Source organism: Diuraphis noxia, unplaced genomic scaffold, assembly GCF_037042655.1.
Source record: "Diuraphis noxia isolate RWA-SAM2 unplaced genomic scaffold, SU_Dnox_SAM2 contig0001, whole genome shotgun sequence".
NCBI classification, from domain to species: Eukaryota; Metazoa; Arthropoda; class Insecta; order Hemiptera; family Aphididae; genus Diuraphis; species Diuraphis noxia.
In genome coordinates, this window is record NW_028301711.1 from 79,064,075 (window position 1) to 79,352,432 (window position 288,358).

General features: G+C 30.7%; 4 protein-coding genes and 2 pseudogenes across 4 annotated transcripts; 4 read left to right on the forward strand and 2 right to left on the reverse strand.

The window, feature by feature from the left end:
* Positions 1–15,736: 15,736 nt before the first annotated feature.
* LOC149061935 (52 kDa repressor of the inhibitor of the protein kinase-like) lies at positions 15,737–18,389 on the forward strand. Its single transcript, XM_089215946.1, has one exon. It carries the CDS (start codon positions 15,966–15,968, stop codon positions 18,387–18,389), a length of 2,424 nt encoding a protein of 807 aa, XP_089072072.1. The 5' UTR covers positions 15,737–15,965.
* An 8,930-nt stretch (positions 18,390–27,319) lies between these two features.
* On the reverse strand, positions 27,320–29,358 carry LOC149061936 (uncharacterized; annotated as a pseudogene).
* A 156-nt stretch (positions 29,359–29,514) lies between these two features.
* On the forward strand, positions 29,515–31,156 carry LOC149061937 (uncharacterized; annotated as a pseudogene).
* A 16,179-nt stretch (positions 31,157–47,335) lies between these two features.
* Positions 47,336–196,021, forward strand: LOC107162340 (uncharacterized). Its single transcript, XM_089215147.1, has 2 exons — positions 47,336–47,897; positions 195,306–196,021. Exons 1-2 carry the CDS (start codon positions 47,390–47,392, stop codon positions 196,019–196,021), a joined length of 1,224 nt encoding a protein of 407 aa, XP_089071273.1. The 5' UTR covers positions 47,336–47,389.
* LOC107170977 (uncharacterized) lies at positions 95,880–160,905 on the reverse strand. The gene is made up of 6 exons (XM_089216089.1): positions 160,019–160,905; positions 157,486–157,762; positions 139,064–139,337; positions 136,308–136,475; positions 98,351–98,427; positions 95,880–97,659 (listed from the first exon to the last, which is right to left on the reverse strand). Exons 1-6 carry the CDS (start codon positions 160,350–160,352, stop codon positions 97,089–97,091), a joined length of 1,701 nt encoding a protein of 566 aa, XP_089072215.1. The 5' UTR covers positions 160,353–160,905; the 3' UTR covers positions 95,880–97,088.
* A 61,894-nt stretch (positions 196,022–257,915) lies between the features above and the next one.
* On the forward strand, positions 257,916–258,533 carry LOC149061938 (uncharacterized). Its single transcript, XM_089215148.1, has one exon. The coding sequence runs from the start codon at positions 257,916–257,918 to the stop codon at positions 258,531–258,533; it is 618 nt and encodes a 205-aa protein (XP_089071274.1).
* The last annotated feature ends 29,825 nt before the right edge of the window (positions 258,534–288,358 follow it).

A 288,358-nucleotide genomic window follows, 5' to 3' on the forward strand; every position in this document is an offset into this window, starting at 1 on the left:
CTCCTTTGATAAAATATCTTTATACTCTAAAATGTAAAGGTTCTTTTTTATATACTTTAGCTAAAAAAACATTTATAATTGATTTTGCAATTGCAGTTAAATAAATGTTAAGTATTGTTAGAGAGCTATTTGTTGTATCTCCTTATTTTAATTATGTTTTAAGTTATAAATTTTCTCAGGACCATTTAGAGTTACTGTTTGGTCGTATTCGCCAAGGATTTGGCGCTAACAACAATCCCAATGTAACTCAATTCAAAACTGCCATGAAACAAATTCTATTGAAAAATGCCACAAAATGCAAAACTAATGGAAATTGTAATACCTTCGATGATGACCCTGTAGGATCAATGTTTGACATTAAATGGGCAAAGAAAAAAAACCAAGAAGAATTTCCCATTGAAAGTTTAAATCAAAATGATGATTATATTATGCAAAACAAGTTACATCTTTTAAACAATTTACAGTCAAGTAGTATTTTTTATGAGGCAAAAAGGAGTATACTTTATTATATAGCTGGATATATTGTTCGCAAGATGAACATAAATTGTGTGTCATGTAAAGAATCTCTTCTATTGCAAAGGTGTGACCATGACTATATGTCTCTAACCAATATTCTAGTCTTGTAAATTTTAAAAACAGAGGTCTCATATCATGTTCAGATAGTGTTTTCAAAATTGTTTCCGATTGTGAAATATTATTTTATTTGTATACTGACAATTAAAAAAAAATATTAGTACAACATTTAAGTTTATCTATTATTAATCAATGTACACGAAAATTTAGTTTAGACAAAAACATATTCCCTTTATTAAATTCTGAAAATGTTTCTATACTTGAACGACCACATAAATTATTATTAACAACCATCATTGCTAAAAAATTCCTTAAAATCCGTTTAGGTAAATTCTTTTTCAAAAATTATTCATAATCAATAAATGAAGTTAGCAAACGCCATATCCTAACAAAAATAATTTTATTCAGCAATCAATAAATTTAATTATAACTAAATTATTAACTATTCTTTGTATTTTCTGTTATTTATTCTATATCTGGTATCAAATAAACATTGTTAATTGTTGTTATTATTATTATTATAAACTATTTTGTTTTATCTATAATATGATGATTGTTCATTAAAATAATTCCTTGTTGGATTTTATATTTATTTTATGTACTTTAATAACATGTTTATTATTAAAAATAATATTGCCTTTGGAAATTTTCCCTTAATTTAAATTACTATTTTCTACCGAGTTATAAACGCATTTTTGTTGTTATCAAATATTGTTATCACATAAAAATTTAAACATTGCCGTTTAGGCATTTATGGCGATTTTACCTTAAAGATAAGCCAAAGTCGGCCATCTAGTTGTTTATATATTATGTCTATGGTTGCTCACTAATGTAAAGGTACAGTGCTACCAATATCTTTTTACAATATTTCAAATCATTCATTAGATAATGAGTTATCAACGTTATTCACTTTACCCGGGGCATCCGATTTGCTCGGATCTCCCCTTGGAGATATGAACTCTATTTTAATTTTAAAATTAATTACTACAATACTAAATTAATAGTATTAGGTAAGTATGTACTGCGAGAACACATATTCATATTACCAGTAAATCGATTGTATGTCTTATAAGATCTAAATGTAGGTACCGCCACAACTATAGAAGGAACTTAGGAAGTTAACTAAAAAATAAGTATTTCAAGAAACGGAAAAATATTGAGATAGAAACATATAGATAAAACACATAAAAAAACACAATATCTTTTCCTGTGGTCTTGATGTTATTACTGTTTGTACTCTCTTATGTATACAATTTAATATCAGTGTATATTTGGTACACCGGTCACGTATTTTTTACAGAAAGAATAAAAAAGGTATACACAAAATCCAAAAAAATTAAATTAAATGCTCATATCCACAATAATATATTACATTATACTTTTACGAACACAGCAGGACCATGTATTGTTAAACGTATTAACCGTTTTAGACCCTTCGCAGGTGTAGGAACTTACAAGTTACTGGTGATGTGGGTATAAATTATATAGGTACATACGTGCAATATAATGTCTAGGGATAATTTGGCAATAAGTACGAATATCGATCACTAGCGTTGTGGTTTGAATAACTAATAATTATAATTATAAACTGACAACTGTGGTTGAAATAACTCAAATAACACTAGGAGTGCATTAGCAGTTATTCATCAGTACCTATAATGATCATGTGATTCATTTAAGCGAACGTCGCACCGCATATTATGTTGTCTTCGTTTTACACACGTACGACATACCAGATTTCGCTCGCTATTATAAATATGGTGCTGTCAGTATTGATATTAGGGTGAATTAACCTATCATAAAACTTTTAGGTAAGAACATTATCTGTGTTCTATTATTCTATTTATTACGATATTTTAATTTTTATGTGAGTTATAAGTATGTACAATATTAATATTTTTAAATTTATGTAGGTTTGTCAATTTTGTCAACTTGCTCCAAGGCTACGGCGAGATGACATTTTCATGGGGCAAGTTGGCCATATTTTTTATGTTGATTAAAATTTTATAAGTGTCAATTAAATCTTTCAAATTATCTATATGTAGTATAAAAGATTATAGAACAAGATATAACATTTTCTTTTTTTTTAATATAAAACACAACTTGGTTAATTGTACTTTACTAACTTTTCGTTTTGTTTATAAGAAACTTGAATAATTTAACAAATAAAACTTAAGAAATTGAGAAATAAGTAAGAATTTAAAAATGATTATCGCATAGTATAAGTATTTATAATGAACATATTGAAGTTAGTTATATATTTCACGTGTAAATTCAGTCAAGTTATCCAACCCTGTACACATTTTATATACCCATCCCTTACACTGTATGCAGCTAATTCATGTTTCCACCTGTTACAGGTGACCTGTACATAATTTTTAAATGGTTCATTACAATATAAACATTCATCATCTGCTGAATCTTCGGTTTCTGTCATAACATGTTCCTCGTTAACTGATAAAGAAGATTCTTGAAAAAATAGTTTCTTTTAACTGATTGACTATTTATTTTTTTTCTATATTTTATTTCGATTTTTTCTCTAATATTTATCTCTTAATTTTAGTTTAAGATACAGATTACACATGTTCTAAATATTCGGGATAAACAAACTAAAAATTAAGGGAAAAAACGGGAAATTTTACGCAGAATCAGTTTTCGGCAAAATTGATTTTGATTTTTAATGTAACAAATGACCATAGATACATGCAATTTTCACCGAATGTTTATATAAATATATTCTACCCACCATGCAATTTTCAAGTAATCTCAACTTAAGTTGAACTATTTCTAGGCATATGCAATTTTTGATCATTATTAGTTTTTTTTTTAATTAATATTGATAAAAATGTATTTTTTGGGTGGACAAGCTTGAAAATTTGATACAAGGTTCAGAACATATTCTTACAATAGCCATTGAAAAATAAAATAAATTCAGTCACAATTTTTTTTTATAAGCATTCAAAGTTTGAAGTTTGACTAAATACGTAAAAACCACAAAAATTCGCAAATTATTTTAAGCTAGAAATTCATACATTTTTTTTTTAAATCCAAGATATGAAAATTTTTAATAATCTATAATATATCCTAGACAGATAAACCGTCTCCGCTCAGAATCGTTTTTCGTATACAATGATATAATATCATTGAATTCAAATTTAATTCCATATTTCCATCCATTACAGTAGCCCACTTGTAACCTACTGTACAGCAGAGCGATATCCACGATTTACCCGCTTTTTATTTTATTTAGCACAATGACCCAAAAAAGTCGGTGCGCAATTGGTATTTAGATTTTTAGATTCTGAGTGGAGCAATCAATGTATTGATTTTACATTGATGTGAGTTTCTTTTTTGTGTCTGTGTACAATGTACACTATAAGTTATCAGAATAACGCTTCGATTTTCAACTCCAGTAGCTTTTCCGGGTGGAAAGTATATCTAGTTGATGCATTGGGAAGATTAAACTTAACACTCTAAAACAAATTACCGTACACATGCAATTTTAATTTATAAGTTTAAACGTACTAACTACTAAATGTGCATTAGTCTTAGAAAAGAATATAATTTTATTATGATTTGTGGGACATATTATGGCATAGAGTAATCGACTCTATGTATTAAATACATAGATTCAGTACTGACAACTGATACTATTAATTATCTTTTACGTGAAGACGTTTTACAATTTGTACCAGTTCACAGTACAACTGGTCAAAACCTAGCCTCTGTAATAATAAATTCACTACAAGCACTTGGAATTAACGATAAATATATGGTCGGTGAGGGATATGATGGCTCTGCGTCCATGAGTGGAAATTTTAAGCTCTTTAAATTTAGCGCTAGCTCATTCATGCAATGTTCAATATATCAGAAATGATATTGGTACAATAAAATCTATTGGAAATTTCATTAAAAGTTCTGTCATGCGGACAAATATATTGAAAACTAAAATAAAAAACATTGTACCTAAACTAAACTGACATCAATGTGTGATGTTCGTTGGGTTGAAAACCACAAGGGAATTCAAAGATTTGTTGAAACTTTGGAAGAATTACAATTGGTTCAATGCATCACCAAAAGCACTTCAATTTTATCGAGCAATAGTTGTATGGTTACATCAAATATTCTGTTTTCAATGACACTTCCAATATGTTAAAGTTTACAATCAGTTAGTTGTGACTTAGTAGAAGCTGTAAAACATATCGAAACAATACTAAACAATTTAATTCATTTACGTGAAAATATTGATTATGCATTTATTGACACTTTTGAAAAATCTGAACTTCTTTTACAATCTGTTGATTTAGAAGAAAATATTAAAATTCCCATAATAGTAGTGTGTCAACAAAATCGTGTGAATATTGTAATAATTGTCCGAAAACATATTTTCGTATAGCTATTGCAATACCATTTTTAGATTATTTTGTAAGGCACTAAAAATAACGCTTCACTAACCATGAAAAAATAATATCTTCACTATACTTTTTACTTCCAAAATTAACGCACGGCCGTTTTTTTATAATCCTATTTTCCTGACCGACGCGATCACGGTGGCAACTGTTCGCAGTCGCCACGGGTATCGCGGTTTTCCATCCGATGCGATCGCGGTGTCGAATTCCGGAGTTCCGGACTGATAATCATATGACTATATGAGTAGATTTCGGAGTCGGAAATTCTTTGTTTCACTTACGGCGCTGCTGAATATACCGAGAGATGCGCTCGGTTGATGCGGATGTTTTGGCGTATCAAACACAAAATAATAACTATCAAATTATAAAAAAAAAAATCGATAATCCTATTAATACTTCATGTTTTTGAATATAATTATTAAAAGCACTGCAAATCAGAATGATAATAAAAAAAAAAATGGATGTTATTATACATTTTCAAATCATATATTTTTACTTTGGATACAAAACATAATTAAACATAACTATAAATGTAAACTGACTTTAGAGTTTAAGGTTAAAACTAGATAAGGTTATTGGAGAGAATGTTCATTTTTCCGACCAAACGTAGACTTATCAATTTTGACAGTCTTTTCTTCACCACCTTTATAATAGTTGAGGTTGATTAATATTAAAAAAAATTGCTAAAATGCACTCACCAATCCTTATGCATATTTTATGACAATGGTTAAAATATGTAAAAACAAAAACAAGATCATACACGTTGCACGTGGCACGTGGCAGTAAAGTAGTGTGGCGCGCATTCGTATTAATTTAAAATCGCAAAATTTGGAAAAGTAACTTCTAAGATAATAATTTCCATAAAAAAAAATTTTTAAATTGTAAGAGGGTTGGTAAAGTATATTAGTTCCAAAAGAAAAAAGTACAATTTAAGAATGTTAAAGCTATGGAAACAAGAACACTCAACCGATTTTTTGTTGACATAAAGTCATACCATCAATACGACTATGAAAAGACGCCCGGACAATAATTAATTATTTTGCAATATCAATTTGACTTTTTATAAATGATTCATACATTCTCCGTCCATAAATAAGAAAAAATGACAATTTTCTATATTGACAAGTGGGATTTATGAAAAAAGTATTTTTTCAAAGTGATTTTCTGGAATCACACCTAACTTTTCTGTTGGAAATCAACAACTATTTCTGCATTGCCAGACAAAGCTATCAGCATAGTCACAATTTTCCGTTCACATTAAAATGTGACTTTTATCTTTTGTATTTAAATGTATTTGGCTTTGCAATGAGGCCCCACGACTGAAATTATTACATTCAAATTTAGAAAATTTGCAGAATCTACATGGATAATGGGCCATGAAGCTTTCTGAAAATCCTAAAATTGAATGAATTCCAAGATTGTCACCAAGAATCAGAGCCATATAAAAATGAATAGTATAGTTTTTATTTTGAATGTTAAAATTTATGCCATTATTAGTTTGTTAAAAATTTATTTTCGAAATTAATTCTTTAAAAATGTTTTTGTTTCCGACTTCTTTTCTATCATTAGTCTTAAATAATAATGCAAGAAAGATATAATTTAATGATGAACTGAATTCTTAAGGAATACATGAACCAAACAACACATAAACAGCACCTATTTTTTTTGCCAGCATGAGAACCTAAGGGATTATTAGTTTCGTAGTCATCAAAATAAAGAAAAAAAGGGGATTAAAAGTTTATTTGGATTTTGACGACATCTTTCTTTCCAAACTTTACACTGTATGTAACTACAAATAATTTCTCCTTTCATAGAATTTAGTTTTTCAAAATAATTTATTAATGTTTGTAATACATTTGGTTGTTCAAAAAAAGCTTTAAAAACAGATCTTAACGAAATAAAATATACATTGATTTTTACAGTATTTATTGTAGCACTTCCATCTTTTATAACAGCGGTTCCCAACCTTTTTAGCAGGCGGTGTCCTATTGTTTGTACAAATTTTATTAGGTGCCCTTCTGTGAACATCACGAGAAACGTGATAAAAATAAACACTAGTTTTCATTCATAACTGATTTAAATAATTTTATTGAACATATTATTAATAAATTATAATTTTATTGTTGAAATTAAAAAAAAAATTCTGTTTTAATAGTGAAAAACTAATAATTAATGAGATATATGAGGCTGCATTTTTGGAAAGTTTGGCAATGTTTTTATCTATTATTAAATTATTCGACACATATTAGAAACGCCATATCTAATATTGAATATTCAGATAGTGTTCTAAGTAATTTTGTACGTAAAATAATTTTTTGTCTTTTCAACTACAATCAATTCAATTTTTAATATATAATTTAATAATTTTTTTTCACTCTCGGATGAGCCGTGGCGCCCCTTTGATTAAGGCACTAAATATATGGGTATGCTAAACCGCCATTTTGCGACTCATTTAACAATGATAAAATAAACGTGATAAATGAGTCGCAAAATGGTGGCTTAGCATACCTATTATCTATAGTGCCCTACTTTGATGAGCTCGCGGTGCCCTTAGGGCACCCGTGGTGTACAGGTTGGGAACCGCTGTTTTATAACATTTTTTATTCTACTTCCTACTGTAATTTCAATTAGCTTAATTTAAACTCCTATCTGTATCAAGATGTTTAAATGGATCTTTTAAAATTTCAAATATAGCTGATATTTTTGAAATGGAATTTGATTCACATTGACTAGTTTTTAATTGATTTAAAACTGTGTTTTGTAGAAGTTGCATGCTATTCACATTAATTAATTTAATATCATTAATAAATCTGTGTACTTTATTTCTGGGAACTACAGCCTCATTATACCATTTTGCCATTATATTTACTGCTTCTCCTGTTACTGTTTCATGGAATGAATCTATACTAATTTCAGGATAATTTATTTCTCTTTCGCAATTTTCTGAAGTATAATTATTGGTACAACTATTTTGTTCAATATTTATATAATTTATGAAATATGTGAGTATTACATTATCTGATATTATACTATCAAAATTAGCATGTGCTTTTAAATGTTTTCTAAATGAATTAAAAGGACTAAATATTCTTAAGACAGTTATCCTCTAGATATTTATATTCTGTTATATTAACAAATTAATGGAATAGTGTGATATGTCTCAACAAATGTGATTGAAAATCAAAATTAACTGAACATATAAAACAAGAAGGCATTTTAATGTTAAAATTCAAAATTAAACAAATAAAATAAAAACTTATAATATTAACGAATCATAAAATAGTACATTAATTTCATAAATTGATCAATTTAATTAAAATCCTCTAATTAAGCAATTGTAAATTATAATTTTATCAGACTACTGTGTTTATATCATGTATTAAGCTGTTAACATTTTGATAGCATTTTAAAGAGGCATGTTTCAAATATTTATGTGAAGCTTCTAAAACCATATAAGTATTGAGCATAGCCTAACGTCGGTAACATGTAGCTCACAACTTTTTCCGGTGAACATAGTAAGTACTAATAACGTATTCATTGAAGTTGTGCATTGCAGGCTCTTCTTCTAACTTGCACAGAAAACAACTTAATACATTTTCAAACTCTGTTATATGAGATTCATCTAGTGAGACACGAAGGGTTTTATAAACGTACGCTTTTGTAAACTACAGTTTGTGATTCATCAATTTTTTTTAAATTTTAACGCCAACTCTTGTCCATATGCCATTTACATAAAAGATGGAATTTAGGAATAGGGCACATAATTTTTATCCATAAATTCCAGAATGCAGTAACGTTATCACTCATGAATACGTTTGGTGTGAGAGAACCAGTAACTTCTTTAATTTACGAAAAAAAAAAACAGTCATGTGTACTTCATCAATTTTTGAAATGATATAAAAAGCAGCAAAGTATCCTTCACCGAATTCGTCAATCACAATAATGGTTGTTAAATTCAAATTATATTAGTTCATGTAGAGAGTAGAGTATATAGAGTCTATACATAATTTTTCACTACTGAATTTCTCAAGAACAGCCTTTTGTGTTTCGGTTAATATATATATATATATATATATATATATATATATATTTTTTTTTTTCGATATTAAAATCAGTTTCACAGTGGAACTGATCAATGATGACATTTGGCGGTATTTAATTTCCAATTGTACCTATAAATATAATAATTAGTACATAATATATAGGTATAATTTAAAAATATAATTTAGTACTTTAATATTTAATATTAAAGTAATTAAATATTATACTTACAAGATTTGCTTTAGCTGAATTAATTGGAATATTTCCCACGTTGGTTCTGTTTTTCTTTTATAATTTCTTAGAATTTTTTTTTTAAACACAGAACGCTAGTAGCGATAACATTCTTGATGACCTCGACGTGATTTTTGAACTCATTTGAATTGTTTTATTAAAAGCAACAACAAAAGTTAAATAAAATAAAAATTCGGAGTTTTAATCCTTCTTTGCATAATGTGTGTCCCAAATGGCCAGGCGTGAAATAAATGAGTGAATCATGAGCGCCATAGTTTTTATACCACGCTTTAAGAGTCTGTAACAATAAATTCTACAGGTATGGTTAAAAATGTTTTAAAAGTATATTGTATAAATTAAATAAATATAAATGATAAAATAACATTTTTTTTTATATTAGTAACAAGTTATGGGATAAGTATTGGATACGCATATTCAAATCTAGTTATTGTGTTTGATTACAACACCTGCATTTGATGTCCGATTGATTTTTATTTTTATTTTGTATAATTTCTTGTATTTATTACATAAACAATTCTAATTTTTATATAGCAATATTATATTTTTTTTTCGTGTTGCTAATCATCAAAATGTTTATAAATTGTTAAGTGTATGGATGAGCTGAATACAACATAGCATCGATTTTCGAATGAAAAGATTCACAACTGTCGTCAGAGGCGGTTTGAGTATACTGTTTTTTGTGCACTGCACAACCAATGTTAGGGGGGTGGATGGTCTTGGTTGAGCATGTGCTGACCGCAATGTTTAATTTTAATGTTCAACAAATGAAAAAAGTAATAAAGTACCTAATCAATGACATATGATAAATGATAATGGTGGTTGAAACTGTTGAAAGCGTCGAGTTAAGAATATAAGGGCCTTAAATTATATAAACTATAAACTTGTTAAAAAATATTTATTTGTAATTTCTATTATTGGGGGGTGTGGGGGGGGGGGTGAGTGGGTGTCTATATATTGTCTTGCACCACTAAGTATAATACATTCAAACCGCCTCTGACTGTCGTTGGTTCTAACCAATAAATAAGCAAATGAAGCCCACATTTCCAGAGGATATCGTGAACTTCTAGGTATGTAATATTTCCTAAAAAATTATATATAATATGTTACTTTATTATCTGACGAAAGTCATAAAATTTATATGAATGATTCGTATATATAGGTATACGGAGTGGCCTTTGACTCGAGGCACGACTGTGCGGCATAATTTCCTATGTGTCTAGACTCTGAATGGTTGATTTTATATTTTATTAAAAATAATCCTCGAACTCAATTCGTACACTTCATACAAAGTAACGTCGATTCAAATACATATAAAATTGCCAAAGAATATATTGTCTTATCATTAAATGAAAAGTCTCATCTTATCGATATGAGCAAAAAAGGACATTCAGTAAAACAATTACAAAACCTATTCAAATGCGTCAATGAAATGTACTCAATTTTAGGTGAAAATTATAATAATGATTTTTTGATGGTTGATAAAAATTTGTTCACAGAAAGCGGAGAAAATTCAGTCAAAAATTATTTATCTGAAGATGATGAAGACGATGACAAAGAAGAAGTATTTCATGAAGAATTCATATCGATAAACATACAAAGACGCATCAATTGAGATAAAAAATCTACATTAGTTTGCTATTGACCAACAATATGACAATCTTTCGGGTATGAGAAATTTCTTCTATGAAGTGACATGTCATGCCAAGGTAGCTTTTATTATTAGTACTCCATATATCTGCAGTAGTACAAATATATTGTTGTTTATTGAGCAATGAAGTCAACATGGAAATATAATTTGTATAGCTTGAGTTGAGTTTCTTTGATATATAATTTCGGTCTGGGAGTAAAGCAGAATCTGTAGATGTTAAACCAGTAAGGCCTATGATTAACTGTTTAAACGCTGGTTTCTCGCACGTAATTAATGGTCTCATTTCTTGAATAATGTAGTTGAACACCAAACCACCAATCTATACAGTGTGTAAAACATTACGATTACTTTTTTATGTTTTAGATTACAATAAAATATTATATAGAATGTGATTCAATAAGTACAATAACTCTCTTTATCTTTTTCAATAATGCAATTATTCAAATTATGATTTTTGAAATTTTAAATATAGGTAGGTTGATACTCTTGGTAGGTACTTTAAGACCATATTTTCAAATTTTGTGAGATTTGTTGTATGTACTACTTTAATAATACCATGAAGATACAAATTTCTATTTTTAAAATGAGAACCCTCTTTCTACTGTAAACTATTTAGTGTATAACTTTTCTGAAAATGTTAACGTACCAGAATCAAGATTAATACAACTTGTTTTAGAGTTACATATTTAACTTTGTGTACTAAAGATAGTAGGTCCATGATAATGGGTACCTGTATAAGAATGGGGGCTATAGTGATTTGAACATTTTAGTGATTAATATTTAATATTAATCATTTTATATTTAAAAAAAAAAAAATAGTAAAATTACCTTTTCTTTAGAACATTTTTTAGTTGGACCACTAAACAGTTTTGTTTGAATCTCTGTTGTTTTAGATACATCTAACTAGGTTGAGTTAGTATTGAACTAGGGCAGAGGACTTGTAGAATTTGCATATTTTTTTTACAAAATCACAAAAATAGCAGAGTACGAAACAAATACGTTTCATGCTTTCACAATGCTAGTATTGAAATTTTATTTTGTATATAAATGCATATTTTCAGTTTTTTTTAGTTTTAGGGCATATTTCTTCCATTTTATACTTTTAGATGCATATTTTGAATAATTTATAATTTTATCAATATTTTATTCGTAGACGTTTTAATTTAAACAACCAAAATAAAATTGAATTTAAAGTTATTTTTAATTTTGATCATAATATTTTTAGAAAAAGTTTTCAGGTTGAAAATTTGAAAAAAAAATGTAATTGTTAAATCAACTTTCAAGGTAAAAATGTGTGTTAACCTTAAATATTTGAAACTAAAATGTTTTGTAGATTATTTTTTAGAAGTTGAAACATTAATTTGAAGTATTTCAAAATCCATAAAATAAACACAAATAAATCAAAACTTATTGTAACTATTGTAAGTTGTACTTTTTTTTTTCATTTATTAATTATAATTGTTTCAACAAAATGTTTGTTTTTACAATTTTTTTTTTTTTTATACATTTATATTATTTATACATTTCATATATAGAGTAATACAATTTGTACATTATTTTATTTTTCAGTAAAATGAATTTAAATTTGAGTTGTTTAGTTAGGTCATTAGCCGTGGCTTTATTCTGCGGTTTTTAGTTATTTTCCCAATTTAGAAGTGAAGGGCCAAGGGCGCCTTCTATTGTTTTTAGTTTCGTGTGAAATTTTTTAAATTGTTCAATTATCCATGTGTTTATGTAAGGTATACCAGTGTCATTATGGAGTTGTGTGTTTCGCATGAACCATGGGGCTTTAAGAGCTATTCTGAGAAATTTATTTTGAATCGTTTGTAATTTTTTAATTTTTGTTTGGGATGCGGCTGCCCATATTGGGCATGCATATGTAATTAGTGGTCTTATTATTAATGTGTATATTATAAGAGAGCATTTGATTTGAAGTGTTGAGCTGTAATTTATTAGGGGGTATAAGATTTTCAATCGTGTATAGACTTGGTTTAATTTTTTATTTATATGCATTTTCCATGTTAATTTTTCATCAAGGTATACTCCGAGATATTTAATTGATTGATCTTTATTATTCCATAGTATAGGCTGATTTTTGATTTTTAATTAGGTTGGATTTGTATATCTTTTTAGGCTAAATATTTTAGCTTCGCTCTTAGTTGGGTTAAGAGCGAGTTTCCATCTTGTGAACCAGTCTGAGATTTGATCTAAAGAAATTTGAAGATCTGTTATTGAATTTTCAAGATTTTTATTTTGTGTTAAGATAACAGTATCATCTGCGTACATTGCTAATTGGCATTTTTGTGGAACTGAGATATCGTAGCAAAAAATATTAAACAAGGTGGGCCCAAGGACCGACCCCTGCGGGACTCCTGCTTTTATTGGATGTTCTTCAGAGGTATCAGTATCTATCCTTACTTTAAACGTGCGATTTGTGATAAAAGAGGCTATTATATTATATAGATAGGTTGGCATTTTTAGTTTTGTTAATTTGGACATAAGACCTTGGTACCAGACCTTGTCGAAAGCCTGTGCGACGTCAAGAAAGGCAGTGGTTGTGTATTTTAAGTTGTACTTAAAATGTAAATAAAATATATTATTCATTAAAATAATAAAAAAAAAATATATTCATTTTAAAGTGCATATTTTTAATGCATATTTTATATATTTAAGTGCATATTTGGTGATTTTTTAGTGCTACAAGTCCTCTACCCTAGCCAATAACTAATAATAAAACATTATTTTATAAAGCTTATAAACATTCATACAGAATAAGTGCATATTTTGCAGCTATCAAAAACTTATATAGTAATTTATTAAGATATTATTTCTACATTGCACCTAGGTTGATTAAACTAAAGAAACTGTATTTACATTATTTCAGACATACATTTCACATAAGTTGTAACATTCAACAATTGAAATTCAAATAAACTCGATCACCACCACTCAGTTTACCTTTACATAATACAAATCTAATATACCTACCTACTTATTAGTAATTTAATAAAAGTAAGTTAATGTATTATTAACCTGCAATCCTGCATTTCAGTACTTCTAATGTTATTATATATACCATAGCATATAGGTAGGTAGTGGCCACTAACCAGTAGGTATATTAGTATAACAATTACTATGCATAGGTATTTTTTTTATTTTTGTCGATCACATTGTTGACTTTCTATCAAAGTATGATTTAAAATGACAATTGTAACTATAATTTATTTTAATAATTAAAATGTAGAACTTAATAAACTCAACGGCTTTGTAATAAATTCAAAATTGGCACATTATTTCAATAAACTATAATTTAGGCATTTAGCACACTTCAGTTCACAATTATACACTAGCCGATTCAAATTTAACTGTAGGGGTGACCGGTGAGAATTTAGAGATACCCCACCTACTATAGTACTATTATAGTACTAGGTATAGACTAGGCTATATTATATATTATTTATACTCATTCTCTAATTTTAAGTATATATTTAACTATAAATTATGTTTTACGTATAAATACGTTTTTCATACTCAACGTAATATTATTATGTTTTAGGACTGACGTCCGTTTATATTAAATAAATAAATAAATAAATATTATTTAATATTACAAACATAGTGTCGAATTCAAAAAAAATATATATCCTGGCCTGTGCTTATTTACTGATAAATTCTATAATAATCATAAAATAACAATGTATAAAATGTAGTAATAAATGCAAAAACTTACTTTAATGTGGCTTAAAAATTTTCCACTTGAATTAGTTGATCCATTTACAACTTTTTGGCAGTTTTGACATATAACTGACAATTTTTTATCTTCCACGGATAATACTTTATAAAATTCATTAAATAAGTATTTAAAACTAGGAGCTTCAAGAGGTGCTTGGTTAGATTTGTCTATTGTTGAATGTGGCTCGTCAACATTTTCTTCAGTTGCCTTCGTTGCCAGATCTAGACGAATTTTTTTCGTAACAAAACGGTCCATAATAAAAGTTTAACTACAATATTCAATAGTCAACCTAACCTAACCTAACCTAACAAATACACTATACACAGTAAGCACTCAGTCACTCAGTGTCTCAGTGGTTGAGTCGTTGAGTGGTCAGTAAACTGAAGGCTGCCGAGTGTAACAAAACTATTTTTAGTGTTATGAGTTTTTCCAAATGTGTAGCCTATATGTAATTATTGTTGAAATCGTCAACCGTTAATACCAACATTCATTATAAATAGGTGCTAGTATTAATAATCAATGATACTGTCGCCACAATACCACGACTTACATTTCGATAATTTTATGATAATATTTTATATAATTATTATTTTGTGTGGCGATTGATCGCGCGAGTCCCTCTGTCTTCAGCAAGGCGGCGATAAATCGCGCAAAATAAAATACATTTAAATTCGGTGATTAATCACATAATGGTAAGCCACTAGGTTAAAGTTTCTAACCAAATTGTACGTGTAGTCAGGGGCGTATTTATGGGGGGGGCTGAGGGGGCTTCAGCCCCCCCCCCCGAAATCCAGGAATTGTGTATTAAGTCTACTTATTAATTATTATGTTCTATTAGATGTAAAATCGTAAAAGTTCAATATAATTTTATAAAGAATTATTATTAACAACGAACAATTTATTCATATAATGTGTCAATGACGATTTTGATCATAACGATTATACCTTTGAGTTCGGTACATAAATGTTTAATTTTGACGTGCGGTTCTGCTGCATTATCGTTATTTCGATTTCTTTTATCTAAAATTGATTTACTGATATACACGCGTTGTCACGTCTCGATCACCGTACAATAATCATACGAGCATTACGAGCCCGTATGAGCTAAAAATATTTCCGAGAAGTTGTGACGACGACGGTCGATAACGCTGTTATATAGTCGCTATTATAGATAAATATTTTGTTCTCTGATATATACGACGTTTAGGCGTTTAGTATCGCACGTAGTACGTACCTACTAACTACTAAGACAGTGGATTGTGACGAGTGTTATTGTTGGTTAAATAAAATAATAATACACCTAAGCATAATGAAAAGAACTCAACAATCGTTATTGCATTTTTATAAAAAATCTAAACAGTCCACCGAATCCGTCGATGATACAGTTCCATCTACATCGAATGTTTTACAAGATGATGACATTATGGCAACACTTGAAACAGAAAAAACAGCTCCAAGTCCACCAGTTATTTCTCCGGTAATTGAACCTAGTTTAAAATGTTTAGATTCTAAGTTTGATATAGGAGGTTATGTTGAATGTAAGAATAATTTAAGTGACGAAGAGAAAGTTTCAATTTTGCAAAACGTATGGACACCCGATTTAAAGTTTAATTTCCCATATGATAATAGTGGGAAATATAAACGTAAATTTCAAATTAAATGGCTTGAAACTTTCAAATGGTTAGCATATTCAAAATTAAGAGAGGGATTGTTTTGTAAATTCTGTGTATTGTTCTTAAATTTAAATCAGGCTGGTAAGGGATCACATGAGAAGTTAGGTAAACTTGTTTTAAAACCCTTGACAAAGCTAAAAGACGCATTGGAAGACTTTAGAAATCACGAAAAAAATGATTACCATAAAAATTCGTTACTTACAGCTGACAACATAAAAGCAATTTTAGAAAAAAAACAAGATAATATATTAGTACAATTAAATAGTAAACGAAAAAATGAAGTTATAAAAAATCGCGCAAAACTTAAACCAATTATTCAAACAATTCGGTTATGTGGTAGACAGCAAATAGCATTACGGGGGCACGAGGATTCTGGTAGAATTTCTTTAGAAGAACCAAAAAATAACGATGGTAATTTCCGTTGTTTGCTTCGATATCGCTCGAAAAATGGTGACAACGTGTTAAAAGAACATTTGGAAACTAGTGGTTGTAAATCTATGTATACAAGTCCACTTATACAAAACGAAATAATAAATTTGTTTGGTGTTCTAATTCAGTCAAAAATTCTTGAAAGAGTTTCAAAAACTAAGTTTTATACAATACTTGCAGACGAAACAACTGATATTTCACAAATTGAACAGTTCTCATTATGTATTCGTTATGTTGACGAGCAGGTTTTTTCAATTCGAGAAGATTTTCTTACATTCGTTCCGGTATATGACATATCTGGTGAAGGTTTGGCTAACACGATTAAAGAAACATTAAAAAAAATTGGTTTTGATTTGAATAAAATGCGAGGTCAGGGTTACGACGGGGCTGCAGCAATGCGTGGTCGTTTTAGAGGTGTTCAGGCAATTATTAAAGATATGTACCCAAAAGCATTATACACACATTGTGTATCACACTCACTAAATCTTTGTTTATCGGATGCTACAAAATCTCAAGATATTCGAAATGCTTTTGGTATAATAAGTGAATGCTGTTCTTTTTTTAACAGTTCGGCAAAACGAACTACCTTCCTCAAAAATAAAATAAAAGAAATTAAACCAAATTCACAATCTACAAAATTGAAATCTTTATGTGAAACTCGCTGGGTGTTACGCCATGAAGCAGTTATGCTTTTTAAAGAATTTGTAGAACCCGTTGTAGCTGCATTAGAAGAAGTGCAAAATGAATGTTCTGGGACCGATTCTTCAAAAAGAGCTAATAGCCTTTTACATTGTATTTGCAACTTTAATTTTTTAATATCTATTTGTGTGTCTAGTAAATTATTAAGTTATACTTATAATTTATCGAAACATTTACAAAGTAAAAATATTGATTTATTTAATGCTCTTAATCAAGTTTCCGATGTAATTTCTGTGTTTCAATCCATAAGAGAAAACGTTGATTTAAAATTTAACAATATTTATAAAGAAGCCAAAGATGTTGCTGAAAAGTTAAATATTGAACCAAAAATGCCTCGTATTTGTAGCAGTCAAAGAAATAGAAGCAATGTACCATCTAACAACATTGAAGAATATTACAAAAAATCTATTTTTATACCGTACTTGGACGATTTGATGATGGCATTAAATGAAAGATTTATACCTCACAATGAAACTATAACTTCATTACAATATGTCTTACCAAGTATTGTAGTTGAAAAACCATTTTCTTATTTAAAAAAAGCTGTTGAATTTTATGAAAATGATTTACCGGGGCTAAATGACGTTATAGAAGCAGAGTACGAAATTTGGCAAGCTAAGTGGAAGAATATTGAAGGCAACTTAAGGCCCACAACTGCTATAGAGGCTTTGAGTGTCTGTGATAATTTAATGTATCCAAACATGTATGAATTACTAAAAATACTAGCAATAATACCAGTATCCACCGCTACAGCTGAGCGCAGCTTTTCGACGTTGAGAAGACTCAAAACGTATTTAAGAAATACAACTTCAGAATCCAGACTAGTGGGACTTGCCCTTTTAGCTATTCATAGAGACATTGACATACCAGATGACATTTTATTAGATAAATTTGCTAACAGTGGCAAAGAAAGAAATTTAAATTTGATTTGATTTGTTATATGAATATCGTATTATTATTATTATTATTATTATATATTATTTCATTATTAATTTTTTGAAAACATTAAAAATCATGACAAAAATTAAAATTGTGTATTAATTTTCTAACTCTTATTTTTAATAGGCTGAATTGGGGAATTTCAGTTGCAGAAAATACCACAGCCCCCCCCAAAAAAATATCTAAATACGCCCCTGCGTGTAGTTTATTTATCTTTTGCTTTGCCTGTTGAAGCTCTTTCGTAGTATGTTTGTTGTTACCAATAATTTCCGCGGCTTCTAAGGCTATCTTTTTAGTGTTAACTAAAATCTCGGTCAGGAACTCCTCCATACCGTTCGCCCATTTCTTGCCAATCTTGGTGGCAGCCGTCATATCAGCCAAATAGGTTCTTATATTGCTAAGCGTGGAGTCAACATTGTTTAAAGCAGTCTCTATAGCATAAGTGGGTGTGTGATTGTCTTTTTCTGGACTGCCGTGTTTAAACCACTTTGGATTGTCGTTCATTGAGTCTGACCGGATCTCCGTGTCAATGTCCATGTCAGTTTATGATTTTCCGTCATTTAATTCGTCATTTTCACCTCGTAGCCTGAGGGGAACGTTGTCATGATTTGCTGTCAGGATCGTGGTCAATTTGGGTACAAGCGCGGCCAAATTTTGGCCGTTGTCGTGGTCACCGGCTGTGTTAGCCGTTGTCATGTAAGTGGGGCCACCACATCGCTCGCCCTTGCGCGGTGAAGAAGGGTACGGCGGGGCTACTGGCACCGACCCAACTACCTCTGTGGCTTCCGACACCACTGAGGCGGTAACAATATTAGAGCTTACGACTTTCATATTGTGATTTTAAGGTTTACTCCTGCATTTTATACCTACTGCCAGGTTTCCAGGTTTGAAAGCCTCTTAGCGACCGCCCCATAAAGGAACAGTCGGGCGGGGTCACCACGACAAGGTGGGCTTTCGTCGGCCCCGCTTTCGTCGGCCCCGACGAGGGACAATCTGTATTGTATCCACCTCCGACTTAGCCTGTTGGCTAGTGGTCGTTTCTAGCGAAACCGCAGCCCCAGCGAGTCTAACTCCAGAGGCCCGGGATGTTGTTTGGGCCTCAGTGTCGGGGGCATGAACCTCTCGGCCATGGGGCTCCCCCGACCCCGCTGTACGGGTTTTTAGTCGAGACTGGTATTTAAACACGGTCTCGACTCCACCCCTGGTCGGTGGTTAACTCAGACAGTGTGGGGTTGTCAATCCCATCCTAACTCGCGTTAGGCCCTGCGTCGAACGGCTCTATTGCCGTTGGTGATGTTGAGCCTGTGTTTGATCATTATTTCTTCTCGCTTCCTTTTCAGTGAAATAGTCAGTAGCGAAGGTCTGTAGTGCCATCCAGGAGGTTCTGTGCTTGATGTAGTTATTGTTGCTACAGGGCCATGGGTATCCCAGATGTGACATGATCTCCTTTAGCTTTGCTCTATGTAGACTTGCTAGTGGACATTCTACGAGTATGTGATGAGCTGTCTCTTCAGCGTGTCCGCAGTCGCATGTTGGGTCCTCTACGAGCTTGAAGCTATGAAGTTTGTGGTTAATGTCCCCGTGGCCAGTAATTAGCTGGCAGATGTAGTGTCCAAAACAGATTGGGGTGGCCATCCTCTCCGCGACGTCTGGGTTGAAGCTGAAGGTCCACCGTCCTTTCGCGTTCTCGGCTTCCCAGCTGGTTTGCCAGTCGCTGATGCACTTTTCATACGCGTCTGACTTTGTCATTCCATTTTCAACGTCTATTTTAATTTGTATCTGGAGGTTGATGGGAGGGGCACCTGCCACAACCTGGAGTGCCATGGTGGATACCGTTTTGTATGCTCCCGTTGCTGCCAGTAACGTCCTTCGTTGGGCGCTCTCTAGCTTTTTCTTTATGCGATTTTTGGCTTTAAGGCGTGGATACCATGTACTAACGCCATACGTTATCCTGGGTAGATAAACCGTCTTGTAGAGTAGCATGGCCAGGTCGGACGATGTCCCCCATTTGGACTTTCGGATTCCCCTCAGTCTTGAGAACAGGTCGGTGCTGGAGTCAGTTAATCGCATGACCATCAAAGGAAAAATCTTGGCCGAGTTGGAGTCCCAGGTATTTGGTTTCCATTACGGACTTTATCCTTCTTGATAAGGTCCATTAATAAGCCTGAGCATTACGGTGTTTATCACAGGCCATGAGGCCTTAATTATCCTAGCTGTAATGCCGTCCGCACCAGGTGCACGATTTTTCTCTGTCGCCATACAATTTGTTTGAGTTCATCATGAGTGATCCGCGTGAAGCGGCCAACTCTGTCTGTGCCTGTCGTTATGGTTGGCATCTGGTCATCGAGTGAGTTGGGAATAAGTTCATTTAACAGGTAATCCACAGTGTCAGTAATGCTGCTTGTATATTCGCCATCATGCTTCCTCAGAACGGAGGGAATAGTATTTTCTTGTCTGCCGTTTATTAGCCATTTTGTGAGTTTACACCATGGCTTGTTTCTTGGGGCTTGTTCTTGGACAACTTTGATCCAATTGTCTTTCTTGGCTTTGCGTATATTAGAAACATGTCTGTTTCTTGCCATCTTAAAGAGGTGTCTATCTTCCGGTAGGCCGGACCTGAGCATTAGTCGTTTAGCCCTAGCTAGTTCCTGTCTGGACGCGTTAACCTGTTCATTCCACCATGGAGGGAAGGTAGACTTTCTTTTCCTGGTTTTTGGCAGGACTTGCTCGCAGACCTCCGATATAACGCGCGTAATATGTTCAGCAATGGCGTGTAACGTATTATCATTTATCTGATGCATTAAAGGTGCATTCTCAAGTTTGGCTGCAATCATGGCCTGTACTAAAGGTTCGTTTATCCTTCTATCGTTGTATCTTAATCTGGTGTTAACCTGGATTCTTTCCACCTGGCCTTCTATGTTGTAGGATATAAGCGAGTGATCACTGGGCAAAGTCTTGTCTGTCATGGACCAGTCTAGGATCTTTCCATTCAGGCCCCGGGAGGTAGTGATATCAACATTGCTGTGCCCTCTAGGTCCATGGAAGGACCAGACGTTAGATGGACGGTTTTCTACTCTTAGATGAAGGTCGGATATCAGTTGTTCTACTATTCTGCCTTTATCATTCCGTCTATGGTCGTGCCACCATGGAGAGTAGGCGTTGGCATCTAGACCAAAAATCACCCGATTGTCCAGGTATTGATTGATACGTCGTATTTCTTGTGCGAAGAATTCAGTCTCCTTTCTGAACTGAAAATATGAGGAAACTATATCAATCGGTGTCTGTCCAGGTAGAGCCACACTCAGAACCACCGTATGTTGCATGGAGAGTTGGGGCTTGGTGATGATATCTAACTTTCCGTTAAAGACCACTATGGCTGCCCAGACTCCATGTTGGTTATTTTTGTTGGACTTGATGACCCGTGTGTTACCATCTTCTAGATCGATTAGCATGCCATGACGGGTATATGGCTCTTGGAGAATGGCTATGTCAATATCATTTTTTATGCAGTATAATCTTAGTTCGGCCGAGACTGCCATTGATCTCGCCATGTTGAGCTGTACAATTTTAATTCTTTTATGAGTCATAGCTAGTGAAAGACTGAATAGCCCTTATCTTTTGCTCCCAAGTTTTGCAGAGCTTAGACATAGTTTTGTGCTGTCCAGCGCAGTGGGCGCAGGTAGGCTTATCCATTTTTGCCGGCAAGTCGACTTATTGTGCCCCTGTTTAGAGCAATGAAAGCAAGTCAAGTCATCCTGGCAGTCTTTCGTCTTGTGCTTTAGCGAGAGACATCTCTCACAGTGTGGTGCGTCCGTGAAAATTCTTGGGAAAGTAGAGATCATACCTATGTAGACTCTGTTGTCTACTATAGTATTGTAAATTTTCGGGGATACCTCTATCACCCTCTTTGTAGAGTCGAGATTTCTCCTACCGCATTTGAAGAGCAGTCTTATCTCAGATTTGTCTATACCCTCCAGTCCAGAATTTTGAGCTATGATAGCGTTAGCAATGAAGTCTGCTTCGTAGTCAAGTGGAATGCCCTTCATCTTGACCTTAGGTTTACGAGGCATTGACTCCGTTATACTCATACCGGAAGCTCCAACCAGCGATCGGATGGCGATTTCCGTTGCTTTGTCCGTAGTTGTGACTAAATAGTCCCCGCTGGGTAACTTTCTGCAGCTGTCAACTTTCGGTATCTGGGTAGAGTCCCGGACCTTATCCCATATGACTTTGCCATTATCGGCCTTGACTACGAAAGCGGGCTTAACCGGCTTGCTCTTGGCCTTAGCCATTTCGGCCGCCCGTTTATTAGGTTTCGCTTTATTAGGTTTTTTATTATTCTTTACGCTTGATGGTTCGTTAACCAGAGGCGGGAAATCGCCAAGCCTCTCTTCTATCTGTAAGCAATCTGCTTCCGGACACGTGTCCATGATCATGGTATTATCATTAACCAGGGTAGCGGAAACCTTTCTTTTTGCGGCTGTAACGTATGTAATATTCTTTTGTTGCAAGCACTCCTCCAGCCTTTTGTTAGCGGCCTGGTACTTGCCGCTCGTTACGGCTGCCTCGACGGCTATGGAGGTGCTACAGGAATGGATTTTCAACAGGTAATCTTCGATACATTGGACCCAATTTTTGGCTATTTTAGTAGTAACCTGCATATCTTGCATGAAGTTTCTGCAGTCCTGTATGTAACCCTCAATTGACTTTACTTTAGATGAAATGAACTCCGGTACTGATTCTGGAGTAGAATCACCGGCCTTTCTTTTACGTGCATTTGTGATCGGGGTTGTGTCGACCTGTATAATACTAGAGCCATTATCTGCCGAGCCGGCAGTGTTGTCATCGTGTTCACCATTTCCACCTCGTAGCCGGAGTGGTGAACAGCTAGCTATATCTATGATGTCTCCGTAACCGCCTCGTAGCCGGAGGGGGGCTTTGTCATTTGTTCTGGTCGAGGGTAAGTCATGTGCAAGCGTGGCCGATATTTGGCCTTTGTCAAGGTGTTCTGCGGCTAGAATAGCCTGGGTCGATGTTGTGGGACCTCCACTTCGCTTGCCCTTGCATGGTGAAGAAGGGTACGGCGGGGCTACTGGCACCGTCCCAACTAGCTCTGCGGTTTCCGAGGCCGCTGAGCCGGTAACAATCATGTGGTATACCAAACCTTCCATGTTGTGATTTAAAGGTTTACTCCTTTGCATTTTTACCCTACTGCCAGGCTCCGGTTTGGAGCCCTGTTCCCTCCGGCCCGTAGCGGGCTCGACTACGGGTTGCGTTCCAAAGATCTGCCTGGTCAAGATTCATCCGTTCCGTATCTGTTCTGTCTGGCTCCTACGACCGGAGTTGCCAACCTCCGGAAGTCCTTCTCCACGCTTTCCGCAGCCAATTTAAGGCAACGGTCAGCTTGACTGCCCCAATCAGTTAAGTTCAGGGCAGCCGCCGTGACTGTGGTTCGGTGTTATCCATCTCCTCGCGACGTGGACGCCCCGACCATAAGGGAATGACGCGTGTCGTCAGTACGCGCCATCCAGCGAAAACACAACGCTTGGCTGTGGTTTCGCTAGATCCCGACGAGGGACAATAGTAGAGGTTTATCCACTTCCGACTTAGCGTTTCCGCTAGTGGTCGTTCCCAGCGAAAACCACAGCCCCAGCGAGTCCTACTCCAGAGGCCCGAGATGTAGTTGGGCCTCAAGTGTCGGGGGCATGAACCTTGCGGCCATGGGGCTCCCCCGACCCCGCTGTACGGGTTTCTTGCCATGGCTGGTATTTAAACACGGCCACGGCGCCACCCCCGGTCGGTGGTTGACTCAGGTGGCATGGGGTCGTCAAGCCCATCCCAGGCTAAGCTGGGCCCTGTGCTGATGTAGAACGACGTAGTTCTACTGTTGATCCTGATTTTCTTCTTCTTGTTCGGTAACGTTTTGTCGAAGCTGTTCGTCTTGTCTTTCTTTTTCCTTGTTTGTTAGCGCCTCCCTTGAGAAACGCTCTAGTGCCATCCACGCCGTTTTGGAGGATGCGAAGTCCCTGAGTTTGCACGGCCAGCTCATACCTGCCTTTAGTAGAGATCTTTTGAGCTTCTGCCTCGGATCATCCGCTATCGGGCAACTCCACAGAACATGTTCGGCCGTTTCTTCCACGTAGCCACAGCTGCAGTGTGGACTATTCACTAGGTTAAATCCATTTAGTTTTGAGTTGAAATCGCCGTGTCCAGTTACCATCTGTACGCTATAATGATCAAAAGTTATTGGAGTATGGAGCCTTGCACAGATGTCAGGGAGGAAAGAGTGTGTCCATCAACCCTTAGTTGTGTTGTTCCATATATTTTGCCATTGTTCAACACCGATTAATTCTGATTCATGCTTGCCCATACCATTGTGTATTCTTATCTGATGTTCAATCTGTAGATGTATAGGGAAAGTCCCTGCCAGCACCTGGAGGGCCCTCGTAGATACCGTTTTGTATGCGCCTGTGACCCCAAGCAGAACCCTTCTTTGGGCTGATTCCATTTTTCTCGTGTATTCCTTGTTAGCCACGGATGGATACCATATACTGGCACTATATGAGATTCTCGGGATGTAAACCGTTTTATATATAATCAGAGCCAAGGCCGAGGATACACCCCACTTTGATTTCCTTACGGATTTTAGTCGGGAGAAAACGTCAGAACTGGACTCTAGTAGCTTCGTCACATGACAGTTGAATGTGAAGTTTTCGCCTAGTTGAAGTCCGAGGTATTTAGTTTCAGGAACCGACCTGATACGCCCAGCATCAAAAGCAGCTGTGAAACCAGGCACTAGTCCGCCCCTCAGAGGTAACATTACGGATTTCTCCTTTGAGAAACACAAACCTCTTCTGTTCGCCCATTGTGATATTATGGCAAGGGCTGTCTCAGTTTTTCTAACTACCTCGCTTCTGGTGTTGCCAGCAACCAAAAGGGAAATATCGTCCGCATAGACCACCAGCCTGGTCTCTTCTGGAAACACTTCTTTAAGCAATGGGTCGATCGTCAGGACCCATAGTCTGGGACCAAACTTTGACCCCTGCGGGCAGCCTCTGGTGAGTGTAATCGTGTAAAATCGGACAGTAAAATATGCTGTTTCATATGAAACCATTGAAATTATTACTGCTATAGCAGTACTGTGTTTATTTTAACAGTTTATATTCTACTGCCAAAGCAGTAGTGATATATGTACATCAACTTTTAAAATTACTACTATAGCAGTAGTTGTCCACGAATGTGTTAATTTAATATTAATTTATAAATTGTATTATTAATAATACCTAACTAATAAGTTATAATTAACAAAGACTTACATTAATTGGGGATGTTTTAAGCCGTATTCGGCAAATGTTACATATAGACAAGTTGTTATTAACTTTTGTAAAATGTTTCCAAACATTACTTATTGGCGGAATTTTTGGTATAGTCGTAGTCACGCAAATAAAAAATAATATAAAATAATGCAAATTTAATAATTAATATAAATCAGAATCAAATTATACTACAGTCTACGAACTTCGAACTAATGATAATAAACATTGAACAATGTTCAATATTATATCTTTATGGCTTCATGGACTCATGGCTTTATGGCCTAATCAAAATTTAATAATAGTTGAATACTAAATATTCCGTGGAACCATGCATCAGTACAGTATAAGATATACCTAAATCGACTTTCGGTATTTTCGAGGAGGGGGTGGTGCAATGTGTAAACAGTTACACAAGCTATTAATATATAAAATCCCAAATAATTCATAATTCCACATTGTATTTCTTCCAATATAATATTATTTATTAGTTTCCCGATGATCATTTTCAGATATCGTAATACTTGATAATATCGAGACGATATATCCGTAATGTTGTATCGATATATTGTTGGCATCTATATACTCATATAAACATTAAAGATTATCGGACTAAGGCATCTACCTTGCGGAAGACCGGAAAAAGTATTACGTGTGCAGTGTGAGCTGAAAAGTGAAATAAAAGATAAACTCCTATTAAAAAACAAGGAGAGAATAATATTACAGAAGGTAGGAGGTAAACCAATTGAGGAAAGTTTGGAAACTAAAGTAGGAATACTTACAGAGTAAAAGGCACCACGAGTATCTACAAATGTGGCAACAAAATATTCTTTAACATTAAAGGAATGATAGATATTACCAATAAATGTAGAAAGGTATTCCATGGTGCCCATGCCTTTCCTAAAAGCAAATAGATTAGGACGTAATATGGAATAATGTTCCCACCACCAATGAAGTCGAGTTTTAAGAATATCTTCGAAAGATTTAAATAGTGTAGAGGAAAATGTAATAGGACGTAATTCAATTAGAGAATTTGGTTTGAGAATAGAAATAATTTTGTATGAAGTCGTAAATTATGGGATGTCGTTGGTTGACAAGATGTAATTTAGCATCTTGAGTAGGAAATCAAGAGCACAGGAAGGTAAGTGTTTCAACATTAACGGTGAAATATTATCAAGCCCAGAAGCTATTGAACGCCTTGAAGAAATAGCATAGTTGAATTCAGATATTGTAAAAGGTTTAGTAAGAATATGGGAAAGAGGCGTTTGTGAAGAAAAAGAATAGACTTCAGATGAAGTAGAAACGTTACAAGTAGCAACCTTGGAGCTAAAATCATGGAATCAGTCGTCGTTGGTAGGCTGGTGAAATGGGAAGACGCATGCGTAGATGTTGAAGGGTTTAAGCTAGAATAACATTTTTTCCAAGCTATAGAACATTTATTGCTGGAAAGTTCATAATGTAGGGTGGGGAGGCGGACAATAAAGTTTCTAATATTCCATTGAAAGATATTGATCAAATTGATAGAGCTATAGCTATAATTACTTTTGGTGGGGAGTAATGGACGAGCTTTTTCTTTAGACTTTTGAGTTAAAAAAGTGATGTAATTGAGATTAGGATAATCCTTTGGGTTTTGATACCGTTGAATTAGAGATAGGAGGCTGTCTAATTTTTACATTTGAATACTTAAAAACTGAAGAACATTTATTTTTTTTATAAATGACTGCATCCTGATAAGAGATGTTTTCGATGTCCATAATCTTTTTAATTTCCTTCTGAACAATCCACCCGTGATAACTGCGATCAGTAGCCAAGTGGGGTAGGTGATAAAATAAACAAAAACGTTCAGTAAAAGATACGTTGGGGCAATCGACTATGGATTATTTAACGCCTCCACAATGACTGCACTTGGGTTCACTGTGACAGTATTTTTGGGTATTGCCAAAACGGAGACAGCGGTTGCATTGAACTGGAGAACAGACACTCGAAGAGACTTCAAAAATCATATTGAATACATTAATGTATTGAGGCAGTCTGGGAGAAATAATTTTAAATTCAACCAGATGAGTAGTAAGTGGGAGTAATAATGCCATCCTTATTGACTGTAATACGTCTGAAGCTTTCAATTGGAAAGATCGGAGATAAGCGTTTATAGAAATTGTCTTCGGTGAAGTCAGTATCCAGTATAATAACACCAAAAGAATAAATGAGATTCGAAGGGATACTGGCACTGAAACCGTGATTCGTTAAGAAAGCGGAGTTCAAACATAAATAACTATTTTCAATAAAGTCGAAAGTAATATTGACTTTTTTGAAACTATGAGGTTTAATATTTGCGATGTCCGTGAAATTAGTTGAAAAAAGTTTGGCCGCCCCAACTGGGTGCCATTTACCCAGATTTTTTTCCGTATAGATACTTTCAACAAGAATAAGGATAGGACCAATAAAGTCGGATGGAAAAGATAGTAGATTATATCGTAATTGGTTTTTAATGACATTATAGCCGGTCGGAGCAAACATGGAAAACGAGAGATTAGAATTAATTGGCTCAATAGTATTATCGTTGACCGTAGAATCGTCAACAACAATATCTGACGGCGTAGTAATTATGGCCAAAGGTTTATCATAATTTAAGGCTGAATTCGATGTAACTTACGTAGTGTTATTCGAATTATTCAACTTACGTGCATTTTTCTTGCTAATAGCTACCTGAAAGTTAAAATCTGAACCACGGTTAGAAGGTTTGTGAGTTTTAACTTTCAAAGAGCAGGTGATTTTCTAGTTCGTGAATCGTCGCCCGAAGACGACGACATAATAAAAGCGTCTGTAACAATCTATAGGTACAATGTACACTTCGATAAGCGAAAGACCGAAAACGCGACTGCACACTATGACTAGGCCTATACTGTGCCGGTACCTATATCAGCTAAAATATAAGTGGCTCACATAATACTTATGTTATTATAACGCTTTCGGTTATACGTGATAAATGACTAAATAATGACAGTAACGGACAGATAAATTAATAATATTATGTATTTCGATATTGAAGCATTTAATAACAATTATAGTAAGTATATTAAACTGCATATTTTGATGATAATTTATTTCAATAGTTATGTCTAGAGACCGGATTTTTATGTTTTTACATCTTTTTACTGAGAGTATGCAGCTCCGATTGGATAAGCTTTCTGGACGATTCATTTACCTATGATCTGATATAAAAAAGTTTTTAGAGCATAAAAAAGAATATTTCAAGGTTAGAGAATATTTTGTGCAAAAAACATGTTTTAAGAATATATTGGTATATTGGGGTTTAATTTGAATATTTTATTAAAAATCTAATAGTTTATAAAAAAAAATCCAAAACAATTTTTATTGTAGTATCATATTATTTATCTTGACGAAAGGAATATTGAAAAGAACATAAAATTGATAAGAAAATCAATTATAATAATAATTATTATTTCCTATACTATATTCTCTTATCTTCTTTTTATAGATGGACCATGGTAGTTGCATAGAATAATATAGTACAATAGAATAGTATTCTATGGTAGTAGTTCCCGCGTTCTACGTGGGTAGCACTGATCGTGTTCCGCACACTTCATTGTCCTATACTTCTGCGCATGTGCGTAGAGTACGCTAACATCTCTATCTGTTATATACTGATATCACGGAATACAGATATCAAATAATCTTTACAAATTCATTAATCATTTTAATTTTTAATAATTGTTAAATCTCAAGTGTATTACTACTATTACCAACTACTAGTGTATTAAGTGTCTTGTTTTAGTAAATTAAAATGCCGAAAATCTCCTCTAGTCTTAAAACTTTATTGAATCAATGGATCGAACCATTCAATAAAGTTTCAAATATATTTACCACAGATGGATCCATTGTATTTTGTCAGGTTTGTACCAAACAAATACCTTGTAAAAAAAAGTCAAATTTTACAACATGCTTCTACTGCTTTTCATATCGAAAACCTAAAACGCAATGATTTAAAAATGAAACAAGCTCTTTTGTCTGTACCAAACAAACCAGAATCTAATTTTTATGAAGATTTATGTACTAGTATGATTGCTGCCAATATACCTTGGTACAAATTACAAGTTCCTACATTTAAATGTTTCTTAGAGAAATATACCAACAAGCATATACCGGATGAGAGCACTTTGAGAAAAAACTATCTTCAACCATGTTACATCCAAGCAATTGAGCATATTAGAAAATCATTAGAAGATTCTTTTATTTGGATAGTTGTCGATGAGACAACCGATATAAATGGACACTATGTGGCTAATCTTTTAGTTGGTGCATTAAATTGTGATAAATTAAGTCGCCCATTTCTCATTGCATGTAAGCAACTGGAAAAAACTAACCACTCGACAATTACACGTTTTGTGAACGATGGTTTAAAAATATTATGGCCAGGTGGTGGCTGTGATGAAAAAGTTTTATTGATGTTGTCAGATGCCGCACCATACATGATTAAAGCAGCAGGCATATTAGAAATACTGTATCCAAATATGATTCATGTTACTTGTGCTGCACATATGCTACAACGCATTGCAGAAAAAGTTAGAGAGTTGTATCCTGACATAAATACATTGGTAAATAACTTGAAAAAAGTATTTTTAAAATCACCATCAAGAGTGGATATCTATAAAGAAATATTACCAAGTGCTCCTTTACCTCCTGAACCCATACTTACTAGATGGGGGACATGGATCGATGCAGCATGCTTTAGTGCAGATTACTTTGAAGAACTTAAAGATATTATGCATAAATTAAAAGACAACTCTGTGATTAGCATTCAAAAATGTACAAGAATGCTTAATAAAGAGTCAGTAAAAAATGAACTTACATTTATTAAAACACACTTTTTCATTCTTGTGAATACTATTAAACAATTAGAAAAAGCAAATTTATCTTTATGTGACTCTTTAAATATTGTGCATAAAGTTATTTTAGCAATGGAAAACATACCTGGAAGAATTGGAGCTGAAATCAAAACAAAAGTATCTCAATTGATTACAAAAAATACTGGCTATCAAAAGCTGAAACAGTTGTCTTCGATTCTGAGTGGTGAATCTGAAGGAGAACTCCCATCCAACTTTACACCTACTATGGCAGCTGACATGAAATATGCTCAAATTACATCAGTAGATGTGGAAAGGTCATTCAGTAAATATAAACTTATATTAACTGAAAGAAGAACCAACATGTCTTCAGAACACATGGAGCAGTATATTGTTATAAATTGTTTGAACACCTAATATTATTCTGTTAATCAACTATATGCAATTATTTTTTATTTTTATTATTTAAAACTTGTAATTATTATTTTTTGAGTTCAAAAGGCTGAATTATTTAAGTTAAAATTGATTTAGTAGGTACATAATATTATTCTGTTATTAAACTATTTTATGCAATATTATTTTATTTTTTAAATTCAAAAGACTGAATTATTTAAGTTCCTTTTAAATTGTTTTGATACATAATATTATTCTGTTATTGAACTATTTTATGCAATATTATTTTATTTTTTAAATTCAAAAGACTGAATTATTTAAGTTCCTTTTAAATTGTTTTGATACATAATATTATTTTGTTATTTAACTATATTATGAAATAAATTTTTATTTTTTGAATTCATAAGCCTGAATTATTTTTTTTTTTTTGATTTGTTTTAATACATAATATTATTCTGTTATTCAACAATACACAATACATTTATGTTTTTATTATTTAAAACTTGTAATTATTATTGGTTGTAAACTCACACATCTAAAATACAATTAAACATATAGTTACACTAGTATATCATCATATTATAGGTTAAATTATGACTGTTTGAATATTTTTTAACAATTAGGATTAATTTATCTATCTTATACATTTTGTAAACTATTACTGTTATTTATTTTATCAGTAATCAATACATTTTTACGAAAAAGAATATTTTTGCATATTAAAGAATATTTTGATGAAATTATAGAACATAGAAACATCTTATTTCTATGGTTTTAAGTGCATATAAATCCGGTCTCTATATGTCTATAAGACTCTACAGTGATGGGGATCGTAAAAATCAATTTTTATTCCAATTTCGTATTTTCAATGCAATTGCAATTTTGAATTACCTACGTATTGATAGTAGATTATAATTCCCTACAATGATAAAATATTTAACCCCTTAATGTTTAATAAACAGTCAAAGTCGGTTAAGGCAAACTCATAAGGTAGAATTTCAACTAATTGAAACTAATTGGTATATGTTGTAAAAGAAAATTCGTTTATATTATTAATTAATTGCAAAAAAAAAAAAACATTTTAACATAGAAATGATAAGAAAAAATAATACATATGAAAAAATCTGTAAAAACCGTACGAATTTGTTAAAAACCCGTATCTTCTCATTGTACTCGTGTATATGAGATTGTAAATGAGTTATAAACTATGATGGCGTTAAAACAATTTTAAATTAAATCGGTTTTAAATTCTTAAACTACACAGTGCGAGTGTTTTAACGTCATCATATTATAAACGTAGCAATAGACAGTTTATCGGTATGAATTAACTATACCTACCTATAGAAATGTTATATATTGGTTGTATAGACTAAAGAGTTTAGCTGATATATAATATATACCTATTTTATATAGTATTTTGTATACTAAACGAATAATGACTGTAATATTGTTGCCATTAAAACAAATAAATAGGTATAATATAATATAGTGTTCCAAAACGGGAAAATAATATTGTTAACAGCTCCTTTTTGGCGCCGAAAAAATAAACAGCATTTAATTACACACACGGAGACTAACGACGAGGGAAGGAAAAAAACCAAACGGTTTTTTATGGTTGTTTTTTCTCTTCGTCTTTGACGGACGTCGAAACACCTCGTGCGAAAAATACTACTAACATTATTTTTCGACTCGTTCCAGAAACGTCATTCAGACGGATCATAAAAGTCTGTTTTAGTGTCGTAAAACAAATATGGGGACACGTAAAGGACGTATAATTCACGTTTAGGGGACCACCCAACACATACAAGAGCAGCAGCGACAGCAGCAAACTCGCACCCTCACCCCACGACTTCAAAAACATACCTACTACATCGCGTCATACACATTATTATAACATTATACACACGCATACAGTCGTTTAATTGTTTGCATCGGTTGTGTAGTTTAACCCGTACGAGCGCATATTATTGTTGTTGTTGTTATAATTACATTATTGACGTCCCGAGTCCAGCGGGCCGTTACTTAAATATTAAAATATTTTTTTATCGCGTATCGGAAGGAATAATAGTTGAAAATAGAGAGAAAGTCTTACTGGAATCAGTATGTAATTAATGTATAAATACCTAGGTACCTATAATAATAATTACGTGTAGGTATTATGTTCGATGTTCGCGTTTACAGATAAATACAGACTGTTTGTAATGAGCATCGCAATTTTATTGCATTATTGGGTGGTTCAGAACAACGGAAATATTTTAAACAAAAGAACAATGTACAATAAGTGTTAGAATGTACGATGAATAAAACATTTTTTTTTCTCATCTATCCAATGAATTTGATTTATCACTACGTATCAGTGGAATTTCGTTTATTTATTTAGTGATCTGTCTTTTTAATTTGGGAATGGTTTGTACTGTAAAATATATTTTTCAGATGTCCACCCTAAAAAAAAAATCACTGACAGAACTGTGGAATCGAATTGGCCAATTAATGTCACCATTTCTGCCTGGAGATAACACGGTTAATGCGATATTGTTGACACTGACATTTCGGATAGTTGTGCATGGTTGTTCCGTCCTGTTGAAACCAGGTGTTTTCAACCTCAGTGTTTGTGGTAAACTTTGAAGTTTTAGATCCAAGCATCGTTTTATAACGTCAATAAGTTACTGTGACATACATGTACCACATTCATCTTCGATAGAATAGGTCCTACCGCACTACATGCTTGGAGACCATAAGGGGCATTTTTTGATAAAACTTGTTTATACACATTTTTGTTCCTCCGATTCTAGCAAATTTATTGCAATCCAAATCATCTTGGTACCTATATTTCAAAAAGTTCAATTAATCGTTTTACATCCTCTTGTTCGAATTTGCTATTTTATGAAGGTAGAAACAGGTAAAATTTTTAAGCATAGTTTTATGTGATGCGAAATCGTTCGTTTATTTCATTCATAAAACTATCAATAAAAGAAAAATGAAATAAACCTATTTCAATTAGTATGTAAATAATAATATGTAAGTTATATTGAGTACCTATACAGGAAATAATATACATAACGGTAAAATGTTACAATTCTTTATCATCGATATTTCTTGAATAGTAACAAAGCGAAAACAATTACTAAATTATATTATGGAAAATCTGTAATATTGTATCGTTTTTTATGAACAATATTAACAATGTTTGGTTATTTGTGATGGAACGTTCGTTCTTTTTTCATCCCTTTCCCACATGGATTTTGAATTAATCCACAAATTATCTTGAAACAATTTTTTTTTATATACCAGATAAAATTAAGTTAGAAACGAAAAACTTAGGTAATTTCATAGACGTTTGAACAAAAAGTAATACAGCTAAGCTTATAGTTGGCAGTTAAATGTTTCTTTTACCATTATAGTAAAGAATGTTAAATTCTTATCAAAACTTAGAAATAATTTTAAAAAAAAATCATAATACAAATTACATTAAATTGAAACGTAGATAAAAGATTAATTGTATTATGTTAAAAACTGTAATAACATATTATTCAAAACAAGATGTTGTGGAGTGTTTATGTTAAGTTAATTACATCTGACACGTACCTATTTAAAAGTGCACAAAAAACTCCATAGATACGTGCATGTGACTAGTTTAATACTAGAAGTTATGAAAAAATGTATAGAATACTTAAGTTTTTGAATTTCCCGAAGCATTGTCCGATTTAGGACCTATTATGCATTTATGACCATTCTAGATCTCATTACATTACATAACAGTATAATATAATATTGTGTTATATATATCTAAGTTTTGTTGAAAATATTTTTATCTCCAAATGTGCAAATTAGATTTCCGATCCCAGACGGAAAAGGGCCCGTCTCCCATAATAGTCGTCTCAAGTGTGCAAGCAGCGGTTTTGAAACCGTTCACATGGGAAATCATTTTGAGTATATCATTATTATACACACTCGCGCGCACATACACAACACACTTACATCTACGCATCTACAAAACGCTATATCTATATATATATATATATATATATATACTATTATTATTTCATTATGACACGCACTAGTAAACAATTATATGAAGATCGTTTTGGTATTGCGTTTTGTATTTATATTACCTATAGAGAGAAGACGACATTTTAATCAATTTAATGAATTGCGAGAAAATATTATAACTTTAATGTCGGGTGCTTACCTACCTTTACATATAATCTTACATAACCGACCCCATAGTTTAATGAAATTTGGTATTGTGGAGTACACATGGCACTTATTAGGTATTAGGTATAATAAATTGCTATGACTTATAAGGATCCAATTAAATGATCTATATTATTTAAAAAAATATTAACACTATTAGGTATTGGTAATATTATGTGCAACTTTTTGACTATCGGTGCACATAAATTTAATAGTCGAACTCCGCGACAATAACGATGCAATTTATCTGATTACAGTGGCGGACTGGCCGACCGGGATACCGGATGCATTTTCCGGTGGGCCGCTGCTAGTATAAAACATATATTTGTTAATATTATAATAGTGAAATAATAAATTAAAATATTATCTAATGCGTAACAAGTATGTAATATAAAATATTATTAAACATAAAAACCTAGATTTCTAATTAGGTATTTTAAAATGCGGGACCGGCTTGTGTTCGGCCAGACCAGGCTTGTTCACAACTTATTGTTACAACTTACAACTTTACAAGTTTAAAAAGTGGATGTCATTCTGCTGTACAGTTGGTTACAAGTAGGTCACTGTAATGGATGATATTAAATTTGAATTTAATGATATAATATTATTGTGATAAAAGTAATTAATTTTAGTAGTAGGCATTAGTATCTTCTACAATAGGTTAAATTCATTTCCCACCCAAAAAAATACATTTGAAAATGTCATTGTGTGTATAATGTATATGATACAACAATATGGTCAATATGTCAATATACTCTTTAAAGATTCTTATATTCACGAATAGTATTTTTAAATTGCAACAAAATAACCAAAATCTATATTATTGGATTTAATATGTAATTTCGTCCATATTTGAATTTTAAAAGTCTATAAGAAATAACTGTGTTTATATATTTTTTTGATTTGTTGGTTATAATCTGAAATATTTATGAGAATCTTTGTTTTAAATTTTTAATCCTTAGTTATAAAAACTGAACATTTTATAATTTTTTAAATACAATGATTGATAATTTTCAAGATTTTGATACATTTTGTCAAAGTTCAAACTTTAATTAAATGCTTATAAAAAAATTTGAGCCTATGCATTTTTAATATTTTTCAACCGATATTGTAACGATATATGAGGAGGCTTTTATTACCTTTTCATGCCTTTTGGACCAACAAATACAATTTTATTGATATTTATAGAAAAAAAACTATAACACATGAAATTTTAAATTGTCCGTAAACAGTTCAAAACAAGTTAAAATATTTTGAAAATGTTATGGTTTATTAAAAATGCTAATTTAAACATTCAGTAAAAATTGCATTTATCTACGGTCATTTGTTTTAGAGTTACATCAAAAAATTAAATCGATTTTGAGTAAAAATTCCTTTTTTCCATCATTTTTCTTTTGTTTTTCACGGCACTTTTGAAAATTTTTTAATATAGTTTTTAAAAATATTTTATTCAAGTATACCTACTTCACAATAATTCTGTTTTAATCTAAACATCTATAAAAAAACTAAAAAGTACATATTATACTTTCATACATATTTTTAAGTTTTAATATTTAATCACAATATTGTATGATAATATAAAATTATAATAAACTATAAAATAAAATAAAAACAAAAATAACATAGTGACTCTTGTATAATTATAATAATAAAAAAAAATGTATACATAAATGAAATTTAATATGATCTAACAGAGCAATTTATTTAGTTATTAACTACTTTTTAGTTATCCCCATGGATAACCATTATATTATCTTCTAATATTGTTTCATCTAGACTAATTTTTAAATCGCTTAATATATATGTCAAGCCAGAAAATTGATAATTATTATTAATTATTTTTCATAATTAAATTATTTATTTTTGTTTGAGAACTAAAAATATTACTGGTTAACTATTTCGTTTTCGTTCTATAAAATAACTAATAATTGTGGTTACGTTTTTATTTTCGTTAATATACATTTTCCAATAAAACCGATTAGGTAATAACACTAATAACAAAAATGGTTTTAACCGGTTTGAAGCTCTGCGTTTAATACATTTTCTGGTATTGAGTGCTCGGCTGTGATCAATTAAACAAGTATAAAGCGTCATATTTACAGTCCTGTAAAGTATTTGAGTATAAGTATTAAAATACTATTTTAAGTATTGAATAACTTTTTAAATACTTTCAGCATGAAATATTTTGAATGGTATTTTAAATACTTTTTTAGTATTTTTAGTTTGTATTGAATGCTTTGGTTTTTTATTTCGAACATTTTATTTTTATTCGAAATATTTGGTTGGAAAAATATTATTGTTAACTACAATAATTGAATAATAGTTTTATAATATTCTGCGTTTCTGTGTTAGCCGAAGGTTTGTGAAAACAAGATTTCTAAAAATAGTTATTCAATATTCAATACAATAATATTCCCTTTGAATTATCAGACAACTGTTGATAATAATATCAAATATAATGCGGCCTGCCATGGTTATGCGGGATTACGGAAATAATATTATTAATAATAGTATTTAATATTAACATTTACATAATTAAAATAGGTTTTCATTAAATTCAATACTCCGCTGCCAAGCAGTGCTTCGGTGGAGCGGGTATTTAGTGTGGGTCGAGCAACCATGACCAAAAATAGAAGCAGTATGACCGATGAACATTTTCAAAACATTATGTTCTTAAAATGTAACAAACATTTATTCAATAAATAATAAATAAAATAAAAATTATTATAAACTTACTATGTGTCTATATTACGATAAATCATTAGAAACCTATTTTAAAAAAAAACCAAAAGTATTTGAAAAGTATTCCAAATACTTTTTTAAAGTATTTGAGTAGTATTTTAAATACTTAACAATTAAAGTATTTGAGTAGTATCTTAAATACTTAAAAAAATATTGTTTTGAGTATTTACTCATATACTTTTTAAAAGTATTCTTTACAGGACTGCATGTTTAGTATAACAAATAAATACTATTCATAACATGAAAGCCATTGATGCATCACAACTCGTTAGGCCTGCAATATTCATACCATATTAGAGTAACGGTGGGTGTTAACTAGTTAAAAAGATCGAAGTAAATTTCAGAGTTTAAGACTTATAAAATGTTATCTTGACCTTATAAATTATATTACAACAGAAAATTATCCATTGTGATGACTTAGACCTATATAATATGCGTTTGTAAACTTGTATATTACAATTCTATTTAAACTAAGCTATTATTGTGATGTAAATATTAAGAAGTACCTACCTGTTATTGTTTTTGTTTAATTTTAATCACACTGTATACCTACAATGATTTTAACTAAAAGTAAACATTGTAAAACATATATTTCTTATTAAGTTATAAATTAGACCAAATAGTTATAATAATTTCTAAAACTACTACGGCGTACAATTATGAGAGATATTGAAATGATTTTTTTATTCTTATTTGAAAAAATTAAAATTTGCACATTTACTCATGTGTCACCTGAAAGACGGTACTTAAAAAATAAATAATGATTACATTTTTTTCTAACATTTAAAATTAAAAATAATATTATATGGAGATAATTTACTTATCATAACTTAAAGTTACTTAATTAACTCTAGTTGATTTTTTAAAATTAACTTTCCTAAATTTGTACACTAAGTTTAATCAGTTCTTTGCACTCAACTAACACACTAAAAGAGTCTCCTATTGTGACAATAAGATACAAATAACAGCTTGCTGTCAGTAAAACTTAATCGAAGAACTTCTGTATGATGAAATCTTATTGTATGGAAAAAACTAGGTAATAACGACTGAAAATCGATCTTAGTTATTTAAGCTATTCAATAAAATTATAATATTATTAATCAACTCCAATACTTAGATGCGAACTGAGAGGTTCGATTTTGACGCAATCACGTAAACTTTTCAAAGGGGTAGTGAAATTGGCGCCGAAGTCTATACTGACAACCCGATATTTTATTCACATTTTATTTACACCATACCTAACTTTTTAATAAGTTAATTATGTAAGTTATTATAGCATGAATAATAATTAAATGTATATTGAAATCGTAACATCCTTGACTAATAAAAGGGTTCAGTAACGACTTTGAACATTATCCAAAAGGATACTATACAGCACGCGCGTGGAGACGTCATCCGGGTCAGGAATGAACGGGCCGATCCCTTTTAACGTTCAGAGGGCATAACACTATACGTTTGCACTTGAATATATTATGATGATCATCATCATATTACGTCTAACCAATACAACGCACAATAATTTATTAGGCATTATCATTGTTATTATTATTAAACATTTTTACGGTGTACGAGCGCGCGCGTGTAGAGTCGTCCGACCAAAGTTGTTTTAATTTTCCAAAACATTGGGTCGCTGCACATCGTGTTTTATGTATAATACAGTAATGTAATACGGTCGTAACAGTCGTCCAGTCGATTCGAAGGGAAAACGGATTATTATCCGGTCCACACTGTATCAGTCACTCGGGGTGCGGAGAGTAACAGCTTTGCCGAGGATAATTGGTCCATTAATTTTCGCAGCTTCTCCTCCGCATGGTCCGCCGTCCGACACCTCGTCGCGATCGACCCGTGCCACGACGCCGCCGAGGGATTACGAACGACTGCTGCTGCTCTCCCTCCTCTTTCTCCTCCACCATCACCACTACCTCCGCCAACCACGTCGCAAAACCAAAGGGAGAAAACGTTTCCGCCGAAAACGCGAAAACCCGCTGAGTATATTACTGCCACCACCGGAACGGAACACTCGCCGAAACAAAAACATATATAAATGTATATTGTATAATACCATACGAAAAGTTTATATTATTATTATGTACGCGAAATACGATGCACCACAGGATCACGTATAATCCTCCCTAGGTTCGCTTTATCGTCGACTTCAGCGACACGGTGTGTATATAATACCTTGAAACTTTGAAAGGTAAACGCTCACTTTCTCAAAAAGTATCAACTTCATATATATATATTGACATACATATATTTTACTTCATTATAAAACTGTTTCTAAATTGGGATTTTAAAAATAAAAATATTTTTGGTTCTAACTTAAGTTAGGAGATAAATTTTTTCTATGACGGGACCATACATTTTTAATTTCATACTCTAGCAGAATATTAAACAAGACAAATCGACATTTGAACGATTAATTAGTTATAGATATAACTCAAATACCTCACTATTTAAAGTTATAATAACAAAGTGCAACGTGGTCGGGGGACCTTGTTACGATATTATAGTTATCCAGGGCAGGTTTTCTATTCCTTATAGATAAGTTTTCAGTAGCTTTTATAGGGGTTAAAGCACTGTGTATGAGGTATTTTTATCAATAATAAACACGTTTGGTTTATAGATCCATATTAATTATTATATTAAAAATAATACTTTACTAATGTAGATGGCTGTTAATAAGTGTATTGGTGAGTTCGCTCCTGTTGATAATGACTGTCAAACTAACTGCTGTGTGTCATTTTAATAATAAGTAATTATGTGCATCGGTAGAAAAGTGTTGAGTGTATATATTATGTATTGGTCAATCATATAGTGTGTGTTAAGTGTGAGTATAATAAATTTTTATATACCTACATATAAAGTGTAACGAATGTTACATTAACCCCTTCTATTTTTCAAAGTTCAGTACATTTCAGTTATATGTAATTATTATATTATATTATTTACAATACCAATTTTAAAATAAATAATACATACAAGTTTTAGTAAATTTATATCATTGATAGCATTTAGGTAGATTTTCCATGTGCACATACACACACACACACATTCCGTCTAATGACAATCATATGTTTTGTATCTTGTATATAAAATATTTCATCGTTAATCGGACTATTAATTCAGTTTGTTCTTATTTTGTAATTTAAGTGCATATTAGTACATTGTAGTTGAGTTCTTAATAATGAAGTAGAAGTATTTAGTAACATATTAAATACACTCCAAGAATTTGGAACTTTAACACAAACCCTGTCTACAACTAACTAACTTTGTATTTAAGAACTATTCAATCTTAGAGTTAATATTATTTTTTCTCTTTGCCTTTGGTACCCACACACAGATAAATTGAGATCATGCAAAATGAACTAATTAGTATGCTGCTGTATTCATAAAACAAAATATACAATATACAATTCTTTTTCAGTTCTACAAAACATGAGCTTGTAACTGTCCGCAGCATTCAGTAATTCATTTAAATTAATAGGTATATACCATTCATTACATTCCACAAGGGTTGTGTCTCACGGATGCGATGTCGTATCCGCTGTTGTTCCCAAGCAGAGGAGCCGGTTGGCATAATGGGATGAGACAAGACGGCAATCGCCGGATCCAAGTCCGCAATCGGAACAGTATCAGGGAGTTTGCGTGCTTCCGTAATATGTTCAATAAAATTATTTATATGAATGAAAGCTAGTGTTTATTTTAATCACGTTTTTCGTGATATTTACAGAAAGGCACCTAACAAAATTTGTTCAAACAATAGGGCACCGCCTGCTAAAAAGGTTGGGAACCGCTGATTTAAATCATTCTATGTGTTATAATGTGTAATAATTGTGTGCGCAACCAACGTCCACATTGTACGAGCGGTACAATTACTACAATTACCACGACTAGAACATTTATTAAACATACATGCTTGAAAGTAATTTCACTTATAATTATATCATATTAAGAATATTAGAGAAAATGAGACAACTTAGCTACCTAGGAAAAAAAAAAAGGTCAAGGGGGGGGATCTATCCCCCATATCCCCCCCCCCCCATAAATACGCCACTGCCTACGCTGAGTATATATGTTCAATTAAATTTATAAGAAAAGATGATATAAGGATAATATAAAATTATAAAACTGTTTCTCTAATCATTCATGAAGCTTCTCTATTGCAATGTGTATAATAATTACAATGTGCATAATAATGTATAATAATGTGTATTAAATATAATGAATATTATATTACAGCAGACTTAGCCACAATGTAGATTTCACTACTTTGATAGGCCGACTTTTTTGGTAGGGAGTTTGGAACTTGGCATTTTTTCACGGTTATGTTTTTGTTGGGGATATCAATTATTTTTGCGGCTTCAGCATCGTGGACGACGTGTTATTATTATTATTTTTTTTATATATATATATATATATGTCTTAGATCTTCTCTTGTAAGACCGTTTGGGTTTCTATTGAGGAGCTGAGAAATTTGACTCTTGAGCATTGTCAATGCCAGGCAAAGATACCCAAGTACGGTCTTTTATTTTTCGTAAAAAAATAAACAAATATAAAATAAATATAATACATATATTATATTTAAGTCGACTACAAACAATTCCTTATTACCAAATTGTAACGCTGTTTGAAAGTAAACGTTTATGCGTGCTAAGCGCGCCACTTCATACGTTTAGAAATACACTCACTGAAGCGGTATTAATTTTGAAAAAAATTAAATTTTTAGATTTTTCCCTTTAGTTACACTGTAACCTACCTTTGTGCCAAATTTCACGTTTCTACCTATACGGTAAGTGTCTAATAATGTTGATGATCAGTGAGTCAGTCAGTAACAATTTTGCAAATTTTGAAATCCTCCCATTTTGAAATGGCACAATATTAAGGGCTCATTTTCTTACAGCGTCCTAAACTACTCGAGATTAATCTGTGTTTTAAATTTCAAAAGTTTATCTTAAGACGAAACAGAGATATATATGTTAGAAAAACTGGGCAAATTGGTTCGTGTAAAGATACACTGGCATTGTTGGAACTTGGCCTGGCGCACTGCCGTCACTGCGGCACCTGCCACTCAGATATGTAAAAAATAGTTCTTACATTACACTTTTCATCATTTTATTGTATGAATATTAATTTATAAAATGTAGTAGTATTGCAATATCAATACATTAATACAATATACATCATATCATAATAATCATAATATGTATATTTGTATAATGTTTACTAACCTACCTTTTATTTCTTATGAATGTTATACGTATGACATTTTAGTTTTTTATTTGATTAAATTTATTCATTCTACTTTATATATCTTACTCACTCAGCCTAACCTCATATAAAAATATCATCTACTGGACCACATAAGATAGTAATAGTCGTCTTATTGATATTATTGTTTTGGTTTTCAGTTTCGTTAACTCAAGATACGTCAGCCCACCGGAAGGCATCTGGAGGTTGTTTTCGTGCGAACTACACGAGAGAAGTCAAACGATCGTCAGACTTCCTGTCCACCTGGAAGGTTGACAGAATGTGTATTTTTCGCCAGGGCAAGTGCAAGAACGCTTGCAAAACGAAGCTTTACATCGAACAAGATTAACAGAGTTCTTCATACTTAACGTGCACGATATGATGGCCCAGCAATACCTGTACCACGAAATACCGACACATTACACATGGAACGCGCCGCAGAGAACATGATCGCGGCGGCGGAGACTGATGGCAAACGAGACGTTGGCTCGGATGTACATTGTCAATCCACTGGACCGGGACGGTTTAAACTTGTGACTGCTACTTCTGAACCGAAGAGGCCCGCAGTCCTTTCGTCCATCCAGGACGGGATCGTTCACGAAACATACACGGTGGTAACTGCGGTATCTCTTCGTCACAATACTGGTGTTCTACGAGCCCTCAAACCCACTAGCGTTGTACGAGGTGAATCAAGCAAACCTGATGGAGGATTTTAATCGGCGCCTCCAAGACGTCGACCGCGCCAAGGCCGCGTGTTTGAACGCCATTGGGGATCTACTTCGTGCGCACGGAAAGTTGCAGGGCGACTACGGCTTGCCCCTGGCGGACCCCTCATGCTGGAACCGGAACAGGACGGCAGTATGTTCCACACAATAGACGCGGCGGCATGGTGGGCACAAAAATTGGACGACATGAACGCCGAAAAACGGACGGTGTTCGACCGCGTGATGGCGGCCATCGACGATCGTCAAGACGTAGCGAAAACTTTCTATGTCGAAGGACCCGGTGGTACCGGGAAAACAACGCTGTATGGATGCCTCATATGGTTGCTCTGCAACCTGTGTTGTGTGTCGCATTTACCGGGATCGCGGCGTCTCTCATGGACGGTGGCATGACCCTACACTTGACGTTCGGATTGCTGTTCGGTACGCTGACCGAAGACTCCACATCGACCATCACCATGCAGTCTGAGCTAGCGTACAGGATACGCGGCGCGGCGCTGATCGTGTGGGACGAGGCGCCAATATCCCCGGGACTGCAATTGACTGTAGTGGATCGCCTGCTTAAGGACTTCATGGGATCATAATTGCCTTTCGGTGGTAAGCCCATGTTGTTCGCGGGTGAATTCAGGCCCGTGGTCCGAAAAGGATCAAGAGGTGACATTGTCATGTCTTCGATCAAGCGAAACGGTCTATGGCGGTCATGACGAAGTGGCCAATTTCCTCACAGAGTTCCTCAACAGTTTGGAACTAGACAGCTTGCTACCGTACCGGCTGACGTTAAAGGTGGGTTCAATTGTAATGTTGCTCAGAAATCTAGATCTAAAGAGACGACTGTGCAACGTTACGAAGTTGGTGGTCACCAAACTGCTTCATAGCAGTTTAAAGCCAGGGTTTTGAGCGGCGATGCACAAGAAGATATCATCGTCCAGTGGCGAGGACGACCTGCCCATCATTATGCGGCACGGTAAGGTTGTCTTTCGCCATGATTATTGATAAGTCTCAAGGTCAGACGTTTGATCGTGTGAGTTTGCTACTGCCGTCGCCCGTGTTCATGCATTGGCAATTTTACGTAGCTTTTTCGAGAGTGAAAAACGCACAATCACTGAGAAGTAGGTATGTACGGTGATGACGACGGTCGATTTATCACCAAGAATATTGTGTACAGGGAAGTTATGTAATGCTATATTTGTAGATCCCTCTACGGTTGACTTCCAAGGATCCAGTGAAATCCCCTCCGGTTCTATATGACACCGTTGGGATCTATGTGACATCTACGGGTCTATGTGTACCCCCAAGGACCATTTATTATTATCATTACTTTTACCTCAGCATAATTCAATGATAACATCATAATAATAAAAATAATAAAATTAATAGTTGATATAATAATACAATAATGATAGGCAATAGGCAATATATACAATTCCTTATAAATTTGAAAAGTTAACTTCATTAAAAAAAAACTCAATAGTATTTATTAGTTTATATTACCAATACTAACACCAATGTTTCCTCGTTGAAAACGTTAATATTTATGTTATGTATAACTGACGACGACAAAGCTCAGATTTGTAAATTGACAGAATAATATGAACATCAGAACATCCAAATTTAAAATTAGTCATCAATTATTATTGTTCTTATTATTAATTGATGAAACGAATTAATGAAAATTCACCGCTTTTAGATATTATCACAAAAAAAAATGATTTATATGCGCCAAGCCCATTATATAAATGTTTAAAAACGACAGTTTTTTTAAACTCACTGACGTAAATAGTACAAATCAAACCGATAAAAAATTATTTATATGGATAATTTATGAAAACCATTATATACGGTTTGTACAAACTACGCGGGACCGCATTTATATAATTATTGAATCACAGTTGTAGTATTTATACATATATATTATTATGTATATTATGTGGGTTCAGTCGTAAATTACCAAAATGGAAAATGAATATTTTTTTCGATAATAACATAATCTATGTATACAGCCAAGGATTAAAGGTGTCAAATACGCATAGTCACTTTTAAAATAATTTTGGTTTTTGTACAAAAATAAAACAAAGTCTTTCAGTCAAAATATTTTCAAAAACTACACATGGTGTCACACCGTTTAGGTATTATCGGATGATAAAAAAAATCGTTCCTGTAATATGCCAAGTACCTACTAATGCTCATTTCAAACATGATATGTATAATAAATGGTATTCTGTGAATTTCTTTGATCGCATACAGTTATTAATTAACTTATGTCTTATTGATACTTATCTATGACAATAATGTATCATTTTGGTAATCATAATTTTATTGTATTCTTAGATCGGAGTTAGGAATGTATTGATTTTATGATTTTACCATGATGTGTGTGTGTGTTTTTTTTTATAATAATACCTTATATATAACTAAAAGTTAATCTTAGCTTTTTCGATTTAAAATATATTAACTTAATTCATTTTTATTGATGTGAATATAATAAAATATAACGAATTAACTTATATTTGTTGCTTCGCTCAGAATCTAAAATAATTATCAGTCACCAATGGGATTCAAAACACGAAAAATTTGTATATTTTTAAGGTTATTCATAAGAATGAATCGTAACCTTGGAGCGAATGCATTGGTCTATTTCTAAAATATAACGTATATATGAATATATACATATAATACAGAGTTCTCCTGTAGCTCTTTTAAACAGCTGATTATAACAATTTTAATTTTTCGTTTTGTAAGCAGATACAGCTGTTTAAAATTATTCATTTATTCTCATTAAATTGAAATATAAAGCATGCAATTTAACATCTATATATACATCAGATCCTATATAGATTCTATATTTTTTGGTTTGAATATCAAAATATATGATCATTATGTATTTTATATTTTAAATGTATTGTTGTAAAAAGTAAAACGTATACAATGATTACTCTCGACGATGCATTAAATAATAATATACTTATACCTGTCGACTGATAATGTTTGGTGCGATTTTTTATATTATTTTACGTATTTTTTAGATTAGTATCAAAGTATATTTTAGTAAATTCTGACCGATTTCACGAAATGCGTCTAGCACCTGTTAATTTCAGAATAATTTTTTATTCAAATCACGGTCTATAAAATATCGAAAAACGTAAACAATTTTCCATTTTTGCATAGAGTTAGTATTTAACCTTCAATTAAGTGCATGGGAATCAGGTATTATTATAAAATTTAATATAAATTAATAATACGTAAGGCCATAATATTATACTTTATATAATGTTAAAAAATACTACATAAAATACTGGCTTGAAAATCTGGTGTGGTCAATAAAGTCTAATCGATCATAAACAAAAAAGTGTATAGTTACCAAATAGATTTACGAAAAACCCAAAAAACACTTAAATATTAAATAAATTGTGTACAAATAGAAGTAGCCTGCCATCACTCCGACGAAAACATGAATAAGAAAAATTACCAATGCAATCCCTGTGACAAATCGTTCAACCCAAATGGCAATTTGAAAATGTATCGACCCATACACCATGGTGAAAAACTGTATAGGTGCGATGTGTGTGACAAATCATTCAACCAATGTAGCAACTTGACAGTACATCGACGTACACACACTGGCGAAAAACCGTATTTGTGCGATGTTTGTGACAAATCGTTCAGCCAATGTAACAACATGACAACACATCGAAGAACACACACTGGCGAAAAGCCGTACGGGTGTGATGTGTGTGACAAATCATTTAGCCAATGTAGCAACTTGACCGTACATCGACGTACACACACTGGCGAAAATCCGTATAGGTGCGATGTGTGTGACAAATCGTTCAGCCAATGTAACAACTTGACAAGACATCGACGTACACACACTGGTCAAAAATCGTATAGGTGCGATGTGTGTGACAAATCGTTCAGCCAATGCAACAACTTGACAAGACATCGACGTACACACACTGGTCAAAAATCGTATAGGTGCGATGTGTGTGACAAATCGTTCTCCAGAAGCTCCAGTTTGACGAATCATAAAGTTACGCACCTGCCACTACGATCGGTTTGATCAAAGATCCAAGGATCATATTAAAATAGGATAGATCAGGTTAATATATAATGTTTGCACTGATAATATATGGTGTATACTTTATGATGAATATAATATCATTTAACACTCTGTTTATTATTTGTTCTTTATTGAATTACATAAATATAATTCATCGAAGTTATTCTTATAATATATAACTTAATATCTTAATACATAATAATCTACTTATCGAGCATAACTGTAAAGGTAACACTGCATGTATGATAAAACCCCGAGTATCGGAAGTATACCCTATCAACTATCATTAAATTGACATCATGAAAAAAAAAATCAAAATAATAGTAAAAACAAAAAAATATAACAATGCACATTTCACACATATTGTCAGATACAATTATACGAATTTTTTTTTATTATAATCATACAATAGTGAGTATATATTTACTATGTTATTTTTGTTTGTATTTTATTTTATAGTATATTATAATTATATATTATCATATAATATTGTTATTAAAGACTAAAACTTAAAAATGTGCATGGAAGTATAATAATATGTCCTTAGTTTTATCTGGATATTTAACGATAGTTGATTTTTCTAATTAATTATTTCATAATTATGACGGAAAATTATCTGAGGTATTAAGTTGTTATAAATATATATATTTATTTTAGATTCTGAAAGAAGTGATGAATGTATTGATTTTACAATGATGTTTTTTTTTTTTTTTTTGTGTGTGTACAGCATAACTAGTCAAAATAATGCTTCGATTTCAAACTTTGGGGGTGGTTTCCGATGTAAAATTGAAGATCCTTGGTGCATTATAGAGGTCAAAAGTAAACATTTTCCAACAGTTTTCAAAAAAATCGAGAAAAACAAAAAAAAGGACAGAAAAACGGGAATTTTTACGCAAAATCAGTTTTCGACCAAATCAATTTTTTTATATGGTTGTAATTCACAAACTAATCACTGTATATACTTGAAATTTTCACCAAATATTTATGTTAGTGTTATCTATATACAGTTAAATTTTCAAAAAAATTAGACTTTTTTTGAGTTATTTATAGACCACTTAAATTTTCAATTATTTTGAGAATTTTTTTTTTAAGTATTGGTAAAAAAATGTTGGACGACCAAAAAAACTTGAAAATTTAATACAAGGTTCCTTATGAGTTGTTCTTATTGTAGCTAAAAAAAATAAAAAATCGTAAGTCACAATTTTTTTTAATAAGCGTTTACAGTTCAAAATTTTACGAAATCTGTGGAAAACGCGAAAATTTGCAAGTAATTTTGAAGTTGAAAAATCATAAAATTGTTTGCCTTTATAACTAAGGATTAAAAATACAACACTAAGTTTTCCATAAGTTTTCCTTCGAGTAGCTATAGAGAAAACTCGAGCATAATTATAGGAAAAATTTTAAGTGCGTTTGAATTTTAAATTTTTACGAAATAGCGTAACGATAACGATTTATCCTGAAACGATTTTAAATATTTGTTATTATTAAAAAAGTATAAGTCCTAGATACTTGAAAATTTTATCAGCTATTTAGATTGGCATTTTCTTTACATGATTTAATTTTAAAAATATTTTGACTTTTTTGAGATATTTATAGACGACTGAAATTTTCAATTTGTCTGAACATTTTTTTTTGAAGTGTCGATAAAAATTGTTTGGCCCTATCAAAATACTTGAAAATTTAATACAAAGTTTCTCATAAGTTATTCTTATAGTGATTAAAAATTATAAGAATACATAGGCACAATTTTTTTTTATTAGCATTTGAAGTTCAAATATTGGCAAAAATTCGTCAAAACCATGAATATTTGCAAATTAGTTTTAAGTTGAAAAATCATAAAATTTTTTGCGTTTATAACTAAGGATTAAAATTACAAAACTAAGTTTTCCATAAGTTTTCCTTCAAGTAGCTATAGAGAAAACTCGAAGCATCATTATAGGAAACATTTTATGTGCGTTAGAATTTTAAATTTTTACGAAATAGCGTAACGATAACGATATATCATCAAACGATTTTAAACATTTGTTATTATTCAAAAAGTATAAATCATAGATACTTGAACAATTTTACCAGTTATTTAGATTGGCATTTTCTTTACATGATTTAATTTTCAAAATATTTTGACTTTTTTTGAGGTATTTATAGACAACTGAAATTTTTTTGAAGTGTCGATAAAATTTTTATGGCCCTATCAAAATACTTGAAAATTTAATACAAAGTTCCTCATAAGTTATTCTTATAGTGATTAAAAAATTATAAAAATACATAGTCACGATTATTTTTATTAGCATTTGAAGTTCAAATATTGACTTAATACGTAAAAATCAAATATTAACCAGTTTTAAAAAAAAAAAAAAAAAAAAAGTAGATGAACTAAAACCATTAACCACAAAAAATCCTAACGGTTTGAAGCTGTGACAAGTACTTATGAAAATTATTCAAATAAAGATTTTTTTTTTGATTTTATTGACGAAATTTACAATCTATACATATTCTTTGTACAATTAGTAGGTTTGATAAGATACAGAAAAAAAAAAATGAGTTAAATTACATGAATCGAATGATTTGGGAGGATACTCAGTGGTAACATCCTATTAAAATATATAGATGCAGATGTTAATTTTTAGAAGTATTAAAGTATTTGATAAAATATATAGTTATTTGAGTACAAATTCTAAAGACACTTTATAAGTATTATCAAATATATTCAAACACTATAATATTATATAAATACCTACATATAGTATAAAAATCACATAAAATCATTTGATAATTTGATCTACCATCAAAATACATTTTCATTCGGAAAATTATCACCATGACCTGCTATTGACAATTTAATGATAAAATAATAATATTTAGATTCGTTTATCTTATGATTGGTTATACATTTTTTTGACAATGATAACCCTGTATGAACATCAAAATAAAGGCCAAATCCAACAATAAACATTATTGGAAATGATTGTATGAGTGAACATTATACTGCATCAAAACATATAAACAATAACGTATAATTTATTTATTGTCGCGACTCGCGATGGTATACTCATCAAGTATTAATGTATGAAATCATTATTAAAGTGTTTGTAAATAGGAGAGACATTAGATACCTATTTATTTATTTTAAAATCACAAAGGTCAAAAACATTGTTGAGCTCAAGATTATAGTAAAATTATTAATATATGTATAAGTACCTTGGACACATCATACATGTACTACCTATTCACAATTGCCAATATTGGCCAATGCCGTTTAATTTACAGTTTACACGTTAGAGGACGCAACACAACCATTTATTGTCTCCGTCCAAGTGCAGTTAACATATCAAATTTACGCTCAGTAGATCACGTTTAGCTCTTTTAGTTTAAAAACTAAAGTGAATCAACCTATTACGAAACTTGATGTTAAGAACATTATCTGTGTTTTTTAAAATGGTTGAATTTTGTAGCAATTTATGCGTATATAAATAAGCGTAAATTAAAAATACTCATAAAGTCATAGCTCACTTAAAAACTAAGTTATCATAAAAAACCCACATACAAATACAGATAATTTTCTTACCATCAACATTCATAATAGGACAATTTACTCTAATGTTTAAACTAACGGAATCAAACATGATCTGCTAAGGTTAAATTCGCCATGCTACGCACTTATAACACGTATGTGTATAGCGTCCTCATAAACTAATTATTACATTTGATTAAATTATGTTTTCAATAAACAACGATTTTGATGATTTTATTACAAAATTATACATTTTAAATTTACAAACAGTTTTATTTTTATTCCATATATATATTGTAGATTGAGTGGACATATGCTCTTAAGTCTTAATGCAATACAATTTCCGATAAAAAATTGGGTGCAGTTTTGCATGGTGTTATGTTTCATAGAGTTTTGTTATTTCATTTTTTTGAAGATTTCACAAAATTCGCTAGGAAAGACTGCGAAAATCGTTGAAGTCTACTACACATAATAAGCTTTTTATTAAATTAATTTTGGATTTTTGCAATAATTGAAAGACTCAAAACTCTAATCATCTTACCAAATCCTTATAGGTACTTATGACAGCAATATACCAAGTAACTAGGGGGGGGGGGGGGTTGGACTATGAATTATGATGTATATTGTACGTAATAATGAATTTATTTAAAAAAAGTGTTAGTTATTTTTTTTTATAATATTATGTTTATATTAGGTATGAATGTATAACACAATAATTTATTTCCTTTGGGCAATGAATAAGTCAGGTAGGTAAGTGAACATTATTTGTCTTAACTTTGCAAATATACATTGTTCGTTAATAATATTATTTGGGCTGTATATTTAGGTTCCGTGCCTTTATAGCCAAACCTATATCTGGTACTAAAAAAAAATTTTTCTTATTATTGAATAATTAATAAATTTAAAAAAAACATTAAAAATATATAATGTAGTTGAACATCAAAACTAACGTTTATTGTCTAACAAAGAATTTGATTTTATGATTGTATTTGTATTTTAGCAAACATAATTGTGTTATTTTTTGTTGCAAATATTTGAAAATATATCAATATGTATCAAAACAAAAAAATCGATCACTGTTATGTTTTTTTTTGCAAAAATTGTATAATCGTGACTCGTGTTGGTAATATACTTAATAATATATTAATAAATTACATGGTACGTATGGTAGGGAGTTAGGAAAGCAGCTAAATCAACTTGTATTGGTGATTGCGAGCTGTACTAGATGATAAAATATGGGGTGCAACGATTTAGGCTGCAAGTATATATAGTATATACCTATTATATAACATAAAATATAAATCATCATCGGCTCACTTAACGAAATTTGTTTTTTTTTCTAGCAAAATATATTTTTTACTCGTGTATTCCATTTATATTATATCAAACTATAATATAGCATCATACTTGTCATAAATCACCCCGAAAAATAATATTTTTGTGCACGTGTCTTAAAGATAAATATTTTGTAGTTTACAAAATTTAGGGTTTTGCGCTAAGCTACATGCGTATATAATTGGCGGGTGGCTTATAGACGCTGTTCAGTTTTGGGGGACAAATCGACCGCCTCGTTGGTAACTTGGTATTGATATAAAAATATGATATTTAAAATTTAAATTTATAAATGCAATTAGTTGTAAAATATATATATATATATATATTATTGTAATGTTATCACAAATTATATTCGTTGACCGTAATTATTCAAGTTAAAATAAAACGATATCTATCGTAATATTAATGTTAACTATAATGACCTGCTACAGTAATCGGAGCCTTTATGTTCTCCCAGTAAAAAAAAAAAAAACTATAAAAATCGCCAGCCCTCTATAAAAGTGCCTCCCGAGGCGTTCGCCTCCATCTAAACACCGCACTAACCGACGCTCCACCCTGGTGGTTATATAAAATATAAATATAGACTTCGTCCAGACCACGGAGGTGGTAGTTATTTATATATTTTATTGTTTACAAGCTTAAGCATGCCATGGAGTGTAAATTATATTTTGTTGTAATTTAAAATAAACAGTTGTGCTATCTTAAAAAGTTTCGTGGTTTGCGCGGACAGGACTAGCACGTTTTTAGGGGTGAAGCGCATTTTACTGTACACGCGCTCAAAATGTGAAATTGATATTCCCTCGACGCCGGCCACGGCAGACGACGGGACAGGCGTGAGTGACACAAAATGCCGAAAATAATACAATGTTAAAAAAAAAAAAACATCATTTTTTCCTCGCCGTTCACACGGATCTCGCGACTCTGACGCCGTGGTACAATCGATACGGTCGATTATTATTATACTATACTCGCAATGTTTTTTTTTCTTTTTTTTTTTTTGTCACAGGCAACATCACACACATACACGCGCAGTCTGCGTATCATTTATAATAATATAATAAACATCGTAACATAAAATAAAATAATAAAAACGCTACAGTATTATGATAATAATAATAATAAACTCGAGAGAGAGAGAGAGAGAGAGAGAGAGAGAGAGAGAGAGAGAGAGAGAGAGAGAGAGTGAGAGAGAGAAAAAAGTGACCGTCGTATACCCAAGTCAAGACGTCGTCGGGCCCCCGCTCGGCACATCTCGTTTCCCGCTGAGCCGTTTTTGTGCGGGCGCGTCCCGTGGGAATCTCGTCTTCGGCCGTAAGTCCGCGGTCGGGCCGGATCACATTCGGATTATTATTATTATTATAATACTCGCGTGTTATTATTATTATTTTAAGGACCGCGATTGCTGGACCGCAGCAGTTCGTACGCGATAACATCGGCTTCTGCAGCGAAATTCAGACGTTAAGAATGACAGATGCGCGCGCGTACGACAACTGACCGCGCCGCAGCACACACGACGTAATAACATTTTATAATTGATCGTTTACGACATTGTTTACTTTCTTCGATTCGTCATCTCCAACGGCCGTCGTCGAACCGATACAGGTACGCACATAGCATTATGATGTGTACAATATAAGTTACCTACTGCACATAATATAGGTTTTTGATATCGTCATCGGATTTATCGCCGTCCGATCGTCTCCGGAGACGGTTATTACCACCCCTCGCACCGCGCATTCAATAATATTCTATACCTACGCGCACCTTTGACATTGTATTATAATATTATAATGTAGTACCTACTACGTGTTACGGCGATATTATATTTCATCATTTCTCGTCCGTCCACGACTGCTGCAGATAGACATCTCGGCCGGCTTTAACGGGATGGAGAGAGAGAAAGAGTGAGCAGAATATATTATATGGAGAGAGGCAGAGATAGAGAGTGATTGATGGTGAGAGAGAAAGGGAGAGAGGAATACCTCGTGATTTGGTGACGTATGTTATCCGTACGGTCATCGGGGTGGCGTATGAAGCGCTGTCGATTATCGAACAGAGAATGCGCCCGCGGTATGCCACTGGAGTCCGAGCTGCGATTGACGGCGGTGACGGCATCTCCTCGGTGATAATCCGTAAATTATTTTGTTATTGTGTCGAGACGATGACATCACATTATAATATAGTGGAGGTACTTATACGTACAACGGAGATCGCAACCTTTCTACCAGAATAGTGTATAGTCATTTCGGTTCGGGTGCATGTTCAGGACTTGGTTGTTTCGGGTGAAAAACGATTGCGTACGTTCGTTATCGGCGATCCTTTTTAAGCTACACGATTCCGCATGATTTTACCTGATTTTTAACTACTCGATTGCCTACGAAGTTTTTAGGCGCTGTTCCAAATTTTCATACCGGTACCTATATATATACCATTAGGTATATGACAGTGGTTGAGATTTTATAGCATTTACATAATATTTCTTATGAGATGCTTAAAAAATAGCAGAGTAAGCTAAAAATGTGTTTCTTATACAGAGAACTCAAATTAAAAATTTAATTTTAATTTTTTGCATTTTGCCTGTTTTTGAATCAAAATCAGTCTTATTTTATGAAATTATATTTTTTTTGTCAATCGAATTATCAAGTATTTTTATTATCACAAATAGATTTGAAAGATTTCATATGACTTAAAATGGACAATCTCATAGTGCTCCTCCTTCAACACGTCATGTTGTTATTCAATTATACAATCGGTTAATAATAGAAGAGTAAAGAATATGGCAAAAAAGACTTTAACAGAATTCAAAATACAATAAATGATTATGATGAGTATAAAATCCATAAAAATGTAATTCAATATTTAAAATTAGTATGCTCTAGATGTCAAGAAATTTATATTCAAGCATTAAAAAAAAAATGTATTTACGATATTTTTTAAAAAATAACTAACGATTTTATTTATTTACTAATTACTTTTTTATTATTTAGTTAACCTCATTTTATTTATTCTATATTATATTATTATCTATTTTATATACGATTGAATTGCTAAATTTGACAACGTTGTGTAAAATTTCATATGAAATCGTGTTGCCAACAGCACAAACGTATGCAATCGTGTTTTATCCGTTGTTTTGGTTCTTAATATAATATAGGTATGGCAAAAAGGATTTTGGTATTAGTATTAGTAAATGTCAGTAAATATGTATTGGTTGTTAAAGTGTAAACGTGATAAACTAAGAAGTCAAGAACCTTTATAAATTGAAAAATAATAGAAAATCAATCACAATTTTTCAAAGAACTATTTATAATAATGACCATTATTTTTTACGATATATGCAAGAATATTCCCGCCACCTTTGTTGTATGCAAATAAAAGATTTAACATAGTCTATAAACAAAATTATACTGTTCATTTTATCATAAATAGTTATGAGTAGTAATAGTAGTAATAATAGTTATAATAGTAGTAATAGTAACTTTACTTTCATTGTCCATAACAATGGTTTATGTGACCTATGTTTAGTGTTGTTAGAATCAGGACTATCAGAGCTGGATTAAGGCCCAATGCTATCATGGAGAAAACATTTTTTGCCACTCCTCCAGCCAACCCCCCCCCCCCCCCACCAATAAAAAAACCATAAAAAACATTAAATATTATTTAAGTATTTATTTATTTATAATCTAAGTTTTTGTTCATCAAAATTATTAGTTTCAGCTAATCAATAATAGATTATTAGAATTAAGTTCGTCATTTTTTAGTTTTTTTTACAATTTCGTCGTTTTGAACACTTGAATATGAATCCTAAAACCAAAGAATAAAACTGTGACGTCGAACAACAAAATTGAATTCAATAAAACCAAAATTAAACAAAAATATTCAAATGCATCACAAAATGTGTCATTACTCATATGTATCTCATGGAATATTAAAAACAAAAATGTCTATATAAATTCGAACGTAATAGTCAAAGATGGTTTGTAACTTGTATAAAATAAAATACCTAAATGACGTAACGTCAAGTTATGTATATACTAAACTTCTATTTATCGGTTACAGTATAAATTACAATATAATTAAAACTAAAATTTAAATTCAAAAAAAAAAAAATATAAAGACATGTTTTTTTATCATTACGTATAATATTTCAAAAATTTACCTTTTTAAAAATGCTATCTAATTTTGGCGTTTTTGCAATAACTTTTTCTTCTTTCAACTTTTTTTCTAATGCTATTTTTTTATATTTCGAACCACTCAATCTTATTCTTTTCATTATTCATTATTACTTGTTATTACTAACTGACAAATCACAATAACAAAATATTAGTTTAAAACTTTAAAGGTTTGAACTCGTCCACTGCTCATGAAATACTACACGTCTACGTCGCGCGTCGTCTACACAACTAAAGCGAACGCAGATATTGAGATTTGATATTAAACACAAATTATAGATATTCGATCAGAAATACAATTATATAATATTTAATCGATCATCAATGCTTATAGTTTAATAGTTTATACCTATGGGCTATGGGCCATGCTAGTTATAGCCGATAGGCTATTTCTATGAAGTATTGTAATCAAAATCGATAAGTCGTAGTAAATAAACAATATACGTTACTTAACGTCAATATTCCGTTCTAACGTATGCGTTATTATCTTATCTACTGTACGATATTCGATTCTAATTTTCAATACTTATTTTAAGAACTAGGATAGTCAACGATTGACAATAATTATTATGACGACAATTATTCACATTTGATTCCATCATAAGTAGAATTTAGAATTGAGAAATAAAAATAATTTAGCATCATTTTCAATTTCAATTTACAAATTATTTTTAAAAATGTCCATAATAGTAAAAAAATATTTTAACATATTATTGTAATTTATTATTTATTAAATTGCTAGTGCACAAATACGAGTAGCATACTTATTATCATAATATTAAGGCTATTTTAATATTTTTATTCGTGGAAAAACAAACTATAGTACCTGTACTATACAAGGTGTAATAACAGGTCTATTTGACTAATAATGGTGGTATGCATCTCGTAGCCATGTTAAATAATTATAAAATATATGTATTTATTATTGATTTTCTACCTTAGAATTTCTCTCCACCAAGCCTTCAAAGATGGGAACACAGCGGCAATCGCCACATTTTTCCATAATATAAACACTAAATATCCATTGTAAATAATAATAATGCTTTAAAATTCATACTAAATTGTAATGTATACATATATTATTTTTCTTGTTTAGCATTTGATTAAAGTATGCTACAAACCTGTGTTTTTGAAGCCTTAATAAACGATATAAAAAAAAAAAAAAAACTTTTCCCTAATTGTGACTCTGAATACTGCACCGTCGCTGTTTTACTTTTTACCATACCCGCCGACATCTACTGTCACAAACTTGTAATCTGTGTCCATTAGTGCTATCAGAACGGAGATTGTTTTTTTTATATATATATAATTAGGTAAAAAAATTGAACCACTTTCCAATCCAAAGTTCGGAAACGCAGTAACCTAGTATGCATCTATGATCCATCTCATATTTTTAATTCAACGGATGATAATAATTATATTATTATTGTGTTATTTACAATATAAAATATATAGTAATAGTTATCAAAATTTAAAACATCAAATAAAAATGTGAGTTACGCTCTTTAAAGGCACACAAAAAGCATCAATTATATTATAGCTATCAAAATGTAAAAATATACGCTATAAGTGGTTTCATAACATTTAAACTTTAAAGGTTGTCGATATCGAATAGTTTTTTATTAGCTTCTTGACTGCAGACCAAAGTCCACTCGACGTCGGTGCGATATAACTCGTGTAGGTATTTATAATGTTTTATTATATAAATGTTATACCTCCTAACATTTGTGTGCAAATTATAATCAATGTCCTTCGATGAAATAAAAATAACGAAAATCGTTTCGATCTTAAACAAAATGTAAATACCTATATCAAAAATGAATGTTACATATTATTATACCTACCTACTAATATAATATTGTAACCTAACGATTGATATATAAATAGTAAGCTCTAAGCAGACATACTTGGCCAAATGTGTATGATTCAGCTTATAGTTTTTCCTCTCGCCAGCGTGTTTCTATTTTAGTCGCTGGATTGTTTGTATACTGATTAATCGATCGACAACTTCAATTTCAATCACGACAAACACGTTTTGAATAAATATTTTAAATTAAGTTATGAAAAAGGTATACCTAACCTAACCATAATATATATTGTGATATTATGGAAGTTATATTAATTTTTAATTGAATAGGTTAATTTTATTATTTTTGAAGAAATTATACAACCTATTCGTGTCATAGAGACAATATAGAGATGAATAGATTATGAATTCTTATAGTATACTGGGATTTGATAATGTGGGGTACTATCCGGTGACAGTACTTTAGCGTGAATTTGATAAGGGATTATTGCAGTGCACTTGTGTGTTTAATTAATTAAATAATAAGGTCTCGTATCCACTGCCGTTTGAAACTTTCGACAGGGAATTCGGAGGACATGCGTATATATAGGTACCAAGATTAGATCGTGGGAGTCAGACGAGTTGGTGATTTGATTGAAGTCGGATTATGAACTAGAAGTACTATTGTGTAAGTTTAGCTATTTCGTTAACTTTTTTAATGTGAAGATCAGTGTGGAGTTCGATGAATGATATATGCTTTGAAACATGTTATATGAACTATGAAGTAGCATATAATAGATTTGAATCTGAGGCTTTTTGATTGAATTACTTTTTGTGTGTTTGTATGTTAAGCCTTTAAGTTGAGCACCATATTATGGGTTGTAGCAACCATTGGGTGATTATAAATTAGAATTTTAAATTTGAGTTGAATTTTTGAATATTTTACTGGTATATAGATACCAGTAAAAAAAAAAATTACCGAACTGATTTTTAGGATAAAGCCATCTATTTAATTGTAATTTTGTTAAGTGAATGTGATGTTTCGCCACATCAGCGGGACGGTAAACCCACCTGTTTAAAATGTCCATTACAAAAAGAGGCGCAATCGTGTACAAAATTTTTAATGCCATTCTTTTATTGAAGTAAGTATGAATATACACTTATATCATTGTAATTCACAATATAACAGATATGTACATACAATAACATTGTATGTCCGTGCGTAAAATCTAATGGTCGCTGAGGTCTGGAATATTATGACAATAATCATAAAAAAAATACTCGTCAGATGTCCTACACATTGTCACATGGATATTATTATCCTTGGTATCTCCCGTCCCTTCTCACGGTATTTTAATATATATATATATTGTTGTTATTATTGTGCATTTATACACCAGTGTTTAAAATTCCTTTTCAATGAAACCCATCATCGAGGTTGGTGGCACAGATCCCCTGTTGTGCGTATGACGAAATATATTACAAACACTTTACCAATATTATCGATATTTAAATAATTGCGATACATTTCTTCTCAATGAATTTTATTCATGATATAATATAATGTGTTTTTTTGTCAATTTCGTGTAACAATGTAACATGACCATGCGGTAACTGAACGCAGTCGGTGTTTTGAGTTTTCTATATACTTGTGAATATTTTCATACGCAATAATACTATATTGCTCATAGAGTATAAAATAATATGTAAAGAGAAAGTCCTCTAAATATTATATTAATAATAATACAACTTGTTTGGATGATAAAATATGTTGTGAAAAATATGACAATTAGGTAATATACATTTTCAATAACAATGGGTGCACAATGACACAATACACAAATCATTGTTAAGCACAAGGTCACTTTTCGCTTTACTATTATAATATTACATCAACCAATCGTTTTTACCGATTTGTTCAAAATACTTAAGTATGTATTTTAAATCTTAGTTATAATAGGTATAATTGCCATACTTAAAAAATGAGTTTTTAGTATTTAATACGTAAAAATGAATATATTATACGATAATAAAATATATTAATAACCAAAACATCAAAAGGATATAATGGTTTAACGCATATATGCAACAGCTTTTACACAATATTGTTCTGCTGTTTTTCTTCTCAGTTACAAAAAATAACAAACGATAATTCAAATCAAATTATGATTCTTCGCTATGATATCAAGAATAATCTCACTTTTTTTTATTTATACTTCAGCTCATACAATGAAAAACTTTAATCAAAGTTTTACCAATCGTAGAATTATTATTGATCATTTTTATCATTTAAAATTTTTTTTTTTATTTTTCATAATTTTTGTTTCGTTATTTTCTTAAATTTAAAATTTTTATAAGATAAAAGCTTCAACAACAATTTGTGATTGTTTTTCTGTAATTGTAAAAAATATGAACGGGAATGTAGTGTTTAAGATTTCTACGATTTGTGGTTTAAATAAATATAATGAAAAAATTGTAAATTGCTTCGGTATTGTCTTCGCTAAGAGCTACTCGGAAGGATGTTGGGATGTTGAAAATGTTCTATGCTTCATCGTATTTTAAGCGGTATGGTCAATGGAGAAGTTTTTCTTGCATGTTTAACATACTGGAGCTGGTTCTTTGGAGATGAGAAAGAAGTGCGTGATGTTTGTGTAACCTATTCTTACACGGGTTATGATGGCTTCGTCTCTTATTTTTAGGGTATGGGAGAAATCCATTTATGGATGATAGACTTGATAGTTTTTAATTTATTTGTGAGGAGAACATTTCTCCAGTAGGTACCTATTTAATCTATGTATCTAGAATTTTAGTATTAGGTAATGATACTCTGAAGACGTAGTTAGGTTTAGTTTTTTATTTTATTATTTTAATTGGTCTTGTAATTTTATACGTTATACCTACATTATTAGTCTGCAGTTGTATGAACCGTGGTAACCATGTGATTAATAGGGGGTTTAAAGAAATTTGACGATCATAATATTATTAGTTTCGTTATTGTTTGTTTGATTTTATTTAATTTACTGTTGACTATATTCATCCCCATAAAATAAAGCGAATCTAATGAATTTCAGCTAAATACATAGTATTAGTAGTGAAGGGTTAAGAACATAATATAAGCTTAAACGGACGGCGTGGCGTTTGTATTATCATTTTCAATACAGACATATTTAAGATTATTACTAAATAATTTCTATTTTATGTTATTATTATTAGTTTAATTTATTTTATTTTAGCATCAACTATAAAGGTTATTAGCTCACATAAATATTTTAATTTTTACATTTTATAACACTGTATATTTAAATTATTTTAAATAATAAATTATGATGAAGGGATTTGATAATATATCAATGAATATAAATTATAAATTTCCAGAGTGTTTTATTGGCTACGTTTAAAATTGGGCAGTTGAAAATGATGTACTTGATGGAGTGCCTTTGGTATAGGTAAAGTGTTAATTTGTTTAACTAACATAGAGTTGTGTGTGAATTTAGTGTGGTAAACTCTTAGTGCATTAAGAATATTATCTCTTTTTATTTCTTTTTAGATCTATATATTTCTATCAGAGTTTAACTGCAGTGTTCATTTTTTACCAGTCCACTGGTTATATGTTTGCAAAACCTCAATTTGTAATCTTTATAAACGAAAACAACTGGGCCTGGATGTTTTTTATCATGTTTTATATTTTTGAGTATTTACATCTGAAGTTTTTGTTTTTATCGATGTCCGTATAATGTTATAACAAAAGAGATAGCGGTTCGTTATAAGGCACTTTGGGTAACGTTCAAATTACGTGCGGGAAAAAATACTGTTTTCAAACCACGTTGTTGTATAATGTATACTATACACTATACAGTATAAGATAAAAACATTTTATGTTTCTGAACACATTTTGTTTACCGATCTTTTAGTTTTACTTACACGAGTTTATTCACGAAAATATATATTATTTATTTTGTATAAAGTGTGAGTTCGTTGAAAAATGTTTATTCCAACACTCAATTAAAAGAATATACCTATGGGATTGTAAAAATTCATACGGAAATCCAATTTATGTTCTGAGCAGATCTTTGGTTTACAATGAAGTGTGCTGTTTAAAAAAAAAATGTATTTATTGTGTCTGACGTCACTATAAAGAACAATAAAAATGTTTTGATTTTCAACATTTAAGGTACCTAGTTTCTGGTATGAATACTATAGTTGGTATTTTTAAAGGATCGAAAATAAAATTCACAATATTAAATTCAAAACTACAGAAAAATCAATGAAGTATAATAATCATGTAATTTTCAATTTTTTTAATTTCATTAACAGTAACAATTTTTAAGCAAAAATGTAATACAATAGATCCAACATGTTTTTATTAGTGATTAATTAGTAGTGGCCACGTAATGACAAGATACAATTAGCATCTATCTATTGCCTACAACAATAGTACGAAATTCATTGGTTTTTATAATTTTAATCTCTTGTGCTTGCAATTGCGGCTAAAAAAATAATTATTCGATTGTTCTGTGTATTTATTTAATATTATGTATTTTAAATATTTTTTTTGGTATTGCGAGTTTATTATGTACAACACTAAATTATCCACTATAAACATTTTCTGGACATAGCTAGGTAGCCCTTATTTTGTTCAATATTTGGTGGTATCGTTAGTTTTGTACTTTTGATATTCACTAAATAAGTAGCTAATTTAGAACATAGGTCTCCGTTCAAACTATCCTGATATGGGGATTGTCAAGATTGTGGCCAAAACTGCAGTTAGAAGTTATAACTTCAATCCACCGCAAAGGTTAGTATAGATAATGAAATATTGTAATAATACTTTAGTTGAAATCGATTTGTGGTAATAGATAACATTGGACGTGAGGTATTTCATATTATTGACAAAATATGTGGTGTATCATTTTTGAAACTAATATATAAATAAATTTATCAGGAAAAATAGAGTAATTATATCATTTTTTAGATAACGCTGCTTTATATTAAAACTTCTAGTTTGATAAAGAGAATACATATACTAAATTCCATAAATATTTTATCATAGAGCTTATAAAAAATCAGATATTTAAATTTTCAAAGTGTTTCCTGTATTAGCCCCGTATTAGCGGGGTATATCATTATTGCATATTTTTTCTGTTTAGCCTACTGATTTTGTCCACGATCAAAATGTATTTATATTGACAATGTCAACTTTTATAGAATAAAATAAAATAACAGATTTGAGTTAGAGATTCATAGATATAAACCTAATAAGTTATGACTATATAATCACAAGTGATGACATGGTGATGAACATAAACCTAATAATATCTATATCACCTTATAATAATCATTTCGTTACACATTGATTGTTTACAAAATTGTATTTGTTATAACTTATAACTAATGTAATTTTTTACGGTACCTACGGGCTACGATGAAAAATAATGTCATGATTGAACGAAATCGATTTTTCTTCAATATCGCAGATAATATAATTCACGCGCAATTGACCACCCCGCAAAATAATAATAAAAAAAATATAAAGAATTTCGGTTCGAAACCTACCCTCGAGGGAAACAATCCCTCCGTGGTATTCCCTTATTAAGTTATTTGGCCGAACAATGCAAAAACACTAAGTCAGAGAGGTTTGTGTGGAATTGACCCAATTTAACCCTGCAGCGACAGTTATGTACAAAATGTGACGTAACTAACAAATGGTTATGATGACGATTATTGGTATCGTGACGAAGGGTAGTTCGGAGGCAAACCGTGAAAACGGAATCTAATTTCCCTTTGAATTTCTAGCAAAACGCCTTAAATAGATGAACATTATTATTCGTATTGGGACGATCTGTCATCCAAAGCGAATTTATTTGAAACAAATCGTTCCCATTATAAATCGATTTTCTTATAATGAATCATAAATTATTATACTGTTTATGAGGTTATTTTATACGTCCTTATTATTATTATTTTATGTTACGTGTTTAATGTCACTTGTAACGGGAGACGGACGTATTTATACCTCAAAACTGAAGTATTTCATGATTAGTTGAAATCATTGTGTACCAACTTATATTGCATGGATTCGATATTGATATTACATAGGTATGTAATGTTTCAGATTTTGAGTATTCTTTAATCTTTAGATAACCGGTAACCTGTTATAACCAATGAGCATTAAACTTTAATACAAACATAATATTACCTACATAAAGTAGGTAAGTTAAATTATGGAGAAGAAATCAATCATCTTTAGGTCAGAATTAAAAACATACGTTGTGACAATTATAAGAAATAACAAGAATATTTTATAAAACTACTAGGTACTAAACATTTACATTTATATAACCCTAAGATTATTTATTGATTTTTTTATAGTTTTATGTAATTATAAAATTACTGTGAACAAATAAATGTGTAAAAACAGAAAAAATCATTCATCATTGAATTTAAAAAACGCAATAAAATTCTTACTCAAAAATTGTATATAGGCCAAAAATTAAAAAAAATATATATATATATATATAACGTAAGTTATATATTCATTACTGAAGTGTCGAGATTCGAAGATTTGAGTACGCATATATCGTGTTAATAAAAGTTTTTACAAAATATTCGTACTTTATATAATTACCGTAAATATCTATATATATATATATAATGGGTTAATACCCGACGTTTTAAGTATACACATATTTATTGTTGTTTGTATTACAAAACACGGTTTTAAACGTGTAGTTGCTATAAGTATAATATTAATATCTATAATAACGAAAATAGTTAATTTTGACTATGAATAGGTGTTTTTTTAAATGTATTTCATGATAAATTACGTCGTTTATATGGGAATATTCATAGAGGTGCGCTACTTTGATATTTTCACGACGCATTTGCGTGCATTCTTTTAGAGCACATATTATTTTAAGGTCACAATAGTCGTGTGTGTACCTAATTGATAATTGATTATTATACGGGAAACGACCGGAAATCGGCACACGTGGATTTTACTGTCACCCGAGGGAGTCGCCATACGCCGTGTGGGAAAAACCACGCGCGAAGACGTGGATCGTCGCAATCAGATTATCTAATCGGCCGCAACCGGAAAATGAAAGAAAATAGGGCGAGGGATGCCTGATCCCGGGGGACGCGTACGAGTATCGATATAGATGTCGCTTTATAACGAAAATATATTATTATTATTATTCTCGTCGACGTCGATTGCCAACACTATATTATATACATGCGCTGCACTTGCACATCACTGCAACAATCTCTGTGTATATTATTATATAGATGAACTTCCGTTGGTCGCGTGCACGATATATTGTTATAATTATTACTTTAACCGTCGTCCATGTATAGTGCATATTATATTGTTGTGTATATTATGTATGTGCAGCTCACGAGGGAAGAGCATTGGGCCTGTGTGGCGAGAGGGGAAAACCGTTAACCTCACAAGCGCACGACCATAATATATATATATATATATGCATTATGCCACCGCGTAATTGTGTTACCACTTACCAGTGCATTATACATTATTATATATCTGCGGTCAAACTAGTGTTTACATAATAATCTAATACTATTATATACACAACATCGTCCCACGTGCCACGCAGACCCTGCTGCCGTGTACAGTCAAAAATAGGTTTCAGTTAAAACGTCCACGGAAAAAATGACACGAAAATTGTCGGGTTTTGACTACGGGGATTACGGTGGTACGAATAATATTACCCTTCTAGAAATACATCAAAACAGCAATATTGTTCTAAATGACTAAGATTATTATTATATGCAATAGTGCCCTACGATATATGTTTGTTAAAAATTCCGGCCATGAAAATTTATTGACTTATAGACTTGTCGATAGGTTCATATTTAAAGTACTTTGGCCCGGAGCACTTATTAAATGGCTCTACTGTTTTATAGTAGTGATTGGATAAGCCTAGTCTTAAACTATAAAGTTATACTGATGGTGTTTTATACAAATTTTATATTACATAATAATATTAATGTTAGTACGATTCATACAAATATGTGTTTACTTCCACGCCGGTTGCAAATAATAATGATAAAAATATTTATTTTTTTAATTTCTACCTACAAAGTACAGTTGCATCATAAGTAGTTAAGGAAGTTATCTAGAAAAAAAAAAACTAATATATCGTATAAATGTATCTATTACCACCAATGCCCCAATTATTGGGTGAATGGCATTTTACCGACCCCATATTACGACCCTGATTTCAGTTAATGCGTATACACTAGTGTCAATGTGATTAATTTAAATGGGTATTATAAAGATATATAATATTATATAATAAAGTTGTAAATTTACAATTGGTTTTTCAATAAATAATGAAATTGTGGTGAACATTTTTTTTTTCATTTTTCAACTCAAGATCACAAATTTAAACGTTACCATATGAACACTTTACATTTTTGTGATTACTGACAGTACTGATCTCATTCAAGTTATAACACGCCATTATTAGTTATTATTATTTCTTAGGGCTATGATTTCGCTGTATATTGCATTTTTTTTCCAAAGCTATTCACGTAGTGGTTCTCTTTTTATACGTCCATGTCCATGTATATTTTTGAATAAAAATAAAAGTCTTCATTTTGTATTTTTGACAGTTTTAAATGTTAAGGTAGTTGTTTATATTTTGTTTTATTATTATACATTGAAATACATCCCCATTGAAATATCTTAACTTCATAATAATTAATGCTGTCAAAAAGAGACCAGATTCAAATTTGCTTTTTATTTGTACAGCGGACAGTGAAATCTTTCCTAATATTATTATATAACTAAACGTCTAAACGTCCTTAACCTATACTGGTCAAAATCGAGGGCCGTATTCTACTATATCTGTATATAGTGTCATGTTCATAAATCATGATATCCATTATCAAATACACAATCATGAGTTATTGATGAATTATTAGTAAATTATAATAACCTATTAATCAACGAACTAACTATACTGTAGATTAGGACTGATCCGATCATGCAGAATTAAAAATCTTTCAGTAAATTTAGAAGTCGTATAAGATTTTGATTTCTAGCAAAAAGTAACTAAAAAACTGTAACACATTTGACAGTTGGAACAAAATATACACTGATAAAAATAAAAATCATTACTTGGAAGGTTTTTTTAAAAAACCAATAATTAATTTAAGTTCACCTTCATTTTATCAATAAAAAAAACTAAATCGTTTCGTGTTCTGGATTAAAAAAAAAAAGGAACTAATTCCTTTCATCGATCCTTAATAAAGAACATTTCCCTTCTTCAATAATTTTAAAATATTTTTATTATCTATCGTATATAACCTATATTGTCGTAAATAGGTTTAATTGTATGTATAGATTAGTATACTGACAATACATTTCTAAAACAAAAATTATAAAAACTTTTGGTCTAAGAGTTACTTAGATTTCATACATTTAAAAAACAAATCACTGAAAAAGGGAACAAATAAAATCGTTCATGTTCCTATTAAAATTGATCGAAATTCCAATACGTTCCTTCCTTCATATAAAAAAGGAACTACGTTCCAGTTAAGTTTCTGAGAACCTTACGAAATAAATGACGAACTTGTTTCTTAAAAGTATTGAAAAAAAATATATAAAAAATATAATATAGTAAGCAAGAGAAATAAAGGTTACTATTAAAATCATTTTTCATTGCTATAATAATAGTAAACGACTATCAACAATATCTACATATTAATATTATTTTTAATATTTCATGAAAACTATCGTCGAAATAATATCTCAAACGCCAGTATCCAATAATATTTAAAGTGTACAATAACATAACCAGTACAAAAGTAAGTTTATTTTCGAGTGATAAAGAAATGTCGCATAACATTTGAGTTGTAGACAATTTTACTACTTATTTGTTTTTTTTTTTTTAGTTCCGATATTGTGACTTGTCTCTTGTATAATTATTGCAGTGGCGTATACGTGCCGTATCGTGCTGAACGTGTATCCGACCTTAAACGTGCTATAAAATATACGGTAAACAGCGGTTACATATCGCTGTTATAATCATTATTACTCCGGTTGTGGTGTGCGTGCGGATGAATATAATGCGTTTTGCTGGTATCTAATTCACCGTGGTGGAAGGCCCGACGGCGGAAGCTGCGTCGGTATATAATAATAATAATAATAATAATAATAATAATAATATCGTGATGCGCATAATACTATATATATATATCAGCTATACGTACGGTAGTGTTGTCGTCGTTAAGGTTTCGACGACGGTACCTATCTCCGTGTCACATATACATATTACGCACGAAATATCGTGTATTATATCTATATATTATAAAGTCTGAGTGTACATATATATATATTATGTAAGCTGCAGTGGGCACACGGGACGCGTAATTCGGTCGTTAATCCGTTATGCTCGTTTCGCCTCCCCCTACTCTCACACCCTCCACAGCACGCCATTTTCATCCCCCGAAGCGAGGTCCTTTCGGGTCGAAACGCCTCAGTGGTTCAGTCCTCCGCCTAACTACCACCGTCGGTTGCTTCTACCGCGCGAGCGCGAATATTCTTGCACTCGCCTTTTCGCCACCGCCGTCGTCGACGACGTACTTCTTGAGAAATCCAACCAACCCCCGCGGCCTTTTCACTATATAATACAATAACGACCATAATAACAATAATAATATGGATGTGTGTGTGTGTGTGTGTGTGTGTGCACGCGCGCGCGTGAAGTGCTTATTAAACGAGAGCGTGGATCGTTCCCGAACTCCGAGTACTCTGGGACCTCAATAATAAACTAAAAAAAGTAAATTAAAAAGTTTTTGTTTGCAAACAATAACTGTAATAAATTATAATGTTAAGTCTTTAGGGTTTTAAATGCACCTAATTTATGGCCAATGGACACTAAATTAGTCAATTTATAAATATATATATATATATATTATATATAATATATGCAACATTATTTAGTACTAATTTGAATTGAATTTACAATAAATAGGCAGGTACCTTAAAAATCACCTAAAATAAATTACCTATATTATTTTAAAATCTGGTTAGACAATATTAAAATTAAAAAATATGAAATAATAGTTATGACGATTTTATAAGTTAAGTGCATAATAACTAATAATTGCGTTTAGTAGATATGCATATAATTTTTTAAATTTTTAAATTTATACTAATTATACTTTATGGATTCAAGGTATATATTATGTATACATTTAATGTATTTACCCGGTACCTTGTTTTATATGTTGAATGTTGATGCAGAAGAATACTTTTCAGTTATAATCAATTTGTTCGTAATTTTAATTTAAGTACAATATTTTACGAATCTATATAGTTGAAACAGACAAACCCAATTTTTTATAATTGTAATTTATACATATCATTTAATAGAATACTATTTGTATGACTATTTTGAATTCAATAGCAATAAAAACTATTTCCATAATAATTTAATTGGTAGTTAATTATTACCAAATCTATCCACGGTAACTAGCAAACTACCTATATCATATCAATAATATTTATAAAGAGAAAATAATTATATAACCTATCTATTATTATTATGCATGTCCATTGTCCAATCACCACGAACATCGAAGTTTTTATTGTATTTTATCAACATAATATACTCAAGCGAATACTCAAAAGCGACTTTAGAACGTATTTCAGAACACTTTATATTATTTACCTAATTGTTATTGTAAATAAAATAAATTCAAAAGAATTTAAGAAGTTTTTACAGAATATTTAGCATTTTTAAAAACATAAAACGTCATTATCTGACATTATAAAAGGCATAAAACATAACATTTTAAGAGTTTTAAGTGAATATAAATCTAAAAATAAAGTTATTACTTATTAATTATTAGTTATAGGCATTTTTTTCTTAAAAATATTTATAATTTTTTTAATGATTTAGAAGTAGTTATACAATTATTTGTAAATTTTTTATAGGATTACTATTAAAAAGTGTGATACAATTTCAAGTTTTATTAGCTTATATGTATAGTTTTCTAATTTAACTACAGTTACTTAGGCAAAGAAACTTAATACATTTAGAGAAAATTATTTTTATATTTTTGTTTTTAAATCTGATATCCTGCAAACAACTCAGAAATCATCACAATACTATGATTTTATTTACTGCACCCACTTGCCTATATATTCAACTAGATATGGTATTACAGTAGACAATATAGGGCATTAAGTAGTTAAAAAATTAAAAGTTGAGTTTAAATTCTTATCATATTAACAATACTTACTAATTTGATGTTTTTAATAACTTAACCATTTCGTATCTACGTTTACGTATAATTAACTTATAATTTTTGAATATTCAAAATAAAATTCTTTAATTTTGAATTTTCATATTTTTTAGAAAAATATTATGTTTATTACTGTTATTATGATCGATAGTTCGTAGTATTAAAAAATATTGTTAGGGAAATTAATTATACGTTACGATTACAAATATTTTCGTGTTCTTTTTTATTATCTATAGATAATGTGACTAATGTGATTGTTATATATGTAAAACAAAAGGGGACGAGCGCACGCTGGTTGAACCACTCTGTATACCTACGCTCGCGCGTCATCGTTACTACGGAGGCACCATTAAGTATAGATACTCAGCGGCCGCGGACGGAGCGAAAATCCGATTTTCCGACGATCGCCGGACTGTGCGGGCAGGGAGGGCATTTTCGAGGGCGCTTGCGAGATAAGGACGCGTCGTCGCGCGCGGAGAAGGAGGGGACGGGCGTGGTCTGGACCGTGTCTCGGACCGCATCCGAAATCGGTCGCCCCGGCAACGCAATCCTCCGCCGCAGCGACTTTTCTCTCTTCCTGCACAAACAGATATACGCGTACCGGTGTGTGTGTGTGTGTGTGTGTGTGGGTATGTAATATCTGTTCGCACCGCAACAAGCGTCAAGTCCTTCGGCACCGAGACACGGTCGGCTATACGGAAAGGCCACTCACTCGCCCCCCCCTCCCTCACCCCAACCCCAACCATCATGCGATGACGTCTTGCTCGACCTCTGACGGTGTGGCAGTGGTGGGGTGGTGGTGATGGAGTGGAACTCTGCCTGCTATAAACCGACGAGGGGGTTAACGGGCGTTTTACGTGCGATCGCCGGAACGTATGTCTCTGCAGGCTGTACATAACAATAATAATATTATAGCGTTCTCATCCCCGAACTCCCGCCACCTCAACACCCCCACACCAACCCCTCTGCACAACACCCCGTGACGTTATTTCGACTAGCTCGAGTTTGCGGTGACATTTCCATCAGCGCTTCAATAATATTATACCGCTGTAACAGCGTTCGGCGCCCAACCAGAGCCCACTGCGACAGACGTGGCGACGACGACGTTATCTGCTCGTCATTTATTTTATAAATCATAATATTATTAAACCACGCGTCGTCAAACTCCTGCACTATAATACCGTTTCGTATAATAATAATAATAATAACTGGAGCTACTAGGCATACATCGGATGCTCACGGTGGGCACACCGAAACACTGTAAGGTATAAGCCAATAATTCAAGTTGCAATGTTAACAAAATTTTACCCCATGTCAAAGATTTTTTTTTAGATTAGTATATCGCGATTCCAGTTTCTTTTCAGTCTGCGTGGGGTTTGGTCAGGATAAGATTTGAGAAAATTGTTTGAATTAAGGGGTTAATATTTTCGATGGTAGTTTTATGTAGTTGGATTTATAATGAAGTTTTGAGAGTATATTTACTGTTTCAATTTGTAAGTCGTTATGTACAGATTGATTCGTTACATACCAAGGAGCACCAGTGATGATACGAAGGGTTATGTTTTGAAATGACTGGATGGAGAGGATGTTAGAAGGTTTGGCTGGCCCCCAAATTTGAATACCATAGGGTCATAGTGGTCTAATAATAGTTTTGTATAAAAGTATTTTTAGTTTGAGTTTGAGTTTGGACTTTAGGAGAGGTCGGAAAAGATGGAATCTGCTATTCGCCATTTTTCTTGTGTTTTTGAGGCGAGGGCCACAAGTTAAGCGTTTGTCGAGTATAATGCCGAGATATTTTATTTCGTTACTTACAGGAATATTTACGTTGTTTAACTTGATTAAGGGACAATTACCATAGCGAAGGGTAAAAATAACTTGAGTTGAGTTGCTCTCGTTTATTTTAATCAACCAATTTTTACAACAGGCTTCGATTAGGCTAGTGTGATGTTGTGAATGGCTTAGTCATCAAAGCTGAATCTAAGTTTACACAACTACAAAAAAATATCAGAAATAGACGTTATTGTGTATAGAAGATACTTAAATGTTCCAATACTTATTTAAATTTTTAGTTACCTTCAATTCTGTTCATTAAACTGCGACATGACTCATTTAAACTCTTATTTGGCTTGTAATAGTTTTTTATCATCACACATTTAGAACTATTACTAAGAATACCATGTAATGAAAATCGTAGAGATTTATAGCAAATTGATTTTACTGGTACATTGGAAAATGATAAAGTGGATACAGCTTATCTGTTCGTTACATCAATAGAAACAACTTCTGATTTGTTTCGTAATTGCTTGAGATTTTCCTCAAATTGTATTATCACTCCCATTGGATACTTGGATAAAAGTTTTTTGTAGTCGACTAGTAGGTACTTATAGATTGTAATGTCTCAATATAACGACTGCGACATTTTAGCAATTATTATTATAATAGTATATTTATTTACATTTTTGTACAAAACTCAATATACACCAACCAACTATCAGTATAAATCATTTTTTATCTGGAATTTTTTTCAGATCTTTCAGGCCCCCTTAGAAACTAATTGCCGATCCTTGGATTATACCACACCCACCAGTCAAACTATTTAATCTAGATGGACGCGTCGTTACCTATTCTATATTGCATTATATAATAGCTATGTGCCCGTGTGTCTATAATTTGTCGATCAAGTATAACGATTGATTAATTGATATCGCTATTGTTTAATAGAACATGTTCTAAATGTATGTTGTTATCATTAAGTGGATACCAAAGCAACGGTTTTACTTTACTTGCAATTGACTTGTTTTTTTTATTTTATTCATGAGTGGTAATTTTTCGTTTTGAGATAACACGTTTTATTTTTGTGATTTTGATTAATTACCTTAGGTGCCATAAACTTGTTTTTCGAGACTTCAAATCTAGGTAAAAATCTCTTGCTAAATTACTATAATAATAATAATAATAATAATTGTAATGTACAAATATAATTATATATATACATTATACATATTAAGTTGAATATATGTAAATTGTATGGGTTCATATAATTATATAGCACAGTTAAAATTGTTCAACGGGTTTTAGTGTTCCGGTGAAACAAGGCGTGAAAAAAAATGAAAAAAAATAAAAATAGTAATTTACCATATTATTATTATAATATTCTATACAACCACACGTATCAGAGCAGTCATTAAACTTGGATATTAAAAGGGGGACGCATTTATTTTCAAATTATTACTTTATATTATAATATATATTGTATAATGTTATGTAGGAATATTATGTGCATGAAAGTACAATGAATTGGTCTTTGAACGAATATATATTATAATTCTATAATTTTATATAATTATTATTTTATTCGTCAGTTGTCGTCGCGAAACCATCTTTTATATTATAATTCAACTTTGACATAATATATAGGCTAAGGTTTAGCACCTAAAACTATCCAGGTTAGGTTACGTAAAGTTTATGCTATTTTGTAACTCGCATTAGTTAGGTTAGAAGGAATAAATAATTAATAAAAATAAATAAATTTTTTTTTTTTAACCATGCTTTTCTTAATTCTACTTAATACATGAACTAAAAAGTTGAAAATAAACTTACTTTTAAAAAAAATTTCTTAATGAAACTTCAAGGTTATCAAGATATTACTAAAACTGTATCTAAAATGTATTTGTTGAAAAATTTTTAAAACTTGTGAATTACAAAAAACGAAAAGCATGGGGCACTTATGATAACTCCTATGTAAAGTCACTCTACAACTGAATCATTAGATAAACTTTATGATAAGTATTTTAAAGATTATTGATCATACTTCCAATTTTGTAAGAGATATTCTTGACTCATAGGCGCCCCATGCTTTTCGTTTTTTGTAATTCACAAGTTTTAAAAATTTCGCAACAAATACATTTTAGATACACTTTTAGTAATATCTTGATAACCTTGAAGTTTCATTCAGAAATTATTTTAAAAGTAAGTTTATTTTCAACTTTTTAGTTCATGTATTAAGTAGAATTAAGAAAAGCATGTTTTAAAAAAAAAATTTTTTTATTTTCTACTTTTTAGTGATGAAAATAAATTAGAAACAAGGGATTTTTTGAAAGCATAGTTTTTTTTTATTTACAGTACATTCTAATATGCATAGTATAAATAATATAAATTAGTATAAATTAGCTTATTAAATTTTTTTTTTCATAGTAAGTAAATATATAAGACTATATTAAAATTATTTCATTTTTAAAAAAAAAATGCTTTTCTTAATTCTACTTAATACGACAAATAAACAAATTTAATATTACTAAGCAAAATCACTAAAAACCTCAACGTTCATAGATGACAGAAATAAAAAGAATAGTGCCACCAATCTAATAATTAAATTTTTTTTTAAATTTTTTCAAGAATTGACAACGGGGTCATGTATTGTCACCGACCCTAGACCTCCATACAAAATTTGAGCCTCCTAGGTCATGTAGAAGTGATTTAAATTGAACTCGCAAAATTTGATGTAATGAATGAAACATTGTGAGTTAAAGAAAAGCATGTAAAAACAAGTTTAAAATTAGTAGTTGAGGACAATTGTATTTAACTAGAAATAAACATTTAACGTAACATTACATTTTTGCTTTTATAAATGAAAACCATGGATAATTTTGAATTAATATTTTATACCTATATCATATATACCATTTGTTCTTTCGGGAATTGTAGTTAAATCATAAATTAAAACTATTAAAATGCCTATTATAAATACAAATTAGTTATTTTTATGCTTGGTTATGCTGACAATAATATTACTATTATTATTTTAACTATACTTATTCATTATTTTTAAATTTCCTTACTTGGATTAAGTTAAAAATCAATAACGTTAAAAGTGGAGTTTAGAATATACATTATAGTCAAAACTAAATTAATTTAAAATATAAGTTATTTAATTCTGTGTATAAATATTCGAGTATTTTAACGCTGGATTAAAAATGTTGAACAAACTTTTAGTTTTTCAAACTCGTTATTATATTATGGATTAAAACGAGTGAGGTATTCGGATAAATCTCAATTTGAAAATATATAGGCACCTGTTTAATTTTTAGATCATAGAATATTCCTTATGATTTTTTATCCACTCGTATGATATTAATATTACAATATTACCAAATAATATTAATTAAAGATTGATGATGAAAAGAAGCAAAATTAATAGTTAATACATTTTAAATGTGCTGATCATGAGAAATAATTAATGAGTACCTACTTTCTAATTGTAAAATGATTCATATCTAAAATTTTTATTTAGCAGCTAATCTCTACATCAAACTAACCTCAAAAATCTTTACATATTAAAATATTGTATGAAATTTGAAAATTAAAAAATTATATGTGTTTCGGGATAACCAAGACGTTTTGAACAAATCCCCATTCGGGTATGTATGCTTATGTTTTGGTTGATGGAGTGTTTAACGGTTTTGGGGAATGTGGTGGGTTCTAGTTAATTAGGGTACAAGGCCTAGTATATACTTACATAATCAATACAATTAGGTTTTTTTTTTTTTATAGACTTACAATGTGAATAAACGCCAAATGGGCACTATAATTATAAACGGTAGGTATAGTTAAATGAATCCGAAAGCTATACAGAGTTCAAAAGTTTAAAACAACATACAAAAACTTCGTTGCAAATCCAATATACCTACGCTTCGCTCCGCTCAAAATCTAAAAATTAACGCTAGATGAGTTATTTTTCAACGTGAAAAAGTTATACTGCAGTGCAGTATAAGACCTAGTAAGAGTTTCGCACAATACGGAAGTCGAGAGATTTGTGTTTCAAAATAAATCTTCTTTTTATATTTAAGTAAATATACTTAATATTTATCAATTTCACAAATATTTATTTCTGAAATATCTTATAAAACGTCATAAGAAAAAGTACTTATTGTATAACTTTACAGATATTTGAAGAAAATGAGGGTAAATCAAATCAGAAAAACTTTCAATTACCAAATCCAATTCAATTTTTCTTACCAATTCGATTCTATCAAAATGAATTGCTCACTGGCCCACACATGAACACATATTATTATTATTATTACTATAGGCGTACCTATAGCATTGTTGTACTATATTATTATCATGTTCGGCGTTATATATACGCGTTTAACATGTATTTTATATAATTGATCTTTCGGAGGACAGATTCTTAATCCCCCGGAGTTGTCAATATAACACAGGACGACAGCTGGATTGATTGATCGATGGTAATTGTACATAAATATATATTATACATTGCCGTTTTGGAGCGATCAAGACACACTCGTATATATATATAATATATATACTACTAGTTTGACCTATATACAATGACATTATACATTATATTCCCCGGAGAGGTTTGTTTGTTTCATTATGTGTACGGCAAAACGAATCGTTTTTCTATAAAAATGAGTTATTGACATTGGTTATCATTGATATCTTAGGTAATGATTTTGATTGAAAATTACCGCAACAGGCCATATAAGGATCATAGATGATGATTAAATTAATACGGCGGTTCAAAACTTTTCGCATACTGCATTTTCTGAACGCTTCGTGATGCAAACGAATATTTATGATTATGATACCTATATTTATATAATTACGATGCCATAATAAGATTCCGTACGAACTAATCGATAAATTGTAATGTATTTTTTCAACAGCGACATTATGTTGGTAACTTATAGGTACAACGTAGGTACAAATTTGTTTTTATTTCAAACAATTTTTTCAACACTTGTTAAAGAATAGGACGAATAGGTACTTTTGAAATGCGTTTTAAATATTAACATTGAAATACTTACTAGGTTGAAATGTTATTTATATTTTTTTTTTCTAAAGAGTATTTAAATGCTATATAGTGAGTAGATATAAGATATAATTTTAAGTCTCACGCATAACTTTAAAAGCTGCAGCTGTCAACTTTCCAGGTATTTGCCTAATAATTGCAATTTAAGTAAAGCTTCTGAAGCACTATTTTCTAAGGTGATTATTATTACCACACTTTTTTTAGTATAGATTACAGTAAAATATTTTATACATTATGAATTATAATATAGTATGTTTTATACTAAAATAGTCAGTAACTAGACAATATATTTATATTTTATAATCTCAAACATCATATATTCATATCACATGGAAGCGTATTTTAATAGACATTTACATATTTAACTATTGTGATATAATGTATGTAAAAAGGAAAAAAAATTAAAAATAACAATAATACATTAATACCTAATGTTATAATAATATATTAAAAGGGATATGTCAGTACACAACAATATTATATTGTGATACAAAAACATTTATCATCACAAGACACACGAAGATCGATTTGTTTTATTCGGGAACGTATGTATGTACGTACCTATCATGCTACCTATCTGCCGATCTCGGCATGGTATTATATTATTTTATATACCTACATAATATTACGGCCGGGTGGTTACGAAAAAAGTAATTCGGGTGCGCCAGGATTTTCGTCAAGAGTTTTATTACCATTTATTATAATATTAATAGTAATAATAATAATATAATGAATTTGTGTATGTATGTGTGTCTGTTATTTTATTGTTGATATTAACAAATGGTTCTCGTGATATATTTCTTCAAAACGTGATATTATTTAAAATTATATTTACCCGTGCGTCTAACGCATACTATATTAAACATGTATACCTACCTACACATTACAATAATGATGCCTGAGTACCTCCGTATAATGTTATATACATGGGTAAGTATATACATATATGTATATAAACACACTGCGTCACTATACACAGCCATCTGCAGACACGTCGTATATATGTATAAAGTTACATAATAAATGCCACCAAGTCCATGAGCGCCATCCCCGGGGTGTACAGCGATGTTATATCATTCAAACAAGTACCGTGTGCATGGTATATAAATACTAGATATATATTATTATGCATGCAGGTATAAGATGATTGCCTTTTATACGTTGTGCACATACGACTGTATTATAATAATATGTGTTATAATATTATCATATATTATATAGGCACCTACGCGCGTGCATCCCAGAGATGAGCAAGTTAATTAAATCAAAATTAATTCTATAGTCAGTTAATTCAATTAATATGAACGTATTTTCTACAGCGTCCAGTACGTTTAGTTTTAAAAGTTAATAATTTAATTGACAAATACAATTACAAACTTATAAATAAAACTTTGAAGTTATTTTAAGACGGAGAAAATATTAACTCAACTCAGTTAAAAATAAGTTTGTTAAATATTTTTAATTAACGCCAGTATCCCACACAGTGATAGGACTTAAGACTTTTAAATATCTAATAAATCTTATTTATTTTACTTTAATCAATTGTCTATGTTTTTACCTATACGTATGAAAAACAATGTAATATTTCCATTATAGATCTCATTCTTCATTAAAATGTAATATAATTGTTGACCTAGATTCATGAAAAACATTCAACTAAGTGCTTATTTTTTAATAAACTATCAAAGTGTACTCTTAATAAAACTTAGAATAGTTTATCACAAACGTTGTGAAATGTATTATGTACTTACTAAAGCAAACGATAAAGTTACCAGAAAAATATACAAATGCATACAATTCTTTGTTCTATACTAACAACAGTAATAATCAAACTTTTAGTTAAAAAAAAGATATCTTATTTATTAATTGTATTGCACAGTTAATGCGATTAAACGTTTAACATGTCAATTAAATTATTAAACAAAGAATATTTGATCGAGCTTGTAATGATCTCTGATCTTTGATGCTGCGTGGAACATATTCAAGTGAGATGCCTTTCACAGAGATCTTTCAGGCATTAGTTATGAATGAGTAAGTCTTGTATGCCAAATAAAAAATGTTCTGCTGAGATCATAAAGCTTAATGGGTTAGCCTGGTCATTTTTGTAGAGTTTGTCGTTTATTCGCTTTTCCCATTGAGTTAAGATGTTTGGTTTTTATATATTATAGTTTTTAAAGGTACATTATTATTATGTAATTGGTACAAAATCCATAGGGTTTATTATACTACAGAAAAATTAGATTAGGTTTTGTAAAATTAAAAAAATCGAACCATCATCGTTACTGTTAAATTTTTATTAAAGTACATATTTTATGTTTAGGTGGACGAAGAATTTTAGGAATGGTATAATTGTTAAATATTATATTTTTTCGTTTATTGCTCACAGTAGATATCAGGATTTTGATGACTTACAGAACTACCAAAATTCTTAAATACCTCCAAGAAAAGGAAATACATAAAAAGAATTTGATTTTAAAACAACTGTAAAGTTTTAAAAAAAAATAAACTAAAATCAGTTATGTTTAAACACTGCAGTAGCACACCAATCACTTTTATGGCTTGTCAACATCTCAAACAACAATTTTTCACTCGGGCTATTGAAAAAGTTATATTGTTATTCACACGATGTTCATAGGTATAGGTATTATATTGTTAATCAATTATTGTTCAAGGCGTTAGAGTCTGTTGTTGACTAAAAATAAACATATAGCAAACACCTTTTCAATAATCATGATATACACGAGCAGCTTATAAGTGTACACAATATGTGAATATTAAAATAATAATAATAAATAATGATGTATACCTGTCAAAAGCAATGATTAATCGCAAGATGTATTTTTTCATTTAGTCCACAGAATATTTGTTTACGTCTTCAATATCATCGTGATCATTCAAAATAACAATGCAATGCGAATTGCTTACAAAAATCGATACGGCTGAATGCGCATTGAAATGTTTTTATCATAATAAACAAAAGAGTAAAGACAGTGGTAAATAATAAACCACACAATCCAAACACTGAAATCGAAATGCCATTGTTATTTAGAATATGATTTATTCGGAGTTATAGATAAGAAATCGCGTAGGTATTTAAAATAAATGATTTTTTTTTTTTGACAGTTCAATTTTGTTTAAACCAACACTATATGTAAAGTGGTAACTTTTTAATTTTTACTACACAAATCACTTTGGAAAAAAAATTAATAATTACGTTCGAGGGTGTAAGTCATAATGGACACTTTTGAATTTTGATTTTTGGGTGATGAACAAATTTTAAATTGTTCTTGGTAGCGTGATATTATATTGTTCCCAAATTTGGTGGAAAATACATCATCATTGGCTCAGCGAGCGAATAAAATTGGTATCAGTTAAGTGAAACATAGACGATATTAAAAAAGTGTTTAAAATATTATAAATAATAATTTGTATAATAGTAAATTTTAACTATAATAGTTAATTTTTAAATATAAATAATTGTCTTGAGAATTTACCAGGGTAGAAATATATTTTTTAAAGTCCTTTACAGTCAAGTGTTCAGTTTTTTTCAAAAAAAGGGGGATATGAATTTTTGCCTATTCTCAGACCACATTATATATTATATATATATAAAACAATAAGCCAAAGTATGACATTCTCGTCCCCCATGAGCACGCTAAATGGTCCACGATAAATCAATATTTGTTTAACATTGATGAACCAATTCAAAATCCATTAATTTAAACCAATTAATTTTTGATTTTTTTTTTTAAAGTCTAACTGGCAAAGTATCTTTCACAATAATCGTTTAAATTTGATTATGAATCATTTTTATGGTGAAAACAGCCAAAACAGGTATATTGTATCATATAGTAATTATTATGTAAATATTATTACCTACATTATAATATAGTTACCTATATACTTGTATGAGCTTAAAAAATAAATTTACTTAATCAAGTTATTGTACACATGCAAATATATCAAGTGGTATTTGAAACCCAATGACAAGAAATAATATTCTCCTAGTCGAGCGGTCCAATTTAACGACTTGATATACATATACGCATACAGCACGCTATAGTATAATTCCTACACTTTTGTTAAGTTGCTCAATGCTCATATTATAATATTATTGGTTATGACTTCAAATTCCAACGAACATATTATTATTATAACGCATAATAAAATATCTACTAACGTATATAATATTATACTGCAGTGACCGGATGCGCCGGACATCTCATTTGGACGTTTTATACCTCGAATTAAAGTCGTATGATATTAATTATTTTATTAAACTGGAAGCATAACAAATGTACTGGACTGACTATATGCGTGGTTCCAGTGTAATTTGATATAGGGGACATAGCTCCAACGTTGTCATAAATGATATTATATACCGGTTCGGAATTTCGACGGCAGATATAATTCGATAGGAATTCCGTAGATTATCAATAATATTATTTTTGTCTAACCAAAAAAATATATAAATAAATAATTTTAATTTTAATGTTCACTAAAAAACTAATAGTAATATTAATTTGATTTTGGTTAATTAAATACGATTTAATTATGTTAAAAACATGGTGTTAACATATTATGATTAACTATGTTGAAACTGTATTTCATATTATTAAGGATATTATATTATGTTATCATTTTATATATTATAGCTGTATTATGGCCATGGCCTTAGTCAGCAATTATATAATTTTATACCATCTGATCACGACGTTGATTAAACTATCTTGTTTCAATGCTCGATGAAATGTGCTCCGTTTTGAAGATACTAATACTTCGGGGCTAAAGAAATAGATCTATAATTATCAGCTTTTCACATATTATAGATGAAAAACTGTTGAATATCGAAGGAAAGATAAATCAAAACATAATGACATGGTTTAAATAATAAAACGTTTTGCAATGAGCATATAACTTACAGAAAAGAACTTGGCCTTTTTCCATCACTAAGCTGCTCTATTAAATGAACACCCCTAAAAGAAATCCTAAAAGCTGATTTATAGATCAATTTAATTTAGCAGGAAGGTATAACCATGGTAGTTGAAAAAAATTGGCAATCTCTCAAACAATATAATGGTTATGACAGCGATAAAAATACAATTTTTATACTGAAAAATATATATTTTTAAATTCTTAATCTCGTATATATAGAAATGAATGTTTGTTTGTTTGTCCGTCAAAAACAAAACCGTATTAAATAAACGTAACATCAATAGATTCTTCAATACTCGGGAAGAATTCTTAACTTTATTTTTGAACCCATAAAAGTCACTCTGGCTCAATTTTGTTTCAGCTCAAAAAATCAAATATTTTTTGTTTATATAACATATATTATATGGATGCCATAGGTGACATGTGTACACAGTTATAAGTTATTTGCATATAGTAATGAGACATCATCTTCACATATTCAGCCCTAACCTAACCTAACGTTCGGCTTATCCACCAATAAATGAACAACAGTATTTTTGAAATACACATAATAGGTAACGATGAATTCAAGATAGTAGATATTATGGGCGCAATTTACTATACCCGTTTTAGACCCCCGAAAAATCCCGGGCGCAATTTACTATAGTATTTTTACTACCTACTTAATGTGGGCGCAATTTACAAGCGCCCCATCAAATAATAATAATATGGAACAATATTGTTAGGTAGGTATATATTATAATACCAATAACACCATTATCTATTATATATTATATAAATTGAGCTTAATCCCCGTCTTCACGGAGACTTGCTCTCCCCAACTTATGTACATAATAGTGCATGTGGTATATGGCATATACCTATGGTATGTATACACATATTATTTAACTAAGCTCACAATTACACCACGATATATATCTATAGACGTATAGGTATCGATGCCGGTCCTATTTATATAATATTATTTCGTTCACATTGTTCGAAACTCTTTTTTGTTCGAGCACGAGTCGAATTCGGTACCCTCATGCACGGTTTACCGTAATAATATTACGCATATACCTACCTACAGGTATATACCGCGGTGACCTAACGGTAATCCCGTGGACTTCCCACTGCGCTTTCCGGCTGGACGACGATTATTGTGAACCCTTTACACTTTGGCGTATTATATTTATATATACATATATATAATATATACTCGATATTATTATTATTATATGTTCGACGTGATAAGATTTGTTATAGTTTACGCTTATTATAATATGTATTGTGCGTTTAGTCGATTAGGGCAGTGTACCTACGTACAAGTTCCGACATCATGTGTAGAGGTCAAGACTGCTGTTCCAATATTTTGGGGAGGGGGTGTCACGTTGGTTTTTAAAATAAAATACAAATGAGGGTTAAAACGATCAATACCTGCGGTTGATTTATTGATGGACTACAATACTATACCTATATATAGGTACAAGTTGAACAAATGTCTAGAAAACTCCTAAATAATCTATCTACTGCGTTATGTGTATTAAATAAGCAAGAGTTGATCAATTCGATTTAGAGGAGGGGTAAATTGTGAGCCCATCACGGGGGTGCAAAAATTCTAAAACGTCACCACGACGGCGTTGAGGTTATTTACGAGTTAGTTTCTTATTCGGCCACCTCTACGATATAATAATAATAATATAAACGGTAAAATAGTACGAGATTTGATATTCAAAATTTTAATATAAAAGAAAAAGTAGATACCTCAAAGTGATGATCTAAAAAAAAAAAAGCGGGTAAGTCGTGGATGTCGCTCTGCTGTACAGTAGGTTACTGTAATGGATGGGATTAAATTTGAATGCAATGATAGGCATCATTGTATAATACGAAAAACGATTCTGAACGAAGATGATTTGTCAGTCTAGGATATTGTATTATATTTAAATATTGTCATATATTCTATTTTGAAACAAATATTTTATTTTTAAATTAAGACGGATTTTGCATAAGGCATGGTTAATCAATTAGTGTAGTTATCATAATTCATAATACCTTATATTATCATAGATATACATATACCTGGTTTGAGGATAAATCGTTATCATTACGCGATTTCATAAAAATTTAAAACTCAAACGCTCAAAACATTCTTCCTATAATGACGATTCAAATTTTCTCTATAGCTATTTATAGCAAAACTTATGGAAAACTTAGTGTTGAATTTTATAACCTTAAATAAAAATACAAACAATATTATGAATTTTGAACTATAAAATAATTTGCAAATATTCATGGTTTTGACGAATTTTTGTAAATATTTGAAATTCAAATGCTTATAAAAATTTAATTTGCATTTCCAGTAGACATTTTTTTTGTGATAAAGATTGAAAAACTTGTAAGGAATCTTATATTAAATTTTTAAATCTTAGCTTAAAAAGAAAATTTTTTATTAATTTCTAGCTTAAAATAATTTGTGAATTTTTGTGATTTTTACGTATTTTGTCAAAATTCAAACTTTGAAAGCTTATAAAAAAAAATTGGAACTATGAATTTATTTCATTTTTTAACTGCTATTGTAATAATATGTTAAAAGCCTTGTATTAAATTTTCAAGATTTTCTATCCAAAAAATAAATTTTTATCGATTTAAATTTAAAAAAAAACTAATAATGATCGAAAATTGCATATACCTATGAATAGTTCAACTTAAGTCAAATTTTTTTTAAAAATTTCATGGTGGATAGAACATAGGTACATATATAAAAATTCAGTGAAAATTTCATGTATCAATGGTCATTCGTTTTAAAGTTACATGAAAAATTAGAATCGATTTTGTCGAAAACTGATTGTACGTAAAATTTCCTGTTTTTCCGTTAATTTTAGTTTGCTTATCCCAATTATTTAGAAAAATATTAAGAATTTTTTACTTTTGATCCCCCAAAGTATCAACTAGATTCACTTTTTGATTTAACAAGGTACCGAAGTTAAAAGTCGAAGCATTTTTACTGCCCCAAAACGTAATGACAAACACAAAAAAAATTCATGGTTTTGACGAATTTTTGTCAATATTTGAACTTCAAACGCTAATAAAATAAAATTGTGCCTATGTATTCTTACAATTTTTTAATCACTATAAGAATAACTTATGAGGAACTTTGTATTAAATTTTCAAGTATTTTGATACGGCCAAAAAAATTTTATTGACACTTCAAAAAAATGTTTTCAGAAAAATTGAAAATTTCAGTCGTCTATAAATATCTCAAAAAAAGTCAAAATATTTTGAAAATTACATCATGTAAAGAAAATGCCAATCTAAATAACTGATAAAATTTTCAAGTATCTACGACTTATACATTTTGAATAATAACAAATATTTAAAATCGTTTTAGGATAAATCGTTATAGTTACGCTATTTCGTAAAAATTTAAAATTCAAACGCACTTAAAATTTTTCCTATAATTATGCTCGAGTTTTCTCTATAGCTACTTGAAGGAAAACTTATGGAAAACTTAGTGTTGTATTTTATTAAGTATAGTATCCTTAGTTATAAAGGCAAAAAAATTTATGATTTTTCAACTTCAAAATTACTTGCAAATTTTCGCGTATTCGACAGATTTCGTAAAATTTTGAACTGTAAACGCTTATTAAAAAAAAAATTGTGACTTACGATTTTTAATTTTTTTTAGCTACAATAAGAACAACTCATAAGGAACCTTGTATTAAATTTTCAAATTTTTTTGGTCGTCAAACATTTTTTTACCGACACTTCAAAAAAAAATTCTCAAAAAAATTGAAAATTTCAGTGGTCTATAAATAACTCAAAAAAAGTCAAAACTTTTTGAAAATTAAACTGTATATATATAACACTAACATAAACATTTGGTGAAAATTTCAAGTATTTACAGTGATTAGGTTTTGAAATACAACCATATAAAAAAATCAATTTGGTCGAAAACTGGTTTTGCGTAATAATTCCAATTTTTCTGTCTTTTTTTTTTTGTTTTTCTCGATTTTTTTGAAAACTGTTGGAAAATGTTTACTTTTGACCTTTATAATGCACCAAGGATCTTCAATCTTACATCGGAAACCATCCCAAAGTTTGAAATCGAAGCATTATTTCGACTAGTTTTGCTGTACACAGACACAAAAAAAAAAAAAAAAGACATCATTGTAAAATCAATACATTCATCACTTCTTTCAGAATCTAAAATAATGAAATATAACTTTGTAAACATAATAGTTTAGGAACATAATTTTTGAACCACTTATAACATAATTTTTAACTTTTAAATAAAAAAAAAAACACAACATAATATCATTAATCATTAAATAATATAAAATAAAACTTTGGTTAATTAATAGTTTAGTAGGTAACATAATTGTTGACTTTTAAAATTAAATAAAAAACTAAAAAATAGTATAATATTATTAAATAAAATAGTTGAAAGAAGATTGTTGAAGAAGAAGGTTTTATATTATTATTCACTATCAACTTCACAATTATCACAAGTATAATAAGCAGTAAATTTAACAATTAAACACTTGGTGTGCTTCAAATTTATACTTAATAAGTACATATTCGTACTTGTTCATGAACATATTCATATTGAAAGGATTGAAATTCATCGCTTTTGATAAACTTGTGGCCTCTGGTTGGCGAATCGACAGTGTAGAATTCCGTTTCAAAAAATTAGAAAACCAGTCCTTACCAGCTGATTCATTTTCAATGCAATAGGTACAATGGTACTTTTATGTTTAATTTATGAGCAAACTCAAACGCTAATTTTCTAACATCTCTGGTACTTAATCCGAAGTACATATCACAACGATTTTTTAAATAATTAGATAACAAGGTTTCTTGATCACTGTTAAAAACTCTAGTATGTAGTTGATAACCACATTTTGGTGGAGAACTCTGTCCTAACTTACTAGCTCTTAATTTTTTGACAAATTTTGATTTTTGATTTTTGAATGATTGAATTTTGATTCAAACTAACATGGCAAATTTCAAATTCTCTAGCAAATGACCGTACTGATTTGCTTTCATTAATGCACATATCTGCAGGTTTCTTCATAACCTCATTGTCAGTTCCTCTGTTAATAGTTCTTTTTCTTATTCGTGCCATAACTACAAATCAAAATATAAAATAATATTTGCTAAACTCTTAATAAAATATAAAATGTTGCAATTGTAACCGGATAAGCTGTTACATTTGTACCCAATCAATATTTTTCTAAATACTTAATTAATAGAAAAAATACTGACCAGTGACCTGTTGGCTGTTAAGGCATTCACACCTAAACAGACAAAAACTACACAACTATTGTAATATATAAAAGTAACTATGGTGATATACAACAAAACTCTGTATTCAAGTAAAAAAAGTAATTGAATGATTTTTTTTAGTATCAGTTATCAAAAACACATTTCATTTTGTTTTTCATTCGGTAAACATGTTATCATAATTTTGATAAGGGACATTGATTGTTATACAGCGGAACCAACTGTTATATTTTATTTGAGATTTTTGTATTGGTTAATGACCAAATTATTGGTTGTGTTACAATTGTACCCGGTCTCCCTATGGAATGGATGGAATTAAATTTGAATCCAATGATATTATATTATTGTATACGAAAAACGATTCTGAGCGGAGAAGGATTATGGAGGATATATTATGGATTATTAAAAATTTTCAAATCTTAGATTTAAAAAAAAAAATTTTATGAATTTCTAGTTTAAAATAATTTGCGAATTTCCGTGATTTTTATGTATGTTGTCAAGATTAAAATATTAACGCTTGTAAAAAAAAACGTGACATCGTGACTATGTATATTTCTTTTATTTTTCAACTGCTATTGTAAAAATATGTTAGGAGCCTTGTATTACATTTTCAAATCTTAAATATAAAAGGAAAGTTTTTAATTAATTTCTAGCATAAAATAATTTTCGAATTTTTATGATTTTTACGTATGTTGTCGAAATTCGAACTTTGAATGTTTATAAAAAAAAATGTTAACTATATAATTCTTTTATTTTTCTGCAACTGCTATTGTAAAATTATGTTAGGGACCTTGTATTAAATTTTCAAGCTTTTCTACCCAAAAAATAAATTTGTATCGATATTAATTTTTAAAAAAACTAATAATTAGGGTAGAGGACTTGTAGCACTAAAAAATCACCAAATATGCACTTAAATATATATAATATGCATTAAAAATATGCACTTTAAAAATAATATGCATTTTAAAATGAACATTTTTTTTTTTAATTATTTTAATGAATAATATATTTTATTTACATTTTAAGTACAACTTACAATAGTTACAATACGTTTTTATTTATTTGTGTTTATTTTATGGGTTTTGATATAATTCAAATTAATGTTTAAACTTCTAAAAAATAATCTACAAAACATTTTAGTTTCAAATATTTAAGGTTAACACACATTTTTACCTTGAAAGTTGATTTAACAATTACATTTTTTTTCAAATTTTCAAACTGAAAACTTTTTCTAAAAATATTATGATCAAAATTTAAAATAACTTTAAATTCAATGTTATTTTGGTTGTTTAAATTAAAACATCTACAAATAAAATATTGATAAAATGATAAATTATTCAAAATATGCATCTAAAAGTATAAAATGGAAGAAATATGTCCTAAAACTAAAAAAAACTGAAAATATGCATTTATATACAAAATAAAATTTCAATACTAGCTTTGTTAAAGCATGAAACGTATTTGTTTCGTTTTCTGCTATTTTTGTGATCGTATAAAAAAAATATGCAAATGTTACAAGTCCTCTGCCCTACTAATAATGATCGAAAATTGCATATGCCTATGAATTGTTCAACTTAATGGTAATTTGTTTTAAAATTACATTATAAACCAAAATTGATTTTGTCAAAAATTGATTGTGCGTAAAATTTCCCAGTTTCCCTTTAATTTTTAGTTTGTTTATCCCGATTATTTAGAAAAATATTGAGAATTTTTTACTTTTGACCCCCCAACGTACCAACTAGATTCACTTTCTGATCGAACGAGGTACTGAAGTCAAAAATCGAAGCACTTTTACTGCCCCAAAACGTGATGACAGACATAAAAAAAAAAACAATACACACCATGGTAAAATCAATATACATTCCTCGCTCAGTCGCTTCGCTCAGAATCTAAAATGTGGAACACATTGGTATTCATTAATGATTTTATATCTATGATATAAAATGGATTGCCAATAACATCTGAATATTTTTTTTCACTGGAGACGAAAAATAAAATGTTATTCCATATTGATCGTCACATCTTCCGCACGTATCGTTATCATATACCAGGTTCCAACCAGTCATATTATAGTAACGACTGGACACGAAATTCGTTATTGTGTTGTAAGTTGTAACGTTCGAGATTCATTATCTGTCAGATCGTTTTCAGCTCAGTATTTTATTGCGCGCGCAAATTCATGATCCAGGCGTGCATTGTGCAGTATGATAAGAATAATAATAATAATAATCGTATAGTATAATAGTTTATCGACATTGACGACTCGAATAATAACATTATTATCGCGTGATAAAATCGTTGTTTTTAAATTATGACTGCCGCCGAGCGGAACGAGAAGGAATCGACTGTAACATTACCATCGTGGGCTTAACACTGGCGTGAGGGGTTTTCTCACTTATATTATTACCTGTTATTATTATTAATATTATTATACACGATAAACTACCTACATGATATTATTATTTTGTTATAACCATACCATATTATTATTATCCTCTTAAGAGTCAGTCATCGTGGAGTCTGCAGTATACCTTGCTATACCTATGTATCTCTATAATATACTGCGGACGAATTACTCGAGAGTTTCACTATACACCGCGGTTAGCTATCCGTATCGATTGGAAAGTATATTATTAACATTAAGAGGGCGCTATACCTGCACGTGTTGTCTCCGTCTTACAAGTGCGTAACATACCAAGCTTTACGTTCAGCAGAAAAAGTGTAGCTGTGTTAATATTAAAATTTAGAATGAATTGACCTCTAATGAAATTTAAAGGTAAGATTATTAAGATATAACAACTATTTGCAATTCTAAAATACTCATAAATCGCTTTAAAATTATAATAATATGATAATGAGCCTGAGGTTGTCTAGATAATAATCTTACCTTTGAATTTTATTAGAGGTCAATTCATTCTAAATTTTAAACTAACAGAGTTACACGTGTTCTGCTGAGCGTAAAATGTGCTACGTTACGCACTTTTAAGACGGAGACAACACGTCATGTGGGTATCACGTCCTCTTAAAAAGCTGTTTACACACGGAGCGGACGCGGATTCTTTTTGAGACGGCGTCCGCGCCTTGCCTACTTTTGCACAGGCATGGATAATGGCTCTGCAGTGTGCACTCAAGAGGGTCAACGGATTCGAATATTATTAAAAGTAGTTTCCGAGAGAACATCAAAACATAAAATAGTATAGCAATACTACGCAATATTGGAACCAGATGTCATTGATTACTTGTACATTTTTTTTTTTTTTTTTTGGAACGTTTTAGAACGTCTTAGACGACGTTGATGTCCTAGCTAAAAACGTATACCAATAACATACAAATTCAAAGGTAAATTGAATTTAAGTTTTTAGAGTAGAGAATGTATTGATTTTACAATTACGCGTGTTGTTTTTTTCTGTCATTGTCTTATTGGGGCAGTAAAAATGCTTTGATTTTCTACTTCAGGCATCCTTTCTGGTAAAAATATAAAGACACATATTGAACATGGTTTTTTTTATAAGTATTTAAAATACAAATTTTGATCAAATTCAATTTAGAACCACTAAAGTAATCAAACTATCTATTTTGTAATTAAAAATGTATAAATTGTTCAATTTTTAAGCAAAGTATTAACAATTTAAAAAAAAAATAATCATAATAAGCAGCTGTTCATACTGTAACCAAAATATAATAAAAACAATGTACCGATGATACACCATTTTTTTTTTTTAATCTATATTTTAATTTCAAATAACCTTGTTAAGCATTAATGTCTAGTACTAAAAATGTAAAATAAATTACTTGAATAACAATAATATCATAAAATATAAGGATAACTGATAATATATAATATATAGACTGGCAGAGACAATATTCGCTCAGAATCGTTATTTGTATACAATTAATGGTCGTATGATTTAATATCATTGAATTCAATTTTAACATATTATACACTGTAGAAGCCCATAACCCTAACGGCCTTAACACGATATCTAATGTACGCCAATGGTGGGCATTAACTTGTTAAAAAGTTAAAGTTAAGTTAAAAAGTTAATTTTTTTTAACTTAACTAGTTAATTATTTTTGTTTTAAACTTAATTAACTTATTCAGTTTAATTTGTATGGTTTTAACTTAACTTTTTAAAGTTAATTATCATTATAGTGCAGTTAAGTTAATTTATATTTTTTTTTATATATCACGTGGAACCAACAGAAAACTTATTCTTTCGATTTTGGTAATTTATTTTTCTGATGTTATAATATCATCAATTCATAATAATCAAATTATATTTTAATCTTCACTACTAAATAGTATTAATATTAGAATACTGATAAGCGTTTTGCTAAATATTTGTATAAATTAAAATACTAGGGCAATTTATGACTTATGATTATTGTGACTTGAAAAAAAAAATTAACTTTTTTTTAACTGAGTTAAGTTAATTTTATTTTCTATCTTAACTTTTTACTTATCTATTTAATTTTTTTTTTTAATAACTTTTAAGTTAACTGAAGGCAATTTTATTGAATTAACTTAACTTGCCAAAGTTAATTTTTTCCATTAACTTGCCCACCTTTGAATGTACCTACATCAGAGCACTACCAATTTGGTATCTAGTAGTTGTACCACTCTGCCGCGCTGGTGGGATTAAAAAGCTTAATAATTATCGAGTCATAACATTAATGTATTTTTGGCAATCAGTATCTATGGAGTATAAACAATATAACATATTTTAATCACACGAAATTGGCTAAAAAATATATTGCGAAAATTCCGAACTCTGTCGATAACGATATATACAGCTTGAGTAGAGGACTTTTCTTATCATAATATAGTATATAGTTTTAAGATTGAATTTTGTGCAAAAGTTCTCAAAAACATTAAAAAAAAAATGTCTTTTTAAAATTGTATTGCAATGATTCTAAATCATAAAAAAAAAAAATATTTAAAGATTAATATTGTTTTCGATTAAAATATTAAATCAATTTGTGTGTTTGCCTTTAAAAGAACGACTCTGTATAATAATGCAATATATTATTGTTGACCAGACACGTGTTATTACGGGCGCATACCGTATTATAGCTTTACCCAGGTTATACCTAAACTAAACTACCACCACCACCACCACTACCACTACCACTAATATAAACCATTAGCACTATACCACGACTACTAACTACTGCATACGTTCTACGTGTATAATATGCGTATCCTGGTATATACATATTATATTGTATAGGGACGTGATCCCTCGAGGCAAGTCGTAAATATCGCACACACAAGCCCCGCCGAACCCGTCGTGTCGGCCGAGATGAGTTCAGCTTTTAAAGTGAGTGTACACCTACGCTTGTGTTTTAATTTATTGATATTTTCGTATATTATGTTTAATTAACTCATGAAAGAGGAGGTGTTCCGGCGATCTCTATATGCGACGGACGTGTGTTATTGTTATTATCTTATGAACAATTAATAAGTATTGCGGCGTGTTTGATAATAGCCTACAATATTTTTGTAACATATAACATACGTGTGGGGATAATACCTTACCACGGTAGAAATCTTTTATTATGACGTTCGAGAGACCGAAGGAAAATATAGGCCATATAATAACCGACAATCATAATTTATTATTAAATTGTAACTAATCAACCATCACTAGTTTGAACTTCGATTTTTAAACATCGGAATTATCTGAGAAAATCAGTCTGGTTTTGGCTGTAATATAACAAAAAAAAAACGTCGGGATGCAACGAAAATCTATATACGGAAAATTAACTACAAAAAAAAAGAAAGTTTTTTAACTTAAGATCGATTACTATAACGTTATTTCTGATTATAGCGATCGTTTCGTCGATTTCCGTATGCAGTGCAGTTATAATATATGTACCTTATATGTGCGCCATTTGTCACATATACAAATAAATGGGTGTTTCGCTCAAACCTGCATATCATGGTTTGGAGCCACTTTTTCAGTGTCGTGCTGCTGCGTCATGATTTATTAAATCTTCTCTGACTACACACACTCGCACACACGCACACTATTACTGTCACACACGCGCGGGACGTAAAAGTCTGATCGCAATATAGGTACAACGTTTCGTTTATCGCGGTGACCCGTAACACCATAATTGTGGTATATAGGTAGGTATACTATATATATATATATATACTCGGCGGCATTTATTGATGAGATCGGTAATATCGTTTGCCAACCGCGATACAAATTGAATTGTATCTCTCCGATACTGCACGCACGCCAAAGCGGTTCGATTCTATTAGCATCGTTTCCATGCTCTGCGGCGGGTGGGTGGGTGCGTGAGGGATATGGTGGGCAAAATCTCCGATACGAATTATGGTCAACGGCGGCCGACGCAGTAATTTGATTTTTCTCTCCGCTACACATAATATATATTTCCCTCACCGGAACTACTTAACTGCCGCCGTATCCTCGTGTGCCTCTGCTGCTGCTGCAGTCGTCTCGCCGCGGATGACGCACGATCCAATGACAATAAAATCGGAAAAGCTACACCAATTAACGTCCGAAGCGAATAGAAGTTACCTACATACATATCCATAAAATCGTGCAGGTTAAACTTCACAACCTATGTGTACACGTGAAATCGACCCCAAAAGCGGTCAAGTCAATGACAACAATATTATTAAATATTGAGTTAGTTAGGGGTTGAGCATATAATTAGTTAGTATAATATAATGAGTTCGCGTTAAGGAAAATATAATGCATTCAACTATAAATAACCTTAATATATAGGTAACTATAATATGCAGAAACATATAATCTTGGCTTCATACGACTATGGTTGAAAAAAAAGTTTTTTTTATTGACGTGTTATCTTTGCAGCTATAGGTTAAAACAATTTTTCAACTAAATTATTGAATCGACAAAAATGTTTTATTTGCAGAAATCATTGACTGCAATTTATATGTGATCAAATTTAATGCATATTTAATTATCTTTTAATTTTAACCACAGATGTGGACGTGTTTATCATAATTTTATGTAATTATAACCTATTATTTCAATGCAATGTTGGGTGTCTTCTAAAACCTAAGTCTTGTAATGGTTTTTTTTTTTTTTTTTTTTTAATTTTGAAAAATATTATTATTTGGTTTATGTTTTTCCATTTACACCTTCGCCGAGTTTTGTTGGTACAAAAACGCTGTCCCTAGAAACAGCTTAGAAACAAAGGAAAACCGGAGTCGGTAAATTGCGTCCCCCAAAAAAGGTCATAGTTATATACTACGTAAATTGCGTCCCGGGTATATTTGAAATGTACCTACGTAAATTGCGGCCTGGGATATTCCGATTTCCGATCGGTTGTTCAATTTAAAGGTAAGTATTAATCTTTGAATGATCGATTTAGATATAATAATAATATGTTCACTAATATAGTATATTACTAGCAGTCTGTGTGCATTTGATCGAAGACCTTATTTAATAACACATTTTTACTGACACGCGTTATTACTAATTGCTAATAATATATTTTTTAATTAAAAACAAAAGAAAAACAGCAAAACCAATATTTTTAATCATACCGATATTGATACAATTTTATTTACAGCCCTAAGTCTGAAAAATGAGAAGGGAAAATACTGATTTTAATATTATTGATAAGAAATATTTGGGTAGGCAATAAAAATAACTATATACCCAGGCCGCAATTTACGTGAAAAATTAAAAATGGGCCGCAATTTACAGCGACCCAGGATGAAAACATTTCATCACTCGAGAAATCGGTTGGTCCGGTTGCGGATCTGGGATGACGCCACAAGGAAAAACGGCCAACACACAGTTGATATAGGTACGGACGAGTACGAAAAATAATAATATGTAACGTTTATTAATATTAATATTTTTTTTATCAGATTATAATGTGTGCAATTGCACAATACACATTTTTTAATCATTAATAGAACTGCGTCGCTTTATTTTAAACATATTACATAAAATATATTTTACGGATTATACAGATAAAATTATTGTAATTATGTGTTATATAATTTGACGTACTTACATAATAATAGGTAGAGACAGACACAAGCACATAATATTTTAATATTCTGGCGGTGGATACGCGAAACGCTGGTGCGAATAAAACATAATAATAATTATAATGATGATAATAACATAATAATAATAATAATAATAATAATAATATTCAATAATGATGTATAATATAGGTAGGTAATATTATTGTTGAACATTATGCGACGTACGACAGTAATAATAATAATATATCAAGCACGACATCACGGTATGAGTAAACTGTCATCGTTTAAAAAATCAGCAGCGGCGGCGAACCTACGAAATGTAATAATAATGATAATAATATTAATAATTATGATAAAACGAATAATGCGCAACAATAACATAGTATCGAGTCTCAGACATGCGGGAAATCTCACCAATCGACGAGATGATGTATATAAAATATAAATATATAATAGTAATAATAATAATAACGTTTAAAATTAAAATTGAAAAGAAAAAAAAAAAAATGAAAATCTAATCGTGTTTTCCGTCATCAGCACCAGAATCGCATAATCTCGTTATACCCAAATACAACGGTGAAACGACAACTATAACTGATCGATTGACTGTCAAAAATTCCGCTCGACCAGTCTCCAGCGAGTTTCGGTTAACCGGAAAACCGGTAATTCGGCACAGCAGTCGAGCGCCGTCACAAAAACGGAAATACACGGAAAACGCTGTACACATAATATTATGTATTGTTTTATATTACACATCACTTCAGGCCCGTTTCTAAGGTCCAATATTTTACAGGATATAAAATGAAACAATTTCTGAGTGAAAAAGTCCGAAAAAGAACATTGCTGAATGAATAATATAATTCGTAAAAAAAATTTAACAAAACAAACATTAAATCAGTTATTTTAAATCATTTTTTTTTCGGACTTTTTTACAGCTAACTATTTTACGGATACACAATCGTCATAAAGGTAAATATGATACACGAATCGTTTCCGTTACGCACATGATATTGTATATAAATACATATGGTTCCGGTTGTTAGTGTGGCGTCGTCCGGTGGCCACCACCGTGAGCCGAACGGTCCGACGAACAGGCTGTGTCCGGCGAGGACGGGGACGGCGATCGGGCCGCGGCCGCTACCGCTGAAGGCTGTGGCGGTGTCACCAAGTATGGCGAAAATCTGAATCCGTTCGCTGCATGGTGTTGTTGGTACAAACTCTGGTGATGTTGTTGTTGTTGTTGTTGTTGATGGTGGTGGTGTTGTTGCTGCTGTTGGTGTGCTGCGGCAGCTGCGGCGGCCGCCATAGCCGTTGGGCCTCCTCCGCCGGCCGCGGCCAACTGCTGGTAAAGGCCGGCCGGGCCTTGCATCGACGCCCACTGATTCCACAGGTGTTGGCCGCCTGCCGCCGCGGCCGCGTTATATATCCCGCACAGCGGACCGTAAGGGCCACTCACTGCGGCCGCGGCGGCCGCCGCCCGCAGGAACAGCTGAGATCTAGCCGCCAGCACAGCCCGTTCTTCTGCCGTCAGCTGGCTGAGGCCGCCGCCCGGGTCCAACAACGGCGTTCTGAGCATGTGGTGCTCGCTCAACATCGACTCCATCGTTTCCCTGCAACAATAAAAGGGCGTGCCTAGGTGTAATAAGTCGAGAAGAATCGTGTTGATATGTGGGTGGTGAGTGGACGGTTTTGGGTGTTTAGAACTATACATTCATCCATAATAATTACTCAATCACGACGAGTGAAAAACTAATGCTTATAAAGTTTAAAGGTACCATTACACATTTACACCTCTGTGAGCAGTGACGTCACGAATAATATTTATATTTTTCAGGCGATCGTGCCAACAAATCTAAGACGGATGAATATTTATTTTATATCAGAAAAAAAAAATCTACTTAAACAGTTTGTCATATTTTCACCCTTTTGGACAAAATATGTGAGTGCAAATTAGACTATATCGAGTCATGTCAACTAAATTAGTCGGTCGTGAGGCTGTGTAAATGGTAGATAGATTTCATCGGATATTATGATACTAAAACTACAATATTAATGATTTTCGTTTGATTCCCGGGACAAAGCAATATTGCGGATTTAAGGAGTGAAAACTACGAAAGTTAATATATATTTCTTCTCTGACATAAGATAATATTTCATTTCTAAATTTTATTCGCGAACCATATCGTTTGCACGGTCTCGCGGTACCTAACAAATGGTTTTTCTCCCTCAAAGCAAATCTATAAATATTAAATATATTATATATATTTATTGATGATTTAGTAACCCTTAAGTGAAATTTACCTTTCGAATTCGGTCAACCTCGACGAATCTCGGAAACCTTTGGCAAAAGGATTGCTGTCGATTTTCAACTTGGTTATCTGTAAAACGATAAATATAAAATATTTTAATATTATTAGATGGACACGGTAACAGAACAATAATGTATTATATTGCTACCGGATAACATATTTATTATTAATTATTTCGTAACAGACAATAATATATTTCGAATCGTTAACAAGTAAAAAGTTTGCACCATTCTTTCGTATCGATACGTCATCGATATCCATTATATTATAATAATATAAACAATCGATCATATTATTTTATGTTTATATAAGTACGAAATGTATTCATTATGAACGATTTACTCGTGATGATACGTCATGGTGATCATAATAATTAATAATCAATGTGTAAGCTGCCTACGATCGCAGTGTGAACATTATTATCACTCGATAGACTTTGAAATGTGAACAGAATTTACGAGTAATAATTGGTTTTTTTTTTCAAATATATCCTTTTTTCACATTTTTTAACAGCTCCAGTAATGGCAGGCCGACAAATATTAGCTATAGGTAACCGCATAATGTATAAATATTTACTATTATTATTATTATCGTCGTCGTTGCTGGTGAGATTATGCGGACGTGTGGGCCGCGCACTAATAGCATATATAGGTAAATACCAGTATACCACATGTCACAAGCAGCACGGGCTGCCCCGGGTGTACTTATTATACGATGTATACCTGGTATTTACCACGCACCTAACACTATTATGTATTACGTATACATGTATATATTATGCTCTCCCGACGACTACCTGTCTCGCTTATTTGTAGTTGTCACCACGGGGAAGATGCGACGGGTAATGGATATCGATTTGTTTCGGTTAGGTCTCGAGCAAACGGCCGTCATACATACATAATATTATGCATTGTTATAATAATAATAATAATAATAATATTGTATATTATTATTATATAGGTAGATACCCACAGTGTGTATTTATCACGGCGCGAAAAAAAAAATACCGACCTGAACGAGACTTTGATAAGTGGCTCGACCACCCCACCCCCCTTCTACGACCGACACTCGTCGAGACTATATTAATATACATACGATGAGGAGCGGTTAAAAAAATAATGGCTGCCCATAACCGCGTGTATACGCGTATATGTATATAATGTATGTTGTATATATATATGCGTATAACATTAATATACAAACATATATATATACACACATACCGCGGTTACCGCACTCGGGTGACGTATGAGCGTTTCCGACGAGGTGTCGGTGCTGCGCTCAGGGTGGCCTAATTATATATGCGACGTAGACCGACGACGACGACGGGAGAGCCGTGGCTGTGGGTGTGGCATTTCGACGAGTCGGTCGCGCGCGGCGGGGGAGGCTTCGCACTTCCGGTAACCGTATTACACATACCGCTACATACCAATGCTAATATACATATATATATATAATAATACCAATACCTATAATGTATAATATGGTGAGTGTGTGTGGCACGTCTCAGGGTCGTCACGTACGGCGGTCATCAAACCGCTTTTTACCGCCCCTCTCCCCACCCATTCGCCCACTCAACGGCCATCGTCTCTGCAGCTCCAGCCGGTGGTCCCCGCGCATAATATTTAATAATAATACATAAGTATATATTATACACCGTAAGTATATTTAAATGTATTAAAAACAAAACGATGTTAAAATAAAACAAAAAAATAGCACGCCCTAAAACGAAAATTTCGATTACGAAGGCCGCGTGCGAATATAAGACGTGATGACGATTTCAGATTTCACAACGTTACAGCGTTATTTATCGTTATAATAAATCGTCCAGTCGAATATTATGATATATTGGACGGGTATTGTGCGACGATCGTAGGAAAAAAATGTGATGCACAAGACGTGTACGTATTTGTCCGCGAGATTTTTTACTGTAGCAGAAAAAATAGAAAAAAAATATAATACGTTAAGTTCAAGAACTGCGCGTCGTCTATTATACCTGCTGGTTGTAGTGCAGTTTAATTTAATATGATTTCTAACATAATACGAATAATGCGAATCATAATATGTGTAAGCACAATCAAATTAAAACTGATTCCTAAACGATGCGATGCGTGCAATAATAGAACGAATTGTGGACGAGTTACCTGCACTATATTTTATATACGTTTGAAGCCAATTGAACTGTTTTTCCAAGACAGTGTGAATTACTTGTTATTTAATTATTATTGTTTAAATCGTCGACGATTCTTCATGGGCATAAAGTTAAAAAAACGTCGTACAGGAAAATATATTATGATATCCCTTTGACGGCACGCCGCCGCACAATACGTTTCTATTTGTGCCTACGCTGAAAATAAGACTCATCTTATTTGTCGGTCTAAAAATAATACCGAGGATGGTTAAAATACTGAAATACGAAACTAAAATATAAAATATGTTCTTGACACCACTCAGTGTGTCTGCTGCAGGATGATGCGTAGGTTCTTAAAAGATAAATACGAAATTTGAACGAAATAATATAATACAGTTCGAGTCTTCTTGATTTTGAAAACTACTTTTTTTCGCGATTATTTCGGGTTCTATTTTATTTACAATAACGATGTCACAACTCACAATAGATCTCATTACCATACACACGACACATATGCTCTTTTATCCATTTATATATTGTATTTTCTACAGGTTAGTAATACGCACTAAACATATATTATATAACATATAAATAAATATATATAGCTAATATTCTGTCGTTCGATTTTAATTCAATTTGTATAATAAACAAGGCAATACGATTATAATCATAACATTTCATATTACATTATTGTGATTTAAAATGCTTTTACTAGATAGTTAAAAGAACTGAAGCAGAGAATAACTAAAAATACAAACGATGAAATTGAACTTAGATTTTATCACCTAACTCGTAAAAGTAATAAGTAGGAGGACTTTGTTTTGGAAACCAAAATCAGTCATAAAGTTTATAACTCGGAATAATTATAAGTATGGATTGATTAGTTTTATACATAATTCACTTATAAAAAAACAAAAATTGTCTTATGACTGAACAGCAGTCCTTAAATTTCTATCAAATCAATATTATATAATATTATATATTTAAAAACTATTTTTAAAAATTAAAAATTTCAATCACGCCAACACTGTTATTTGATGCTTTCTCTCAAGCATGTGGTAAATGGTAAGCGAAATACTGTTTAAATCATTTATAAATTGGTCGATACAAGTTTATACGCTTTTTGGTCACATAGTGTAAAAATATGGTTTGAACAGCATCTCCTCAAAAATATAATCCATTATAAAAAGATAGATAAATCTTCCAAAGTTCAAGACCATACATAATAATATACTAAGTATAATAGTATTTATCACTTCTCCGTCAAAAAAAAATACTGTAACCATAATAAACAACCTAATTGTATTACCTATAGCTCATGATTTTATATAATCCAAGATTTCTACTAAAAACATCTCATTATATTGTTTTCAAAATAATATAATATGTATGTTTAAATTGAGATTTGACAATATTGAAACTGACTAAAAAATTTTCGTGTTGGTTTACGGCATGATAATGGAAATTGTTTTTTTTTTTTTTTTCAAAACGTATGGCAAAAATAAAGTTACAACAATTATAATAATAATACGACGTAGGAACATACATTTTCCCAAAAAATCTGAGTGGGATTCAGCCCCTCCTCTCCAACAATCACTATATAGTAACGCCTATAATATGACAACGATGATAGACGTCGCTCGTGGCACGATGCAGCCGCACGAGAGTCCGCGCGACCGTAATTTATAACCCATAGAGTATATAGGTATAAACCAACCTATACCTGTACGTAATATAGCAAAGTGTCTATGCACGCGCACGCCGAGCGGTATTATCGTGTCGGTACGAAAATTACAGGGCAAACGACCTATCGATAGGTCATTAATACTGTATTACAACAAATCGGAATTAAACGGCCGTATTGAATTCCTCACTCTCCCTCTCTCGGTGCGCGCGCGGTCTCTTTTTATTATTTTCTATATAATATCATGTATATATACATATATATATTTTCATAATAATATCGTTTCATGTTTGCCGCCGCACACGTAAATTACAACGGTAATAATAATAATGTATTTTTTTATACAAATTATTATCTCTCTACCTACATCTCGCGCGTTCGCGCCCGCCGCGTATATAGGAAAAAAAGTGTGCAATAACACAGCGCGGCGGACAATATTATAATATCATGAATAATGCGTTTCTTTTCGTTATCGATCGCGGTCGTCGTGTGACGGCAAAGATCGCGTCGGCCGACCGCGATTTATCGGCTTTTAATTATTATAATATATAGGTCCGACGGCGGTCCCGCACACAGGCAAATCGGATTCGTCGCCGCGGTAGACCTGTCGAATCCAGGCACGTATAATATACATACTGTGTATAGTTTTAAGACAACGTCGTATTACACCATTTTACATGAGGTCATCCAGCCATCCTGGTTACACATACCTTAATCGTATTGATCAATTTAAAAAAAAGAAATTACGTAGGTATTTATTATTTATTAATTTAACATTATTTTTTAATAGGAACAAATGGAATAATATATAATACAAGTAATATACTATTCATACATATTATACATTATAGGTACACGTCGAAGAAAAATTATAATGAAATATCTTTGGTTTCAATATTTGGTAGCTATATACATGATGCGTACAAAATAAAAATAGAATCAACAAAATGTAATAATTATTATAATATTATATAATATATAGGTACTTCTATTTGATTGTGTATAACAGTATCCTGTCGATCATCAAAACATGTAATATATTTGATTATCTCAAAATTATTATTTTTAAATGTAGGTATATTAATATGCAATTGATGGAATGTGTATATTATATAGGTAGCCTAAACAAAAATAATATTTCTTATAAATTTTATACAGTCCATATAGCATACGATTATCTTTTGATGATAATTCAATGTCTATAATTTGTAATTTCTAAATACCTGCCTGATTTTCTTTTTTGTCGGTACCTATAATGACGATAATATTTTTAAATTTGACAGTCACTGCCACCGAGTTACTTTTCACGATTTCAAGAGTTTAAAAAGTAAAATATATACAAAAAACAAAGCGTATTAACCATTAAGCATGAAAAATAAAACAACACAATTCCACATGTAACATGTTATATTGCCGCGAGACACGAATCTAGTATTAGGTCAGTAAATGTTTATATATTTTAGCGAATATATCATAACATACGTCGTTAGCTATTATTTTATCTGTATATGACTATAATAATTATAATGTATACACTTTTACAATGTTTGACGTTTCAAAAAATTACGAAAATAGCATTATTATAACAGTGAAGTGATTTTTTTATTATTATTCAGTTTGGCGTGGTAGGTAAAAAGCGTTATATATAGGAACGATACTTTCATTTTAATGCCAAGTACTACCCGTGCATTAAGTGAAATGTATAAATGTTCTCTGAATATTATAATAATAATTTAAAACATTTTGTTAAAAATAAAAACAGACATTACTTTTATTAGAAGAAACTCAAATTAGTTTAAGAAATTTGCTTAGTATTTATACCTAAATTATACTAGGTACACATGATATTATTATTTTTTTTTGATACCAAAAGTTGGCAAATGATGCGGTGATTTTCGAGAACTTATTTTCAGATAAATCCCGCTCAAATCTTTCGAGTGCATCATCAATGCGCATACATGCAGCAGCACAGTAATCAGTTTGACACATCTGTCAACTGCAGCTTGCGTGACACTGGAATCCGTTAGAAAAGTTCTAGAATTTCATCGCGTAAGGAATATCACTAATTGCCTATATAAGATAAAAATTACGTCTGAAATGTTTTCTTTCGTTATGGTACAGACGTAGTTTTCCTGACTATTAATTCGATATTATATTTTAATAACGTCATCAAAAACATTTTAAATTGGGACTGTGAAGTCACTGAGTGTTTTGTCGAATGTTTAAAATTGTTGAGATATTGCCAAACTGCCAACTGTTTGATATGCGTTTTTGTTTATCATCAACGTCGAATATCATAGGTATACGTTGCAACCATTGTATTTTCGGTGACCAAGGCGAAACAGCAAAACTAACAACATCATCTATCAATTATTATGGACTATGACTGATTAGATGAATTAGCACCGTGAACGTATACTTATAAGTAGGGATAGGATGTTTATGACCTTAAAAACACTAAAAAATGCATGCAAATATGCACATTAAATATCAAAATTTGCTTTAAAAAAAATTAAACATGTAATTTTAAAATGCTATTTCTAATCCAAAATGTATTTTGAATTAATTTACGACTTTTTTTATAACTTGAAACTTAAATAAAAATACATAAAAATATGATATTTTGAAATTAAAAACATTGGAACTTATAGTAAGTTGATATTTAATTTTGTTTTTACTCAAAAAACACGAATAGGTATACATACAAATGCGTAGATTTATTGTCAGTGCTTTCTGAGTTTAAGTTAAGATAAGTAAGTAATAAAGATAAGTTAATTATATACTACGGGTTTCATATTTTCTCATTTTCGTTAAATGTGAAACCGACTGTGCCTGCCTATTGGTTTTTATTGAGGTTTATATTGTATTTAAGTTATTTTTTGGCGAAATATGCATTTAGTCGTAGAAATCCCTGAATATGCAAAAATATGCAAAATAAAATTGAATATATCTGATTCTATGCCACACAAAACGAATTTATAACTTGGTCTGCAATGTGCACGACTAAAATTAAAATATGCAAAATTCATAAACATCCTAACCCTACTTATAAGACGTATTATCAAATGTTTTATATAAAGTATAAAATAACTGCAACTCATGTCATCATTTTTTTAGGGAAATTTGATGCATTTTGCCATCTACATAAGAGTATAGGGGACTAACTTATACTAGATTAATTTAATTTATATACCCATGAAATCTTTGATGAAGCTTGGAATAGGCGTGTTATAATATGTATATAGCTATAGCCGAGTTAGTGATACGACTCGTTCTTGGGAATCATAAATAATTTGAAATATATTATCACATCATAACATAATATGATAATATAGTGTATCATTATTCGTGAACATATTACGACGAACAACCTGCACTATATAAGCCCCGATCACACAGACGAGTCGATTTCAATAATAATAATATAACGACCTACTTATAATTTATATCCGGAAAACGCGGAATTAGATTCACTTCCGAAAATGATCGTCGGTCCACATTTTATTATTATTATTATTATTATTACTATAAATATCAATGACATACTTACTCATAATACTCCGAGCAAACCGATCGAGGATTGGGTGACAAGTGCGACGACTGCAGATGCGCCTACGAGTGGTGTGTTTGAATTTATATCAAAACCGTTGTCTAAACGGTGACGATAATCAATAATGTTAATACTATAAACACAGCTGATGTACGTTAAAATAACGAAGGACAACCGTATAAGGTATAGTTACATAATAATATATAGGTTTCCTATGTATGTCATTATTTTATGATATCCACGACACACACACTCGACAGAATAATATTCCAACTGCAGGTATGTTCTTATTATACGATCATCGTGACTTGTTTAATGCTACGTAGGCACGTCGTCGTCGTTGTCCCGAATCTGTATATCATTATTATTATTATTAGCTGTACGATTTCGGTCGATTGGGTTTGAAAAACGTATAACAGAAGCTCGCGGTGTCTCTATCGAGCCGGTAGTCGTTCTCGTCGGGACAACGGCGTTCATCATCACGTCCCCCAAACGGGCTGTCACTATAATAATATTATAGGAGTAGGTACACCGCCAAACAACGTAATTATGATGCCGAAATCGATAATTAAACGGGTTCGGAACTCATTACCCTCGTAATACATCTATAATCATAATAGCAATAATATTATTATTATTATAAAGCGGGTCGATCGACTGTAGGCTATTATAACGTTTATATCGGAGCGCGTGTAATAAATTTCGTATGTGAGAAAAAAAAATTAAAAAAATTCGTAAGATCAGACCAGAAAATAATAATGATATACGATAATAATAATTCATCGTCGCTCAATCCTATAGAGGTGTGTGTGTGTGTGTGTGTGTGTGTGATGTTATTTATAAATCGGCTACTTACTACAATATATATTATAATATTACTATATTATTAATGTATACAAAGATAGCCGCCGAAACGTTTTCGAATAATTATTATTTATCATAATGATAGTATATTATGTTAAGTTATTATTGTTATCGACAGAGAGTCTCTGGCGGTTCGAACTCATTTCGCGTAACATATATTTCATTTAAACGGTTTAAATTATAACAGTGAGAAATACACGCGCGGACGGACGAGTGCACATGAAATAGCTGCCGGACCGCGCACTACAATATTATATTAATAATAATAATTTAATGCGAAAGCCGATCTGTTCACAATCCAAAATGAAATTCAGTCAAGTCCCTCAATTCTGTCGATAATTATTGAACACTTATGATTATTGTTTGTATTGTATTTCAGAAAAATTCGTATTAAATTGTACCTACTTATTTTGTAGGTAATCGTATAGTATATAATATAGGCACAGAGTGATACTCTTGAAGGAAAACACTACTTTTCTCGAAAACTATTAATTTTTTTGAAAACATTGGGTTTCAGCAGTATTATAGAGCAATAACAAAAATATATTTTGAAAATACAATTTCATTTTTGACAGATAAACTTTTTCAATTTCATGTTTTGAAGCAGAATATTTTTCTAAGAATTTTAGTCTATAAATAAAATTTTGAGTGAATACAAAATCATGGTTGGTAAGTTTTTTTAATATAGTTAATTATTAAGTACCTACAAGTTATGCAGTAATTATTTAATTATTATTTGATAGGTAGTTATAATTGATAAGTATTTAAATTTTTAATAATCAGTGGACATAATAATGGACCAACTTTTGCAATGTCACTTTACTCCGCTCATCAAAACTTTTTTAAAAAATACAACGATTAAAATTCTAAGTTTTTAAAAAAATATGTTGTTTTGTTATTACTTTTATGCAACGACGAATAATATAATTGGTACCTACCTACGTAAATGTTTTCATCTGGTGCAATGTAATTATATTGCATAATAAAATATCCTGTGCGGACGTGTTGTACCATAGTAACCACATTATGTTATCGAGGTGTTAATATTATCATCTGCATTCGCGAACCGACGATTTCGCACAATTCACTCAACACGTGTATAATTGCGGGAAAACGTTGGATTCGCTTCAACAATCGCGCCGTCGTGTCCCGTTAACCTATTATTATTATCTATCATTATCATCATCATCTACAATTATTACGTCATCGTTTTAAATAAAATAATTCACCTTGGTCGTCAATGGTGTTTTTATAATATTATAATATTATTTTTATACTATTCATTTCTCGCCGCGGTCTGATCAATTTTAAATTATAATATAATAGAAACCAACAGAAAAATGTATTGCTACAGACCCTTTTGTGTCGTTAAGTTACTCGTAACTTAAGTTGTTAAGTTCACATTTATAAATTACCGACACGTATTGATTGGCATGCATAAAGCGATCCATTTAAATAGGTACCGGATGATTGGCTATTGTATTGAACACAATATGCATTTTTGATATCATAATTTATTCCAAAACAGAACACTTTTGGAAATAATTCAATAAATAATAATATCTGATTTTGAATGAGTTAATTTTTATATATGTAGCTGGCATTCAAATGTAATAAAAAACTAAAAATAATGTGTGTAATAATATAATATACTAATGTAATTAAAATGACCAAAATATTGAATTAAAAATGAAAAATGTTTAATTAGCGTAGGTATAGTTTCTAAGCTTTCAAAACTAAAACCATAACGATTTAGACTTAACATTGACTAGATATACTCAGCCCTTTTCATGGTAAAAGACATAACGAACTTATAAGGTTGTTTCAATGAACTGATACGAAATAAAACTTTAACTCACAAAATATGTAAAACAAAAGCAGATATTTACAAATTATGTAAAAATATGTAAAATATGTCCTAATGTATTGAAAATCACGTGAAACGAATTTATCATTTGGTTTAATTAATTTATCATGTTTTATTGAAAATATATATTTACATAAACCTGCCTAAATGTCAGCTCTAGTTATAAATATTTAAAGTTTAGATAAGCGGAATTAGTGGGTAAACATTTTGTGGTGCACTTATACTACTGTTGTACCTACTATATTGTATAAACGTACTCCGCTAAACTTTAAATAGGTATTTGTAACTAATCAATACTAATAGTGAAATGTGCATTTGGATTAAGTATTAATGTGCTAAATTACACAATAAAAATTTGATACGATGAAATTATAACCAATAATTATCTAAACTATCATCGAGTGAAAATTAAGCATAGGTATTCCAATATTAAAATAGATTGAGTGAAAAAACCAATGTTACTTTTTGTGTAACCTAAACAATTCTTGTCCGTCATATTCTCAATAATAAATCCATAGCATTTTCCAGAGATTTAAAATTAGCTTGGTGATAACAAAATTAGCTCTTTTATAGAATTATTAAAACAATACACCTTTACATTATTTTACTTTAAATACCTACAACAAAAGACATGCATTTTTCGAGGCAATTTTTAACTAATCGAGTTTGTAAAAAGACGCTCCAAAAAAAAAAAAAAAAAAAAAAAACACCAATCTTATAGCTTTATTATATGATAGTTATAATAGTATATTAATATGCTTTCATGATTCACAGCTATATAAATTGTCACTTGATCAGCGTTTACTTATTATTGCCCTCTCTGTCAATATTATTATTAATAAATCTTATTTTGGAATATTTGGAGTTTTTTTTAAGTGGGTAAAAGCGCACTAGCCCCAGATACGGCAAGCGTAGGTAATCAAAGTGTGCAGTATTTGCTTATAAATAAGTAATGAACATTTTTTCTCTAAGGTTGATTTCCTGTTTAAAATAGGGAACAGCATAGAAAGGCTTTGGTAAGCTTGTTGGATTTTCGATGATAAGTCTTCACCAGGTCAGTCTTTTGTCCAACTCACTATACCTATACCTAATACCTATTTAATATTTATCTAGCATTATTGTGATGTATTTCATTTATGGTAAAACATTATATGTATTTTAATTTTGTCTAATTATTATTTGTTGTCAGGGCATTCAATATTTTTTATACCGTGCTCTATATATTTTATTTAACTACGTATTATATAACCTCCTATAATAATATGATTTTTATGATTTGTATAAATTAACCGAATGAATCAAATTTACCGGCACAGGCACTCAGCTCTTTGGGAATTTATTTTTGAACGTGACTTTTTTTCATTTAAACTTTTAATACATAATACATATATGTATGCACTATAATATTATATTATACTATTTTCCCGAAATAAATACTTCTTTGAGTTCAAAAAAAAACATAAAACCCACACAAACACACACTTGAGCAGTTGAGCAGAATTGTTACTTTTGCCGTCTCCAAGCAAGGATTAGTTAACTATACTCTTATTATATGTATGTATAGGTACTATCGTATAACCCACACGGATAGCAATAAAAAAGTATAATATTACAACAGTGCACAAACGATAATTTTAAGGCGAGCTCTCTGAAATAAATGGTCCGCGACGACGGCGGAGCATATTATATGAAGTCGGTTATTATTTTATTTATGTTGTATCGTTAAATAAGAAAAAATCGACCGTAAATATCGTACCTTCGACAAATATATATTATCCTATTTCCGTCCCAATATAATATCATATTTGTTGGTTCATTATTTTTTCATGATTATACCGAGTTATAATAATATGTTATAGTCGTCTTCGCGAACTTTGAAACTAATAGGTTTATACCTATGAACCGCATATATATATATATATATATATGTACAACTCGTCAGATACTTATAATACGTTAGGGATCGTTGGAATAACGAAGGTAGGTACAACTTCAAGCTTACTGTTTTGGGTTTTTTCAACCGTTAAACGTATTCATGACGATTATGATTTATGTTTAGGTTCGTTTTCGCTGTAAAAATATTTAATGTATAATAAGCTATGACAGTCTGAATAATGTCAGACAAAAATCATTTGACAAGGTCGGTTCGGCCGCCGATTCAGCTTTAAGTTTATGAACTTTCCAACGAACGATGACGCCAAGTGCACTCGCGTGATCTATGATCTATATGTTATATATAACTGCTATCTTCCACATTGGTTTAAAAACATATTTATTGAATTCGTAAATGTTCTGTTAGCGAGAATTTTAGCACAAAAAAAAAAACGGCCCCTGCGGATATCCGTAAAAGAATCAAGACAGTGAACGAACGTGAAAAAAAAATATACGATAAAATCGGTCGATCATCAGGACGTGGTAGGGATAAGAAGCATGCAATACCCATATTATTCTCGAGACATGCGGAGAGTGGAAAACCATCGAAAATCTATACGATAACATTATAATATATATCGTAATATTCGGCGGGAGGCGGGAAATCGGCAAACGCGTTACTCCGCGAGCGTCCAAAACAAAAAAACAGTCGAGGATACAATCTATTATTATTATAATAATATTATATAGGACGGAAATTGAATTAATAATACCACTCGGTCGGAGACCACGACACGAGATTAATAAATAATCGCTGTCGTGCATTGCATGGTAATATTATAGTATATATTATTATAATATATATCGCGAGGGGCGGGTCGCGTGTGATACAAAAGAAAAATATAATAACAGTGAATTGGAAAATTAAAAGTTCTAATATACAATTCCGAAACCGTAATATACTGTAAGACGGTTCGTCAAACGATTTCTGGGATTACTCCTCTTTTTAAGTCCCCGATGGTTTATAAAGTGTAGAAGGGAGATACGAATATATTATATTATACAGAAAACAAATACAGCACACATCGTACCGGAAATTTCAGTTTGAATTTTGAAGACAGCAATTTATTATAACCAAATATATTAAAATGAATAATATGATCAATCTGCTAACAGCTGCTCTGGTGTAGGTTGTCAGTAGGTGATTAGATATAAGTAAAATACTTTTCTACTACGAATGGTTTATATCGTTTTTTCAACAGAAAATTTGAAAAAACAAATGAAGGAAAACATGAAAATTTAGATACGATAACAACCAACGGCTGTATGTGTTACATTCTGTATATTATTATAATGTTATGCTGGACGATTTAACACTTACAATTCATTATCATCTCAAAAAGTATCAGAATTTCCATAAATAATACATTGAAGTTATTGCAAAACGGCATTTAAAAACAGATCATATTATACCTTTTATAATTTTTTTTATCGTCATCATAATATCTCGAAATTTTTATGAAAAATAAGAAGAGTACAAGCTACATGCAGTGGATCAAAATTACTTTACATTTTTGTAGTTTTATTGATGGACGTCTGAAGCTGTCCACCCCGTTCTCTCAGAAAATCGATTTTTCATATAAGTATATCGTACATTGTATCTAGATATAATGATTTACTTACTATTTAATTCAAATATTTCATATTTTGGAGCAGTTTTTCGCTTTTTGTTTTTCATAATATTTATACTTGAAATAACGGAATGTGGCTGCCGTTCGCACAAGCGCTTCGGGAAAATTGAAGATTTTTCTTTCTCCGCAGTCAAGATATTTACTCGGTACTTTCACTAAGAAAATATTCTTAGTTGGTTAACACTTTTCAACGAACATTTCGGGTAATCTATTAATTTACTAAGGGAATTGTTGAAATCATCGTTTTTCATTCGACTTAAACGGTGATGGGGGCTCGAAAGTACATTCGACCAAGCCCACCTCGGAGATTTCCTTCAACGCGTATACCACCCCGTCACAATCGCCCCCCGCGACGACCAGGTGAACGTAATATTACGAATACGATATTATGCGATGTCGTAATATTGTTATCGTTGTAATAATAGTATTATTACAGGTGGGTATATGCGATGTGTAATATAGAGGCTTCGCGGTTTTCGCGGCGACGAGCAATAACAATAAAATAATGGTCATAATAATCGTGGCCGAGAAGAAGGTGGCGGCGGCGTTTTAAATTACAGGGCAAGGTGCCGCACACCATTGATTGGTTATTAATAGCGACGTTGCACACAATAATAGCTACCTATAATAATATAATACAACCCGCGCACACACACAGACATAAACGTACATAGATTACAACCGAAGGTGTTTTCCCGCGTCACTCCCCGACCACTCTCGTGAATAATAATATAGCGATATAGCAGGTATAATAATAATAATATTATAATGCGAGTGGTTTTTTTTTTTCGTCTCCTGCGGCCGTCCCGGTCGGGTCTTTTCAAATCTTCACGCTGCTGCACGAACTGGACGAGCGGGCGGGCGTGACAAAATGTAAAACGAATCTGCGCGAGCACACACACCAAGCACGTCATACTGCTACGATGGTCCGATCGGCCGGCCGACAAACGCGCGAGAAATAAATATATTATCATTATTATTATTAATAACAACGATATTTTATGTACAGTGAAGAAATTTAGTGAACACGACTATTTATCGGCTCTGTTAATCGACGCGTTATCGGCGCCGTTAAATCTTAATTATATCGTCGTCGTCTCGGCAGTATGATGTTATTAGGCATAATATGATACCTATTATACACATTATTGTACGGCGGTCGTCGAATCTGCCGCCGCAGTATCCGTCGCCGGTCCGAGAACCGAACCGCACGCACGCCACTCTACGCACGTTATTTTGTTATGATGATATAGCTATTACACGGACGGACCCTGAGGGTTTCCGGTAGTGTGGGTGTGCGTGTGTGTGCGAACACGACGAACTGTTTTGGCGCAGACACCCGTCGCGTCTGAGTTCCGCATCATATACTGATGATTTAGCAAACAACCCGTCGTCATCTAGAAAAGCACGAACGTGTTAGGAAGTGTTTTTACTTTCGAAGTCGATACGATAAACACAGTTTTTGAGAAATCACTCATATAATATTTTCTACCGACGAACTTTTTTTCTTCTAGGCATAGGCGGCATCTTTCAAATGTCAAGCCATTCTTGAACGACAGTCCTCGTTATCAATTTCAACGTATGCCAAAGTAGAACGGTTTCCAAAGAATTTCGACAAGTATATAAAATTCAAATTTCAAATCAGAAGTTAAATTTAGTGGCTGGAGGGCAGGGGAAAATCGAGGGAGGTTAGGTGCAATTAAAGCCCGTTTGCAAACGTCGATTCTGTAGACTAGGGGTGCAATGCGGTTTGTTATATAAGATAAGTTATGTTATTGGAGAAATTATAGATAAAATATATTATTTAGGGTGTTGATTTAAAGATTCCTTTGTATGTTACGGGTGTACCTGATCATGAATATGCGACCCATTTATAATATACTAAATAGATAATAATTCTTAATGTACATATTATTGTCATCCGCAGACATACACTAATGAGTAGGTACTTAATGATAATTAATGATACAATGTACGAGAGATGTATTGATGTTAGGTATCTACTGCCTTAATTTAATAAAAATAAATCTTGAAACTAATGTAGACATGAAATCAAAAAAAAATATTGAGATTACCCAAAAAGCTACATATTTTATAAAGTTATTGAAATTATTGAAAAGTGTATTCTTGTTTTAAGTACCCAATATCTCTATAATTATCCTATATAAATATATTTTTTTTGAAATGCATAAACTGCAGTGTGGTTATATTAGCGAACGTTATATTATTTACTTTGGAAATAGGTTGAATTTACATGACGTTTCTTTACATTATATTAAAATTACATTTATCAGTGGAATTATAATATTCGTATCTACACCAGTGGTGGCGAACTTTTATTAGGTCTAGTGCTAAATTTTTGCAATCAAAGTTTGAGACTATTTTTCACGTGCCCGAAGATTGATAACACTAAATAGAGCACAATAAATATGTTAACACAATCAATATTTTACATAGAAATATTATAATTTTTAAAATGTTTATAGTTTATTTTTTTGAAATTTTTAGAGGCAAAATGTTACGAATATCATCATTTTTCACAATTTTAATTTTTTGCGTGTCGTTGAAATATTATATAAACGTGCCACTTTTGGCACGCATGGAGTGAGTTCGCCAGCCCTGGTAAACACCATTAGGTAGTTTTAAATTAACAAAATAACTACTTATTTTTAGAGAAATTAAATAATCACACTATTATTTTAATTATTGGACAACTGCGTAACTAAGCTGTTACATTAACAACTTAAACATCGTCCTAAAACGACGTTACGGTTCCGCTTTTGCTGTAGGTATCACGCGAGACATTTGTCGTGTGTTTTAATAACTGGGCTATTAAAACTACGATTTCGTGTATGATGTATATAATATAAATATAGAGAGAGAGATGAGTCTGCACGAATGAAATGAAGTTAAATAATCGGTTTCGTCGTGGTCGTTTTTCTTTTTGCCAACGTGTAAATCGTGTAGTGCATATACTTCCTATATACACCGTCTACACACTCACGCACACTTAAGTCATATATACATATATACATGTTATATACACGGTGCGCATGACGCGCTAGATGGCCTGTGAAAAGCCTTCCGAATTAGTGAACTATATTCATCGGGAGTTCTTGGCGACATCGATATAATTAGCGGGGCGATAGACGAACGCCACGGGCGGGCGCGCCCGTGATTTATCGCCCCCGCGGGAGCGGACGGACGTGCGTTTTGGTACGTTGCCTAAAAAAATACGCCTTCGTACAACACCGCACTTACACCCGAAAACACTAAATTAACCGACCGAAACAAATGTTCTGGACGACACGGCGTTATTGGACCAAAGTGCTGCAGTTTCTAACATGATCCAAAATCACTTTTAAAACGCCTGTACACGATGTTATTATATAATATAATTGTATATGCCTTCCCTCCCCATCCAATAATAATGATATTATAAATTCGCCTACCCGTATCGGTTTATAATTACACTCCATCAACCCCCAGGCCATAAATGATAACCGGATTGGTACAGTATATTACGCGACGTGGCTTATTAAACGGACTTTTTATTATTGTAAGTATTTGAGACAGTATTATTGTGGTATTATTCTTTACTTATAATATGTGTAAACGATAAAGTTAAAGGTCGATCATTGAAAAAAATTAATAACATTATATTATCTAAAACTAGAACTTTTCAATACACAAAACCATCATCTGCAATTAAATTTTAGCAAGTATTAAAATGCTGTAGCTAGGTACCTAAATTAGACAATGCAAATTATGTAAATATAATACATTTTTTGTTCTTAAATTTTAGTTGGTATCTGCTTTATAAAATGTGTTTAAACTCTAAGACTAAACTATAGTTTAAAAGATTTTTGGATTTCGTTAGCAAAACCTTGCCAAATTCGTGAGACGGCTTGAGAGTATCACTCGTTTGTTTTATCGGTACGTACTAACCTTCAATAGGTGTAGGTATAATATATATACATATTATAGTACATCATCGCACTGCAATTGTCATTATTTCCGATTCAATTTTTTTTTTCCTGTTGAGTATTGAATAACCGCATATTCATCGGAGGAAGGCTAACATTTGTAGATTATAATAAGTGCGTTATAGAAAATTGGAAACATCGGAGACTAGAGCGCATTTTGAGGCTTCCTCGAATCCGGTCCTATAATTGTCTCGGACCTTTTTATCGATTATTGCGGTCTATATTTTTCTGTTATTATACATGAATTATTACGTACGATCAAGCGTGCCCTACGTTTATATAATACTGCATTATAATAGTTTATAAAATGCCCGGGAATCAGACGCGCGCGATGTTTATTTTTAATGGCGCACAAGTATAATTTGCTGCTGCAACGACATTGAAAAGCTCTCGCTGAGACGCGATAAATAATAAAATGAAATCTCGTCCACCGTTGTGAATTAAACACGGTTTGCCGAGTGTGCGTTTTTCTTGGAATCTTTCCCGCGAATCGGTCGGACGCGTAATAAAATCTAAACTCTCGCGTCAATCCGTAATGATATATTATGATGATAATATTACCTATATATATATATATATAATATTATTATTAACTTTGTATCAACTCAAGTGCAACGTATAATATACATATATTATAGTCGAACGTAACACAATGTTACAAAACATGAAAACATTGAAAACGACCATCAATATGATATTATTATGAGGATTTATAATAATTGCATTATTATAAATTATGATGTTATGTTAGAAGCGAAATCAAGCACAATGTTGATGATGGACGGTGTCCGGTTTAGAGGTCAGTGTTAAGATCAATTTACATAATTCGTTACCAATGTAACCTGAAAAAAGTGGTTAAATCAGATCGATATTTTATCAATGAACATGTGCAAGTATCGTGGAATATTTTTATTTTTTTTTTAACAAATCTTATACGGTTAGTGGTTTGTGTATACAATTATTATTTAATTTAGAAATTTAAATTCTACGTTAACAACAACTTAATACACTTTAACATTTCAACAAATACGCACGCGATTATAATAATATATTGTTAATATATATTATGTTATTATGTCAAATTTGGAATACATTTAGAGGATATCTCTTTATCTTTACCTATGTACCCTTCTCACTGTCACTCGCATACAATAATGGACAATTTGCGTTCAGCAGAACCAATCTTCAATCGTGTGCTATTAGATGTTTAACTTTTAAGGATATTATACCATCGCAATAATATGATTATGACTGTGAGCACAAACATGATTTTATATCATTCTAGTGTGATACTGTTTGATCGTGTTAGGTTCAACGATTGTGTGGGATAAACACGACGCGACTACTTTTATTATATTATTTATAATAAGCGTGATAATAATAATATTGAGTTTGTCTGAGTTACGTTATACACAGATCAGTATAGATATATTTGCTTATTAGTGCGAGTATATTGGCCAACGTTGGAACATTGCACGTTGGAAACAAAGCGCAGCCGTGGTTGGCGATTTTTTCAGTAAAAAAAAATAAAATTAATCAAAATATCATTATAATAGCACACGGTATACTATGATATAAATAATAATAATAATAATATACTTATTATTTTAGAAGGTCCGTTCGGGGAGTCGTATGAACGCGTCGTCGTGGTGGTCAGAGATAAAATTATAATGATGATGATAATAATAATAATAATAATAATAATAATTTAATATTATATTTAAGAGGCGGGTCGGTCGAGAACGCAGATTATATGTACAGTAATAATATCATATAGGCGACGAAGGGGCTGGGCCGCGACGAGGTGACTGTTCATTTCTATATATATATATATATACATATATACCTACTGCAGGTGTACATTGTATTCAAATTGCGTGTTCTTGTCGATCGGCGGATCACCGAAAAAGCTGTAATTTATCGAGCCTCGGGAATCGTCCGCATATCATTATATCATAATGATATAATACGAATCTCGTACAATAAATCTTATATACTATACACGTGCCAATGGCGCAGAATGGTTTAAGGGGGAATGGGGGGGGGGGGGGTCATTTGCAATTCTCCTGCTGGCATTTTACTGTGAACGGGCAAAGTTGTTATACTTACCACCCCCACTCCCCCAGATTATGAAAAGACCATTAAAATAATATGATATAAAATATTTTTGTGCATTGATAATTATATTATTATAACGATGTTGATACACGAAAAAAACTTCCAATGTGTCAACTTATAAGATTTTGACTTTTGGTATAACTGGATTCAGAAGAAAATTATCCATAATATGATACAGTATCTCCTATTTCGTGCTATCACCAAATTCCAATCGTAGGACTAATGAATAATAATAAATAAAACTTATTTTAAATTGTTGACTATATTATGAAATACTATTTGTGTGATTACTAATAACATGTATTCTCAATATTTTACAAAAAACTTCTACGTTATAGTTTAAAATAAAAGACATAAACTATAAAATAAAACTTCAAAAGTAGAAATTTGTACATATATCCACTAATATTGAATTTGTACCTCAATATTTTGCTATGTTTAATTTTATTAGATTAAAAATTAAAAAATTTTCTTTAATAATTTTTTTTTTTAAACTTTTCTGTACGTCTTGATTTTAGCATTTAAGAGGTTTTTCTGTCACAAAGACGAAAGTGTATCATGTAAAGTTAGTAACAATATTATGGGAAAGCTGTGGTTCTTGGTTTTCGACGACCAAGAAACAGCGTATTGTGATTCTATATAATTATTTACGTTGTTATTCGAATCATTTGTGCAGTTAATTTCACCGTTTTGGTCTACGGAAGTTATGCGTCAAAATGATACTCTTTCGTGTCGCTTAAACGCGTGCGGCAGCCTGGAACGCTTTCGAGAAATTAAATTTAACGTGACGACAGAGCGTCACCGTAGATGAGCTATGCAAACGATATTAATGTTAAGAGTGCAGTAGCATATTTATGAAGGGAGGAAGAGAAGCGGAGTGATATGGGTGGATGGATATCCGACCCGTTAAAATTTTTTTTTATCATGCAGAAAAAAATGAGTGTGCGATATTTACTCAATGAATGTCAATAACAATGATAATTTTATTTAATACTCAAATACACAATGTTGATTTTGAGAAAATATAACTTAAAATGATTAAAATTTATATTTTATAAAAGTAAAATAGGTATAGTTATACATTATATTAACAGCCATAACTCAACTAGGCACCAATAGGGTTGACACCTTTGAAAGATGGCAGACCAGGAGACGAAATAGGCTGATTAGCAAAAAAAAAAAATAAAGGTAAATAAAATTATACTACAATGAAACCTCCTTTAACTGACACCTCTCAATAGCGGACACCTCTAAATAACGGACGACATTTAAGCGACCGAGAGTGTCCGGTATTTAGAGGTTTCACTGTATATTATATACTTATGCGTACAACAGATAAAAATTAAAATATAGTTAATAAAAGGTATAACAATTTGAAAAAAAATTAATTTAATTACATATTTTATTAGATGTTGAAAAGTACAAAATATGTTTATTTAAGTTTAAAATCGTAATTTACATTTTTTTTAAATTTTCAATATTAGAACATATAACTTAACTTATAAGATCTCTTAACTATATAAGAGAAAATTAGAACTAATTTTACGATAACCCGGAGAATAATTCACTCAACCCGTAGCACGTAGATTTATTTGTAAAACCGGAATATCCGTAGTAAATCAAAGTTAATTTAGACTAAATATATGGGTTAGCTTATTATTGGTATACTATCAGGATATCAAAATTGTGCAAAATTTAGCTATTGATGAGCAAGCAGGCCAAACATTTGGGAGTTGGGTTTTGGATGTGTTAATGACAATGTATAATATAATTGAATGATAATAATTGTATGTAATGCATAATAAAACAACAATTGAAAAATGTATAAGTGCATCACATATTTGTAATAAATAATAATATGATCATGTCTTTTATTAATAAGGGGCCATATTTAGGCAATATGCAATCTCGTCGCCGTCGCCTGTGGCCTTTGTATTAATTATAAATTATAAATAGAATTTTGTGGTTAATAAAGCCGGGTTTTTTTTCGAAATTTTACGAGAGCTTGCGGAGTGAAATAGGCAGAAGCTCCTTCCAAGTTATTAAGCTCTATAAATAAATAAACATCCCCCGTTGAAGAAAAAATATTAAATACACCACTGAATGTGTGTATTATACAGTATTGAATATGCAGTTCTTAAGATGAACTCCGAAATAATATTATATTTGAAGATTCAATGCGATACTATTAATGTATAAGAAAATTGCAGCTTGAGGGAAAATATATAACATCATTTGCAGGTTCGTTATTGAAAGTTACAGCCCGAAATGAGCTTTTTCCATAATATTTTTATTTTTATTCTGGGTGTCGAACTGAAAATTATGTTTATCACTTGATTTTTTAAAATATATCTTCGCACTCGTTATATTAAAAATGCATTTTATTTTGTATAATTGATAGCTCTACTCATCTGCAGGTTTATCAGCAGTTTTCCTTTTCAGTTTCTCAACACCCCTCCCCACTCAAGAGTTCAAGACAAAAGTCCACTACCTATATTTCATTTTAAATGTGTTCAAGTGATTTCACAGTTTTATGTTCTATTAAATATTAGAGCAACTCGACTTGGATTGGTTAAAACTCAGTCACTGTTTTCAGTACCCTCCACTTATAATTCTTACCACCAAGCTACAATCGGTTGATAATATCGATACCAACACATAAACATGTGATATTCTCATACCTATATGGCTATATTTGATATAATTGTTGTCGGGTTGTGTTATTGATTGAAAAATATAAAGGTATTAAAATAATATAATATAATAATAATATTGATAAACGTAAATAGTAAAAATAACTTCAAACCATAGCAGTCAAATCAACTAGATGGCTAGTCTCAACAACGTTCATTGATATTTATTTTCAAAACATGTTAAATTGAATAACCTGGATTCTCAAAATAACAATTTTAATGAGTTATTTCAATACCTTCAAATTGTTGAAATTTTATATTTATATCAACGCTCTGTTGCAGTTGATTTAACTAACAAATGCAGTTTACTTCAATTATAATGCTTGAGAACATAGTTTGTAGTTAAGACAACTAAAGTGCTATCAAAATATTCAACTTTTGTAAGATTATCTATTGAAAACTAAAAATCCATTTTATACAAGCGTTACGATAAACCATATAATATACATGAATGAAACTTTTTTTCCGTTTCATGCAAAGTAGGTATTATACAGTGATCCCGACTGCTTATTCCGTACTCCGTCCGCATTGTTGTGACGCATGTGATTCGGTGAAAAAAAAAAATAGTAAATCATAAATCGTATGTAGGCCGCCTTTATTTTTCAGCGGGGGACACGGAAGAGAAGGGGTCGAGGACGGGATTACTCGCGTGCGCACTCGTTACCGGTAGCCGGACGGTGCGGCGGCGACTTGACGTGTACGTCTTTTAACAGTTTTTAACGCTCTCTCCTCTCTCTCTCCCACTGCGTCGCGTCGTCGGCGGTGGTGGTGGTGTTGGAATGCGGTGGCCCGGGGGCAATAAATTACCCCGAGTTGGCACCCCTGGCGCGGTGTGTGGCCCGCGTTGTCGAACTCGCGCCTACAGCCAGCGCGCACGCACACACACACACACACAGAAACGAACACTTATAATATATGATATATATGAACACTTACAAACACATACGCACGTTATATGTGAACGTCACACGAAAATCACATTATTAATATTACGTATATATAAGTATCCGTCCCGGGGGGCCGGAAGTCGATATTCTCCGAAAAATCTCGGGAAAACGCGTTGCATAATGACAATTAGTCATATACAATATAATATAACGACTCGAAGACGCGCGAAAAATGCGAGAAAAAACATTTTTACCCTAACGCCCCGCTGTCATATACATTTGTACGGATAACAAATCGCCCACACATATGATGGGCTGCACTGAAAACGGCTACACACATTTACCTACCTATATAGGTACTTATAAAATACAATAACTCATTTGCTCACGGCAATTTTACGACTCGTTTGTGCACAAATGATCTGTATTGTGAACAATAGTTATCCTTTTTTTTAAATTGTTTTGGCGCATGCACATTAAATAATAACAAATAACAATAATAATAATGATCGATAACACAGCGAGTGTGTTTATATTACCTTTGAATTTCTGTACCTACCTAATTCATAATATTTGTACAATTAAATTGATACCATTGATATAGAAATATGACACTATAAACGCGTATTTTAATTATTGATTATGTCTGGTTACAGCCGAGCTTCATGACACATTCATCTACGGTATGTTTCTGTTATGGTTAGCAATTATAAATATTATCCTAAATACATCGAAAGCTTATTATACTAATTGTCCCTACCATATTTCAAGTTGTGTTGCTACCTACATATAAGATCAATCGACGAATAAAATACACGGTTCCGTTAATTCCGGCGTTACTTCGCAAACAATACGTTAACGAAAAACAATTAAAAAAAAATTTTAAAAAAACAATGCGAATAGAAAGCACAATAGTATAATAGCAAGGTATAATATGCTTACCATCACGCAGAATCCGAATAAACGATCGGTGCGTGAACCGGTTGTGGGAGTACCGACGTATTTTGTATTTTATAAACGGGCGACGAAACATGAACTATTTTCACCACGTCTCTCTCCTCCCACCGGGAGGGAACCCTTTAACGGTTTTCCCTCGCCCCCAACGATTTAGCCAACACGGCCATTCCATGCCGTGACAAGTCGTCCGGGCGCGACGAGGCGGACAAAATTTCGTTTGCCGCCGCCATCCGACGACGACCGGTTTTCAGTGCATCACGCGAGACGACGACATTTTCGTAAACTGCATAAAATGTGTATAGGGTGTGTCTGGTGCAGTGGTGATGTATTTTACGACTGCTCATTCCATTTTTTATTGCAAATGTCATAATATATATGTCATATATGTGCATGCGACACACCCTGTATTATGTGCATAAAATATATGCCTATATAATAGGCGGAGATTGGCCCACATTTCAAGGGGTCTCGTTTTTATTTCCTCTGAATGAAACTTATAACATACCTATACCTGTATATTATACATTTCAATAGGTTGCAATTTTTTTTTTTTTGGGGGGGGGGGAAGGGAAACAACCGAGGGCTTGAGACTCGACCACCTCGGAAGTCGGCAACCATATTACAGCAGAGCCTCGATAGTCCGGACCCCCGATAATCCGGTGAACGCGGTAATCCGGACGACAAAATTCCATTTGTTCGTAAATAAATTTTACGAGAATTCCCGCAACCCAATAAAGGCATAAAATATTGTTATCTTCAAATACAATTTCGTTATTTTTATTACCTACTGTTCCTAGTAAAGACTTATACATGCATGTAGGTACGTAATAATAGTGAAATATAGTGAAATAGTAGTGAAATTAAAAATAAAATCTTAGTAATTTTTGTAGGTTACTTTGAAAAACCTCCGGTAATCCGGAAAAATTGATAAGCCGGACGATGCTCGATCTGAATTCGTCCGGACTATCGAGGCTCTACTGTATATTATTTACAATATCATGTGAGCACACATACCACTTTAGTAAGTACACCCTATATATATCCTGGTGTTTCAAACATGTAAAAAAAAACAACATATTTAATGTTTAATCATTCTATTTTTATATAATAGTGTATTATGTCTCTGTTTAGGTACAATAGACACGATTGGTGAACATTTCAAGGGGGAAGGAAGTGCCCATACATTACGCTACCGCACAATATTACAATATAATTACCACCAGTGTGTTATTGTAATTTACATGATAATTATTAATTACTAATTATAGATTTTGTTGAATGCTGGCGTATCTATCGTTGTCAAATTGACCGACACGCAAATATTATTATAATAATAATTATTATTATTATTAGACGAACATATAACATTGTATAGGTACCTATAAACTATAATGTCGTCTAAAGTTGCGAAAAAGGTGGATTACATATATGTATAACCACATAACACATAATGAAAAGACCTTGTGGTTTCTACATAGAATATCAACTCCTGTAGCATATATCACTATATGGTAATTTCTGAAAGTTTATAGCTCAATGAGCAGCAATTAATATTTTATATTGAGGCGGTGTTACTGGAAAACATTGATATGAATGTAAAAACATGTTACAGAATTAATCGTTTTTATAATCTTATCTTACGTAACTGCAAATAACAATTATAATATTATACTACGATATACAATAATCGTAATAATTATAATTAAATATTGAGTAAATGAAATTATAGCGTGTCCAAGATTATGAATGGTGAGTATAACTATCCGTTCCGAACACATCATAAATCATAAGCATAACTGACAATACAGACGATATAATAGGAATACTAACAGTTTAGTTACAGAGTGTTAACAAATAGATTTAGTTTTTGTTTTTATAAAAAGATTTATAAAATATATATTGTAAGTTTGGATGAGTCTCATTTAATTAAAAAAACGATGAATAAATATTTTCAGATATATTTTTTGAAATTCTGTGGTGTTTACAACACCCTTTGGTTTGCTTTATGGCGACTCACTCATAAATTTCGTTTTGGCTCACGCGCAGGAACCGAAAATACTTTTGTTTAATTAATATAGAATTGACATTTGACATTGTACAGAAATAAAATTTAAAAAATAATGATTGTAGGTAGATTGAATCACGTTGAAAAATATATCACGTTTGATTTCCAATTTGCCTTGGGCGGATCACCTATCTCAGATAAATTAGTTCACAAACCGAGATACACCGACGTCGATTTGTGTAGGTACTACCGTGAACACTAAAACTGAAATATACAAATATAGCGCCATATTTTTATTTCTTATTTTTTTTTCATGCGTATTTGGGTGATACAGCTAGTAAAATATAAATTGTTTTGATTGTGAAAAATCACCTCTCCCCTAGATAAATAGAAAATAATTTACAAATTCAAGACCCAAAGTATTCAGAGGGTCTTTATAGATTATGATTGATGAAGATCGACTGCATATAGTATCTATTTTTATATAAATTATGATGGTATTTAAAAGTCGATTTTAAAAGTATAATCGCATCGAGGACCCTATATATATAGCTACCGTTATTCCATTGACTCAAAATTATACTACTATAATAGGTTGTGGGGGGGATTTGGTGGAATTACTGTACGAAGATGGTGTGGGGACGACCATATTTTTGTGTTCACTCCCTCATTATACATTGACCGTTTTTATTTTATGCATTTCCCCCTGAAAATAAATTTATGGTCTGTCTCTATGGTGTCGTGTCTCAGAGACTGTTAATTATATGCCAGATTTCCATTGAAATAACACCACGATGACGACATGTTGTGTAGTTCTTTCTCATCCTAACAGTCATGTGTACATAATCATATATTCATACATCACGCGTCTATATTACCTATTAGATCCTACTTATTATGACTAGTAGGGCTGAACTAATGTAAGTTTTATAAAATTTGTTTAAAAATAAATAGCTATACAATATGAGTGATTTATAAATACGTTTCAAAATAATGTTTCAAAGATAATTTTTTTTTTTATTACTTAATTTTTATTTCCACAACCTAATCAAAGATAAATTTAAAATTTTATACATCATATTTTGTTGTTTTAAATAATTAACATTAAATATTTTTTTAACGGTCAGCAAACAACCATTTTAATATTCTAAAACGGTTTTTAAAGTAATAAAAAAAAAATTAAAACTTTTTTGCGTGGTATATATACACTATAGTGTGCTTTGTTAAATGTATCTGAACATTGTACCTACTTATACTATACAAAATATTATAGGTGGGTTCCCACATAAAAACCAATATAATGATTTAATTATTATGTCGCCACTCGTTAGTATGTACGACCTCACACCATAATAATAAAATTATTACGTTCGTCTTGTATTACTATATTTTATACCAGTAAATTTATTCTTGTCCATAATAATATAACATATTATGTTTGTAGGCGATTATAACATAAATTATAATTGGTTTAGGTACCTACTTCATAATACTTTGTACTTGAAAGAGTCATCATGTGCGGCTTACTTAAAAATTATAATTAGGGGGAGTCAATTTTTTTTTTTTCAAATGCCCTCATATGATGCAATTTTTTCAATAAATACTATTAATATTTATTTCTATATTCAAATGTAGTACATAAAGATAATACTTTATTATACTCATTTCGTGTGCGTGGTCGATCGTATATCAAACATATGATAGACAACGCGACGACGATCGAAGTGATGATATATACACGAGCTCATATACCTGTACTGTGTTCACAGTCTCACAGACACACGCATACACGCATGTTATTTATTATTAAGTTATATAGCTAGCCTGTCTCAGTCGACTTGTGCAGTTGTAATATGTAAAAGTATAAAAAAAATTGTATTTTTTTTTCAAACCATATTTGATATATGATGTAAATCATAAATTCTCATCACTATAATTATTCTTCGGCAATTTGTTAGTGCGTACGACGAAAACCCAAGTTATAGTAATAACTAATAAGTTTTACTTTATTTTTCTTGAGTTTATAATTATTTAAAAATCAATCCTATTTTCATCAGTGTGCGTATTTCAGTAACATATTAATAAATTAGTGTTATGCCATCGATTTCAAAGCCCGTACAAGTTCGGTTTTGTTTTCAAAGAATCTCTATTTCTAAGTTAGGTTAGGCTCAAGTTGGGCTAACTTCTAATAATCTATTATAAGTATACTATAATATTATAGTAACAAAGAAATTTGGATGATGATGATAAAAAAATATAATTTTTGTAGGTACGATACTTTTTTTCAAAATTACGTAACAAACTCAACAACCTTCTGTTTTATTTAAAAATCTGTCAATTATTTCATCGAGTATTTTATAATTTTTCAACTCTCTTAAAAACATTCTACAAACAAAATTATTATTAGAACATACATGGTAAGAGGCAAATTTTTGTTTACTACTCTGATGATGTAGCCATGTAGGTATAAGCACTATCGCAATCCATCGTAGTTAGTAATTGTATAATTAGAGTTGTAAATTGAATGTAGTATATAAGATCTTAAAAATGTAATACAAAACAAAAATACTTTATAAAACACCATAAAAAATGCAAAACAGTAGTTTAAAATTTGAATTTGTTTAACTCAAACTTTGTGCCACAAGATTTGCGCTTTCGAATGGGCTAAAAAAATATCTAGATAAAGATTAAAATGATAAGAACATATTGTACTAAAAATATAAAATATATTATACCTATAATCGATTCGTCAATATATTATATTCACAATGTATAATCATGATTGCTCCAAGGTAATAAATAAAGTATATATTATATATGATGCACGGTTTCCGAATCATTACAATTATATACAATATAGGTATATACAAAATACATTATATTCTACCAAAAATCTGAGTAATTGAAAGTTTTTTTTTATATTTCAGTCACATTATGTGGGCAATTTATATGTTAAGACAAATGGCCGTTGTCATATATGTTACATAGATAATATTATGCTTCATTGTTATACTCTATATAGTCTGTATTAGTCTAACACAAACTCATTTGAAATAACTTAAACAATAATTTGAATAATTGGCCACACACGCATTAGTACATATAATTTTACGCTGAAATGCAACAACCTGAACTTACAACCAAAATTTAAATAATGTAATATTATTGTGTTACTTTAATATGTGGGTATTTTATAAAATTATAATGGTATGGTTTAAAAATCATTAAACATTTTTTCAGTGATTAATAGTGTAAAATAATATACACGGTTGGTGAATTAAAAAAAATCTTATTCAGTTTTACGGTTTTATTTCTGATATATTTTAGGGTTGGATTTTTTTTTTATTTCTTAAAATATGTGACCCACGCACTATCAATAATCTTATACACAACTTTTACACTCCCATCCCCCGTCACCTTTAATAAAGAATTATCTCTCTTAATATAAATTATATGTTATTATAAGTGGCTATATTTAAGTTTGTTCATAATTATAGAGTTCAGATATCAACGACCAACAATTCGTTAAAATATTCATTAAAAAATATATTATAATATATTATGGCCAAAAAATCTCTTTAATAACATAGTACATTTTTGCCAACATAGTATTAATTATTACATATGCAAGACACATTATATATTTTTAATGACTATTGTCTACCATCATAATGATATGTCTATTTTGATTAACTGTACAGATACCAATAGAAATAGAAATTCCTCATTTTTTATATTAAACAAAAGGTGTCATATAATATAATGCTGTCTGTCGTCACTTACCAAATTAAATTAAATACGTTTTGGACAACTGCTCCAAATACATACAACAATAAAATTACAAGTAAAATTATTTTAGTTAACTTTACAAGATATTGAAAAAAAATATCAAAATATGTAAAATCTAATCTATTTTGTGTACCAAATTACCTTATAGGTATATTGCTGTAGTTATCAGTATTATTTATAATACTATACACTGTTTACGCCAGTAAAACACAATATAAAGTTTTCAGAGAAAATTATGATCGTCTCCGATTTCGTAATACGTTACACATTGCTGCAGGGCTGTGAATTTAATACACTAAAACTTCTAAAATATGCAAAATTATGTAAAATAAATTCACAATATATGTACTATGATTATTTTGATTATAGCTTAAAATGTGCCAATAAATCATAAAAATAATAAAAAAATATTTGAACAAATTTGTAAAGTGAAAAAATATAAATAAACGGGTTGAGTTACATAAAAAAAAAACAATAATATATTTTTTGAAGGAACTTATGAAAAATAATTATAGTTAATAAACATTTTGTATTCAAATAACACGTTACACATACTCTGAAAACATCCTATAGTATCTATTTTTTCCCAATAATATACAGTAAAAAAAAACAGTTACATATGTGTTATGGGTACCTACAAGCTACAACACATAATAGATATTACTTATACGTTAATAATATGCAAAATTAATTTCGTATTTTTAATGCAGGTCTTGAACCAATGTCTAACTAAATAATATTCTAATGATAAAAAATAATGATTCAAATTCATTGGTACGCGAAGTCATTAAATTCGCGTAGTCCGAGAGACGAAGAAACTAAACGAAAGAACGCGCCAATCGACGAGCAGAACAGGTAATTACTTCGACGACATAATAATAACAATAGTAAAAACAAATAACTCAATCGTCGTCGACCGTTGCATTTATTTTCGCTTTTCCACGTTCGCACTGTATAATCACGCGCGTTTAATACCTATATACATTATACATACATACTTTACGTATATACTACGAGTGCGCATCGCGTTTTTTGACCTTTCGTCTTTTCCCTCGCACACCATTAGTCACGTCCTCGCCACGCAAATTGTCAAACGATTTTTTTTCTATTTCATTTTCTCTCTTTATACACTCTTTTTCGCTCTCTCCGTGTCGGAACACACGCATAGTCCTATTACAGTACATGTATATATATATATATATATTATATTTAGGTATGTGCATGTACATAATCATACACGTACGATTGATGGGTTGGCGCGGCGTGTGCGTGTGTGCGGTTTTTTCCTCACTCGTCGACCACCTTCCGCTGCTTCCGCTGCTTACCTATTAAGACTACATAATATTATTTTTATATATATATATACATATATTGTTCTCTCCGCTCACCGCTCGAGCGCATAGTACTATATATAACACACTCACGTACATATTACCACTACACGTTGACGTCGGAAGTTTTGCACGTCGTCAACGCGATGAAACCGCCGAGAGACGTTTATATAAATATAATGACAATATATAAAACTAACGGCGCGACGACTACTGCTTATGCTGCTGGTGCAGCGGCCTCAGTGTTGGCGAGCTCGTCCAATTAGGAGGTGTCGCGATCGCCGCCAATTATTAACGACGACGACGACGCACTGCGTGTACACATAATAATAATAATAATATATTATCGTCATTATACCGCGCCGCCGCCGTCTCGAGCACGGTATTTCTGTGTATGTGTGTGTGTAATATATACGTTCGAGTTTTATTTTCACTTCGAAAGTTTTCGGTCACGAAATAATAATAGAACAATATAATCATAATATTTCATTGTATACGGAGACGCCGACATACCACCAGACCACCGAGGTGTTTGCCGATTTTTTTTTTGCCACTATATATTATTACTGCACAAGCTCGTGGTAATAGTACATGGTGGCTTGACACTTGTTATATACCTATCGCAATGTGGGCGAAAAGCCTAGGTTGGAGTGAGGGGGGGGGGAGGGATTGAATTTAGCAACATGAGGCAAAAAAATATTTACATATGTTTCTGAAGACTCTTGTTATATTTTAAAACTTAAATAATATTATTATATTGTTAGTAATAATACTATTACCGTACATAACAAATTTTAATATTTAGACATGAGCCAAGTAAGCGGGGAGACTGTTCTACTGGTCAAAAGAGGCAGTTTTTACATTTTAGGGACGTTAAATTAAAAGAGATTTATTGTTTTTTTTTTCTGGTAGAGTCGTAGAGGTTTAACTGGAATTTTATCCTCCCTTGTATCAGATTACTACTCATATGTTGAATAAGGGTGCTATTGCGCTAATGATGGACAAATGCACAGCACTGTTTAGTACGGTGGTCGCATAAACACATCGAAATTATTTTGATTGGTAATATTCCAGAAATTTTGCTTTTGAAACGTATATTTTAAGTACAATATGTAAAATACGACGAAAAAAGTCAACAAAATTTTCCAAAAATCTGTCTTCATAAATCGACCCCAAAATACCTTTAAGGAGCAGTATGGTATTCAATTTATTTTTGATAATAGAAAAACTTATAAAACATTGACATCAATGAAGTAGGGAACTAAAATATAGTTGATTTTCAAACGAGACCTTTAATAATATAATAATATTATATAAGCCATTTTTAGTTTTTTAATTAACATAATCGCAGGTGTTTTTAAATAAAATAGTGATACAAACTGTTTAGTGTTAAATTCAAAATAAATTACTGGTACATTGAGTACTTAGGGTGTATAAATTTAAAATTATAGCTAATAACGAATAAATTTTTGTTATTTTAGTCGTTATACCTACTCATTGTTTTTTACTATTTTGCTTTCACCATGGTGACGATAGCAATTTAACACTGAAATTAATACAGGTCACGCTAAATTATGAGTTAAAATCCTGCCAATATTCGGTTACCCTCTCAATTTATTTTACAGATACGAAAAATGAAAAGTAAAAGCCATTTGAAAATGGTCGCATGTTGCAATGCACCTGAATAAATTAATCGCAGGTACTACAATAGAAGCGAAACATTAGGGAAAAAGAGATACGACAAGTAATAACACAACGACGCCCGGAGACTAATTATAACCGTGCGACGTTATTATTACAACAGCGAGAGCGTTTATGTTTGGCTCGCTGGTGCAACGTAAAACGCGGGAAATGGAGTGGCGCGACGACGCCAGAAATTTTAATCCCGCCACTGCAGCTGTCGATCGGTCCGAATATATGTTTACATTAGGTACATGCAAGATTGATGCAAAAACAAATGAAATATTGATGGCTATTATTAGAACACATGTGCATTTTTGATAAAATATATATATCGAGGTAATTAAAAATTAAAAATTCATAATTTATACCACTAGTTTAAAAAAAATAATAAATGACTAAAAAAACCATTTTCAAAAAATGTTATCGATATAGTGTTAGATATAAAAAGAGGTAGTCGGTGTCCGCGCTAAGACTTTCAATCACATTTCTTCCAACATCATTGTATATATAATTATTATATAAAATATATAATTCAGTCACAATATGGCAAATACCAAATGCATCCCCCATTAAAAAAAAAATTACAAATTTCTATCCACTATAGGTTGTTAATGGGTATAGTTACTAGTTAGTTCAGTATAATTGTGTATTACATTCACTGAAGTAATCATCTTAATTCTTGTAAAAAATGACAAATTTATTATATAAAGTTGTTTTACAATACTATTTGTATTAAATAATATGTTATTGTAATTTTTTTTTTATAGTTCCAAACTGAACTTGGGGGCTAAGCAATGTGAAAACAGTACGGCTCTCATGTAGTGATTTTCACCCAAAAAAAGTTCCAAAGTGAACAAAAATCCATTTTTATAAGATTTTCCATAAATATTTTTTTTTTAAACGATTGAAAATTCTACAAAACAAAGCGAAATCACTGTTATTAATAATTCACAGTAAAAAAAGGTTCAAAAACTTTAATGACACGCATAATAAATACCTAATAATATTAACTGGTATACCTGACCAGTAATTATCCACCTACGTATTATTGAATATAATAATAATAATAAAATAATTAATGTTCGTGCAATCGTTTCTGAAGTCATTTATATACAATATAATAATATATTAGAACAACACGAATTCAATGTTATTGTGTTTTTTTATTTATTTTACATTTCTACAAATCGTGGTCAATCGAACTTCTCGAACTGTAACTAACACGCGATTCGCAATTTAATATTTAAAACTGTCATTCGTCAGTCATTTCCACAGTTGCTTATCTCGTCAAAAACGTTTTTCTTTTAAACGACTCACCAACTACAAATGAGAACCACATTTCCAGATATAATAATAATGCGAGTATACAGTAACTATGTATAGTTATTCGAAAAGAAATAGTTAAGTTTACACGAACTGTGTTTAACACACACGCGGTGACTCGCATGTCATTCTCAGCATTTTAACTTTTGAAAAGCGTTTCAAAAACATTAGGAAATGTTTCAAATTCAAAATAATATGCAATGTATATATTATGCGTGATTTTATTCTTAAATATAGATACTATTGTTACTGATTGCTTCTTTGAATTTAATTTCAATTTTCGTATAGATAACTAAAACAGAAATAATTAGCACTATTTTCTGAAAAATAATACACCTATAATAATTCTATATTAGATTTAAGTCAATTAATTTACTGTTTTATTTTATTTATGATTGTATATTATGCCGTATATAAAATATGTGATCGTTAATTTTTAAAAACGATTAGTTTTGAGGTCTTTTCTGATCAATTATAATAAATTAGTTTCAAATTGAAATTTTATGCTTATTATATTGTTTTATTTTATAATGTTGCTAATGTTTTTACTTAATTTATCAAAATATATCAAATTTGTTTTGTAGGTATAATGTTAGTATCGACACGTAGGTCGTATATATTCATATAATATTTAGGGCCAGTTGTACCGTCTCTGATTAAAGTTAACCGGAGTTTAATCGGCCGAATTTGCACGGTTAAATATCTGTTATCAGCTGATTAAGTGTAATCGAAGTTAACCGTAGACGATATAACTGGCCCTTAGTTGTTTAGTAGGCACTCCTATTTTATTGCATGTGGAAGTATAAATAATTCTGGGTTAAACTAACATTTCCAACCCCTCCCCCTTACACAACACCATAAAAACTGTCTATAGGTATGACACTGGTCGTATCTTGAGTAAAGATGAAGGGCTAGTTCGGGGGGGATTTCTCAGTTAGTAGGTACATGCAGCGTTCGTCCGAGCGGAATGATCACACACACAGACACACAGCACACTTTATAATAATTGTGACGGACTGCGTCGCCCGGTAGGACTGCATTGCATTGTAACGTACATGTAATATTATAATACGTATAATAATTGACATCATATATAGCTCACATCCTTCAAGCGAATTAACGCCACCGCCGTTTACTGCAGCGTATTGCGGGTTTTATATAATTTTTTGTTTCTATCGTTTATTTTTCTATCGCGTAAACGACTCGCGTCCGTTGTTGCACACGTGAATGCACCGGCAGTCTAATTGGACTAAATCGGTCCTGACGATTTAGAAGAAAAAATGCCATTTCCCGCTTGTCCGTCGGCGTTCTAGTACACGGACGAACGCAATTATACACACACGCACACACACATATATATATACATTTCGAGTAAAACGGTTACACAGCGGCCGGAGAAACGAAAATATAACGAACACATAAATATACAGGGCGTCTCGATGAATTTATCTAGTGACGAGCCACTTACTGCAGTCTTTATAGCGGCTTATGGTTTATACCTATACTAAACACAAGTTGTGTCGAACTAACTTATATGTTTGTTTTCTTAAATAACTCCAGACGGTTATTTTAAAATATCATAGACTTTTATCTCAGATTTATGCAAGTGCGCTGTGCACGTCTAACGGAACTGAACACAGGAGCCTCCTCCCCCAATCTTACATATCTCCTTAAATATAACAAACACATCATAGATAAAATAAACATATTTTTAAATGTTAAACTTTTTTTTTAACACGTTTATTAATTCTATTGTTGTAAAAATAAGCTATAATATGTTGAAGTTTAAAATAAATGTCTTTAATAGACTATCAAGAAACAATATATTATAGATAAATTATATTGACATAACATACTCGTACTAATCACATTAAGATTTATTTAGAAATTATTTCTTTACATTAAAGTTTAAATTTTCAACAATATTTTAGGTACTCATTATTTTAATTTTATTTATTTTGATGCATATATTATTATGGAGGTATTAGAGTCCCAATAAAAATGGTTAGACTATTGGCTCTAATTTAATATAATTGGAACGACTTAAAAAATATCGAATCACTATATTTTGAGTGTTCCATTTTATATTTTGTGACTACGGAGTGAAAGTGATGGGTATATTACGAGAACGAACATCCCGATATACCAGGGATTTCCAACCGCCGTGCCGCGGTGCAAAAGTGTGCCACGAAATTATTTAGGTGTGTCGTGTAATCTTTGTCTTATTGTGTGAATTATTATTAGAAAATTAGTAGAAAAAATTATCATTTGATAAAAACAGTATATTATATATTATTATTTTTGTTATTTTTTAAATCGATCAAGTGTGTCCTCTAGTAAAAAAGGCTCGGAATCCCTGCGATACACCCTATATATACACAACGTATGCCTTGAGAGTACTGAGGTGACAGTTGGTCCCGTATCTTCTGTTTAGAAACGCCACCTCCGTGATAAATCGTGAACCGTTTCACGCTCTCCTCCCCTTGATCTAAATCAAAAGCCAGACAGAACGCGCTCGTGTCAAACGCCCGTATGCGCATATCACCAGATAATATCTGATTTTTATACCTAAGTATATATTTTATTATATATAATTACTAATTAGTATATACCAATCTATAATTACAGTATAATATGTCATGCAAATCATATCTACCTGCCTACCTATTATTGATATGTTTTACGACATCATCATCGTTCGATCGTGTAGGTAGGTTATAGGTACAGTGTATTATTATTTTATGAGTCATTATAAAATCGACAATAAAAATTATTATGAACATATGATAAACTCAAACTAAAAAAAAAAATATGTTGTTAAACGTTTTGACATGAACACAGATTAGCACACATATTAGAAATTGCATAATAGTATTGATATGTTTTAGTTCTTATAGCATAATATATTTGATATATTTTTACGCTACGACGTCGTATCATCCCGTCGGCATTTTCATCGATTGGTGTATAGCTATAACCATAACTGATTTAAGTTATAATACGACTAATACGTATCTACGTAATAATTACTATTCATTCGATAATTCAAAATCCATTTATTTATATATTCATCAAAGGACGACGTCTCCAACGAACGGTTGGTCTTGAAATGTAACAAAACAACCGATTCTATAAGGTAAATAGGTAATCGAAAGCGTTTTATATTATACACGAATGTCTATCAAATCTAAATTAAAATTTTAATATATGTTATAATATATATTATAAATTGTAATTTTGAATAGATAGTAAGACACCTAGGAGGTAGTAAATTATAATAATGATATTTAAAATAAGTAATAATAAATATTTAACTCCTGAACTGTATGTTGCGAATGCAAATCTATTATATATTATTGTCTATCTGTCTATGCAAGCGCCAAACCGTGATGTAACGAGTGTGACACGTGTGTAAAACGTTGTATTGTATTAGCAACTAACAAGCATTGCAATTTATAAAACGTAATTACATCTTCAATTATATGTCTTCATTATGCTATTATATTGTGTTTACTTACCAATTGGTTCTGGTACGCTGTGACGGCTGTGAACGTCGTTTCCGGGTACACGAACGTCTTGTACTCTTCGGCTTCCAAGTCCACAACGGAATGTCCACCCGTCGATTCACCGTTTCTCTTCACCAGGTGTATACGTGGCTGATACTTGTGCATCGAATTCAACACCAACTGTGGGCCACAAATCGTTATTTACTATCATATCTTCATCATCATTATGATAGAAATTAAGGGCGTTAAGTTATCATTATGTATACCTACTATATATGACAGTTAAAAATAGATAAGAAGTATGATTATTTTTTTGGCAATGTGGGTTAACGAGGAATCGATTCCGTTAGACCCTCATCTCTAAAGTAAAAATAAATAAATGAAATGAAAATCAAAGTTTACGTCATCGTTCGTGAATTTCGAAATTCAATAAATTTATTAGATAATTTTTGGTTCCATAAATAATATCGTAGATATAACATGAAATAACATGAAATAACTTAAGGAACAATTCCAAACAATGGTGATGAGTGATGACCAAGTAGGTACGTTAATTAATAATAATTTAGCCTCCAATAACTAAATACAATTTTAACTCGTTGACCGCCACGGTTTTTTTTGTCTTGTAACTCATAACCGCCATGAGATTTTCTTTGAGATCTCAAAACAATTACTAGTACTGAATATCGAGACTCCATATGAGATCTCACCGAAATCGATTTTTAGTGAGATCTCATACGGAGTCTCAATATTCGGTACTTTTTGTCGGATTTGAAAAGTACAGTGTTGCCACTTTCAGATGGTGTAATAAGCTTGCAGATATCATTTTTAGTTTTTTTTTTATCAATATTTGTTTAAATCGTCAAAACTGTTGCCAAGTAAAACCCCCTTGGCGGCAGGAAGTAAACTGGTGAGATCTCATACAAGAGCTCATGGCGGTCAATGTGTTAAGTAAGCAGGTATAAACCTTATGGGAAAAAATATGGGTTTCGGCTTTAAGTTTTTGTCCAATATGGCAACGATATAATATAATTTTGTAATTGATAACTGAAGAATCTCACTTGACGTCATGGAGTTATATGGTAGAATAGATTTTAGACCGACATACAGTAAATATAGAACTACAGTGGAATCTTCAAATAAAGTAGAATACTGCGTATATTATTGTGTTTAAATATTTTATACGCCTATGGTTAGTTTCTACATCACTTCAGACACGACTTATATTGAGTGTATATATACAGCGCTGTCATAGAAATAGATATTTTAATGCTAAATGAGTGGAAATGGATGATTCTCGGATTTTTTCAAACGCCCTCGGACATGACTGTAATGATATGCTCACACATCATGATTGTATGTTGTTTAAATATTCAATAAAATAAATAACAGTCAAGTTGTCGCACGCAGATAACAGTTAAAATCCAACAAAAAAAACAAAATACTGCTTACCCGTGAACAACGACCGTTTTAGCGATGGTCGGTCAATCTACACTCTCCGTCATATGCGATATTTTATGAGCTACATAAAACACCTCGTGACAATCGCAAATAGAAGAAACGGTGAACGGAAAAACTCGTATTTGTGTGAGTAATAGGATAAGCATTAAGCATACCAAATAAGAGTCATCAATTAAAACCGGAACTGCAAAAGCTCCATTCTATCCGTTCACATAATCATATAATATTGATATAATGCTAGCGCAGTTATATGATAGACGCTCGCCGCGTTTGGCAAAAAACACGATTAGAACCGTAGTTATTGGGACATTAATAAAAAAAACATCATATTGTGACTCGAAAAAAAAACACTGGGCTTCTGTTACGCACACACATCTCTGTCGTACATATTGTAATATTGTATTATGAAAATATTATTATATTATATTATGTGCGGTGGTAGCAGCGATGTTTGTTTAACGAAACGGAGGGCGTCCGCACGGATTAAAACCTCCCTCCGTGGCTAATTTCACGGGCGCGGTGACTAACTGCAGCTCTGCTGCTCACTTAATGACATATGCGGTTCCGTTTAGACGTCGTACGGATACGACACAACAATATATAATAAAATAATAATATGTCACACTAAAAACGGTCGGATGGAATAATATTAATAATAACAATAAAATAATAATATATAAAGTGATATTTTAATCGCTCGGGCGAGCCGTTTATAATCGTATTATGCATAATATTAAAATATGATATATCGACATAAATATACAAACACCATCGAGAGGGGAACGGCGTATAATTGTTTTTGTTTATTGTCGGCCGTGAGTTGGTTTTTTCGGACCACCGCGAAACCGATAAATTCAAATGGTGAACAATTAACGTGGACAGAAAAAATCGCCTACTCAGCTTATAATATTGCGTAATTACTATAATCACTTAAAGTTTTTTTGCAATAAGTATTGCGGCGGTAGTTTGCAAGCGAATCAATACGAAAAATAATTGTTTTGTTTTTTTTTTTTTTTTCAATAGGTATAATAAATTATTTTAAATTCATAAAATGTATATAAATAAATGCTGAACATGATATGGAACTTCTGTTTTGAACCACCTGGTATCAAAAATATGGCTTGGTCTTGAAAATCACCTGTATCGTTATTAATGTTTTTTTTAAACTTATCTCGGCTGGTTTCGAAAATATTATACACATGCGCACGTCTAGCCATTGCATTTTAACACTGACGGTTTTATAATAACTTTATTAGCAATAATAATAATAATTATTAGTTTTCTATTGTATGTGTAGGTATACTAACGTGTCCGTGCTTGTCCATCTCGTTGTTGGTGAGCTTGACCTTCTCGAAAGACACGACCTGCTTGCGCAGCTGATCGCCCGTAAACGGCGAGTCGGGGTGCGTGTACAGTCTGTGTGGGGCAGGCGGGTCCGCTTTGCCAGCTACCAGCCACGAAGACCGGTGGTACGCGTAACGGTAACGCTTGTTGTCCACCGGTACGATGTCCATGAGCACAGCGTACCGCTGGTCCGCCCGCAACCCCGTGAACGACACCCGGACGGTCGGGAACATCCTCCTGTGCAACGAAACGTAAGTTAATTATTATTCATAAGTATAGGCATGAAGACAAAATATAATATCTTGACAAACATTGCCTAGCAAGAGTATCCTGCAAGATTATTCACCATCACACATGATCTACACGCCCATCCTGCTGCTTGCACTCAATAATGAGTCTGTTATTATAATTATGAATTTTTTGGCATTTTTAAGTGTTCATAATATATATAAGTACTTAAAGACCATATTTTCAATTATACTTGTGATTTAAAATGTAATCTATGAATTAAAGAGCACCATATGTGGAGACACAAACTTCTATTTTCAAATGAGAACCTCATCCCCTTTTCACTGTGCCTATATCTAAATTGGGATGATTAATTTTTTTGAGTTGTTGACGCGCCTAATATATCGACAGTGAATAGTTGCAGAGTTATCAAATCGTACACATAAAAAATATAAATAAGTAAGTTTTAATCATTAATCTAGTCGTGGGCTATTGACGTACATGATGTTTAGTATTCACTATTCAGCCATTCTAGTACGATTCTCGTATTCTAGTTGTAGGATATATTACATACATATTATAAATAATATAAATATTAAATGGGTTAAACAAACAATGAAATGTTTGATTAAAAGTATTTTACGTTGAATTGCACATCAAACAATCATGAATAATTTAGTGAAGCGGAAAATAGAAAAATCTGGTGCATATATATTATATAATATCAGGTAGATCACTTAAATCTGCTATGCATTTACCGCTTTGTGAGCGATCTATATATAGATAGGTATACTTTATAGACACTCTATAAATAAGATCTGTACAGAGTTTATTTATTGAAAATCGTTGTACTTAAATATAATAATATATGTACCTACGTATATAATTGTAACGAGAAACGTATACAATGTACAGTTATAATACACCGCGCATATAGGTACGGCAGTTGCGGCACAACAATGGATTGCGCGGTTCGAGAGCCATGATCGAGTGAGCCACGGCGCGGGGTGAGGGAGAGATGGATTGGCGTGAAATAGAATGGAGTTGTCCGCACAAAGCCCGTGATGGTGACGAAACAGGGGACGACGATGGAAAAAGGGCGTACATAAGTTCCGGAGCAGTGTTGTGTGATATGTAAGTGCGTGCGTGCGTTACCTACCTAAAATACATATTATATTATATTCGCTTACCTATAGTCGAGTTTATATATATATATACAGCGACATGATACATATGTATATACAGAAAACCACGAGCTGGTTAAATCGGACGAAACGGCACCACAACTATACATACTATGTAATAATATGTAACACAATAATTTAATGTTATGTGTGTGTGTGAGCGTGTGCGCGCGGCACGACCGCAGCAGAAGTTAAATTGAATTCCCGGCCGTCCACGTTTCGTTTCCAAAACGCTGACAGGCCCCAAAGCCGGTCGCGTATAATTTGTACAAAATCCCTAGCCTTACGATATCGTCGTATATATTATAATAACATTATTATATACGTAAACAAGTGTGCGCCGCCAAGGGCATGATGTATATAATTTCCATGAAAAACCGCTTACTACACGGGCGAGCTCGGCGAGTGGGGATATAAAAAACGACATTTCCACCCCGAATCGGTCGTCGTCCGGCGTTCATAACTATATATTATATATAATACGTGTACGTACGTACGATATTATATAATATTGTGTTTTTGTATATTATCATATGATATAATAGTAATAATAATATCATAACCGTCACGGCCCGTTATTGTTTGTCCCTCGCCGAGAGTATGACGTATCACAGTCGTCGCAGTTACGGTCCTCATTGCTTAACCTATATAATATAACGCACTCGTATTTAAGTAGGTACAATAATAGAAGTCACACTGCACTTTTTGCGAGACCGAAGAGCAACAATTCAATAATACAGACCGTCATGCTATCTGCACCGCGATGCTCATCTGGTCTCAGCGATGTTTACCGTACCGAAACGCGTTTCAGACGATCGTCCGTTATGTATTTTAGTACCACCATAACCTATTATATATATTATTAAACGTTATTATTATATACACAAATCGATGTATATATAAGCACTTAATACTGACAACTGTGGGCACGCTGCGTTTTCCTATAACAGGAAATTTCAACGAATCATTTTTACAAACATTTTAATGATTAGAAATAGGTCATCTAACAGATAGTACTTTGATCACGTGCGATGTCATTGGGTTATTGAGTAAATACGAAGAAAAATACTATGGAAAATCATAATATTATACCCGAAGAGACATAAGTGCAAATCGACTATTTTATTATGTGCTGTGACTTCAGAGCTAACCGACTAAATGCTGCAAAAGTTAAAGATATAATAATACTGTTTTAAGCATCTCATAATATAGGTTTTCGGCTATGCCAGTTGGTATATATTTTACGATGTTTGATTTTAAATTTTGTTGTATTTTATTTTCATAATAGGAGTTTAATAATTATTGATCTCATCTAAACCGTCAGAAAGTCTTCAATAATCTTGCGTTATTTATACATAATAGTATCGTGGATAGGTGCTAAACGACTAGAAAAAACACAAAACATCCTATTGCCGCGTATAATATAGTAACCGTAATTAATAATGTCTGGTTTTCATTACATTATTTTTTCTGTTTTTTATCTGTCGGACCTGTATCGGTTAGTATTAACATAATGATGACATTAAATAAATTAAGTGTCTTTAAAACAAACTACCCAACACTAAAAACAACCCAAAACGATGTTGTTTTTTTTAATATAATTTTTTATATAGACAAAATGCTTCTTATCTTCACTCGGTAAAAATATTAAGTAACCGTCTTTACCCAAACACATTCTGGTTTCGTTATCTTAATGTTTATTTGGAAAAAAACACTTATTCACAGTAGGGTGAACATCACATTAATGAGTTGTATATTTAATATTTCAACTGACGGACATCTGCAACCGAATTTCACAGACCCTTCGATTTTAGTAAGAGGCCGGGCACTGACAATGTTAGAAGTTACCTAATTTTAAGTACTCTATTTTTATTTTTTATTTGTCTTACAATAGTATAGTATACAATTATGACACAATAAATAGCGAATTCTCTATTATAAAATGTAATGCTGCAATTTTTCATGCAGTGAAAAAATAAAGAAACAGGAAAAAATAATTTGAAAACAATTTTTAGAACTATATTTTGTATACTCTTAAGATTAGCAGTTTTTATTCGTTATCGAATGTAGTCCCACTTATACGAAAAGTGTTGTTCTTTATATTTGGTAAAGGACACAACATACTATCGTAGAATATTCACAGGATATAGAGACGTATAATATTATAACACAACACATGCAGACATCGTGCGGTATAACGTATTATTCTGAGCGAGTTCAACAACGGAAACGTGCGTTCTCATAAAGCGTAATTTCCCGTGGTCGAAGCCTTCCCCTCATATAATTTGAGCACGACATAAAACAATAATTATTATTAGGTTGTTCGCGATAAGGAAGGTATAATATTTTGAGAGTAAAAAAAAAAATTAATCATATTTTGCACGACGTTTGAACTGCACAACAACAACAATAATAGTACTTATATTAAGAACGAATGGAATTCTGTAATTCCAAAATATAGTTTTTATGATTTTTTTATATCTTACATAATATTGTACTATAATGTTATAATTGGCATATGCGTGAAATGTGAATTATTATACTTTAATAACTTATAATAAGTTGGCTACCTTACGTCATATTCTGCAGTGTACAAATCGTGAGGTTCAGGTATATGCTTTTGAACACAAGCGTGATGTGAAATGAATTCACTTTGTAGGTCTGCAACCATCGTGGTATAATATGATATGGATTTTGAACAGCCACAAGATTCAAAATTGACGGGAACGTCATTGGCCAAAACGTAATCTATAAATGTTTAGGACCCCCGAGACCCCATTCCTCCACCCGTTTGCGACATGGACTATGTAATAGTATATTATAATCGGTATATTATATAGCCAATTCTCGGCCGACGTTAATTTTATTTTTTCGCCAGAGTCTATCCACCGCATAATTTATGTACCTGTAGGTGGTGGCGGCGTACAGGTTATGTATACATACGGTATTAAATATATACGTGTGTCACGCGGAGGAAATCTCGCGCGCGTATATTATAATAATAATATTACCTACACGTACATACTGTATATATATATATGTGTGTGTGTGTGCGTACAACATATTTACGTTGTTCGTCGACCCACCTCGTTCCCACCCGCTGATTCTGAAAACCAAATCCACGTAAGAAATATTATGACCGTGATGTGGTTTGTTGTGGTTGTTATAATATTATTATTATTTCGAGTGATCCCGGACGGAACGCGACGAGGGAGCTCGCAGGAGGCGTTATTCGTGTGGCGTGTCGTAATCGTAAAAACGACCGCTCCGGTTATGAATCAAACGCACCACACACGAGGTGGCTAAAAACCTGTTTTAACACATTTTTGTTTGTCTCCCCCGTCTGTCTTGCCACAAATTTAGCAAATGCTCATTTACATGTTTATACACTGCACCGCGTGCGACAAAACGAAAATAATAATAATAATAATATCCTTTCGAGCGAGATCGCTATCGAATCTGATAAGAATAAATAATTGGGCAAGGCCTTATAATGACCGAGTTTTTGTGACCATAACACTGTAGTGATGCCGAAATAATAATAATAATTTTCCGAATTCATAACATAATTTATAGACACGTGGCTACACGATGACGTACCGACAGATATCGTCGTCGTTGTCGTCGTAATGTAATAACATAATAACACACACAGGGCTGCTGTGGTAAGCATAGTCACCCGTATACGTTAAACATTAGTCGAACGTATATTTTACCACTCCGGAAATATATTTTATCACAAACTCCTATCAACGTTTGCCCATTGCCCAACAGGAAGCGAACAGATACTGTCTTGGGCGGAAGTCACATCCGTCTGCCGGTCGGCCAAAACGTTTCGCGAAGAAGAATCTAACACACGGATATTATTATGCAGGCGTATAATTCCCATTTTCTGCTCAATTTCCCTAATAGACATTTTTGAGAAAGTTTGGAAAACTTTTAAATAAGTACCCATCGCACATTATTCATTACAGCAAAGAGTAAAGCAAACGCACTTTTTTTGTTTATTTTCGGAAATAAATAATATTGCAACAAAAATTAAAAATAATAAAATAACCATTAATTTAGTAGAATTATAATAACGTTAAACATTTTTTAAATAAACGGTTTATTTCTGTACGTTTATTCTTCTTCTAAACGTCTTTTTTCGGCTCTGGGCTAGCAGACAGTGATAATTTGACACACGAAATATGCGAGAAGCCGAAACGTTGTAGGATATAAAATCATTATGATGGGTAGGTACCTATGTATATGCTTTACATAATACATAATATTATATAGTCGTTATATACCTCTACCTACATCTCGGCTAGCCACTAGTCGCTGTCAAAATAACGTACATATAATGTTTTCCCATTTGATCGATCTACCGCCGCGACACGACCACTTTGTGCAGCGGCGTCCGTCAAAATATACGCAGATGTTATGACGTCGGGTTACCGGATGGATCTCGATTATCAGGCAATCGGTGGGAACGAACTGCAGGGGTGGGAGATAGGCCACTAGATATCGGTCTACATATAATATAAATATATATATATATATTTTTTTTATACTTGACTTTATTATGCAGCTACCTAATACTAAAAAAAAAAAAAATAATAATAAACATTGGAAATGAATACGTTATAATAAGAGAGATCATATTATTTTGAATCAAAAATTGACCTGTTGCACGAGCATAATTCGCCTGTAATTTTAACGGTAGACTGTATACATAGGTATTATGAACCTACTAATAATATATACCACCGGGCACCTAATGAGTTTGTTAGGGTTGTAGATATAAATATCACCAATAATAGTTAAATAAAAATTAACGAATGTTAGTCGTCGAGAGGGCCTGAATTCAATTCAAAATATAATCTAGGCGCAGTTATTAATTTATATATCATATTGAGACGTTAAGTTATATAGAATTGTTAGGAGCTAATTAACTCGTTACTCTTGTATCGTAAAGACAAAACCTACGAGACTTTAATTTATCAACGCGTTAACGTCGTTCAGTAGGTAGTCTTGAATATTATACATTTTTTATTTTTTTGTATATCATGCAAGATGTATCATACATAACACAGTTTAGATGATTTATTAATATCATTGATATCATAAATTGTAAGGTACTGCAATAAAAAATAACGACACTCGAAAAACGGGAGGCACGCACAATCAATCGTTGGTAGTTAAACACTTTTAATAACGATATACAATAAAGTAGGTATGTAAATTAGACGGAACGATTTAATAAAATTTAATGTGATTCAATACCATTCCATAGACTTTTATTATTCGATGCCACAGTTGGATTGGCAAAAAAAATTACGTTCCCGAGACAATTATTACATTTCTAGTGAATTATGGTGTTGGACATATCATTTTTATTATTTATTGTTCATTGCTGCTATAATAATTATATGGTTTGTTTCAAAAACACTCACATACCTATTCTACAGCAGCACTGCGTCGCCGTCCGGAAATGTAAATTATTAAAATATGTTTGAATACGCTTGCAGGTAGGTAGGTATGCTGGTGTTTTAATAAATATCTAACATTTAATATTATACAAAGATCTTTAAACACCTATTGCCATTATTTTTTTCACCTATTCATTGACAGCATTCATAACCGGTTTTTTCTTTATTTAAGTAAGGATTATCACTTCCAATATATAATAATTGTCGATTAAGCGTGTAGACATAATATCGTAATGGATTTTTTTATTTTTGGTTTTTTTTCTTGGCTCTATCTCGTACGTGAATTCTGTATGCTCTTTTAACTATTTTACTATTTTAATAATGGTCGATTAAACGTGTAGACATAATATCGTAATGGATTTTTTTCTTGGCTCTATCTCGTACGTGAATTCCGTATGCTCTTTTAACTATTTTACTATTTTAACGGATCCGTGCCGATCACATTTCGCCATTCGCATTAACAAACACAATACAATTCAAATCATGTTGTTACTACACTAAGTGGTTTTTATTTTCTATATTATTATTCTCGTATGTTCATAGTTTGTTACTTTTTTTTTTAATATCACAAATTAACACATACCTACATCGTCATAAATCACTCGTAATATATAAATAATATAAGATTATAAATTTTTTTATAAACTATTTGCTTTGGTGATATGAAACGAAAACCGATTAAATCTGTCGAAAAGGTAAGAGATAATCTATTATTAAAAAGATCATTTTTTTTTTTTTTAAATTAGTTATGTGATCATATGTTCAATGTCTATTTATTATCACTATTATTAGGTATTATTATTTTCTTGAAATTATATCTTCGTTTAAAATTAAGAGCCCATTGAATAAAATTATTGAATGCGAAAAAAAAGATTTGATGGTTAAGTCTTTAGATAGATTTATAATTATATTTCTTATTGGTATGTCTCATGTCTGCATTTTAAGGGGTTTGGTATAGGCAATTTAAAGGACTGTAGAGGGAGAATTTATTTTAATTTTAAATTTATTACAATATTAATATTAATAATTTAAAGTATAGCTTGCGAATCAAACGTCAATACTATTGTAGACTGTTGTGTAATTATAAAATTACATAAATCGAAAATTAAGTTATGCATAAGAAACCAAAAGTCCATATTATATAAAAGTGAGAACTTAATCTGCAGCAAATATCATTTTAAATTTTAAAATATCATCGTGCCTTTCTATAGTAAATTAATTATAAACTAGCAAAAACAACAAAATACTTTTAATATTTACATCTAAAAAAAGCATTTGTATCACATTATCATTCTTGTCCTTCGAAAAGAGTTCTCTTCCTCTGTGGCAATATAACAGAAAAATATATTTAATGTTACATTTTGGTCTGTGGTTTTTGATTTTCTCACATAAATTTTGAACATTCTGAAATTCTGAACATTCATCGTACGAAATATTATTACAGAAGTCGGAGACTAGAAACTCAGCATTTTTGAGGAAGTGATATAACATAGAAAACTATCATGAGTAAATAGTGATTGTTTTTACGAAATTAAACGAACCAGTGCATGGCTAGCTGCAAACATAGAGTAACAAATATACGACGTAAACAATGATTTATATAATTACATATTGTCATCTCTACAACAGGTTTCTTCAGTCATGAGAATACTAAACCTCCGTTTACTAGAGAGTATAGACGGGAAAAGACGGACCAACTTTTTGTGTTCAACCTACTCCAGGGGAAGGTTGACTCATCCCATCTTCTTGAAGTATACGTATACCAAGTGTTCACACTAGATCTCAAGAGCCATTCTTCCTTCCTACTTTAAGGTCCAATTTTTTAAAGAACGATCCTTTAATCAGAGTCATGCGCTCTTTAAATAATAATGATATTGATCTTTGGCTTTAATACAGTACTTTAGTTCCTCTTGTTTATATTTAAAAACTATCTATTTATGTTATTTACTGTTGTAATTATTAATTACTATACACATTTATATTGTCATTTGTTTCTACCTTTGTAAAAGCCGTTAGTCGTTTATTCATAAAATAAATAAATAAATATTATAATTACATGTCATCTCTACAACAGGTTTCTTCGTCAATACGTATGCTGTAAAGGAGGATTGTTAGAAAATTAAAATTCAATTGACATTAGAATAAGTTTGGTCAGAAAAACGACAATTTTAACGCGATACGTTTATAAAATTAAAATATGCACATAGTTTTTTGCTATTTTTAAATTGCTGTGTTAAAAAAACTCACGATTATATCTAGTTATTAAGTCTTCAGTATTTAAATTGAAAACGTTATGAACTTTTAAGTACAAAGTAACTTACAAATTGTCGAGTGACAATTTAGATTTTGAAATTTATAATGAAATATATTTTTGAGCGAAACAACTTTTTAAAATGTTTTTAGGCATTTTATTATTTGATATTTCCTTAACCCCAATAGTTAATGATGTATTTCTGATATAGGTGTTTATTAAAATCTTAAATAAAAAATATTTATCAAGTTGTACAGTATCAATTACTATACATTTTATATTTACTTATATTACCTATAAATCTTCTTAACTGATAATAAGCATCGATTTTTTTTCATTTCGTATTCTTGCCAAAGCTGTCCCCTCTCCGTGACATGGCCTGCATGTAGACTTTTTATTTTTATTTTATCGAAAACCTTACAAACGCGCACACGCCCACAAAAGCGTAAAATGCTTAAAATTCCGTCCTCTGGGTTATAATATATATATGCATATAATATACATAAGCCTATACCCACCCGCACCTGCTGCACAACTCGTGGCGGAGAGCTTTGCAGCGCGCACGACGTGAGTTATTGTAGTAATATTCAAATTACCCCCGAGGCACAATAAAGCGGAAAAAGAAAAACTTCGGCTGCCCCACCCCAAAACCCTCTTCTACCAATTCCATATAATATCTCACCCTCCCGGCCCTCGGCCATTTTTCTTTCTTTTCACTCGCCCCCCCTCCTCGCCACTCACCCGGGGGCAATAAATGTATATACACTACTGCTATGCTAGTCTGCTCTTGCGGTAGAGGGTTTTCGGTTACTTAGCAACGGGCCTGGTTTTTGCTGCGGTTCTCTCCTGATGGATATGACCCTATATATATACATTCTCCCCTCATTCACCCATCATCCCCCCCCCCCACAGCACCGACTAGATCCTCTTTCACGAAGGCTGCAAACTCGCGCTCGCACTCGAGCGGTGTTTTCACCACTACCACCACCACTACCACCCTGCACCAATTCCTTTTCGGCCCTGAATTATTAACCTGCGGGGCGATGGTGGGCCGTTATACTCACACAGACACACTCCCGTTAATGATATATGTATATTAAGCCAAGTTTTTCGGTGTCGGTATATATATATATTATGGTGCCATAGCGTTGAACGGCGGAAGTAGAAGAGGGGACGACGGAAGACGACGAGGCGATATATGCGACGTGAGTGTATGTACAATGGAAGAGAAAGAATATATATATACATATGATATTGCAGGGTACAGAATAAATGTGTGTATATATATAAGTGGGACGAAACGGGCTGAGGGAGGAATGGCGTTCACGTGATGCCAATGCAAAACGGAATTATAATAATATATATATCCCCCTGCCGGACGACCGGGATCTATATACAGTTACGAACCGTCGTCGTCATCGTCCTCATCGAATACACGACTTGAGCAAATGTTTGGCGATGACGAAATTGCGGTCGAGGGAGACGCACCGTTATGCACACACACACATACACACACATATTTCAATATAATATTTTATTATGTATATACAAATGATATATGTAAAATAACGCGCGTGCACGCATTGTGTTTGCCCTATGGACGAGGGACACACACAAATATATATGTATCTATCGAGGAGGAGGAGGTGGCAAAGGGTGGAAAAGCTAAAAAAAAAAGTAAATAGTCGTGGCTGGCTATTTAAATAAACAACACACTCACACACACGTGGTGAATAGCAATACTACATGGCTGTAACAGGGGAACGCATATACGTGTGACATATATATATATATACAAACTGTAATACTATGCATATATATTATGTAAACATGTATCTATATATATAACAGGGTGAACCCTTTTGCGGCGCCACGGTCGTTATTCAAATATCGTATATTGCGAGCGTATAGATATATGTATACCGTTATATGTTCGCGTTCAATATGTCACGACGTTTTTATTCATTTCCCAAATGAAAACGTTATGGATGTATTACATAATATTATACGGGGTGTCTCGCCGTGTTTGTCCTTGCAAAACACACGTATATATCTATCCTATGTGTGTACCGCATACCCCAATCAGCCTGTCCAAGTATAAGACACGCCCAATTATTATTAGTATTATTTATACAATATATTTTATACTTATAATTATATAATATATATATATACATTATTTAATTCAATTTTTGAAAATATTTACAAGAATTTGTACATTATTTTTTGAGTTCAGATTTATCGGACACAGGCGCATTGTACAATGTTCCTATATTAAATAATAAATCAAAATTAGCAAAAAGTTATTTTTTATGCGTCATTTCGATAATTATGAATTAATATTATTATGGATCATTTATCAAATAGCTTATGCCTGAATCTATTTGAAATGATTTGTGCAAAAATCCAAATTTAATTTACGTCAATTGTAGTTTTAATGATTTTTCAAAAATTTGTCTTATTGGTTAATAATTTATACAACGATAAAATCTGTACAATTTTCCAAATGATTCCACCATTGATAACTTACTATATTAGTTACTCTTTTTGCCTATGTTATCAATAATTATTAATTACTAATACAATATACAATATTATAATATTAGGTATGCAGTACCCATTGGCCATTAGATATAAAATATTTATATTGGACTGATGATTTAATTAGTAGGTTTGCGATTCATAATTGAAAAAAACATATTAATTATTATGGTCTCATGATAGTATTTTTAATATTCAATTACATAAACATATATCAAATCAAAATATAAAAACACTAAATTAAAGATTTAAATATAAATTCAAAATAATAATGTATTATATGAATACTACGGATGGCAGTAATAAATAATTAAAATTCGTTTGGCAATATAAAAAAGGTTGCATATGTTACAGAACATATCGGTACATAATTTACGAGTAGTCTTGACGTTTTGAGAGATAATTAATTAACTGTGATTTTAGTAAATATATAAAATAAATGACATTTTTTTCTCGCGGCCATTATGACGTGTTGGTGTGTGTACATCATGTATGACAGCGCAGATGACTGTATTTGACTCCTTTCGTTTTGGGACATTAGTTACAAATTACAATTATTTTTTGACATCGTATATTATCATACTTATAAGTCGAAATTGCAATAGGTCTGCATTACGCACAGATTTATACTGCTAACGAGTGAACGTACCTACCTATATTACGTTAAAATATTATATAGATGTTGCCAAAAATCTATTTGAAATTGAGAAAAATAATACGTTTCTAATCTCTAATTGACACATGTTCGCGTGCAACGGCGTGTTATCGAATTTACTAAAAGCATAATTTCGAAATGCAATCGAACCAAGATAGGTAATGATAATTGATATTAAATGTGGCTTGCGTGGTAAAATACTATAAAAAAGTAATAATAACACTATTATACTTTATAAAAGTAGCAATGAATTCATATATATATAACAATAAAATAATAGGCAATGCAATATTGTAATAATATTAAGTCGTTGTGTAATATTTCTCAGAGCCATAAAAAAAGAAAATTAATGCATTTTGTAATATTCGTCTTCTGTCATCCCATCATCAATCTATAGTTTAAAAAATAAGATTAAAACGTCACACACTGTGAGAAACACCATTTTAGTAAACGCATAGAATAATATATTATAATGAGAATATTAGATTTTCGTTGCGTTTTTGTACAATATTATATAGTGTTATCAATATTAATCGATGTTACACGAAATACACACACATCGTACAAACATAATATTGTACCGACGTGCTTATGAGTTATGACATTATCATAATATCGTTCCTTATAGTTACAACTACATAATATATAAAAAAACAAAATATTAAATCTAAATATATGCGTAAGTTTGTAAGCACCAGCCAAATATAACTCCGTTGAGTATTTTAGCACAGATATCAAATATTGTCCAGAAGTAATAATATAATCTTTTGATATTTATAAACATGTTAATTTGTATAGGTACATAGTACCAGATTATAGTAATCTGATTTTTCGAATAACCAATCTAAAAATACAATTCAGACCTTTAAATTTGGTTGAATGAACTAATGAAATGTGATAAATGGACAGTTGTAAACGATTTACGAAACCTACGGATCGCGTGGTTAGGACGTATCGACCGACGTTATAAACTGATTGGGAGGTTAGAAAAAAAGACTTCCCGTCGACGAAACCTCGCACGATTGCCACGCGTCCGTGCACATAATACTGTACCTATTTACTTATAGGTAACGGGTAATACCTATATATGATAATAATAATAATAATAATAACACCATAACAGTATTATAGCTTACCATCTATAACCTGTGCAATAGTTGCAGATCAGTTGAATGCACTCGCAGTGCATTGCGTGTTGCACTTTACCAAATCGTCACGTCGTCGTAAGAGCATGATAATTGAACAATCGTTTTACGTCGTCGTTGCAACATGTAATCAAACACGCACAACAATAATCGCTTTAAATCACAGGCGACGAGCTCAATTAAACACTTGGTCTTAATACAATTATATATTATGTTATACAGATATATTTAGATTTACGCATGCACATATGCATTATGCAGCTACCTGCAATGTATGCAGGACAAGTATATATATTATGCTCAACGTCGGAAATCTAAGGAAATCTACTGTTCCCGGTCCCAAGTGATTCTATGATTACTGCGGGACGGTAACTTGTGTGAAAACAATACGTCGTATACCTAACCTGACTGTAGCCGGACCACACGCCGTACTGGATTGAGACGGAAAATTTCTCGAGCGTATCGTACGCGTAATGTTTAATTGGTGGAAAGTTGAAATTATTCAGTTGGTTTTAAGGGTATCATGCTGGTATTTATTAAGGAGCAAAATGTAGGCAATTTCTAACTAGTAATTACTTAGCGAAGCGGCCACACGGAAAATCAAAACCTTTTTAACTATCAATATTGAATCCACAGTAAAAACGATTACCTATGTCTCGTTATTAAGGTTATATTGGACTCCAATTTTTTCATTAACTTAAAAATACTAGAAAAAATCATTTGTGATACATAGACGTTTATTACAACTTCTGAGTCTAACTTGGATTTAACTTACAAGTCGACCTGCATAAGCCCTTGTTGAAAAAATAATAAAAATGGATTTCATCAAACCTGACTATTTTGCAAAGCATGGAATTATTTTCTGCAAGATAGCTCTTGTATGAAAATTACCTCGACTCCGACAATTTAGTCGATGCAATCGAAATATGAAGACACAGCCTTTGTCGTTTTATAATATTTATCGATGATAACGAAATCAGATACATTAAAATATTAATATTGGTTTTTACAAACATTAATCTATTATTGCTTATTATCACAACGGCTGTCTGAACTTTAAGGCTTTAAGTAGTACTTCTAATATCAGTTATATATTTATGTTTTTACTCTATAGGTAAAGTTAGTGTTTATTACATAATTAGCGTTGCGTATTTTATTGTTTAATGACTTTTAAATGTATGTCAAAATGTATAGTACAAATATTCTAGGAAAAAATCGAATTGAACTCGTTGATTTCTATTATCGTAAAACAAAAAATATTAATTCATTGTCAAATCAATATAATATGAATTTCAAAATATTTTGATAGTCAGTTTAATGGATTAACGAAGAAAGATATAATGAATTTACTCGGAGGTGTGAAAATAAAATAAAATACTTCTTTATACTTAGGCGTCAAATTCATAACCATATTATTATTATTAATATAATATATCATAATATTTTATCATGTGTTTTTTGTATTGTATATATATATATATATATATATATATATAAAAGGAGACCATTACAATTTAATATTATAGTTACATTATATTATAATATGCCAAAGTAAAGTTTAATATTGTATAATAATAATAATAACATACTTGGGTAGTGATTAACAAAATTAATATTACTTATAAAGTTATAAGTTATAATTGTTAGGTATGAAATGATTTGAATGTGAATTTAGCACCTTTTCGAAAAATGTTTGCGGTGAATACAAAGTTTCCGTAGGTACCTATAGACACCGTTTTGATATGATCTGAAAACCGAAATACTTTGAAACCAATAATAAACGGATATTTAACCGATAATTTTAATGATAATGATAAGTGATATCTTTTTTTTTTATTGAATTTGATTTTGTATACATATGTAAAAAAAAAAAATGACAATGATTTACCTAATTAAATGCAGGCCTAATAATAGCGACGTATGAACGTTATGGTTTTTAGCCATATGTGTAATTCAGTATACATATTTAACTACCAACGCGATTGCCCGGCGATAATCATAAATATAATCAAATATATTTCGATGCTTGTTAAAAATCAATAATGTTACAAGAACATAAATAAATAATGAGGAAAGATCACGTGTTTGAATAATTAGAGATAATACATATTATTATAAATTTTATTCGATTTTTCTGAAAATATTACGCCAACACTTTATTGCCATCGCATTATCTTCATAAATTAAATATACATATTTTATTGAAATATAATATTGTTTATTTAATGCATGATAATATTATTATTATTATTATTATTATTATTACTATCATATTATGACTTTACGTAGTATACTTATATATTATTACATCGACAACAAATATTTTTACGGGTATTGAGGTCATAAAAGATTACCAAAAATTGCGCGCGTTATCTATAATATACTTTATTGATTTTTGTGAAATGGTAGATTATAAGGTTAAATTAAATTTTTTCGATGGTAATTGATTCGGAGTATGAAGAATAAAATATAAAACACAACAAAATAAAATGATATGTTCCTACGATAAAGAAACATTAGTAATAAAAATATATCCAAATTTGTGTGATATAATTTTGAATGATACTATGATAGTAATGTAGTATTGAATTGCGTAATTAATTTAGTTCGATATTACGAGTATAAGTCAGTCGATTTTATGTTTTTTGGGCCTATCTTGTTTTATATCTATTTTTTGTTTGCTTTTACATATAATTATAATTATTGTTACTTTATTCGGATTTTTGAATGACTACTTTCGGAATTTCACATTTAAATAGTATATGCACTAATAAATATTTTGTTGATTCATACTAAGTCCATTATTTTAACATCTTATTTTTCACGATTGTGAAAAAAAATCATGGTTATTCTACATAATTCTAGACCGCTTAATGATAATTCATTCAGGCCACGGACGAAGTTTGAAGATTGAACTTTTGACAGACATCGCCGTTCTACCTAGATTGTACACGTTTATAATGGGTTGGTCATGGATTTTTACAGCTGTGCAAAATACGACTTAAAAATTATTTTCAACCTATATATAGAGACAAATTTAGTGAAACTATTTGAATTTATTGGATCTATACTTGAAATCTACTTCATCGTTGATGTTTTTTTTTTTTTATTTCACTGTTCCGAAAATTGTAACGCTAATTTTAATTTCTTCTTTTTTAATGTATATTTTTTTTGGATTTAGAGTGGTAAAATAAAAATATAGGAAATTCGATCTCAAGTAGGTTGATAGGTAGATTAAAATTTGTTTTCTGCAAATGCTAAATTTTTCACTAAATCAATGTTGAAAATAGAACACATCTAAATTTCGATGTTACACGTGTTAGAAAAATACAGACAATCAAAGCTCCCAATTCCCTTAGACTTTGTGTTTCGTATAATATAATATAGGTATTGTATATTATAAGATGAGAACTTTCAATACTCAATAATAAAAGCTAATAATGGATCATACGCGTGTATTCACACGGATGATTATTAAATCCATTTGTTAGATAAAATCAATCATTTCAAGTTTTTCAAGTTAATGAAATAAAAAATAACCTTAATCGCATTACCTATACATACGAATAGTATCGTAGGAAAATTTCAATAAACCGTTTCTAACGACTTTTATAAAAATTAAATACCCTAAATCTTTGAACTTATCACTTAACTAGCTAAAATAATGATTTAAGTACGATTATAGGTATATCGATCATGAATATTTTATAATATTGTGTAGGTATTATAATACAGTTTGAACCACTATTGTGATATGAAACGAAATTCTATTAAAAAGTATACCTACCTATAACTTTTTGAATGAATAAAATCATGTGATTATTTTTCGAATAGAATATTATTGTTTATAAACTTGCAGTTTTCATATTATACGTATTGGAATAGTAAATATATTTTTATAAAATATTTGATTCTAAGGTGCGAAGTGCTTGACATGTATAGGTAGATATAAAAAAAAATTGTTTTACGCTTTAAACGTTTCAATAATTTCATTATAAATACCGTTAAAAATCAAATGAAAATCCAACTATTGTGTTGTCAAATTAAAGTGTCATTAGCGTTCAACTTGTGTGGTAAAACGTTTAGGATACCTAATTCAATTCTATCTACAGAAATATTTAATGATGTTGGTACTCGTCGGACGTATCATTTATAATGTTTACCTCAAATTTCCATTCGAAACAAAAACGTAAAATATAAAGTACATTTAAATTTATAATACATAAAAAATGAAAATGTGTTTTTTTTTGTGGAATATTTAATGTACCTAATATTTTACGTGAATTGTATTATTATTTATTTTTTATTATTCATGGTTAAGGATCAACAACTATGGTTATTAGCTTACAACGAAATAAATATTAGTCAAATAACAATAAATACATAGAACTCAGTAAATTGCGTTATATTATGTTGATGAGTACAATATGTGATTGAAAGTCTGAAATTTAATATAATTGTCACTTTATATTACAATAGTAAATAATTAAGTGAATATGTTCCGACCGATTCTAAGTACATTTTTACGTTTTTGAAATCGAACCATATAAGAACTAGTAGAAAGTAAAACTCATTATACTCACATATAACTCATTTTTATCGTTGAGGTCATTTTTTAATGTAAAATATATACGTCATACCTAATATATGTGGGGTTTGTGAAGCCCTTTACGTTCGATTTTAATAATTAATATTTCGTCCGTAGAATTTATATGATTATATAAGAGTAATAAACACAATAATATTTTAAACTAAACGTTTAGGTTAATGATATATAGGTTTGTACGGGTGCACAAATGCGCAATGATATTATTGTTGTCTATAATATATTATTTGTTTACCGATCTGCCCGTTTGATGTTATAATATATTATGATGTGATGGTGTTATAAAATATTATTTACTGACCTGCCCGTTTTCGTAATGATCATCTCGGTACCGAGCTCGTTGAACTTGTCCCACAGGTCTTTGGTCTCCAGCCGGCAGCTGACATGCTGCAGCTCTTCCGAGTTGCACCGTTCCTCGAGCACCGGATTCGCTGACGGGGTGGTCGCGGCAACCGATGGAGGCGGCGGACTGGACGTAGACGACGATATGACAATCTCGTCAGCCGGTGAGGCCCGAGACGACCGGACTGTGACCATCGTGTCGCTGCTCAAGCGCCGTTTCCTCAGAGGTTTTCCGTCTGCAAAAGCCGGCACGAGAAATGAAACAACAAATTAAATCATTTTCATTTTCTCGTTTACCGCATACAAGGCGTACTTACACACGTGTATTTTATTTTATATCGGTGCACCCCACCAGGGTACAGACAAACTATCCCTTAACTAGTAGCCTAACCCCTTCCCCCTCCAAAAACAGCCTTCGTTATCGAATAATTGAGTATAGCAAATAAATATGTAATACCTAAATACCAAAAAATATCGATTTAGCTGAACAAAAAATAATATGTAATTAGATCTGACCGTAATTGAGTTCATTCGAGAAAATAATATTAAGAGCATATACCTACTAATAATAATAAATTAGTTTGTAGTAACATTCAACTAATTATAAAATGCTCTAAATCTATATTAGATAGAAGAGAAAAATATTTATGAATTTAAAATCAAAATTCTCAAATTTACCCATATGACACTGGATTTAAAAAAACTTCGGTTCATTGTTTAACAAAGAAAAACTTATACAATTCTGTGATATAATTCTATATTATATTGATACGATTAGTTATTTAATGAAATCGTTATTGAATAGACGTTTTAATGCTATCAAAAGTACTATTGAAATTTTAAATACCTAAGAAATGTAGTGTAACATTGTTTTTTATGATTACAATTATTAATCCACACATGTTAATTTACTGTCATAATATATAGATATTCTACTGTATGGTTAAACAAATAAGAGGTTATTAACGAAATTCTATAAAATATACCGTGTACCTACTTCAAATCAATAACTGCTCTTCATGACTCAATATTAAGTCAATAAACTATTATGAATAGTCAGTGAAAAGGTGAACATAAACCCAAAACAAGTCATAAAACTTGTAAATATATTGACTAATTCAAAATCTATAAATGTTATTCTTCGAAACCACAATGATAATTTTTTATTTTATTTTTTTTGATTTGATTAAAATTAATTGTATACAATTAAATAATGATTATTTAACTAAATACAGGGTAGGTATAAATATATAATATAATATAAACTTAATCGATACCTTTTTATATTTATTATAAATACATTAACGAGCGTGTTGGCCATTGGTTCATTTTTTTTTTTTTTTTATCAAATTGTTCAACACGTATTCGTCAAAATGTTAAACTTACTAATGTAAGCAACAAAAATATAATAATAAAATACAAACTGCATATAATATCTAAGTATAATATTATGTGGTATTATTGTATATTAAGTTATTAATTTGTATTCCAAACGATAGGTATATGTATATGTGGCACTTTGGCAGGTTAAGTTGGCCGTTTGAGAGGTGTATAATTTGTGTAAATTTAAATAAAACTCGTAAATTGTATTATTATTTACTTTTTTCGCTTATATTTGTATTGATCATATATTGTTAATATATATCTATAACGGTTATATTCTGTAATGAAAGCGAGTCAATAAAATAATATCATATAAGCTACATATTGAATCGATGAGTAGTCTAAAGTCTATTCAAATATCATAAAAACCGTAATAATTAATGTAATATATATGTATAACATATAAGTACCTAATCGTTGTGACACGTTGTAAACAAATCAGCCAGTTAAATCATCGTCATGTCAACTTGATATAGAGCAATATAATAATATGCATGAATAATGATTTAATTCCGATACTCAATTATACCTACTATATATATATATATACCCCATGAGAGGTGCACTATGTACATACAGTGCAATTGATATCGAAACAAAACATGGGTATACCTACTATTTTATGCGTCATATTCGAATCAATACTGAAAAAGTTATCTATATAATGTAGGTGCCTACGAGTGAACGGCGGAAATATTATAATATAATATTATCACCGATAATTATCGGCGTTTGAGAAGTCATCGAGTGTATTGAGCTTTGTATTATTTGAATACTACCTATTTGAAATAGCAATCGTAAATTCAAACATGATAAGAGAAAAAAAATTAAAATTTTCCAAGCTCGATTTTCTCGACGACGGCGATTACGGTAGGTATACGTGAAGCCGGATATCCGAGACTATTGTAATTGACAAATATTCGCCTCGAATAGAGTATAGGTACCAATTTGAAAATTTTAAGGATTAGAAACACCTATTTGTTGAAATACAGTATTAATAATTTACAATATTTACACATTAAACTATAAAACATAAGTAACAGTATAGGTACTAATCAATATGTTATTTGATGTATAAGCAATTATACAACCGTTCGATTTGTCCTCACCTTCGTCGTCGTCAGTGGCGGCTGCGGCAACGGCTTGATGGTGACGCCGGCGATGATGGTTATGATGGTGGTGATGAATGTGGTGACGGCGCTGGTCCCGGTCGTCACCGTCGTCAGGCGGAGATGGCGTGGACAACGAGGACGAGGACGACTGCTCGTCGGCGGTGGCCGTCGCGGTGGCTGCGGTAGGCTGCTTTCCCGCGATCGCAGCGGCCGCCGCTACGGCAGCAGCCGCGGCCACGGCACCCTGATCGCGTCGCGCCAGGATGGCGGCCACCGAAAAGTCCGTGGCGCACGGCCGCAGAGTAAAGTTCTGTTCCATCGCCGGAACCATATACCTATACGCCGAACTGCGCGGCTGTATCGCAATGTCTGAAACGGTTCTTCTGCCTCCTTCTATTACGTACCGTGGTTACGGTAGTCGAACGTGAATACCGGACTCAACTGGTACGTTGGACACGACGATGACAGTGTATATCAAATGAGTTTACCACGATCGAAAGTCGCGACAATTGAATAATAGAATTTCGTCTACGCAACAACATCAACAACACTATTGCCTCGCGTTTGTATCATAATGTTATTATTACAATTATCTTGTTGTCATCAACGTTGCAATAATAATTATCATTTCGTTTTCGTATTCGCAATATTACGCATACCTACTGTAGTATTGGCGACGATGAGATGTGTACTGACCTTTGTCGACATTCAATAACATAAATGCATATTATAATTGTTGATCGTATTGTGCGTGCGAGCGCGCGGAGTTTGGCGAAACGCGTGTTAAGTACGACGGACGATAAAAACGGACGCACACGCGCCGCGGGTGACAATCGACGAACCGGCGACCGGTCTCGTGTATGAGTGAGCTGGCCGTCGCCGTCGTCGCAGTCGCAGTTGCAATCGTCGTCGTCGTCGGCGGCGGCGGCGGCGTGCGTCGTACGTTACGCTTGCTGCATGTTCATAAATGCGCTTGTGTGTGCGTGTGCGTGTGTGTGTGTGTGTGTGTTCGTACGTGTTTGTGTGTGTGTGTTGTTCCCCACCCCGCCACCGGTCCGCACAATGGGTTTTTCTGTTACGCCCCGGACCACTCCTCCGGGGACCGCGGTGAATGGGCGGCGCGAAAACTCCACCACCTCCACCTCCACCTCGTGCACCGCCACCTCGTGCACCTCCGTCACGACGACGACGTAGTCATCCACCGGATAACCCGCCGATAGTTCGGCACTGTAATATAGCAAGCCGCCGCCGCCGCCGCGGCTAATAACATCGATCAAACGATTATCATACCGCAATGAAAGCTATATTATATTACTATTATTATTATTATTATTGCTGTGCGCACCATGAACGACGACCCGTATAGTAGTGGCGATAAAAAAAATAACACATCGCCGCCACTAAACACACTACCGTTTAATAGATGGGTATGTGCGTATATATAAAATATTTTATGGCCGCTTTCCGTGAGTGATGTTTAAATGTCACCCGTCACCCAAGTGGAGAGGGGTCACAGCCGCACCACAAAACGTCGCCTTCTTGAAAATTATTTTGAAATTATATGTGACTATACCTAAGAAGTAAAGGTGTACGAATGAGTATTAAGACTTTATTATTGTAATAATAATATAATATGTCTAAAAGTTTAACTATAAGCTCACCGATTTGTGGTTTCGTGGTAAAGTTATAATGACCTGCACTACCCCTGCAATTCCGAGAAAAATCCCTCATGGACTACTATATTTATTATAAATAGCTCTATCACCCGATAACTTATGTATATATAGCCACATATTAGGTATATGTATATTTGTATATTCATAATCCGAATACTTTTACAGCTGATGTCAGTGGCGTACGCAGGATTTTTCAAAGAGGCAGCTTGAACATGAATTAAAATTTTAATAACTATTTTGGTTGTACAATTTCAAAGACTTCTCTACTTTTCTTGTAGGAGAAATACTGCATATTGTATTTGATTAATTTTAGTTTTTTTTTTTTTTGTTCTAAAAATGTCAATAAAATATTATTCGCACGGTCAAAAGGCTTTAAAACCTAACTTAACCCAGGCTGTACAGTGTACCTTGATGAGCAAATAAGCCAAACTTTTAATTTATTAAAGAAACACAAAGTACATTATTGAGCTCTGTCATATCATATAAATGTAGAATAATTGTGTAGTATTGAAGTAAGTTTGATAGAACATAGACAAAATAAAGTTATATGTTTAATATAAGTATATAGAAACTTACTTTATTAATACAATCTACTGCAGTGCTGTTATTATACAGTTCTCCATTTTTTTATATTGGCACAGGGCTACCTTTCTTTCATGACTAGATAATTTTACCCAATTTAAAAATTTTCATACCATATTTCAAAATCTTTGATAGAGCACGGGTCTGCTGGGAACCAAAACAATAAAAATCGACCTTTAAAACCTCGACTACCTCAAGATCCAAGACCTATATTTATCAAATATTAGCACAAATGAAGATCAAATATAATATACTAACCATATCAATCAAAATTACTTAAATTAATACAACTCTTATAATTGTAATTAGATCTAATAGACTTTTAATATCGTGTTCAAGCTGACATATTATAATTAAATTAATTATTTAATAAATAAATAAATCTTTTTAATTTTCAAATTGTTCGATTGTTTTTCATACAATGTCATAAATAGAGAGCCAAATACCAATATTAAATATTCCAAATGATATTTGACAGTGGAATTGTAGTTTTTTATATTTTAATAGTATAATATGATGCAGTATCAAATATTATCTATGCAATTTGAAAGCTATATTTATTTAACATATAATGCAACATAACATGATATTTAATTTAAATTTAAATTATTAAACTTATCGTTTCTACGTATATTATCATATTTAAATAATTATTAGGTACTTAAATTTGAATCTTATAAAATCTAAATAATATTTATTATTCTAAGAAAAATAATAATTTTCATCACTAGAGTATTGCTTATATTGGATTTCTGTTATCAGTTATCTCAATTATTTTTATACATTGAACAACACAACCTAAAACAGTTCTGAAAACCATATTATATTTCTTTATAGGTTTAGTACATAATAATATAATATAATTGGCGTAATATAAACAGCTATAATAATTATAATAATTACTGCGTATTGATTTCTATTTCTATGAATTCTATTTATAGGTACCTATTTATTTTTTTATCAAAAATAATCGATAAAAAAAATTTATATATTCATAAGATTATAGAATAAATAATATTGTTTGCATTAGTCCTCTGACCTCTGTTTAATTGTATAAAACTTACCTTACACTTAAAATATTTTCACAATAAGCCCAGTTGATGGAGGGACACTATGAGAATTTGATTAGCTTGATTAAAAAAAAAACAAAATTCACTAATAATGCAGCGTGGGTTGTAATGTTTAGTCGGCAGTCGATGAGTCGACTATAAGTCACGGAACCTGCAGTTACGTTTTTTCTAATAAATAGGTATTCTTTATTCTCTGTCTGCCAAAGTGTAAGTACCTACCTATACGTTCAACCTAGTTACTATACCGCCTAAATAGGAATTTTGAAATAGTTGCAAGCCATCACATATGGGTGCTATCGACTTTATAATATTTATATGAGCATCTTTCGGTAAGGGTAGTTCTCGAGAGCGATCACCAGCATATATTAAAATGTGTGTAAAGTGTGAATGATGTGCAGTGTCAAACATCAATTTCAGCTATTTGAAAATTGCACAAATATTTTGGAACAATTTTTCTGACAACAATATAGCATTTTAGACAACTTAAAGCTTGTATGAATTTCTGCCCTCACACCACCTTTGAAGACTATCTACTGGTTTATTCAAAAACATATACTTACCTAAACCAAACGGAACCCTTAAGAAACAATTTTTTAAACATTTCAAACTAACACTTTTGATTATTTTTTATGAACTATATAAGTTTCAGTACCTCTTTGAATAATTAATACTTATATATACCGACTATATCAATATTTAATTTATACGCTGCTGAAGATGACAGTCAACCGTTAAATAAATGATAAAAACAATAGTAATAATAATAATAATAACAGCAAAAATAATTTTGTTGTCCACAATAATATATATAAATAAATAAAAAATCGAGCATGTTGCAATAGTACACGCAGATGGAGTGAAACTTATTCTTTACAGAGGGTAATATGAAAAAAGGGTTCATAAAAATCAAATATTAAATCTGAAATGGAAAAAAAAATTTCATATATAGAAACCTTAGGGTTCAAACAGACGACTGGATTTCTCCAGCCGACGTCGTTCCGTCCGATTTTTTTTTTAAATATATAGAGTTAGATTGTATAGTAAACAGACAATGACAATTTTTTTCGGTCGGCCATTTTGAAAATTAAGTATGAAATATTTTATTTTTATATATAAGATTTATAATGTTATAAATAACATTTTATACTATTTATAATATCATAACTACTGGGTTGTAGAGTGTAATACTACTTAAATAGCCAACGCGTTGGTAATAACATTATAGTTACAGTATAATAGCCATAGGGCATAGGCAATATACGCGTAGGTATAATTCATTGGAGAACTATTGAGTTTTGTGTACCTATTATACGCAAATAATGTGTATAGTAAAGACATACAATTATACTAAATGCATAAAAAATGCATTTAAGTATAAAAAAATTAAACCGCATTATGCGTTATATTCTGATATTAATTACACTGTACGCGTATAGGTATATACTACTGTCTGCAATAAGTATACTCGAATTGTAAGTATCATATTAAATAATAAATGTGTATATTAAATATCTTATACATGACTAGTAAAGAATGAAAAGAAAAATAACATCTAAATTAAAATGGTTTTTATATAGTCCACATAATTACTATTTAATGTTAAAATTAATAAATGGAGAGAGTAAGAACTTTATTTATTTATTTTTGTTCTTGTTAAATTACTTGCAAAAATAATCGTTATAGCGCCATCAGTGAGTAGTGACATAATGTTTTAAGCCGAGAGAGTTTTAACATTTTAACTGCTATTACCGAATTTATTCAGAGTTCATTATTATCCATCATTAGTGTACATTATATAATATATTATGAAGACTTAATCCTTTAAAATAAATTGACTACAAGAATCTCAAAATTAAACTTGAAAATACAATAAGTTTTCAGGACGTAAAATTCCATCTCAAAAAGTACATATAAACTTGTCAATATTAAGTTCAAAGAACGTCATGCCTTTTTGGAGGATGTAAAACAACTAAATAAAATAATAAATAATACATCTATAAAGTATAAATATTTATTATATTTTAATTTAATTGTTTTTTTTTATAACCTATATCAACTATCAAGGCATGAAATTCATTAAGTATTTGTACCTATGTATTTTTTGATTAATATTTATTTTTACGTCTTGAGACTTGAAAACTTAATATTGCCATATTATTGTGTTTAAGATACTATTAATAAAATAATTGTGTGAATCCCTTAGAATGACATTATTTAATATGTTCGAATAATTTTATTTAAACATATTTTTAAAAAGCCTTCCATCGAATCAATTCTCGTTTATTGATTTTACAACTTACAACTATCAGATTCTTAATCCAATATTTTTTATACTTAATATTAACATCACGCTTAGTCAATTTATATATTATTATGTGCACGATTTTTATTTTTCATGACAATATTTTAGGTCGTATTAATAATTCTAGTTTTCTGACGTGAATGTCGTAACAATATAATACAATGTTCGTTGTAAGAGAAATACGTTCTCTTGAATGGTATGTATATATAGTATATAATAACATTATAATATTATAATATCGCCACTCGAACGAGAATCACCAAACTTACAGCCGGCACGCGTTCTATCGGAGGTCACCCCAGCGCATAATATATTATGTTATATTATTATACATACAATTCAATATATTTCAATATAACAATAATGTTATACGTACCTCTTATATTATGATGAGATCGCAATGTTTTTCAGCGGGGGTGGTTTGTTGTCGTACGTCCGGACAGCTCACCACTTGGCCAAGTGATACACGACCTTTTTCTGCGAAAAAGCAAGTCGATGTAAATCGTATATACGCATATTACGCGTTATTGTGGATATCATAATATTATATACAATAACGCACGTGTGTATATAGGATACGTTGTCGTCGTAAAATCGGAATTGATAAAATATATAAATGATCGTTTTTTTTTTTTTTTTGGTGGTCAACCACCACGACACGGGTTAGAGAATAATAATGTTCGCGTTACGTTTGAAAAGGTATTTCAAACATATTATAATATGAAATTGTATATTATATTTACAACACAATTCAGCCGGCGCGGGCGTATATTCACCAGTCTCACAATATATATAGTCATAATCTTGTGGGAGGGGGAGTTTCCCGCTGACATTTTATAGTTGGAGCAAAAATATTATTTTGTCCTTCCATCCTATTTTATGCTCTAATTAATTGAATTTTTTAAGCATATAATTATATATAGCTTGTACTAGTTGTACTGCTTGAGCTTGAAATGATTGAATATTAATTTTCTGAATGGAGTTTATTTAAAATGTAAATTGACACAATCAATACCTCAAAATATTGTTTTACTAAGTCATCACGATCTCAAATAATATAAAAATATTTCCAAAATATTCATATTTTTGAGACAGTGAGTGTTAATCTTTAAAGTAATCAATTTGCATACCTACCAAATATTGTAATAGGAACAGTATAACTCACTTAATCCGCCCTTGCTTATAAAGATGCTTTACTGCGTTCAACGATATTTTCCGTTGGCTCCTAGGTATTTACTAATTTACTATACTGCCTGGTAAATGCTCACATAAGATGTTATTTTTATTTGGTCCTTCGAATAACTTTTAAGTTGGTTTTACTGTATACAAGTTACTTATATTTTAATTTAGAACATAGAAGACCTGTTTATAATTATTATAATAACAAACATGTTTCTAAAAAAATAAAACTCATTTTTTATTGTTTGTTTGAATAAAATTGTATACTACCATGATACACCTAATGTTGTGAAAACAATAAATAGTGTTTCATATTATTAATAGTGATATTTTTATTATATTTTTAAATAAATAAATTAGGTACATATATTGTAGGTAACGTTAGATAATAATATACTAATATAATAGATTAGCACGTCATATGACGTATTATTATAATCTGTGATAACTGTTATTGTTGTAGTGGATATTATATGCAAGCATATATAAGGCTATATATCAATATACACATCAAATGTAATATTATCTACCCAGGTATAATACCTATATAAGTAATTTAACCGATATGAATTGTTAATTAATTTATATAATAATTATTCGAAAACTGTTAATAACATAATTAAAAAATAATACAACTTTATTTTATAGTTCTCGTGTACTATCAATAATAATAATAATTATCATACTAATAATCATTAATATTGTATCATTATAAATATTGTAACTGTTGAGCCATAATAGTCGTTGACTGAAGGCTAATAAAAAAAAAAAAAAAAAATAAATAAATAAATAAATAAATAATCATTAATTTGTTTTGACGATTAACGAAAATCGTAGGTTACAGTAAGGTCGTGACAATATGCATAGTATAAACAGTGTTGGGATTAGATAAGTACTTTTTTATCTTGATAAAGATAAAGATAACAGGACAAAAATGTATCTAGATAAAGATAAAAGATAAATAAATTATTATCTAGATAAAAAAGATAAATTTTTTAACACATTGAAATCCAAAACATTTTAAGAGTACACCTTTGATACTACTTAGACACTTAGTACTTCAATATTATATAAACACCGGCTATATGTGTAAATTAATGTTAGCAGTATACATTATTATTAATAAATAACTATCATCATCATAAAAACAAATTGCAAATAAAATGGTAAATGCACTAATCGATACAACTGATCAAACTCAGGGAAATAAAAAACACAATTTTAAACTGGCAAGACCCGATTCTCAGCTGCAGGAAAGAAAAAAATTATAATCAATCGCCTCCGAATAGGCCACATATAAGGCTGACTAACAAGTTCTTTATGTCCAACGAGAATAGCCTCTTCAATGCATATAGTCTGTGGGGTTACCCTTACAGTAAAATCTCGGGCAGACAAAAAGCGTATGCTCGCAACAGTGTCATCGGGATCGACGCAGAATTATACGCAAATACGCAGAGCATACTAATGGAGGGCATTAAGCGTATAATTTGAATAATATAATTAAAATCATTACGTGTTTCTATCTGAAAAGTATAATATTACTAATTATATTATTCATTAAAGTTTGATAACTTGTAGAAGTTGTATGAGTAGGTCCTAATTACCTAATAAGTAATATACTGTATTATATCTAAAAGTGTAAATTTAAATTCAGACATATCTGAAATTCTGATATATAGTATCATAACAGGGGTGGTCTCAACGAGGCTCGCGAGCCGCATGCGGCTCTTAATTCAGTTAAATCAATTTTGTGGGCTCTTGAACCAAACATAGATTAAAATTAAAAGTAAATAAATGTTCCTTCATTTGATTTAAAATGAAAAATGTATCATTATTTTATAAACATTGCTTTACAATGTGTGGCTTACCTCGAATTAACTTTATACATTTGCGGCTCCCAAATTTAAGGTTAGTGGCCACCCCTAGTATATAACTATAATTTAAAATTCTGAAAAAATCATCTAACAAACAATTTACAATGAAAAGTATACATTATAATATTATGTGTATAGTTATTTTATTTTATCTATTTATTTAATTGCTGTCTAGTATTCCCATAATTATATCCTTATTATATTTGAGTAAAGGTCGTACACTAGGCAATCCACAATCCATATATTCTATCGTCTATCACCTATACGAGTACATCGCGGTTTTTCAAAAGTGAACCGTACTGCACTGAAGATTCTCGTTATTAACTTTTTGGACAAGCGATACCACATTTAAATATAATAAAATATTATTTAGACACTCAGACGCATCGATCGAATATAATATAAATCTGTGATTTTTTTTTTTTAACATTTAGATATATGTTATATTTATTCCCGTATAGAAATAATATAAAATAATATAATAAAATGTCCGCGATTTAAAATGTAACTTTTGTTGGTATAAATCGTCTATATCCAAATGACATACACATTACATTTTATTTGCTATATGAATTGTTTTTATTTGCAGTAGCAGCAGAGCACAATAATATAAAATCATAACTTTTGGTTCTCATCAATAACTAGTTTATCCAGTTTGCATAATAACTCTATGCAAATTCGTTTTACCCTATCTTTTGCGGTCGTTCTACAATTGATTAAAAAAGAGGGGACAAAATATGAAATACGTAACCCGCTATAGTATAAGTTATTAAAAATATATTGCCTGTTCGTTTTGTCCAATCCAAAACGGAATAGGTAATCATATCGTATCGATCTTAAATACAATAAATTTTAACCACACATATAATAATTATTTTAAGTTTAAATACGACTGTACTCCCATTAATATCTATAAATACTATGCTTGTATAAGTATAGCTAGGGCATGTTTGTATAATATGTCCGTTGAACACGTCGGTAAAAAAATAATAAAATCGTAAAATTAAATAGCTGGACGCTAACGGCTAACGTTTAGACACATTAACTCAAAATCCAACACGTTTGGGTACATGGAATAAAAGGTGTTTTATAATTTTACCTGGTAAATCAGAAAACATTTGGATACAGTGAACACACATCATTCAATAGATTTTCGTTTGTGTATAATGATTTTGGAACATAATACTGCAGTATTATTACTATAATATTATAATATACTATAAAATAAAATAAAAACAAAAATAACATAGTAACTCTTGTACAATAATAATAAAAAAATATATATGTGATTATATTATAATTATATGTGACAATATGTGTGAAATTTGCATTGTTATATTTTTTTGTTTTCACTGTTATTTTTTATTATTTTTTTTTCATGAAGTCAATTTAATGATAATTGATAGAGTATACTTTCGATACTCGGGGTTTTATCATACATGCAGCGTTACCTTTACAGTTATGCTCGATATCTATAGATTATTATGTGCTAAGATATTAAGTTATATATTATAAGAATAACTTGTATGAACTATATATATGTAATTAAATAAATAACAATTAATAAATAAACAGAGTGTTAAATAATATATTCATCATAAAGTATACAATATATATTATCAGTGCAAAAATTATATATTAACATGATCTATCCTATTTTAATATAATCCTTGGATCTTTAATCAAACCGATCGTAGTGGCATGTGCGTACCACACAGCATTTTTTATTTTAAACGATTAAATAAATATTTATTTTGAATTGAAATTTAAATATTTAAAATTAAAAGTTAATTCTACTTTAATATATATTTTATTTTCTTAGTTAATTTTAAAATATTTAACAATAAATAATAATTATTTAATTATAAATATTTTATTTTCAATAAAAATTTTATAATTTAATAATTTATATATTTAAAATTTATTTAATAATACCTATAAGATTAGACCTATAATAAAAAATAATCAAATTAATTACTTAATTTTTATCGTTTAATATTAATAAGAATAAAATGTTTAATTATTATTAATGTCAGTTGTTAATTTAATATTTATTTAACATTTGTTTTCCTGGTATTCAATGTAAGTTAAGTTTGATGGTACATTTATTAACCATTGCAAAATCACAAATAAATATAAATTTATTAGTTATTATTTCTATCTATTAAATAGGTATTAATTTTTGATTTTGATTAATAATTATCCAAAGCGGTCAATAAATATTTAATAGAAATTAGGTAATATATAAAAATTTATTATCAATGAAAATCTTATAATTTATTGATCATTAGATATTTTTTTGAAATATTTATTTAACTTTGTATACACATATCATTGCTGTGTTGGATATATCTTTATGATTTCTCAAATTGAAGTTTCTAGTGAACGATTTGTCACACATATCGCAATCGTACGGTTTTTCGCCAGTGTGTGAACGTCGATGTATTGTCAAGTAGCCTTTTTGGGTAAATGATTTGTCACACACATCGCACCTAAACGGTTTTTCGCCAGTGTGTGTGCGTCGATGTACTGTCAAGGTGCTACGTTCGCTAAAAGATTTCTCACACACATCGCACCTATACGGTTTTTCTCCAGTGTGTGTACGTCGATGTATTGTCAAGTAGCTTTTTTGGGTAAATGATTTGTCACACACATCGCACCTATACGGTTTTTCGCCAGTGTGTATACGTTGATGTACTGTCAATTTGCTATGTTGGCTGAATGATTTGTCACACACATCGCACTCGTATAGTTTTTCACCAGGGCGTGTGCGTCGATAAATTTTCAAATCATCATTTGGGTTGAACGATTTGTCACAGGGATTGCATTGGTAATTTTTCTTATTCATTTTTTGGTCGGAGTGATGGCAGGCTACTTCTATTTGTACACAATTTTTTAAATATTTATTTGTTTTTTCGTATATCTATTTGGTAACTAAACACATTTTTGCTTATGATCGATTAGACATTATTTACTACACCAGATTTTCAAGCCAGTATTTGATTAAGTATTTTTTAATATTAAATAAAGTATAATATTATGGTTTTACGTATTATTAATTTATATTAAATTTTATAATAATACCTGATTCCCATGCACTTCATTGCAGGTTAAAATACAAATTGTAGATTTCGTCAATAAAATCTATATTTGAATAATTTTCATAAGTACTTGTCAGGGCTTCAAACCGTTATGGATTGTGTGGCTAATGGTTTTAGTTCATATACTATTTTTTGGATTTTAAAACTGTTTAATATTGATTTCGTATTTTATAGTTTTTTAAACTGGTTAATTTTGTTATTAAAAATATATATATATATATTTATAACAACTTAATACCTCAGACAATATGCCGTCATAATTATGAAATAATTAATTAGAAAAATCAACTATTGTTAAACATCCATAAAAAACTAAAAAAGACATATTATACTTTCATACACATTTTTAAGTTTTAATTTTTAATCACAATATTGTATGATCATATTACACGTCATACTATACGCGTGATCTAGTGCGCTTTAATAATTTTCAGTGTTATATCCAAATTATTTTATTATAATAAATATCTTAATGGGAATTTTCAATTTACTAAAACAAAAATATGGGTTTAAAGTTGAAAATATTCATATGATGTCATCGGTCAACGTTAAAAATATTAATATCAATACGTAAATAAAATAAGATGTTAATCGATTTAAAATTTTTTAAATTGTGATAAAACGGACCTTACATAATTCAAAGAGAATTTTCGTAACAGAAACGAAACTTTTAGAAAGTCTTATATATTTTATAAAGGTGCCAAAATATTAGTTTAAACACTTTACTATAGATAAAATGTACATATAATTAACATTAAAATATATGCTGCATTATGATAATCGTTACAGATAAATTTTTGTTACCAAAAAAACGTAATTTAACGATAACCGGATAACTATAATAGTATAAATTATAATAATAGATCCATTATAGAATTCGAGATAATATAAACAAATGTGCGTGTATGATTGTCCAAAAAAGTGGTCCAGAAGACAACATGTGAACTTCGATAGGCGAGATAACAATAAAAGTATCTATTTTTACGATACAATGCGTTTATTTTATGCATATCACTAAACTTATTCCAAAATTAATTCTATATTATTTAATATTAACTTATATAATTTATATGATTATAATGTTATAATTTATTACTCTTATACATTTATTATGTATTATATGGTCTATACTTCACATATTAGCCATATACTCGTAAGTTAACCGAATATGTACTAAAAATATAGGGCAGCGTAAATTTAATATTGGTATTGTTTATTATGAAAAGACGTCGGTTAAAAAAAATGCCTAAGAGCAATGTAAAATACTATTGCGATAATGTTGCAGTCTAATGTCTAATCATATTTGATATCATTGAAAAAATGCTTATATAAATTGTAATTTCTGAATATTGAAATGTCATATTGCTGTCAATTTAGTACAAATATAATAATACATGCAATAGTATTATGATTTATGATAAAATGTAATACTTTAAAGAGTTAAGATTTAAAATATTAATGTCTCTCAAATATTATCATTACATATTCTATATCAATGTATCAAACCTTTCGGTAGAAAAACAAGGAAGTCGGTATCGATGATTATCAATAAACTCGATGGTCTAACCCTGTGTAAAAAGTGCATCTGGATAATGAACTACAATAATATATTATAAATTCGGTATATCTGATCATTTGCGATTAGACTTATTGTTTGTGAACTAGGCGCTACTGGTTAGTGCCGGTAAATATGTTTTCTAGAACATTGAAAATTATTTATTATGACAAGTTAACATTTAAAATTATATAAGTACTTTTTCCAGTATAGCTGAGACAACTGAGTATAGGCAGATTTATGGCAAATAGTAAGTGACTTTATCACCCAAGTGATGAAAAAGAAAGAGGAAGAAGAAAGGAGGCTCCAATCAACCCTAACCATCTAGGCGAGAAACGGCAAGTCAGGGACGGCGGTCTCCGGTCATCTAACACCCCAAAGAAACCAAAAATGATAACAGTTATTTATAAGTTTAACCATTGTAGTCCAAAAACGCAGGGCGGTTAGAGGCCGCCACCACTCTTATGTACTCCAAAGCCAATTTGTGTTGTTTTTCATACCTTGTAAAATGTTTTTGTTTTTATTCAACACAATAAACGATTGCGGCTGAGGGGTGAATGATTGACGTCAATGGCACCCTCAGCTGTCGATTGTCAATGGAAAAAAAAGTATTTGCTTATTAAAAATATTATAATGTAGGTAATACCACTAATACCTATATATTATAACATGTACAGAATTTTTTTTCGAATAATTAAAAATGTTTTTTATTTAATTAACGATATTTGAAATAATAATGCGTTATACATTTTAAGAATTTACCTACTAATCAAAAATAATGTCTTTATTACATTTTGGTTATTTGGTAAAATTCAAAATAAAAACAAAATATACTTACATAAAATATTGCACAATATATTACACAATATACATATATAATATTATTATGAGGCATCGTGTTTTCACCACCATTGTTGTCTGAGAATGTTTTTTTTTCAAATAGCGAATTCCCGTATATATGCACAGATAGTGACCTAGTTCGGAATATATCCATATACCTATATCCTCAGTATTATATATAACAACATAATACCCGTCGCAATGGCTGCAACGGCGTACATAAAATAATAATAATAATAATATGATCGTCGGTGTATATATATTACATACATTATGCAGTATATACACTCGCATATATACAGAGAAGACGACGTGATATGGAGTGAAACAACCACGACGAAGGGATATCGGGTGGGCGGCTATCGAGTGAGAAGTTGCATAGTGGCGGGGAACAAGGGGTCGTCGGAGATGGCGATAAGACGATACTGAAAGGACTCGGAAAGCCGATGTAGGACGAGAGACTCGTAAAAACGAATAGGGTTATTGCTCCCAGTCGGGCAATATGCAGGACACCACAGCGGCCAAAGGAGATCGGCGGCGATGCGTTTCGCGAACGCCATTGGATCGAGTGCATGTCGGAGGCGGCAGAGATTCGTAGGGGTGGCAGGGTGTACGAGGACGAGAATAAGGAGAGAAAGGGAGAAAGGGAGAGAGAGACGAAGATAAAAGTTATATGGTCTACACTGATGTGTCGAGGAACATAACCGTTTGGTACGGACGGCGCAACATCCACAGCCATACAGTCGTTATCTCTACGTCCGCTGATATATAGGGTTAGGTTAGGTTATATACTATATAGGGTATTTAGATAAAACAAGCGTACGCAGACACTCTTTCGTGGTCGTGGAGACCGTCTGTATATACCAGAAACCATGTGAACATATATATATATATATATATGTGTGTGTGTGTGTACACGATGATTTCCATTATACTGCACCGCCAAAGGGTTTTCCAGAATTTGTCGTCCTCGATCGCCGTCGATATAATATTATTATACAAGCCGACATTGCTTTTTATTACCCGTGCGCGTTCATGGTCTCCGCAGCATCCGGGATTATACAAATTTATATATATATATTGTACAGTGTATAGTGTATGGTTTACTGCACAAGCGTCTTCCGAGAAAAACGACAGCATAATATATTTATACATGTATAGACTATGTACGTTTGCGTGTGTTTATGATGGCACGACAACATAATCTCTTCGCAGAACACAACACTATTATTATTGATATTATTAAATTATTATTTATTTTAATAATATATATATATATATACAGCCTGTATAATACAGGGTAGGTATAGGACGCTTTATAGCGTTTTGATTTTGAACTATGTCTATCCTATCAGATGAATGCCTATAGGAAATCTTAAAATAAAAGATGTACAATTTATAAGGAAGGTCTATAAAAATAAAGGCGTTATCAATTTAATTATGAGTTAAAATAAAATTCAAGGTGGTGTAACAATTATAATAATATGTTACATGATACCTAAGTATATGTACTACAGTACTACTCGTCTACACACTTAACATTATGTACGATTAATTGCTGACCAATACAATAATATTAACACACACTCATATAATTGTAAGGCCTATGGTCAATACACACCATGTATGAAGTAAGTTAGTTCACTGTATACCTTAGACCTCAACACTCAATAAATATGGAACTCCGTATAACTACGATACAGTCAAATTGTTGGATAGAATATAATTTATATAGCTTGTGAGTATTATTATTTGTAAGTGTTTAATCTATAATAAAACTTAATGATAATTGAAACGTAATCCTAGTTATTTAAATATATTTAAGATCCTGTTAAGGTGTATGATCGCATGGCAGTAAATGTTGACAGTCACCGGCGTATGTTGACATTCACTAATCATTTTGGTGAATGTCATCAATTATTTCAAATATCTCACAATGTGGACATTTACCAGTATTTGTTGACATGCGCAATAGTTATTTAGTGAATGTTGACATGTGTGACAACGACAACATATTATATAATAAAATAGATAGCTAATAAATTCATAAATAAATATAGTTGAACAAATTAATTTTTTAATATTTAAGTTTAGCTAGCATATTATGCTTTATTAAGTTTTATTTATTATTTACAACATGGTAAACTATCGTGGCATTTACTGTTACAAAGTATTCCCCCATTCTTACAATTACATTTTTTTGTATTATATTTTTTTTTACAATTGCATGGTATATAACCTTGGCCACTACTTTTGGAAGCAGCTGTCGATACCTGTTTCAAAGACATTGTCTTATCGGATAAAACGTCATATAACGATATCAATTTTTCTTTGCTCACTGCAAATTGATTTCGAGTGTACAGCTGACTGATAATCCCATATTTTGTTCCTAATTTGTAGAAGTAATAATAAAATAAAAATAAATAAATAATAAAAATAAAATAAAAATAAAAATAAATAACTATACAAAAATACCTTTTACATACATAGTGCTTCAAGTGTGGTCAACATTTACCAAACACTGACTGTAAATGTCAACAATCACTACGGATTTTGGTATATGTCAACCTACACCGATGACTGTCAACATTCGCCTACTGCGGTCATACATCTTAACATATATATATATGCCCCTGGCTACGGTAATAGAGTCCTACGACTCTCACTGGATATCTTATATTTAACTGGTCGTTCTCCCGACCACGTTACAGGGGTAAATGCCTAAGTGGCCACCAAGGAAATCTGAAACGTACATTTCCCCAGCCCCACCCATATCAAATTTTCCAAATTTTTCTACGCCAATATTTAGCACATCATTTGCACGAATTTGTACGGCACCGGTTTACCCGGAAAATTCAATTTTCTATGGGTGGGGCTGGGGAAACGTTTCTCCCGCCCCACCCACCCGGGAAAACAACTTTTTCCAAAATGTTGGAACCTTTTTACATCTGTGAATGCCAGCTACTTCTTACGAACAAGCACCAATGTTGGACCAACACAATAATTCTGTTTTTTTTTTCGAAAAATTCATTATTGTCAACATAAATATCTTCTATGGTGAAAATCAGTTTGTTTTATTTAATTTTTGAAAAAATAATTCATTAGTAGAATTTATTTAATTGGAAAATTCTAAAAAAAAAAAATATTTATGGTAAATACTCCTCCAATTATTTACAACATCATTGAATCAGAGAAATAACGTGTTGTATGTTTTCACGTAGCATTAATGCATGATACATTTATCTTAAAAATTCTTACTGATTTTATTTGTATAATATGTATTAATACATCGGCTCCGCTAAACACGTTCGACGTTCGTGTGTTGGCCTATGAATTTATAGTTTTTGAAATATAAAAGCGTTAACATAAGTTAAATAATTATAATTTATATTATACATTTCTCACATAACTAATAAATATCACTATTCACTATAAATAAATACATATTATTTTCTTTAATTTATTAGTATGTTAAAAATCGTGTATAATAAGGTAAATATTGCAAGATTTTCCAGTTAATCGTTAAAGATGTAATTCATTTATAACAATATTAAAGGTTGAAGCTATTAAAAATGTAAAATAAAAACATTATTCATATAAAATTACTCATTTTAATCTTTATTGTTTTATAAATACATTGTATTTAAAAGTTGAAACAGGTTAGGTTAGGTAAGACTTATTGAGTAGATACGTGACCTTATAAAAGTTATTTGAAATCATTTCAATCAATTTTCAATTATCAAATTAATTTAATTTAAATATTAAGAGGACGCTACACCCGCAAGTGTTGTCTCCGTCTTACAAACGTATAACATAGCAAAATCTGTTTAGCGCGGGACAACTGTTCTCCCTCAATATTTATAATAGAATTTTCAAAATTTCACAACGCATAGGTAAGAACTTTATCTGTGTCATAGCATCGTTATTTTTTTGATAGCACAAACCAATAATTTTAAGTAATTTAATGAAAAAATAAAAAATAAATGTATTTTCTTAAGCTTATAACTTTGATTATATTTATGTTATCAAAAAATAACGACGCTATGACACAGATAAAGTTCTTACCTATGCGTTGTGAAATTTTGAAAATTCTATTATAAATATTGAGGGAGAACGGTTGTCCCGCGCTAAACAGATTTTGCTATGTTATACGTTTGTAAGACGGAGACAACACATGCGGGTGTAGCAAATTGGCGTCCTCTTAATATAAATTATATTATAATAATTTAAACATTTTATTGCGCCAAATATTGAATCAATGAGATTAGTGAGATTATCGTATTTTCGTATCGTTATTGATGTGCGGATTGGTAATGTCCACAGGACTATATACATATAGAGATGTATATGGAGAGATTCTATTTTTATTTATTAAACATAATATTATTTATAAATATCACGGAAATTTTTTTTCCGTGTCGATTTTTGTTGTCATTAATTAAATATTGTAAACTGCATGCACTAAACATCAGCCAAATAGTTGTTAATTTAATAATTTCAAATTAAAAAGTTATTGTTATTGTACCCCAAACATTAAGAACTAAAAAGTTACTTATACAGGGTGATTCTTTTATCAAACAACACTCCACAATTAATTAATATAGAAAGTGATGTTTGATAAAAGAATCACTCTGTATATTCAGAGACTACCTATACAGAAATATATAAATATAATATAGTGTAAATAAATATTATTCAACTGTTAACGGGTTAAAATATCCTTAAAAATATATATAAGTAGAACATTTTTCAGTAGAAAAAAAACATTCACTTATGCGTCACTGAAATTTAGTTGTTGCAAAACGTCCACTAAAACCAAAATTTTATATAAACCATAAAATCAAAGTGTAAACTCATCATTAAAAACAACTATTAAAAGTAATAGAATACATTAAATTTGTTAAATCCCTTTTTCCAATTTATAAGTTTTTATAAATACTTGATCAATATTACCACATCCAAAATTTTGAAAGCAAAAACAAAATGCAGCATTTTGTTCTCAGCTGGACTCGAGTCAAGAGTATTCTTTTAAATATATTGCACTAAAACAACTTTTTTATTGTTGGTGCCAAAATTTTTGCCAACATTTTTTCTCCCTGCATACTCAAAATAAATAATATAGCTAAACCTGAAATTTGTTTTATGGACTAACTTGTTCAAAATGGCACAAAAAAAAAAAGTAATAAACATATAAATATTTTATGTATTAAATGACTAGCTAACTGTTAATTAATATAATGTTAGTAAATAATTACAAATTACATATAAAATCGGCTTTACAGTACCAGTTTCTTTGTTTCCCAAATCGCTCACACATCATGAGTACCTTTATTTAATACTCTCTGAATAAATGTTCTTAATGATTTGCCCAGTTTCCGATATTGTTGATTGTGCAACTTTATTTGGATTAGGTAACTTTATTATTGGAATTATTAAAAAAACCTGTTAAATAAATATTAATTAAAAACAAAGAAACGTTTCCCCGGCCCCACCCATAGAAAATTGAATTTTCCGGGTAAACCGGTGCCGTACAAATTCCGGAAAAGGTCGTACAAATTCGTACAAATGATGTGCTAAATATTGGCATAGAAAAATTTGAAAAATTTGATATGGGTGGGGCTGGGGAAATGTACGTAAATCTGAATATTTAGGCTGGCCCGATTGCTAACTGAGTTGCTTAAATCAAAATAAGCTGGTAGATTGGCTTATGATTTTTTTTTTTTTAATTTAGAAAATTAATTAGAATCTTATTCTTATAGTTTATATAAGTTAGATTACCTAGATATAATAATAACTGAAGTAAAATATTATAACCAGTATGACCAATATCAATTATAATTAGTGTAATAAACCACTAACTTTTGATTAGTAGATATAAAAGGGTGATTTTCGTGTAGACGACTGTAATCATATATTAATAATGTTAATTTCATTTAGATATATACCTTGAATATATACATATATATTTATTTTTTTTGTTTTTTTACATGAACATTATAATATTATATAGGTGAGATTAGGTTTAGGTTTTATTATAATAATAAAGGAGGCTTAAGGCCTTGTTCACTCCACTCTTTGTCCATAAAAATATTAGCTTAATCTCTTATGAATGTCTTCGAGCCATTTACGTTTAAGTCATGAGATGGGTTGTTAAATAGTGTTGGAAAAATCAAAGAAAGGTAGGATATAAGTGGGCTAGGATGATTTAAAGTGTTATTATTGCATATATTGCTATACACTATATTATATTATTTAGTATGAGGCTAGAGCAACATTTTTGGAATTTTTGGTCTTAAGATCTGTGTGTAAGTTAGGATGTAGGTAATGTAATTTAATGTAAGTTAATGTAGGTACTTAAGCTTTACTTTGGTGATGAGATTTAGGAATATTGATTTGAATAACTAAAATATACTTATACATTAGCTACATTCCTACATCACATTATATGTATATAGTTGGATAATTTAATGATGTATAGCGAATGCAAATATAAACATTCATTGAAAATTTAATGTAGGTATCTACGGTAATTTGTTTGAGAATAACATCAAAATCCAAAATCGATTTTGTCAAAAACCGATTTTTCTTAAAAATGCCCGTTTTCGATTTTTTGTTTTTCTCGGCGTTTTTGAAAACTACATGGAATTTTAAATTTTGACCTCCCCAACTAGATTCAAATTCCGCCGAAAAAGCTGCTGAAGTTGAAAATCGAAGCATTATATCGACTATTTAACAAAAAAAAAAAAAACACCCACATTATTATAAAATTAATACATTCATCGCTCCGCTCAGCATAGGCGTAATAGAATGGTGAGGGCTAAGGTGGCTATAGCACCACCCCCTAGGATTCTAGTAAAAACTCAGAAATAGTAAAATAAACGAAAATATATTATATTAATGTTAATATAAGGTTTTTGTTTTTAGAATGTTTTATGTATTAATAAAAACCAACTTAAAGCTGAAATGCTAATTATGAAGAACTGTATTGATAAAGATGATTTTGACATAGCTATGCTATTGTATCAGAAATCAACAAAAACATTTTTACAAATTTATATAAGCTTTCACAAGAAGCACTTAAAATGCCAGTAAGTTCTGCTTCTTGTGAAAGATAATTTTCAGTAATGCGGCTACGAAATTCTATGACTACCGATAGATTTTCAAATCTATTGTTATTTCATATTGAAAGGGACTTGCTAATAATATTAAATCTGCAGAGGTTCTTATTTTCTTAGTAGGTATATTTGTCCAAAAAAGCAGGCGTTTAAACCTTCGAATATAGTAAACATTTCCCATTAAAATTTTTTTTTTATATTCAAATACAAAATATGTATTTGATAATAATACAATATATATTATATTATTTATTTATATTTTACTTAATAATCTGCTTCTTTAGTACTTTTTATATTTTGCTCCTTTACATTATTCTATAGTTAAATTCGTAAGATATATAATAATATTATAGCCTTCATGATGAAGTAATTCGCAAGAAGTTGCGGCATCGTCGTTGATATCACAAAAAAGGCTAATGGCTATAGCTCCCCACCCCCGAAAAAAATCATCACGCTACGCCTAAGCCGCTCAGAATCTAAAGTACCTAGGTATTATATGTTATAAATTAGCACAAAAATCTATGTTTATTTTATTAGTGTTATAACTTTTGTGATGGTGGCTCTTTCATCACACTTGCACTTAGGTTAGGTAACCTAACCTAACCTTGTTACACCTACGTCGATTATTCGTGCATAGAGAGAATAAGTAGCAAAATTGTTATGATGTAAATGAAACTTGACGTTCTTATAAATTATAAATTTAAAGTTGTTATTTAGTGTCACTAATCTTTGTTCTTAATGTTTGTTGAAATCTTTGTGGTTAAATACCTAATATTATGTGAATTTTAAAATATAGACCTGTAAATCACTTAAAGGAGTATAATAATTATTGGCATTTAATATGCAAAGTCCTCGAATCTAGCCCTGTTGTTTCCCATTGTATATTACGGAGATGTGTATAGGTACGTCGGAGAATTGGAGCGACGAAATGCACAAATATAATATTATCTACATAGACATAGCACAGTTTTAAGTTAAAAATCGCTGATTTTCTAAATATCATAATGTAGCTTTATATAGTTCTTATATCCGATATCCAATATCCAATAGTGGCTGACTTGGATTGAATTCAAAAATTAAGTTTCATTATATCATTCAAGTGTATGATTGTGGGCGGCTGAAGACGGTGGGCGGTGCAGACTCTTGTGGCCAAACGTGTACCTATCTCTAATACTATATAACCTATACCTATACTATATGTTTAATATAATATTATTTATCCGCACGACCACGGTGAATGTTGATGACTGAAATTATATAAATCGGTCAGATCGCTATGGCCGCCGCGCTGTCGGCGAAAACGGATATAATAATAATATAGTATTGTAATCACGTTTTCCATTGTTCTGCGCGCATATTGCGTGTATAAAAATATTTTATCAACATTTCACCGAAATGTCGATGACCAACTAACTATATATAGTTGTTGAAAAGGGGCCAGGGGTACACCGTGGCGGCAAGTGCGGTTCGAGTTAATAACACGCGTATATAATAATGACTATAGGTATAAGTGTCGTGTAACGTATAGTGTTATAGACATATTAATATATTGGGGCGAATGTAAGTTCCTACACGAGCCACGAGCCTAGCAGGTAAACAAGATACATATGTTAGTTCCTACACTATAAAATAAGGTACATATGTAAGTTCCTACACCGTAATAACCAGGTACATGTGTAAGTTCCTACACAGTAAAAAGCAGGTACATGTGTAAGTTCCTACACAGTAAAAAATAGGTACATGTGTAAGTTCCTACACTAAGTATATTATAAGTTATCAATATGATATTATAATACTGTCATACATTTTAACCCTTTATTCTATATAATATATAATTATTTATAATATTTAATAATTTACTTTATAAATATTATCAATTTAATAATTTTAAAAATAATAATTGTAATACCTAATATAATAATAATTCGTCATTTATTGAAAAAAATAAAAATATAAATTATCCATTCTATATAATATTTAATAATTTTAAAAATAATTATATAACTGTTATTAGATTGATAACTTATAATATTCCTAGTGTAGGAACTTACACGTGTACCTTTTTTTACCGTGTAGGAACTTACACATGTACCTGTTTTTCGTCGTGTAGGAACTAACATAGGTACCTGTCTTCCGCCGTGTAGGAACTAACATACGTACTTTTTTTTTTTCGTGTAGGAACTTACACATCACATATGTAGGAATTAACGTATGTAATTGTCTACCTGTTACTCTCGTGTAGGAACTTACGATTCCCCGCTCACTCGCCCCCTTTTAACCTTTAACCATACATTTTCTTCAAATTCTCATTTTTATATTGTTTGGTTTAATTATACCTACTTAAAATCAATATTTTCAAATAGTTATATGTAGATCTTTTAGGCTGTAATACGATTGAGAACGTTTGACCTTTTTTAGCGTACGATTGAGATCATTCGAAATGGAACAATGAAATAGTCGCTGACCCCCCCCCCCCCCCCCCCCAAAAAAAAAAAACAGTACTATTGAAAACGAAATTAAGTGCAACGTTGCCGAACTATATTCAAGTCAAAATAAAAATGAAATAAAACATTGAATAAAATATTTAAAAAATATAAATTTTTAAAATGTCATAATTTAAAAAAAAATGAAATAAAAATAATTTACAATTTAATTCCCCTATATAAATTTCCCAGATGTGTTAAATATTTTATTAATCCTTCAGAAGATTTTTTTTGACAGTTAACATAAGACTGTATTGTTTTTGAAATTTTTTCTTCTTCTGCTTTCGATGCCTTTTGAACAGTACCCTGTTGAATGGAATTGAGTTTTAAAGACGTTTCTACCTGGGTTTCGAGTAAAGTCTGCATGACAGTGTACATATAGGTGGACGAGTGCAATAAAACTGTCTGTTAAAAGTCCGATGAAAACTTTCTGCGGCATTAGTAGTCCTAAAAATGAAAATTATTAAATCTTAAGCTCTTAGTTTATTAAGAAAAACTTGTATAGTAAATAAAAAGCATATTTTATGAATCATCCTGTATATATAGCATATGCATATCATACATGTGCTGTACCTATGAATTACGTGTGTAGTAGATATAACCAGCTAATCTGTATGGTCTATGCAGCAGTCGCGAACTAAAAGATATGATTTATATAGCATAATTATTGTAACGATATAATTATATATAGGAGCACATGCGTGCAATATACGTAGGTATACAATATAATATCGCCAACGACGAAATATTATGAATTTAGTAGGTACCTACATTGAAGGATACTTGGTACCTATATATAACCTCCTACGGCATTACTCATTATTCTCGTACGGAATTCTGATTTCTGTCCACTCTGTGACTTGTGTGTGAGAGTGAATACGGCGTCGCGGACGGGTTGATAATATAAATATGTATTGCAGTAGTGTAGTAATGGTATATAATATATATCTTACGTCTCCGCCTAGGTGAAAATCGAAAAAAAAATGAATCGGAAACAAACCGATTTTCATCGGGAAATCTGTGTACACATGCGTATAGTTACTATGGTTATGGTATAGTATTATGACGTATAATCATTCCTTAGGATCACGTTGCATTGTTCCATTGTGTTCGGTCCGTGCAACGTATTGCGAGTGGGCAGAGGAATGGAAAAATCGCGCCACACAGCTTATTTAGGTACTATCTAATGTAGCACCGATTATGATGTATATATATATATATAGGTTTATATTATATATCGTGTACAACTCGCATCCGCAGTCATTATAATATGCCATCGAATTTACGATTATTACACGCGTATTATGACGACGTGTGTCCGGCCGGCCGCCGCCAAACACTGTAACAGCAGCAGCAGCAGCAGATTATTATCTTCGCAACTCAGTCCGCCCCTAGACTGATATTATAATATTATGGTATTATTTCACTTTATACGCGATACGGGCCGCGAAATCCGTCCGATCCGCATTATTATTATTATTATTATTATTATCGTCTCGACACTATATACACTGTAAGGCATACACGGCCGCCGTCATCATCAGCGAGAGCGCACCGTCACGGCACGCACATGATAGTACCATATTATTATTATATTATATCATTTTGTATATCACAATAATAATTACATCGAACAATCCATCCGTTCCGCAGTAAATCAATCCGCCACCGACACAGCCAATCGGAGCCGGCGAATCGCACTTGATCGTTCCGTGATGTGCGGTTCAATAATAGTAATAATAATGATGATGATAATATTATAAGGACGGACGATAAGGATCGACGCACCGTCCCCGTATACGAATCCTAACCATTGAAAACGATTCGACACGACGAGCGTGACGACGTGACGCCGATACTGCCAAAGATTGCGAGAACGCAGATACAGAAAAAAAAGTTTGCTATCACATAATATACGTATGTGTCTTCCGAGTACGAAACCTCTTAATGACGGACACACTCGGTCGCTGAAATTGTGTTCGTTATTCAGAGGTCTCGGGTATATATTGATGGGTTTCGAATTTACTCTTAAAAAAAAAAGTTTGATTTTACTACCTAACCTATGATAATTTACTAGTACGGTTTATTGTTAGGTACCTATTACCTATACCTATCATGCAGATGAAAAATCAGAGTTATTTTGAGTTATACATTGTATTTTTATACAGCTGTGCATTTATTTAGTCGTTTAGTGTTGTGTAGCTCAATCATAATTAGTTACAATTAAGTTTGAAACTACAGTAGGTACCTATAGGATTTAGTTTTGATTTTCATGAATTTTTCGTTTTTGATGCAGTCGTCATATATGAAATAAAATATGCTCTATATAGTATAATACACACAATACACGTTTCATCTTATAGAAAATTGTGTGAAGTCAAAGAAAAAATTGATCCAATTATTTAAAAAAAATTATAACAGAAGATTCTCAATTATTATCCCTTCTGTCTATTATCCTGCATGGTCTATAATTTAAGAATTAACTTAAAAAAAACTTAAAGCTTATAACAGTTTTTTTGTAAAATCTGTTGTCTTTGACACACAAATAATGACTTTTAAACTTTTTATTTACGTTTACTCTACATGCGCATTATGAGACATATTTTAATTGAGTATAATATTGTATATATATATTATAGGTACTACAGCCGTTCTAATGATCGCTCGGCGTACAACCACTTTATGAAATTACAGTTTATGAGCCACAGCTGTCGGCGATATTATTCCTTAAATAATGGTCTTGCAAAAGTTTAAAATGAACAGTAAATTCACGTGATAAAAATAATGGCAAGGCGTAGACTTAATAATAATATCCTGCAGCTGCCAGTAAATAGTCTTCCGGGTCGAAGTAACGCTGTTGATATATACAGGGCGATTCACCAAGGATGTCCATGGTTTATCTCAATTTTATTCATTATTAATGCATAATTAATCCATTTTTTATTAAAATACTGATTGATATAATTTTTATTTAAGGATTATAATTTTTTATACTACTCAGATTAGGATTTTTCATTTAAAGAGTAACCAGCTGTACCGCTGTAGTGATGTAAAATATTTGTTCCTAATAGGAAACTCTTTTGTTTTTCTTTATAATCCACTATAGTACTATACTATATGTAGGTAGTATTTTTTTTTTAAATGATTGATGCATCTAAATCAACATTTCAATCAGTTTTTTCTGATAGACTTGGTGAAAAAAATAGGTACACTATATCGGATAGGTAATATAATATAGTCTTTATAATAATGGACTAGGATTAAATGTAAAATATAAAAAATATGTGATAGAATGATAGATATTTATGATCTATTATTTATTATTATTAGTCAGTTTTTACTATTTTAGCTCAGATAATTGGGTAACTGGATGCTATTATGATAAAACCCCTACATTTTTTTAATATTAGTTAGATCATTATTTATTTCCGAGTTCATCACATTAGATACTAAACATCCCAGCGTCATTTGTTTCATTAATAATTGGATCTTTCACTTTTGATTCACACAAATATATTAAAATTAGATCATTTTGTATTAACCAACTGATATGGTTAGTTAAATTATTTTTGAATTTTTGCAGAACTTTGTATTGTATTTCGACATTAAATAACATTTTTCTATTAAAATTGCTTAAAAAATAGTATATAATATTATAATATTACGGTGAATGATGTTAACCTGGTATAAGTAACGTAATTTACCTATTGATGAATGTTGTAAATGTAAACATTCCCCGGTCATTAACGTCAATCCCTAGCTTAGTTGGAGAATGATGTTTAATACATTTATGTCGGTGTGAACGATCAATAACCGAATATTTGAACCTGCAGGCACAGAATATTGCATGTTGAAACATAAATATACAAGGGTGAAAAGTCCTTCATGCGAAGAAACATTTCTAGAACTAGATAAAGATATGAAAAAAAAATTAAAGATAGCGAAATATAACATTTATACTTACGCGAAGCCGCTCGACAAGGAATAGCGGGTCATAAAGGCTTCAATCGAAGCAACTACAAAACTGGTTGTGGTACTAAAAAATGTGCTTGCGCAGTGCACGAAAAATGTTGTGAAGTTCAAAATGTCATGGTAACCAAAACTGTACAAATAAATAATTTATAATATGAACCTATTTTTTTAATTTCAATTAACCTAACCTTTCGTTGATTTCATTGAAATCAATTTCAAAAATGAATCACTCATCAATTATAAATCATTATTAAATAGAAGGTATCTATTTTAAAACCCTCAGTGTATTATTTGAGATTCATTATTATTTACCACCAATTTTTGTAAATGACATCAATGACCAATGAAAGATGTACATTTGAATTTAAAATATGTTTTTCTACAGTATTTAGCCACATAATTGAATTATTTTAGTTAATCACTTAATTTACCAATTTTCGTCTTTCATGGGACGTACATATAATCATTATACACGAATTAATTAATTTAAAATGTAATTTATTCCAGTAATGGTATAAAACTGGATTTTAATAATTTAGTATTCATCTTTATTGGGAGATTTTTTATCTTTCGATTAGGTCGTAGTTGGCACATCCAAAATAAAAAGTTATACTAATCAAACTTACTACTTACCTATATAGGTTTTCGAAATTATCTTGTATATTTTTACAGGTAGTAAAATCATAAGTTTTTTTTTAGAAGGGGGTATTGTGCTAATGATTATAATTTATAAGTATTATATTACATAATAGTATAATAATATGAAAACCAATCGTTCGAATTTTAATGTAATAGGTAAAGAGACAGCTATATATTTTATTTTAAAATAATAAAAAATAATAATCTGTTTTGTCAGAAACTGATTTATTATGTTTAGTTATAAGATATAACTTGAATAAAAAAAATATATTCTCAACGTATATTAAATCTTACATATATATATATATATATATATATATTATACGAGTAGGCTATAAGTATAATAGTTCAAATGATTTTGTACCTATAAAGGTTTCGCATTTGGAGATAAAAACTCAATGTTTTGTTCATGTTTTGTTATTCAGATTAATAATTTATGGTCTTTATTAGTACCTACCAAATACTGTAGCGAGTATATTAATAAAATAATGTTAATGATAAATAATAATTCAATAATTCAATTTTCTAGAAAAATAAGTGCAGGATGTTTTGAAACATGTAGAAACATTGTGGAAATATTGAGGAAATATTGTGGAAACATTGTAAAAATATTAAACGCTTACTATTTGAATATATGTAATAGGAATGTATGCTATGAATGTGATGACTGATGGCTATATTAATGTTCGAACGAGCATACCACTGGATCGCATCACAAATTCACAAGCGCCGCCGAAACCAAACAAAAATATCGACCAGTGCCTGGGACCCTGGTACCTATGTCTCAACACAGTCGACCGCAATTGACTCAGAAATTCGTTACCCCCTACCAGTGAAAAACACGATGTTTGCATCAGTGACGTATTTACAGTTATAATGGGGTCTAAATAAGTCCATACACTCCAAGGTTAATTCAAATCGATATTACATTTTTTTACGGAAGATGATAATAAAATATTAAAATTAGCTTTTTGTTGGGAAAATTAAGTGAATCCCCCCCCCCCCCGGCCACAAATTGAAAATTATTAGATATGCCACTGGTAATTGGTATGTGACCAGATTATGAAAAGAGGAAGTTGAATAAGTTGATTTAAAACTTTAATTTAACCAATAAATGAATAAAATAAAATGCTTATTAAACTATTATTACCTAGTTATCAATGGACAATGAATTATATTGTTATAACTTTAAAATTTTACATTAATTTTATTAATACATTATTTTTATCTTTGTTGATTTACCATTCATATTATTTTTATAAAATATAATTATTATTTTAAATAGAGAAATATTGTAAGTTATGAGTTAATCAAAAAAATAATAGTATCCAATAACCATATCATTAATACCTAAGTATTTTGTAAAATATTTACTTGGTTGATTATGGCATTTAAATTATTCTCTAAAAACTGAATACAATATATAATGTATACCAATTACACACTTCCAAAAGTCTATGGAGGCCCATTATCTTTTTAAAACTGGAAAGTTAGAGGTACAGACTATAATGATTGTTTTCATATGTCGACTGAATAAATGATTTGCACCAAAAATAAAATCTCAAATGATCAGATATACCGAATTTATAATATATTATTGAAGTTCATAATCCAGATGCACTTTTTACACAGGTTTAGACCATCGAGTTTATTGATAATCAGTGTTAGGAACAGATAACAAAAAAATCATCTGGATAAAGATAAAGATAACAACACTAAATTTCATCTAAGATACAGATAAAAGATAAAAATATTTTATCTATATAAATAACAGATAATTATAAAAATTAAAATTAAAACAACTAATTAAAAAAAAATATATATATTATATTTAATGTCATTTAAGTACATGCCTAGGTCAGTGGCGTAACGATAGGGTGGCATGACGGGCAATGGGCCACGGGCCCAGGACTCTAGAGAGCCCTTAAAAAAAAAAAAAAAAAGTACATTCAAAAACAAATCACCATTAGTGAAATTTATAAATACGATTCCGTTTAAAAATATATGTATATTCTTGTAAAATAAAATAAATTTAATAACTGATCACGATTATATTTATAGATTATTTTATTTACCAGTCCGTTGACATTGTCGATATTAATATTATTATACATTTAATGATATTGTTATTTTTAGAATGGAAATAAGAATGAATGTCATCGCAATCGCTTGTCTTTGAAACCGAACATAACATTTTAGCTGTAAGATCAACTCTTAAAAATCAAATAAGTCAACTTAATTCAACTAGAGATCTTGCTCAACTTTTAATCGTGAAAAATCATTCTTTAACAGCCAGTTTCCCAGAAGTATGTACTGCTCTTTTATTATTTTTGACAATTCCTGTTACATCTGCAAGCGCGTTCCGGTCATTTTCGAAACTAAAAATTATTAAAGGATATTTAAGGAGTACAATGATGCAAGATCGTTTAAGTGGCCTGACGTTAATTTCAATCGAACAAGAAACAGCCCGAGAAGTTGAACCTTTGGAAATTTAATCGATATGTTGGCCGAAGCAAAAGCAAGAAAGAAGAAATTTTGTATTGCTTTGTATATATTTTTTAAACCAAAAAAATGTTTAGTAAAATTTTACTATAAAAATAATATTACACTAAACATGTTTTTTATTGTTTGTAACCTTTTATAGAAGGGTAGAATTTTATAGGTGGTTAATTTTTGTAGGCTATTCTTCATATCTCTTTCTTCCAAATTTATAAAACTAAGGGCCCGATTGGATTATTTTGCCACGGGCATTAAAAGTTCTAGTTACGCCACTGGCCTAGGTATATAAAATGTTTACATTTGACCTAATTTGTTATATCATGTGTATCACCAAACATGAACTTCAACACATATTACATAAAGAACCAATAAGAGCCAAGGGACTATATGTCAGGTGATCAGGCAAACTGAAATTAGTACAATCGGAACTATTTGATTTATAAAGCAACTGACCAACATCAACATATTCAATAGGTATCAATAGAACTGGACAGATTATCTTCATTATCACTATCAATTTGTGTATCTTCATCACTGTCTAACTCATCTAAGTTACCTACATAATGAGGATCAGATTCAATTGTTGAGGTTTTTGAAAATCATATTAATTTTAACAACATTGAAAAGATATTTACTATTATTCTGTATTAGTATTTGTGTATAATACGAAATAATGTTTACTATTATTATACGTCATATGCAATTAAAATTGGTTTAGAAATAGTTTATATTCCATGGATTTATATTATAAAATATAAAACCCGAAATATATAAATAGCATCTCACGTACTGCTCGTCAGATTTATTAATTGTCATTAATATCAGGATATGTCAATATGAAATATGAATTATATATTATTATTTATATTAATTTCAGACGTATTTTAGCGAATACAGAAAGAATATAAACGGCTGGTTTATCTTATTTCTCAATGAATAATATTATATTATATGTAATTTTGTTTGGGACGGCCACGGTGGTGGTTATAACTTCCCATCAATTCTATTATATTTTGTATTTTAATTATAATTTAAAAATATTTATAAAATTCTGGGAAATTTTACTGGTCGCGATAGTAATATACTAATATATAGTAAATAGTAATTTAGGCTACTTATATAAATTACAGATCTAGCTAATTTTCACCAAAAAATTTATCTAGTAAATTTATCTAGATAAGTTAAATTTTTATCTAAAATAAATACTTAAATAACTTATACTTCTTTATCTAGATAAGCTAAAAGATAAAAAAAATAATTATCTGGATAATTTATCTAGATAAGTCCTAACACTGTTGATAATCACCGATACCGACTTCCTTGTTTTTCTACCGAAAGGTTTGATACATTGATATAGAACTACATATGCTGATAATATTTGAGAAAGATTAATATTTTAAATCTTAACTCTTTAGAGTATTACATTTTATCATAAATCATAATACTATTGCATGTATTATTATATTTGTGCTAAATTGACAGCAATATGACATTTCAATATTCAGAAATTACAATTTATATAAGCATTTTTTTCAATGATATCAAATATGATTAGACATTAGACTGCAACATTATCGCAATAGTATTTTACATTGCTCTTAGGCATTTTTTTTGACCGACGTCTTTTCATAATAAACAATACCAATATTAAATTTACGCTGCCCTATATTTTTAGTACATATTCGGTTAACTTACGAGTATATGGCTAATATGTGAAGTATAGACCATATAATACATAATAAATGTATAAGAGTAATAAATTATAACATTATAATCATATAAATTATATAAGTTAATATTAAATAATATAGAATTAATTTTGGAATAAGTTTAGTGATATGCATAAAATAAACGCATTGTATCATAAAAATAGATACTTTTATTGTTATCTCGCCTATCGAAGTTCACATGTTGTCTTCTGGACCACTTTTTTGGACAATCATACACGCACATTTGTTTATATTATCTCGAATTCTATAATGGATCTATTATTATAATTTATACTATTATAGTTACCCGGTTATCGTTAAATTACGTTTTTTTGGTAACAAAAATTTATCTGTAACGATTATCATAATGCAGCATATATTTTTATGTTAATTATATGCACATTTTATCTATAGTAAAGTGTTTAAACTAATATTTTGGCACCTTTATAAAATATATAAGACTTTCTAAAAGTTTCGTTTCTGTTACGAAAATTCTCTTTGAATTATGTAAGGTCCGTTTTATCACAATTTCAAAAATTTTAAATCGATTAACATCTTATTTTATTTACGTATTGATATTAATATTTTTAACGTTGACATCATATGAATATTTTCAACTTTAAACCCATATTTTTGTTTTAGTAAATTCCCATTAAGATATTTATTATAATAAAATAATTTGGATATAAGACTGAAAATTATTAAAGCGCACTAGATCACGCGTATAGTATGACGTGTAATATGATCATACAATATTGTGATTAAAGATTAAAACTTAAAAATGTGTATGAAAGTATAATATGTCCTTTTTAGTTGTTTATGGATGTTTAACAATAGTTGATTTTTCTAATTAATTATTTCTAAGGATTCTAAGGATTAAAAATGCAACACTAAGTTTTCCATAAGTTTTGCTTTAAGTAGCTATAGAGAAAACTCGAAGCATCATTATAGGAAAAATTTTAAGTGCGTTTGAATTCTAAATTTTTACGAAATAGCGTAACGATAACGATTTATCTTCAAACGATTTAAAAAATTTGTTATTATTCAAAAAGTATAAGTTGTAGATACTTGAAAGTTTCACAAGTTATTTAAATCGGAATTTTCTTTACATGATTTAATTTTAAAAATATTTTGACTTTTTTTGAGATATTTATAGACAACTGAAATTTTCAATTTTTCTGAAAATTTTCTTGTGAAGTGTTGATAACATTTTTTGCACATATCAAAATACTTGAAAATTTAATACAAAGTTCCTCATAAAATATTCTTATCGTAATTAAAAAATTATAAAAATACATAGGCACAATTTTTTTTTTATTAGCATTTGAAGTTCAAATATTGACTTAATACGTAGAAATTACGGCAATTTTCAAATAATCTTAGATAAAAATTCATAAAATTTTTTCCTTTTATATCTAAGTTTTGAAAATTTAATACAAGGTTCATAAAATATTTCTACAATAGCAGTTGAAAAATAAAAGAAATGCATAGTCACATTTTTTTTTTTTACAAGCATTTAAATTTAAATTTTGACAACATACGTAAAAATCACGAAAATTCGCAAATTATTTTAGCAAGAAATTCATAAAAAATGTTCTTTTTAAATCTAAGATTTGAAAATTTCTAATAATCTATAATATATCCTAGACAGATAAGCCGTCTCCATTCAGAATCGTTTTTCGTATACAATGATACCTATCATTGCATTCAAATTTAACCTGCCCTAGTCAGAGATCCACCCCACCCCCAATGTACAGCAGAGCGATACTCACTTACCCGCTTTTTTTTTTAGTAAATTCCCATTAAGATATTGATTATAATAAAATAATTTGTATATAAGACTGAAAATTATTAAAGCGCACTAGATCACGAGTATAGTATGACGTGTAATATGATCATACAATATTGTGATTAAAGATTAAAACTTAAAAATGTTTATGAAAGTATAATATGTCCTTTTTAGTTTTTTATGGATGTTTAACAATAGTTGATTTTTCTAATTAATTATTTCATAATTATGACGGCATATTGTCTGAGGTATTAAGTTGTTATAAATATAAATATATATATTTTTTTAATAACAAAATTAACCAGTTTAAAAAACTATAAAATACGAAATCAATATTAAACAGTTTTAAAATCCAAAAAATAGTATATGAACTAAAACCATTAGCCACACAATCCATAACGGTTTGAAGCCCTGACAAGTATACTTATGAAAATTATTCAAATATATAGATTTTATTGACGAAATCTACAATTGGTATTTTAACCTGCAATGAAGTGCATGGGAATCAGGTATTATTATAAAATCTAATATAAATTAATAATACGTAAAACCATAATATTATACTTTATTTAATATTAAAAAATACTAAATCAAATACTGGCTTGAAAATCTGGTGTAGTAAATAATGTCTAATCGATCGTAAGCAAAAATGTGTATAGTTACCAAATAGATATACGAAAAAACAAATAAATATTTAAAAAATTGTGTACAAATAGAAGTAGCCTGCCATCACTCCGACCAAAAAATGAATAAGAAAAATTACCAATGCAATCCCTGTGACAAATCGTTCAACCCAAATGATGATTTGAAAATTTATCGACGCACACGCCCTGGTGAAAAACTATACGAGTGCGATGTGTGTGACAAATCATTCAGCCAACATAGCAAATTGACAGTACATCAACGTACACACACTGGCGAAAAACCGTATTTGTGCGATGTTTGTGACAAATCATTCAGCCAATGTAGCAACTTGACAGTACATCGACGTACACACACTGGAGAAAAACTGTATAGGTGCGATGTGTGTGACAAATCTTTTAGCGAACGTAGCACCTTGACAGTACATCGACGCACACACACTGGCGAAAAACCGTATGGGTGCGATGTGTGTGACAAATCATTTACCCAAAAAGGCTACTTGACAATACATCGACGTACACACACTGGAGAAAAACCGTATTTGTGCGATGTTTGTGACAAATCATTCAGCCAATGTAGCAACTTGACAGTACATCGACGTGCACACACTGGAGAAAAACTGTATAGGTGCGATGTGTGTGACAAATCTTTTAGCGAACGTAGCACCTTGACAGTACATCGACGCACACACACTGGCGAAAAACCGTATGGGTGCGATGTGTGTGACAAATCATTTACCCAAAAAGGCTACTTGACAATACATCGACGTACACACACTGGAGAAAAACCGTATAGGTGCGATGTGTGTGACAAATCATTCAGCTATTGTAGCTACTTGATTGTACATCGACGTTCACACACTGGCGAAAAACCGTACGAGTGCGATATGTGTGACAAATCGTTCACTAGAAACTTCTATTTGAGGAATCATAAAGATATCCAACACAGCAATGATATGTTTATACAAAGTTAAATAAATATTTCAAAAAAATATTTAATGATCAATAAATTATAATATTTTTATTGATAATAAATTTTTATATATTATCTAATTTCTATTAAATATTGATTGAACCCTTTGGATAATTATTAATCAAAATCAAAAATTAATATTTAATAAATATAAATAATTACTAATAAATTTATATTTATTTGTGATTTTGCAATGGTTAATAAATGTACCATCAAACTTAACTTTTGAATACCTGGAAAACAAATGTTAAATAAATATAAAATTAACAACTGACATTGCATAAAGCATGGTTAATCAATTTTTAAGCGCTTAAAAAAATACAGGGTGATTCTTTTATCATGAACCACTCATTATTACAAAAAGTATCAATGTTTTTGAAAATATTGTTTTACAAAGTTTCATGTTGTTAAAAAAACAACGTTTTTATTAAAAAATTATATTATTATTATATCATAAAATCTTCAATAAAACATTTGGAAACTTCTTGTGGAGTTAGAAATGTGACTCCAAACGTGTTTCTAATCCAAGAACCAATTTCAGAGTTTTTTTCTTTATAGTCTTGAACTAAACCAAGACCTTGGATTTTCCTAAACCATGATTGTGTCAGGTAAAACCTACAGCTATTACAGAGTTACAGATCAAACTAATTTATAGACAATAAATATATAAGCAAAAATATTTGTCAACCTTAATATATATATATATATATGTTATCTCTAATCTAACATATAAATACAAACAAATTTTCAAAAAAGAAAAATAATATTTCTATAGTTAATATATAAGACCTTAATACCAAGCTAATAAGTAATGGCAAATATATTCGAAGCTATATATATATATTATATACGTTCGATAATTACGAATATTCATCGGATCAGTATAAATGTATTTACAATGTAGGTATACAATTATAGCTTTCAATCAATCGACGACGTACCAAAATCAAAATTACGTAGGTACCTGAACTTGAGTGTTTCTATACTGCATCTATATTTTTAGGTGGTACCTACTACCTACCTAGGTATACAATTATTTAAGTAAAAACTATTACACAATTTGTTTTCTTGCATAATATGCATAAATCCATCGATTCCAATTGTATACATGATTCTAGGTTGTTTCTACTTGCAGAGATCAAAGAACCATAATAATCATATACGTACGCCTATATAATTCGTTACACATTGTTTTTCAGATTTCGATATACATACATGCGATTGACCACGTTTTCGAAAATATAAAACTATTATCTACCTTCATGTATAATTTATGTAAAACACAAGTGTGTGAGCGTGTGCACGTGTATAATATGATATATATATATATAATAGTATGATGGAAAACATGAAACAGTGCGTTCTTCATTATATCCATTATATTATATTATTATTATAAATTGTCCAAACCAACTACAAAGTAAAAAACGCCGATTTTACCGATAACTCTGATTCGAGCAGCAGTTTCGTGTCACGCTGATGATATATTATAATTTATAGTGTTATAATATAGGCGGTTTGAACGGTGGGTGAAGTGGTTGTGGAGAGCTGACGAGGAAAGGGTGGGCGCAACAATTTAAAGAAATATTTTAATCTGCCGCGCATTGATGGATTTTTGTTGGCGCCCGAAGCGTGTTTCATACTATTAGGTAGGTACTATATATAATAGTATCATCGGCATTACCACGCTGCCACTATTTGTAATATTATATTATACGTATAACGTACGCGCGGCTGTATTATAATATTAAAATGTTAAATGATAATTTACGGCGCGCTCGGAGATGTGTTCAAGTGAATAATAAAATCGAAATATACTATATATAATATATTATATATACGATATTTAATATAGACGAGCGTCAAGTAGGCTGTATCTGTTTTGTTTATAGAAACGAGGATACATTATTTTCCTATTATTATTTATAGCGCGGCCGAGACGAGAAACTGCATGGCATCTACGGCCACCGTAATAATGACGATAATAATAATAATAATAATATTAATAGTAGTAGTAGCTGTTGTAGTAGCTGTTGTAGTAATAATAATAATACTGTAGCCGCCGCCACAAACACGTGCGTAATGCGTTAATTTACATGTCATCCATAACTTAACGCCAAGCCTGCTCAGTCTCCGGCAGTACCGCGTTCGAGTATTTTCATCAATTAGTATAATATTATATTATTATGTGAACCCCGCGGAATCCTGTGCTGTTGCTGTAACCGTATGCCCCCGCATAGTCCTAATGGTCCCGACGGCTGTTTTGTATTTTTGCCTTGTCCTTGATCTATAGATGATTTAATAAACTGCGATAAAGCTCAACACGCCACTGGTCTGGCGTAACCGTGTGAGACCTGCAGTGTCGTGGACTCGATGATTTTTTAATGATAAGAGAAGACGAGGAGGATCGCAGCAAGGTTGGGGTGAGGGACATAGACGATATTCATATAATATCATTGATTATAAATAGGTACTAGTATAATTACAGCAATGACTGTAGACTGTAGTGGTGAAGGAATAAGGATACAACTCATTTGCACACAGCTTACGAGCATTACAAATCTTTTTTTTTCTAAAGAATAGTAACCACGTATTGGTTGTACATAATTTGCGAACAAATGTTATCAAATTTTCCAAATAATACTACATTTTCCTTCACTCTTAAAAGCTTAGGACTTTCTACCACCATATTCTGATATCATAGACTGGCGGGCTTGAAAATTTTGTTTAAGCTAATTTTATTATATTAAAATTATTTCCGTAAATTCACCCGGAACGTCATTTAAGTTTAAATAAGGTAAACTAAAAAAGTATATTAGCCACCCTCCAATTTCAAAATCATTATTCATGTATCATTTTAATAAACTTTGCAGATTTTTTTTCAAACGCCTGCAGGATCAACTTCGTCCTAAATGGAATGTACAATATACTATTTTGCATTGCAGAAAACTGAGAAAAACAGCAATGTGTGCACCTTTTTCAAAATCTTTTTTTTTCCTTTTTATACATATACCGGGAACGGGTGGGAACTGTTTAGCACAATACTGCCACCCGAACCCGTATCGTTTATTCACCGTAACAAATAACAACATACAACCTTTTTCAAAATCTGCATGTAATAATTTTACTCTTAGGCTTTTTCCTATTAACTGCATTGACAAGTTCATTATGGTTTTTCACATGGAGGATACGATATATTATTATGTTGATACTTGTTTGTTTTTTAAAAAAACAATAATATCAACGTAGTTAAGAATATTATAATTTGTGTTATCGTGAATTTTATTCGATTGCATGAAATGTTTTGGTGCATACGTAAAAGATTTGTATCACAGTGTATCATGTAGTTTTCGCCGTAAATGTTTAATAAAAATTGTGTTCGATTAGTATTATAGCAATAAAGATTAAAGCTTGTCTCACACGACTTGAATTATCGTGAATTAAAATAATCGGGTATAATATCGCTCTGCTGCACTGTAGATTACAAGTAGGTATTGAGTATAATGTATGGTATATTAATATAATACATACAGCAAAATTAATCAAATTTAAAATTATTATTCTTTGTGTTAATGCATAATTTCGTCAAAATTTTGACTTAAAATGTCTGTAAAAAATAACTGTATTTATATAATTATTATATTTTTTGATTACAGTATGAACTATTTAAGATAAACTTAAGTCAAACTTCAAATGCTTATAAAAAAATTGTGCCTATGTATTTTTAATATTTTTCAACTGTTATTGTAACAATATATATCAAGAGTCTTATATTACATTTTCACGCTATTGTTTTTTTTTTTAATTAAACATTTTTTTATAGAATTTGTTACCCAATTCATTTTATATATTTTGATGCATTTGAAAAAAAAATATATTGGGATATACAAAATAGCTGTTTAGGAGCTGTAAAACGAAATATATAATTTAATGTATTTTCATAAAATATTGCATATCTGAAGAAAATGCCGTATCTTTATATACATACAATTCAATCCTTGGCATAGGTGAACGTCAAGAGTAGTTAGTGGGAGCAGGAGTATACTTTACATTGTACGAGAGGCATTTGTTAAATACGATATCGTATTTATATATTATATCATGTAATTCAGATACCTATTTATACATATATGTTTTTTTGGCTTTAGACTAGCTGCTGGTATAGATAGAGATAGATCTATATAACCTGATGTGATGCTTTTGACATATTTGTTTCACAGATTTCAAAGCACATCTGCATTATAAATAATACTTTTTAAGTTCATTAAGATTATATATAGAATAATACAACGAAATAGAAATTTATCATCACATATTTGTGTGCATAGGACGCTATACATCATTTTATCGAATTATACACTCACAGTTTTGTTGTTTATAAGTGTTATAGCCGTCAGTATGAATCGAGTACATCTGTACGCAACTGATTTTTTCCAACTAACTATAGGTACTAACACCAAATTTTAAGTTCCAAATACTCAAATTTACTAATATATTTTTAATATTTGAATGAATTTATAGGTATGATTTAATAGTAAAATTTTGAGGCCAAACGTAGGTTTGTAAGAATGTAACCTATGTAAGAAAACATTTTTACTAATGCCATAAACAATTTAAAAAAAAAGCGGGAAAGTGGATGTCGCACTGCTGTACAGTAGGTTACTGTAATGGTAGCGGGTTAATCTTGCTTGTCCCTACTTACGATGCATTGTTTTGAAAAGTCATAACAGGATTGGGGCATTCGCATATATACCAGGTTACTGAGGAATGGGTATCTCAAAACTGTTATATGGGGGCTAAGCAATGCGAAAACAGTTCGGCCTCCTTGCAGTGATTTAAACAGGAAAAAAAAAAAGGTTACTATAATGGATGGAATTAAATTTGAATCCAATGATATTATATCATTTTATACGAAAAACGATTCTAAGCGAAGACGGTTTATCTGTCTAGGATATATTATGGGTTATTAAAAATCTTAAAATCTTAGATTTAAAAAGAAAATTGTTTATGAATTTCTAGCTTAAAATAATTTGCGAATTTTCGTGATTTTTACGTATGTTGTCAAAATTAAAATTTTAATAGTTGTAAAAAAAATTGTGACTATGTATTTATTTTATTTTTCAACTGCTATTGTAAAAAAATTTTAGGAGCCTTGTATTAAATTTTCAAATCTAAGATATAAAAGGAAAATTTTTATGAATTTCTAGCGTAAAATAATTTACAAAGTTTCGTGATTTTTACATAATGTGTTGTCAAAATTCAAACTTTGAATGCTTATAAGAAAAATGTGACTATATTTCTTTTATTTTTCAACTACTATTGTAAAAATATGTTAGGAGCCTTGTATTTAATTTTCAAATCTTAGATTTAAAATGAAAAACATTTATGAATTTCTATCTAAGATAATTTGAACATATTGCCGTAATTATTACATATTTAGTCAAAATTTGAACTTTAAATGCTTATAAAAAAAAATCATGCCTATGTATTTTTAATATTTTCAACGGCTATCGTTACAATGTGTTAGAAGCATTGTATTAAATATTCAAGCTTTTCTACCCAACAAATAAATTATATTATCGATATTTATAGAGAAAAAAACCAAAAAAGTTGAAAAATTTAAATGTCAGTAAACAGCTCAAAACAAATCTAAATATTTTGAAAATTATATCAAATATATAAAATGCCTATATAAACATTCAGTGAAAATTTCAAGTATCTGCGGTCATTTGTTTTAGAGTTACACCAAAATAAGAAAATCGCTAAATGTGAAATCCAATGTTGTAAAAATTTAAATTTCAAATGCTCATAAAAATTTAATTTGAATTTCTGGTGGACTTTTTATTTGAGATAAAGATTGAAACACTTGTAAGGAATCTTGTATTAAATTTTTAAATCTTAGATTTAAAAAGAAAATTTTTTATGAATTTCTAGCTTAAAATAATTTGCGAATTTGTGAGTTTTGTACGTGTTTTGTCAAAATTCAAACTTTGAATGCTTATAAAAAAAAGTTGTGACTATGAATTTATTTTACTTTTCAACTGCGATTGTAAAAATATGTTAAGAGTATTGTATTAAATGTTCAAGCTTTTCTGTCCAACGAATACATTTTTATCGATATTTATTTTTAAAAAATTAATTATGATCAAAAATTGCAAATACCTATGAATAGTTAAACTTACGTCAAAATTTTTTGAAAATTGCATGGTAAATAGAATATACTTACATAAACATGAAAATTTTATGTATCTATGGTCATTTTTTTTTAAAGTTACATCAAAACCAAAATCGATTTTGTCGAAAACTGATTGTGCGTAAAATTTCCCGTTTTTCCCTTAACTTTTAGTTAGTTTATCCCGATTATTTAGAAAAATGTTGAGAATTTTTTACTTTTGACCCCCCAAAGTACCAACTAGATTCACTTTCTGATCGAACGAAGTACTGAAGTCAAAAATCGAAGCACTTTTACTGCCCCAAAACGTGATGACAGACATAAAAAAAAATAAATAAAAACACATATCATGGTAAAATCAATACATTCATCGCTCCGCTCAGAATCTAAAATATTATAAATTATAATACCTACATAATATAGGATCATGTTTCATGTCATTAAACCATTTTTCCATTCTTAGATCTTCCCCACCCTTTTAGCTGGACACCAACTCTTCGCTGAGCCCAACTTATATCTATTGAATAGGATCTTTAAAACTTTTTTATCAACTTACAATATAGTATGTAGAGTAATATTATATAAAATATTTTTTCAAAAAAATACACTTGTATAAATCTGTTGCTCTTTTGAGAATAATATATAGTACGTAATTAGAAAGTATTCGATTACAAGAATAAAAACATAACAACAATAATATATTCTATTCAAATCAAAATAATAACAATACAGTTTACCATGATTATACGTTTGGTATATTTTTTACCATTTTGACCGTAATAAAATTGTTCTGAGAATTTTGTTAATTCATAATTTGTTCCTTTCTCTCTGTATACATTTATATGACTTTCAAATTATAATATACGTCTATACCTACTATAAATACATCTATTGTACGTTACATTGTTCAAAATGCATAAGTCAGTCACGATTTTGTAACAAGAAACAATGTTTAAGATAATTTATTTTAGAGGTATTGTTGCGACTAATAATTATTGAGTAACAAGAAAAATACTTATACACAGTGTGTGATCTTTTACGAAAATTTTTATACTACAGCAGTGAAGTAATTTTTTTTATTCGTTATAATATATCGCAGTCTTTATATTTACAGTTGATCCTACGGTCAAAACATCAATAAGGATTGGATTTAAAAATAAAAAAAGTGTATTCAATTGAATGTTAATAGTTAGATTATTCATCGATTTGATTGGGTTTACATGTACCTATTATATGTATAAACATTATTGTTCTGACTTCTGATTGATAATTTCAAAGTTCAGATGTTTATATATTTTTTTTATAATAATAATTTGTGCATTGTTTTACTAAATTATTATATTACATGCGTTAAATGTTTCTTGACTGTATTCATTGTATCACATGCATTTTTCGTAACCATATATGGAGAAAAAATTGAGACGTCCCAAACCCCAATATTGCGTTATCGGTTATCGGCAATATAATATACGTTCAAACTTCAAGAAAGGGATCCAGTAAGTATTATTGTTTCCTAGTAATGAGTATGACATGGTGTCAATGTCATAATATTATTTACTCTGCATTAACAACTGCAGTTATTCGACTCGAGCATCATATTATGTAAATGTTTTAATCCGAAATATAAGCTTGATGGGTGATAGGGCGGGGGGTGGGGGTGGAAGTTGCAGTCGTTTCTTGATATTACACCATATAATACTGAAAGAAAATAATATGACACCGCGACGACGAGACGAAAATACAATGCCATGCAATAGGTATAGAAAAGCGCGTGCCTACAATTACTGTACCTAAATATTATAAAATGTGCGTGGAAAATATACGTCAATCGACGCAAGCGCACAGTGTAATACATAATAACATAGCCGAATTCGTCAAACAGACGAGGCGTTACCGTGTAATATCGTTATTGTAACTACGTCACGTCAAACGTTTTCGGGGGAAGTATATACCTCTGCTTGGGTATATACCTGGTAATAATGGGTACCTCATCGTCCATACCTGTATGCATGTAAACTGTCGTTGTATGATATGTCAAGTCGTTTGTGTGTATGATGCGACGGACGTATCAAATATCGGAATGTCGGATGTAGACCGACGACAACGACGCGCCGCGGGAGTATCACAACTGCGGTTCCGTCTCTTCCCCGGGGGTCTTTCGTAAATGCGGTAACCTGTCAAAATATAAACCGCGGTAATTCGTAATCGTATTTAATAATAATGCTAATATAATAGATCGTTCGTCTCACACACACACACACACACACATGCATGTGACAAAGCTTTGTATTTAAGGCGACTGAGTGTGTGTGTGTGTCGTGCGTTGAGTTATTGTAAACGACCGACAAATTAAATTGGTTTTCCATTCGACACGAGCCAACGATTTGTATAGCATAATATGTTATTATTATTACCGATAGCCATATAAAATATATTAACAATACACGCATCACCTATGTGGACATCGCCACCACGACTGATGTCTGACAGGTGCTTACCGGCACACGTGGTATTTTGCACGCGAAATATTTCCGAGAGAAATCGAAAATGTTTACTTTAACTGCAACCTTGACGTTTGGTTATGGATTCATCATGCGATCAGCATGGTTTGGTCTTAGTGGATATTTTGCTGTGCTAACTGGTTGTGGGTGGGAGAAGGAAAAAAGAGTATTTTTCCTTCTCCTCATATTACCTTTATGACTCTATCATGGATCACCATTAACGGAGTGGCAGAGTTATCCGTTTTCTGTAATACAATCACATAGCATTTGGAAAACGATAATATTTTTTGTGAACATTTTGAAGTGATTAAATAATAAATATTTGACTAACAATATTGAATAAATGTTTTCTTCCCATGATAACCAAATATTACCTATGTTATATGATTGCATAAAAATGTTGACTTTTTAATGTCTATGAAAAAGTTTTTTATAAAATATCTTCCAACTATATACTTCTTGGCCAAAGTATATAGCTAAATAATTTTCTAATTATTTACGCAACGTTTTTAAATATTTTAACATAACTACCTATTTTATTTTCCTGAAAATGTTTTTTCAATAGTTAGGAAATATTTTAATGCGGTGTGAGAATCTCCATCGTGGCCTATTTTCTAAAAGCTGTTTTATGTATAATACTTTATCCAAACCATTTCTGATTGCTATGTTGAAGTCCGGAGAAAACGCCAAAAGCCATCGTCAAAGACTTCATCCCGGACTCAATAACATCCGTCACAGAGGATGAGGGTGCTTGCGCAGCGGTGTCCATCCATCACGGGGTTCTCGGGGACCGCGCGCAATCGTATTGCAGCCCTCGTTCGCGACACGACAATAATGACTTAGAATGCGCGAGTGCCTCCTAATCCGCAAGCCAACCGGAAAACCGGAAAGAGATTCGTAATACATACATCACGTGCAACCAACGGCTGCAATACGATTGCGCGCGGTCCTTATCAACGGTACCTTTTTAGGTGTACGATTGCGCGTGCTAAATTATTTTTGCTTCTAAGCAAAGTTGCCAAATATACAGATTATAGGTGCATTGTGCATGGTAAATATCCGAACTTTTTAGGTAGACTAAGTGTGAATATAAAGTATCTGTTGTTTTTTGTAACTATTTGTACTATTTGTAACTTTTTGTACTATTTTTGACTGAGTCATTGACACGCGATGCCACGTTTATAATGTTATTAGAAATAAATACAATAACAACATATACGACAAATAACAAATTTTTTTAATAATAATAATAATTTTAAATTTTAATAATAAATTGGCAACGTTGCACCCAATTTCACGCGCAATCGTACGCTTTTGAATAGTCAAAAGCATGTTCTTTGTTATTCCGGCACCGCGCGCAATCGTATGCCCAAAAAGGTAAAACGCGCGCAATCGTACTCCACCGCAACCAACCCCTTCCGGGTCTTCGAGCGGTCACCACGATAAAAAAGTACACCGCCGCCTTCGCCTCAAATACACATATTATACGGATGCGTGATAGGCTCGTGTGAGAGGACAGGTGCCGGTGCGCCTACATATTATTATAATATCATACACCGCGGTCGTATATATGCGCACGTATCCCCAAAAAACGTCCGTCATTAGTGCATTTTAATTTGCCGTCCACATCGTATATAATATTATCGGGTACGCGGTGAATAACAATAATAATAACAATAATAATAATAATAATAATAACGTTATCGTACACCCAAACACTCGGGCCACGGCGGCGGCGTACGTATATATAGATTGAGGTGTGAGCGTGGCAGCAGTGTTTATATCAGCACACCTCTTCTATAATATTATTATTATTATCTCTCTCGCTCACTCCTGGTGTATAATACTCGTATTATTATTATTATTATTACTACACGCCGACCGATGTTCGTACCTACCTCCAGCCTACCTACGTATCGTCACTCCGTCTCTCTCCGACATGGTCGTGTATCCTCGTGTAAAACACGTAAGTATATTATATGTATATATGTATATTGTAATGGTTGTAATAGTCATCATCTCCGGGCGGCGGCGGCGGCGTCGTTTGTGTTGGCGGCGGCGCGTTTGTGAGCGACTTGGCGCGCGCGTGTAAGACGGAGAGGAGACGACGACGATGACGGTAATTAGGGAGGTAATTGAAATCAACGCCTGCCTTGTAATCGAAACCGCCGCCGCCGCTGCCGTTGCCGACACATCGCCCCCGGCGGCCAATACGATATATATATTCACGTGCGTGGTGCGTGTAGGTATAAGGTATTATAGCGTCATGAGTCATGAATCACTCGAAGAAATTTTTTAAAACTGTTGGACATTTTTTTATACTTAAGAAATACTTTTTCAGTGGTACATATAACTGCAAAACTCTTTCGATGGCCGGCATTAATGCGAGCCATCTGGTTTTACTATAGCCCAGTAATTTCTGGTACTCAGTTCCAGCTGCCTCGCAAAATTGTTTTAAGGCTTCCTCTCGCACCGTGTAAATGTAGAAAAACGAGTAAATTTTAACAATTATACATTCTATATCAAATGGCAAGCAATCTGTAGCACATTTTATAGCGTTGTGAATCACGTGGGCGACACATCCAATTCCTATTAATGATCTACCCGTAATTTGATGTAATTTTGCAAACACGTTATTCTTTCCTTTTCTTTCTGAACCGCCAAAGTTGCAATTCGTATTATCTCCGCAGAAAGCAACAATTTTGGATAAAATATTGTGTTCTCTCAGCACATCGGCAACGTAAGATACAATAATATCTGAGTTTTCGCCGAATAACTCTTTAAACTCCAAAATTTTGACTTGCACTCCGTCATATGGTAAAAAATATCGTACAAGAATAGGAAACATTTTTTGTGATCCGTGATTTGATGCATCAGTTGAAATAGATACCCAAGTAGCAGTAGTAAGGTGCTTTTTCAAATCGGATATTGCTTTCGGCGCAAATACGTTTTTTATTATTGCCTCTGTTTTTGTACGCGCGCATCTAAATTTCGAGTCAAAACACGATTGGATTAGTTTGGACGCACAATCATTTGATCGAAAGCTGTGATTTTCTTGAACGGTATGGTAAGCCCAAACTCCTTCTGCTGCTGCAATTTCAAGATCTTTAGAAGTTGGCGTGTTAACATTTTTGAAATATCTCTGCAAAGGATGGCTTGCTGCTGCAGCACGGTCAGCATTTTTATGTTTTTCAGATCTTAAATGTTGTTCTACATCACTCCCACCCCCGTGTGATACAGAAAATTGTGTCGAACATTTTTCACACAGTACATCAGATGGGCAAATGCCTCTTAATTTTATAAATGGATATTTCTCTTGGAGAGTTTTATTAAATATACACTTACGTTTCGGCATCTCGAATATATAAATGTACGAGAACACAGTACAACTTATTTAATAGTTATATTATTTAATATACTTATACGATTTAAAATAGGTACCACACAATATAATTATAAGCAAGAGCATCTAAAACAGTTGACGGTTACTATAATACTAATACTACTAATACTGTAACAGTGTAACAGTAACAATAAGGTCAATACTCATAGAAAATATTTTGGGAATTTTGTTTTAGTGCTGATATCACAGCGATTATATAATACATTAGATTAATTCGTGTTAATACGTCGCGACAGTAATTATTTTTATATTTTACCGTTGTCTCGTTATCTTATCTAGATGCCATTCACGGTCAATAACGTCAAACACACACCACACACGCACACATAAGAAATAAGATATAATAAAAACGATATTTCGTCAACGAACATTTATTTTCATTATTTTTTTTGTCTACTTTTTGAAAACGGGACATTTTAGTGTCCCCAAGATTTCCCAGGGGACAACGGGACACAGATTTAAAAAACGGGACTGTCCCGTTCAAAACGGGACGTATGGTCACCTTAGTCATGACGCACCTGACTGTATATCATGTGCGGTGGTGGCTTGACAGCAGGTACGGAGGACTATACACGACGACGACGACGTATATAATATAATGATATAATGATACACAATATTTTTAACGCGAGCCACGATTTATTTCATAACAGATCGTACACGGGGCATTTAATCACGCCAAATAAATTCGTTTGTTTGATTTTTTACGCGGAAAAATGCATTTATATACAACGCCTGAAAATTAATCCTATATAGGCGGAAATCGATTGAATTCCAGTGTTCCCAATGTTTCCATTTCTGTCTATGGATCCCGTGTTGTAATTTTCCGGAAGTATACTAGCAGCTGCAGGTGTTCTGCGATAAATTGTATATTCTTTTATATCCTATAACCTAACAGAGTAAAGTCAGAACTTAGAACTTCGATCACTCTTTGTATAGCTAGGTACCATTCACTTCATACAACTTCATTTTTTTAAATTTTATTTAACTTCAAGAATAAAGTAAAAATGTTTATTAGCCTATAAATAGTATATTATACTATACGGTTGTACTTGATTATCATCATATTGTACATTAATAATATGTTTAAATTTATATTATTATAAATCTAATTTTTTTTTTTTATATCCTAAACTTAAAAATGATGTGTCCAGTTTCCATATAAAAAAAATGTGGGACCCTCCCAAATTTTTTTTAAAATTATTACTGCTTTAATGCTGTGAACCATGAAGGATTTGCCCCTATGCAACTAAAAATCAATCTGTTGGTCACCTCCCTTCTTAAAATCGTGAATTCAGCAAACTGAGTAAAATATAGTTGAAACTCCAGTCACAGTTACACAGTTTCTCAGATTGATAAAAAAAAATTTCAAAGTAGTATTATAGTAATTATAATTTATGATAAATAATAACTACTCCTGTCCTAATGTCCGAATTTTTCACAACTAACAATTATATAAATTATGTCTATTCTGCAGTGCATTACGAGAAAGTGTAACAGAAGAGTATTGCATTAAAATAGCTTATTTATAGCTATCAATATACATAATATTTTTTTTCGTAGTACCTATATAAACGGAAAATGAGACTGTCATAAAGAGGACAGAAGTATAAAGAAGTACAAATACAATATACTGAAACTTCTGTAACCATGTTACTTTGGGTAAGTACTTAGAACATTATGCAACTAAATAAACCTTAAATTAAACTAATTAAAGTTTAATTTTTAGAGTTGTCCCTATAACCAATTACATATTATATTGTAACTTGACTATTCTAGAATACGACAAGGCAAGTACGATAAATACGATACATATAATATACGTCTATTTCAACTTCAACTCAATATATTTAACATAATATATTAATATACAACATCGATGATATCGTATTATAAACTAACATATGAATATATAAACCTACCTCAAGGCTACGGAAAATCGATCTCCTGCAATAAAACGTCTTGTTTTAGTAAGGATTACACCATTTTCTGAACAGTTTATTAAAATTTGAAAGTGCAGCAAGGATAACATTGTCATAATAATATAACGTATAATGCACCTATATTCAGGCTAATCGATTTCAGTACCAAATTGCATACAGTTACTTTGGTGCATTAGGGTAAGTTTATTGCGAGAGTAATGAAAATAATTACAATTTCAGGTTGCTCGATATGGCTGGCTGCTATATCATACGTATAATATATCGTATACTCAATGTTTATACTATATTATTGTTTAATAATTTATTTTAAAATTATTTTATACATCAATATCATATAAACACAATGTATATTAAAAATAAATGTATAATGTATAATTGACTATATATAGCGTGAGTGTAATAAATCATGATCAGATGCAAGTAAACCTATAGCTATATACACTTGTAGTGACTCTCGCCAATTATTATGCATAGGTATGCAATGAAATGTGAGACATGCAAAACCGTTTTGAATAATTGCAATTCCAAATTAATCTACACATAATATATCGATATAATAATATACGATAAATATATTTAATAAATGTATATGCATAATGAAATACGTGCGATGAATTAAAGTTCTGTTTTATATCGCGTTAATACCAACGTGGTATACAATTTATAATAATAATAAATTGATATATACCTACGGCTTGTGTGATTAATTAGTTGAAACATTTTCATATTTTTTATGCAACAAATAGCTTTTATTATATTATCATGTCATACAATCACACACACTCGCACACACACGCGCGCGAGCACGCAAAATAGCACTCTCACTGTCTCTCTCTCACACACACACACACACCCATAGAAAAAATATATGTTTATTGAAATAAATGTATGAATAAATGTATAAATAAATTCTAGAAAAAGTCACATCAATCTGAGGACGTTTAGGATCGACTCGCCGATCAACAACTTTTGATGGTATTAAATATTAGTAATTTTAAACTCACTAAAATTATTTATTAGACATCTCTCACAATACATTTAGCTAGCTGAATGAATATTGAACATTCATAAATAAATAATAAATGCACTAAAATTAATTTTGTATTTATATGGCTGTTTTAATTTGATTTTATATCAAAACAATTGGATGTTGAATTAACTCCAAAACAACGAAAAATGGCTTCCTTTAAAAGAACTTTTTTTTTGATTTTACGACCAACTTGGCATCAACCACAAACTGGTGGCTGTGCACTGGCCATCATCGAGCACCTCTCATTATGACTCTTGAACATAACGGGCACTGCTGAACTTGCCAACAACTTTTATAATTTAGCACCTAGTTTAAAACAAATAGGTACCTATAGTCAAAATTTTGAAGTATATTATTACAGCCACTTTAGTATCATTAACTTTGCAATCTACCTGTATAATAACATACAGTTAATAATTGTAGCTATTCAAAAATTATTTTTCTAATTGTAACATGCATAATGGGCTGTTTTATTTTGTATGCTTAATCAGTGAAATATAAAGTCTGTACACACCTATATATTCTAGATATATAAAAATTTTCATTCAATGGCTTAAAAGTCGATTAAAATATATCATGGAATTATTATTTACATTGTATTATAATACATATTTCAGACTCACATGTAATCCAGATTAAAATAAAAATATAATTCGAATAATAAAGTTTGTGTTATTATAAAAATTAAACTGAAATCATTTTTATATTTTAGATAATATATTTAAACAAATATATTTTAATGATTTGTTAGTGTTAAATAAGTCCAGAACCCTTGATCATAACTCATTAATATATATTGTTGTTATAGTCAGCATCACAGTATATGCACTCCGTCCAACATACAAAAATATAACATAGGTACCTCACTACAAAGGATTTTTGTATATTATATAGGCGGTGACCATTTCTTAGAAACATTTTTTATTTTCATTCTTTTTTTTTAGTAGCACGACTACAAAAATTCTATTATCTCGCCGAAAACACTAAAACACGAATAGCGTGAGACACCTGTACTTTGTAGGTAGTTGCACACGTCGCGTTCAAGTACCTATTATTATTATTATTTTTTTTCTTATAGTCTATTGAACCACGCAATAAATTGGTCATATTAGTATAATGAACATAAATATAATTATATTGAGTTTTATTAAAAGGTTAAAAGCGTATTGTAGGAAATTGTATATCGTTAAAGGAGAAACTCGTTTCACGGAAGATGTCTAAAAAAACCTATCAAATAATGTATTGTACCTATACTATAATGTATAATATAAACAAAATGTGTATCATAATTTTAATTTTTTAATTATATACTTTTGGTGGATTTACACCTGACGCTTCTGAAAAAATACTTTGTAGAAATAATTACACCGTACATAACACTGCTTTGACTTTTTTTGAATCCTAGATCCTGCAGGATCTAAATTTGTGTGTACGCGCGGTGTACCTACCTATATAACTATACGGTCTACGATATACTTTGTATTATACGATATTTCAAATTGTGTATTATAGTGCATAGCTTTTTTTTTTATTAAAAATCATTAATATTGTTATTATTTGATTAATGTTGAACTGAAAAATATAAATATTGGATATTTCATTGAATTTTGATTAAGAAAATAAGAATTGAACATCTACCACGATTAGCATATTATAGAGTCCAATGGTAGTAAGTTTAAGGCACGTCTGTGAAATTTTAACGGTAAACATAAATATGTTTTTTTTATAATTACTTAAAATTAATGGTAGGTACTTGCAATTATTATAAAATGTTGAAAACCTGTAATTCACTTATTGTCTTTTTTTTTTTGAATTTTATTGAAAAATCATTGGCCGTCACCCAAAAAGGTTCGCCACCACCATCATTGGTACATATATAACCCTGTAATAAGTTACCTACTGTGGTTAGGTAGAGTTGTAGCGTTTGTAGGTATACCATGTTTGGCTGTATGACATGAGCGCCAAAGGTACAAAAATGACCTATCATTTGCGCCAAAATTAATATTTTATATAAGTATTAAGTAGGTAGTTATTTAAAAATTTCTATATCTTATAAAAATTATATTATATTAATATTATTATGTTGATAGTAAATTATAATATAGGTATAGGACATGCACATCAATATTTAATAGATTTAATAAATTGGTTGATTTTTTATAAAAATAAAATTACGAAATTACGAAATTACGAAATAGGTACTAACAATATATTATAACACAAACTGTTCACCCACTGTCTATTTGACAATCTATCGTAATCAGATAATAAATATTTTGTCGATTAAGATTAAGCGTTTGGAGTTTTTTAATTTAATTCTGTTATTTAATTTCTGACGCTTTTGTACGATACGACTTGTTTTTCTTATCCCATTTTGGCGCTTATGAACGATACGATTTTGGCGCTTTTGTACGATACGACTTTTTTTTTCTTATCTTATTTTGTCGCTTATGTCTTACACCGCCATGTTTGACGTTTATCTGTAATGTTCAGGTAGTCAATAACCAATTGTTTAAACCACATAAATAAATGAAAAGTTTATATATGATTTATATTTTTAAATAACTTAAATAAATTAAATTATAATTTTGTAATATTACCAGATTTTTGAATATTTGTAAAAAGTTAAGTATGTTGATACGTTAAAGACTAAATATGAAAAAGCACTTTACTGATTACTGCAGGTAGTACCTATAATATACTGGTGTATCCGAATTGGTTCCCGGGTTGTTACAAAGGGTATATCCGAATTGATTCCCGGGTTGTTACGAATTGGTTCTCGGGTTGTTCCGAGTTGTTTCCCCGGAAAAAGCATTTTAAATTTTCCTTCTCATTTTATACAGACTTAGGACTGTCTACATATTATGCAGGTATGGTTAAAAATTGTGGCTTTTGTCATGAATGTCAATTTTTTCATTTATAAATAAAAAATAATAATAAGTAATAAAATAATAAAACATTTTTTCAATTCGTCATGTATAATAGGTGAGAACAAATCTTTAATAAAAAAGACTGAAGATTTAAGTGGACTGTATAAGACTTTATTAAACACGAATAGCTGTAGGGTCGCTCGCTGTGCTCGGTACAAGTTTCGATACGCGACTGCTTATAACACAAATTATCGCAAGTACAATATAAAGATAATAATATAATATGGCTGAGATAGCGAGCGGCGACAACTAATAAAGTAATAATAATAATAATAATAATATAATACCATTCGAGCGCTAACACGTCAATTTTTCTTTTTTTATAAGTATAATAGTAAGGTATGTATCAATAATGCATTATTGAGGTAAAAATTTGCAACAAACAGTTATTATTAATTCTAATTTAGTAATTTCATTACTTTTGTATTTGTCCATTTCTATTTTTATAAATGCTTCTTTATTTTTAAACTTCAAATTCTGTAATTTGTTTGTACTTCACAATTTAACTAATGTTTCGATTTGAACTTCTTTCAACACATAAATAAATTGAAAACTGTTCGGATTTGCAGAATAGAAGCAACTGATGAACTTGCTGTGAAATGATTCACAGCAATTATTTGTACGTTATTCTATACTATACATTACTACTGGTATATTTAGCCCACATTGTGGGTGGTGGAAATAAGCTATCTTTTTCAATATAATTATCTAATATATAATCAAAACATCGCAGTGCGATAACGTATCTCTATATAAACCTATATTATAGATGTCCATTTAACTATCTACCTATATGTACGCGTATAATAGTATATACTATATAAGTTCATATTACGGTCGTACAGTGTAACATGCTGCTATATAGCATCCAATTCGGACGTGTTCCACTAAGAAGTATTAAAGATATTCCCTAGAATATCGGGAATTAATTCGGATGTCAATTTTCAGGTATGGGGACCAATTTGGATGCAGTCCTATATACATAATATATAAGTTTTGATAATGTAAATAATTCGAACGAGCGTCAAAGAAATCTACAAAAACTCACCATATCAAAGCAGTGGCGAAACGACCGTGGTCTTTGAGAAGCGATTGCTTCTGGATTTTTTTAAGGTTTGGAGGTAAATGTTTATTGAAAAAAAAATACTTTAAATATATAATAGGTACCTATAGCCTACAGTCGGTGAGTGGGTGTGTAAATTGTAAGTTTGCTTATGGGTTATTTTAGGTTCGTTTCGCCACTGTATCAAAGATAGGACCGCAAAGTTCAAAAATAGTTAGCCGGCATTGTAGATCGTTTTCCTTAAATTTTAAATAATTCTTAGAAATCTTGGAGTTTTTAATCCAATTATTTACCTATCGGAAATCAATAAATTACCTACCCACAGAATATTTGGTAATTGACAATATTTTACAAATATTTTGAAGTGAAAGAATAATAAATATTTAACCAACAATATTGTATAAATATTTTCTTCTCATGATAACCAATAAATAATGTTATGCTATAAGATTGCATAAAAATGTTGACTAAATATTTTTTTAAAGTTTCTATGAAAACGTAAATACGAAAATATTTTCCAAATATGAACTTCTTGGCTAAAGAATATAAATACATTATTTTGACAACTATATTATTTTCCTACAGTTAGGAAATATTTTAAAGCTGTGTGGACTATACGTATGTAGGCTTTTAAAAAATAAATTTAATAAATTACTATTATTATTATTTGTAAAATACCTGATGTGTATTATTGATATTTAAATTGAAATGTTGTTCTAAATCAAGGGTACCCACTATACCTACTAAGTAATAGTTTGATAAAATATTTTACAGAAGAATAATATAATAATTAGATAATAAACAAAATGGACATCCGTTCTCCGGAGAATACTCTGAGATTTCCACCGCATCACATGTCAATTATTATTGTCATTGTGAAATTCGACAGACGTTACAGACGATTGGCCTAGAACGGGGTCATACATCTTCTGCTGCCACCGTAATTGTATTATTATGTACATTGTACATTTGTACATGTTATCGTTGTATATAGACGATATATCGCGTGCTAGTCTCAAGGAAAGTTTTAAAGCTATATAATATACTTATATAAAATATATAATGTACCTCCATATACCACGACCGTGGTTGGTGCTACCGATGGCCAGTGGCACTGGGGTGGTCAGATATATAGTGTAATATATATAATAATATGTACTACGCGATGGTGTAAGGGCAGTCTGTAATCGAATCGTCGCGATGATCATACAAAAACATAGCAGTATATACCCAACTTATACGTACTCACCCATTACGTTTACCCGATTTATATATGTAACGTGTGCAACACACGTGTCTGACTCTCTGACTTAGTAAAAGGTCACGCGCTTGTTTGATTGGACTGTCGTTATTGTTTAAACTAATATCTAGTAGGTATTTTCTCCTACTAAACCAAATAAAAAAGAACAATTTCATCAAATTTCGTTTCGACGATTTTGGCATGGTTTTCCCTTGTTTTTACTAACTACCATCGAATAAAATTTAAATTAAATATAATATAAGTATTTAATTTACTGATTGTTATTCAAATGTATACAGCAAAATTCATTGTATTGACGTTTTGAGGCTTGTAGACTCGAAAACTACTCGACCTATCTTGACGGAAGTTTTAGAGATTACATCCATTTAAAGATACTATAATAGCTTAGAGAGCAAATTGAGCCTGCACATTCGAAAATATAACACGTGCTACAGATAGTACTTTATCTAATAAGCCACAGGCAGATTGCCTATCTGGATAGAATTAGTCCACAAAGCGAAGTTCACAGATCTTCCAGTTAAATGAGAACTAAGATACTTACACTAGAACCAAGATATAGGTACCGAAATAGCAATGTTAAGATTTGATCATTTTTAGCGGGCGATGGTGATCTATATATAGTAATGATTTATATTCGAATCTTTAAAACAATTATATTATAGTAAAACCTAATAACTACTTTTTACTGAATCGTATATTTTTTTATTTTTTTTTTTATTATTTTTTTTTTCAAAAACATTCTGTACAACAAGCACATTTAGTAATTTTGATATAGAATATATACATAATTTTTAAAAAAAAAACAACTTTTAAGGAAGTCCCCCATTGGTAACACCTAAGAACTTATAGTTGGATTTAGATCACTTAAGGAGATCTTGATTCCAATTTCGTTTGAGCCTTCGAGGGGGGTTGCCTGGGATATGCAGTGAAGCCATATCTTTAATGAGAGGATTAGTACTGGAGTTGAGTTGGGAGTGGAAACGGTGGTAGTGAATTTTGGCGTAGTCATTGACATTAGTTACTTTGAGGTCGTTGTGAAGTGTGCAGGTTTGTCATGTACCATGGAGCACCAGTTAAAGTACGTAGGGCAATGTTTTGGAAAGATTGGATGGGGTGAATGTTTGAGGGTTTGGCCATCCCCATACGACCAGACAGGTCTGATCATTGTATTATACAATAACATTTTGGTTTTTAGATTAAGTTTAGATTTAAGAAGAGGTCGGAAGAGATGGAGTCTACTGTTGGCAAGTTTCCTTTTATTTTGGAGATGGGGTTTCCAAGTTAAACGTTTATCTAAAATTATACCTAGATACTTTGTCTCGTTCGAGATAGGTATACTTTTGTCTTTAAGTTTGATGGTAAGGCAAATGCCAGGGCGTAGAGTGAAAGTGACTTGGGAAGATTTACTCTCGTTTATACTAATCATCCAGTTATTGGCCCAGTTATCTATAAGATTTAAATGTTCTTGAAGGTTAGCAGCTGGTTGTGCAGCTATAGTTATGTCACTATTACTTGAGAAGATAGCAGTATCGTCGTCAAATGTAGCAAGTAGAGTGTTGTCTGTTTTAGGGATGTCCAATGTAAAGATGTTATATAAGTCAGGTGAGAGGTCGCTACCTTGTTGGACACCTGCTTCGATGTTAAACAGTGGAGAGAAAGCATTGCCGTGTCTGACCTTGAATTTTCTGCGTTCTAAATATGATTTTAGGATAAGGTATAGTGGAGCTGGCATAAATTGTTTTAGTTTGAATAGAAGTCCATTATGCCATACTTTATCAAACGCCTGTGCGACGTCGAGAAAAAGACCTGTACAGTATTTTTTATTTTCGAGCGCAGAGACAATCGTGTCAGTTAGACGGTGTACTTGATGCAGAGTCGAATGTTTTGATCGAAAACCAAATTGAGTATTAGGTATAATACTATGCACGGATAAAATGGGTCTGATTCTCTTGAGGAGACATTTTTCAAAGAGTTTGCCTAAGGTGGGTAGCAAGCTAATGGGTCTATACGAGGTAACCATGTTTTTAGGTTTACCGACTTTCGGAATGAGAATTACGACACCAATTTTCCAGATGGCAGGAAAGTATGATAGACGCAGCATGGAATTATAAATAAATGTTAATAATAATATCCCTTTCTTGGAGAGATTTTTTAAAACTTTGTTGGTGATAAGATCATAACCTGGAGCCTTACCGATCGGAAGTTTTTTAATGATACTACTAATTTCACCTGGAGATATAGGTTTAGTGGGAAGGGACATGGGTAGAGGAGACGAGAGGAAATTGTTGACTTTATCTGTATGACTAGGATCAGGTCTTGGATATTGGTGGTTTTTGAATACTTGTAAAATATTTAATAGGTATACGTGATATCAATAATTTCCATAAATATTGTATTATATCTTTAATATATTATACTGTATAACCTGTCTTTTATTATTTACAAGCTATTTAACTTGAATATTACAAATCCCTCGATAAAAATATGATATTGAAGAACAAATTTCATTTTCTTAAATTCTCTCTGAATTAAATAATTATTATGTATATGACATATGTTTATTATTTTTTCTACTTAAAATTATTGGTTTTCGAAAAGTGATTTATTGCGCCACCTTCGATATGAGACCGGCTGAATGTTCGCTAACCTGTAAAGTGCTATAATATTATACACGTATTATTATTCCGTGCTAAATAACACAAGATGGTTGATTTAGATTAATTTTGTCGAAATGAAAAAAAAGTAATTAATGGTTTATTTCATTAGCTGTCAGTATATTAAAACACGATTAAATGTTTTTTTTTTATATGAATTATAAATATTACCTGTAGTGAGCATGCAGTATAAATATAATAATGTGTGTTAAAATTATGAAAGCTGGTAGGCTTAAAGTGCTGAAAATGTATGCATATTTTAATTTATGTAAAAATTAAAACGCGAGTAAAATAAGTTCGTTTAGGAAACTAAATAGTAAAACGTATTTTTACTACATTCATATTTGCAATCGTTATGGCTAGCTGGTTTATATGCATCTAAAATAATATAATTAAAAGCGTTTTAAAACTAAATTTAAGTCAAAAGTTTTTATGTACCTATAGTTTTTTTAATAGAATCAAAGAAAGGTTGTAACATTAGTCCTTTTTTATTCTTACCTTCTTTAACCATTTAACTGGTATTGGAGTCTGGAGAAAAGGTGTAATATTTAAAATTAATTACACGTTATATGATTAAGATTATTATTACAGCAGGGGTCACGTGGACCATTTTTAAATTGTACAATATAATTGTGTAATTTCTATAATTCCATGGGCCAAATAAAAAATTACATTAAAAACTGTTATTTTACAGTATATTTAATTTAGTAGATAACAATTAATTGAAATATTATATAATTTCCATTAAAATAATAGAAAATTAATGTGGAACCTAAAAAAAAAATAACAAAAAAAGTGAAGATGGTTCTTCGTAAGTCGTAAGCTATGAAATGTATAAAGACAAACACGATTACCTATCGTGTAAAATAATACAATATAAAAGATTAATATTTTGTATAAAAATTTTGATTTTTTTTGGTTTTAGGTTTTTATCACGAGTTTATTAGAACACCTTATATCTCCGATGTGTCCGTCCGTCCATTAGTTACATATAGGGCCCGGATTTCAATGCAAAGTGCATATTTTTTTGGTTGATCATAGACAATGTTTTCCAAGTTCATAATTTGTTTCATGCAACGAGTGTTTCAAAGCTAAAAATTTTTTTTTGCATTTTTTCATATTTTGGCGTTTTTATGTTTAAGAGCATTTTTTATTTATTCATCTTTGTAATTTTCTGTAAGTTACTGTATATATTGTAATTAATTTACGCTTAACAACTCCATGTTAAAAATGTCTATTATATCAATAAGTTCGATGACCTTGTATGTCAGAAACACTTTTTTAAAAAAGAGCAGTTTTAGCATTATTGAGTAATTTTTATGGTTTATTTCATATTATTTGTTGAATACGCTATACAAATGTGTGTCAATATCATAGCAGCATAATCAAGTCAATTTTTTCATTTTTTTTTTTTTAATAAAATAATAAATAATACATTCCAAAATAAAATATACCAAATTGTATAAAAAAAATAGATAAAAATATAAATGGCATTTTTAAGGTAATTTTTTGAAGTAAAATGCATTTTTGGCTATTTTTTTAGAGCATAATTGTATGGTTTTAACTTTTAAGTGCATTCAAATCCAGGCCCTATAGTTATATACTATTACATCGTTACAATTGTTCTATTAAAAGTTAATTCAGTATAGTAAGCAATATTAAAAATATAAAAATTTAATATGAATCCATCATAAAATCCAATATTAAAAAATTGGTACCAAAATATAAGTCACACATTTTTAGTGTTAAAAAAATCAAAAATAATTTTTTTACTGTATTTTATTGTAAAGCAAGCTTCTATAAATTATATAGCAAAAACTTTTTTTTTAAATATTGATTAGAACAAAAGTTATTTCATTTGTCAGGCCATTCTGATACACCTTGTATATTCCTATAGAACATGATATATATACATACTATGCACAATTAATATATATATAGACAAGAAAGTAATAAAACAGATTTCCGTGCACCAATGCACATTCAAATAAGATAAACAATGATTGTAAGCAGGGTATAACTTTCTGTTCCACTTTTCCGTTGTCTAAAAAATAATGAGTCCCTATAAATACACGAAGAGGACGTGCGATCGTGTTATTGTCTGAATATGTAAATTTTAATTATTGATTTAATGCCCGTTGCGTTACGAGACACCGCAAATGAAACGATTATTGTACATTATATTGTATGATAATATTATAATCGCATCGATCCAAACGCATATTTTGGTTTTGTACTGTTAAATCGCCAAATAAGTCCTCAAGGATCCAGCCCATTCAACCCGTACGTAATAATTATTAATTATTATCATCGTATTGTGTTTACCTGCGGTTCGGCGAACTTCTCGAAACCTTTATTGTTACAGCAACGCCTTTCGTCTTTTAAACATCACATTATTATTCTATTAGACCTACATTAGTCTTGTTCCCCACACCCACCAAGGGAGTATCTTTTCTTGAGTTAAAATAATAATTATATTATACAACGTGGGTATCTTCGAAGTGTAATATATATTGTACCTATATGAGTTATGATTAAAACAGTAACCACCACGTTGGATATATTATGTCCATGGAGATACCTAATATTACGGTTAATTTAGAGGTGAGGATAATAATAACAAGTCACCACCTCGAATAATATATTTTATTTTACCTTTTCTTGATTACTATTTCTGAGTTATTATACATCACACCACCGTTGTAGCGGCCACCGTAAAATTGGGCGGAATAAATAATCGAGATAAAAAAATATAAGACACATCCTAGGCGTATACATACTAGGTATATATATACAATAAATTGTGATCGCATTTTATACGCCTATACAATATATATATATATATATAGAGAGAGAGAGAGAGTAATTGAATTATTAATTTATCGGAAGCCAACCTTAATGTTAAAGATAAGAAAACGTTTTCTGAAAATAAAAAAAAATTCGACATAATTTTAAAACCAAAATCCCTTGCTCATTCTCCCATGATCTAAGATTAATTTTTTATCTACGATTAACGATTTGATCTAGATATGAATATATGATCATAATTTATGTTATGTCAAACTTTACTATACTCAGTCTTGTAAAGTACTTGAGTAAAAGTATTCAAATACTTTTTAAGTACTCAAATACGTATTCTAAATACATTTGAAAAAAGTACTTGAATACTTTTTTGAACGTATCTGTATTTAAAATCAAATACTATTTTTAAATACTTTTTCGTCTTACTCAATTGCCAAATTTAAATAAAATAATAACAATTTGAAATTGTACAAGATTTTTAGTAATAGATCGTTCATGGTGTGTTTTGGTAGGTATAGTGTAATATTTTTAGTGGCCTATACTAGGTAATGTGTATCCATTTAATTGAATGTATACAGTCCGTCGATTTCCTAATAAAATTGGAAATACCTTTACACGAATTATGTATAAATAAAACATAACGATAGTTGATTGATAATAATGATAATATATTATATCTGTACATTATACACGCAACCCGCATTCGGTTATTCCTCGTAATCCGTCATTGCATTATCGCAGAATATCGTTGAATAACATTGTACTTTTATAACCGTGTTATGATTTAGACATTTAGTCTATTGAGTGCGTAGTGACTAGTGACTAGAGTAAGACGTAAGCAGTGGTACTGTGTACTAGTTAAAAGTAAAACTTAATGGCATCAAGATCAAGATCAAGAATTCAAGAGTCTCAAAACATAATTTTTATCGTGCTGGTTCTATTCAATTTTTTAATATTTAATTCAGTTATATATTAATAATTATTGTTGTTAAATATTAATCAATATTTAATAATAATGAATGAAGCATAGGAAGAAACCGGGGATGATACCCACTGTTCAGAACCAATGGTAAATATGAAATAGACACACTATATTTATAAACGATATACCTATATTTTTATTAAATAACCTTTTTATCTATTTTATGTAGGTTCAAACTGTATTAATTTCATTATTATTCATTCAAATGTATGAATAGTTATTAATTTATGATTATATATTTTATAATACCTAAAACTGTTCGCTTAGTAAAACTATTAAAAAAAAAATGAAGTAGGTTCCTACATCCTAGGTATTGTATTTAGAATATGTAGGATTTATGTACACAAAATTGTATAACTGAATTTTTTACAGGATAAATTGGAATTGCCATTTCCAAAATATACCCAGTATTTTAAACTTTCAAAGTTATTGAAAAAGTTATGCTACTTAAATGCAATAAATTATTTATTATAGATTGAAAAATCAAAATATGATTAGAATAATTTTACATGTAACTACTGTAAATTTAATAAAAAAATTGTTTTTAAAAAAAATTGCAATTTTTCTTGATGATAATAACAATAGCTACTATGTCACATTTATAAAATTACTAATGAGTAATACACTTTATTTATAATAAATTACATTGTTATCAACTTGTCAAAGTATTATAATATTTGATGGACATACACTACAGACCAAAAAATGCTCAATTATTCTTATTCTAATTAATTTAAGTAAAACTAGAGTGCTAAAATAAAAAAAATTATTTAATTGACTAATAATTCAATTTATCTATATGGTCATTAGGCCAAGGTAAAAAGGTAAAGCATATTTAAAAAAAAAAAAAAAGTATTTGAAAGTATCTGTATTTGTACTTAAATACTTTTTTTTCGAGTATTTAAATACGTATTTTAAGTACTTTTGAAAAAAAGTATTCGTATCTGTACTTGAATACTTTTTAAAATTATCTTTTACAAGACTGACTATACTTTAAGTTGTAATAATGGTCTGTAAATACCATGGTCAAAATTTAAAAATAATGGCAAAATCTTAACTAGTTTTGATAATCATTTTACTTAAAAACAGATTGCTTATGTTGATTCAAAAAATGTGTTTATGAGATAAAATCTATAAAGCCATATAGGTCGTAGGGTACATAGGTAAACGTAAAGTTATCTTTAATACAATAAATAAACTATAAAATCTATATTATAGTGTTTAAGTTTAGTCTTTTAGGTAACTTTTGAACTTTGAGGGAAGCGACAAAAAATTTTATTTTATAATGATGTTTAAGATTTATTTTTATTTGTGTATGTTTTAAATTGAACTTAGAAGTATTATAAAATTGAATCTAGTTGTTATTTTTGGGATTCAAACGCAAAAAAATGTCAGCATGTATTTATTTTGTTTATTATTTTGTTTTTTTTTTTTGCTCTAACCATAAGCATATAGTATTTTTGACTTTTTCAACAGTTTTTTGTTGATTTATGAATGATAAAATTATTTTTAGTCAAAAATTCATGAAATTTTCAATTTTCAAATCTAAACATAGATAAATTAATTCAAGATTCTTCACAAAAAAAAGTTGAGCATAAAGCCACTTAAAATTTGTATAAGCTATTGAAGTAAAAATGTCCACGATATCTCTTTGAGGGGCCACACTTGATTATAGAAAAAAAGTAAGAACCTTATTTGGGAAAGAAGTAAAAAAAGATTTCTTTAAAATGTTTTTATTTTCTCATTAGAAGCAAAAATGTATGATTACATTTGTTTTTTGGATTAATATTTTTTCATTAAATACTTCGGAAAAGGTGGTTCGGTTTGTGACCATCACCAAAATAAATGGTTATTTTTAGGTTATGTTTAACATTAAACATAATACAAAAATTAATAATCAACTTTTTAATAAAATGTTACAACATCAAAACTTATATGACTTAATTTAAAAAACAGAAAATAAACGTACGTCCTTTTAAAATAAATAAATAATAAAAAAATAATATAATAATTAATATACCTTTCTGACTTGGGCAAATAATAATAAAAACAATTTACTATTGTATTGACATCACAAATAACTCTTAAAAAATAAAAATAAAATAATAGTATACATTTTTGAATAAATAATAAAAATAAAAATAAAACTAACTTGGTGGATTAGTTTTTATATATATCTAAATATTATTGTGCATCATAATCTTGAAAGTAAGTTTTGTCTTACTTGATGCGTAAGGGAACTTTACAAGTAGAACAAATCCATTTTGTCTTGCTGGCTTCTTTTTAGTTGAAGTCATCGCTCATCGAACACTGTCGACTACTATCTTGAACTGGTTGATGCTTGGATTCAGTAAGTCTCATATGTTTTGAGACACATGGCTTATGGTTACTGATTGAAATATTTGAATTGGATCTTTTTTTTGTTGAGTACGGAGATTGCACTTCAACTATTATAAGAATATTGCTTGAAAAAAAATTATCCATGTAAACAACATGATTTTTGTTTTCCAACTCTTGGCACATATCGAGTACTATAATCCTATCTCCAAGACCAGTTTCAATTTTTCGTTGTTTTTTGCCAGTTCAAACTTCAAATTTTAAATTGCACCCAGAACTATCACATAACATCCACACTTTTTAACCCATTTTTATACGTTTTTCCTTCGTGTATTGTTTTATTGTATATTCGGCCTTTAAACTTCACCATGACTTCATCAACAGCAACGTCTCTATAATTTTAAAAAGTTCTGTCCAACTTGATCTAAGAATGATCGAATTTTATACAACTTATCATAGTTGAGTTCACCTTGTTTGGGTCGATGTTGATTATCATTAAAATGAATTAGAGATAAGAGCCAACTAAATCTTTTTACATTCATCAAACTTGATGTATAATTATCATGTAAATCTGGTGTACTAGACCAATAAGTCCCGATAACTAGGTGATTACTATGCTAATCACCATATAAAAAATATGAAAAATATATTGATAGGTGGTTCAAATATAGTAGCCACTAACCTAACATTGAACGGCAAAATAATATGGTTAGCATACTAATAACTGTCCTTCAAAGAGATATTGAATAGGTACATCTAAACTAATGATTTTCTTCTCAAGCATTTTTTTTTTTTTTTTTTTTGTAATTTTTATGGTGCATTTATAATAATGATATATATATATTATATTACTTATTACTACATTCATTGAACTTTATGTAAAAATCGTTTTTTTTTTATACAATGACTTATCATTGGATTCAAATTTAGTAGATCCTTTAAAATGCAGAGAAATTAGAAGCGATGCTGCTTGATAGCTAATTGTATAAGGTTTGCGTGTGTTATACTTATAATGAATTCATTTTTTATAAAATAAACTATGTCAACATTTATCAATTGGTAACTTAACTAATTCTTGTAAATTAATGATAAATCTATTTTTGTAATAACTGGGCAGTACTAACGAAAAACAGAGTGGCATCTTCATTATTCACGAAATTTGAATAGTTGAAATAAATTGCGTGTTTAATCCGCGAGCCTCGAGGGAAACTCATGTAGTCGTTATATTACCAATTAATATTATTATTATGTCAAAAACATTCTTTTCGTATTTAATCTAGTCCATTTATTATTAAAAATAAATATTTATTTATACATATGAAAAAAAAAATATAAATTAAATACAACCCGGCTGGCTCGAACGTGCCCAGCAACAATCATCACAATCTTTATACATTATAAATATAATATATATATTATAATATTATGATATAATTTATTTTGCCGTAAATATTAACTATAATCATTATTATTAAGCTATTAATCATCGATGATATACGCAAATAATAGGTATAGTAATGTATTTACATAATATATACCTACTAACGAAGTTGATGATTCATAATCAGTTTCTCAGAATTCGCGTAGTTTGGCCCAGACTGGTTGAATGGATTTTATTGGTATATTTTCTGAAGTTGTTTTTATATAGTCTATAATTGTTTGCATGTAAATCTTATTGCTGAAGTTAGGCGGTACTGGTTTGCGCACAAATACCAAAAAGACAACTTGTTTGGGCATAAAACTACCACTCGTTTGGGAACAGTTGAACCGTAACCAAGCACATAGTTTGGGCACAGTTACCTTTTAGCCTAACCTTTTAGACCTTAATAGTTTAATACCTAGCATATTAATATTTGTTTATTTATAAGTAAATTATTAAAGTACTTACATACATTTTCCTTCACGCTTAACAGACTTAGGACTGTCTATGAATATATTCATAGGTATGGTTAAAAATGCATGTTAATACTTGCTTTTTAATAATAATTGTTAATAAATTTATAATATGTAAAAAATGCATATAATATAATCCTTGTTTGTGTACATTTTAATTTTAATTTTAATATGATATGATTGGTAAACGTGTCTATTATTTTCCGTAAAAACAGTTTTCCATTATTTTTATGTATTTCATTTGGTCTATTTCGCCAGATCTATATCTTGTCCATAAGTTTATGCGATGTTTGACTGATTCTATTGACTCCTTACTCCTTATTTTCGTGAGCGCAAACCAGTTGTACATTTAATATAACTGTGTGCGCAAACAAGTTGCAGCTCTGAAGTTATCATAAAAGTAGGTAACAACTATTTTTTTGAACAACCTCTCTAGATCCGATGATATGCCGTACTCATCAGCTATATCATTGATTAAAGAATAATATTTATTTATTTAATATGTACCTACCTATTTCAAGATCTCGATTTAATCTCTTGAGCGGTCTAATTTTATTCCAAATTACAGAAGTGTTAATTCTGTTGGTACCTAACGGTAATATATTATTGGTAAATTTTTCTATGATTTAAATTTTTTCAGGAACTTGGATTAGGCTCTTAATATTTTTCGCTGGATAATGTTTACATTTATTTTTTTTTTAAATGTTATCAATGGTTCTTTTTATTTTCTACGGTTCATTCCACCATGGAACTTTTAATTTGGATTTTTGGCTTACATCTCGTAGCTACAGACTATTTTTTCTTTTTTCAGAGTTATTATTGTTGTGAATTCTTCTTTTGGGTGATATGTGGAAGGTTAGTTACTTTGTATTCAACCATATCACTATATAGCGTTCCTGTTAAGTTATTTTAGTTGCCAATTTTTACTTTTGTTTTTATTAGCGTCATTTGTCTTTGTAATTAAGATTATTATTATTTTAGTAATGTCTATACATAAGGGTTTGACGTTTGCTATATTTATATGTGTGTGTAGAGTCATTGAGTAATACAAAGTAATCCTTATCCAGTAATTCAATTTCTTTACCAATGGGACATGTTTTATTGGAACCTCTATTGAACTGTCAGCGGACGCATTTAATAATACTAAGGATTTATGTCAGTCATGTTTTTCTATTTTTACTATTTGATTAATTAATTCAATAATCTAATGAGCTGATTTAAAATTTTTAAATTCTAGATCTTAAGGTGAATTGAATTCAGAATCTCAATTATTTCCAATGGCGTGAAATCGTTGAGTGAATAGTTTCTGAACACTTGAAGGGTCCTAAATGCTATAATATATTTGAGCTGAGGGAAATTTATTTTTAGATTCGGTATTTTTTCAAACGCAAGTTAAGCTGGTTCTAGCGATTCATCTAACTTGATTATAACATGTTCGATATGGAGTTTGAGCGTGTTATTTACATTTTTTGATGAAGTTCTATGCGTATTCTTCTATGATCACCTCGTTACTAGCAGAATCGATGTTGCTTCAATATTGGTTGAATCGACTAGTTTGATACAACACCAAATTGCACCACGATAGAAGAAAACTGCACACATAAAGGCTTAATTTACGTTGTTAGGAATGTATTATATTTACTACGCCCGATCGTTAATCTTTTGTTGATGTCCATCAAGTAGTTTATTTACAACAACGACGTAGAAACTAATAAAAAGATAGCTATATAATTATTTTATATACATTGTCTAAAAAAACTGAACGATGAATTAACGGAGAATAATTATTATTGGTATTTTTAAATTTATCGCGTTTACAAACTTAATACATGTGCATATTTACCACCTATCCCTGTCTGTGTTTTTTTTTTCATTTAGTTTTATAACTGTATATAAATACCTATATACATATATGTAACGAATATTATATGGGTATATAATGTGGGTAAGTCGTAAGTGTATAATCGCCCTGCGGGGGTTTATTCAATTATAATATTTTGAATATTCCCTCGGCTCGAGGAATGAAATTCAGGTGCGGGAAATGAGAAATAATGTCCCTAAACCGTTTTATTAATAATAATAATAAAAAAAAAAAGTAAAAATATGTATAAATTATAAAATAAACAACGCTAAGCGAGTTAACTTTTTTAATACTTTTAATGTTTTCGGAAGCCACAAAAGGTAGTTTACAGTCACATTTAGTTGGTTTATTTTTTTTAACGTGTCGTCCGATATATATTTTATTTTTTTTCACCCCTTCCACCCATCACCACCCACCACCTAACCTACCGACAACTCGGCCGATATGACAAAACGCCGCCGTGAACGGGATTACCCGTAAATGGTGAATTCGTAGCGAAATCCCTTAGTGATCCACGTCAAATGTATTTTATTCCTGGTTTAATGCGATTTTTATTTATTTATCGTCGTGTGGCGGACCCGAAACAAATACGAGTTAAGTGCACAAAAGCACAACCTACGCGCCACTCACACACACACACACACACACATACCTACGCGCATAAATCTATAGTACATACATATATAACATTGTTTTATTCATGTTTTCCTTGGTGGGTGGGTAGTTTTTTCCGTTTTTTATTTTTTTTTAAATGTTTTATACACACTTTATACATCCCTTACACTCACTTCCACCCTCCTGGAGCGCCATCCACCGGCTCAGTTTGTGGCAATGTGTGCTTATACAATAACTCGCTGCTATTCAATGTGTGTGTGTGTAATGTATATATGCGAATATACACAATATTATACACTGGCACACGACTGTAGTTGTTCACGGAAAAACCTTTTGGGACCCGAGAGCCATTTTGTTCTACACCATCACTATATTATACGTGAGTATGTGACCAAACGCATTAAGCTCACCGAAATATATTATTGTGTCGTACATACGTTATATACAATACACTCATATACACGGCATACCTATACCTATATATCTACATATTATTATTATATCCGGATATACGGCCTGCACGACAACCGTCGCCGACGGCACGTGGGGTTCGGGAAATTGGATATGACGTTTTATTTTCGGAACGAGCGTCCGGGCGGCCGCGTTTTTACAGAGGCAACGTTAAACTAAAAAATAAATAAATATCATTCATATATTATATTATATATGAAAACGTAGGTTACTATACGACTATATACCTGTGGATAATGCACCGCACTCTTCTTACCTATATATACTACCCATATGTAGGTATATACATGATTATATTATATTTACTTGTATTATAGCAATGTAAATACACTTTTATGTAAATAATTCTTTGTTTTATTGCTTGTGCTTTCTTTTTACGACCCAAGAAATATTGTGTACCTAAATTTTAACTGTGAATAAGATGTATGAACTATGAATGTAATAATGATAGTGGTTAAGGAAAAACTGTACAAGCATCGACCGAATCGTTGTAGATGCTAAAAAAATTACTATCTACAGAGGGAAACGAGGCTAAGATTAAGATTATTTATCATTAATTGTACATTTATTAAATAATAAAAAATAAATACAATTATCGTTGCGATAAATTCACCCACATATTATTTTTTTGAATTTTTCACCAGCAGTTAATAAATATAGTACGTTTTAAGATTTTTTTGATTTTTTTTCTAAATTAACCGGTTACAGATTGGAAATCTAGTACTTATTCAAGTAATACTCAAATAAGACATATAATTTTATAGGTCTTAAATACTTTTTATCAAAAACATAAGACAATTGCAAAAAACCAAATAAACTTAGGCCGTACTACAACGGTTGTTTGACATGCACGATCGTCGCACCCATATATACGCTCCCGCCGAATCACTCAAATGACACAATATTGTTGTCACCTGAGCAAATTTAGCTCCGCTGACCTGACCTATCTTAATATTGTAATGTTATTATAGCACATAACAATATCCCCACTTATTTTGCATATGAATTAAATAACGACGATAATAATGACTTTCTAGTTTTTACAATATAGGTACGAAAGTCCGAATAATTAATTGAAAGCATGGTTTGGTGCAACTTCGTCAAATTTATAAAAAGTTTAGTTAGGGTTCGATTCTTCCTCAAATATCAGAATTTCTTACAACTAAATACAACCTAGGTAGGCGTTCAAATATTATCATAAGTAATATTTCGAATTAAAAACCCCTAATACAACTGATATAATATCTTGTATGTATAAAATGTATATTCTATATTATTACCATATATTTCATACCAACTATCAAGTGTTAACCTAAAAATGTTGAGCTGAATGAGGGATCTATCGACTTTAAGCACAATAATGCGTAGACGGTATTTATTTTTCCTGGTTGTTTTTTATGTGTAAGTCTCAAGAAACATTATGTATTTAGCAAGAATACAACAATTTTAAGAACGTTTGGGTTTTTAGATCAAGCTATAATCTATCGATTTATCTTTTTTATTTTAAATATGAAGATACTTCTTCGCCTATCCCATCATTTCTATATTCTATTTTACATTCGTAATAGCATGCCAGTGGCATAAATTAAATAAACAGACATTTAGTAGAAAATAGCAACAAATGTAGAACAATAATTTATGTTGACACGTTGCAATAGGTCTCATAGATATGGTGGCCAGTTATAAAAAACAAAAATACGGGATAAATTATTATTTTCATGGTTACAAAAACAAAACGTTTACTTTCAATTAAACAACATAATATTATCATCTTTTGTTAAACAAAAGAAAAGCACCTTTTATTATTCGCATAATGATACTGATATAATTAATAAGTAGGTATTGTTTACTTTAATATAGGTACTTAATCATATAGGTATAGAATTTGATGCATCTTTGGCGTCTTTTACTGTGATTTTAATATTATTATCTTTACCATTTCTTCACAGGTATAAGTATTTTTTTCATAGGATGTATTTTTTAAAAAAAACGACTCAATTAAGCGTCCCGAAAGCTTTCATCCAGACACCGTGAATGATTTTTAAATTTAGAACTTCACCATATAAATCGGGACGTCAAGGGCGCCGCGAGAGACGACTGCAAGGGAGTGCAACTGCACCCCCCTGGCTCTAAAAAAAATTATATGGTATTGAAAAGATTTTTTTGCATAATTATCTAGGTATTAAAAACTTTGTATTCGACGAAAAAACAAAAAAAACTTTAAAATAACTAAAATAATTTAAACATTATTTATAAATCAAAGTATACTATGCACGATGGCACGATGCAACCCCCTGACAAAATTCATGGTGGTGCCTATGCGGGACGCGTCTTGTAGGTGCGATAGTGTATGTATAGTGCCTATATTTATTGTAGATGTAAAAGTAATCTAAGATATCCGTAAAAAATAATTCAAGAATATAACTATGATTACTTAGTATAGTATATACAAACCTACTTATTAGCTTTGAATACTTTGCGATTTATACTTTTCGCGTTGAAATACAAATAGAAATAAGTAAAAACATTAAATAACATATTTAATCATTTTCGTGAATATCGTTGTTCCAACAGATTTTAAAAGTATATAAATGCAAATAATGATTAAAAAATGTTAACTACCTACTATGATTATTCAATTAAATTAATAATTTATTTATTATAAAAACTTGGATATCGAAATTCTCACTGTCGACATAAGTCAGAAAATTATTCTATACCTAATGGCTGATATGTATGCGATTGCGATATTAAACTATTATATATAATACTAGCTGTTATTACGTAGGTATATATTGGCCATTTTGTATAAAATAAGTCCCTGATAGGTTCATAGATAAAGTTATGTAATTATTACTATAATACCTACGCTTAAATTTAGCTAGTGTAGTACCTATATGCAACATATTATGTTGAAAGTTGAAACTTCAAATGTGTGTTGTACCTATTAATATAACATGCGAATATTGATATTATGCTTTTGATTTCGAATTTTAAAGATCTTATTAAAGCTAATGAAAAATGTCGCAATGAAATTCAACCACCACGTCGAAGTAGGTACAAACGTTTATTATGTAATGCATTTTAAACATTATCATATTATTATTTATTATTAAATGTCTGTGGATGATGCGCATCGCGGGGAGTGTTGGCGCGTTGGCGGTCGATGAGCGATGTGTTGTGAGGAGGGGGGCGTTATAAATTACCACAAATCAGTATACTTATAATAATTATAATTTATGACCCCTTTGAAAAAACATATGCATCAAACATTATCGCATTTGATGGATAAACTTAAACAGATAGTATCGGCGCCGTGACAATAACATTGCGTTGTACCACCGACCGCTGCGACCAATCAATCACGGACAGCTCTTGGATAAACCTTGGTGTCAGTTTCGCGTCGGCGAACACCGCCAGAAACATTATTGATCTTGCTCCATCTGTTGTTTGTTGTGTGCCTGGTTGTAGACATTACTGCGAAGGGTAAAAGGATTTTTTTTTTTTTTTTTTTTTGTAAGTACTTAGCGGCGCGGGGGGAGAAAAAACAATCGTGTCGAACAAGCGACGGGACGAGACGAGCAAATGTCGGTCGTTTCGATTACGGAATTCACTCGCCGGTCCTTTTCTATTGAATATTATAATACATAATATACCTAATACTAGAAATGCGTAACACTCAGCACACGTCATGATGCACAATGACTCAGCCACTGTAATTTTTTTGCAGGTGTGTAATTCTCAAAGATTTTTTTCCCTATTTTTTGACCTATTCAATGTGCGCAGTTATAGTCTGTATCTTGTATATAATAAATTATGGTAATTAAAAAATAAGCATTTTTTTATACCTTTCATTAAAAAAATTTTTTTACGATAAACAACATTATGCCTTACTGTATTCAAATATATAATTTAAACTACTACGCACAAGTACCTTTATTTTTTATCGTGTTATACCGATATAGTTTTATAGTGTTTACATAGATGTGTAACCATTTTTATATAAATAGATACATTTCTTCAAGCGGTCTGTGGATTAAGAAAAAGTTAAGATACCATGTGATAAATATGAGTTATGACTTAACAAAAATTTGACGAAATTAATCCTGTCAACATGTAATTCATATTATTAGCGTAGGTACAGATTTTAGGATTCATCAACACACCAGAGCACCCATCATGCAATAAAAATAAGCCACTTGAGATCTGTCAGTGAATACGGAGCATAACAGGAAGATTTAAAAGAAATAAAAATTAAATGACGTAACTTAAACGTATGACAAAAGTTGTGAAAATTATATTTTTACTAAATAATGTTGATAAACAATATTTTTAAAAATCTATTTATTTTTAAATTAATATACTCAAAAAAATATCGATATTTCAAATGCTGTAAAACATAAGCTACTTGACTGAGATCAATGTTTTTACTATCAAAATTGTTCTTAGAATCAGGTTTACAAATTGGCTATTTTGAATTTTTCCAAATTTTATTTTATTATTTTCATCACTGAAAAATAAAATTACACGTATACCTACGTGTATCGCAAATACGCAAGTGAATATGAACTGTATTCAAAAATATTGATTAGAAGTTATAACAAAAATTATTTCATCTATATGAGGTCAGTAAGAAACAAAAGTGTAACCGATAACAGATGATTGTATGTCTTTATCGTTTCGATAGTTTATACTGTTTATAGTTGTTGTTCATCATCGCGGAAATCAAACGCCTCATATATAAAGGTAATTAAGTATATTATTATTTCTCGATAAACGACAAATGATTATTTAATATTAAGCAATAATAATGAATAGCTATAGTATACTTTGTTATCCACACTTTGTTTAGTTACCTACTAACATTTATAAGCAGGCTAACTTGTGAGCATATTTATTGTCAATTTCTACTTTATTTAATTTTACAAACAATTTAGGGAGGTATCTACACTTTACACGAAAAATCAATTGTTATAAAATATTTAAATATTAATGAAATTTTCCAAAAATATTATTTAAATATATTATGTAGACTTAACATTAAAGCAATAAATTTATACTTATATTCCTTAATGATAAACATGTTTATTACATCTACCAGAATTAGTATGGACTTTTTCACATTTTTCTTGGTTTTATTAATAATTTTTAACTTGACCAGTTATTTCGTTTTCCAATCAACTGAATAAATTTTATAGTTTTATAATACCTACTATAGTTAATGTATCCTAAATTTAATAGCTCTTAACTTTTTCTGAGTAATTTGAAAACAAAAAAAACTATACTTATGTTAAAATTATGTTTGTAGGTATATACTCGTATTATAGGTAATTGTAGTGAGAACTAATTCATTTTTTTTTTGTGTTAACATGCTGTTTAAAATTATTTCATATAATAGTTCAATTGAATTAAACGACAAACGTGTAGGTTACTACAGCTAAAAGAGCAAAAAATAAGGAATAGTATAAAATGCATTTTTTATAAAATGTTTTGTTATTGTTTAAAAACTTTGTATTACCTATGTTATTGTTGTACAATCACTGTATGTGATCTTGCATGTGATTTTTAAGAGAATCAAAGCACACACACGTATTTTTCATACCCATAGACCAATAAGCGACGGTAAACTATACATACTACTGAAATGGCCGATTTAATTTTTTAATGCATGAATGAATTCTTTGACAAAATATCTAAACTTTTTGGGAAATTAATTTTTAAAGACCTTAAAATTATGATATTTTGTTTTTGAAAATCCCATAAAATAATTGCTTTACATTTGTATAAATTTGGGACCCATCTGATTTCATATCTGAAAAGTGACACCCAAAGAGCATACTATAGTTTAGAAACTTATAAATCCAAAATTTGTTTTCTAAATGATAATCGAACTTTAGGAAGCATGTTTAATTTGTTACCATTTTTAGTTGTTTTTATAGTTATAGGTACATACATGATACTTCATGATGCATACAAATGTTGATGCCGCAGAGTAGGTATATCATAATATCGCTAAGTTATACATTAAATTATAATAATATGCGCAAGAAAATAAATGTCAGTGGCATTTAATGATTATTGTACCTACTATATGCCACCCTCCCCCCTTCTTTCTTATACACACCACACAAACGACCCACTGATTATAATATAATGATGTGTTGGTGTGTACTGTGTAATCACTCTGAGAAAATAAAATACGGAAAAAAATACAAAATCATCGGCGGCTGTTTTGCCGTTGCTGCAGATGACAACGTTTCGTTCCGGTATTATTGTTGTGAACGATCGACGTCGGCGATCCATCATGGACTCGCGCTTTGTCATGTGATAATAATAATAATAACAATAATATGGTGGCGGTACGACCCCGAAACACCTTGTATACCATTGAAAACGTATATTATTATTTGAAATATATTTTCATAGGTAGCTGTATAATATATATTATAAACGTATATATATATTATGTCTTATGTGCCCGCAACGGGTGTTTGTTGCACAGCCAGAGTATACATTACTGCTGTGGTGTACGTCGGAAGGGGACCAGCGTGTCATCCTGTGGTGTGTGACAACGTGTCATGTCGCGGATAACCGAGTGAAGATAATGTGGTATTGGCTTAGGTAAAATAACCGAAGAACCGCCCGGGGATGAGCGTAGATGATGCAAAACTGCAACACGATGCACTTTAGCACTGCGATGCATTTTTAAAGGACAACATATATTTTATTTTTAATCACCAAATTAAGTTATCTAACAATTTTTTTTAAACTTCTCAACAATACATTAACATTTTTGTACACAGTATTTTTATTTTGTGTAACTTATACCTCCTAACGGAGTGTTGCAAAAAACCTATCTGTTCTTTACAGACACGAATAATACAGTCTATCCTTCCCTTCATTAAATATATCAATAAAAATAATAACATCAAGCTTCATTGATGATTTAAAGGTTGAAATCATTAACTAACCTCTATTCTTAACCATTACTCAAATTATCATAACTTTAATAATACGAATGACAAGTTCCTCACTCACTATACCACAAGTTTCTTCTTGCCATCGCTTTCAATGCTATTATAATGAAAAACCAAGTAACAACCATCATATATTTCAACAGTACTTAAGCATAACTTACTGATCATTAAATTCTTAGTCAAGTGACACTTATGGGTGGCTATTCCAATTCAAAATATTCATGTCATTACCCATTATATTATTATCTAGTGCACGAAAAAAAAATAGATTTAGGGGAGACTTTAAACATCCCAAATTTATTATCCAATTTAAGGCTATAATTATGTAGTTATGAGTATGGCAGGCGTGGATCCAGAGTATTTATTATAAGTGAGGGCAATTTATATTATAAAAATATATTATATTGATTAAAATAAGAGCATAGCCGAATATAGTACTGATTATTACAATAGGTACATATTATAGGTAAACAAACTAATTTTTAATTTTTTAGTAAATACCTATAGGTACATATAGTTCTCATTAAATTATTCTTACGAGTATACTGACATTTCAGTTTTTCACTATTATAGCATACATATTATTATTATTATTATTAACTATAGGTTAAATAAACATATATGTAATATGTGACAATAATTTTTAAATAGAGATAATAAATTCCAATCTTAATTCTATTAAATAGGCAATCATGAATAATTATTAGAAATCTATTATCAACCGATTTTGGATTCAATACTGGCCTAAGTCATTGCATTTTTTTAGGTAATTTAAATGTGTTGTCAAACTCACATCACAATTTACAATATAAATGTTACAAATAATTTGTTACAAGTTAGTTTCTAAATATTGGCATAGATTAAAGATTTGTATAAACTATAATGTATAGTAAATGAAACAAAATCCCCTTTACAGTTTTATAATCGAATTCACATTTTTTGGGTAAAATGTGGACTTGCCAATAATTTTGAAATTTTGAGAATTTGAAAAATTGAGTTCAATTTGGACTATTGGAGTACAAATATAACATTAATACAACACTATACTGAATATTTAGGTACATCTCAAATTGTTTTTGACATAACACGATTGTCGTGATGGCAAAGGCAATGCGTTAATTCAAAATTTAATGAATTTTATTATTTTATTTAACTCTTAGTAAATAATATACTTTTTTAAGGGAACAAATGTTTAAAAAAAAATAGTGCTTCCAAAGTGGCATTAACCCTCAACCAGCAATATTTAATACCAGTTAAAAACTAATATAGAAATCGAAAAAACCAATATCAATATCTAAAACCGAAATCGAAATTGGAAAAAAAATTCGGTTTGAAGCCCTGCTCTCAACCCTACCCTGAGTTTGAAACACGAAATAATCGAGATGAAAATAATACCTAATCATTAATTGAAAAATACAATAGTAATCGAATGATGCATTGCCATGTTAAAATATCACAGTCGCGCGCTGTCTGCAGGCGGATCATCGACGAAATGTGAAAATGAACGGCTCAACGACTATGGCGGCGACGAAGATGATGAATAGAATAGATATGGCGCGCGTGTGTGATGCCGAAAAACCGACCTGCTGCAGATATCGAGTATTATATTATATTATATTATATTAGTTATAAAAGGTACCTACCGATGTCAATTGTGCGCACCCCGGCGGTTAAACTTACGCGCCTATTATAATAATATTATATTATTGTAATACGGTTTCTATCTCGCAGCGATGCGCATGTGTGGTGGTTTTTTTTTTGCGGTACCATCACAAAAGGGATGTTTTGACAGCCTTTTCCACAGGGGACGGGATACCGACCTATACCTACCCCCATCGGTCACCCGACTGACAAGCACTGCCCGGGCCCTCACAAGTCGCGATTACACACGCGCATATACACTTATTATTATTATTATTGATAATAATATTTTTATCCCGTAATCGGTTCTTAATAGCGCGTATATCGTATACATCACGATTATTGTATGAAAGTATCCGTATTGTGGTGTACATCACGCATATTATAATAGGCATGTGGCGCGCCAAATGCACACAATGCATGACTATTGAAATTTAGTATGACGACAACGGTTTACACACGTATAGAGTGTACTACTACGCATAACACACCGTGTCACGTGCAGGTAAAAGTAAACGAATTTACCAGATACTATATTCTTGGGGAACACCCTAGTTTTGGGCTTTTATCGATTCATCTAAGTCTATGATTTTTGGCAGACATATAGTTTTTTACGAAAGCTGGAGGATCGTTGTGTTGATGTCCCCTCTCTTCTTTTACTGTCGAACTTTAAAGTTCCTTCTCGTTCCATCAGATATCTTATATTCTTTACGAAATCCATCGTGCCCACACTACTATAACTTTAGTGAAACAATCCGTTAGACCACATGATGCAGTTGGCTAATTCGACTAGTGCGAGAGCAGCACTCATCAATACTGACGAAACTAGTTATTATTTGGCTATACCTACTATAATTATTATACTATATTATATTTCACTTGTCCATCTGATGTGTTTTATTTATTTTTTATGTTTTTTTCCAATTATATTTATTTAATGTATAATGTATATTATATTGTATTAATTATTGTAATTTAAGTATTACATTTTTAGAAATAGTTCTGTCCGTTAGTAAATAAATAAATAAAACATACAAAATAATTTGGTCAATTTTTAATATAGTTGATTAATATAAATTAGACTTTTATAACTTTTGTAACAAAAAATGGTAATATTTCTATATAATTAGAACACCTAAACAATAATCTATATTATTATTATAAAAGTACCTTTTATGAGTATAATACACAACAAGTCAAAAAACTAAAATTCTAAATTTCTAATTTTTTTTTTTTTTTTTTTGTAAGTTAGGTTTTTATGTTCATTTATTAGAAAAAGTTTTTGACTATTAGGAGTCTATCTCATTACAATAATGCAATTTAAATCCTTTACTGTAAAAAATTTAAACTTTAATTTATATTATTACCTAATATATAATTTTATTAAAAGGTACCTAATATATAATTCGGTTTATGAAGTTTATTAATATTAGATAAGAAATCTCAACCTCAGTCTCATCTCAATCAAAGTGTTTCCCTGTACATTATATAAAACACCATTCCATATAATATATTTTTTGTTTAAATTTCCACAGTTCCATAAACGGGTAGAGTTTTCGTGCGATATAAAGATTAAAGTTGGTTCTTAAATATCTCCGTTAAAAGTCCAGAGGAAAAAGTTGAGCGTCCTTGTCGTGATTCGTGGGTAACACGCACACGGCGCCATGCGTGGGTTTTATCACTCACACCATTTTATATAGGTGTGTTTTTCATGATACCACGATTCAAAATGGTTGAGACCATATTGTGTATTCAAAAGAAAACAAACGATAAGACTAAACACTGTAATTTTTACGTACGGAACCTCCTTTTATATATAATAGATATACAACGTGTGGAATTTCTTCTGAGTTCTCGAGACCCGCCTCCTCCTTCAAGCACAGAATATACCTAGGTATATTATGTACAAAACACCGCGACGCACAACCACCGTATAATGTATATATATATATGTATTCCGGTGCGCCTATTACTGCATTATATGGTATTATATCGGATATCGTATATGTCATTATGATATTATCCTTTCCGCTATTAATTTGACGTTGCGGGACAATAGAGAATTAATATCGGGTTGGGTGATGTTTTCGTTAAAAAGTATAGTAGGTATATACATATCACATATACACGTGTCGGCCCATTCCGTTCGACGAAATTATATAGACGTTGTCCGTTATTTGTACGTAGGCATAGTTGGTAGGTGCATAGATAGGTATTAATACCACCAAGTGGAAAATAATATTTTATTTGTTGAGCCGCCCGACAAAGTGCGTTTCAAGCAGATGGGTACGGGTATGATATACGTAATACAATTATATATATATAGGTACATAACATTGTATAGGTGTATGTGTGTGGTGTAATAACTACACGCTTTCTTTTATCGTTTCATTATGTTTATTATTATTATTATTCTATTTAGACCTGGAAAGCCTATGATTTTTATACTTTGTCCGGTGCAAAAATATCCCCGGGGCGAGGGATGATGATCCATTCACACTGGCGCGGCTAGTGCACCGTATAATATACAATGTATTTTTTGAAGGTATATATAGGTGGGTGCATAGTATAACAGGCGGGTGTGAGGCGTGTATAATAAGAGGTATGGCTGGTATCGTGTTATTATTGCAGACGTCACGAACATGGAATAATACAGAACGCAGGACAAACGTGAAATTTCAGCTGAAAAGGATTATTTTGTGCTATACATTAAAATGCTAAATTAAAAGGTACCTATAGAACGCGTTTGCGTGTCGGCACGTATGCATTACATCATATACATAGTAGGAGGTATTTTCTGCAGGTATATACAACATATGTATATACTTAAAATACTTCTGAAGACCAACTGTCATATTATTCTTATTGTATTTTGGTATAATGTGCGGTGTTGTTGGTGCGTGTATTATTAACTTTAAATGGTTTATTTTCATTTAATAATATTTCTGAGTTAGGTAATATTTTAAAATATGGCTACAGATGTCCATCTTTCATTCCCGTTGAAATTCATACTACATTGACAACACATATTATAGGTATTGATGCGGCATCAATCCCTATATTATACTTTTGAAAGAACATAAGAAATTTGTACATTATGTTTCTACATTTCATAACATTACATAAGATGTACACATGCATTTTAAAAATAACTCCAACGAACACTTTTAACGGCAGATGGATTTATTCAAGAGTTGGCTTCTTCAAAGATATACACAATACACGTATACCGGATGATCCATTTGGTATAAGACATTCATTATTTCAAAAACGAATTATATTTTTGAAAATATTTCCATAGATAATTTTATATCGTTAAAAAACAACATTTTTCTTATATAGGTATATTTGCAATTTTTATCGATATCATTTTTCTAAACTAGAAAATTTGTCGAGGTCCTTCAATATATTAAAATACAATTTTTAATGCTCAGTTTAAGACTATAGGTAAATATTTAAAGTACCCCACAAAATATTAATCCACTCCTTCAACCATCTAAACTTTAAAAATGTATAAGTTATAACTTATAAGTTTATAGCTAATAAAATAATATTTCGTATTTTAAAGACTATAACAATGTAAGTACCGCAAAATTTTCTCAATTAAAAATATATGACGTCATCTAAAAAAGTAAAGATATAAGGAATAATAACGGTGAAAAAATAGCAAAAAAAAATGTTTTTTTCCTTTTTAAACAATTTAAGACTATACGTAAAAGCAATTTTTCAAAAAATTTAGTGTTATGTTTTAATATGGTGTTATATCGACATCTTATAGCTAATTATGATACTGTCAGTAGAGAAAAATTTTTCCATTTCCCTAGCTTAAAAAATTACAAAAAAAGGGAGTAGGTAGATGAACAATATTATATCATCCAACGACGTTTTAGAAAATAATAATATTATATCAACTTGTAACCGATATTATCAAATCACATCAGTATACATTATTATTCTATTGCGAAATAAGTGCATTATTTTTGCATCTTTGAATTTAAGTCAATTTTTATTAATCGAAATATCTAATTTATTTATTGCTTGTATTATAGTGACATTGGATGACAATTCAAATTTTTTGTAAGTAAATTTGGGCTGTATTCGTGTAATTAAATAAATGTAATTGTTATACAGTGAAACTTCCATATTATATTATACATCCAATATTATAGTTGTATTTATTTGACATAAACAATTTATTAATCTTTGAATGTTCAATGTGCAATCTGAACATTTGACCTAAATCAGTGTAATAAGATAAACGAATAGAATATCATATCTAACTCGCTTTAGTGGCATCAGCCAAAAATAAACACACCTATAGATAATGTATTATTCGGGTGTATACGAACGTATACGTACCTACATATATTATAATACAAGTATGCTACGTTGCTACGTATAATATTTATATTGTATATAAACGCGCTTGCCTATATATAGGTACGACATAGATATTATAATATGTTATCTTTAATGGTGTATTTTCAAATGACACTTGACCGGAAGCTTGCTGTGGAAACGGATCGTTAAATTCAATATCGTATACGTCATTACCTCCGATGAATTATTCAAAATGTGTACAAGTGGTTCTCGAATATCTTTCTCTACAGGAGAGAACGCGCGCGCTGCAGCAGCGACATCACAACGGCCATCTGTCTGTACATACTATTTTTATTAATCGGCTTATCAGAAATTTGTTCAGCAAACAACTGTGTACGAGACATGACCCATTCAACGTTACAAAACTCGTATTTCTAGGCCCCCCACAAAGAGGTTTGAGGTGCTTAAGAATAATAATAATAAAAAAAAAAAAAACAAATTACAGAAAATCGCTACCGATGGTTAACCACCTACCCACCTAACGGCTACTCGTTTGAGCTGCTATGTCACAACAGCTTAATGACAATATTCTATACAGCATAAACGAAGTAGCTGCTGAGCGTCTGCAACAGTTGTTTTAATCTTATATCGAAAAAATAGCTGCTCACTACTAATATATAGGTACCTACCTTACGTCACGGTGTCATATATTCCGTATGCAATAATCGCGAGCTTAGTGAAAATAATAAATACATTATTAATAATAAAATGTATGTCCAATGACAGTAATCACATCGTGACATTTTCATACTTATATAACAGCTATGCGTATTGAAATTTTCGACTACAACGTTTAGTTTAATAGCAAAATATGATGATAATATGCCTACAAAATGCGTTCATAAAAATATTTGACAAGTAGGTACCTACCAATACCTATATAGTTTATATTGTTAATATTATTACACTGCAGTTAGGAAAATCGCAGGAATTTTATAATACATAATATTTGTTCTTAAAAGTTAAATTAAACTATGATGACATATTCAGCTATGAATTATTATATTTTTCATGATTGAAATTAATTATTTACCTTGATATAGTTGACGCGTATTATACGTATATATAGCCATGTTACTCTGTAATTGTGTGTTACAATAATTTATTAATATAAATGGTTATTTAAAAGTCTTCATCCTATTTAAAAAATGATAGTATGGTGGTGAGATGAATTAAAGAGTATTATTAAAATTATATAGTGTAGGTAATGAAACATAATATTCAATATGACAGTGGGTGGTTGGCCCATCGGCCATCACCCGACCAATATTCATCGAAGGGCGTAAATCTTTCTGCTTCGTAGTTTCGCCATATTGGCACGAGCTTTTAAAGAAATTCACTAATCATTAGTCTCGTTTATCAGCAATGAAAATAATAACAAAAAAACTTTGTGAAAATAAACTTGACTTATATATTTCATTGTGGTAAATAGACGGTTTACTTTCAATTTATGAATGCTGAGAAATATAAGTTCGTAATCGGATGAATACTTTTAAATCTCTCTGTATAACAAGTATAAGTACCTACTGTATGTTATTAATGAATATTTGTGTTATATTATTAACTATACAGATACCTAGTCTTCATAGCTTAAATATATGAATTTATTATATTAACCGTTATTATCTGTAAGACTTCGATAACCATAATAGATCACATTTCACAGCGCATTAATACAAAGTAAAATTTGAATAATTACACGGTTAGGTAGGCACCTATATATATTTTGATTTCCGCGTTTCAGCGGTTGTATATATGATTTTAATTTTAAAACAGTGAGCCGGATACAAAATTGGTTATTATCGCTTCACAAACCTATAATATATAGGCGTAATAATATATAAAGTGCGTTGTATATATAATTATAATAATGGAAATTCGAAAGCAATAATTGCATTAATCACGACGTTTTCAAAATTATTTCAAGTGGATCTCAGCATATTATTCTATTGTTTACTAAATTAATTTCATATGCATAGGCATATACCATTGTAACTCTGTGCAATCAAAAATCAACTGTGCGCTGAGTGTCAATTTTCGAAATGTTGCGAATGCCCTTTATATTATCTTAATAACAATTCAACCATTAACTAATCAAAACCATCTTCAACTGTCAAAAAGTATTTTGGTCGAAAACGTTTGATGTAGTAGGCTAATGCCCATTTTATGTTATACGACCTGAACAGTGTTTGTGTTTGTAAAAATACCTTATTTTTTATATGTTTTTTTAAGTAAACTTATAGACAAATAGTAAGACCATAAGTTATGATGTACCAGACATACATTTATACCTATATAATATAGTATCATGGTTTTCAAAATCTATTCGTAATTCTCATATTATATACAGTATACACCCATATACGTAAATATGGTTCAAATTAAATCATAAAAACTATAAAAAAAAATGCCATCAATATGACACAATGTCAATGTCCATTACATCACATATTATATTAAAACACATATAAAAATCATCTTTGTTTAGATAAAATGTATTGCCAGACGCCAGTTCAATTTATGGTATGACACCCGTTGTGTTACTAAAAAAAATTTATTGATTCTGAGAATTTTATATTGATATAAAATGTGTAATAATTAGAACGGACAATGTTCGTTATTTATCTCCTTCGTTGGATTACATAAATATACATAAGGCTTGAACCGGGGACGACTTCAGATGTAATCGTTTAGGTTAAGAGATTATTGCGAAATGCAGTAGTAATATAAATTATAATTTATTAAAAAAAATGAATTATAAATAACCCATAAAAACAAGCAAATAAATCATTTTTCTCCGATGCGCTTGTACGTCATAACAATAATACATAAATATCTCGTTTTCAGATTGAAAATTAACTAAAACTTATAGCTATAACTATAACTATAGCTATACATAATGTTTATTATTAAGTTCACAACTTAAAATTTCTTATGGTTTTATTAAATTCCATAGACTTAATAACGGTGATGGTAGGTTACGTTAGCACCGCCATATTCGCTTGAGGATCTCTCAAATTTGGTTAGACACTTATATTTTTTTTTTTTTTTAAATAAGGAAAAATACAAAACAAATAATAATATTTGTTAATCCCGAGTTCCCAACGGAAAACGATAAATTGTTTATAATATGACTATCTACTTCGCTTATTCCTCCTTTAAAAAAAAAACTCGTGCCTCCTCGTGACTTAAGCTCCAGTTGGACCAGTTGCGTCTATGTCAAGTCGGGTTTTTCAGTAAAAAAAGGTGCTTAAAAAGTTTATTGTGCATAGACATATGGTACATATTATCAAATAATCGAGTCTATAGTTGGTATTACTAATACTAGGAAGAAGTCATTATACCACGCATTTTTATTATTGTTACCAGCGGTGTATTATAAACAACCGACAACCGTGTTAGACAGCGCTATAACTCGCAATACTATATCTTTCTGAGGCAACTTTGTGTATATTATATAAATATTAAATAACACTTGACTACTTCTCGGAATTCCACCATAAACCTAATACGATTTTATTTCCATTCCGAAGCGGTTATCATATTCATATAATAACATGAGTAAATAATAATTTCGTTTGCATGTTTAGTCGTTTATATCGTAATTAGAAAATAATTATAACCATCACACTTTGACCGCACTAGGAAAGTTCACGTATCTTTATCTTATAATATTTAAAAATTGATGTCTGAATGTTCATTTTCTATAAACTCGAAAAGTTTTCATTAAAATTGATGCCACTAGATTCGGTGGACAACTTTTTATTTAAAGAACTTATATTATATTTTGAAACCGGTTTATTAATTTATAAGAATTTAATTATATGTATTAAAATAAAGGTTATTACAGCTATCAATATTGTTTCTGTCACTCTCTGTACTTGCCTAATATGATATATTGTAAAATGTCAATATTATTCTATTATATTATTAATACTGAAGTGTATAAAATGTAGGTATAATATGTTTATCAAAGAAATGCTTTGAGTCGGGTTAGGTCTCTGCAGGTATTGTATTATCTGGCAAAAAAATTGTTATTATGATTGGATTTAATTTTAGACTGGTATTTTATATTTGATCTGTATAACCCAAATAATTATACTGTGTTACATGTCTGTGATGCCGTTTATATTTAGCAAAGAAGGGGTAAATTCAAAGGTATTCAAGTTGATCAGCCTGTAATGATATTATATATTTAAAGCAAGTGTGAAGGTCATTAGACAGATGGCTCGTCGTCGCACTATATGTTATATATTGCAGTACATATATTTAAATAGTGCACTGCTGCAGTTAAACTGTTGAAGATATTATATGGACGACGACGACGCGAAGTTAATATAATATTATATATTTGTATTATCGTAACGCCGTAGGGCGCCCCTCACGGTTCGGTTTTAAACAAAACGAAAATGACAACAACAATAACAATAATAAATAGCCCATAAGTCTGAGAGCTTTGTCCGGTCCGTGCTGGCAGCAGCTATAGTGACAGGGTGCTGTGGTCAAACCTACACTGTGTCAGCGGGGCGCCCGCGAGTCCTGCAATAGTGATCGCCATCGTCGTCGTAGTCGTCCTCATGCAACGGCCACTGCTCGTGTGGATTATTGTCGTCGACACGGTATAATAATATCATATTATTACCATATTATTACTATATACAAATAAAATCCAGCTGGACTCGGCAAAGAATCGGTTTTACATATATTATTACCCACAACACACACAGGTACATTATAATAATACCTATATATATTTCCCTATAGCTATTATCATATACATATATATATATATATAGGTGAGTATATACGCTCTGGTACAATGTCGTATGCTCCGATGCGTGTTATATATTATGTTGATGTCAGAATGTGTTTACCTCACAATATTATATCGCGCAGTGTGGTGCGCACGCGTGTGCGAGTAGTATATTAATATTATAATATATAATATTGTTGCTTTATATACGTCGCGTCCGAAAACTGTATTAAAGGCCAAAGGGATGATTTACGATCGTTATAAAACAAGTATTTTCATTTTACGGCCCACCCCGGTCCGCATCGCTGCCTGTCGACAAACCGTTTTTTTATACTCACCAACTATATCGCACGCACTCGGCGCGCGACCAGTCCGACGACTTTCGCTATATCAATAAACCGATAGGTACACTTACATTATGATAATTTATTATATGCACACGTTTTCGTAATGGACGATGGCGACGACCACCATTGCGTAGTTGATATACATAAAATGGAAAATGCCCCTCACCCTTTCGCATATTTAATCGCGTTTCTTGTTTCCCCGCCGATGTCCGGTCGATGCGCGTCAATAGGTCAATCACAATAAGTATGGCCAAGTAGTGGATTTGAGGAAGGGGGGCGACGTGGCGATTACCTCTCCCTAGGGCTTTTTTTTACTTGAATCATAGCGCCGTGTGATAAAGCGAATATGAAATTCATAAGTCATAACTACAACTTCCAATTTATAAATAAATGATATATATATAAATATAAAAATCGAAAATATGTATTCAGTTACGTCTTTGTTAGTACCTATCAATCTACGATACCAATTCGCCCACTCCTCAACTGATCTTCAGATCCTCTACTGGTATGGCCTGCAGATGTATTGTACTGAAATAGACTAACCGGGTTAGTCATCATACAAGGTTGACAAGGTATCATAGGAAAAGTGTTACAAATTCGCTATTTATCGGTCAGAACAACCCTTGACCATCACATGATGCATAAATCAAACAACACTATTTATAATATAATATAGAAAATTATTAATTTATTATATATGCAACGCTATTGCATTAATTAATTGCTAATTATTATTTAAAATTAGATTTAACGCATTATAGTGTCACATTGTGGCAGAAGAAAATGGGAAATAGGTATCTACTATATAGCACTATAGCCAACTGCCTCCATGTATCATTAGGTAGTTAGTTTAATCCACAGAACATAAAATCATAATGATTAGCGATAAAGTATTGCATTGGTGTTGCCAATCTATATTAATATTTATAATCTATGCTTATGAATAGTGTTCGGAAGTTATAGGATAAAAAGGCAAAATATGCATGAAAAAATGTGAAAATATATGCTAATGTATGTTATATAATATGAGCATAACTGGTTGGCATTTGACATTTTATTAAAATGAAAAACAGTTCAAAGCATTTTTAGATTCTGAGCAGAGCGATGAATGTATTGATTTTACCATGATGTGTGTGTGTTTTTTTTTTGTGTCTTTCATCACGTTTTGGGGCAGTAAAAGTGCTTCGATTTTTGACTTCAGTACCTAATACTTTTCTAAATAACCGAGAAAAACAAACTAAAAGTTAAGCAAAAAACGGGAAATTTGACGCACACTCATTTTTTGACTAAATCGATTTTGGTTTTTGATGTAATTTTAAAACAAATGACCATAGATATACATACAATTTTCACCGAATGTTTATATAAGTATATTTTATCCACCGTGCAATTTTCAAAAAATTTCGACTTGAGGTTGAACTATTCATAGGTATTTAAAATTTTTGATCATTATTAGTTTTTTTTAAATTAATATTGATAAAAATTTATTTGTTAGGCAGAAAAGCTTGAAAATTGAATACAAGGCTCTTAACATATTGTTATAATAGCAGTTGAAAAATAAAAGAAATTCATAGTCACAATTTTTTTTATAAGCATTCAAAGTTTGAATTTTGACAAAATACGTAAAAATCACGAAAATTCACAGATTATTTTAAGCTAGAAATTCATAAAAAATTTAATACAAGATTCCTTACAAGTTTGTCAATCTTTATCACAAATAAAAAGTCCACTGGAAATTCTAATTAAATTTTTATGAGCATTTGAAATTTAAATTTTTACAACATTGGATTTTCACTTTTAGCGATTTCCTTATTTTGGTGTAACTCTAAAACAATTGACCACAGATACTTGAAATTTTGACTGAATGTTTATATAGGCATTTTATACATTTGATAAAATTTTCAAAATGTTTAGATTTGTTTTGAGCTGTTTACTGACATTTTAATTTTTCAACTTTTTTAGTTTTTTTTTTCTATAAATATCGATAAAAATGTATTTGTTCTGTAGAAAAGCTTGAAAATTTAATACAAGGCTTCTAACACATTTTAACAATAGCAGTTAAAAATATTAAAAATATATAGGCACGATTTTTTTTTATAAGCATTTAAAGTTCAAATTTTGACTAAATATGTAAAAATTACGGCAATGTTCAAATTATCTTAGATAGAAATTCATATAAGTTTTTCTTTTTAATTCTAAGATTTGAAAATTTAATACAAGGCTCCTAAGTCCTAATATATTTTTACAATAGCAGTAATTGTTGCAAAATAAAAGGAATACATAGTCACAATTTTTTTTTTAAGCATTCAAAGTTTGAGTTCGACAACATATTATGTAAAAATCAAGAAAATTCACAAATTATTTTAAGTTAGAAATTCATAAAAAATTTTATTTTTAAATCTAAAATTTAAAAATTTAATAAAAGATTCCTTACAAGTTTGTCAATCTTTATCACAAATAAAAAGTCCACTGGAAATTCTAATTAAATTTTTATGAGCATTTGAAATTTAAATTTTTACAACATTGGATTTTCACTTTTAGCGATTTCCTTATTTTGGTGTAACTCTAAAACAAATGACCACAGATACTTGAAATTTTGACTGAATGTTTATATAGGCATTTTATATATTTGATAAAATTTTCAAAATGTTTAGATTTGTTTTGAGCTGTTTACTAACATTTTAATTTTTCAACTTTTTTAGTTTTTTTTTTCTATAAATATCGATAAAAATGTATTTGTTCTGTAGAAAAGCTTGAAAATTTAATACAAGGTTTCTAACACATTTTAACAATAGCAGTTGAAAAATAAAATAAATTCATAGTCAAAATTTTTTTATACAAGCATTCAATGTTTGAATTTTGACAACATATGTAAAAATCACGAAAATTCGCAAATTATTTCAAACTAGAAATTCATAAAAAATTTTCTTTTTAAATCTAAGATTTGAAAATTTTTAATAATCTATAATATATCCTAGACAGATAAACCGTCTTCGCTCAGAATCGTTTTCCGTATACAATGATATAATATCATTGGATTCAAATTTAATTCCATCCATTTCAGTAACCCACTAACCTACTGTACAGCAGAGCGACATCCACGACTTACCTGCCTTTTTAAAAATTATTTTTGATGTTAAATACGAAATAAATATATATTATTTTATAAAACCTATTAAATTGTTGCATCGAACTACTTAATTATTTTAAATTACATTATTATACTTTTATTTAAAATACATAGTTTAAGAAAGAAAAAATCAATTTTTCTAGAAAACATTAAACAGGCATGAAAATGACAAATCAATGAAATTGACAACTGTATGAAAACCAAGAAATATGCATTTATTTCTTTAAAATTTATGAAATATACAAAATATGAATTTTTATTTTTTAAACTCAACATTGTATAGCTTGAATTTCTAATTTTGTCTGCAATAAATCGAGAGCATACAAAATGATATGCAACTCCTATAACTTCCAAGCCCTACTTGGCCTAAATATAAGTAGGATAACATAGACAGTTAAGCATCATTTGATCATAATTTTTTCCAGAGTATGATATTCATGTCATATTGTTTTATTTACGATATTATAAATTATCGAAAAAAACATTGAATATTTATATAATTATTTTATTCCAACTGGCCTTTATATATGAAATCTTGTGGACTCAATTAATGCACATATGATATTATCTACTGCCTGTCAATAAATTATCAGATTTTCTTCGAGAATTTTAGAAGTTTGTGATTTTGAAATTAAATTCGCAAATTATTTGAAACGATTAATTGGTTGAGGTATGAGAGAAATGCATATCGCACCACAGAAAACGAGGTCAAAAACATTTTACAAGTGTAATAACTTTTACTCTAATTAATTTTTAAATTCTTAGCTGTGCAATAAATTTATTCCAGTTTCATAATTATATAATATGTATATTATAGGTTCTTATAAAAAAAATTGTCTGAAAGCACGTTTTGTACTTTAAAAGTATAACAATTCACCGATCGGGGGTGCAGTGGCCGAGCGGACTAAGGCGTCGGTTGCGACGCACGCAGTCGCCGGTTCGAATCTCGGTCACGGGCGGCATCGCTCTTTGGGCATTTCACGATGTCTGGAGAGAGAGGCCGCCGGCCTCCAACCGGACATGGCAGAAACCCACGGGTGCCCATTCAAAATTCTGCCAAAAAAAACCCACGAGTTTTACAGTACCTTCCTACAGTTCCCCAGGCTAATGACCTCAGTTGTCGAAGCCCTAACCATAAAAAAAAATTCACCGATCACTAACATTAAAGGATGATTCACATTTACGGTACGGTCATGATGGTCTGTCGAATGTCGATGGGTAAAATATATCTACGTATAATATAATTAATATAGATATATTTTACCCATCGAAGTGAGATTTCTAAAAGTAAATTAAATATCATTTGTGAATTGATAGGTAAAAAATATTAAAATAATAACTGGAATTTTTATGCTAAACCAGTTTTAAACAAAATCGATTTTATTTTAATTTTCTTATTTAAAAATGTTAACTGTATAATTTCAATATTTTCAAAGGTTCTGTGATCTTTATATATATACACATTTGTTAGCTTATATTGGATTTATATATGATAAAAGTTTATTTGTGAGTTAAAGCACCCTTAACAATTTGATTCAAGTGCTCCCAAAAGTTATTATTTCCATAGTTAAAAAATACTCAACCATAATCTTTCTTTAAATATAAATTAATTAATTTTTGTTTGGTCAACATTTTTAAAAACTCAAAACAAGATTATTCATAAGTTTTAGATAAATACAGTAGTTTAAAAATATCTGGAACTATAAACAATTATTTAATATATCAATATTACAAATAATATGTACCATTGAACCAACTTATAATATGTGTTATTTTTACTATAAATGATTCTTTATCTTTTAAATTAACTTTAATTTTTCAATGCTTACTTACTACTTCCAAATACTTACTTAATAATATATATTATATATATAATTTAATCATTGGTACCTATTATATTTAAAATTGAGCATTAGAATAATTGTATTATTGTTGGGATAGCATTGTAGTACAAAAATTCTCCAAAATTTGTAAATATTTTCTTTAAATACCTATACTTAAAAAATCCAAAAATCAGAATTTAAATAAATGTATAGTTAATGGGAAAATGGGGGAGCATGCTTGGTGAACCACCCTGTAAAATTCGTATGTGTATTTCGCACGTATAACCGCCACACATTATGGTTGTCTTTTGATGAGTCCGGTCTCCTACCTATACACATAAATACGTAATCAGTATCATGAAATATAATATATATCTATAACAATGTAAGTAGGTACTTTACAGTTTAAGTATGTCATTATATTATATATTATATTATACGCATACAACATTATGTATAGCCCAGCTGGAAGCGATACATATATTATACTGCTGGCCGCACGCGAGTATATTATAATATAATGACATATGATGTGCCCACCCCGAACTGGCTTAGCACCGGCCATCACTGCTGGTGGCGATAATACCGCGACTACCGTATTTATACATATATATATAATATTATGTACCTATATACGGACACCACGATAGAAGAAGTGTAGTCATTTATAATTTTTGCCATAGCTCTCGCGCCCGGAGTTATACAACTGAACAATAATAATATAATACCATAAGACTATATTATATCATCGTATATTGTATATTTTTATTATATAATGAACTATATAAGTCCTCGACACGACGTCCGATACGCGTGGTCTGGTCTGGCCATGTCTCAATTGTTGCAAGCACACCCCAACCCCCTCTCACTCAAATCATATCAGGTCTGTTTCTATTATTCGATTTGGTTTTTATTATTAAGTGTTGTTGATGTCACCACACGCGATCTGCTTTCCAGCCGCGAAAACGCGTCTGCAGACTGAGGTTATTTCCGTGGAGCGATTATATCGTCGGTGGAGCCGGATACAATGGGCTCAACGACAGCCATATTCACGATATAAAATATTATTGTTAATTTATTCCAATACCTAGGAAGCAATGATGGTTTTGTTATAATAATAATAATAATAATATTATACTCTCGGGCTACTTATATTTGCTACATTTCTTTATAATATTTTTGTTATGCTTATATCATTATAATACATATTGTTAATTGTTATAAAATGTTATGGTATTGGTATTAACTGGCAATTTGAGGCAATGGTTGTGTATTGTTATTTTGTCTGTTAAGAGAAATATCCGTTAAGACAGGTTTCACTGTACTAATAATAGAGTAAATTTACCTATTATCAAACAAGATGTTAACATATTATCGGTCCTAGCTTGTCGGGTTTTCAATGTTTTAATTTTAAAGCAAATTATAATTTATAAGTATACCAACTTAAATTGAAATTTTTTATCTATATATACGTATTACGTATATATATAGATCGTTTATGATTTAAAAACCGAAATAAAGCCAAAAATATAACACAAATTATATAGTAGTTTTTAAGTATGATTGATACGTCAATTTACTATGTAACATCAAAAATAACAAAATTTTATAAGGAATTTAAAACGTAAATTACTACATCTGTCATAACGAGTTTATGTATAAAAATAGTTTTGTGCTACAATCATACTGAAGAAAAAATTAATGTATACACAATAAAAATACAATATATGTGTTATCATACCTTTTTTATTTTAATTTTATTAACATCATTAATACAAAAAAAGTTATTGTATTTAAAATCGTTATTTGTATATTTTCGTATTTTGTATTGAGGATTTAACAATAATAAAAACGATTGGACATAGACAATAGTATCTTCTTTATCGTGTAAACATTAAAGTGTTTCTTAACTATACGGCGTATGTAAGACTGTAACTTAAAAAGCTTAAGTAGTTATTTTTAGCTCAAAACAGTGGCGCAACTAGCGGGTAAGTTAGCAAAGTGTCGGGGGCCCCCACGGCTCCATAATAAATATTAGTTTTTAGTTTTTTTCACACTTAATAATTATTATTATTAGGTACCTATATTTTATTATAAACATCCAAGTATAGCCGTATAGACGTATAGCTCAAAATGAGATGGCTATACTATAATTATTTTACTGTTATTTTAATAGTTATTGACTATTGATAAAATAGCCTATGGGCTATGGCGTACCTATATTACACTCAGTGTCGCCCCGGCCATGGCCGTTAGTCTGCGAATGCGACCGGGCCCCCCCCGGTTTTTTGTTTTATTTTAGGGTCTTGTCAATTTTTATTTGCGTGGCAGCGTGTTCTTGTTTTTTACAGAGAGTAAGGATTCTACAAAGCATTTATCAAAATAATTACCATACGTAGTTTTTAGGTACAAATGTACAATTTGTCTTTACAGGGACCAAGGCTGTATGCCAGGCGGACACTGATTACACTACGAGTTATTGATTTAATAATATTATAATTATAAAACCATTACCTTGGATAAATAATAAATGGGAGCCAAGAATAGTGTTCTTAATATCCAATTATCTAAATAATATTTTCTTCCTGGAAATATAAATTAGTTTTCACAACTCCAATAATTAACTATAATTGACAAGGTATAGCCGATGTGTGGTGAAGTGGACGAGTGGTGACATCGGGACGGTTACTATTTATAGTTATTGTTATTACTTATTATTTAATAATAATGCTCATGAGCGATGGGCCAATTCGATATTTATTATTTTCGTTATTCGTTCATTAATCGGAAGTTAGGTACCATTGTTTAGTGAAATCGTAATTCGTATATCTAAGAAAGTTGACATAGTGATGGTGGCTATATAATATTTAATATTTTAATACTGGAGAATACCTATTTAGTTACCAGTCAATCGTCGGCCGTCGTGGTTTTAACTATTAAATGTATTTACTATCTAACAAACTATTATAAATAGAAAGAGGTGTTGCTACAAAAATAAAGTTGGATGATGTAATAAATACATTCGCAAATTCTAAAGCCAGAAAACTTAGAAAAGTCAACTTTTTAAAATAAAATTAACTAAATTATATTTATTAATTCAATTATGTATTTCAATTATAATAATATACATATTTTGTTTTGTTTACATATTTTCAAAAATATGATAATATTTGTATATATTCAATGTTTTATGTTTACAAGGTACTTATATCTTATTTTTGTTTTGAATTGTATTTACATTACTAAGAGTCAAATGTTAAGTTGCATATTATGTTAATATATTATGCTAAAATAATTAAAACAAAATTATGTACCACTTAATTAACTAATTGTTTTTTATTTGATAAAACTGGAAAATATATCAATTAATTAGGTTATTTGTTTTTGTGATATTGTTTATCTTATAAAAATAAAGAAGAATTAGTTAATTAATCAAGGTGGCTATCATTTGAAAGAATTCAAGTCCTTTTTTAAAGATCAAAATTTGTATTTTTCAATAAACTTTATAATTAAACTGTACTACTGTAGGCAATGATAATAAATATATAAAAATAATATACTGTACTTCAATATACCTATAAATTTTATATTGTGACTTCTTAAATCTGAATTGTATAAGATTATATGCGCTATATATTTACCATCAAGAGTTGATATTCTATACTATTGTTTTTTCTCAATATTTTGTAGAGCGTTTTGAAGATGATTTTTTACAAAAAACTCTAGAAATATTAATATTGATTCTATTTTATACAATTATTATATTTAAAAAAAAAATTAGCTTACAAAAATTATTTTTATGAAATTACTTGCTGACCACATGAATTTCGTTGCCAGTTAAAAATGGTTTGTATGTACAAATAAATAAGCAATTAGATACTAAAACTTTTATTTAATAACATTTTATTATTATTTAATTTGTTGGACAGATGGTGCAACTATTGTATTTTTGTTTTCCAAATTTTCTATTTTTCCTGCGGTAAAATTGTCTTTCATACCTATTAATATTTATTAATTACGAACACCACAAAACTGAGAATCAGCCAAATTGGTCATGCACTTTTGTAGCCAATCCGTAACAAAGATTTCCATGTTGCTTTTATATAATATAATATAATATAATATAATTGTATATAATATATAGAATTAACGATGGAAAGGTTTTGACTACCTTATGGGTGGGGAAGAAGCGGTGTACCCGTATATCTTTGATTGCTTAACACCATATACATTTTTTGCTAGTGGGCCCCATTTTATATTTGACTTTAGGGCCCCTAAGTATCTAGTTGCGCCACTGGCTCAAGACCATTATTCTTTATTTTATATTATAATTTAGTAGGTAGTGACATAAAAGTTGCCTATATAAAACCCCTTTAAAATGATAAGTAGCGTCATTTTTTTAAGACTTGTCTGAGGTATTAAGTTGTTATAAATACATATTATATATTTTTTTTTAATAACAAAATTAACAAGTTTAAAAAACTATAAAATATGAAATCAATATTAAACAGTTTTAAAATCCAAAAAAAAAAAAAAATGGTAGATGAACTAAAACCATTAGCCACACAATCCATAACGGTTTGAAGCCCTGACAAGTACTTATGAAAATTATTCAAATATAGATTTTATTGACGACATCTACAATTGGTATTTTAACCTGCAATGAAGTGCATGGGAATCAGGTATCATTATAAAATTTAATATAAATTAATAATACGTAAAACCATAATATTATACTTTATTTAATGTTAAAAAATACTAAATCAAAATAAATACTGGCTTGAAAATCTGGTGTAGTAGATAATGTCTAATCGATTGTAAGCAAAAATGTGTATAGTTACCAAATAGATATACGAAAAAACAAATAAATATTTAAAAAATTGTGTACAAATAGAAGTAGCCTGCCATCACTCCGACCAAAAAATGAATAAGAAAAATTACCAATGCAATCCCTGTGACAAATCGTTCAACCCAAATGATGATTTGAAAATTTATCGACGCAAACGCCCTGGTGAAAAACTATACAAGTGCGATGTGTGTGACAAATCATTCAGGCAACATAGCAAATTGACAGTACATCAACGTATACACACTGGCGAAAAACCGTATAGGTGCGATGTGTGTGACAAATCATTTACCCAAAAAGGCTACTTGACAATACATCGACGTACACACACTGGAGAAAAGCCGTATGGGTGCGATGTGTGTGACAAATCATTCAGTCAGAGTAACGTATTGTCAAATCATCGAAGAACACACACTGGCGAAAAACCGTATAGGTGTGATGTGTGTGAGAAAATATTTTCCCGAAAAGGCCATTTGACAAGACATCAACGCATACACACTGGCGAAAAACCGTATAGGTGCGATGTGTGTGACAAATCATTCAGCCTTTGTAGCAACTTGGCAAGACATCGACGTTCACACACTGGCGAAAAACCGTACGAGTGCGATATGTGTGACAAATCGTTCACTAGAAACTTCAATTTGAGGAATCATAAAGATATCCAACACAGCAATGATATGTTTATACAAAGTTAAATAAATATTTCAAAAAAATATTTAATGATCAATAAATTATAATATTTTCATTGATAATAAATTTTTATATATTATCTAATTTCTATTAAATATTGATTGAACCCTTTAGATAATTATTAATCAAAATCAAAAATTAATACCTATTTAATAGATAGAAATAATAACTAATAAATTTATATTTATTTGTGATTTTGCAATGGTTAATAAATGTACCATCAAACTTAACTTACATTGAATACGTTTTCCATAAGTTTTCCTTCAAGTAGCTATAGAGAAAACTCGAAGCATCATTATAGGAAAAATTTTAAGTGCGTTTGAATTTTTAATTTTTACGGAATAGCGTAATGATAACGATTTATCCTGAAACGATTTTAAATATTTGTAATTATTCAAAAAGTATAAGTCGTAGATACTTGAAAATGACTGAAATTTTTTAATTTGTCTGAAAATTTTTTTTTGAAGTGTCGATAATAATTTTTTGGCCCAATCAAAATACTTGAAAATTTAATACAAAGTTCCTCATAAGTTATTCTTATAGTGAATAAAAAATTATAAGAATACATAGGCACAATTTTTTTTTATTAGCATTTGAATTTCAAATATTGACAAAAATTCGTCAAAACCATGAATTTTTTTTTGTGTTTGTCATTATGTTTTGGGGCAGTAAAAATACTTCGACTTTTAACTTCAATACCTTGTTAAATCAGAAAGTGAATCTAGTTGACACTTCGGGGGATCAAAAGTAAAAAATTCTTAATATTTTTCTAAATAATCGGGATAAACAAACTAAAAATCAGGAAATTTTACGTACAATCAGTATTCGACAAAATCGATTTTGAATTTTGATGTAACTTTAAAACGAATGACCATTGATACATGAAATTTTCACCGAATGTTTATATTATAAGTACCTATATTCTATCCACCATGAAATTTTTAAAAATGTTTGACTTAAGTTGAACTATTCATAGGTATATGCAATTTTCTATCATTATTATTTTTTTTTTTAATTAATATCGATAAAAATGAATTTTTTAGGTAGAAAATCTTGAAAATTTAGTACAAGACTCTTAACATACTATTACAACAGCAATTGAAAAATAAAAGAAATTCATAGGTACAATTTTTTTTTAAGCATTCACAGTTTGAATTTTGACAAAATACGTAAAAATCACAAAAATTCACAAATTATTTTAAGTTAGAAATTCATAAAACATTTTCTTTTTAAACTAAGTTTTCCATAAGTTTTGCTTCAAACAGCTATAGAGAAATTTGAAGCGTCATTATAGGAAAAATGTTTTAAGCGTTTGAGTTTTAAATTTTTATGAAATCGCGTAATGATAACGATTTATCCTCAAACCAGGTATATGTATATCTATGTTAATATAAGGTATTATGAATTATGAATTATGATAACTACACTAATTGATTAACCATGCCTTATGCAAAATGCGTCTTAATTGAAAAATAAAATATTTGTTTCAAAATAGAATATATGACAATATTTAAATATAATATATCCTAGACTGACAAATCATCTCCGTTCAGAATCGTTTTTCGTATACAATGATACCTATCATTGCATTCAAATTTTATCCCATCCATTACAGTAACCTACTGTACAGCAGAGCGACATCCACGACTTACCCGCTTTTTTTTTTGTTGCTTAGACTAAACCATTCAATTTTTCTTCAAGCGTAAAACTCGAGAAAGCTAAAAAAGTTGCACATATTGCAACTGATTTTGTCAAAGTCGTAAGGACAAGACTTTACAAGATATTAAAGAACGAGCTAGCCGTAACGTGCCGGTGGCATGTGGTGAGTGGGGAAACGCGAGCGAGGTCGGTTACCGCAAGGGATTTATGTACATAAAATTCACTGCTGATCACCTAGAAAAAACAATTGGTTACATCGAGACGTGTTGGTAAGTGCTGATACTATATCATATCACCACACTCACGTTTGTTACCGAACAGGTTACCACAGTTATAGATAATAAATAACACTTCTACATTTTTTATATTCTATGTACATACTGATATAAAAACAATATTTTAAAAAAAACACAGCTGATTGGGGGGAGGGGGAGGCATGGCCCCCCTACCGCCTTGGCTACGCCACTGAATTGGGACGTCGGGAAATGGACACAGAGAAAACGTTTTTACGTGATGTGTATGTGTGTTTAGCTAAATAACAATGTACAACTGTATATATACATATAGTATAATATATGTGCGTTCAATTTTTACGACCATAGAATGAACACATCGGACGGTTTAACTCGGTCCGCGTTTATTAGCCGAATTATTCGCGTCGCAGCTGGCGGCGGTGGCTCCGCGACGGATCTCGGCGGAAAAGCGGTAAATCAGTCGCGCGAGGGAACCGCGGGGATGGTATCAGAATTATGTACGCGAGGTGAAGCCCTCGCGTTTTTGGCATAGCGAGTGGCGGATTTTTTTCACAGTTTAATTTAAACGTCATGACGCTGCCGCTACATATCAACCCCCGAGACCGAACGAGAGATAGTGTTGAAGAGGAGATGGAAAACAGTGTGGGAGAGACGTAATATAGTGAGTGAGCGCCAGTGAGTGGGTAGGGCAGTTGCAGTATTATGTACAATATGTAGTCATCGTGATCGGCGAACGGCGTTCGTAGTCTTCGTCGTCGTATTCATCGTAGTCGTTGTCGTGTAGTCGCAGTCGTCGTCGTACCGAAACGGATCCAATTACACGGTACGCTACATCCGATCGCGTTAAGCCTTTAGATCGGCCCTCCAACGCGTCTCCCCTCTCTCTAAGCCACTGTTTATATTGCATACCCTCCCGTCGAACTCACCGCGTTCACTATAGGCTTAAGCGAGAGCTCCTGCAGTCGTACACCAGCACATGCGCCAGTCTAATAATATATAAATGTATACGTGTATATATTATACATATATGTATGCTAGACGCTAGTAGTATAATTGTACGCTTATACACACTTAAATATACTGCTCAAGTGCGATGTGTATGTTTCGACGTAGATTCATCCCCTTCGCCTCAAGGGAAGGATTTATATTATACCGCACCGCTTGCATCGTCTATTAAAAAAACTCACGTCGTAACCCAAACCCAAGTCAACGAGGTCTATAGCCGATCGTTTCGCAGTCGCATACGAAACGTACACGTTTATTCAAATCAACAACGACATTATATATACCATTTAATAATTATATAATTCAAAATTTACCCTGCAACTATGTACATATGCACTAAAAAAAAAAATCACATTCATAGAGATAAAATTCTATGTTAGATTGATAGTAGTTGAATTAGTATGATCAATAGCACAAAATCAATTATCATCATGTATTGTTATTATAACATATATGGATTGTTGAAGTATTTTCACTATAATAGTATTATATTGTTATATTAATAAAACCTATTATTGATTTAACACAACCTTGTTGTTAAAATGATAATACTTATAATTATAATGATAATTGATTTTGATCATACTAATACAACTATTATCAATTTAATAAGATATTTTGTAGGATGTATATCGACAAGTAGTTTGTCAATCTAACACAGAACTTTACTTTTTTTGTAATTTTATTTTAAAAAAAACAATTTATTCAAACCTTTGTATAGTTCACTCTAAATTTTAAATAGTATAGAAATTACATTGTGGGTACCTATAATGTTTAAAATAATAACACTTCTTTTTTATAATATTATTAAATTATTTATTAGTATTTAATACATATTAGGTATTAGAATTATTAAAAAAAAAAATTTAAAAATGAATAACTATATGTATAGTATATACATTATACAATCATTATTCATTGTTTAAATCAGATAAAATCTGGCCTAAAGTACGATAGGCTTTATCATATTTTGTATTGAGCACATAAAAATACTTTTGTATAAAAAGCCATACAATTGATGACTGTGGTGGATATTCTAAATTAAAAATTTTAAAGCATACATCAATTGCAGAATATATCGAAAAAAGTTTAAATTTTATACAATCAAAGAAGACAATTATTTCTTTGGGTTTGCTTGGAGTACCACAAATTAATATGAAAGGTTGGATCGGTGTATTTTCATAACGTCGCTTAGATATATATTCTTCAATTTCAGCTATTGAGGATTTGAAAATCATAAAACTGTCTTGACTATCCTTTATCGAATACTTGACCAGGTTTTTTTTGCCATTATCATCTCTTGTTATTTTTTTACTTATTATTATTTTTAACTACATCATTGTAGGATCAACAGTACTCATGTTCATTCTTATAAATAATTTTATCACACTGATAGTATAATTGTAGAATCAACGGTGGTAAATTATCAATTTTACAATTTGTATTGTCAATAAAATAATAGTTTATTTTTCGAAATATTATAATTAACAATACACCATAATCATATTAATAAAACTATATTATTATTCCAAATATTTTCTTGTAGAATAAACAAAATTCTTTCTTAGTGAAAAACTTTATATTTTTAAGCATCGATAATTATGTGTTGTCAAAATCACCAATCGTATTTCTTTGAGTGTGTGCTACACTCTGCATGACTTGGGGGTGCAGCCATAATTTGGTTATATAGGGTGGGTATAACAATTTGTACTGATTTTATCCGCTAAACACATATACAGGGTGATTCTTTTATCAAACAACACTCACTATTTGAAAAAGTATTGACTTTTTTCAAATTTTTTTTTTTCAAAATTGTAGATTTATGCTGTTCCAGAATTGCATATCTTTTTTATATTTTTCACCCTTATATTTATTAGGTAAATCACTGTCAACTTTTGATTTTCAAATGGTAACCTATACTTAAAATTTCATAATTGAATAAAACTATTTTTTTCATTAATTAATACGTTCTAATTTTTATTTTTCGTTAATCCGTTGATGAGATATTGCTCCTCAAAGTTAGGTGGTTTTGGGAGATAGTTATAGTATGTAAATGTGTTATACCTCGTCAGCAGATACCGCAGCTATCAGGATTTTTATGTACCAGGGCAAAAGATATCACACTTTTCAAATCAGTTCATAAAGTACTTAGAGCCCCTAAATGTATTTTATTATGCCCATTTTGCAGGGAGACACGAAGTTCACCCCACGAAGGTGATTACGGCAATGGTCAGTGGTCGTAATAATTATTATCAATTATAAAGACCAGAAGTTATAAGTAATAAATTCGATATCGTTCGACCCAAGATATAGCGGCGATAATCTTTGTACCTGATAGCCGATAATACCTACATACAATAACACACGATCATAATATTATTATTATTATTGGTCTGCTTCTGTTTGTAGCTTCGATCACGATTTCACCTCTATTCTATGCTCCAACACACCATAGAATAACATACGGAAATACAGAATTATTTTAGTGTTTAGTCCATAAAAGTTACTGTTGTCCATGGTTTATCGTTACAACTAATACAACTGTCTATCATAAAGAAAATACAGTGTTACCAGTATGTGTATTTACAAAATAAATAGTAACTTACTGTTTATTTATGTGACAAATAAAATCCCGTTTTTGTTACTCTAGTAGACAGCCTGTACTACAGTTGCAACAACTGTTAACTGGTTTAAATCACTGCTGTAGTGTACAGTAATTTATTTTCCGTTGTCTGTTACTCGTTACTGGTCAGTATAATTTATAGCATGGTGCCATGGCGTCAACGACCGATACTACCAAGTACTAATTACTTGTGTACTACAGTCTACATTAGTAAACTTAATAAATTTCACATTTTCACAATAATATTATCATAATAAATAATATTCTGTGCCTTTGTAGTTTTAACGAACTAGCTGATCTAGTTAACTGGAGCTCTAGTTAAATATTTCAATATGTTTAATTTACCAACTTACTTATTTTGTTATTTTCAATAAAATTCCAAGACCAATTTATTAACTTTATGTACATGTGCCTACCAGAAATTCATTCGTTCGTAAGTATAAGAATTCATATTAAATATAAATTTTAACAAACTTTGGTTAAGAATGGAAAAAATGTAACATACATACATAAATATACATTGTTACGTGTAGATTTGGTAGGGTTTAATGTCTACTACAGCAACAAAATAATATATGTGGTTGTTATAATGTTTTATTCATTATATCAAAAAAAAAAAAAAAAAATACAGGTACAAATAATAATATTTCATTTACACAAAAAAAAAAATATGTTCTTGGATAAAGTATACAATATAAAACAGTTTGGTTGTATAAAAAATTATTTTCCGTGAATACGGTATACAAGATACAACAACGATGTCCGTGAATACGGTATACAATATAAAATAGTTTAGTTATATAAAAGAAATTATCCGTGAATACGGTATGAAAGATACAACAACTATGTCCGTGAATACGGTATACAATATAAAATAGTTTTACACTCCACAAATTAGAACATTTAAATACTCACGAATATTCGTCGGATAAGTCAGTCCTGTGGCTGTATTAATGGTCCCCGATATATCTCGAGCACTGTATTCTCGTCTCTTGTCAGTATAAACAGCAGTGTAGCATGGCCGGGAATACGAACAGTCGCGTGGCGGTGGATCGGCGTAACATAAACTAGTTAACGGCGGCAGTATGGTCGGTGTAGTATGTGTCAGTGCTCTAACCGAATTGGCCGAGAGTCATTGATACTACGGGGAAGGAAAAACCGAATACGGCGCGAACGATAAGCTTACTAGCCGAGCGGTACCAGGTAGCTAACTATAGAGCCCAGCGTATCTGGCACGCTAACTTTGTGAGCTGTAACGTTATAAGAATAATTACGGCACTACTAGATAGCGCATGGCTTACTAGCCGAACAATATGATATCTCTAACTGATTAGCCAAGAGCGTTTATATTGTTAGCTTGGTAAGCTGCGACTGTGTGAAGTTGTTGGTGGTCGGTCACTCGCTGTCTTATATTAGGTACCTTGTTTGCTATTCTGATATGAGTAGCGGTGTGTTTTGGCCGGTGCCGAATTACTAGGTTTTTTAAACATGTGTTTATGATACTAGATAATTTCTATACAGTTAGTATTCTTGTCTATTACTACATGTTAGTATTTAGTTATTGTTCTTTGATATTCATAAACTATATTGTACTAAAATGATCATTTTGTGAGCCTGGTTAAATACCGAGCGTGCGTAGGACGCTCTCTAGTGTTGCTAACATTAAGAACATGGATAGTTGTCATCTGGGGTTGCCGCTATGCGTCTCGTCGTGAGTGTAATGAAATCGTGTTCGTTACATAGTCCCCTTTTGCTTTGTCGCCTATTTCTGAGGATACTCGACGAGGAAATATAGACAAAGGAAACATATTTACATACTGATATTTACAAATTTACATTTTCGTATTTACATATTATAATTCAGGATTCATTCCTGAGTTTTCTTGCGTTTCAGCTCCTTTTTTCACTTGTACCAAGCCTTCTTGTCGGCCACCCTCTTTTCGGCCTTGCTTGGCCCAGTCGAAGTGATTGTTACTGTCGGTAAATCGTGTTTTGTCCGTGTCGGCTCCTCATCTTTTGGCTTAAGTTGTGGTCCTTTTATATTTTCTGGCTGTCCTTCCTTCCCTTTTCGACTACTAATTGCTTCAAAAGTGGCATCTAATACACTTTTTCCACGTATTGCCTTTTCTGCTCGTTGAACAATTTCGGTTTCATATTGTATTCGTTCCTCCAAGCGTATTGGTTCTCCACCGCTCGTAATAATTGGGATCTCCGGTGTCGTGTTTACTCCTACTTTGGTTATTCTGGCTTCCTTCTGTCGCTTGATCTGTGCCATCACTTTGGCTTGTTGTATTGGGTTGATTTCTATGTTGGTGATCTGAACTTGTCCTATAGGGAAAGTTACTGGTTCCTCTTTCTCTTCAATATCACTGCACGATAACTCCATGACGTCATCCAATGACATTTTATCCTCATCGCTGTCACTGCCGAAAGCTTCTTTCAAACGTTGCTTCAGCTGTCTCTCGATCTCTAAAACTTCTTCATCACTCTCTATGTGCTCCTCTCCAAATAATTCTATAATTTTCGTCGTGTACCTATCCATGGTTGAGTTTTATTCTGTGTCCTGTAGATAACCAATAAATTTTTACAAACAACACATTTATTTACATCTACCAACCACCAGACACAGAACACGTAACTAGTCTAATTCTGACACAAAATTTTGTCCACCACTCCTCCGGGATCTGGCGGAACATATGGTTTGACATTCTGAATGTTGTATGTCACAGGTTTGCCGTCTTCGTCAACCACTACGGTATTGCTATTTCTGACTTCGGTAATAATATAAGGACCTCGGTATAGTAAAAAAAATTTCTTGATTTCATGATCTTCAGCTGACGAGAGTCTTTTCTCTTTGATTAATAATGGTTGTCCGACCGCATAAATTTTGGAACTTCTTTCCTTTGTCTTGCTGATGGTTGCGTTGTTGTTATGAATTCTTTATTTTCCGTTGCACTGTCTGTATCAAGACTTCTGTATCGGTTATCTCCGTTTCTTCGGGGAATTGAATTAACCATTTGAGCATCAATGGATTCCTTGGTTTTCCCATAAGTTCTTGTGGTGTGCAGCCCGTAGTTGAGTGTGTGGTATTATTTATCCAGAATTCAATCTTAGATAAATACTGTACCCAACTGGTGTGTTTCTTATAACAATATGTGCGTAGCATCCGACCAATCTCCTTGTTGACCCTTTCTACTGGGTTCCCTTCAGGATGATATGTGGTTGTTCTCATTACTTTGACTTCTAATTGCTGTAATCGGTTTGACCATTGTCTGCTGTGGAATTGGGTGCCATTATCTGTCAAAATCTTCTTAAATGTTCCACACGATGGTATATATTTCTTCTCTATTTTTGCAATGATTGTTGCAGTAGTTGCGTTTTTAAGTGGATATACTTGCACATATTTTGAAAAAACGTCCATCATCACTAATATATATTTGGCTCCTAGTTGGCCTGTAGGTAGTGGCCCTATCAGATCTAATGATACCATTTCTCTAGGTCCGTTAGGTATAATTTATAATAGTGGTCCCCTAGCTTGTTGGTTGTAGACCTTGCTTTTTTGGCAGATATCACAAGACTGGGTAACTCGCTTGACTGTTTTGAACATATGTTTGAACTGGCAATCCATTCTCAGTAGTTTATACGTTTTTGTCGAGCCACTATGTCCATACTCTTCATGTACTTGTTGGATTAATGTTAACGCAATGTTTTCGGGAATCATTACTCGACACTTACCAGTATTATCCTTATAAAATAGCAAATCATTATGTATCTGATATGGTAACTTGACATCTTGTTTCAATCGTTGTATTATTCGGCAAATCTTGGGATCCTGTTGTTGTAGTAAATGTAGTTGTCTTAGCTGATTAATAAGATCTTTACTGTATTGTCTGGAACTTATTTGATTGATGAATATCTTTTGATCTACTGGTGCTTGATACGCAGAAGTTTGGGGGTATCTTGTTAATGTATCTGCAGCGATGTTCTCTCTACCGGCTATATGCTGTATGTGTAGATCAAATTCCTGAATCTGCAATGACCACCTCATTAGTCGGGCGTTTAATAACCGACATGAGTTTAAGAATGTCAGTGCTTGGTGATCAGTCAATAAATTGGTTACGTGTCCCAGAATGTAGTTCCTATATTTTTTACAGCCGTACACAATGGCTAATAGTTCTCGTTCTGTAGTATAGTATCTTCGTTCGGCCTCGTTAAGTGTTCTACTAGTAAACCCAATAGTTCGGTGTTGGCCTTCCGAATTTATCTGGTATAATTCGGCACAAATGTGAGTACCGGATGCATCGGTGACAAGATAGAATGGTTGTTTGAAGTCTGGATATTCAATGATGATGTCCTCTAGAAAGCACTTCTTTATTTGTTCAAACGCTGACTGCTGTTCTGCTTCCCATTTCCAAACGCAGTTCTTCTTCGTTAGTTGGCTAATTTTTTCGGTTAGTTGCGAAAGATCTCTGATGTATTTTCTATAAAAGTTAATAAATCCCAGAAAAGCTCTGACTTGCTTTTGATTTTTTGGGGCTTGGAATTCCTGAATGGTTTTGATTTTCTCCGGGTCCATACTAACACCCTTTTCAGATATTATATGTCCCAAAAAGGTGATTTGCTTGCGTAGGAATTGTGATTTGTGTATATTTATTTTTACATTGTTCTTCATAAATTTTTCAAATATTTTCCGTAAATGCCTAATGTGTTCTTCAAAAGTCGTCGATGCAATGTGTATATCGTTCACATAGGTAGCAGTAAATTCAAGTACCTCGGGCCCAAGTACTTTGTCTAGTATCTTTTGAAATTCAGCCACTGAGTTGACAAGTCCAAATGGCAACACCTTAAATTGGTAGTTCCGTCCCCTATGCAGAAAAGCTGTTATTTCACGACTTTCTTTCTTTAATGGACATTGCCAGTAGCCCGCTGTCAGATCAATGGTACTCAAGTACTTTGCACCATGGAATTTGTGTAAGATCTCTTCCACCCCCATAGGGCATTATCGATTCGGGATAATTCGCCTATTGATCTGCCTTGCATCCAAACACAGACAGATGTTACCATTCTTTTTTTCTACTCCAATGATTGGTGATGACCATGGTGAGTCGGATTTTTCAATTATTCCTAGGTTCAGCATACGTTGGATTTCTTTGTCCATTTTACTTAATTTGGCTATGGGTATTGGATATGGACGTTGATATACTGGTTCACCCTGGATTACTTTGATTTGACATTCATACTCCCGAATCAATCCTGGATCGTCTGAAAAAATGTGTTGGTATTCTTTCAATAATTGATGGAATGTTTCGTTCTCTTGCTGGTTCATCGTCACACCTGTCATCGGATCTTCTATGATTTCTATATTGGTGATCTGATTTTTTTTTACATTTGGTGTTGACGTATTTACTGAAAATGGTGTTATTTGCTGTTCTCCTCCTATTGACCACTGAATAGTTTTGTCATTAAAGTTAATATGTGCATTGTATTGGTTCAATACATCAGCTCCAATTATGGCTCGTTCGTTTAGATTTTCTACTTGTATTAAGTTGATATATAGTTGTTTGTCCCCAATTTCGCAGCTGCAAAATAATTGTTTGGACACTTTGCATATCTTCCGACCTACTGCATTGCTGATTTGTACACTGTTTATTGGTAGTACTGGTATCTCTTGATTCCTTCTTATTAATTGATCAGCTAGTTCTTTGTTAATGACACTGACCGTAGCTCCTGTGTCAATCAATGTTTGTATAGACTCACCTTCGATTCTACATTTCAAATATGGGCTCACCGATATATTGTTTGTTTGTATATTATTTACCATATGTCTAGCTTGGTTTTCTTGACCAGAGTTTTCATTATTCGCCTCTACAGTATTGATTTGATTTATTACTCGCTGATCCCTTAATTGTTGATCATTATTTCGATTATTGTCTCTATACTGCTCCGGGTTATTTCTGTTGGTCTGCCTCCAGTTTCCCTCTCTCCTTGGTTGGTTTTCTCTTGCTCGAAAATAATTATTGTTATCATTTTCTCTATTCTGTTGCTGCCTGTTTCCATAATTGCTGTTGTCTTAGTCTCCTGGTCGCCGATGTTCTTCGGTGCCTAGTATCTTCATTGCATTTAGTATTGTACACTCAGGTAACGATATGAGGATAGCCCTCAAATATCCCGGATAATGACCAGCAATATTGCTAACAATTTCGTTCTCTGATAATCTTGGTACTTCGAGATGCCTTAACCTGGTGTCCCAATACGAAAAATGTTCTCTGTAACCTGTCTCCGTCTGTATTTGTTTTGTATTCAGACACTGGCTCCAAATCTGCATTTGAATATCTCGCGACCAATATTCGTCTTTGAATGTGTTTATAAAGTCTTGAAAACTACTGATCTGGAATCTTATAGTAGAGAACCAATTGCTTGCAGACGCTTTCAAACAGTCCCCTGCCATTATCAACTTCTCATCTGTGTGTATGATCTGTTTCACTGCAAAGTACTCTTTAAGTCTGTTTAAGAAGTCAATCGGGTGCATGTCTTTTTTGTTGCCGTAGAACAGTGGTTTAGTAATATCCGCGGTTAGTCCACGGTACATTTCCTGTTTTGGAGAGTTTTGCTGGTAGCTGTCTCCCAAATTTCTAAATGTATTTATATATCTATTTTCCATTTCTTCGATTATTGTCTTATATTTTTCTTCGGTTTCTTGTATCTTTTGATTATGTATTTCTTCCCATTGTACTTTTAAATTCTGAATTCCTTCATTGTGTTCTTTTTTAATATTCTGGATTTCTTCATTATGTCTATCAATTTTTTTTTTTGTTCTTTCAGCTGATTTTCAATCATTCAATACAACATGTATGTATTTGTATACAATCTAAATAAAAAATACATGTTATTTATATTTTAGCTTATGTTCAAATTGCTTGCCATCTTCAGTTAAACAAAAATGTTTTAATACTTCAGAGGAAGTAGATTTTTTCAATATCGAGTTTTCAATTTTGTTGCAACAATATCTTATTCTTTGTTTAAGTTCCTCCACACTATTGCATTTTTCTTTATACACTTCATTTTTTAGATGGCCAAAAAAAAAAGAAGTCAAGAACACTCAAATCGGAGGAACGAGGTGGCCATTGAATAATGGGGCTGTGAGTTCCAAACCAGTTATTATCTCCATACATGTTATTGAGGTATGCACGTACAGCCAAGGTATTATGTGCTGGTGCACCATCTTGCTGCCAAATCAAATTCAAGCGCTGTTGAAGTGAAATATTTTCCAATAGTATGGGTATATCATCTTTCAAAAAACCAAGATACTTATTGCCATTAAGATTTTCCTCAAAAAAATATGGACCAATTAAATACTCATCAATAATCCCACACCAAACATTCACACCCCAGCGAACTTGCTTAGTTCGTTAATTCTAAGATGTTTAAATTAATAATAAAAACAAAAATCTAAACAGTAAGCACTGAATACGAATTCAAACTTATTAATCCTACCATCCTACCATCCTACACACACTATTGGCAAAATTAATTTTAGTTATTTAGGTATTCTATGGTATTATCAAAAGTAATAACCTTTATTCTATGGTCAATGGTAATAACTAATGGTATTTTCAATGATAAATGAGTGCAATAACAATTAATAATAAATGTACAATATATTATATAATAACCATATCTAATAATGGACCTTAATGGCATAATATTAACAATAAATTAACTTAATTTATTTTTTTATACATATAATATACATATAACTGTGTATAGCTTTGGTAGATTTAACTAATACAAAATAATGTGTTAATTATTATTATAGATTTAATATATCTATTTAATGCTGTTTACCATATGGATACTTTGAACATGTAAATGCCTATTAGGATTTAAGTTTTTTAATGATAATTTTGTTTTTTAACAAATCAAATATTGTACCTCTTCTCATATAAAGTATCATTTGAGCACATGCACATTGAATAAAGAAGTTAGACAAGTACATAACACTATGGTACATATGTTTATTACAAATCTGGAAATACAATACTCTGAACTAATTTAATATTAAGTATAAACAACATTTTTTTTTATGTTTACAATTTCAATTTAATACATTTACAATTTCAAATCAAATATTAGTATAATATAAATAATTCACCATACATCGCTTCAATAGTTGTAATATACGTTGTAGGACTAGGTCTTTTTGACCAATCACATGAATTTAATCAATATGTAGCTATTTAAATAAACAATGACATACGTCCAAATATACATATATGGCACTGATCAATTTTTATAATTATATTTTATGTAAAAAAAATCATATTTTCAATGTCGCGAACAGGGTTTGAGACCATTGGCACAACTAGAGTGTGCAAAAGGGTCTTTAGCACCTCTTATTTTTTTAGATTTAACTATCATTATTATAGTGAAATACCCTCAATTTAATGTTTTTAAAATATAAAATATTATAGCACACCACGTTTTAAATTTTTTAATGTATATTTTCTACTTTAATATGATGCAAGTGATAACCACTAACAAAAACTAGGGAGAGAATAACCATTTTTTAGATTGCTTAATTTTGATTATTTAAATGTTTTTTAAGCGTTTGATTTGATGATTTTAGGTTCTGTTTAGCCCTGAACCCTGTTCACGACAAAATTCCTCACATATTATACTGATATTATTATGAACCGTTAAACAATTTTACTTTAATAAGCCTAGGACTATGAAAAACCTATTTCAAAATGATGTTACAGTTTAATCTAAATGTTCGTTTTGCAGTTAATATGCAAAATATGAGTAAAGATAAAACATGTATTCAAAAAATTAAAACAAACTTTTCAATCACCCCAGACTTAAAAAGTAAAATTTAAAAATGGTATTAATAATATTCTAACTTGAATTTAGTACTAATTATTCTTTGGTGACAACACCAATCATTGCCAGAAATAAATTAGTATTTATCATTATGACATTATACAATGTAGCACAGTAGACTAATGTTTTTGGATGTTTTGATTATTATATCTTTTTTGTTAAAGGGCTTGTCCGTAAAAAATAAAAATAAAAATAAAATAATTATTAATCACATAGCCACTTAAAAATTCTTAATTTGATTTAGGACATAATCTACATATTAAACACAAAATAAATATCTATATCTATGTATATTATCTTTTAAGTTGTAATGATTGATGTTGTCACCTAATTTAAATTATTTATAAACTAGCATACAAATTATAAAGCTTTAACATTAGCATAATTTTTAGTTTTCAATACATTTTTTTTTTTCATTCCGAAAATCGGTTAAATGATTTTTGATGTCCCTCTCCACTTACATTCCTCTTTAACTTTCAGTATGTTCCTATTCTAGTACCTTCAATCACTTGCTTCAGAAATGGAGTTCTAGCCCTTCCTTTTACAGGTTTCCTCCTTATAACGTGTCCGATCCATGCTTTTCTTCTCAATCTTAGCGTACTCCGTATTGATTTTTGATTCTCCTGAATACCTCAAAATTTGTTTATCTTTTCTGTCTATTGAATTTTCAGCGTTTTCCAACAATAATACTTTAAAAGCTTTTGTTTTGGCTTTCTCAGTCTTCGGTAGTGTCCCAATATCTGCTCCATATAGATCTACATTCCACACAAAGCCTTTTATAAGTGATTTTCTGTTGTCCAAACTTATTCTATTTGAGGTAAAAAGATTTATTTTTTTTATAGTAGGCCTGTTTGGCATGCGCTATTCTACATACTGCATCTGTACAACTTTTCTCATCGCTTGTGATTGAATAGGTATGTGAAGTTTAAGTGTTCTTTAAGCTTATGAGATAGATTGTTTTATTAATTTTAATTTTTGCAACTACCAACTAGTAAAACTTATCAATAGGTACATTGTACAAATGCACTTGCAAAGTATCCAATTCACGTGTGATTAACCAATTTAGGTACTTAAATGTTTGATTAAATTACTAAATAAAATACAATATGTGGTAAATATTATAATTTAAGTATATACAAGAACTAATAATATTATAAATTCACCATTAAAATTTAAACATTTAAAATTGTTAAGTATTAACAAATAAAATACTTTATTAGTTATTACTTATTACCGACTCACGATTCAAATATTGTTGTTATGACTTGTCTTATAAAATTTTAACCTAAATTATAACCGTTCATTCACTCAACGTATTGTTGGTATGTGATTTACGTTAACCAGGTAAAGGTTTACTTCCATATCATGTAACCATGGTACCAGACTTTAATCGTCCACAGGCCACAGCGTACAAAACAAATAACAGCTGATCAAAATTAGTTTTACTCACGATTTTACCTAATCGCAAATCAGCCTAATAAACCATATCGTAGTACCCGTATTGTTCTGTCTTCTTATCCATAGTCCGTCACGGCCATAGACATAATGTTATGTCTATGGTTACGGCGTATTCCATAGGTATGGAGGGGGTCGACGGGGGTATACGACGTGAGTAGGTATGCCACCACGGCACCACGAGTGACACTAATGGTCCGATTACTTAAAATATGACATCATGACAATAAGATAATGTAGCGAGTTAGTAGGTATAATTAATATCATTTATCACTATTAGGTATATCTTGGGTTCGTATGATATCGAATTTATTACTTTTAACTTCTGGTCTTTATATTAGATAAGTATTATTATGACCAGTGGTGAGATCACATTCAGTGAGGCGAACTACCCAGTCAAATGGGTATTATAAAATACATTTAGGGGCACAACTTAAGCTTACTGTACCTACTACTTGAATTGATTTGAAAAGTGTGATATCTTTTGCCCTGGGACATAAAAATCCTGATAGCTGCGGTATCTACTGACGAGGTATAACACATTTACACACTATAACTATCTCCCAAAACCACCTAACTTTGGGGAGCAATATCTCATCAACGGATTAACGAAAAATGAAAATTAGAACGTATTAATTAATGAAAAAAATAGTTTTATTCAATTATGAAATTTTAAGTATAGGTTACCATTTGAAAATCAAAAGTTGACAGTGGTTTACCTAATAAATATAAGGGTGAAAAATATAAAAAAGATATACAATTCTAGAACAGCATAAATCTACAATTTTGAAAAAAAAAAATTTGAAAAAAGTCAATACTTTTTCAAATAATGAGCGTTGTTTGATAAAAGAATCACCCTGTATAGGGCCTGTGTTAGAGAAGGGGGCATTTGAAGACCTCCCGTGGAGATCGGTGTATGTTACAAAACTGAAATTTTTCAGGGGAGAAAAATAACTGTATATAGTCCATTGAAGTCGGTGTATGTGCATGTTTTGCAATTCATTTTCGGAGTTCTTAATGTCCAGGGTCTAACGCATTCATGGGTATCGTGTTTAAAATGTATATCGAAAAATATTTCATATGGATATCTTGTAATAAGACAACACAATAATATAATAGTATATTAAATATTTATGCACCAACGTCGATCGGTATGGCATACCGCACGGTATGGAAACCCCTCGGATTACTAGAAATAGGTTATCGCATTGTTTAAATTTAATTAGTTGGTACCCAAAATCACGAGCAACTGTCAAACAGTAATTTTTTTTTAAATTTTAAAAATCTTGTACTTAATTTCACATTCCAGCCCCTCCCCCTCCTAAAAAAAAAAAATTATAATTTGACAACAGTTATAGGTACTCGGATAACCAGTTTGTTCATTTTTCACATTTCCACAGCACTCTAGGAAAAAATGAACATTCTCATAATACTTTTTTTCGGCCATTCTGTCTCTACTACCAATTTTGCACAAGTTAATTTGGTTTGTGAGAAACAAGTTCTTTGAATACATTTACAGTTACACAATGAATTAGATTGATTGTAATATTTGACTATTTTTTAATTATTATTAAGATTATTTTTGCCTCCGTCTTACAAGTGTATAACATGAAAAATTTACGCTCAGCAGATCACGTTTAGCTCCGTTAGTTTAAAAGTTAGAGTTAGAACATTATCTGTATTTGTATGTGGGTAGTTCAAATTTGTACCAAGTTATGCGTCTATAAAAGAGCGTAAATTAAAAATGCTCATAACTCACTTAAAAACTAAGTTATCGTAAATTATTATTTTTCAAACTATTATTTGATGATCTATATATTAAATTAATTTGATATTATTTTAAGAATATCATAAAATAATTATTTTTCAATATGATTTTCACGGTAATTTTAGTTAAGTAATTTAATAATTTTTAATTCTAATTCTTCAATTACACTTATGTGTATTATAACTATTAATGATCATAATAACATCATAAAATAGGAGTTGTAAGAAGTAATAGAAATATAAACATAGTGTAGAATATTAGTTACACATATTTATTGTTTCCATAAAATCAAAATATTAAATGTTTAAAGATTTTAATAAAAATGATATTATAAAATTTGCTTTGAATAATGATAATGATTAATAATAAATACACGTGACTCGTATTCAGTTTCCTAATATAATAAAGGAAGTTGCCTTCACGGCCAGATGGATAGGCTACACAATGTAGCTCTATTATCTGTTTATTAATTGTGTTATTAATTAAAAAAGAAACAAAATATGTGTGTTGGCATTATTGTAATTTATTTGAATTTATAATAATATGGTAAAATTAATACAATAATTATTTTTCCTTGAAATAATATATAGGCCCGTTGGCTATAACACAAACACAACTACACTCACCTGTGGTACGTTAAGTGGCCGATTTTATCACATGCGAACCATGCCCCAGGGCCTTAAGTAAGAACAGTAAATCACAACCCGCTCACGTGCAACCACTTAGCCATATCACAAGGAAGAACTCACATTATACACAATGCTTGTTGCTGCGTATAGAACAAGTTCAAAACAAAACCACGCTGTGACGTTAGTGAGTAATGAACACCCTAGAACAGGGAAAGACAATTTAATGATGGGCAACTAAAGTTGCATGAACGATACTCACCAAAATCGAATTACAACACAAAGCAGTAAAACGTGATTCAGCAGCAGACGAACGAAGATAAAAAAAATTACAGTAGACTCAGTAGAGCAAGAACTGCACTTGGCGACAAACCGCAAAAGACAGAAAAACGAATCTGAACAAAACTTATACATGGCCGATTTGACGGTAACTCACTTTTGTACAGAATGTCAGTGTCATCTGTACAACAACACAAAAATATGAAAAACTAGTAAGATTCAGGTGACACTAAGCCTTTTTAGTAACTTTATACAAAACACATTGAAAAACACAACTTGAACACAATAACAGATAACGTAATGCAAGAAATCCATTGGTCCAAAGTAGTGTACCGATATATTTGTACCGGTTTACTAATACTTATACATGCTACCGATTATTTTACACCAGGTTCGATATTTAGATGAAATTTTTGTGATGAAATCGGTATATCCCCATCACTCTGACAAAATTAATAGTGGTAGTATAATCAATTAAATATCATCTTTCTCGTTTTACATATTATTCCGTCTTGTAATCGTGTAAAATTTGTCTTTATATTTTATAAGTTTTATTTTTTTCCAAAATTCTGCTTCAAAATGAATCAATCAGTAATAACAAAGTCATTTAAAATTAAACTTTTTAAAGAGTTAATTTTGAACAAAAACCGTACTAGTGCTTGTATTAAAAATGGATTACTTTCGCTTTTTGTGCGTACACATTGTCTAACAGGTAAGTATCTATTAATATCATTAAATAGCCCTATTTATATATAAATAGATCATAAATATTGTGTTTGTAGATATTGTAAGCTTGAGCCAAGATGATGATGAAGAATTATTTCTCAATAACGAAAGGCATCGCATAGAAGTAAAATTTTCAACTTTGTTGAAGTAACCGTGTATAATATGTCTGACTGGGATTTAAAAATACATTTTAGACTTACAAGAAGAAGTGTTGAGGTACCCACATAATAATTTCTTATGCTCAAACTTACTTATTTCTTGTAGCTTATACCTATATTTCATTATAGACTTTGATTTTACACATGGGTTCTTTATTATCTCAATCTAATGTAAAATTAGACATAAAAAAACAATTATTGATCTTCATTTGGTACATGGCTAACTGTGAAACCCATCGGTAAGTTAGTACTAATTGCTATAGGATTGGTACCTATATATAGTTAATTAAATATAATTACTCATTCAAACTATTATGAGCCATATTTTGGCGATGCTGAATTGAGGAAATTGTTAACGGTTTTAGCGAACTAACTAATAGTTTAAATTAAAGTTAAATTAGTTGCTCAAGATTGCATTGAACTGCATCGCCAAAACACTCCTATTATATAAGAAGTATAGTAGTTGACAGGTGTATATTTCTCATTTGATAAATATTTAAAATTACTAACATTTTATAATTTTTAGACAAATAGAAAACAGATTTAATATTGCTGACAGCAGTGCCGTAGCCAGGATGTTTTTCCGGGGGGGGGGGGGGGGGGGCTAAAATATTTTCTAGGGCTAGCTAGGGTACTACAGGATTTTTAAAAAAATTATAATTTAATACTTATAATTTTTTTTCATTTATTTTCAATTTACTCATATAGATGAGAACTATAGGTATAAATAAAGTCAATTAAATAATTGTAATCATATTTAAAAATAATAATGAATAACAATTAATTATCTTATTGACAACCAGTCTTCTTAGTTCTTTATTTAGATTTTATATAATTTTAGTCACATAGTTATAATTATACAAAATATCAATTAAAAATAAAATAAAATAATTTACTCATCATTCTTAGTACTTTTTATGATAGTAATAATAATACAAATATATTTACAAAATGTAACATGATATATTGAAAAACTAACCACTAAACAGCTCTAATTTTTGTTTCTCAATATCGTCAGCTTCTTCTAGTGTAACTACAAGTTGTTGTTGAACTCTGAGCATCTCACCCTCTCTTTCTTCTAATTTATCAAGCCTACAAAAGTGGTACAAATTAATACACATCAATTGTTTAATACAATTAATTATCAGAAACTTACCGTTTGGTTAATGCATCATTTTGCACTTATTTGAAAGCAATTATCTCTTTCATCCAATGGGTTTTCGAATTTTTTGGTGATTCGCCACGTTGGGAGGTTGGAGTTGACAGATATGTATATTTTTAAACTTTTGGAGGTGAAACAGATTCACCAATATTTTCAGAGGCCGGAGATGAAAGAGACGTATGTTGTTGAATTATTGGAGGTGAAACAGATTCACCACTATATTTAGACGCCGGAGATGAAACAGGCGAATGTTGTTGAAAAAGTGTAGATGAAACAGACGGACGAGATCGATATACCAATGGTGAAATAGATGATTCATGCAACAAGCCTATAAAATGTTTAAAATACAATTTATGATGACAATCAAATCATGTTATGTATAAAATCTTAGGTGCAAAAAGGGAGGGAGGGCTTCAATCCCCTCAAATCCCAAACGCTATTTGTGCCTATGTCTTTAATATTAAGTAAAATTTAGTATTTACTCTTTGACGGTGACATAGTTTGTTTTTTTCCTTGTAGGTTCTAAAGCTTGTTGCATTAAGTGGTAGTACTGCCATTTAACTGCATTATTTCCAGACGTTTTCATGGCATCGTGTGTTCGTCTATAGCAGCGGTTCCCAAACTTTTTCCCATCGCGGCACATTATTATTAGTTATTATAAGTCACGGCACACTTTGGATAAATATTATCTGTATACTTATCGAATAATACGTATAGATATTAAAAATATTAATATAAATATTAAAAATAAGAAACGTGAACGACTTTTATCAGTTGAACAAGAAATGCGGGTGTGTTTATCGTCGATTCCACCTAGAATTGAACTATTATGCAAACAACATCAAGCACACGTTTCACACTAAAATTTACAATTATATCTTTTTTTTGTAATTTTAAAGTTAATTTTTTATTAATTATTTTTATTTGTATTATATATTTTAATATTTTGAAAAAAATCATTTTATGTCTTTTTATAAAAAAAGTTCAAGTTGTCGAGGCACACGTTTCAAATTTCACGGCACTAGTGTGCTGTGGCACACCCTTTGGGAATCACTGGTCTATAGTATAGACTCTATACTGAGTAAGAAGACGTCTCCATTTCTCGTCACACTGTCTGGATTAAAATTTATATCACTTTTCAAGCATTTCATTTGATATGATTTCTCAAAGCTCATTTTTTCCATTTTCTTTTGGGCTTTTGAAAATTTTTCTACATATGAAACCCTGAGACTTATTAAAAGTTTAGATCCATCAGAAGTCAATTTTTCTAATTATTTAATTCAAAATAAATATAATATAATTCACTAATTCATTTACATTTACTTACGTTCAATTGTGTTGATGTCTTCAATTATTAATCCCTCATCTTCCTCATTAACTACAATAATAAATAATAAAATATATTGATATTTTACAAACTACAAGTACACAAAAGGTGATGAATTAAAAAGTAGCAACTGATTGCTTATGAATTATGATACTAACTTAATAATTTAGATGCAATTTTGGAAAACCAGAACCGGGCACATTAAATCTTAAATTATTGGTAACAATTTACTTATCTTCAAAAATATGCTCATCAATGTTGTCAAAATTAATTATTTGGGTATTCATGATAAGTTATTTTTTAATTACATTAATACTCAATATGTATAAGATTCTTTTTCAGAGTTTTCAATTTTACTTTTACACGTTTAACACTAAATAATAAAGTGGATACATTGAAATGATTATTAATAATTACAATTATTGTTATCGGTTCGTTTATTATTTCGAGGTAAAATAGGGGAAATACGAGAGGATGGAACCGGTGTAAGTATTTTGCACCATATGCACGTAACGTAAACCTAAACGGTTTATATATAGGTAATAATGAGTGAAGAACAAAAAGCAATAGTTAACAAAAGGAAAGGAGGAGCAGAAAAAGCAAGAGATAAAAACAAAAAACTGTTGTAGGCCTCAGCAAAACAATGTTTTATTATAAATGAACTATTAAATCACAAAAACCATCTCTAAATAAAAAGGTAAGTAAAAAAGACATATTAGTTAATAGGCAATAACTAACTTTTAATTTTTTAATTTAAATTATGCTTTTTAATGTCTATTTTTTAAATTGTGACATTATAATGATACAAATTTGAATTATATTTTTGGCCAATTGATTTATGCAGGCGCAATTGAAAACACAAGAAAAAAATAAATATAAATACCTAAATAAAATGTGAATTATTTTATTATATTTTATATATTTTATTTATTTTATTTTATTATATTTTATTATTAAATGTTTATGTACAATTTACTTAGTTCAGATATGAAAAAATTGGTAATGACAATAATAATAAAAATTCAAATGATAATGTTTTTGAAGAAGTTATATCTACAAGAAAAACTGAAAAAGTAAGAAGAAAATAGACAAGTTTCTTATAACTTATTTCAAATACTTATTGACAGTGGCGCTGAAATTCGTGTTTATGTATTTTATGTCAGCAGTCATACATATAAACATTTGGCTGAGGGAAGGTCCAAAATTTTATCATATAGAAAATGGAAGAAAAAGGAGAGTTTAAAAATAAAACAATAGAATAAAAGTGGGTGGTTATGTTTTTGCTACAGGTTTCAATTAAGGGTGGGTGGGTGGGTGGTTTAGTGTGGTCCTTTCCATACATATAATTTTGTACTTTGGTACCACTGCTTATTGAATGACTGTAAATAATAGTAATGACAATACATTTGTTTTTAATTAAAATAAAATGAATATGTTAATTATTTAATTATTAAATGTTTATATACAATTTACTATTTGTAGAGTGTTGATAGACTTAGTTCAGATATGAGAAAAATTGGTAATGGCAATAATGATTCAAACGGTAATGTTTTTGGAGATGTTACAGTTACAGATATGGCTAAAAATGTAAGTATAATACAGTAGAACTTCGATTAACCGTCACTCTCTGTTATCCGTCATCGGTCATCGCCGAAAAAAAAAAATAATTAGGCGATTAGACGATTGTGATAAACTCGTCGTGGTGCCCAACATAGTAACTATAAAGTGTATAAAAATAGTTTGTAATATGTACATATCCAATATGAACGATAAACATGATAAACGAACTATAAATTTATGTGTGTATGTATTGTAATTTAATCAGTGACCGACGAACAGCCTACGTGTAAGTGTGTACCGTGTGTATTAGTGTTTTCGTAGTTTATGTGTCGTGTTTCGAAGATGGCAGAAAAGAGGAAACGTGTTGTATTAGGATTCAATCAAAAACTTGAAATTATTAAACGTTTGAAGAAAGGTGAAACTGCTACAAATATTGCTCAGATTTATGGTGTGGGGAGAACAACAGTGAATGACATAAAACGGGATGCTGAAAAAATTGAGCAACATGTGTCGCAAATGCAAAGTAACGATGGAGATGTCAGAAGTCGTAAAACCATGAAATCGGCAAAATATGAACAACTTGACAACGTTATGTATCAGTGGTTTATTCAAGCCCGAAGTCAAGGAATTCCACTTTCTGGTCCTATTATTACGACCAAGGCAGGTGAAATGAATAAAAAACTAGATGGCGATCCAAACTTTAAAGCAAGCACGGGATGGCTTGATAAGTTTAAATTTCGTCACGGAATTCGTCAACTAGACATAAGTGGAGAAAAACTTAGTGCGAATAGTGCAGTCATTGCTGAATTCAAGGAACAATTTAAATTGAAAATACAATATGATCTTAAACTCGTTAGAGAACAAGTTTATAATTGTGATGAAACTGGACTCAATTGGAAAGCTTTACTACAAAAAACACTCACATCATTTTCGGAAAAAACAGCTCCAGGTTTTAAATTCCAAAAAGATCGGATCACTGCAATGGTTTGTGCAAATGCAACCGGAAATCATAGGCTACCTTTGCTGGTGATTGGAAAATCCAAAAAACCACATGCATTTAAAAATTTAAATATGAATGCACTACCTGTGAACTATTATGCACAAAAAAGTGCTTGGATGGATCAAACAATATTTTTTGATTGGTTTCATTAAGTGTTTGTACCACAAGTAAAAGTTCATCTCGCTGAAAAACAGTTGCCACAAAAAGCACTGCTGCTTATGGATAATGCACCAACACATCCCTCTGGAGAACTGAAAAGTGATGATGGCAATATAACATGTCTTTTTCTCCCAGCAAATACAACCCCTCTTATCCAACCTATGGACCAGGGCATAATTGAGAATATGAAGCGTCGGTACAGAAAATATTTTATCGAAAGTTTGCTGTCATCTGATGATGCTATAGGTATTAAAGAGTTTTGGAAAAAATATACAATAAAGGATGCTATATTCAATGTTGCCAGTGCATGGGCTGATTTGAGTGTTTCAAACTTGAAGAATGGGTGGAACAAACTATGGCCTGATATAATACCGTGCGAATCTGAAGAAACTGAGCCTGTTAGTGTTGAAGAAATAGTACAACTTTGTAATAATGGACTGCACAGTGAAATATTATCAACGAAAGAAGTAACAGATTGGTTAGAAAATGATAAGCAGGATGGAGGGTTTGAAATTTTGAATGATGAACAAATTATTTTGAATGTCACTGCCGTTGAAGAAGAAGAAATTGATGAGGATGTCGAAGATTCAGGGCTTGACTTAAAACCGCTAACTAGCCATTCAGAAGCAGAAGCGATGTTATCAAAGTGTATTGATTGGTTTGAAGTACAGGAAGAATCAAATGCTACGCAAGTCTTACTTCTACGTCAAATACGTAATATTGCTGCTAAAAAAGCTAGAGAATCAAAAAACCAAACTAAAATTACAGATTTTTTTTTATAATAAGTGTGGTATGTACGAGATGTTTATAATTTATATGTGTTATAATAATTTATTTATAAGTTATATTTTTTTTATATGTATTATTTTTAAAGTACACACACGTAAAAATATAATAAATGTGTGTATATGTATGTACACGTTTTTTTTTTTGCAAAATTTCCGTTAACCGTCTATTCGATTAACCGTCATAGCCCCGGTCCCGACAGTGACGGTTAATCGAAGTTCTACTGTATATAAGTTGTATTTTTTTTTTTTTGCGAGTCAGGGTTATGACAGGTCATTTTTCAGGTAATTAAATGTATAAACATCCAATATAAACTATAGATAACATAACATAATATCAATTAGTCAAAAAGTCAACTGGTATGCATAAAATAAAATAAAATAAAATATGGAATAATGCACTAAATATATAATGTAATTATATTAATGGTAACAATGGTGGTTTTAAAAGGTAACGTATAAGTTGCGTTTTTACATTTTGTCGCTCCAAAATTCTGCCAACTTTATAACCTTGCTATTTGCGTCTTGTAAGTCTATTATGTTACATTTGATTGGGCATTCGTTGCAGTTTAGGAGATGTGACATTGTCTGGGATTTTCCGCATACACAGTTCGTGTCTTCATTCCTATCGCTTATTGCTTATTCCCCATTTTTTTAGGTTCTCCCTCGAACGTCCGACTCCTGTACGTAGGTGATTTAGTGTTCTCCAGATCATCCATTTTATTCGATTTTTTGCTTGCTCGCTACCTCCCATAACTTTAATCTTGATGTCTGTGGGTCATCTTCTAATTTCTTCGTGCATTTTAGAAAGCTCTTTCTTGATTTTAGTCGGAAACCTTCCACTTGTGTGTTATACATCGGGTGCCTTTCATCCGTGATATGTTTCGTCCGTTCTATATCACTTGTAATTTGTCTCCGTATATGTGGTGGGGCTATTCCTTCTAGAGGGTATTAGCTTATGTGTTAGCTCTGGTGTTAGCTTTAAGCATCCTGTTATAATGCGTATCGTTTCATTTAAAACAGTATCAATTTGTTTAGTGTTTGTTGATCTTCCCCACACCGGGCATGCATATTCAGCCATCGAGAAACATAGATCTAGTGCAGAGATTCTAACTGTTTCGGGATGAGCTCCCCACTTTGAGCTAACCAATTTTCGCAATAGAGTGTTTCTAGCGCATATTTTCCGTTTTAAGGCAACACAGTGTTCTTTAAAATTGAGTGATCTATCAAGGGTAACGCCTAAATATTTAAGATGGGTAGTGTGTTCTAACTTAACTCCTATTCCTAGATGATTTCCAGCTTTCTAGACGCTAGTTTGTTCTTCATATGGAACGCACATATTTGAGTTTTCGTCGGGTTAGGTTTCAGCTTCATGTTTTAGTAATATTTTGTCATAGTTTTAAGTGAGGCCTCTAGTTTAGATTCTACTCCTTCAATGTTGTTATCTTGAACTGCTATCGCTGTGTTATCAGTGTAAATAAAGTGCCTGGCGCCTGGAGTGATCGGTTGATCGTTCGTATATATATTGAATAGGATTGGGGCCAGCACACTGCCTTGTGAAAGACCATTTTTTTGTCTTCTCCATCTACTTTTTTTGCTTCCTAGATTTACGTAAAATCTTCTATGTTGGAGTAGTGCCTTTATTATCTGCATAAAACCTTTGTCTTTAGTTAGGTTATAGATTTCATCTAATAAAATCCTATGGCTGACCGTATCATACGCTTCTGTCAGTTCTATAAGGGCTACTCCAGTGATGTTTTTCTTTTCAAATCCGTTTTCAATAAAATGGGTCATATTTAGTATTTGCCCTGTGCATGATTTAACTTTCCTGAAGCCTGCTTGTTCTTGTATCAATTTTCGTCAATATGTCTTAGTACCTATGTGGTTGTGAACCATTCTTTCGAAGGCTTTATATAAGTGAAATAGAATTGATACCGGCCGGAAATTTTTGGGACTTGTTGGTTCTTTACCTGGTTTTAAAATGGCTATTATGTGGGCTTTTCTCCAAATTTTGGGCAGTTTGTAAGTAGATTTGATTTAATTAAATAACTCTAGTATCCATTGTTTGGTCTTAGGACTGAGGATATTTTGTATTTAGGATATTTTCAACGTAGGATATTTGTAACAGGGATATTTGTAATGGGGATATTTTTAACGTGGGATATTTTGAACGAGGGATATTTTGATGCACGGGATATTTTGAGGGTGCACCATAGGAATGGGTCCACATTATCGTTATTAGACCCCGTTGCAGACCATGGTAATTTTTTTGATATAATATTACTTTAAAAAAAATATGACATTGTTTTAGTGAACATATTGATAAAATAGTTAAATGTGCTCAAGTAAAGTATGTATGTCATAAGTCAACAACTGTTCAAGGCAGAGGGTCGTTAATAACTTTTTTTTATCGAAAACTACTATAATATGTAATAATTAATATATAATTAATGTGTTGATGAAAAAATCAATAGTAGTGGAAGTTCAAGCAGGTGGTATGTTTTCTATTCAAATAGACACAACACAAGACATTTTGGTTCAAGATCAATGTTCAATCATTATAAGATATGTCAATATGATTGGTGTTAGTGAAAAATTATTTTCAGTAGTTACTATGTGTGCGGGCCGTAGTATATAGTAATAATATACGAGTCCGGCTACCAAACTCTAATTATTACGACACCTAGTTCTAAGAAATATGTTATGTAGGACTAGTTGGTTGTGTGGTGGTGTGATAGCTCGAACAGCAGTGGTCGGGATTGCCGGGCAAATACTGTCGAGCTATGTAGTGTATGTTGTGGATTATGTGTATTTGTGTATGAATGTGTGTATGTATGTAGAAGTGTAGAATGTGGAAGTGTGTACAATAAAACAAATAATAATAAAAATGGTAACAAGGTTTCTGGTAATAAGTTGCTGTTGCTGTATAATACACAATAATAATAATAATATAAATATAACAAAATCACAGCAACACAATTGTATAAAATATGGTATAATAAATAAATCAAGCCCTTATGGCTATAACAGTAAATAATATATTATGGCCCTTCTGGCCCAACAGAAAAAGATATAATACAAAGCTCGGCCCTTACGGCGCGAACAAACCAAATAATAATAATAAATAAACACAGCTATTTAAACTGATGCTCGTGTAAAAATAATTTCTTAATTACAATTAAATAATAATAATTTTGGTACTCACATATATGGTGTGGAACGTAGACTGGCCAGTGTACTTCCTACTACAATAATAATCTCACAACAGTACAAAATAGATATACATATAAAATAATTGACACGGCTCGCTATTTTGCAGAGCTTACTATTTTACAAGGCATGTATCGCTAAAATAATATTTGAATGAATCACATATATAATATAGTTAACGTGGCTCGCTATTACGCAGAGCACACTATTTTACAATAGATATACATATTAAATAATATAATTAACATGGCTCGCTATTATGCAGAGCACACTAATTTACAATAGTCAATAGATATATATATAAATAAAATAATAATAATAAAGGTATACATCATGATATGTGGTGTTTATACCTCACACGTCAGTTTTTCTTCGATCGCTATTTGGCAGAACACACTATTAGTAAAAAAAAGGAACTATGATTGTCTTACGACTTTGATATAATATATAAAAATCACACGGACAAAAAAAACTGGGCGTCCGTTGAGACGTTTTGTACGTACTGAATAGTGACTATATTGATTTCGTGTGTGTGTGTTATTCATTATCATTTTATAATATTAATATATTATAATTATACGTATTACATAATATACGTCGCGCATTTATTTTGGCACCGCGATAGTAGGTACGTCGTGCCTTATCTGTTACCGACATTATTTTATATTATTATAATTGTATTTCTTGTTGACGATATGCAAATATAAGCGTCAAAACTATGCAACATTCAAAAGGAGAAAGCTTTCATATTATGTTGGAAAATATAACTAAAAATGGACTTAATATTAAAAACTGTATAGGGAATGCTACAGATCGAGCAGCAAATATGCAGGACAAATACAATGGGTTTTCTGCTTGGCTATCTAAATCATCACCCAATCAAGTTCACGTGTGGTGTTATAGTCATATATTAAAATATCTAGTTTTAATTGATGCTATAAGTACAACACAACCAGCAGCTTCATTATTTGTGTTATTAAACGATATTGCTGTTTATTTTAAAGAATCATACAAACGTATTGGTATCTGGAAATCAATCATTGGGGAAATGACAATAGACGACTATCAACGATTGGAAACACACAATGGTGGTCCAAAGAAAAGGCATAATTGGACCAAATTTTTGGAGACAATGGAGCTTTGTACATTGCTCTAATTATAGCATTAAACACTATAAATTTGTCAGAATGTTTT

What these genes read in the sequence shown, in the direction of transcription:
- LOC107170977 (XM_089216089.1), bottom strand. Translation starts at nt 160,352, where the DNA reads ATGGTTCCGGCGATGGAACAGAACTTTACTCTGCGGCCGTGCGCCACG. An exon ending in CGCCACTGACGACGACGAAG is followed by an intron (nt 157,763 to 160,018) that starts GTGAGGACAAAT and finishes CGGCTTTTGCAG; the next exon opens with ACGGAAAACCTCTGAGGAAA. An exon ending in AGATGGACAAGCACGGACAC is followed by an intron (nt 136,476 to 139,063) that starts GTTAGTATACCT and finishes TGTGGCCCACAG; the next exon opens with TTGGTGTTGAATTCGATGCA.
- LOC149061935 (XM_089215946.1), top strand. Translation starts at nt 15,966, where the DNA reads ATGAAAAGAACTCAACAATCGTTATTGCATTTTTATAAAAAATCTAAA.
- LOC107162340 (XM_089215147.1), top strand. Translation starts at nt 47,390, where the DNA reads ATGTATCGACCCATACACCATGGTGAAAAACTGTATAGGTGCGATGTG. An exon ending in AAGCTCCAGTTTGACGAATC is followed by an intron (nt 47,898 to 195,305) that starts ATAAAGTTACGC and finishes AATTGACAGTAC; the next exon opens with ATCAACGTACACACACTGGC.
- LOC149061938 (XM_089215148.1), top strand. Translation starts at nt 257,916, where the DNA reads ATGAATAAGAAAAATTACCAATGCAATCCCTGTGACAAATCGTTCAAC.